Raw genomic sequence first — 288,358 nt, 5'->3', positions numbered from 1 at the left:
CCAATGTGAGAAACCAATAAAAGGTGCATCCCTTGTGAATTTGTTTAGTTTCCAATAACAGAAAGTCCACCTAAAAGACTGGCATTTATTCTGCTCATAAAACAAAACATCCAGAGGTGAGATTTTTCTGGTATCAGTTCAGTTGCTCAAGTTATCACCAGAGATCAGATTGCTTTCTCATCTTTTGTTCTGCTGCCTTACTTTGTTGATCATATATATATATATAAACATATATATATAAACATATATATAAACATATATATAAACATATATATATAAACATATATATAAACATATATATATAAACATATATATATATGTTTGCTGCATCTTTATCACAAGATGTGCCAGATATTTTGTCCACCTTGACAGAAGAAAGAGGAAGCACATCCAATCATTCTCAACCTCTCTCCAGAAAGACAAAAGTCACCAACTTCCTCAAGCAAATATTGGTTTATGTCTCATTGGCTCAAGCTGCATTCTCTCGGCACCCTCAAATGTAGGAGAAGCTAGGAGGCCAGGGATCAGTCATTGTCTCACCTGAGACTGGATGTGTGGCACATTAGGCAGTGATCTGTTAGCAAGGAACAAGCTGTGAAGCGAGGGTGGCAGGTGGAATTACAGGTAGGCAACCATGAAGGACAGCAGAATCACTTTGTTTGACTGATCCCTAGGTCTTTTGGAATCCTAGAGTGTCTGTCCTCACTACTTATTTTAAAAAAATCTCAAATGAAGCTCAGACTGGAGTATGAAGTCACTGATTTTCACACGTGCCTAAGATTATTTGACACTGATGACTTTGGGGATATGTGAAAAGCAAATCCTAGGTCCAAATAAACTCCCTTGTGCTGAGCTGGGAGGTGCCTTTTCCTGGGAACTGTGGAGAAAGATGATGTAATGAGTTAGAGTTTACTTTTTTCTCTTTTTGGCACTATCTATCCCAAAAGCCTGTCTCTTCTTTTCATGGGAGTATGGTAGGAAAAGTAACTCACTCATTTCTTATCAATTATAACTATAAACTTTGTTTTTATATATGTGAGTTAATTTTTTTATTTTTGTCTGTGATTCTGAAGAAAAAAACTGTGATCTTGGAATCCTTTTCTTTATGCAAACATAAAAGAGGCTAATTTAGCTACAGTTGTGTTTATAGAGATCAAGGGTAAAAATGGTTTTGTGGAAAAGATGACTCATAACTTAACTGATAACATAAAACACCTAAGTTTAAAACATAAAGTTATCTTTTAAAGATTCTAATTGAAAGACAAATGGGTGCTAGCTAGTCCAGGAAAGGATGAAGAAGCTCATGTGAAATATTAGGTGATTGTAATCTTTATTATTTCCAAGATGCATTTCCACTGAGTGGGCTAAAAAATCCTATTATGATTTCCGTCCTCTGTATCAGAACATTTTAAAAGAAACCTGCCAAGATGAGGGAAATTCCCTTTTATTTGCCAGGATCTAATTAATGAATTGGGGGTTTTGGAAAGCAGCGAGACATGAATTCAGAGCTCTAAGAGATAGAAATTAGCTAAAAGATTTGTTTTCCATCCAAATTCTTCCATAAGTTTGGAGCTAATATGATACAGTCTTCCAAAATCTAGATCATTGACAGCTAGGATATCCAATCACAGCTGTTTTTATTTGAAATATTGAAATGTGTAGGAGTTTTTTAATGAAATATTTGAAGCAGTAAGCATACATATATTTTCTTGACTTAAATAGTAAAAAATTTTCAGAACATTATATAAGTTCATTTCTATTCCTTGTTTTGAGTCAAATAAGTTATGTCTTGGGATGAAACAGGGCCTTGGTTGGGAACTAGGCTTGTTTGTTTTTTTGTTTTTTTTTGTTTTTTTTGAGATGGAGTCTCCCTCTGTTGCCCAGGCTGGAGTGCAGTGGCACGATCTTGGCTCACTGCAACCTCTGCTTCCTGGTTCAAGCAATTCTCCTGCCTCAGCCTCCCTTAGTAGCTGGGACTACAGGTGCACGCCACCATGCCCAGCTAATTTTTTTTTTTTTTTTTTTTTTTTTTTTTTTTAGTAGAGACGAGGTTTCATCATGTTGGCCAAGCTGGTCTCGAACTCTTGACCTCAGGTGATCCGCCTGCCTTGGCCTCCCAAAGTGCTGGGATTACAGGTGTGAGCCACCACGCCCGGCCAGGCTTGCTCATCTTTATTGCACATTTCTCTGTACACCTGTATGCCTCCACCCAAGTGAAAAACCCATGCCCTTGAGAGGCTTATGAGTCTGGCATACTCTGTACATCTCTGTATTGTTGTCATCCTTGAACACTCAGATGCCATTTGTTGAAGTCTTCAGCAGTAAACTCACAGATGTCATGTCCGTGTCCTGTCCTGTCATCATCCTGGCTCCAACTCTCTGGCCATTCAGTCCTAGAATATCAATGACTTTTACGTACCTCTGCCTCATGTCTGTCAGTGTTCAGTCCATGTTCAGTCCACATATGCTTTACAACAGTTTTAGACTTTTGGGCTCCCCTCACTCTGAAATCCTCTCTTCTTGGCACCTGTGGCACTTTCTAGCTTTTTTCCCTGTTCTCTGGATGGGTCTTCTTAGTCTTGTTTTAAAGCTCCTGATTCTCCATGCCTCCCTTGAATCTTGTTCCTTAGGCTTCAATCTGTGTATTTTCCTTAGGCCAGCTCATCCTTTGCATGGCTTCAATTAGCACCTGATGAAAACAAAATCTACAGCTGCAGTTCAGTACTCCTCCGTGAATTCTAGGTCCCTATCAAACTTCATCTTGGGTCTCTTAATTTGGAAGTCTAATCTCAAACTCCCCATGTACCTCCTGCACTCATTGCCTTTGCCTTCCACACCACCATTTCCCCATTGCCCATTCTACAGCTCTGGCTCCTGTTTTCCATGTCTCAGTGTTGGCATCTGGTTGCCCAAGCTATAAATCTGGATGTTTTCTTTCACCCTTTCCTTTCCTCCTCACTTCCTGTATATAAAATCAATCCGGTCCTATGAATTCTCCTTTCTAAATCCATAACAGCTCTCAAATATGCTTATTACTTTCTGTTCTTCTTGCTATTACCCATTTACATGTGACTACTGCAATAGGTCTTGCTGCTTTCATCGTCCCTTTTTCTACTCCAAAAAGTAATTATAACGATTAGTTTACTGCCTTTTGATAGTGCCCCAATTTTTTCTTAACCTAAATTCCTAACTCTATAATTCATTTACAACACCCTTTCTGACCTGGACCTTCACTTCCTTCCATTCCTGTCCTTTCCAGCCTCCAAGACCTAGTCCATGTTGTTCTGTCTTCTTGAAACAACTTTCTATTATTCCCTCTTCCGTGAAGCTTCTTCCTGAGCCTTCAAGTACCAGACTTCTACAAACTTTTCACTTATTTGTTAGACATAATTTTCTCTGCAAAACCTCTCTTGTTCACTCCCTGTCTGCATCTTCAGTCCCCTACCTCTCATGCATTCTCCTGGTTATAGCACTTGTTGCTCCATAACTATTCATTGTCTTTTATCTCCATTACACCATAAGTCCAAGTTTTTTGTTTTGTTTATCTTGTTTACCACTGCTTTCCCTTTGCTAAGAAAAGTGATTGGAACATAGTAAGTGCTCAATAAAAAAGTGAAAGAATGAACAAATCAGTAAGGAACATTGCTGGGGATTCAACTACTGAGATCTGGAGTCAAGTATGTGTGTTAGAATTCCTCTTCATTCTTACTAGCCCTGTGACATTTGAAACACTTATTAATTCCTATAAAAATATGTTTAGTACATTTCTTGTTGCTATGCACCATTCTCATGGAATGACTATACTAATGAGCAAGATAGGTCATGAATAAGTGAAAAATAAATGAATTAATTTAAAAGTGATGGTAATGTGTTGGGAAAGTGCTGTGAGAAAAGTGAGATGGAGTGTAACTCTGTGGGGCAAGGGTGATGAGCAAAGGCTGAGAGGAGGTGGAATTTAGGCAGGGACGTGATGGAGGAGAAGGAACCAGCCATGTTTAGAGCTAGGGGAAAAAGATTCCAGGAGGAAAGCACAGCAGCTGTGAGCTCCTCTGAGCTTTGCGCTTGCCTTCCTTCATCTGTAAATTAGCATAGTAATAATAAATGCCACATAGAATTACTTTAAATTTCGAATCAGATCAATCACGGAAAGCACCTGTCCCACTGTCTAGTTGATAGTGAGCACTAAGCAAATGTCAGTCGGTTTTATTATGAAGAATAAAGTAGATCAAGTTGTCCTTCTTTAAAGGGGGTCTTTAGTTATGGATATTTTACTTTACGTAGAGACCCAGTTTCTCTTTGCTTATACCCTAAAAAAATTATTATAGAGCACCTACTATGTGTAAGGCAGTATTCTGGTGGCTGTGGAAGGCTAAAGTATCTAGGAACTAAGGTCTATTTTTTTACACTCTACATTTTACTTCTGTTATTTATTACTGCTTTGTCTCACCATCCAATCTAGAAGTTACCTCCCCAAACACACACACACACACACAAGCACACACACATCTCTCTTTATATTTTCCCTCTGTTTGGCAGCTAGAAAATTCAGTGTACATGGCTTTTCTTGGGTGATGACCTTATAAATCATTTGAATCACAGTTGGTATTTCTGAACATTTGAAATGCTCACGGCAAGGAAGCCTTCACATTTCTGAAAGAAAGGCTGTCACAAATACTGAACTTTATTGAAAAAGGAGCCAGATGCTAATAGAAAATATAAATGTTGTCCAAGAAAAGGTTTGCATTTGTATATTAGGAATATTTTTTGTACATAATAGCTACATGTGGCTACATTTCTTTTCTTCATGTGGGTGTCCACTTCCAAGGAAATGATGATTGAAATGTTAGAAATGCAAAATTAATTAACAACTTGTATAGTTCATTTGGCTCCTGCAGACTCAGTAATGGCTTTATTTGTATATAACTGTGTCTGTTGCCTATTTTTGACAAGTTTGGACAAAATATCTGCTCGGCACTATTTCTAGATTTCTGATGCTGCTGAGAATAGCTGCAAAGATAAGAGGTAATGAAAAGAGAACGAAAGACTCTAAAATGTTATTGAGAAGGATTATGCTTTTATTTGTATGATTATGGGTCAATCCTGGGTTTTTATTTAAAAAGAAAATATACTTTAAGGCTAATGTCTTGTTTTAAAAAACAAAGTAAATGACATTTTAATCATAATTTTTAAAACATAAAAATTGCATCTTTAAAGATGTGTTTGTAACTTGATACTAAAGACAACCTCCTTCAATAAAGCAAGGCTGATCTAAATATGACATGTGGAAAAAGGGCCCTGAAAGCTTACCTTTACTCTCTTATCCACTATTTAATTGTTCTTTTGTCTTCATCATGCTTAGTTCTTTTTCTTTAAACAAAACAGTGCCTAAACTATCCCAAACAGGAGGGATTTTATCCTTTAAACTTACATTTTGCCTGATAAAACATGTTTGTAATGTGTATAAAATAAGAACATTTTTAGTATGTAGTTGTAGGGCTGATTGCAAAACAGATTTTATCAAGTTTATGGTTTGGTGACTCTATATTAGGATATATTTCTCTGATATGAGAATGACCATTTGTTATGTGTGTACATATATGTGTGTGCATAAATATTAATGTGTGTATATTTGTGGGCATAAATATAAATATATAAATTAATGTGGGTATATGTGTGTATGTTTAAACCTTGATGAGAATTTTTGATTACTTGTAAACTTTCTCAATTTTTTACATGATGTTACCATTGCATTTCCAAAGTCATAGGTTGGAAATATTTGGGGAACTGTTGGTTTATAAAGTATCAGAATTTAATGCTGTGAAATCTGAGGTGAATTATTGTTGGTAATTGTCTTCAGAAATACAATATGCTGGTAAAGTTGTTTTTGGATCCTAAGAACACTATAGAACCAAGAAGAACAACTACTGTTTGTTTATTAATTTAATATGTTTTGAGCACCTATCAAGTACCACATGTTGTGCTAAGTTCAGAGTAGCAAACTCTAGTTGCCGTGGTCTTTAGCTGCCTATCATATTGCCATCTTTCCTCTTTCTCTTGGTATCAGCACGCCCTTTCCTCACTTTCGATCTCGTTGGGGTAATAATTATGATGCCAATGTCTCCTGAGCCCATGGTGATAGGCATTTGACTTAGGCTGGGCTAATCGCAGTACCTGACATAAATTCACAGAAGTGCCTATAACTTATAGGGGAATTAATCCGTGGGACATTTGGGAAAAAAAGATTTGCTTTCTTTTGGAGTTACTAATCTGAGTTTACATAATCTAGAATGTATCAGTTAGTAAACTAGTAATTTTCCTTTTATGCCTAAATTAGAATTTGATTTCTGTCTCTTGTAGCGAAAAGCCTTGATTAATGAAATTGTGGATGCAGAGATGTACAAAATAAGGTTTTAGTCCTTAAGTAATTCTGTTTGATTAGAATGGACTCATAAAACAATAGTTCCAATGTAATATGAAAAGCATTATTTTTGGTGTATATATAGCAAAATGGAACCAGAGAGGAGAAAGAAACTTGGCTGATGAAGGCTTCAGAGAATGATATTTGAGCTAGGTGTTAAATTATGTGTGGATAGTCATGAAAGCAAAATGAGAGAGAAGGGATAAGTAAGACCTAAGAAATAGCACGTCAAAACATAGGAATCGGAAAATACATGGTGTGTTGGGGAATTGCAAGAAGCTCTATATTTTCGCTGTTGTATAGACTGTGAACAGAAGTGGATGGTAGATGAAAGAGTGGTGGGTGGGGTTGCTTTTGGTACAATTTGAAAGATATGCGCCTGTGGAAAAATCCCACTCCCAAAAGTAACAATAATACCAGGGGAATTTTTTGAAATCCTGTTAAAAATAGGATTTGAAAAAAGTTAAAGTGTGAGTGTTGAAAACCTACTACCATTTCCCTGCCTTTTCTGTATGTACCAGCTGGTTTCCCAAATTTTCATACGCTGGCCCAGGTAATGGGTGAAGCAGGGGACTGGAAAAGGCAAAGAGGACAAATTATAAATGCTAAAGACATCACTGGGGGGGCAAAGATTACTTCTGGAGAAGTGAAACAATGGAAAAATGAAAAAGGGTGGGGGAAAGCCAACGAGAGTTGAGTTTTAAGAGCTTTTGAGGCTTTTAAATACATGAGCCTAGAACCTAAAAACCAGACATTGTGGGTAGCTATTGTATTGTGCGAGATGAAAAAGGATTGCGAGATTATATTTAAAACCATTGCTATGTGTTTTGGATGTAATGTTTCTCTTTGCCAGTGATATTAGTAAATGTTTTCTCAGTGATTTTCTTTCATTGTTACTGAATACATGTTTCTGTGGAACAGGACACCCATATTAAGGCTGTCCAATTTTTATCAGGTTATATAAAAACAAAGGACTTCTCTATGAATCTTCATTTTAGAAAAGGTCAACTGTACATTTCAAATCTTTACTTTAATGAGGCTAATATATAGAAGAGTGTGATGGTTAATTTTATATGTCTACTTGGCTAGGCCATAGTATGCACATATTTGGTCAAAACCAGTCTAGATGTTGCTGTGAAGGTATTTTTTAGAGGAGATTAACTTTTAAATTAGTAGACATTGAGTAAAGCAGTTACCTTCTGTAATGTGGGTTGACCTCATCTAATAAGTTGAAGATTTTAAGACGGGGAAAAAAGACTCAATTTTTCTTTTTCCAGAGGAAAAGGATATTCTGCCTGCAGACTGCCTTCTGACTTGAGTTGAAACATCACCTCTTCCCTTATTTTTTAGCCTGCCAGCCCACTCTGCAGATTTCACTTTTAACCAGCCCCCACAATCACTTGAGCCAATTAAAGAATACACTTCTTCTTAAAGAAAAGCTTACTTGGCCAGGCGCAATGGCTTACCCCTGTAATCCCAGAACATTGGGAGGCCAAGATGGAAGGACTGCTTGAGGCCAGGAGTTAAAGACCAGCCTGGTCAACAAAGCGAGATCCCCATCTCTATTAAAAAAAAAAGAGAGAGAGAAATTTACTGGATGTTCCAGTATATAGAAAAACAGAAGATGCAAGCTACATAAACCTCTTTTTGACTTTGGGTACATTACTGGTGATATCGGTTCAATGAGCCTACATCAAACAAAAGAAAGATCCACAAACCTTATTTTTAGAAATCTGAAAACAATAAATACTGGTACTAAGATTATAACATATGATGATTCTTTTCCACTTTTACTTGATTCTGTTGTCCTCTAACTGAAGAAGTGTTTTCCAGAAATCTCAGACTCTACTTTTATTAATCCACACTTGCCTCCTGAGTGGGATCAGATATTGTATGATGCTACTGTATTTGAAAATCACACTAGAATTTACTTCAGACTAAGCCCTGTTATGTAGTTGGAACTATGTACACTTGGACGTGCTATATGACAACACTGAAAATGGGTGTTATATATAAACTTCCCTCCATCTGGATATGTTTTAAATTCTACAGCAAATAGAAACATTGCCAAGACAGGAAGAATACTAATGAATAAACATTTCAGCCCTCCAGAGGCTATAATTCATTTAGTCATTCATTCTAATACACTCATTCACTTAACAAGTATGTATTCAGCATGTGCTAGAAACCAGGCACTGACATAGGCACTAAGGATACACTAGTGAACGAGAGTTCCCTACCTTGTGAAGCAGGTAACAAGATGTATCTGCTAATAAGATATATCCTCAACATACCAAACTCTTATTAACATACCCCTAGACCAGGGGCATGTTAATGTACCAAAATTTTTCTGTGAAGGGTCAGATAATAAATATTTTAGGCCTTGTGGGCTGTGTAGTTTCTATTGTAACCACTCTGATCTGCCATTGTAATCTGAGAGCAGCCATAGATAATGTGTAAACAAATGTGGCTACATGTCAATAAAAACTTTACTTACAAAAACAGGTAGTGGACCTAGACTGTAGATCATCTAGTCTGGGTCTCTGACTTGATAACTTAGACAGAGCAGAGACAAAAGGCTGCACAATATGAAAAGTTACTTTAGAAGTCAATCCAGAAATCTTCATTTTGCAGATGAATTAAATGAGGTCCTGAGAGGTTGATTAGCTCCAGGTAACAAAGTAAACTAATGGCAGAACCAGAACTAGAACCTATTACTACTGACTCTCAGTATAGTTTCTTTCTGTTTCACTAGATTGCCTCTCCTGTGCTGGAAGTCATAGGACTTAGTATAATTTTGTTGTCTATGTGAAAGAGAATATTTTTCTTTGGTTTCTTGGGGCCCAAATACTACTAGTTTTAAAAACACCTGTGCACTACCATCACTATCACCACTATCATCACTATCATCTCTACCATCATCACCAGCCTCACTATCATCACAATCACCACCACTACTAAACTAACATCACCAATATCATTATCACCACCATCATCATCACAAGAAACAACCAAAGACCACCACAAATACTCAGAGTCACAAAGTTGGGTTTATCTTTCTTGGTGCAGCAGGATCTGAGAGTTCATTTAAGTGTCATTGTGAAAGCACCTCAATAAGGGAGTGTTGAGAGGAGCTTCTTATGGGATTGGGTTTGTGCCGATGGTTCTAAGGATGGATTACAAAGCAGAAACTCATTCTGGATCAAATGCTATCAAGAAACAGAGACTTTGTTTTGAAGTCCTTGGGATTAAAAAAAAGAGAGAGAGAAAGAAACAGAGATGGGTGATGATTGAATTTCTTTATTTATTGTTTCTAGCTGGTGGGAGGATTATAGCAGGGGTAGAGTTGCGTTGATAAAGAAGTACCAATCACTCAACTTAGCCAGAAGAGGGGCAAACTAGTCATTTTTGTGGTGGTGAGTGGCCTTGTTACTCTTTTGTTTCAAGCATCAGTTTTTTACTTTCTTACTTGTATTTTAATTGTTCAACAGCAATAAATAAAATCTAGTGTTTAAAAATTATAAAATTCAGATAGGAAAAAGAAGAAAATTAAAATCCTCCATCCACAGATAACAATAATTAACATCTTGGTACATATCACTTTTCTATGTGTACATGCACATACATATATTTGCACAAGATATGAGATAACAGTATACATTCCAATTTAAACTACATTTTTACTTAATGTATAAAACAAACGTGCTTCCATAAAAAGCATCATTTTTAATGAGTTCAAAGATATTTCACTATGTGACTCTGCCATAATTTATTTAACCAATTACTTATTATTATATATTTAGAAGAAGGTTTCCAGTCTTTGCTATTATTAAAAACATAGGCATTTTTTGTGCAAATTCCAAATACTTTCCTTGGGATAAATTCCTAGAATTAAGAATGTTAGATCACTGCATATATACATTTGAAGACTTTAAAATAATCTTAGTAAATTTCCATCAGAAAATTTGTATAAATGTTTGCTCATGCATATAGTGTATGAGAATATTCCCAACCCTCCAAAAATAAAATATCCATTTTACTTAAAACTGACTCTAGCATAATGTCCTAAGAGCATAATTTTATTCTTTTTACATAGAATGTATTCACATTTCGCATCAGTCCAATAAACTTCCATTGAGTATTAGCGTGGGCCAGTCACTGTGCTAGGTGCTGAATATAATCTGTGATTTTTCATAAAGTCAGTATCTTTACTTGTCACAGTCTAGACACATGACCATTAGCCACTTTTATAGAAAAAGGTAAGAGGAAATGTAAATCTTGTTAGATGAGGTTTTATAGGAGGAGAGTTCTATCTGTATTGTGGCACCAATAACAATCAATCCATTACAAATAATTTATCATCATCATCTTGGATGTGTGACATGAGTTGACATTTTCTCCAAATATTTTATTTAGTTCTATACTTTAGATAAGTTAATATAACTTTTGTCTGTTTTTTGTCCAAATATTTATTGAACTCCTAAGAAAATATTAGTAATCACCGTAAAATACATTACTGACTCATAGGCAAACTCTGAACTAGTTGTTCTGGACAAAAAAAAGTTGCTGGATATAAGTTCCATATCCTTGTTTTTCCACTGTTCAATTAGGAATATTTGTCAAGTCTCTACCAAAAGAAATAACAACACAAGTATTCATATGTGAGGTTGCACTAGCTATCTTGAAAACAAAGCTTCATGTTGCAAGGAAAAATTAAAACTGGCAATTGAAGTGTCTACAATACACAATTGTAAAGTGAGATAATTTTTTTCTTTAATTTTATTTTCTGCTGCACTTTCTTAAGATTAGGGAGAGGCTTCATTATTAACCAGATTCTTGCTTTCTATTAAAACTGGGTGAGCTTGGGCATATACACCGTCTTAAAATTCTATTGAATGTGTACACTTTTCATTTCCCTGTATCTTTTTTTCCCAATTCAGTGCATGTCAATAAATACTATTAGAGTTTTGTATAACAGCTGTAGCTATTTTATAAATTAAGATAAATTCATAAAAGTTTATGCTTTCAAAAGATAATTTCATTTGACATTTATCTATGTTCAGAAGTGAAATATATCTGCTAATATCGCACTTATGTTGTTTTCTCAATACTTTCTTTTGCTTTTTGAATTATTGTTGATTTCTTTCACATGAAAGTTATTTAAGCTGTAATGATCTGTTTTTAAAACAAATCATGATAATGACTGTAATTTGTATTCTTTACAAGCTACTTTAATTTTTAAAGTAGCATTGAATCATTCTACAAAAGTTTGGATTAAAAATAAAATATAAAATGCATTCAGCATATGAAATATTATTCCTTTGATATACTTTCATTGTATCCACATCATTCTAAAGTAATTTTATATATTTTATATTCATCAATTATAATAAAGATGAATTTTAATATGTGCAAAAAATCATAAGCATACATAATATGTATAAGTCTTAGTCTTCTTTTTCATCATAACGATTTTTAAATTGCTACTTTATAACTTAAAGTGACAACTAAAATTATCACTGGCACCCTGAATTTTAAATATGCTAATAAATTAATTGAGTTGGCTTTGTTGCTTTTATGTAACTTTGCAAGTTTTGTGTGTTGAGAGTGATATAAGTTCAAAGATCTCAATGTGAATCATTACTGAGACAGTTATAAATATCATTAATTGTTTAATTTTGGTATTTATATTTTGTAAGTGAAATTAATTTGAAGTAACTGGTATGCTTTGTTATTCTCTTATTCATTTTGACTTAACAAGTGCATATTGAATAGCTACTCTGCATAAAACACTGCATGAGGGGACAGCCCGTACTTCCCATACTTTCATAAAAGAACCATTTTTTTTTGGCAAAATCTCTTTCTCTTTACTCTCTTTTTCTCTTTCTGTCTCACACACACATACACACACACAGAATTTATTCAGCAAAAGTAAAAAATATATATATAATCAGTTTTTAATGTTTACAATTTTTTATTCTTCAATTTACAGTAAACTTTTCTGGGGGGGGTGTATAGTAGTATATATTTTGCTAGTAGATAGAGTCCTGTGTTCACCACCACAATCAAGCTACTAAAGAGTTTCATCACACACACACACCAATTTCTCATGCTGCCCTTTTGTAATTGGCCCCCCCTCCACTTCAATCCCTGGGAACCACCGATCTGTTCTCTGCCTGACAGTTCTTGCCTTTTCCAGAATGTCATATAAATGAAGTCATACAGTGTGTAGTCTTTGAATGGGGTTTCTTGCACTTAGCATAATGCATTTGAGATCATTCATGTTGTTATACATATCAGTAGTTCCTTTTTATTGCGAGCAATGTTGCACTGAATGTATGTGCAACTGTTTCACTAATTGGGGGACATTTTGGTTGTTTTCAACTTTTAGCAGTTATGAATAAAGCACTTGAAAACATTAGCTTACAGCTATTTTGGTAAACATAAGTTTTTATTTCTCTTGTGTAAACAGGAGTGGGATTGCTGGTCATATGGTTAGTGTATATTTAATTTTAGAAGAAACAGCCAAACTGTTTTCCAAAGTGGCTGTGCCATTTTACATTCCTACCAGCAATGTATGAGAGTTCCAGTTGCTCTGCCTCATTGCCAGACTTATGACTGTTGGTTCTATCAATTTCAGCTACTTAAGTAGTTGTATGTTGTATTGCATTGTGGTTTTAATTTTTTCATTGTCCTAATGACTAATGACACTAAGGTTATTTTCTATTTGTATATCTTCTCTGGTGAAGCATTTTTTTAAAATCTTTGACCATTTTAAAAATTGGGAGATTTTTTAAAATGTTGAATTCTGAGAGTCATATATATATATATATATTCTGGATACAAGTCATTTGTCAGATATGTGATTTGAAAATAAATTACTTAAATATGCTTGCTGTTTTATTCTCTTAACACTATTAAGAGAATAAGCCTTATTTAACAAATTTTTATTTTGGGGCTCATGCTTTTGGTGTCATACCTAAAATCCCTTTGCCTAATCCAAGGTCTTAAAAAATTTCTCCTATGTATTCTTGTAGATATTTTTTAAAGGATGGCTTAATGTTCAAGTCATCCTAGACAGAACCTTGCTGATTCTGTTAGGTCTTTGGACACTGAAACTGATTGTCTAGGTTTCTATCTTGGTTTTGAGACCACCCAAGTGAAAGTGCTATGTAAATTCTAGAATGCTGTAGACTTTTACTTATGTTTCCTTACGTTTAACATTGTGAAAACAGGAACTGCTATGTACTTATATGTGGATCACAACCTTGTGCATCATTTCCCGAGTTCCCTGCACCTCTGCTCTTTCTAGCTCAGTAAAATACACCATGGTGCTTATGAGTTCTGGATCTAAGTAGATCTGCCTTTTGATAAATCTGGCTCTGGGACCCACTAGCTGAGAGAATTTGGGAAGGCTATGTAAAGTTTCAGTTTCCTCTATGAAGTACAAGACTCAATCCTTCCCAGTGTTTTAGCAAATCTGTTATTGTTAGTAATTGTTGTCATTTGTATTGAAATGCTGCCTTGCTCCTTCCATTCTCCTTCAGTTATTAAATCACACAACAGTCCAGGAGCTGAGGTTCTTTCCTTGTTTCCAGTCTTCTCTGTTGTTGGCCAGCATCCCAGATACCCTATTGCATGTACCCTCTACCTACAGAGACTTCACCCCACCCAGTTGCCTCTCTGATCATGATAATCGCCAGTTGTGCCAAAAGACACCATGTGTCTCTAGACATTAAATTCCACCTGCCCAATCTGTCCCTCTCCACCACCTACTCTTCCCTGACGTTCACTACAAGTTAGAGCGAATGCTGATTCCCAGTCCCAGCTCCTCGTGAGGTTGCCTATACTCCACTCTCCAACTCCTAAACTCTCTCCAATAGATCTATTTTGCCTCTTTTCAAAGCTTTCAAAAAAACTTTGTCAACTCTTTTTTAAGTTCTTAATTAAAAGACAAAATTCATATCATAAATTCACCACTAGTTTCTACTTGCATGGGATTGAAATCTCTTACTTAAGGTTAGGAAGTTCATAACAGACTGTATAGGTAACTTTCTGCCCCTCTTGATTTAAAATGGCTGCTATGCATAACACATTCCATTTCAGTGGAATGGGATTGAGGAAATTATGGAGTGGCAATAATTTGAACATGATGGGTATTGAAAAGTTTCATGTTTCAGAACTGTGGGTATGTCGAGGCAAAGCCTGACTATTTTAGCTATAAAACCAGCTGCTGAACTGTACAGAGGTTTATTGTCTCGGGTCACATAAGATTTCTTTTGTGAAAGGTTCTTTTATTTGTTTGGGAGTTGGAGATACTGCTTACATTGCTCTGTAGTGTTTTGAACACCATCATTTTTTCCCCTTTGTAAATACAGGAGTTTTCTGTGTGTTTTGAAGTCTGTTTTCATCTTCTTTCATCTCTTCTCACTCTCGAAACTAAAGTAAGGATGTGAGAGATGTAACATCTCCACTCACTTCCCCACCCAGGAGCTGTGATTTTTCAGAGGAAGAGAGAGAAGTGCCTTTTGATTATTGTTCAGGGGCAATTGCGACATCTTCCTGGAAAGTTAAGCGCAAGGGAAGATCAAATGCTCTGGTTTGAAGTCTAGTTGTATTTGCAGCTCACGTGAGAAAAATGTGAAATCAAGGAAAAATACACCTGAATAAAAGTAAACTAAAATCCAAATGATAGTGAAGTTCGAGCAAAATATTGTAGAAATGTGAAGAAATGACATGCTGTAAGCCAGTGGAAGATGGATACTAATAATTTATTATCAAGTGTATGGATATGTTAAAAAAAAAAAAAAAAACAGCACCAGGTAGAATCCGCTTCTTAGGCTCTTGGATCACCATGCAGTTAGCTTCTGCCTGCTGTTCCATGGAAAGTCTCTCTGGAATCATCTACTACCTCATAGGTAGAGGCAGAGTCAAAGTGGGTGCCAGCTGCCCATCTTAATGAATCAGTGCTGATGGGGTGCCAGGAAATACATTCCTTATCCTGGGGAAGGTTAAAAAGTGAGATTTTTAAACAAAATTGTGCCTGAACCATTGAAGTCTTTGGTTGTTAGCCCATCATGGTTTTGGTTGTCCTTCCATTTGTTCTCCTAGGAAGGGCTGTTATCACTTTTCAACATCTTATATTCTCTTTTATTAATACTTTGGGCTGCTTTTGTGATTATGATATGGTTTGAGCTGTGATTTTTATGATTCATGTCGCTTTGGTGTTTATCAGAACTGCATGTTGCTGGGTACAGTTTATCAAAACTGCATGTCTCAGGCTCGGGCCTGTACTTACAGCATTTTGAGGGGCTGAGGTGGGAAGATCACTTGAGCCCAGGAGTTAAAGTCCAGCCTGGGCAGAGTGGCAAAACTGCATCACTACAAAAAGTACGAAAGCTGGCCCGGTGTGATGGCATGCACCTACAGTCCCAGTTACTAGGGAGGCCGAGGTGGGAGGATCACTTGGGCCCAGGAGGTCAAGGCTGCAGTGAGCCATGATAGCACCACTGCACTCCAGGCTGGGTGACAGAGCACGATCCTATTTCAAAGCAAAACAAAACAAGACAAAAAACAACACAAAACAAAAACCCTGCATGTTGTGGTGGTAAATCTTGATGTCAGAATAAGCGGAGCACCTAGCTCCATCTTAGGGATTTTCCCGTTGCCAGTGACCTGGAACTCTCTCTTCCATGATGTCAACAGCCCTAAAGGAGGTAAGATACAGAGTGAGAACCACCACACCACTAGATAAACATCTTAAAACTGAGGTGAAGGTCACAGATGTTAGTTCCGGCATCTTGTAGTGATACCTTTACTCCCTAGGAGAGGTTGTCAGATACAAATGATTGGGGACACACTTAACAGTATGGATGGTGTGAGTAAACTTCTATCCCTGGGGCAAGATGACCCTACTTATTCTTGCACAATGATTAAAGAAGAGACTATATGCTGAAATGCATTAGATCTGTATATGCCTTATTCCTGGGCACAGCTGGACCCACAGCAGAGCAATGCTCTTGGGAAGGGGCTCTAACTCTCCTGTTATCATCCTTTGTACTAAGTGGAGAGAGCAAATAATATGCAGTATAGATCTGCATACCAACTACTCAAGGAGTCACGGACAGATATCTTGCAGCTGGCTACCTGCCATCATGGATATCAAATCCCTGGCGTGATAGAACCTGGACACCTTGTGCGAAGCTGAAAATAATAGAAACCCCTCCCATTGGAGAATGAGGAGCCACTAATCTCAGGCAGCTTCTTGTCAGGCATTGTGGAGGTAGCCTCCAATATTATACAACAGAAACTCCTATTTACCTCTCCAAAATAATACATGAGAAAGAGAATAATACATTTTGAGGACACATGTTAATTTTTGCATTTATAGCAAGGGAAGGAGGATAGAATATGGGTATATATTCAGAAACAGATGAGGTTATGGGTGTGGTGGAGGAATTGAGGTAATTCCACACAACAGGGTTTTTTGTTTGTTTGTTTGTTTTTGTTTTTGTTTTTGTTTGAGACAGAGTCTCGCTCTGTCGCCCAGGCTGGAGTGTAGTGGCACTATCTCGGGTCACTGCAAGCTCCGCCTCCCGGGTTCACGCCATTCTCCTGCCTCAGCCTCTCAAGTAGCTGGGACAACAGGCGTCCGCCACCACGCCCGGCTAATTTTTTGTATTTTTAGTAGAGACAGGGTTTCACCGTGTTAGCCAGGATGGTCTCGATCTCCTGACCTCGTGATCTGCCACCTCGGCCTCCCAAAGTGCTGGGATTACAGGCATGAGCCACCGCGCCCCGCAGCAGGTTTCTATTTTCTTTGTAAACAGCAGGTTAGGTCATTTATTGAGAATGAAGTGAGCAGCATCTGGTTCAGAGGTTTGAGGAAGGTGAAGAAGTATAAAAATAGTCACTGTGGACAATAGGAATGAGATTTTCCTGGAGAAGAACTGCAGGATTTCTGGACGGTTATAGTTTGAGGCCATGAATTTTTAATGGTGTCAATCTCAGTGGTTGTGTGATTTTTATCTAGCAGTGATGAATCAGCAGTCCAGGTATAAATATGGAGAAGGCAGACTTTGGGATGAAGCAGGGTTGAAAATTTATCTTATGGCATTGTGTCAGGGTGGTTACACTTAATATTACCATTTTTTGCCATTACTTTTAATGGCAAAAAACGCTATTATTTTTGCACTAACCTAATATATTGGGTAGAGAAAAATTGTGATGATAAAAGTATTTAGGACATGGCCATAAGTTTGAAGTGGAATGGGAATAAAGATAATGAAATGAGGCAATGGAAAAGCTAAGAGTCTTAGAGATGTGGCTTAGACCCCAAAAGCAGACCAAAATACCAAGGAAACAGTGAAACATTTCTTGCTGAAGAAAGAATCAATTACGTGTAAAATTAAGGACATATGAAGTAACTTCACGGCAATAACTATTGCATGGCGGTTTCCTCCTTTTACTTGTACCCCACAGGGACCTCTTATTTCCTCCAGCTTGAACTGTGTCAGAGCTGGATGGGAGTCTGCAGTTGTTCACTGAGGAGCCATAATGGTTACAAATACTCAACCATCATACAGGTCGATGGTTTCTCAACTCACAGGGATGAGTGAAAAAGTAACAAGAAGCTGAGAGAAGAAAAGTTGGGCTTCCAATGACAGGAGAGAGTGAAATGAAGAAATGAAAGTTCTTGCAAGAGAGACATGGCCTTTAGTGAGGCCAATACAGCACATGGTCAGGCCATAGACCAAAGTCAGTTGCTTAGCTCACCTGTGCTTATGTCTCTGCCCAGGCCCTTCCCACCTGCAGATCCATCCCACAGAGTGTTCCACCTGAATGTGAGGTACATTCACTGATTTCTCTAACTCACACCCTCATACATCTCCCTATGTTAGAACAGAAGGTGGAACACTTAAAAGATAGTGGGATAAGAAAGCCCTGCTCTTGATCAAGATTGAATTATATAAAATTAGTTTTAAATCTGCTTCTGAGCTGTGGAACAGAAACTCACAAGACTCCTGCAATCGGAATTATTATTATTATTATTTATTATACTTTAAGTTCTGGGATACATGTGCAGAACATGCAGGTTTGTTACATAGGTATACACGTGCCACGGTGGTTTGCTGCACCATCAAATATCTACATTAGGTATTTCTCCTAATGCTATCCCTCCCCTAGCCCCGGACCCCCTGACAGGCCCTGGTATATGATGTTCCCCTCCCTGTGTCCATGTGTTCTCATTGTTCAGCTCCCACTTATTAATGAGAACATGCAGTGTTTTGTTTTCTGTTCCTGTGTTAGTTTGCTGAAAATGATGGTTTCCAGTTTTATCCATGTCCCTGCAAAGAACATGAACGCATCTTTGTTTATGGCTGCATAGTATTCCATGGTGTATATGTGCCATATTTTCTTTATCCAGTTTATCATTGATTGGCATTTGGGTTGATTCCAAGTATTTGTTATTGTGAACAGTGCTGCAATAAACATATGAGTGCATGTGTCTTTATAGTAGAATGATTTATAATCCTTTGGGTATATATCCAGTAATGGGATTGCTGGGTCAAATGGTATTTCTGGTTCTAGATCCTTGAGGAATCACCACACTGTCTTCCACAATGGTTGAACTAATTTACATTCCCACCAACAGTGTAAAAGCCTTCCTATTTCTCCCCATTTTCTCCAGCATCTGTTGTTTCCTGACTTTTTAATGATCGCCATTCTAACTGGCATGAGATAGTATCTCACTGTGGTTTTGATTTGCATTTCTCTAATGACCAGTGATGATGAGCTTTTTTTTTTATATGTATATATGTTTGTCGGCTGCATAAATGTCTTCCTTTATCAGAATTATTTTTAAAGGTAGTTTTGAAAAAGAGAATTTGGGACTATACTACAGAAAGTCTTAAATTTCAAGATAAGGAATTTAGACCTTATTCTAAGATTCTAAACTAAGGCTCTCCCCTTTGGGGACAGAAAGATAACATGGTGGAAGTAGCACTTTTAGAAGATTCATGAGATGCTGGTGGATGGATGAAGTGTGTGTTTGTTTCACCTTACATCAATGGGAAATTTATCTTTTGTTCACTATCAACAGATCTTGTAATTTCTTCCTAAATAATGTCTTTAAATAGAGTCCCCTTTTCTTCTATTATTCTCTCGATTTCATATACAGCCACTATCATCTTATGTTTTTTTTCTCTTCATTTGCTCTCAGACATCCAACTTTCCTCCATTAGCTTGAAATTGCCAGTTATTTTTGTCTTTTTAGTAACTTTTGTGGAAGAAGATCACCCATTGAACTAATCAAAAACCTCTCAGTGGTCTCATTTTAATTAAATAAAAATCTCCAATTATGAGTTCAAGCTACTTCTATCCATTCCTTATCTAATTTAATTTCCTTTATTTCTTAGGATTGCCTCCTTTACTGTATGTTTTCCAGTGAGATGAAGATTTTGGTCATTTCCTCATTCATGTTCCTGCTTTTCAAAACCCAAGCAAGAAAGGAAACTTCTACAGTGACTTTCTCATTATGAAATCTTAGCATTCACTAGTCGGCCATAATGGAAAACCAGCCAAATGGACACATATACACTGGTCTGTACCCACAGAGAAAGAACTGCAAATCTCTGTGATCAGAAAACTATCCTATCTTGTACATTGTTAAAAGTCTGCCTCCAAAAAGTTTACTTCTGGAATACTGTAATTGAATAGAATCAGGGATCCTACCTGTGTCCTTCAACTTTCACATCTTGTCTACTGAAGTAAGGGTTGAATTTGCATGACTGTATCTAAGGTTCAAGGGCTTACCTGTTGGCAGTAGACCCAGTAGTCTATGAATGGAAATGGGCAAACCTGTGATCTCCCAAAAATTAAATATGAAAGTTTTGTTTGTGTATACTCATGGCATTATTCTTTTAATAAATAGATAATCTATATAGTTTTCTTTTTTAAAAGATACTTTTATTTCTTTATTGTTGGGAACTGACAGAGCTAATTTCTTTCTGAAGAGGTTCTTTGATTGAGAATGGTAGCAACTAGTTTGATGTAGCTGGTGAGAGTCAGCAGTCCCTCACAATCTTACTTTCAGGTTATAATGAAAGAAATCTCTGACAAAATTTTTACACACATAAAGACATTTACTAAACAACCAAACATTAGTAAGCAGGCAGAAAATAGCTTCTATAACTGGGTCTGTCAGCTTGAAGAAGGCATGGCTCTTTGTTCTTTTAAATTCTTCAACCTCCATACTAGATGAAAGGGTCACTCAGGATAACATGACAGGATCTCTGGAAGCTGGCTTTTGATATTCTAATAGTCACATTGATTTGCAAAGGTTGGGCATAGGGCTGCTTATTGGTCAAGCTTTGATATCTTTCCAAGAATTTGGGAGGCACACCACTGTCTTCTATTTTGCTTATGCAAGGGACTGGAGGGAGGATGGGTCTCATAGTATTTTACCCAATGAACATTTCTTGACTATATTTAATTTTATCAATACAAGCCCAATTCTAACATTTTCCATGTTAATTAAACCAATAATGTTACCAGTAAAATCATTTTTCTGACATTTTCTATGTTTAGGTGATAATCAAGATGTGGAAAACAGAAGCACTTGGAATGGTCACTTCTGATTTGTGGGTTTCTGGTAAGACTTTATAGAACCTTCACTGGAATATGAATTTATTATTAGGGAAACTGTCAGTCCCTACAGTGGGATCATAAACTAACTTGTATGTACATAATATTATACTGCCTCTACTTAAGTATTTTATTTATTTTTATTTTTAAAATAAAGAACAGAAATGTATTTCTCCACACTTCTGGACACTGGTAAGCCTAACATCAAGATGCCAGCAGATTCTGGGTTAGTGTATGGTGAAGGCTGCTCTCTGCTTCCAAGATGTCCTCTTCTCACTGCAGCCTCACATGGCAGAAGGGCAAAAAGGGACTAATGCTGTATCCTCACATGCAGAGAGATGGAAGAGCCAGGCAGCTCTTGGAAACCCCTTTTATAAGATCATTAATCCCATTCACAAGGGTGGAGCCCTCATGACTTAATCACTTCCCAAACATGGTTTAAAAATTTTTCATTTTTTCATTGTTATGGGTACATAATTGTTATAAATATTTATGGGGTACATGTGATGTTTTGATACAGGATACAATGTGTAATAATTATATCAGGGTAACTGGGTATCTATCACCTCAAGAATTTATCATTTCTTTGTGTTAGAAACATTCCAGTCCACTCTTTCAATATTTTAAAATATACAGTAAATTACTGTTGACTGTAGTCACCCTGATGTGCTACCAGATACTAGACCTTATTCATTCTATCTAATTATACTTTTGTACCTATTAACTATCCTCACTTTTTCCCCTCCACACTGATCCCCTTCCCCTTCCCAGCCTCTAGTAGCCAATATTCTACTCTCTGTCTCCATGAAATCAGTTGTTTTTCATCACCCCAATATGATCTCTGCTGGGATCAATAGTTAATCCCTGTTCCCCTCCCCAACCCTTGATGACCATTAATCTACTTGTATTGGGTACTTTCACTGCACCCAATTTGTAGACTTTTATCCCTCACCCACCTTCCCACCCTTTCCCCCAAGTCTCTGTAGATTTGACTATCTTGCTTTTTAAAAATAATATGCAATGGAAATCCCTCCAACTCAAATAAGTAGTCTCTAATTCTTTGCTTTGAATGTCTGTACATTTTTCCAGGGCATAGATACATAGTATTTTATTCAGTTCTTTTGCTAATCAGTAAATGTGAGCATGTTTGCCCTGTTTTAAGACCTCGGATATCTTCTCTGTGCATGCTCATTCATATGCTTTGCCATTTTTTTTCTGTTGGGATATTTTCTTATCTATGTCAATTTATAACTGCTCATACATCATTGATATGAGCCTTTTGTCTATTTGTTGTAGTACAATTTTTTTCTAGGTCCATTAATTTTTAATTGTATTATGCTGAGAATGTGACTGTAAAATCTTAAAAAAAGTCACTAGGATTGTCTTTGTGACCAAGATGACTAATTTTTGTAAATATTACAGGGACACACATTTACTGAAATCCTCTTGTTTATTTTGAGGTATGTATAGTTCTTAATATATGTTAGCTTACATTTAATGAATTCTATTATTCAATTTTTATCTGACTCAAACCTACTACATCTGTCCGTTTCTGACAGAAACATATTGAAGACTCATGGTAGTTAACTTTTTATTCTTTGCTATCCTGGCACCTTAAAAAAGTTTGATTTTGTGAGCTACCAGCTATATTGGTTGTTATATACATGTTTATGACAACTACACAGCCACTTTTTTCACTATCTTATACTAACTGATTCATAACTATATAATATCCATTTTATCTGACTAGTATATTTAATGTTATATCCCATTCTGGTAGATACTGTACACCCCTCCCCAGTTCATCCCACTTTCTGTTTGGTTTTCCTTACATGATACCTCTTTGCTTATACTTCATTAAGCTTTTAAAAAATTACTTATTTTGAAACAGTCTATAGCTGGTCTTCCCCCCGACTCCTCGACTACTACTAGAATCTCTTTTAAAATTTATTTTGTCTCACTTTCTCTTCATTACTTAGATTCTGTTTAAATTTCTTTCCTTTTTTTTTATTTCCATAGGTTTCTGGGGAACAGGTGGTGTTTAGTCATGTAAATTCTTTAGTGGTGATTTGTGAGATTGCTCATCATCTGAGCAGCATACACTGTACCCAATTTGTAGTCTTTTAACACTCCCTTTCCCCCAAGTCCCTAAAATCCATTGTATCATTATTATGTCTTTGCTTCTTCATAGTTTAGCTCCCACTTATGAGTGAGAACATATGATGTTTGGGTTTCCATTCTTGAGTTACTTCACTTAGAATAATGATCTCCAGTTCCATTCACGTTGCTATAAATGCCATTATTTCATTCCTTTTTATGGCTGGAGAGTATTCCATGGTGATATCTATCTATCGATCTCAAAAATTCTGTTTTTATTTCTATATTTTATTTTTATTTATTGTTTCTGCTTTGTTCAAGTTTCTGTTCTGTCTGCTAGCCCTCCCCCTTATTAATTCGAAAGTATTTTTTAAAATCCTATTGTTACACTTGGATTACATTTACTACTCTTTCTTTTACCTAATTTCTTTATTTTTGGTAGGATCATTTAGTAACAATACTAGTAATAACTAACATTTATTGATTTTTTTTCTTGATTAGGACATTTTCTAAAGTGTTTTCCTCAGAGGTAGTACGTAGGTGATATATTCTCTGATGTCTTGTACTTCCTAAAATATTTTTCTTTCACCTCAACCTGTAATTAATATATCATTTGCGTGTAGGATTCTTGGACTATGATCATTTTCTTCAGTGGTTCTGTTAATGCTATTCCACTGGCTATTATTTACTCTGGATTGAAGGTGAGATGTCTGGTACTAGTGTGAATTTGATTGGATAATTTATTACATTTACATTGATAGGTAAGGACTTACTACTGCCATTTTATTGCTTCTGGAGTTTCCTCAAAATTACTATTTTGAATTCTTGATCTGAAAAATCACACATTACTATCTCTTTAGGTTTGGTTACTGGGTCATTGTTTTTTCCATTTGCGAATGTCATGGCTCCCTGTTTTCTCTCTCTCTCTCTCTTTTTTTTTTTTTTAATACACATATGTCATGTCTTCACATGGAAGTGTTGGTTATTCCAGTCTTTGTTGTCTGGCTTGGCTTGGTCTTTTACAAGTATACCTGTCTAAAGGTTTTATGCGGATTGACTATTGGATTCCTTTAGTTCAGGACTGCTGCCTCCTTTTAGGCACTTGATAGGACAGTAAGTCCAGGTTTATTGTGGCCCTCACAAAAGTTTGGAGCACTGCCCATCCCAGATGGGGTACTCTGGCTGTGTGAGAAGACTGGCTAGGGGTTTGTGTCCAGAGGACCTATGGAGCATGCCTCTTACAGCATGATGCTGCTGAACAGCATCTCTGGTTTGGCATCTCCTTTGGCTGACATGAAGAGCAGCCACTGAGTTTCTCATGCCGGGGGTTGCTAGCCCCACCTCCACTCTTTATTTCCAGCTGCCCTCAGAATTATTCACCCTGCAGGCACTCTTGATGCTTTCCATGGATTGAAGCAGGAACAGTTTTCCTGTGAAGGAACTCAAGGTTATGGGGAAGCTGGATGTCTGCCTCAAGCTCACTTTTTCCAGTGAGTCCAGGAGGACTTTTCCAGGAAGTGCCTGGAAGTTTGGGCGAGAGGTGTTATGGCTAGAGAGTTCCATTTATCTTACTTTCTGCTCATAGTTTTTCACTTCTCTGTGGCCCCTGGGATTATCACAGACTCAGTTTTGAGTCCTGGAAAATTGCTGGTGATAATTTTGGCACTGGGTAGTTGGTGGTGGTTTTCTGTGGAGGAGAGTGAAGCCAGATTGCTTCTACTCCTCTATTTTCTAGTCATCCTCAGTTTGGCTTTAATTTCCCTTTATTAGCTAAGTGATTCTTTCAGCTGGAAAGTCTGTGAAAGTTTTTAAAAATTTATCTTCCAAGTTCATGAAGTTACCAAGGCATGCTTAGTTGCATGTCTTTTCTCATCAATCCAGCCCTTAGTGAGTCCCTTGAATTTTTAGACTCAGGTCTCTTCCTTTCCTTGGGAAATTTTCCTTCTAATATTAGTTTATTTTCTTTTCTTCCATCTGCTTCTGTTTTTCCTCTGGAGCTAACAAAATATTCTTATGTTAGTTATTCTGCATTTATTCTTTAATTGTCTTATTTTATTTTTATCTGGTGATTTTCATCTCCTTAATTTGCTCTGTATTTTAAAACAATGTGAGAGTTCTCACACTTAACCTTCCAAATCACTAATTTGGGCCTCAATAGTGCTTTATCCTTCAACTCATCTGTTGAATTTTTAAATTTGGAAATTGTAACTTTTAGCTCCAGGAGGTCTTTATGTTTCACTTGAAAAATTCTCAAGTGAATATATTTTCATTCAGATCCTAAGTTATCTCCTCTAGCAGTTCTATATCACAGGATATCTATTCTGATTATTTTTTCTGGATCAACTCTAGCTTTTCAGCCCCTTTAGCTTAGTTGACATTTTTTCTTGGACTTGCTAGGCTGAGGTTTGCCAAATACGGTATTGTAAACAGCAAGAACCTTACTTGAATGTCTGCATTACTGGTGCATAATTGTGTAGGTTTTCAGGCCCTGTTAAGTTGCAGATAGTTATTCTCTGATCTCTGCTTTTACTGCTCTTTCCTCATTTCAGGGTTAGCCTTTCCATCTCCTGGCCTTCTGTAGTCAGAGAAACCCACCATACTTCTTGGAGGCATCTGATCTCTGAGAAGCAGTTTAATCCCAGGGTTATAACCTTTTGTCTTTGGTTCTGAGTTCTGAAGCTATTTTTCAGGTGCTTTTCTAAGTACAAGGAATAAAGTTTCTTATTAATTATTTCCGCTATGGTGACAAAGGAGTTGAGATCTTATTTGAGCCAAGCTATGTTTAAGTCTCTGCAGGCCAGAGACACAGGTAGACATGATTTCAGACTGGGTCTGAAGAGATGTAAATATAGCATCATTATTTATGGAACATAAACTAATTGCTCCATGTGCTCTAAAAATACATCTCTAAATGATGTAGAATTGGGAAGAGATGGAAAGGAGCCACTGTCATGACGTCCTGCATTCCTTATCCCTTGTCTATTTGGATCCAAATAGACTATAACTGTTTCTCTGGATAATAACAACATATGTGCTAAAGTCATGTGTTCTCCATGTCTTTAATGCATTTATCTGGGAATGACTTTGTATATAGATGACAATGCCTATTAAGATTCATAGGACTGTCCAGCTAATCTACCAGACAGTGGGCTGTAGTTTCCTCCTACTACAACAAACTTTTTTTCCCCTGTAGGGCAAAATATTATAAATCCAGCTTATTATGCGGGCTCTGGCCGATACTTATCCCTTTTTAGGAAAAACAAAACAAAACAAAACAAGTACATAACAAACCCTCTGTAAGTCTTTGATCTTTAAAAGTGTCTTTATCCTAAATGGCTGAGCACTATGAAAAATTGATTTTTTAAAAAGGCTTTTCTATCTGCTAAAACATCTGATTGTTAGAAAGAGACATTTCAAAAAAAATAATAACTTCAGAAATCCTGACTGGGTCTTAAATCCCCTCACTACAGAATTTGAAGGAACATTAAAGATCCTTAGTCCAATTTCTCATTAATGCCAAGTGGTTAGTTGGTTTCTCCCTGAATTCCCTGGAGAGGCTAATTTAATACCCCATTGGTAGTCAATCCATTTATTGGAAAACTCTGACTGTTAGAAAGGTCTTGATAGATTGAAGTTGAATCTATCTCTTTGCAAACTACAACCATCGATTCCAGTTCCACCTTTGGAACATCTATTTTGCAGAAGAACATTATTCTTACAAAAGCAAGATTTTATCATCTAAAGAAAAGCATATGTACTTGCAAAGTTTTCTAAGAAGGTATAAGTGCTTACATGCTATTATTATTTGGAAGCTTAAATGCTATTTTGACCTTTCATGTAATTTTAATTTTGAATATTCTGAATTAACTGGGCAAGATAGGCATATACAGTTGACCCTTGAACAAAGCAGGTTGAAAATCCACGTATAACTTTTGATTCCCCAAAAACTTAACTTCTAATACATACTGTTGACTGAAAGCCTTACCAGTAACATAAACAGTTGACTAGCACATATTTTTATATGTGTTATATACTGTATTCTTACAGTAAACTAGAGAAAAGAAAGTGTTATTGAGAAAATTATAAGAAAGAGAATATATATTTACTATTATTAAGTGAAAATGGATTATCATAAAGACCTTCATCTTTGTTGTCCTCACACTGAGTAGACTGAAGAAGAGAAGGAAGAGGTGGGGTTGGTCTTGCTGTCTTGGGGGTGACAGAGGTGGAAGAAAATCCATGTATAACTGCATCTGTACAATTCAAAGCTGTGTTGTTCAATTGTCAACTGAATATTGATCTAACCTTATGAAATTTAATTATAAAACTTAGGATTTTAGCGCCCGAAGTAACTTTACATGTATACAACCTAGCGCATTAAACTTTTTTTTTTTTTGAGACGGAGTCTTGCTCTGTCACCCAGGCTGGAGTGCAGTGGTGTGATCTCTGCTCACTGCAAGCTCCGCCTCCTGGGTTCATGCCATTCTCCTGCCTCAGCCTCTGGAGTAGCTGGGTACAGATGTCCGCCACCATGCCTGGCTAATTTTTTGTATTTTAGTAGAGACAGTGTTTCACCGTGTTAGCCAGGATGGTCTCAATCTCTTGACCTCGTGATCTGCCTGCCTTGGCATCCCAAAGTGCTGGGATTAGGGGCGCGAGCCATCACATGCAGCCAACTTTTTTTTTTTTTTAAACCTAGGAGGATACTGAAGTGCAAATACATCAAGTTTCTTTAAAAAGTCAGTGCCATTCCTGCCTAAAATTCAGACCTCCTCACCTCTCCTGTAACAATTTTAAAACCTACTACACAATAGGTAGAGATTAAAGAAGGATTCAATGGATGCTAAAAGGTAGATAACAAAGAGTATTGAAATGATTTATAAGTGTCAGAGACTAACAGACAGATTTGAGATGCAGAAGAAACAATAAATATCTTTTTTTTTTTTTTTTGAGATGGAGTTTCACTCTTGTTGCCCAGGCTGGAGTGCAATGACACGATCTCGGCTCACCACAACCTCCGCCTCCTGGGTTCAAGTGATTCTCTTGCCTCAGCCTCCCGAGTAGCTGGGATTACAGGCATACACCACCACATCTGGCTGATTTTTTTGTATTTTTAGTAGAGAAAGGGTTTCTCCATGTTGGTCAGGCTAGCCTTGAACTCCCGACCTCAGGTGATCCACCCGCCTCGGCCTCCCAAAGTGTTGGGATTACAGGCATGAGCCACTGCACCCGGCCTAAGAAACAATAAATATCATTATGGAAGACAAACTAGTTACTGCCGCGTACTATAGCACTTTAAAAATAAGTCCATTAATAATAAATCCTGTCTCTAAGAAACTTGCAAACTTCTTATAGAGATAAAACCTAAGTAATTACCTAGTATTCAGTGCTGTCTAAATCTAGCCCAATATGAAAACTAATAAAGAAAATAATCTTGTAAAATTCACCATTGGTTGAAAACTAATAATAGTGTTAAAATCACTGAGCTGCTGAGTTATTAATTTTTTGAGAAGAAAGAAAATCTAATGCTAAAACTTAAAAATAACATAAAAATTGTGTTACTAAAAAATAGGTAAGATAAATTTTTAATGTAAATATATCTTAATTAACGATTCCAGATGGCATGTGACCATGTCATTAAAGGAATTTACCTGTTGAATTATTTATGGGTAAAAAAACCAGGAAGAATGAGAAAAGACTCCAAAGGAGACTGGAGAGTATAAGGAAAGATAAAACTCTTCTTCTTTTGCTTGTTGAAGTGCTAAAGGAAGATGATTCAGAATCAGTGTTCCTTGGTGGAGATGTTATTCTTTTTAAGATGCTTAAGAGATCACTTTCCTGCTGGGTGGTTGGATATGCATGCAAGGGAACCCTCAGCACTTCAACACCATTGTGTTTTATGACGAACTGAGAAGTATTTCTCCTCTACCTGCCACACATAGTGGCATGCGGTAATACAGATGCAAGACTATTAAAATGGAAACACACAGCAGACTTTGACTAAAACCATTCTTTATTTTTATTATTTATGCCATTGTTGCAGGATACAACCATCTCTGAATTACTACTCCTTGGGGGCTGGACCCATGTTTTGTCTTTGTGTTATACTACAACATTGAGATGAAACCACAGTTTATTTTCCCTCTCCTTCTTTCCTTAAGGCTTTTGAAGAAACTCTGGCCTGGCAGTTCAGCTTTTATTGAACAAAACTAAGAGAAATCAAAATGAACAAAATACATGTGTGTGGTATCACCCCACATGGTACATAAACAACCTCCCTCCCTTAGTGAATGTAATATTTTAACTATCAAGAGGTAACCAATTGCAAGACTATTTCTCAGTCATACTAGTGGGTATAAAAATACCATGTGATTTCATTTCATCAATACACTGGGCAAAGAAGAATTATCGTTTCTTTTACTTTGTGGCTCTGGTGAGTCCTCAGGAAGTGTAATTGAAAAATCAATTTTCCAGACTGAAGTCTTTGCTGGTCACAGTTCAGGGATTAGAGAAATCCAATTTGAGGAAAAGGTTGGCCTCCCTGAAGGCTCCCTTATAGCTTATCTTTTTGAAGTGCTAAGATGGCTTCCCTTCTGGGTGAATATACAAGCCAAGATTTTCATCTGTTAATGTAGAACTTCCTCCTTGCTCCTTATGTAATAGGTGTTCAAGACTTCTGAATTTTTACCTTCATTCAGAAACAAAATGTATCTGTGCGTCATCAGAGGATTTAAATGTGTACCAATCGCCATTTAGGTCCTGCTAAGGCCTACTAATATAGGTGTTATTTGAAGAACCTTGGTTTAAAGGACATGTTTTCTATCCACTTACATAGGAAGACTAATTTCTATCCTTTTAGTGTAATTTAGAATGTAGTGTACTTGATCATAAATAAGCCTTGGTAACACTAAATTCTGTAATGGGGTCAAGAGTAAGGTCAAGTTGTTAGTTTTGATTACTGTATATCAAAATCTTTAATTTAATATTTAGGTGGGGTATACTTCACAGAGATTTCTGTAGGCAACTGTGCCTGGAGAAAACCAACTGACCCCAACAGAACCTACACTCTGAATGTAAATTATAAGTAACTTACTCTTTATATAAGCTGTGCTGCCCTTGCTAAGTAACTAAAAATTGCTCAGTTTCTCTCCTGAATAAACAGAGCTCCAAATAGTGACATACCCAGGCCTGTCTATATAAAGGCTATACTGTTAGTACCTAATGGCTGATAAAAGAAGTTGCTCAATAATTATAAAAAAATATATCCTAGCATTAGTACTGTAAACACTTAGCACATAATTGATGAGCTTTTTAAAATTTTCTTTGCATATACTACATCTCGGAGGAACAACTGGTTTACAGTCTTATCATGGGACACTATGTCACAAGAACAATATTAGGAATCAATGTGTAGGAAAGACAATAGCATCTTAGTACAGGTTTTTCTCATAACTATGAGTTTGTTGAACAGATCTGGGTGTTGGAACATAACATTGATCTACTTTTAATTCAATACCCCTACTGCCTCAGGTGAAGGGAAAAGTTATTAGCCACACATAATCAAGACAGTATCAGGTCTTTCTCTTTTTGTCCAATCTGGATGCTACATTGTCCCGTCTTGCCTGACCTGCATTGTAACTGTTATGAGGTCTAGAACAGACCAAACACTTCTTGATTTTTACTCACTCTCTGCCAATTGCTGTGATTTTTTTCTTCTTACCCCCCAAATGCTTGACTTAATCTTTAAATAATTTGATGTTTTCATCACACCATTCAATTTGAGGCCCCCTTTTTTTGATACTGGAGGAATTTGGGTGAAGCAGGAATTATGGTTGTGACTGTGTAGCAACTTCAGGAATACACTTCTAGGAGCTGTCAACAAGACTGCATGGCAAAGAATTTCATAGTTTACCATGGTTTTAGCAGGAAACGTGAATATTTTCTGGGCTAGGTGCTCTCTAGAAGGCTTACTTCCATTGTTCAAGCAGTGAACCTTTTCTTTACATTGCTCATAGCTGTCTCTTTACATTGCTCTTTACATTGCTCTTACCTGTCTCTCACCATTGCACCTCTAAAGAAGAAAGGGTTCTAAAGAAGAAATTGTTTCTGGGACTGCGGATTAAATAGATATGTAGCAGATTGTTTCATTTCTCCATATCTATATGCCCAGTTTGCGTGTGTGTATTCTTATATATGCATGTATGTTAGAAATAAGCACACTGCCTATAATCTAAAGTTAAAGACAAAATCAATAATCATCATGAATCTGCTATAGAACTGGACATGACACTGTGGTCCTCAGTGCCTCAGTGTTCCATAAAGTGTTTTGCTCAAGAATAGTGGCAATTTCTGAGATTTTCCAGGTGGGAGCCTTTTAGAGCTTTGTCTTCTGGACTGTAATATTCATTGCCTCCCATGCCTTTGGTCTCTCACTGTTATGGGTTTTTCTCTGCTCCTGCCACTGCTGTCCACTGTTGGAAAATCCTTAGAGCCCAGCCCTCATCTCATCAGCAATTATTTTTCCTGTAGCAATGCCTAGAGAAATTTTAGGCACTCCAAGGCCAGGGAATTTTTCTGGAATCTCAGATTCAAAAGAGATCACCTGGGATCTTTGTGGCCCCTTATATAGGGGCTTTGGGAATCTCTCTTGACCTGATCAACACCTTGCTTCTCAAGAGTAGGTTGGGGCATTCCTTCTCCAAAGAAGCATCCTATATTCCTCAGAGTCTGACAAGGCACATCATGTTTTCTGGTCATGGGTCACTGGGTAGAAAACATCAAATCACCTGGATGTTCATTGACGAATACTGATATTTCTCCTGTTTCATGAAGCTGTGTTTATAGGAGCCCATACAGTTATAGTATTTACCTGGCTTCTGATTTTCCGGAATATTTTTTGTTCCATACCAGACTACTCAAGGACACACAGCTGGCTATTAGAAAGTAAGAACTGGAACCCAGCTCTCTGTCAGTTCACAGCAAATATGGCCCTGGCTGCTGGCAACAAAATTTATTTAATATATAGACATAAACTATACTCTCAAGATATGTGAGTCATAAAACAGGAAAATGACAGAAAGCATCTGGTTTATTATGTTTCCTTATTGTTTAGTTTCACTGAGGATTTTCAGTTTTTGAAAGACAGAGGTGTTGTAGAGAATCCACAATGAAGAGATAATTTTGTTTTGTGTTTTGATTGAGCTGAAATATTCATCTACCTTGATTTTTAGCTCAAAAGCTCCTAAAATAATCAGCAGCTGTTCATTCAAGAATGTCTTACCTCTCTGAATAGAGAACAAAATATATTTGTCTTTGAAATTTCACAAAGGTAATAGGAGAAACGATTGCTTCTTTGTGGTGAAACAAACCTACACCGGCATGAGAAATCTGATCAGTACAGCTTGTTGAGTTTTCTTAATAATCAATATATTTCATTACATGAATGATGTGGCTCCTGCAATCCATTATGTAAATTGTTCTTATCTCTGGCCAATTTTACCATCATGCTTTATAGTGATATTGACTTTAAACTTGCTTTTAAAAATAGAGAAAATACTAGTATGATAAATGCAGTGTGATAGAAAGCAAATGTAACTGAAGCCTTTTCTTCCTATGTCTCAGCCAGTAAGAAAAATATTGGCTGAGAAGAAAGTTAATTTTGTTTAAATACCTGATAAGTAGTACAACAATTGTTTAATACTGCACTATCTCTTTTAAAAATGAGTACAGTATTCTATGCAATCACAAATTTCTAAACTATTGAATGTTATAGATAGAAGTTGCCAAACTACAGCCAAAGGGTCAAATCTAATCCAATGCTTATTTTTGTAAATAAAGTTTTATTGTAATACATCCACATTCATGCATTTATGTATTGTCTATGGCTGTTGTCACACTACAGGGGCAGAGTTAAGTAGCTGCAGCACAGACTGTGTGACACACAAAGTCTAACATATTTATTATCTGGCCCTTTACAGGAAAAGTGTGCTGATTCCTGGTATAGAATAGTAATTTTTATATTGTTATTTCATTGGCATTAATACTATTTTACTTACCCATTCTCTTAACCATCATCTTTTCTTTAAATGGTTAAATTATTCCCTAAATAGAACTGACTTTTGAAATATGTGTGCCTATAAATGTAAATATTCAAAGGCTGAACATGTGCTTATTAATTTCTTTGTGTTCTTTTGATTAAAAATATAGGTCTACATAATTACAATAAAGCACATGCTTTTTTTTTTTACTAATTGGAGTAAGTAAAAACATGGATAGTTAAGGACTGATTTTACTAGATTGTAGACAAAAATCTTATGACTAATTAAAAATACACCTTGTGTTATATTCTGTGTTTCTTGAGAACCAGCGAGGTTAGTGGTTAGCCTAGTCATAGAGCAGTCAAAACTGATACAAGCATAGTGTTGCCTGAGTCACCAAACAACTGTGACTTCCTTCATTTGTTCTCTGCAGAGCTAGACATAGCATCTTCCATTATGACTGTGACGGTGCTGTATAAAATGCATCTCAGAAATCTTGGCAGGTTTATTTAGAATGTTAGGTTTTTGGAGGTTTTTGGAACAGGTTCAGTGTTCACTCTGCAGCACTCTCTGCTAGGCCAGCAAGATTTAGTGGACACTGTTGAAATAATTGTTTGCCAGGGATGTTTACATTAGTGATTGGATATTTATGGTACATGTTGAATATCTACTCACTTTCTCTTTGCCGATAAATTTTGAGTGTAACTAATGTATTGGGTCTGTAGGTGTTACATTTCCCAGACTGCATTAAAATATGTCTGAGAATAAAATAACAGCAATGTTGTCCCAACTGGAATGCCTTTTTGTGACTAATATTTATTTATTAATGGATGATAACTTGTATTACAATTTAAGACCCTGGGTAGTTATGCAATGATTATCTATGAACAGGAAGTACAGTTTAAAATCTGGAAGTTAAATTTAAAGTTTATAATTCTGAAACTCTAGATCTCATATATTCAGTGTTGTATTTTGAGATGAGGATTAAATGTTTCAATCCTCTAAAATAATTTTATGCATTTAATCTGCTAAAAGCAGCAACACTTTTTTTTGTAAATGTGTGAAAAAAATTAGAGAAACACATACTGATTTAGGTATGATTTTTGAATGCCCAATATATATACCTTTGTGATTGAGGACTGTTAAAAATGAAAACAATGTTGGAGAAAGCAGTAGAAAATACTGGAAGGGAGGATATAAATAAAAGCTTATAGCAATAATATAAACTACAAACCCTGTTTTCTAATTTGGTAAATCTTGGTAATTCTTTGTGTCCTTTACTGTCAGTGCATCTTACACCAGACTAGATATATTTCCAGTGTTCAATAGCCAAATGTGGCTAGTAGCTGCCATATTAAGCAGCATGTCTCCAGACTAATCATCCTAATTACTATGTGGCATGAATTCTATACATATTTAATCTCTTTTGATTGGCAATTAGGATGTTTTCAATTATTTTGCCATGGTAAATTCTGCTTTGCTAAACTTTCTTATACATGTGTCATAAGTATGTGGAAGAATCTTCCACACTATTCATATTAGTGGATTTACTGGGTTAAGGGGATACTTAATTTCAACTTTACTAGAGAGGCATCACAATGCTCTCCAATTTGGAGCAATTTCCATTTATTTGGGAGGTCCTATGGCTCAACAATTATGCCCAAGTGTATTCTTACACTTTAAAATACTCTGAGCCTGATGGATGTGAAACATTATCCCATTGTGATTTTAAAAGTTTATATAGTCATGATTACCAGTGAAGCCAAGCATCTTTGCATTTGCTTTCTGGCTGCCCAGGTTTCTTCTGTGAATTATCTGTTCTTACATTTTGGCTAGTATTTATTGGCTTGTTTATTTTCCACTTTTTGATTTATGTAAGTTTTTTAAATGTTCAGGATGTTAATATTTCATCTCAAGAATTGCAAATCTCTTCTTTCAGCCTGAGCCTTGCCATTTTTTGGGGTGGGTGGGTGTGTGTGTGTGTGTGTGTGTGTGTGTGTTTTGTTAAGTAGTTTTAAATGTAATAAAGCTAAATGTATCAGTAGTTTCCCTTATGGGGTATGTTTATGCATCTTGTTTAATACTTTTCTGCCTCAGTTTCCTATGTTTTCGTCTAAGAACTAAGTTTTTCTTTTTCTACATTTGCATCTTTGATACATCTGGATTTAAAGTGTACATGTACACTGTATGATAGAGATCTGATGAATTATTTCTCAAAGGGTCATGTAATTATTTTCCAAAGTGATTATTATTTTCCTAAGTGATGATGGTCCATTTATTTTCCAAAGGAAAAATCAGTTGGTCTTCATGATTTATTGAAAATTACATCCTTTCTCTGCTGATCTATCATGTATCAAACTTCCATGTATATATAGTCTCTTTCTGGGCTCTTTATTCCATTCTATTTCTGTCCAGTCATAATGAATGTGTTTGATTATAAATCTTGAGATCTGGTAGATTAAATTCTTTCACCCACTTCTTTGGTGGAGGCTTGACTAGTGTTGGTCCTTTAGTTGTCCATGTAAAATTTTAAATCAGCTTAGCAAGTTCTGTGAAAACATTATTAGAATTTTCATTGTAATTATGCTAAGTGATATATTCATTCTGGTACAATTGATATTTTAATGATATAGTGATATTATAGCCTATGACTATGGTGTATATCACTTTAACATCAGTGAAAATGTATTGCAAATAGATTTTATAGTTTCTCTTAATAAGGGTCTTAGAAACATTTAACTAAATTTATTCTTACTACTTTTTTTGTGATTATTATACATAAGTATATTTATATATATTTAAAATTACATTTTCTTTTCTTTTTTTTTTTGAGATGGAGTCTTGCTGTGTCACCCAGGCTGGAGTACCGTGGCGCCATCTCGGCTCACTGCAAGCTCCACCTCCCGGGTTCATGCCATTCTCCTGTCTCAGTCTCCCAAGTAGCTGGGACTACAGGCGCCCGCCACCACGCCTGGCTAATTTTTTGTGTTTTTGGTAGAGACTGGGTTTTACCATGTTAGCCAGGATGGTCTCAATCTCCTGACCTCGTGATCTGCCTGCCTCGGCCTCCCAAAGTGCTGAGATTACAGGCATGAGCCACCGTGCCCGTCCTAAAATTACATTTTCTAAATGGGTATAAAGAAGTGGTATTCTAATCTTTGCTTCCATAACAACATACTTTTCTCGTTAATTGATAAAGAAGCAGACATATCATTAACATATATATATATATATGCTTTAACATGAAACAGATTCATCTGAATGTATATTGAATCCTACTTCTAACAATTAGAGATTATATTCTTCTTGAGTAAATATAGGAAGTTCATAAAAATGATCTATTTTTTACTTTGCCAACTTTCTTTTTAATTTACATTCAATCTTTTAACTCATATGTTAGATTTTGTGATGATTTTATTTTTATTTATAGAAATCTATTTTTCTTTTTAAGATTTCCTAGTATTTTTGAATACTGTTTTGTATCATTCTAGTGTTTCTGATTTCATCATTTATTATTTTAAGTGTTCTTATTTAATATTATCTATAAGTCTTTTGGTTATTGTTTCTGGTTATTCTTATTGGTGAATTTTACCTCATATATTTTACATGTTTCATTGTGATACCATGTCTGTCTGGTGGCTTTATCTGTGGAAATATTGTAGGGCTTGGTTTGATGATTTATCTTTGAGAGGAGGTTTGGATTTGTTTCTGCCAGACATGCAGAGGTATTACCAACTCAATCCTGCTTTAAGCCAATTTGGGGTTTCGAGCATCATCCAGATGGTGTAAATTTGTACCTAGTCTCTTGGGAGAGAACTATGGCTATAAATTTTCATGGGACACTTTCCCCCTCCCGTAAGTCAGGTTCAGTAAATATTTCCAGCTCATCTCCTTTTGGTGGCACCAATTCATGTTTAAACCAAGGTTTTATTCTGTAGAATATCCAAAACTTATGTATTGGTTGCACTTTCAACTCTCAACTTGCATGGACCTTGTCCTTTGTGGTTTGTATGGCCAGAAACACCATCTTTGTCGCTGACATTGTCAGACATTCTCACAGCAGCTATAGTTTCAGTATCAGCTTATCACTCTAGTTTCCCACTCCTCATTTGCTTTTGGTACTTGGGCATTTCTCTTCTAGCCCTGCAAATATGTCTGTATGTTTAAAATAATCTTTACCATACTTTTTCAGTCTTATTAAATGATCTAGCTCCCCGAAACCAAATTCCTGAAAATGAATACAAATTTGCAACCCTGTCAGTAATATACATGAATTTTCATGGGAGATTTTTCCCTACTGAGAAGAATCTGATTCCTTTAGCACGACAGTCTGATTCAGCAATATATGATAAGAACCCAGTTTCTTGCACCCTTGATAAATTTTGCTGTGATTAATAAAGCAATCCAATCATTCATATTTGTTTTAATGTGTACTTCTTTTATTACTTTTATGAAGACATCTTTTTGTATGATGATGGGTCATTAGCTTTCATTTTCAACACATTTCCTGTTATTTCATTTTTGCCAACTAGGAAAAAAAGCAAAAAAGGGAGAAGGAGGAGAGAAAACATTTTCAAAGCAATTCTCTTTTGGAGCTGGTATTTTTGTCCTAGTAATTCCTTGGATAGGCTTTAGAGAGTCACATACTCCCTAAAACTGTGTGCAAAAATGTATCGATAACAATATGCGTTTTTGGATGAACAGTCTCTATGATTCTCACTGCATTCTTGAAATGTAATCCAGAGGTCATTAAAAACCATCACTATATTTGATACAATTTTATCCTTTTAGGGAAGGACTAGATGTTAATTCAAAATTGCTTTCTTTTCTTAGGAAAGCATTTTAGAACAGTGGATTCAAAAGGGAAATAGTGAATACCTAGTGAAGAATACAAAATGAAAGTTGCTGGGTCTTTTTCTAATCTAACTTTTATTTATTTATTTTTAGAGACAGGGTCTTATTCTTTCACCCAGGCTGGAGTGCAGTGGTGTGATCATAGCTCATTGTAACCTCAAACTCCTGGGCTCAAGCGATTCTCCCACCTTAGCCTCCTAAGTAGCGAGGACTACAGGTGTGCACCACAACACTTAGCTAATTTTTAAATATTTTGTTGAGATAGAGTCTCACTACGTTTCCCAGGCTAGTCTTCAACTCCTGGCCTCAAATGATCCTCTGCTTCAGCTTCCCAAAGGGCTAGGATTAAAGGCATGAGCCATGTTCTTGATGGGGTTTTTGAAGCTAAAAGGATATTAGAGGTTAAAAAAAATCCCTCAGAGATAATGCGGTTTCCTCTCTCATTTTATGGATTGATTAAAAACAAAAATTAAAAACTCCACATACTTAAATTGCTGATTGTTATCTTCATTTTTGGACATTAACTCTTGAATAGTCCTTACCTAATCAATACACAAGTAGGCTTATACACAGAAAGACACTTATACAACATTTTAAAGGACAAAGTTAAATACATAAAGGCCTATACTTTCATTTTTCTCCACAAGACAGTTTTGTATTGGAATTTTTCATTGACCTACTTTTAAGGAATGTGGAGAAGAAAATGGAGGTTGATTCTGTCTTGTGGATGAAATAGTGAAGATACAGGTGATGAAATTTTTTCACAATGCCAAGAAATTCATTCTAATTAAGATAGAAAGAGCAGATGGCAAATATGGGGCTTGAGACTTATAGCACAACTAGTTTAACTCTGAATTCTAATATCTACTCTATGCTAATAGATATAACACAGCGGGTAGTATGCTACAAGTTATTAACCAGGCTCTTGGGATTCTGATCTCTTCAAGGTTACAGAAAAAAATTATGTTGCTCTAGGTCAAAGGTGAGTGTGTTCTGTCATTGACTTTCTAAATATAGCTCCTGTCACTGCCTTTTCCTCTAGGTAATAATCTTCTCAGATAGTAAGATGTCTGTTTCTTATACAAAATTCAGTCAGCAGAAGTTTAATCCAGGTAGACTTCTATGGTGTAACATTTATTCAAAAAGACAAATGATGATAATTAACTAATCTGGTATCAAAACTTCGAAGTTTTATTACTATTAATATACACAGATAGTAATTTTGGATGAGGGCAGGCAGGAAGCAAGAACACTTTTACTGAAATTGTCAGCTCCATAAAGACAAGGATCTTTGCCTGTTTTATTCAATGATGTATCCCAACCACCCAGGATAATGCCTGGTACATCATAGATTATTATTTGTTATTGTTTTTTTATTTGTTTCAGAGAACAGTGTGTCATTTTTTTAATCTTGGGTTCATAAGGGAAGAGTTTGATGATAAGAACAGTGATTCAATACATTGAGTCATGGAATTTCAGAGCTATGTAGGATTTGATGACAAAGGGTCATACAGTCAAAAATCTTCATTTTGTCTTTAAGGGAAATAAAGCCCAGAGTGGTTAGTAGCTTGCTGCAGATAACTTAAACAAGTTAGCTGCAGAACTGGTACTAGAACAGAAGATGTCTAACTCCCCATCCAGTGCCCATTCCCATGTGTTATGTTGCCATTCTTCCTCTGTTGCTTCAGATGATAAAATTTAATCACAGATTCTAATTTGGTATTTATTTATTTTTATTGAGATAGTCATATATCATAAAATCATCCTTTTATAGTATATAATTTAGTAGTTTTTAACACTCAGAATGTTGTGCAATCATCTCCACTATTTAGTTACAGAACATTTTCATCATCCCAAAATAAAATTCCATGTCTATTAGCAATCACTCTCAACTTCCTTCAACTGCTCACTCCTGACTACCACTAATCTATTTTCTATGTCTTTTTCTGTTCTGGACTTTGCATATAAATGGAATCATACAGTATGTAGCATTTGGGGCCTGGCTTCTATTAATTAACACAGTGTTTTCACTATGTCTATCTATATTGTAGATATCTATAATCTATATCTACAGATATAGGTTTACCCATGGATCAGTACTTTATTTCTTTGTAGGGTTGATAATACTCTATATATAGATATGCCACATTTATTTATCTGTTAATCAATTGATGGATATTTGGGTTGTTTCCACTTTTTTGGCTATTTTAAACATTCATGCATAAGTTTTTGTTCTGGACGTGTATTTTTAACTCTTTTTTCACATATGCATGGGAATGGAATTTCTGGCTTATGGTAATTCTGTGTTTAAGTATTTGAAAAATTGCCAGACTATTTTCCAAAGTGGCTATACCATTTTACACTTCTACTAGCAGTGTATAAAGAAAGGTCCCAATTTTTCTGCATGCTTGTCACATTCTTTCCCAGCTTTTTCTTCTAAGTTTTTTGATTAGCTTGTTGTTTGCCTCAACTGTTACCACCATCTCAGCAGACATGACGTTAAATAATGCCACTGATTGTTTTTGACAAACACCTCTAAGAAAAAGACTGTTTTCATTAGGTGAGCTCCTGAGGTCAAATAAAGATATTCCTTGACAGTAGGGTTTCTCAGGAAACTGCCAGACAGTTCAAATAATGACAATTCTTTAAGAATGAGGCTTTGAAAGAGCTCCAGCCCCTTTCTGACCCTTCCAGTGGCTTCTATGCTGCTAGTTTACAATTTTATTGCAGGCTGTCAGTTTTCATGGCTACCACAGAGCTAGGGAGAAGCGGATGGGAATAGGGCAAGTTACAATGACAAAAAGCTCATTTTTTTTTAAACCAAGATTCAGCAGTTTTTCTTGAATAAAAGCTTCCTGAATTGTTATATGCCTTTGGTTAATTTACAGTGTTCTGAAAAGTTGATTTTGACAATTTTTTTTGCTAGTGTTCTAGTTGCTTTTATTAGTAAGAGGATTTTTGGAAGTCCTTACTCCACCATTCTTGCTGATGTCATCACCTGGCTTGTTTTCTAATTACTAGAAAGAAGTTAAGTCCTGTGCAGGAAAATAGAGAAAAGAGGGGTAAAAAGCAATTAGAGAAGAACAGGAAGAAGGAAAGAGCTTATTTGGGAAACTAGCTCTGATATATCAAATGAAAGATGTGTGCATCTTTTGTTTACGGAAGATACTAAGTACATAATCTTTTATGGATCTATGCCTGAAGGAATGCTAAAAAATACAAATGGCATATTTTATGAATCTTTAGCAGATTCATGCTTGTAGGACAAATCTTTCTATAACAGCATGTGCTGAGTGTGTTGAACAAATGCAGCCAATCTTTTTCTTTCTATTTTTTTTTTCACAGTTTTGTTTTTAAGGAAGAATAAAAATCTAAATAAAAACATTGACTAAGTTTAAACTGTGTTTTATATTGTGTATTAAAATCTAAGCCAATAGAAAAATTGAATTTAAAGCTATGGCATAAGGACAGTTAGTTTAGGGAAAGAAAATATCTTTAAAGCCTGGATTTTACTAGAATTTATAATTTCAACATTTTCCTTCCTATATTTGAATTAAAAAAGGGTAAGTCTCTCAATGACAACAATTTACAACTAATTCCATCTTAGATCTAAGCTCACTGCCACCTTAAAAAGTGATCTCATAAGCTAATGCCTAGTAGGTTTTTAATTACTGATAATTGTCTGATGCAAAACCATTAAAGGCATAACCTTTATGTCAGTATACCCTTGGGCGAATCATACAGGAAATTAATTTCAAGGAGTATTGCCTTTGACGACATTATCTACCCTCACCCCACCCAGTCCTCCTGGGAGTATTTGAAATATGGGACAGGCAGTGTTGATACTTGTTAGCACTTTTATCACAAATTTATCAGAGAAGAACGATGAACAGGATATAAAACAGAGCACAAGTAGCATAGTCAATGGGAAGAGACTGCTTTGAATTCACATAAACCTGCATTTGAATCTTGAATCCAACATTTACCAGAAGTGTGACTTTTAGGAAATGTCCTAACTTCCCTGACTGTGTGTCCTTGCAGCTGAATTGGAGATAACAATATCTACTTCATGTGCTTCTGGAGAAGACTAAATGGTATATCTTGTACAAAGTGCTAGAACAGTAGTAACTGAAGAAAGAGCATTCGATATTGGAGTGGCCACAGTAATTGGCAACCCCAATACTGGTAGTCATGATAGAACGGTAATCATGGTCCTGGTTACCATTCAGGTGCACATGGAGGCTGAAATTCTCTGTGGACTAAGTGGCATTAGAATGTTCTTCACCTCACTCGAAGACTTGAGGAGGCAGGCCTGTCTCCAGGACTCCTCTGTTCTGGGGTTCTTGGCTGTCTGTGCTCTCCACAACTAGTGCTCTCTAGCAGCCAGCAGACTTGCAAGTGAGGGAAACTCCCATTCCCTGAGGAGCCTTCAGTTAATCCACCAACTCTGGGACTTCTTGAGTTGAGTTCTTGGAATCCTGAGTCACATTAAAATCTGCCACCATTACCTCAGTCTTAATTAACAGGCAGAGGAATGCGGCCATAATTGCTTTTATTTTATGTGTATGTGTGTACATTTCTTCTGTTTTCTCCCTCTGAAAGCCACTATTTTGATATATCAGACTAGGGAACAGAACTGGCCTGAAAGAGTCAGTTCTAGTTTCCACTTAGTGTTTCTCTTCCCTCATGCCATCATTGTGGTACTTAGGAGATCACATCATGTCTGGACAGTGACAAGTTGAGGCCATCTATTAATGCTACAGTTGTAGTAGGATGCAATTAGAATCTTGTGACAGAAAGATATTTACACTTTGGCAAATAAATACTGAATATATGAAGCCTTAAATTAAAGATTTTCTTCAGTGGGGCACTTCATACTCTTTGATTAGGGGGATTTTCCCTGTTTCTCTGTCATGCACATTCTATTTGGCCTTTTTGTTGGTTGAGGAAGGGATAAGTTTTAGGGATTTTCTCAGGATGTGGGGTCTGAACCAAATATATGGTGGTGGAAATATAAAGAAAGGTACAGATGTGAAGAGGCAATTGTTAGTAGAAGATAAGGCAAGAAGCAAATAGTGGAGGGATGGCATGAAGAATAGGACACATTTAAGACTCTGCTGTCTGTCTTGGGGTGGATTTTGCAATCCCACTGCATATGAGATTGGTACTAAAGAAAGAGAAGTAGGTATAGGGACAGAGAAGAGTGTGAATTTTGAACATGCTCATGAAATACTAGTTAGAACATCTTATTAGGTAGTTAAAAATGTAAGTCTGCTGTCTTGAGATATAAATTTGTGGGGCATCAGTATACATGTAGCACCTGAAGCTATGGGAGTGGATGACATATTAAGGAGACTCTTCATAGGAAGAGAACTGCAGACATGCAGACAGAACATGAAGGAACGTTAATCATGAAAGGGATACTAGAAGAAGAGGACAAACGTGAAAGACTCAGAAAAGCAGTCAGAGATGCGGCAGGAGAATCAAGAAGGAGTCCTCCTGTGGAAGCCAAGGAAAGAGGAAGGGCTCAGAAGAGAGAGGTTAATAGTGACTATTGTAATAGTTTTCTAACTGGTCTTTCTCCCTCTATTCTCTTTCCCCATGCTTCCTGGCCTCATTCTGCTCTCCATATGACCTCTCCAATGTGCACATCTATTCACATTCTCAGCCTCGCTGTTTTGAGATATTTACAACATTCAAACTTTCATATATATAAGAAATACCAAAGCCTAACTCATTGCATAAGCCTAACTGGCTTATTGAAAGGCCAGTTCTGGGCCTCATGCACAGAGATGCTAATTTAGTATGTCTAGACCCAAGAATATGCCTTTTAACAAAAGTCCTCATATAGTCAGATGCAGATGGTCTATGGATACTTTATGAAACAACGATTTAGAGAATGAAGTTCAAGTTCCTTAGTAGAAGTTCATGACCTTTCACTTCTGGTTCCAATCTCCATTTCCCTCCTCACCATTCCCTTCCACCCTCCATCACCTCCACCTCCATCATGGACTCTACATGCTAGCCCTGCCAGAATCACCAAGATGGAATGGGAAGGAAGAAAGTCCTTCCTGGGAAAGGGATCAGCCTATGCAAAGGGACCATGGTGAGACAACACAGAATGTGAGAAAATCATCTGGTTTGAATGATTACAGCATACCTACAGAAATGGGTCTGGAAAGCACAATAGGGCCAGACTGGAAAGCACTGAAGGTCAAGTTGGGGATTATCAATTGTTCAGCAGTAAACTGGAATGCTTGGCTCTTTCATGCTTTGTTTGTTCATTTTTTTCACTTTCAGTCCTGGATCTAGGTATTGGCCTCTTCTTACTAGGATTGAAACTGTATCTTTACTGTTGAGTCATGAGTACCTCATGAAGAGGTATTCAAAAATGAAGAATGAAGTTAAATTTTAAAAAATTATATAATGATTAAAGGGTCCCGAATTATCTAGAGACAGTAGAAAGGCAATTAGTCAATTTTCAATTTTCCTAAGCCTGGTTGAGGGGCTGGTAAGCCACTGTGAGTATGCTCTTAACTTTTACAAAAGAAAAAAAGCAAGACATAGCTCAAGTAGCCGGAGTTCTGACTCATCACCATAAAACTGAACACCGTGAATTTCTCTCTCAGGGAAGATTTCAGCCCACCCAGGTCCAAGAGAACATACGAGCACCTTATGCTGAACACACACTTAGAGAACTGGATGGTTTTTGCCATCTGCTAAGCCTCACATAGCCTCCAGTTTGAAGTTGAAGTGATGTCAGAATCTGATTTAAGCAGCTTACATATGTTGCACTGCAGAAAAAACATTGGACGTTGGGGACTCTGAAAAACAATGGTAGGAGTTTGGGATCCATAAGTGCTTAGTGTTTGTGACAAATATGCTCTGTAGCCACAGGGCAACACTTCCCCCCCCCACCCTTAGATTTAAGCATAAGGTTTTCTCCTTCGCTTAGTAAAAGAATTTTCACATTATCTTGTGTATAATTGGAACCACGTGATCATCATTCACTGAAGCAGGTAAGGTTATTGTAGTTAATCGCAGTCCTCTTTTGTTGCTTTAACTTCGACATAAAATACCAGTACTATGGCATACTTTGGAAAATTATGTTATGAATTTGCCACTGTTGATAATGTTTTGGGAAAATTTAGATGCATAATAAATAGATAAGTTTATAGTTACTGACCTTTACAATTCTTCAAGGGTCTCACATGCATACTGAGCATTGTACAAATCACTCAACTTGTCCTCTGCAGCCTTCTATGGTGTGACCCTACCTAGCTTTTGCTCCTTTCTCATACTTTCCTATCCAGTGCATACGTACAAGTCTTCAAACATGCTGAATTTTAAAAAAATCTCTCACTGCATTTTCTATGTTGTTTCTGTGTCTAACTTTTTCTTTCCTTCTTTTCCTGCTTTTCCCATTATCTTTCCCTGTTGATAACTTACCTAACAGTAAGGATCTGTTTGAGTACCTTTCCCCTGTGGAGCCTTTTCTGATTACTTCTTGTAATTTTGTTATATCACTTAGCGTGGGCTGCCTTGTTTCACAGTTTTAATATGAATATTTTAAAGATCTATGTATAATGGATCATCCTCATTCACATGACAATCCTTGTCCCCATCATGTGCATTTCAGATCCTTGTCATGTGCAAAATTCTCAAGGCCTGAGTATCAGCAGTTGCTATAAGAAAAAGTATTAATTTTTCCATTATTTTGTAGCTTTTAAAAATGAACAATGTTCCATTTAAACTCAAATTTTGGAATTCTGTTAGAAAAGTTGTAGCTCTCGCCACTTTTGTAAGTAGAACAGCAGTTGGCTAGTGATTAACATTGGCTGAATTTTTAGAGAGGCAGGATCCCTCCAGGTTTCCATTCATCCCTTTATATTTTACATTTTCTGCCGTAGCGCCTCTAGGCACTGAGTTGTGCCTCCTGGGCTTACATGTTTCCCACATCCATTCTTCTTGTTTCTAGACACTCCAGATTTCCTTGGATTTCTATGCTGGTAAGCTTTTGTCACCTCATTCTTGCTATTCATTCTCCTGAAGGTTTTCACCTATCACTTCCATCCTCTATGCAGACATGGATTCCCCGTGTAATTCTTCAAAGTACAACTAACATTAGGCTGCAATGTTTCAACAAAACCTTTCTGAAGAATGGAGTAGGAAACGTTAAAACCAGATATTTGATGCTACATCTCTTGGTGTCCATGATCTATATCCCTTACTAGCAATTTACCTTCTTAGGCCAAGACTTGCCAAGGGCTTATGCTCCTTTACTGGAAAACCTTCTTTCTCCCTCTATTCCATCTGAAACGGAAGTGGTAAAAAACAGTTGACAGAATAATCTCCATAAAATTTCATACTTCTAATGAAGTTAGCTTTTACATTATGAAATGAAATAAATCAGTATTTCCTCCTCAACTGAGGGATTGTCTAAGAACAATGGGTAAGAATTTGCATAGTTAATGACTAAAATTGCTCACCAAAGTGGTGAACAAGGGTCTTAGGCAAGGCTCTCCTGGGTCAAATTTCCACCTTTGAAACACAGCAGTTTCTTAGAACTCGCAAAAATGTAGATTCACCTCAGTGGGTGAGAATGAATATGTTACCACTGACATTGTTTAGAATTGCCAGTGCATAGTGATAATAAGGAGAAGACTGCCTTTCTTTAAAATTGGTTTTATCGTTGTTTCTAAATTCTCTACAGACAATATACCCTGTTACTGCCTGCACACGGGGAAGAGAGGGAGTGCAAGGAGGACTGATCCTATTACTTGTCCCCTCTTCTGCCACTGCTTGGACCTTCCCAAAGTGGCAACTTTCCTAGATTCAATAACTTTAAGAGCAAGATGATTCCATCTTAGGAAACAGGGGGAAAAATACTGGCAGTACTTTTGACGTGAAAGAAAATGATTAAATATTTGTTTACTTGCTGTCATAATTTCTAGGAATACATGTTTTGTTCTTTTGAGACAGAAATTCTTATGCATCTAGAAAGCATCTGGGCAACATGTGTGCACTGTCTGTTGTCTTGAATTGAATTGGGTTGAATATATATCCTCTTTGTTTGAAGTTTTGCCTAGCCAAGAGTCATGAAGTTTTTTCTCAAAATTTCTTGGGCAATTCTCCAATGCCCATCTAGTGCACTAGTTTCTATTAAGAGAGTGTGGAGTGGAAGGGTATGGAGTAGAGTTGTGGGTGAAAAAGAAGCTGTGATTTCAGCTACCCTGTTTGGCCAGGGCTAAGGAGGGCCAAGGTTTATACTAAACTATTATACTAAATACAGCAGTAAAAGAAGGCTTTGGAAACAGACCTCTTGGGTTTTACTGTCTCCACCATTACAAACTAAGTGACATTGGGCAGGTTGTTCAGTTCTTTATGCTCTAATTTTCTCCTTCATACATTGGAGAGAAAAATAGTGTGTTTTTCATTATAGTTATTGTTCAGGTTAAATAAGTCAAATAAATTTAGCAGGATGTGGGGAACAGGAACACTTGTGTACTGTTTATGGGTATGGAGTCTGGTGCAAAGCAACCTAGAGAGTGAACTGGCCATACTTAGTCAGGTTAAATATATTTTTTAAACTTCACAATAACCTAGTGATTTCACTTCTAGGAATAGGCCCCAAAGAAATTTTTACACAGCACTGTAAGAAGACAAGTCAGGTTTCCCCAGTCATCAAGTGGGGATGAAAACTAACATTTATTAAATTCCTACTGTGTTCTACAGAGGTGGTGGTCTCACTTAATCATCAAACATTCTTTTTTTTCTTTTTTGAGACGAACTCTCACTCTGTCGCCCAGGCTGGAGTGCAATGGTGTGATCTTGGCTCACTGCAACCTCTGCCGCCTGGGTTCAAGTGATTCTCCTGCCTCAGCCTCCTGAGTATCTGGGATTACAGGATTAATTAGCCTGCCGCCGCGCCCAGCTAATTTTTGTATTTTTAGTAGAGACAGGGTTTCACCATCTTGGCCAGGCTGGTCTTTAACTCCTGACCTCGAGTTTCACCTGCCTTGTCCTCCCAAAGTGCTAGGATTAAAGGCGTGAGCCACTGCACCCAGCCAAATATTCTTATAGAGTTATTGTTTTATCTGTTTAACAATTGAGAGAAATGATTTTCAGTGAGGTTGCATAAACTGCCGAAGGACACTTAGCTAATGACGGACAAAGCTGGGATTCAAACTCAGGTGTATGTTTTACTTCATTGCAGTATCCTAAGCAGTAGCTAAAAATGATAATTATCTCTCTTCTGTTTCCCTCATTGATTCTTTGCATGGATGAGTTCATGTGTTATATCACATGATTTTTCAACTTTGTCTCCCTGTCAGCTTCATTTCTCAAGTTTTGCACATTATCTCTCTTTCATTTAGTCTTTTTCATCCTATTCTTTTTACTCCCTGCCTTTTTTCCCACTTAATTGAAGATAACCAAAATTTACTTTGGATTTTTAAAAATAGAAGATTGAAGGATAAGAAAAATTCAGTTACACTAATAGTTACAAATTAAACAAATTGGAAGTCAGCTATTATTTTAAAATGGAACCAATCAACTGCCTTTTCAGATGTCAGCCAGGTCATACTATTCATTTCCTTCTTTTTATAAGTTGACTCAGTTCAATAGAGTATTTTGGTTTTTAATGAGAGCTCTTTAGGACAAGGTCCAAGTTCATTGATTTCTGTTTTATCCATCCATTTTCTCACTTACTTTCTTAAACGGTAAACTATGTCTCCTTAACTTTGAAAATGGAATTTAATTTTTCACTCATGTGAATAATTTCCACCCTTTGGTAAAGGATATTTGTCATATAACTACATATTTCACTAATGGATTGGTTAGTCTGTATTAAGAGATCCCAAGGGACATTAACTCTTCAAACACTAATTTTTCATGTTTGATGTGATGATGACTAAGTTTTAAAGAGCCTTGTAGACTGCTTACAAGCAAGCAAGCAAACAAACAAACAAACACCCATTCCTAAGCGTGATTAGTTGCATAAAGATAAATTAGGTGTTTTATAACTTGCCGGTAATGGCACAGGGGAGCTACACAAAGTGGTTCACAATGAGTTTCATTATGAAGGAACAATACCCTGGCCAACAAAAGAGGGATAGATTAATAACAAATGTTCTTCATTTGTATTTGGTGCTGGGCTCTGTGAATTATTTATGTTTCTGGGCAAGGCCTGGGAAGTATTTCAACGAAGCCTAATTTGTCAAGGTTACTTATACTTTACCATATTTTTCCTAACTACATCTTTCTGGATAGTACCACACATAAATATTTTCATTGTGTTATGCATTTATTTGCAATATTGATGGTACTGTAAAATGTGGGATATTAGCACCTCTTTAACCAATGTCAGACTAAGAATTAAGATCGGAAACACCAGTGCCTTCCGTTTAGAAATATGGAGGTTAACCGTGATTATTATTCAGCTTTTGTGGCTGATGAGCCAGCTATAAGTCATACTGTGGAAAATTTATTGTCTAGAAATCATGCTACTGAATATTTTATCTTACTGGAAATGTGCTATAAAGGGCTGCATCTTTAATCAAATACATGATGATGTTGCAATCTCTTGGTTGTACTATCATATTAAAAAGTTGAGGTTAAGCAAAACCAAAGGCATAGCTCCTGGGGAGAGCAGTGATTGTGCATGTGGATGTGGATGTGGGTATTATTCCTCAAAGAACTTGTTTTACTTTGCCTTTTTATTTAAACCTATAAAAATGTTAAAAAGGGATGTAATGTTCAGATCCCAGTCACACCAGGTAGAGAAACATAAGGGATACTACAGTCAGGAAGGAAACAAAGAATAAAAATCAAATCATTGCTGCTCAAGTGTTTTCAGTTTCTATCCTTGATATGTGTTCCAAATTTCACAGAAAATTCGAGAACATTTTCTGCTCAAAGAAAACAGCCATTTTATAAGGGCAGAAATAAAATGCCTGCTTCGTACTCGGAGGTGCCGTGAATGGGCACTGTGTGCCTGGCTGTCTGGTGGTCACACTTCTCCCTCTTTCTACCACTTCACACGTGGGTGCTTGGGGGGTTTGCTGTGGTTGTTTTGTGTTTTGTTTAGGAATTGGAAAGAAGAAATAATTGCTCATTGTTGGATTTGATTTTCTGTTCAAGCCTCTTTATGACTATTGGACACACTCTCTCCTGATGCTTTTATTTCTTTTCAATGACAAAAACACAGAAAAGAATACTGAAAGGGGTTTCAGAACAACAGCCAAACTTGAAAAGACCCCAGCTGATAAGAGACCTAGAGGGAAGTTGAAAACACCACTGAAATATTATCAAAACAGCACCATTTATGTCTTGACCTTATTTAGCTATTTTTAGTGTCAATCTCATTGTTCTTTTACAACTTTTTCCCCATAGCTTTATTGTTTTCTAAAAATGTTTCTTCCTATACCTCTCATAACCTGGGTGAGCCTAATTGCTTATAGCTCAAGATAAAAACCACTTTGCTGAGCCTTACAGTTGGAGTGGATCACTCTAAATAATGAATGTGCTAGCCAATGCTGTTTAATAGAACATTTTTGATAATGGAAATATTCTATATATTAGCCACTAGCCATATGTGGCAATTGGGCACTTAGAATATGGTTAGTGTACCTGAGAAACTAAATATTTATTTAAATTTAAATAACCACATACGACTAGTGGCTACCATATAGAACCAGCATAGCTATATACATATATTCAGTATACTGTTAACTCTTGTTTGTTGAGCAAGGTCAATATATTCCTTTAAAAATATTTTTCTAAGTCAAATGTCCTTTCTTATTTTATTAAAAATTAATCTAAATAAACTCTTTTTTTGTGTTTGTGTTTGCTAGTGTTGGGAAAAGTGGGTAGTAGGACAGATAGTGACAACTCGACTTCTATGTTTATATATTATTATGTTTAAGAAATAATATGTGACAAGTTCTTGGCAAATATGTTTTACCATTAAGGATCCAGGGATTTATTTTAAGTAAAACCAGGTGGTGTGCTATTTCAGAACTAAAAGGAATTATAGCAAGATTCCACTTGATATCTAGCGGTCAGTGTTCTGTTAACTCTACTTGCAAGAAGGGATGCTAAGAAGCCAGAAGTAAATGAAAGAGACCTCTGAAGAGTTCTGGATGGCCCAGATGTCATTGACTACCTTACTTTCCTTTGCTCTCCTACATGTGTATACCTTATACCTTGTTTGTTCACACTAGACTCCCTCTTCCTGTTACAGAATGTGGAGTGTTTTCTTCTGCCCTTTGCTTAGATGGTCCTTCTTTAAGGTCCTTTTTCTGTCTGCTGAAATCCCATCTACCTGTGAAGGTCAAGCCCATGCTCTTTGTACCTGGGCCCTTGAGCTTCTGTTTCTTCAGCACAGTGCCTGAGAATTCTTTTCCTGCAGGTAACTGTCTAATGAAACATGACTGGACACAAAAAGAAGGAGGCTGGGCAGGCTTATAATGTCCTAGAAAGTTTACCCTTGATCCTAAACTGATTTCCAGTCAGAAGCATTGTTTTCTTTGACAGATAAAAGTTATATAGGGTAAGGTACTTGGAGACACAGGCAGGATCAGGCTTCTTGTAATCTGGCTCTTTTCAGCTCTCTTTACTCCCGTTTCCAGTATTCACAGTTGTAATTGGCCTCCACCTTAAGGGCATGATAAAGTGTTTTATTCTATTATTCACAAAAGTATGTTCTTATCTGTCTTTATTGAACTCAAAAATATAGATAGAAAGCATTTCTCTTAACAAACTTATATTCCTCCTATTATTCTTTCTTTTTTTAGGACAAGGTCTCATTCTATTGTCCAGGGTGGAGTGCAATCGCACAAACACAGCTCACTGCAGGACAAGGTGGGAGGGACAAGGAGGCGATCCTCCCACCTCAGTCTGCTGAATAGCTGGGACTACAGGAATGTGCCATCATGCCCGGGTAATTTTTTTTTTTATTTTATTTTAATAGAGATGGAGTTTTGCTATGTTTTCCCGGCTGGTTTGATCTCCTGGGCTCAAACTTTCCTGTTGCCCTGGCCTCCCAAATTGTTGAGATTATAGGCGTGAGCCACTGTGTCTGGCCTCAGCCTGCCTCCCATTATTCTTGATTGCTTTCAAGTGGACTAACTTACAGCGGCTTTCTTTCTTAGTACTATACATAAGTTTCTAAGAGTTAGCCAACATTCTCCTGTCTCCTTTAATTTGGATCTCTTGTCCTCATTTGCTCTAACTTTTATGAGCACATAGTCTGCATCCAAAAGACAATCAATGATAGTTTAACCAACTGCTTTGCTGCTATGTAACAAGGACCGCCATCTGCTCACTTTGGGATCTTGGGAGTCTCACTGTTCCTCAATTTTACCAGGACTCTAGTGGATCTGTCACTTGCAACATCTCGCACCCGAGAGCGTATGTATGAGTTAGGATTGTTTGGATTTCAAGTGGCAAAATTTCAAACGGTCTTGGCTTAAGCAAAAAATGATATTTATTCAAAATATACTGAACAGAGAACAACAATACTGAGGGAAGAAACACAGAGCAGTTAGGCTACATAAATACGTGACTGCCTGGGCTTAACTAACTTCAAAACTCTGTCTCTCATTTTTGCTCTTCTCTCTGTGTGGGTATCATTCTTCATTCCAGCTCTAAATATACCCTTCACGATGGGAAATAGGGCCAACAACCACCCAACTTGGCTTTTGGGGTCACAAGTCCAAATATCCTGAAAGGGTCTGATTGATCTAACTTGGATCAGCCTCTCCCTGGATCAATTTACTGCTACTTACTACCCTAGGACTTTGGTCTTATTCTCTTTGCCAGTGAACGTAAAGGGACAAAAGGTAAATTGCAAATAGATTATAGAACTTTAAGACTCATCTAGCAAGGAAAGGTTTTATATAACTTTTTTTTTTTTTAAGACAGAATCTCGCTCTGTCACCAGGCTGGAGTGCAGTGGTGTGATCTCGGCTCACTGCAACCTCCACCTCCCAGGTTCAAGCAACTCACTTGCCTCAGCCTCCTGAGTGGCGACTACAGGCACCCGCCACCACGCCCAGCTAAGTTTTGTATTTTTAGTAGAGACAAGGTTTCACCATGTTGGCCAGGATGGTCTCAATCTCTTGACCTTGTGATCTGCCTGCGTCGGCCTTCCAAAGTGCTGGGATTACAGGCGTGAGCCACCGCACCCGGCCTTATGAAATTTTTTGAACAGAAAATTATAAGTGGCATTTTAGGAATTGTAACCTGGAAGCTGGTGCAGATAAGGACCCTATAGACAAATTCAGTGGTTGTGGAGACAGTCCAGGCAACGTTTAGGATGGGACAATCTAATTAGACAAGAAGATAGAAGCACTGAGAGGATGCAGGAAGTTATCAGATCTTAGTTCTCACAACCTCCTTCTATATTTGTGCTGTGTATTTAATTTCTGCTTTTTGTTCACCAAACTGGCCATTTTCTACTTTTAACTCCAGAGCTTTGTACATGCTTTTCTATCTAGTTACTCCAATTTATTTTTAAAATCTTTACTAAACTAGGGTTTTTAGAGAGAAGATGAAGCAAATGAGGCAAAGCTGAGAAAATTGTGAATAGAAAAAATTGAAATATTTTAACAACAGATTATTATAAAACTAGAACAGATGACATAAATTCAATGCAATAAATCTTTTTTCAGTATCTACTATTTTCAGGATGGTTTAATCAAAAGGACTATAAAGTTTCTGGGTTTGGAAACTAAAATCAAGAAGGGATAGAAATTAAGGAATCAGGACAGTAGTTCTCACTTTGTTTAGGTGATAAAACATCTGAGATTTATGGTGCTCATTGGGTAATAAGCAAAATAAAATACTGATATACTAATATAAAGGAAATAAATATAAAATTTTGTGCTTAATCAAGTACAATCTAGTAGTACATTTTAGCGCAGACGATCTCTAACATCTGTCAAAATTTTAGGAATATAATTCTAGGGGGAAAATTCCAAATTGAAAAAAAATCTATTCTACTGTCTTAACACTGTTCTCTGAATTCAGCAAAGAAATGAAGTGCCTGATTTTAGTGATGGGGCATTTAGGTGGAGCTCAGGGGCAGCATGGTCTGAGAACCAGTCCATCAGGAGTCAGAGGTTGAGTATACTCTCCAAGGGCACAGGGTAAACTTTATCAGCATGTATGTTCATTGCTCTCTGCTGCCTACCTCCAGTTCCATGGAGTTAGGGCCCACTACAACATATGATCCCACCATGACAAACAAGAAGCCCATCTCAACATCAAGAAGAAACAGTGGGTTCTCAATTCTGGCTATATATTAAGATCATTTGAGGAGCTTTAAAGCAAATGTAGATGACAGAGCCCACCCCAGACCAGTTCAATTATAATCTCTAGGGTGACATGTGGCCATGGCTCTTTAAAAAGTATTCCCCAGTTGATCCTAATGTGCAGCTAGTGTTGAGTGAGGATCACTAATGGAAGAGATGAAAAGGAATCACAAATGTCCTAGTCTAGCAATCCAGAGTCTTGGATTATTATTAACACTAGGGCAGTGCAATGTAACTATCATATATCTCAATTTTCTGGGAAATGAAGGAAAGAGACTAGAAGACATCATGCATCCTTCTAGCTCTATGACTTTTTAGATGTACTCCTGGAAATTTGTATATAAACAAAACCTTATATAAATAGATCCAATATAGTTAAACAAATCCTATGATGAATCTTGGAGTAATGCAAATAATATATGTGTAATATTTATAATATAATTTTTGTATACAATTCAATAGAAATCACATTCAGAAACTAAATCGCTGAGTATTTCCCTGTTAGGGATACTTCAACAAATTAAAAAAAAAAGGATTTCACCAAACAGACCAGATTCTGGTTGTCATAATCATTATCCAGAGAGGATTTTTATCAGTTCTCCATACTCTTCCCTTTGTTAATGTTTCTAAGTGACTATTAATTTCTCATTGCTTTTCTTGAGAATATTGAAGATGTCATCACACTCATGTGCTGGGCCATCTGAACAATGTTTTGCTTGCTAAATACCAGGACACTCTCAAAATCACTTACCTACTCTTTTTTTTTTTTTTTTTTTTTGAGACAGAGTCTCGCTCTGTCACCAAGGCTGGAGTGCAGTGGCGTGATCTCGACTCACTGCAAGCTCCGCCTCCCGGGTTCACGCCATTCTCCTGCCTCAGCCTCCCGAGTAGCTGGGACTACAGACGCCCGCCACCACACGTGGCTAATTTTTTGTATTTTTAGTGGAGACGGCGTTTCCCTGTGTTAGCCAGGATGGTCTCGATCTCCTGACCTCATGATCTGCCTGCCTCGGCCTCCCAAAGTGCTGGGATTACCAACATGCATCAGTGGGTTCTGCCTAGATTTTATACCATTGCCTGTGGACATAAGTTCAACAACTGTATTGCATGACTTGAAACTTACCTCTCTGTTATTCTCTTACTTTCTCTGTCATAGTTGATTTCTGCTTTAATCCAACTACATGTTATTGTTACCATTTTCTGGATGAAAAAACTGAGAGCCTGAGAGCTTTGTTATGGGTCTAGGTTACACAGCAAGTATAACAGGAAATTGACATCAGGGCTGTTTTACTCTATAAACTCTGCAGCTTTATGCCAGCACCCAAGTGTTAAACAAAATGTTCATTTAATAGATGTTTAAGAAAAATCTGGGTGCAGGAGTTGTGGGTGATAGAAAGTTAATAGATTATCCCTCATTAGGATTCCTCTTAAGAGGGAAGAACTCAGGAGTTTTTGGTAACATGATTTGATAATTGCTCAGGATAGGCGCTGAGACCTGAGAACTAAAGGTTTGGATGACTAAACTAGGTTTGGGTGGAGCTGAACTGTTGGTTAAGAGGGTGGATTTTGCTTGTTGCTCCTGAGGAGGAGAAAGAAATTAGAGATGATGGAAAATAGAGATAGGTAGAACCAGGAGGTAGCAGAGAACAATGAGCTACAAAACCCTAGTCAAGTCTAACCAGTTCTGAATAACTAAGGTGAGTGACTTTCTCATGGAAACTTGTAAAGAATCTTGGTTTTTCATCCAGAGCATCCCAGGACAATTAGAGATGTCTGTGGGAGGCTGTGAGGCATAGAGATGCTTAGGGAAGAAAGCATGCATTCATGGCTCAACCCATGGAATTGGGTTCAGAGTTCAGGACAAGTTTAAAGAGATGTTGCAGGGCAGCGAGTGGGTGGGGAATTGGGTTCAGAGTTCAGGACAAGTTTAAAGAGATGTTGCAGGGCAGCGAGTGGGTGGGGAGAGGGAGGAGGAGTCATTAGCTGACATGTAGCTGACATGTGTTATACCAAAATGAAGAGAATATGCCCTGCTAGCTTCAGCCAAAAATTTGAAACAGAATAATTTTAGAGACAACAGCAATGTGAAAATGATTTACTTATACTCTATTAAAAAGTCATTGCCAATGGCATAATAGCCCAGAATGTTTCAAGCCATGTAAAAGATTAGCAGATAGAAAAGTCTAGAGGTATAATAATTAATAGTGATAGTCTACCGTATTTCTTTTGCTGAGTAACCCAGGTATGCAGAAGTAAAGGCATGATGAAGAAGGTCAACATTTGTGTAGTTGTAAGAGAATTACAATTTAGGGATCTAATTAAATCATTTATTTTTCCCCCTTAGACACAGTGTTTCATCATGGAAGGCTTATGAATTTAAAAAAAAAAGTCAAACCTACCTAACTTTCTAACTTGGAATTAATTTTCTTTGGTGTAGAATTGCTAAAATGGGCTTCATTATGTTCACTGTATTTGAAATAACTACTGTGGCCTGCTTTATTATTTTCAGTGATGAAATATTGCCGAATTTCTCATAACATACCAAGACAATGATGTGGACAAGTGAGTTGCATATTTACAATATGTTGTTCTTTTGTTTTACTGTGAAAGGTATTCTTAAATTACTTTAACAGAGCATATGCCTCTGTAATAAGTCAGTCTCCAAAATTTAATTGTTTACAATGAATATGCCAGGTTCTTTAGAAGATATATTGTTCTACTGGTTAAAAATATTAAGCAATTCCCAGAGCACTTACATTCAATTTGGTTTGGCTAGTTTATTACAGTTTTTTACTTAAAAAAGAGGAGGCATAGACAAGAGCCTTCAGAATAATGATACCAGTGCCCAAACTTTCATTCTAAATTTAGGTCAGGTAATTAGTGTGTGTTGCCCATAACAAACAGGTAATTATAATGGTAAATGCCCGTCAGTTAAATCTACCTGGAAAAGTGGATTCCTTATTTGTGTGCTTTAACAACATTGGAATAACTCCTGAAACCAAGATTTTAACCACAACTTGTATACTTTCAAAATCTAGCATTTATTGCTTGTATAAATTTGTCATACCTCTTTCATACCTTCCTATAGAAATGGCACTTGAGCTAAATGGTGCTTGTGTTCACCATGGAAGAAAATCAAATGGGTATGTAGTCTAGAATGAAAGTACGATACCATATGAAATTACATTTTTTGACTAAGGAAGACCAGCAAAGATATTTTAGGCATCAGTCAATGAAAACCCCACTTAAGGTATTTGCGTTCTGCTGTGTCTGCAGTTGTGTAATCACTGGGGATCTGATTAGCTTCATGTGTGTCTTTTCTCATTTATCATCTAACTTAGAGATCCATATGCAAATGAGAGTTAATGGGGGCATGATAGGGAAGTTGTCACACTCCCTTAGAGATGTTACCTCCCTGACACAGAAATGCAGTAATAGATTATTTTTCTCCATGATGAGGAAAATTTTCTCTATTTAACTTTCTGGGTACATTTTTCAACACAAAATTTATGTATTATCTTCTTTTATGGGTCATGAAAATGAATTGGTTAAATACAGTGATCATTAGCAGCAAAACAAAGAAAAAAAAACCCAAACAGTCTCCTGGTTTGACACATAAGTCTCCAACAACTTTCTTGTACAGTAAGCATGAATGAGTTTCCAAATTTACAGGGCTGTGGGCCAGGCCCTGGCCCTTGGTAAAATCCCAGAGTAAATACTACCCAACCTCTTTTAAAATAACCAGTTGGTCTATGTTGGTGATCTCTCTGCTTCATTACACACCACTGCCCCTTTTTCTTTTGAAATCTCTGTATCATTCATTCTAGCCTACCTTGGTAAGAGTTATTTATATATTAACAAATACGAATTATATACACCTATTGTCATAGATCCTCAACATCATTTCCCTCTTACGTAGAGTTACTACATTGAATTTTTACCTTCAGCTAATTCAATTTGGTTAAACAATATGCATGATATCTATTATCACAAGAATGTCTATATTGGTTACAGCTAGATCCAAAGTGGAAAACAAAGATACCTTTATGTGCAAACTAATTTATGGTTGAAATGTTCCTATCCTGTTTTTTATCCTAAAATAAAATCTGCAATTGTGTTTATGTTGCCAAAACCAGAGGTACCAATTTCTCACAAAGGAACAAAGTATGCTAGAATTTGTTCAAAAGTCGTAATATAAAATCCAAGTTATTGATTTAGTTAAGGATTTCCTCCAAAGAACATGTACAATATGACCCTTGTTTCTCTCTTTTACATCTGAACTATCTTCAGAAGATGTTTTTCCCAGGGTTCTACTTGTGATAGATCCTTGATGAGGCACATAAAGAACTGATGTAGGTAGACTGATAAGACAGATGCCATCAATAAATGCCTTCCCCAAAATACTTGCCTGTCACAAGTTAATTTGAAGCAGTATTTTCTGTCATGAGGGTGGATTAATTTTGTCCATTTTCTCCTCTTGTTGTAATTCTTGTCATGTGAATAAGAATGTATTATAAAGAAGAACACACTAGACATTATAATTCTGTGATAACTCATTTTTGTGACAAAGAATATAATGAGACCAGACAATAGTGCAAATTCATCATATTCTTACAGTGAACTTAATATTGACTTCCTGGCTTCTTTTCATGATTTCGAGGGCATGTCACTTATGGTTTTATACCAACCAAATGATTAAAGGAACCGCCCATTCAAAGACTTGTACTGATTACAAAAGCCTTTTCAACAGGGAAATAAGAGAATCATTTTGATTTTCTTTCCTTTCCAGCTTAAACACATATTTAATGTGTATCTGTGACTTCATTTTGATGAAGAAAGACTACTTGATTTGATAAAGTTACTCAGAAGATGTTATAAACTGGAAGATTGGACTGCATCTATCATTGGAAAAGGGTGAATTTTCTCAATAAATCACTATTATAAGTCATAAAGGAAAAACAAAGTTTTACTATAAAGAACCTTTTTGAAATGCTCTCCATATTTTGTGCCAGTAGCTAAGGCAAATCAATCACTTTTAACATGGTCTGTAGCTGCAGTTAGGAAGTTCTATTCAGGAAACACCTCCCTAGTGAACAATTTTTTAAAAACTTTCCTCTATTTGTGCTGCTTTCACCTTAACTCCACGGATGATTCTTCCATTTCTTCTCTCTGTGTTGGAAAAAAAGGAGAAGCAATTACACAGAAACAGTCTCTCCTTTTGTACAACTTCAGGCAAACATTTAAACAGAAACAGAGAAGACAGGCTCTGTAGGGAATATTGGAGCTAGAAGAACAGTCTACTACATAGAAATGCCATATAACTAACACAGTGTTACCATTCCTATACTCAATATGGTCAGTGAAAATCATACATAATCATTTTTTTTATTCTGAGTTCAAATAGCTCCTCAGAATCCTCCTTAACACAAGCACTAGAAATGAGTTGGTAATAATTGGTTTTATCTCAAGAGTTGAGGTCTACTTATTATTCTTGCCATGAGATTCACTATCTATGTGACTAGTACATGGACATTGTTAAATAAATGCTTATTGAATGGGTGATGAAATGTTTCAAATTTACAAAGAAAAAAATTCTACAGTCACATAATTGGGGTCTCATTTACCTTGTGGCCTAAAAAAAGAATGCGCCCATCAACAAAATCCTTTGCTATTGGACTCTGTGTTGCAGGAAGTCAGGGACCCCAAATGGAGGGACTGGCTGAAGCCATGGCAGAAGAACGTGGATTGTGAAGATTTCATAGACATTTATTAGTTCCCCAAATTAATACTTTTATAATTTCTTATGCCTGTCTTTACTGCAATCTCTAAACATAAATGGGGGCCAGATATCAGGGAATCTGCCCTGATATTCACATAGGTTCTTTTCTATTTTCCTTAAGCATCAGCCAGCTTGAGAAATAAAGGGACAGAGTACAAAAGAGAGAAATTTTAAAGCTGGGCATCCAGGGCAGACATCACATGTTGGTAGCTTCCGTGATGCCCCACAAGCTGCAAAAACCAGCAAGTTTTTATTAGGGATTTTCAAAAGGGGAGGGAGTGTGCAAATAGGTGTGGGTCACAGACATCAAGTACTTTACAAGGTAATAGAATATCACAAGGCAAGTGGAGGCAGGGCGAGATCACAGGACCACCGGACTGGGACAAAATTAAAATTGCTAATGAAGTTTCAGGCACCATTGTTATTGATAACATCTTATCAGGAGATAGGATTTTGAGAGCAACCAGTCTGACCAAAATTATTAGGTGGGAATTTCCTCTTCCTAATAAGCCTGGGAGCGCTATGGGAGACTGGGGTCTATTTCACCCCTGCAGTCTCAACCATAAGAGACAGGCACACCTGGGGGGGCCATTTATAGGCCTATACCTCCAGGCACGTATTCTCTTTCCCAGGGATGTTCCTTGCTGAGAAAAAGAATTCAGTGATATTTCTCCCATTTGCTTTTGAAAGAAGAGAAATATGGCTCTGTGCCGTCCAGCTCACCGGCGGTCAGAGTTTAAGGTTATCTCTCTTATTCCCTGAACAATTGCTGTTATCCTGTTCTTTTTTCAAGGTGCCCAGATTTCATATTGCTCAAACACACATGCTGTACAATTTGTGCAGTTAACCCAATTATCACATGGTCCTGAGGCGACATACATCCTCCTCAGCTGACAGGATTAAGAGATTAAAGTAAAGACAGCCATAGGAAATCACAAGGGTATTGATTGGGGAAGTGATAAGTGTTCATAAAATCTTTACAATTTATGTTTAGAGACTGCAGTAAAGGCAGGCACAAGAAATTATAAAAGTATTCATTTGGGGAACTAATAAATATCCCTGAAATCTTCACAATCCACGTTCTTCTGCCATGGCTTCATCCGGTCCCTCCGTTTGGGGTCCCTGACTTCCAGCAACAACTCTGTTTACAGAAGATGATGATCTCACCTAAAAACTCATGTGGAAAACTATTTGGACACCTGTGTTTATATACATGAAATCTATACATATTAGAAGTATTTGCATAAACATAAATTCACTCACAGTATAGTGTAATGGAAAGAACTGTGAGGCTTTGCTTCTGCTTCTCCCTCTCTCAACCTTGGGTCTCAATTTTTTCAGCTGTAAAATTCAAGCACTGGATTTTCCTTTTTAATTCTATTCTTCTTTATTTCTACACACATGTACAAAACCAATTGTAAGACAAACCAACACATTTCACTTGTCCTGATTTCATGGACTTATTTTTATCTGAGAGAAAAAAGTAGACATTTTACTTGAATTTTTTTTTGCCAAGAGCCTTTGATGGAGATGTCAAAACCCAGTGTGTGATTTTTTTCTTTTTCTAATTACAATTACCTGTAGCAAAAATATGCAATAATATTATTTCCTTGTTAGAACCTAGAGATTCCATTCCGATGTTGAAATTGGAATATCTCCAGCCTCTTGTGAAGTGAAGTACAAAGAATACATGTTCTGGCTGAGGCAGAATTTTTCCAGATAGAGACCCACTCTCAAGTCTCCTGGAAGATCTGCTGCCTTCTGAGAACAAAAGGCCTAATCTAATGTGGAGCCTCACAAATGGTGCTCACGCAGGAAGCCCAAGTTACCCAATGGGGGAGCGGCTAATTGGCCAGACATTCTTGGAATGAATTTAGCTGCTGGTTGGCAGGTGGGGTACATTGTAAAGCACCACATCCAGGCTGTACTGTAATTTGTTTTTAATTACTGTGTTTGCTTGGGAAAGGCTGTAAGGTCTACTCATTGCTCATATTGGTATGCTAATTGACTGTTTGGAGATTTACAAACTGGGTTTTACACAGTGTCCTTTTCTACTGCCTGTGGTGATCTGAATAGCATGTTATTTATTTAGATCTCCTAAAACTTTAAATTTGAATATTTCAAATAAAGATAAAAGAGCAAACTTATCTCTTATTTCAACTGATAAAGACTATAAGAATATATTACCCTTTAAGCATGTATTTGATTTCATTTTGTTTCCTGGCTTAGAAAGTGGAATATTTTTGTGTGAAATGCTCGTGAATGTCAACAAGTAAATACTGATTTATGTGCACACTCTTATGGCCCAGGGAGGTGGGAGGTGAGGTGGGGGTGAGAAGAGCAGCCAGGCTGCAAGAGAAACAAAGCAAATGGCAAGCCAGGTGCCTGCCCAGCAGGAAGCATGCCCAGGAGCAAAGTATGGGAGCTCAAAGTGGGTCAGATGGGGTTCAGGGGAGCACAGGTGCTGGGCAAATCCATGCCCACAACCTGGAAGCAGTCGTGGATCAAGCTGGGATGAAAGAAAAGAGACACAGAAATGACCTATGAGAATTACAAGGAGCTATTCAGAACTGGGTCAATCACAGGATGCGCTGAAGGCAGATGAGGGAGAAGGTGTGCATACAAGTCATAAGGGCTGTGTGAAAATTTCCAGATGTTGAACCTGAGAGCAGAGGATGTGTTGTTTATAATTGTGTCTCCAGGTCCTCCAAGATGTTGGGGTAGTGGTGAGGAACAGACACAAATTGCCAGAAATCTAAGGAGTCCTGTTGAGTTTGTTGAATTTGTAGTGATATAAAATTCCTGGTATAAAATGTTTAATATCAAAATCCCACGTTAAATATTTAGCCTCTCTGTACTTCCTGGGGTGGGGGTGCATTTTTTTGTTTAACCAGGTGCACTCTAGTTCAGCCTTTGTTGGTCTACAATAGTCCTGGCATATAGGTGGTGCCTAATGAGTTTCATCTAATATTTATTTCAAAAAAGACAAATTTTTCTTTCTGCAGTGTTTTAGTCCTAAATCTTAAAGATGTAAATGGTACCTCTGTACCCATACAAACTCTACAGAAGCAGTACAAGGTTGAGTTTAGAACTGTTCTGTGAAATGTAGGTACCATCTCATGTTGACTTGGCAAATCTAAATATTATTGCTTTATCCCATTTGAGCGATGGGTATGGGTTATGTTTTCTGCATAATTATATGAAATTTTAGTCATTGTCAATACTGTTAAGAAGTTATTGTTGCATTGGGGTACTAGCTGAAACACAATATTATAAGGCCAAGGGGCCAGGAATTCTGACCTTAGCCAAAAGTACCCACTTTAAAGAGAAAGATAAATGTCTATACCCATGTGCTTAATAATATTTATCTTTTTTGAAAATGTCACCCCTAAAAACATGACTAAATCACTGCTACTGAAGCCACACTTCCTCCTAGGTAGGGATGGGATGGTGGGGTGGGGTTGATGTTGCATAGGGTTAAGAGCAGCAGTAAGATTTCCCTGTGTTTAGTTTACAGCTCTACCACTTACTAGTGTTATGACATGAGTCAATTGATCTCATCTGGAAATCGGATTAGTAACAGCACTTACCTCATAGTGTTGGTGTGAAGATTGATGTGTGTATGTTATTATGCATAATGCTCTTAGAACAGTACTAGATCCACAGTAAATACTACACAAGTATTTGTTATCCTCAACAAAATTCTGTTTATAACTGTGACTCATACTCCAGAAGAGGAAGGTGAATGAAGGATAAAATGAGAGAAACTTTGTTCCCAAAGATCAACTAATATAATAGTGGATAGGATGAAAATGGAAACATTCATTCCAAGCAATTTTCTTTCTGCTCAGACATTTAACAAATATTTTATTTTCTGTCCAGGTGTTTGATAACATGGTGAATATAAGTTACACATTTTTATTAATGAGATGATACAGTCATTAGACCATGCTGGAAAATGATTACTTATATACAGATCTATTAATTCCCTGTGATTTTCTTAAACAGTGGGCATAATAATCAGACTGTGCTTTCATAAGTGTAATTATAAAACAATATTGACTAAGAAGTCAAGACTTCTACTACACAAAATGGTAGTAACTAAGAATACTGTAATCTACTGACAACTGTAAAGCAAATTTATTCCACTGAAACAAGAAAAGAGATCTAAAATGAAAGTGTACATGGAAGGTCCTCATGGTGAAGCAAAATTTGGATGGCCAAGTAGCCAAAGTGGATCATCTAAGTGTAATGACGACTCTGATAAAGCCATTATCAGATCTTTGCTGAGGTATATTAACCCAAAGCCAAACTGTGACATCATAATCAACATACCCATCTTTATGATTTCTTCCTGGGATTGCCTTCTATTGTTTGAAATCACACTTAATCTTTCCACAATAGGGGGTCGATATGCAATTGTGAATTCCTAAATAACACTGGTTTACTCTCTAATTTCATCTAAGAGAAACATTTTATAAAATAATATTCAGATTCCATGCAGAAAAGAAATGGAATACACAATAAAGTGTCCACAGGGGGTTTCACCATTTCATTTGGGGTGTCATACTGAATATTAAAATGCAATGTAACAATAAGATGTGTGGAAGAGATGAAATGATGGCGTTATGCTAAATAACTTAGAGAAAAAAAAGACTACTTCAACTTAGACTGCTACTTTTTATTTATAGCTTCAGCTGATACCTTGGTTTCAATCACAGAATCTCTAGTTAGTTTGCAGAGATGGTTGTATAAACCTCCTGGGGGAAGGGAAACGGCCTACTCTGTTGGTCCACCAACAGGAGACTAACTGAAGGAAACAAAGGAGGGAAGATGAAGAAAATTTGTCAGCAATGTGTAAGGTGGAACAAAAATTTTCTGAGGGAAATGTGCGTGAGGGCAAGATCAGTTTAAAGACTAAGAATCTGGAGGACAATGGAGGGGCAAGATGATAAGCTAAGCCTACAGAAGAAAAATAGGAGACTGCAGCATTCTGAGCAGAGCTGGCTTAAAGAAGGAAAGTTCAAACTGGATATATAGTATTTTAATGTCATAGACCAAAGAGGGGGGACATGGCAATACAATACCTGTATAGCTATTTGTTCATAGCTACATTAACAGAATACACGGCATTTGCAGAGTATCATGGCTTAGAATAAAACAAAGCAAAACATATTTTTAGTTAAATAAACTTGAGACTAGACACACCTAGTCATAATATGCTTGCACTAAGAATATGTGTAGATTATATATTTTGTTGCATATGTGAATAGATTTTTAAATATATGTAGTTATACTATATTTTATATTATATAATACATAGTATATTACATTGTTCTATCCATCATTTTTAAGATTATTTCCGTGAAAATAAAAATTGTTAAAAAGGGTTATTAAAAAATGTCTGTAGAGCAGTCATTTCTGCATGGACGGAGCATGCTCAGTTAAATTGAATTTGAGGATCAAATCCTGTCAACTTTACCTTTAAAGTATATCTGGAGGCTGATTGCTTTTCATCCTTCCCCTGCTGGTACCTTGATTATGGTGATAACCTTCTAACTGGTCTCCCTGTTTCTACCTCATTCCTAACATCACAGCCAAAGAGGTGTCTTGAAAACAGAAGTCCTGTTATGCTGCTCCTCTGCTCATAGGCTAATGGCTCTTCATCTCATTCAGAGACCAAGTCCGTTCATGGCCAGCACCTGCAGAAACAGTGCCCCACAGTAAGACCCAGCAACTCCATAGAAGCTCGCTTACATGATATAGCCTTTGCATCTATATGATATAAAAAGCACTTTGTTTCACTGGATAATTCACTTCAAAGAGGCTGGAAATCAACCATTTTGCTTTCCAAGTTTCACAAACCTGGACCTAATTTCTGGCATTATATTCACCATAACCCAATTCTATTAGAATATAGCCATACGGTAGTTTCATGGAATTTGTCATAATTGAATTTTATCTGTTATTATACTTTGTGCTGTAGTTTAATGATTTTTTATTTTACCTGCATCTATTGCTACCTTGGGGTTAAGAGTTCCAAAATGACTTTTTAAAAAGATGAAATAAAATATTAAAAATATTTTGAGAGTGGAAAGTTCAAGATGGACATGTTTTGCTGTGGGAATTTTAAAGTTTTTTAAATGGTGAGAAGATGTACTTTTAACTTACAGTGACCCAAGTAGCTTAAAATAGACAGAGATACTTTGAACTGATTCTTTGAAGATGCTTTCACATAAAGAGGAGAAGTAACATTTATAATTGATGAGAATGCAGCATTGTGTAAGTATTAAAAAACTTTTGGACCAGATACAGTGTTTCCCAAATGTAATGTTCATTGTTAAAATGAAGATTCAAGGTCGTGCCTTAGAAATTCTGATTTAGAGTTGGAGTGGGGCTCAAAAATATGTTTATTTAAAAGTATGCCCTGGACTTCAGCTGGGTGGTGCTCAGAACAGTAATCCCAGCACTTAGGGAGGCAGAGGCAAGAGGATTACTGGAGCCCAGGAATTCAAGACCAGCCTGGGCAACATAGCAAGAACTTGCTCTATTAAGAAAAATTTTTTAAAAATTAAATAAATAAATACAGTAGAAGTAATCCCTGGACCTCGTTTTGAGAAACTCTGGAATAAGCTTAAAGACAAGAAAATGGGATCTTGTCTTGATAAGGAACTAAATTGCTATGTGGCCTTGGACATGTCATGTTCTGTCTCTTTTCAGTTTTTTCATCTATGATATTTGCAATTTACATTTGTATATAAATTTTACGGAATTTAAACATTGTTCCCGGTATTGTCTAATTCAATCTTTCTAGCATTTTGTAAGCAGTTTTTGTTGCCATTTTCTAGAAAAAAATTCAAGTTTCAGAAAGGTTAACCCAGATCAGTGATAGACGGCAGATCAGTGACAGAGCCAGGGTGAGAAATCAGGCTACTTTTTTCCCTGTTCTATGCCTGTCATTGTACTTCAGTTGTAAAAGAAAGAGTAGATTCAGATTATATGTATGTTTCCTTCTAGTTAAATTCAGCCAGTTTAGATAGATACAGGATGATTTTCAGCCTGTATTTCCACTATAGCAGTGTTCAAATCCAAACAGTTATGATTCTAGTTAAAATGATAGCTGAAATACATTAAAGATGGAGCTAACCCTTTTTTTAGTTTACACTATTCTGTTTTATTAATCACTGGGCTATACAGATGGCTTTACTTGATGATCAGTTCCATGGGTTGGCATGGGACGTTTGTGGAATGAGAGGCAATGAAAAGAGAAGGAATCAACAGAAGTAAATTAACTCTCACACTATGAAATCCCTGAGGAAGTTGTAGCAGATTTCTCCTTAGAATATACATTAATATTAGTTTCATGACTGGAGAGAAGCAACAATAGCTTCACCGTGCTCACCTGTGTTCTGACAAAATGTGACATAGGGCAAAAGAGTAGGGATGATGAGACATCAAGTAGTACTTGTATTAATTGCACATCTAACTGTGGGGAATGTGGTGTCTATGCACCCACAAGCAGGCTTCCTAATCCTGATGTACAGTGTTGGACACAGCCTCCGTTCAGGGCAGGATCCTTTCAGCAGAAGCAGATGTTCTGTCTCTGCAGGAATGGTGCTCCCAAGGGGACAGGAGGTGGGAGAAGATGAGCTATGCGGGTCATTTCACTAAATAGGTAAGTTGCTCCTTCTCCTTGGAGACAAGTATGAATAGGGCAAGAGGCAAGGAGGTTTGGAAGGAAATTTCCCCCTTATACAAACTGTAGGAGTGGGGCATCAACATTCCCCCTCTAATGATTGCATTCATCTAATAGCTGTCTTGGTGACTTGCAATGGAAATGAAAATCTTGAGTAGAATTTGAAGGGTAAGTTTTTGGTGAAGGAAACCTTTCTGTATCCTCGTTCTCACATATGAACTTCGGTATCTGGTTTATTTTATCTGCTCTGAGGTGAAAGATTCTGCTGTTTTCACACACTGTATTTCTCTTTTTAGAGGCTCCCTCGAGGAAACCTGCCTGCACTCTAACTTGAGATTCCAGGCCATTACATCCAGCACATTCTCTCCCCGGCCCACCCTTGCACGCATTGTTCCATAATCAGAAAGAATCCTCATGTCCTCAGCAGACAGAAATAGAAGGGCTGTATTTTTGAGAGTTTACTAAGTTGAAGACTTGTCTAGTGGCATTGTTGATATTTTATTTTCAGAAATAGAAGAGCATCTAATTTGAAGGGATAGAGAGTAAACAGCATTGCGCAAAACTGGCATCATATTAAGTCTGCACGGTAAAAACCTACTGAGTGGCAGGGGCTAGAGAGAGCACTATGGTAACCTAGGAAATAAGAATTTAGAGTGTCAGGCAACAGAGAAAATCAAATTATTGTCAACTTGCTATAGGAACTCTGTTCAAGCAAATATGTCATGCCGCCAGTGACAGACATTTAAAAAGCCATGCCTCTAAGCAAATATATTGCTTGGCTACTCCCGTATTTTCAGTTTTAATCTCAACTCCAAGATTTTCTATCCCTGTTTCTGCTCCTGTTCTTTCTTACCACAGATCCCCCTTCTACCACTGCTAGAATAGATTCCATGTTCGAGGTTCATAGGACAGCAGAGCTGAAAGCAATCTGAACATTTCTATTCCAACAGCCTCATTTTACAAAAGGAAACGGACTCTCAATGACATTAATTAATTTGTCCACATTCTCCCCACAAAGCAGCAGCATTGCTGGTGGTAGAACCCAGCATTCCCAATCAGCCACTGACAATAAAAGAAGGTCACAAAATTACCTTATAGCAACTGTTTTCTATTTTTCCCTTCTATCATTTTAACATTTGAAAAGCTATCTAGTTTGAAAGAAACCATAATCCTTTATAGCAGCTTCTAGGATTGATATTTCTGGAGATTCTTTGAGCTGTCCTTATAGGAACTACTTGTTATCATACCATTGTTGTTGTTGTTAATCACGGTGCTAAGTGCTTCACAGATCTAATTTCATTTAACCTTCACAACTGTGTTCCAAGAATCTTACAGAGGTTAAGTTCTTCAGGAGATACAATGTCAGATCTCATCAAATTCAGTTACAGTTTTTACCTTAGTATCTTAGTGAAGACAATAAAGGAATCATAATTTCCCTTAAAGCAGGGACTCTGACTAATCATAACTGAATCCATCAGATAGTGTCAAATACAGTTCTACTTATTCTGTGAGTGCCAAGTGATATTTATGAGTTGTTCATGAGAAAGGGGTGGGGGATGGAGGAGTAGTGTACATTGTTAAATACATTTGCTTTAGAAATTACCTTGAACGCAGCAGACCTGTGCTCAAGTGAATTGCTAACTGAGTCTATGACCCTGAGCAAGACATTTAATGAGCTGTGGGGTTACGAGTGTTTGTTGAGGCTGTGATACCGATGGCTTACATTCTGAACCTGGATGTTGGAAACTTCACAGAATAGGCCTGAAGGCACATTTTCAAATATCATTTCGAGCTACCACGCATACTGTTCATCACCTGAGTTCCACACAGGGCCCTGTAGTAGATGCTTTAGACACTTTTAATTCTCACAACTGCATTATTGCCACCTTACACAGAAGAACATTGAGACTTAAAGAAGGCTTGTTGCCAAGAGGTTAGTAGATGATAGAGTTGCTGTTTTCCCCTAGTGTGACTTGCTCCAAAGTCAGTTTACACAGAAAGAACACCACCTCTACCTTTTAGCTCTGCCCCTTCCCACTCTGCCCCCATAAGTGATCTGTCAAAAACAGTTTGTTTGGAATTTCCTAAACGTGACTTATATATTAAAAGATAAAAATTCAGGAATTCCATAGCTGCTGGCAAAATTGATTTCCTAAAATTTCCCACTTGACTGATCTGTGACTGACATCCCTAGTCATACCAGTTATTTGAGTACTTCATTGAAAGAACACTTATCAGCAATTGCTATCTGCTAAAGGTATTAAGTGAGTGTCACTGCTATGACAGCTCATAAGTTCTAAACTGCTTTTATAAACCCGTGGCTTGATGTAGCAAAGATGAATGTTACCAGTTTAAATTTTTCCTCACCAGTAATTTCTTCAGTGACTCATATTGTAACTCAGAGACATCGAATGGGTACAAACAAGGATGGATGAAGTAAATGCAGTGAAGATGGATCATTTTATATTTTTACAGAAACTGGCTTGGTTCTAATCATCTAGTTAGTGTTTATTCAGTGTTTACTATTTGCTAAGCACTGGCACTAGGTGCTTTGCTAGCACTAGGTGCTAATGGGAATATAAACAATTATTAGACATTGTTCCTTCTATATGTTTATATCCTAGATAGTGTGAAAATACACACACATACACACACAGAGCCATAGCTTATATGTGATTTACTTAGAAAAATTTTCAAGAATTTCAGGCCACACATAAATATATAAAATCATTCAATCCTCACAACAGCCCTATGAAACAGGTATCATCAACCCTGTTATAGTGAAAAAAACTGAGACTGAGAGAAGTTAGGGAATACAGCAAGGATGTTGACTTGAACTAAAGACTTCTAACTATAGGTCTATGCCCTTTCTATTATTCTATCTCATCACACAATACTATGGCTTTCAATGAGTGAATAGAATTAAGTGCTTTGGAAATTTAGAATAGGGAAAAATTCTTGCAGGTCAAGATACTTGGTCTTGGGTGAAGTGCAAGACTCAGACAGATGAAGAGGAGGGAGAAGGGTGCATTCCAAAAAGAAGATTCTAGAACAATGTCTAATAGAAATATGAACAAGATGTGTTCAGGGCAATACATAAGCCAAAGTGAAGGAAATGGAGAATTGATGTCAAACAGGGTCAAAGATGATTTAGAGAGAGAGTGGGGTCAGACTATGGTGACCCATAGATGGCAGTTAATCAAACTCTGAGCTTCACTATGCCTTGGAAGTCCCTGAGGGTCAAAGTAATGTCTTCTCTCTGCCTCTCCTCTATTTCCCTCAGCTGAAACAAATGATTTTCTTGTTTTAAAGGTCAGTTTTAGTCTTCAGGACGCTCTCACTGTTATGATTTGGATATTACTTTTTCAAAGAACTCCTAGAGCATAAATCTTCATCCTGCAAAATTGATTACTTAATAAGGTTCTGAATTTTGTTTTTACCTAATTGTTTTAATTGAACTTGTTTTATGACTTCAGCCAGACAATAAACATCTGGAAAGCTGGGACTACGTCTTATTAGAAGCTATAGAGACTACCTTTAAAAATGCATGTCACAAAATAGTGATATAGTGATAAAATATATTTAGGAACAAAGAATCAAGAGCAGGAAAATTATAAATTGGGGTGGGTGGTAAAAAAGACAAGCACACTTCAAGATGATAATATGATTTGTTATAAATGCTAAATTGAAAGGGAGCGAGGGGAGTACCATGATTTTTTACCATCTGCTGTATTTTGGCTCTGTGTCCCCACCCAAATCAAGTCTCAAATTGCAATCGTCACATGTAGAGGGAGGGACCTGGTGGGAGGTGACTGGATTATGGGGGCGGTTTCCCCATGCTGTTCTTGTGATAGTGAGAGAATTCTTACAAGGTCTGATGGTTTAAAAGTGGCAGTTTTCCCTGTGTTCTCTCTCTCTCGCCACCTTGTGAAGATGTTTCTTCTCCTTTGCCTTCTGCCATGACTGTAAGTTTCCTGAGGCCTCCCCAGCCATGTGGAACTGAGAGTCAACTAAGCCCTTTTTGTTTATAAATTACCCAGTCTCAGGTAGTATCTTTATAGCAGTGTGAAAATTAACACACCATCAAAGAGGAATAAATCTTTAAAAATAGGAAGAAACATATTATATCTTCAAACAGCACTTTTTTTAGCAACTGCGTTTAAAAGATTAATTTTGATGTGTATCAATGTACATTATTTAACACATTTAAAAAGTACTGTTCCAGTTATCAATTTGTTGTCTCTCAGCTCCAAATTCACCCTTCATTGTCTGCAATGCAAAACCAGAAATGGACTGTGTAAACACTTCTCCTTTGCCAGCAAGTGTGGTGGTAAATGTTAAATGTTGTCTGGAGAGTGCTCTGGAGCCACTGGAGAAGGCAGAGGTTACTCTTCCTGGTTCTTCCTGCTCCTCTCAGTAAGCTCCTGCAGAACATGTCATGTTGTTTTCTAAAAGCAGCTTCTCATAACATTTCAGAGAGCAGCTTCCCAGAAAGTCCCATTGGTGTGGCTTCTCCCTGTGGATGGCTTCCCCGGCACCTCTTTGGGCAACTTGACAGTGAATTCCAAGGAGCGTAGACAGCTTCCCTGGCACCCCTCATGTGGCTTCACAGTGAGTCATGAAGCATGGCACCTCCCTGGGGATGGCTTTTCCCAGCACCACCCCTTCCAAGAAATTTCCAAGGTACCTTCTCATGGGTACAACTTCTGGAACCCCAGAGAGCAGTTCCTGGTGAGTGCCACTTTTGTGGCATCACCCTGAAGACGCCTTCCCAGAGGGTGTCTTCAGAGTGAGTCTCACTGATGCAAACCTTTATGACACACAGTAGGCCACAGCTGTACCTTCTAACAGAAGGTCTGGGGTTCAGCCCTGAGGTGGAGGCATCTTCCAGATTTCTTCCTACTTTGGGTTCTCTACCTCAGCCTTAGGGGTAATGGCTGCTTGAGTGTCCTTTTCACACTTTAGTAGCTAATTCCCTATAACAAATTTTTTATATTGAAATTTCCCTGTTCAACTCACTGCGTATTTTCTTTCTCCTAATTGGACTTTGACTGCAACAAGTGCTGAAAAGCTTCAGAAAAACAATAGCAGGCCCTACTCCAACCATCTTTTACCACTCATCCCTACTCCCCAGAGATAATACTTTAAAACATTTATATACTTATCTCCACATTTCTATATAAGATACTTATACTGTTATTTCTTGATTTATCAACTTTAGACATTATCCATTTTTATATTTATCCAATCATCCCAATGATTATAGTAATACCTTTTTTGTTAAATTAATAATCATTACTTTATTATAACTATATAATTACTATTTACCATTCAGCCAACTTAAGTTCCATGATTACATTTTCTTTCTAGTCTGATTCTTTTTTTTTTTTTTTGAATTGTATGAAATTGTCATTTTAATGGAGCAAAAGTATCGAATATCAGCAATCTCATATGGTTTGACCTAATACTATCTACCTCATATTTACTTTGTTAAACTTCTCTATAGCCTTTTTCTTTTCCATATTGTAATCTTTTTTTTTTCTTTTATTATTATTATTATTATTATACTTTAGGTTTTATGGTACATGTGCGCAATGTGCAGGTAAGTTACATATGTATACATGTGCCATGCTGGTGCGCTGCACCCACCAACTCGTCATCTAGCATTAGGTATATCTCTCAATGCTATCCCTCCCCCCTCCCCCCACCCCACAACAGTCCCCGAAGTGTGATGTTCCCCTTCCTGTGTCCATGTGTTCTCATTGTTCAATTCCCACCTATGAGTGAGAACATGCGGTGTTTGGTTTTTTGTTCTTGCGATAGTTTACTGAGAATGATGATTGTGATTCTTTAAAAAATATTTAGTTTTGGAGATACCAATTGCCTTGGCTATTATCTTTTTAGAATTTGTAACACTTATTTTCATTTTTAAAATGCTTTGAGAGATCTGCCAAATATCTATTAGGGTTGTTTTCCACAGTCACATATGGATGAGTTCATCTTTTAAATTCATTTTTCTACAGTCACTATAGTATTACACATATAGAAACCATTAAGGAATCTCTAACTTTGCCATCTGATTTCTAATTCTGATATTGACCCACACCAGGGATGTGACCACAGACATATATTTTTAAGCATGTTGTGCTTAATTTTTTTTTCTACAAAATGAAGAGAATGAAGTTTTAGCTCTATGAGATACTCTATGAGTTAGCTCTTGGATTCATGGATCCCTAATTTGGCCATTGAGTTATAACCTCTGCTCTAGGACTAAGTTAACTTCTTAGTATTAGCTGATTTTAAGTCAGTTTAACCCAGGAGTTTTGGCTACCTCTCAGAAACTTTGTAAAGACATCACATGTTGCGTTCCCTAGAGCCACCTACCCTAGGTGGGAGAACTGGTATTTTTTGTCTCTGCTCTTAGCCTATTCACACTGATAAAAACTAACCATTATCAACATTTCTCTGAGCTATATATCAATATAATTCTGCCTATATGACTTTAATTGTATTTCTTAAACTTACGTAAATTAAGCACTTGGTTATTGAAAGTATTATGCTACATGATAGAGTAGTTTCTTAATGGAGGATAGTGCTATAAACACTGTGTAGAAGTTACATGATCAAGAATCCCTGAAAATTTTCTTACCTCATCTGTTTGTATATTGAGCAAATACTGTACATTTTAAGTGTCTGTGTTTTCTGGTACTTTTCTCAGTTCTGGGGAGGCAATAGTAAGCAAAAACACACAGCCATGGAGCTTACTGTTAGCAGCAGAGATAAACAATATCAAAGAATCACATGAAGGAGTCTGTTTGCAACAATAAGTAATACAAGCTGGTGAATGGGATGCGAACTTTACTTCGGGAGGGCTGCACTTAGGGAGGTCACAAGAGGCTTCACTGAGGAAATGATCCTGGAGCTGAGAGCTGAAGGATGAGTAGGAGTTAATGAGGCAATAGGGGAGGGAAGAGTCCTCCATTCAGAGAAAACTGTGTTTAAAGACCAATGGCAGGGATAGTACAGCCAGAACAAGGGACACAAAGGACGGTGTGACTGGAAGCAGGGAGCAAGGAAGGGCGGTGTATGATGGTGCTGAACAGGCAAGTGATGGCAGGGCATTGAAGAGCCTCATAGGCCTGCCGAGTATTGTGTTTATCCCAAGGAGAAGGGGTGCCATTGAAAGACTTTAGGCTGAAGCAAGGGAGCAGCAGCCCATTGTTGAGATTTCCACCTTGGAGCCAATTTCTGAGGCAGTCCTGGTGAGAATAAACTGGAGGGGGTCAGAGTGGACTCAATCGGGCCAGTTAGGAGGCTTTTAACACAGAATTAAATATTTCAAATGTAAAATATTTTGCCTCCATTTTAATTGATGCCTGCTGTGTCTTTAAAAATTATTATTTCCCACACTGAACTTTTGTTGCAAGCTTCTGGCCTTCACATCTCCCAAATATTTGTCCTTCTTTATTGGTTGGGTTTATTGCCAGCTTCTGAACTGTCTTGCTGTAAACAATGGAAGCATCCTGATGCAGGATAGTAATTGCAATGTAAAACCCAAATCCTTCCCTCTAGTCACAAACTGGACATGAATTCCTAATAGCCAGGCAACTGCAGAAAGTGTACTGAGGCACAGTTGAACAGGGATTTTATAACTCCTTGATGAACAAATTAGCTTACCACACTATCAGTCTAATTGTTTGCCTCTCAGCCAATTACTAAGACAACAGAAAATTGCAAATCCAGTTAGCCAGTGAATTTGGCCATGTCATAGAGACTTGCTAATAAACTCTATTTCCAGCTGTCTTCATAAAAAATAAACATATAACATTTGAAAATCACTCTGAAGGATGTAGCAAACATTTTTCAAATTTGTTCTGATGACACTGATATTGCTATCATAAAAACTTTAATTATCAGGCTGATATGAATTTATCTTAAGTTGCCTTGATATGGTTTGGCTGTGTCCCCACCCAAATCTAAACTTGAATTTTATCTCCCAGAATTCCCACATGTTGTGAGAGGGACCCAGGGGGAGGTAACTGAATCATGGGGGACAGTCTTTCCCTTGCTATTCTAGTGACAGTGAATAAGTCTCATGAGATCTGAAGGGTTTATCAGGGGTTTCTGCTTTTGCTTCTTCCTAATTTTTCTCTTGCCGCCACCATGATTCTGAGGCCTCCCCAGCTATATGGAACTGTAAGTCCAACTAAACTTCTTTTCTTCCCAGTCTCAGGTATGTCTTTATCAGCAGCATGAAAATGGACTAATACAGTAAATTGGTACTGGGAGTGGGACATTGCTAAAAAGACACCCGAAAATCTGGAAGCAACTTTGGAACTGGGTAACAGGAAGATGTTGGAACAGTTTGGAGGGCTCACAAGAAGACAGGAAAATGTGGGAAAGTTTGGAACCTCCTAGAGACTTGTTGAATGGCTTTGACAAAAATGCTGTTAGTGATATGAACAATAAGGTCCAGGCTGAGGTGGTCTCGGATGGAGATGAGGAACTTATTGAGAACTGGAGCAAAGGTGACTCTTATGTTTAGCAGATAGACTGGAGGCATTTTGCCCCTGCCCTAGAGATTTGTGGAACTTGGAGCATGAGAGAGATGATTTAGGGTATCTGATGGAAGAAATTTCTAAGCAGCAAAGCATTCCAAAGTGTCTTGGGTGCTGTTAAAAGCATTCTGTTTTAGAAGAGAAACGGAGCATAAAAGTTCAGAAAATTTGCAGCCTGATGATTCAGTAGAAAAGAAAAATCCTTTTTTTTTTTTTTTTTTGAGGAGAAATTCAAGCCGGCTGCAGAAATTTGCAGAAGTAGCAAAGAGCCTAATGTTAATCCCCACGATCATGGGGAAAATGTCTCCAGGCCATGTCAGAGACCGTCACGGCAGCCCCTCCCATCAAAGGTCCAGCGGCCCAGGAGGAAAAAGTGGTTTCACGGGCCAGGCCCAGGGTTCTTGCGCTGTATGTAGCCTAGGGACTTGGTGCCCTGTGTCCCAGCTGCTCCAGCCATGGCTGAAAGGGACCAACATAGAGCTCGGGCTGTGGCTTCAGAGGGTGCAAGCCTCAAGCCTTGGCAGCTTCCATGTGACGTTCTGCAGGTGAACAGAAGTCAAGAATTGAGGTTTGGGAGCCTCCGCCTGGATTTCAGAAGATGTATGGAAACATCTGGATACCCAGGCAAAAGTTTGCTGCCGGGGCAGGGCCCTCACGGAGAACCTTTGCTAGGCCAATGTGGAAGGAAAATGTGGGGTTGGAAGCCCTCACACAGAGTCCCTACTGGGGCACTGCCTAATGAAGCTGTGAAAAGAAGGCCACCATCCTCCAGACCCCAGAATGGTAGATCCACTGACAGCTTACACTGTGCACCTGGATAAGCTGCAGACACTCAATGATGATGGCCCATGGAAGCAGCCAGGAGGGAGGCTATACCCTGCAAAGCCACAGGGGCAGCGCTGCCCAAGCCCATGGGAACCCATCTCTTGCATCAGTGTGACCTGGATGTGAGACTTGGAGTCAAAGGGGAGATAATTTTGGAGCTTTAAAATTTGACTGCCCTGCGTGGGCCCTGCAACCCCTTTGTTTTTGCAAATTTCTCCCATTTGAAATGACTGTATTTACCCAATACCTATACCCCCATTGTATCTAAGAAATAACTAGCTTGCTTTTGATTTTTCAGGCTCATTGGTGGAAGGGAGTTGCCTTGTCTCAGATGAGGCTTTGGACTATGGACTTTTGAGTTAATGCTGAAATGAGTTAAGACTTTGGAGGACTGTTGGGAAGGCATGATTGATTTTGAAATGTGAGGAAATGAAATTTGGGAGGAGCAGAATGATATGGTTGGCTGTGTTCCCACCCAAATCTCAACTTGAATTGTATCTCCCAGAATTCCAACGTGTTGTGGGAGGGACCCAGGGGGAGGTAATTTAATCATGGAGGCCAGTCTTTCCCATGCTATTCACCTGATAGCAAATAAGTCTCACAAGATCTGATGGGTTTATCAGAGGTTTCTGCTTTTGCTTCTTCTTCTTTTTCCTCTTGCCGTTGCCATGTAAGAAGTGCCTTTTGCCTCCCACCATGATTCTGAGGCCTCCCCAGCCATATGGAACTGCAAGTTCAATTAAACCTCTTTTTCTTCCCAGTCTCAGGTATGTCTTCATCAGCAGCATAAAAATGGACTAATACATGCCTTGTGCTTTGCTTTGCCTCAATTAGAAGACTTTTCCCTTTACGTCTTCAGTGTTATATGGCAGGGAGAGTGTTTCTACTCACTGGTGAAAGAATACATTCTTTCTATTTAAGTCACCATAAAGAGGCTCCCTTTAAAATTATAAACTTGCATTGGTCTATAAGCCTTAATAAGAACTAGTTCCTGAGGCATGCCTGAGATAGGTAAACAAAGATTTTCACGGTAGCTAAAACGCAAAAATAAGTTACTATGTGCACTGCTTTATTTCAACCAGAAAACTCAAATAGCAAGAGAATCTTTTAATTCAGTGATTACATAGCTTTTTTTTTTTTTATGGAAGCATGGATTGTCACACTACAAATCCTGAACACTAATTCACAAAAATAATTTGTCCATTTTCCTGAAGATGCCCCATACTAGATGTTTACCAGTAAAGAGACTGACTAAACAGCACTCTCCTTAATAAGTTAACAATGTCAACCACAGGTTCCTCATTTTAAGTTCCAGAAATTGCAGGACTTGGGAAATTGTTATTTGGGAAAGGGTTATGTAGAAAGAATTCTACCTGCTTTCTCTCCTATGTCTTCAGCTACCACCCAGATTCCCATGCTGCCGAAGCACTAGCATGGATCTGAGTCTCTCCCGAGTTCCAGTCCAGTGTTTTTGGAAGTTGATAGAATATGCTACCAGTGCCCTAAACTCAACATGTTCAATTCTGAATTCAAAATAATCTGTTCCACTTGAAGGGACATGGATGAGGCTGGAAACCATCATTATCAGTAAACTATCCCAAGATCAGAAAACCAAACACCACATGTTCTCACTCATAAGTGGGAGTTGAACAATGAGAATACACGGACACAGGGAGGGGAACATCACACACCAGGGCCTGTCGGGGGTGGGGGGGGTTAGGGGAGGGATAACATTAAGAGAAATACCTAATGTAGGTGACAGATTGATGGGTGCAGCAAACCACCAGGGCACGTGTATACCTATGTAACGAAACTGCAAGATCTGCACATGTAACCCAGAACTTAAAGTATTATAATAATAATAACAGTAAAAAATCTGTTCATTTTCCTGTGCTCCCTATATATATTAACATCATTGTTCACCTTCATCCACTTTTTTTTTTTTTGAAACAGGGTCTCACTCTGTCACCCTGGCTGGAGTGCAGTGGTGTAACCATGACTTACTGAAGCCTTGACTTCTTAGGCTCAAGCAATCCTCTTGCCTCAGCCCCCCATGTAGCTGGGACTACAGGCATATACCACCAAACCCAGCTAATTTTTGATTTTTTGTAGAGACAGGGCCTCATTGTGTTTTCCAGGTGGCTCTTGGACTCCTGGGTTCAAGCAATCTTCCTGTCTCAGCCTCCCAAAGTGCTGGGATTACAGGTGTGAGCCATTGCACCCAGCCTTCATCCATGTTTTAAAGACATTTTCTTTTACTCTTTCCTCTTTCATACTAAAATCCTTCTGCTATTGCCTTTGGAAAGAACCTTCTGAACAGGTTTTTCCATTCCACTACAACAGTTATAGTTCTATGTGGTCTTTTTCTCCAGTAGTTTCGAGTTTCTAGAGACTTACTGGTTTCCCTAGGCTAGTCTCTTCTTACTCTAAGTGTATATATTATCGTTAGTAAAATTGAACTTAATTTTCGATGCACAGTTGTATGAATTTTCACATTTAGACTCCCATACATCACCACATCAGGATACAGAGTAGTTCCCTCATGCTCTTGCTTTAAGGCGATATGTGTCCCTACCCCTGTCTCTAAACCCTGGCAACCACTGATTCTTCTTCCCATTCTTCATCCCTGTGGTTTTGTCTTTTTGAGAATGCCATATAAATGGCAATATACTAGCTCCTGACACTCACCATAATCCCTCCGAGATTAATCCAAGTTTTTGCAGGTGTCCATGGTGTGTTTCTTTTTGATGCTGCATTGTACTCCATTGTATGGATATGCCACAATTGGTTTGTCCATTCATCAGCTGAAAGACATTTGGCTTGTTTCCAATTTCTTGTGCTTATAAATAGAGCTTCTATGAAAATTGATCCTGTTAATTTTGGAAAGTAAATTTTCATTTTTCTAGTGTAAATCCCCAGCTGAAATTTATTGATGGTTTCTTGTTACTTACAGACCCAAGATTCTTAACATCCAAGACACCCAAATATTTGAGATGTTTCTTAAGCCTTTGTTATGATATATATTTTGTTTAATGTGGCCATTAACATATAACTCTATATTAGTCTTCTATTGCTACCTTAACAAATTACTGCAAACATAGGGGTTTAAAATGGCATAACCTTTTTATCTTATAGTTACATAGATAACAAGTCTCACTGGGCTAAAATTAAGGTGCTGGTTGGCTCCATCCCTTTCTAGAAGCTCTGGGGAAGAATCCTCATCCAGACGCATTCAGATTGTTGGCAGAATTTAGAACCTTGCAGTTGTAGGACTAAGGTTCCTGTTTTCTTGCTGGCTGCAAGCTGAGGGATGTTCTCATCTAGAGACTGCCACATCTTTGGTTCTTGGCCCCTTTCCTCCATTGTTGCAGACAGCAATGGAAGTCAAGTCCTTCTCATGTCTTGGCTCTCTGACATCCCCTCTGTCTTTTCCTCTGTGTTTAAGGACTCATGTTATTAGATTGGACCCACCTGAATGATCCATAACAATCTCCATATCTCCAAGCCAGCTGATTAATGACCATAATTCCATCTGCTGCCTTGATTCTCTTTTGCTGTGAAACATACCAGGTTCGCAAGATTAAGATGTGAACATTTTTGGGTAGGAGCATTTTTCTACCTACCACATACTATAACTAATTTTGTTTTATGGTTTTTCTCCTTCCTGAGAAAGAAAACTATGAACAGTTTATTTATTTATCCATAGTGTTTAGTAGTATAGTGTCTGGCCACCAGCTGTCATTCAAACATGTTTAAAGAATGAATGAACTATTAAGTTTTTGAATAATTAGCCTGAAATATAGAAGAACCTCAATTATCATTCAGTAAGGAAATGTGTATTTCTGTTAATTAATATGGTAGATGTCAAGATGCTTTGGAACATAATTTTTGCATAATGATTGTAAAGTATTCTTTATGTTTGCTTTGGTAGCAAATATATGTTTGTATTCCCTTCTTCTCTGTTTGCTTCCATTAGGGGTTTTACGACAGGTTCTCAGTTCCTCTGCCTCCCAGCTATGGGGGGAAAAACACATTTCTAGCCAATGTGCTTAAGCAAGCATTTGCTAGAGAAGATTCTGGAAGGGCTTTTGCTTTTTCTGATGAAAAGGACAAATGTAGCCAGCACATAGGGCTACAATGTATGAAGGACAGCAGAATAGAACCTGAATCTTTTATGACATTCTTAATCAGTTAAATCAACACTAGTGACCCTCCATATCCAAACTTCTTCTCATATAAGAAAATAAATATGATTCATTTTTGTTTGTAGCCAACAGTATCCCATGGCCCCTCATATATACACACACATTCAGACTTTCTGCACATGCTTCCTGTTCATCAGTTTCTCAGAAACAAATGGACAAATGGACAAATTAAGTGAAATGTGAATTAATATATTTGAATTTGTGAAGGCAAAAGGGCTTCAAACTTAGTTGCCCTAATCAAGTGAAAACAAAGCTCGCCAAAATCCAATGGCCTCTGAAGAAAATACTTAGAAGGAAATGTTAAAGGTGAGATTAGAATCAATTATTTCTTTTCCAATATAAAAAGTCAAGAAAGCCTTTTTTATTGCAAGACTTTCTTCCTTACTCTCTAGAATCCAAACTGGAAAAAAAGTTATCTATCTTTGATCAAGAAGCCAAAGCAATTCATTCAATAACTTTCTTCTATTCTATACTGCTTTAATTGCCTTGAAGAAATCAATCCACTTGGGAAATTCTAGTCCATATATATATATCAAGTGTTTTGATACTTAGGTCAGCTAGATTAAAAGTAAGGCCACTTAGGTGAGCTAGATTAAAATGCAAGGATATAATTTTTTGGTTTACTTTCACAAATCGAAGTATCTAGAGATCAAAAGATCAAATTTGATATTTATTAATTTCAAGAACAATAAAAATCTAAGACTTCTGTGACATATATAGCACAATTTTGTAAAATTGTTTTCAGATAGAATGAAATGATAAAATAATTTCATACTTTGATGCATCTCTTATTCTGAAGCTTAAGCTTGGTATCTGCCAACAGAACAAACCCTGCATAGAATATCAATGATATTATACTACCAGTGTCATCCGGAAAGGAAGCCTCTGTAGAAATTACCACGCATAATAAACAGGAATAATCACATACTTGAAGTCCACAAATGCTCTTATTTTTTAGTGACTATTAATGCCTATTTGGTAAGTGTTAAGTCACTGTGTTGAATGTTTCACATGCTTTGCATCATGCTTTTTTTAAAAAAAATATTTCCATTAGTTTTTGGGGAGCAGGTGGCATTTGGTTACATAAATAAGTTATTTAGTGGTGATTTGTGAGATGTTGGTACACCCATCACCAGAGAAATATACATAGTCTTTTATGGCTCGACCCCTTCTCACCCTTTCCCCTCGAGTCCCCAAAGTCCATTGTGTCATTATTATGCCTTCACACCCTCATAGCTCTGCTCCCACTTATGAGTGACAATATATGATGTTTGGTTTTCCATTCTTGAGTTACTTCACTTAGAACACTAGCCTCCAATTCCATCCACATTGCTGTGAATGCCATTAATTCATTCCTTTTTATGGCTGAGTAGTATTCTATCACATATGTATATATATCACAGTTTCTTTATCCACTCGTTGATTGATGGGCATTTGGGTTGATTCCACAATTTTGCAATTTTGAATTGTGCTGCTGTAAACATGCATGTGCAAATATCTTTTTTGTATAATGACTTCTTTTTCTCTGGGTAGACACCCAGTAGTGGGATTACTGGATCAAATGGTAGTTCTACTTTTAGCTCTTTAAGGGATGTCCACACCATTTTCCATAGTGGTTGTACTAGTTTACAGTCCCACCAGCAGTGTAGAAGTGTTCCCTTTTCACTGCATCCACTCCAACATCTATTATTTTTTATTTTTTGATTATGACCATTCTTGCGGGAGTAAGGTCATATTGCATAGTGGTTTTAATTTGCATTTCCCTGATAATTAGTGATATTGAGCATTTTTTCATATGTTTGTTGACGATTTGTATGTCTTCTTCTGAAAATTGTCTATTCATGTCCTTAGCATACTTTTTGGTAGAATTGTTTATTTCTTGCTAATTTGTTTGCATTCCTTGTAGATTCTGGATATTAGTCTTTTGTTAGATGTATAGAATGTGAAGATTTTCTCTTACTCTGTAAGTTGTCTGTTTACTCTGCTACTGTTCCTTTTGTCGTGAAAAAGCTCTTTAGTTTAATTAAGTCCCACCTATTTGTCTTTTATTACATTTGCTTTTGGGTTATTGGTCATGAAATCTTTGCCTAAGCCAATGTTATCTTCTAGAATTTTTATAGTTTCAGGTCTTAGATTTAAGTCCTTCATCTATCTTGCGTTGATTTTTGTAAAAGATGAGAGAGGAGGATCCAATTTTATTCTCCTACATGTGGCTTGTCAATTATCCCAGCACCATTTGTTGAATAGGGTGTCATTCCAACTTTATGTTTTTGTTTGCTTTATGGAAGATCAGTTGGCTGTAAGTATTTGGGTTTATTTCTGGGTTCTCTATGCTGTTCCATTGGTCTATGTGCTTATTTTTATACAAGTACCATGCTGTTTTAGTAACTATGTCCTTATAGTATGGTTTGAACTCAAGTAATGTGATGCCTCCAGATTTATTCTTTTTGCTAACTTTTGCTTTAGGTATGCAGGCTCTTTTTTGGTTCCATATGAATTTTAGGATTGTTTTTTCTAGTTCTGTGAAGAATGCTGGTGGTATTTTGATGGGAATTGCATTGAGTTTGTAGATTGCTTTTGGCGTAATGTCATTTTCACAATACTGAGTCTACCCATCCATGGGCATAGGATGTGTTTCCATTTGTGTCATCCATGATTTCTTTCAGCAGTGTTTTGTAGTTTTACTTGTAGAGGTCATTCACCTCCTTGGTTAAGTATATTCCTAAGTTTTTCCTTTTTTTTTTTTTTTTTTTTGCAGCTATCATAAAAGGGTTCGGGTTCTTGATTTGATTCTCTGCTTGGTCATTGTTGGTGTATAGCAGAGCTACTAATTTGTATACATTAATTTTGTATCCTGAAACTTTGCTGAATTCATTTATCAGTTCCAGAAGTTTTTGGAGGAATCTTTAGGGGTTTGTAGGTATACAATAATATCATCAGCAAACAGTGACAGTTTGACTTCCTCTTTATCAATTTAGATGGGCTTTATTTCTTTCTCTTGTCTGGTTGCTATGGCTAAGGCTTCCAGTACTATGTTGAATAGAAGTGGTAAGAGTGGGCATCCTTGTCTTGCTCCAGTTCCCAGAGTGAATGCTTTTAACTTTTCCCTGTTCAGTATTATGTGGGCTGTGGGGTTACCATAGGTGGTTTCTGTTATCTTAAGGTATGTCCCTTCTGTGCCGATTTTGCTGAGGGCATTAATCATAAAGGGATACTGGATTTTGTCAAATGCTTATTCTTCATCTATTGAGATGATCATATAATTTTTGTTTTTAATTCTGTTTATGTGGCATATCACATTTAGTGACTTGTGTATGTTAAACCATCTCTGCATCTCTGGTATAAAACCCATTTGATTATGTTGGATTATTTTTTGATATGCTGTTGGATTCAATTAGCTAGTATTTTGTTAAGGATTTTTGCGTATATGTTCATCAGGGACATTGGTCTGTAGTTTTCTTTTGTTATTATGTTTTTTTCTCATTTTGGCATTAGGGTTATACAGGCTTCATAGAATAATTTAGGGAGGATTCCCTCTTTCTCTATCTTGTGAAATAGTGTCCATAGAATTGGTACCAATTCTTCTTTGAATGTCTGATAGAATTCAACTGTGAATCTGTCTGGTTCTGAAATTTTTTTTGTTGGTAATTGTTTTATTACCATTTCAATCTCTCTGCATGTTATTGGTTGGTTCAGGTTTTTAATATTTCCTGATTTAAGTTGAGAGGGTTATATGTTTCCAGGAATGTTTTCATCTCCTCTAGGTTTTCTAGTTTATGCATGTAAAGGTGTTCACACTAGCTTTGAATGATCTTTTTTATTTCTGTGGTGTCGGTTGTAATATCGCCCATTTTGTTTCTAATTGAGCTTATTTGGATACTCTCCTTTTCTTGGTTAATCTTGCTAATGGTCTATCAATTGTATGTATCTTTTCAAATAACCAGCTTTTTGTTTCATTTATCTTTTGTGGGTTTTTGTTTGTTTGTTTCAATTTAATTTAGTTCTGCTCTGATCTTGGTTATATCCTTTCTTCTGCTGGATTTGGGTTTGGTTTGTTCTTGTTTCTCTAGTTCCTTGTGGTGTGACATTAGATTGTCTATTTGTGCTCTTTCAGACTTTCTGATGTAGACTCTTAAGGCTATGAAATTTCCTCTTAGCACTGTCTCAGCTGTGTCCCAGAGGTTTTGATAGGTTGGGCCACTATATTGTTCAGTTCAAAGAATTTTTAAATTTCCATTTTGATTGTCATCTGAAACAGTACTAGATATAATGTAAAGTTTCTTAAATTTATTGTGACTTTTTTGTGGCCTATTATATGGTCTATCTTGGAGAAAGTTCCATGTGTTGATGAATAGAATGTATTTTCTGCAGTTGTTGAGTAGAATGTTCTATAAATATCTGTTAAGTTCATTTATTGTATGGTATAGTTTAAATCCATTGTTTCTTTGTTGACTTTCTGTCTTAACCTGTCTAGTGCTGTCAGTGGAGTGTTGAAGAGCCCACTATTTTTGTGTTGCTGTATATCTCATTTCTTAGGTCTAGTAGTAATTGTTTTATAAATTTGGAAGCTCCAGTGTTAGGTGCATATATTTTAGGATTGTGATATTTTATCATTATATAATGTCTCTTTTTTTCTTTTTTAAGTGCTGTTGCTTTAAAGTTTGTTTTTTTCTGATATAAGAATAGCTACTCCTGCTTGCTTTTGGTGGCCATTTGTATGGAATGTCTTTTTCCACCCCTTTAACTTAACTTTATGTGAGTCCTTATGTGTTGGGTGAGTCTCTTGAAAGCATCAGATAGTTAGTTGGTGAATTCTTATCCATTCTGCAATTCTACATCTTTTAAGTGGAGCATTTAGGCCATTTACATTCAATGTTAGTATTGAGATGTGAGGTACATTCATAATGTTGTTACCTGTATACCTATTTTTTTGGTATTTTTGTTTTAAAGGTCCTATGAGATTTATGCTTTAAAGAGATTCTGTTTTGATGTGTTTCCAGAATTTGTTTCAAGATTTAGAACTCCTTGTAGCAGTTCTTGTAGTGCCAGCAGGTTAGTAGTGAATTCTCTCAGCATTTATCTGAAAAATACTGTATCTTTCCTTCATTTATGAAGCTTAGGACAGAAAATTCTTGGCTCATAATTGTTTTATTTAAGAAGGCTAAAGACAGGACCCCAATCTCTTCTAGTCTGTAGGATTTCTGCTAAGAAATCTGCTGTTAATCTGATAGTTTTTCCTTTATAGGTTACCTGGTGCTTTTGCCTCAAAGTTCTTAAGATTCTTTCCTTCATCTTGACTTCAGGTATCCTGATGACAATGTGCCTAGGTGAATATTTTTTTGTGATAAATTTCCCAGGTTTTTTTTTTGAGCTTCTTGTATTTGGATGTCTAGGTCTCTAGCAAGGCCTGGGAAGTATTCCTCGATTATTCCCCCAAATATGTTTCCCAGACTTTTAGATTTCTCTTTTTCCTCAGGAATGCCAATTATTCTTAGGTTAGGTCATTTAACATACTCCCAAATTTCTTGGAGGCTTTGTTCATTTTTTTAAATTCTCTTTTCTTTGTCTTTGTTGGATTGGGTTAATTTGAAAACCTTGTATTTGAACTCTGAAATTCTTTCTTCTGCTTGTTTGATGCTATTGCTGAGATTTTCCAGTACATTTTCATTTCTCTGACTGTGTCCTTTATTTCCTGTAGTTGTGATTATTTTTTATTTATGCTATCTATTTCGCTGAAGATTTCTCCCCTCATATTTTGTATCTTTTTTTTTTAATTTCCTTAAATTGGACTTTACTTTTCTCTGGTGCCTCCTTGATTAGCTTAATAATTGACCTTCTGAATTCTTTTTCAGGTAAATCAGGGATTTCCTCTTGGTTTGGATCCTTTGCTGGTAAGCTAGTGTGATTTTGGGGGGGCTGCTAAAGAACCCTTTTTTGTCATATTACCAGAATTATTTTTCTGTTTTTCTCTCATTTGGGTAGGCTATGTCAGAGGGAAGATCTGGGGTTCAAGGCTGCTGTTCAGATTCTTTTGTCCCACAGGGGGTTCCCTTGATGTAGTACTATCCCCCCTTTTTTAGGGATGTGGCTTCCTGAGAGCAGAACTGAGGTGATGTTATTTCTCTTCTAAATCTAGCCACCCAGCAGGGCTGCCAGACTCCAGGCTGGTACTGGAGGTTGTCTGTACAGAGTCCTGTGATGTGAACCATCTTCAGGCCTCTCAGCCATGGATACCATGTATCACGAGCCATGTATCAGAGCCATGGATACCATGTACTCTGATGGAGGTGGTAGGGAAGTGAAATGGACTCTGTGAGGGTCCTTAGTTGTAGTTGTTTAGTGCACTAGTTTTGTGCTGGCTGGCCTCCTGCCAGGAGGTGGTGCTTCCAAGAGAGCATCAGCTGTGGTAGTGTAGGGAGGATCAGGCTGTGAGTGGGGCCCTAGAACTCTCAAGAGAATATGCCCTTTGTCTTCAGCTACCAGGTTGGGTAGGGAAGGACCATCAGGTGGGGACAGGATTAGGTGTCTCTGAGCTCAGACCCTCCTTAGGCTGGGCTTGAGATGTGGTTCCCAGGTCAATGGAGTTATATTCCCAGGAGGATTACGGCTGCCTCTGCTGTGTCATGCAGGTTTTCAGGGGAGTTGGGGAAAGTTGGCAGTTACAGGCCTCACCCAGCTCCCATGCAACCCAAAAGGCCGGTCTCACTCCCACCATGCCCCCACCAACATCACCAAGTTTGTTTCCAGGCAGGGGGTGAGCATGGCTGTCAACTTGCCCAAGGCTATAAGCCTCCCAGCTGAGAAAGCAAGCAAGGCTTTCGCACCCCCCTGCCTGTTGAGCCTGCACACTAGATTCATGCCCTCCTGCAAGTTCTGGCCAGGAGACTTCACATTCGGTTGGAATTGTTACAAAGTTCAGCTGGAGGTTTCCTTTTTTCTGTGGTCTCTTCCCAGTACCTCTGGCAGCCCACCCCAAACACCCCTGTGAGACAAGTCAGAAATGGCTTTCCTGGGGACCTAGAGAGCCCACAGGATTTTTCCCACTGCTTCCTCTACCGCTGTATTTCACTCGGCTGTCTAATATGACTCAGCTCCAGGTAAGGTTAAACCGTCCTGTGATCTACATCTTCAGGTTCCCCAGTGAGGGTGTGTGTTTGGGGGCAGATGATCCCCCTTTCCCACTTTCAAAATGTGGGCACTCATACAATTTGGGCTGTCTTCTGGGTCCTGCAGGAGGAATCCACTTCATTCAGAGGGTCCATGGATTCTCTTGGCTTTCCTGGTGTATTCCTGCAGTAGTTCTGGAGCAAAATTTCACAATGTGAGTCTCCACACACGGCTCTGTCCATCCAAGTGGGAGCTGAAATTTAGCCCTGCCTTCTATCCACCATTTTGTACATCATGGTTTAATTATCCAAAAATCCTATGAATTGGCATTCTTCTTGTTATTTTACAGATGAGCAAGCAGCCTGAGCAGCAGTTAGGTAATTTGCTCATGGTCGCACAAGAAGGGTAGAGTAAGGATTCAAATCCCAGAAATCTGACTGCAGAGACAGAGCTTTAAGCTGTTATTGCTTGAAAGAAGATTGAAGACAGCTGCATATCCTAAATTGAACTAGCCTAGCCTATCCAACCAGTAGACAGAGTATCTTATAATCTTAAAAGGTTAAGTTGTCTAGGAAGACTTAGCCAACCTCTGTATGGTCTAAAACCAAACATATTGCAGTAAACATTGTATATCTTGGTCACAGGGTATTGCAATGAAGCTGAGGATGCTTATGCTTCAGGTCCTCTCACTCATTTTGAAATATTTCAAGACTCTGTACACAATTTTATATTAATAATTTTGTGTTATTTACTCTAAAGGGATCCCTCATATTATAGAAACTTTGGGACCCTAAAACTTGAGTCCACGTCTAGTTACTGTAAATATACTGTTTAAATTCAGGTAATTATTACATAGTTCGATAAAAGTCAGGCCAATAAATAAATATTTCACAATCTTTTCCAGTAAATATTAAATATTCTGTGGTTTCTCCTTGATTGTAGCAGGTAATGTAACTGAACTCCGTGTTATTAAACTGGAAAAATAATGTCAGTTCTAATATTAATTAGGCTTGATGATTGCTTGATTGACAATTGCTTGAAATCATTTTTATATCCAATTGGCATTGGTGCTACCTGGTGATGTTATGCTTACCTCTCCACATTTATTTAAATCCTTTATTTTCAATTTGAGGGGTAAAAGGCGTATTTTAGTGGGTTTTGTGTCATACTTATCCCTCCAATAATTCCATCCCTTAAAAATCTGTTTAACTCTACAAAATGCCCTAGATACTTAGGAAAATAATTTGTTTCATACAATGTATCCTCCAAACATACCATGAAGGTTGAAACCTTAAAATTGTGATGGAAAAGCAAAGCTACACAAGGAAATTATTTGCCTCTAAATGCTACAAACTATGTTGCAAATTTAGGAATAAAAGAAGGTTTTCAGATGGCATCATCTAATATTAAGGGATCAGATAACAAATAATAGGAACAATATGGGTTTCAGGCACATACTATAAAAGAGTACTTAGTACCATACTGAAATTATCAAGATCATATCTACGCTTGAATACAAGTTGTTGCTTAAATCCAAATTGTTATATTAGGAAGCTTGGTAGGTGGACAGGTGAGTATAAAATTAAGGTCTTACAATTTCAAAAAAAGAAACTTGTTTGGATTCTAGGATTTGGGCATGAACATTTAATTATATACTTATGTATTATAATTAAATAGTAAAGATTTATGAATAAAATGTGAATCAACTAACACTAATGTTAAAGGGATTTTCTGCTCACAAAGAACAGATGAAATAGAACTATTGAAATTGCCTTTTTTTTTTTAAGGCATTTCTTTGGGTCTTTAGGCAAACCTATCTAATGAAAATCATGGCAGATTTAATTTCTTCTAACATTTTACCTGCACTTTTTCCATAGCATTTATTAACAGTTTGTTTGTTAATTAGTTATGTATCAGCTTTTTCTCTCTCATTAGATTTTAAGATCTTCCAGGTAGGGCTTGAGACTGAATGCTCTTTTGTCTTTCATTGCACCTTTAATTGTTGGTGTTCAATGGATTGCAGTTAGATAAATAGACCTCTTCAGTTTAGTAGGAGTAAAATTCAAGAGACCTGCATTTGTGTGTAGAGAAACATTGAGCTGAATTCTTTCAGCAAGCAAGACATTCAGTGGTAATGAGATAAGTAGGTACGTTAGGAATCTCTGTTAAGATTTCCTAATTACTAAATAATATTTATCATATTAAAAGCACAGGAAGGACAAAAGCTTATAAAGAAAAGAGCACATAACAATTTGTTAAATGATACTAACTAAACTAAGAGAAAAGACATTTATTTACTATGTGTCCTTTCCAATTTGGATGACTTTTATATCTTTCTCTTGTCTGACTGTTCCAGTGAGGACTTCCGGTACTATGTTGAATAACAATGGAGACAGTGTGCATCCTTGTCATGTTCCAGATCTTAGAGGAAAGGCTTTCAGTTTTCCCTATTCAGTATGTTGTGGGTCATACTAGCTGTGTGTCTGTCATACATGGCTTTTATTATGTTGAAGTATGTTCCTTCTATACCCAGGTTTTTGAGGGATTTTTTTTTTTTATCAAGAAGTGATGTTGAATTTTATCAGATGCTTTTGCAGCATTAGTTGAAATGATCGTATAATTTTTATCCTTCATTCGGTTGATATGATGTGTCGTGTTGATTGATTTGTGTATATTCAACTATCCTTGCATCCCAGGGATAAATCCCACTTGGTCATGATGGATGACCACTGTAATGTATTGTTGAATTTAGTTGCTGGTATTTTGTTGAGGATTTTTACATCAATATTCATCAGAAATACTGGCTTGTAGGTTTCTTTTTTTAAATTTTTTTTTATGCATCTTTGTCTGGTTTTGGTATCAGGATAATACTGGTCTCATAGAATGGGTTTAAAAGTATTTCCTCCTTCTCTATTTTTCAGAATGGTTTGAGTAGGATTGGTATTAGTTCTTTAAATATTTGGTAGAATTCAGCAGGGAAGCCATCAGGTCCTGGGCTTTTCTTTATGGGAAGACTTTTGATTACCACTTCAATCTTGTTACTTGTTATTGGTCTGTTCTGATTTTGGATTTCTTCTTGGTTCAATCTTGGTAGGTTGTATGTATCTAGGAATTTATCCATTTCTTCTAGATTTTCCAAGTCGTTGGCATACAGTTGCTCATAGTAGTCTCTAATGATCCTTTGAATTTCTGCAGTATCAGTTGTAATGTCTTTTTTTAAATTTCATTTGTTTAAATCCTCCATTTATTTCTTAGTGTGGATAAAGGTTTGTCAATTTTGTTTAACTTTTCAAAAAAATCTTTTTGTTTCATTAATCTTTCATATTATATTTTTTATTTCAATTTTATTTATTTCTGCTCTGAACTTTATTCGTTTCTTCTACCAGTATTGGGTTTTGTTTGCTCTTGCTTTCTAGTTCTTAAGATGCACTATTAGATTGTTTAATTCAAGTGTTGTAGGCACTTATAGCTATAAACTTTCTTCTGAGTACTGCTTTTCCTGTATCTCATAGGTTTTGGTATGTTGTATTTCCATTATCATTTGTTTCAATAAATCTTTCAATTTCCTTCTTAATTTCTTCATTGACCCACTGGTCATTCAGGAGCATATTGTTTAATTTCCATGTATTCGTATAGTTTCCAAGATTCCTTTTGTTATTAGTCTTTAGTTTTATTCAATATTGGTCAGAAAAGTTGTGTGGTATTATTTCAATTTATTTGAATATTTTAAGAATTGCTTTGTGACCTAACTTGTGGTCTATCCTTGAGAATGATTTATACGCTGAGGAAAAGAATGTGTATTCTGCAGCTCTTAAATGAAATGGTCTGTAAATATCTATTAGATTCATTGGTCTATAGTGCAGGTTGAGTCTGATGTTTCTTTGTTGATTTTCTTTCTGGAACATCTGTCCAATGCTGAAAGTGGGGTGAAGTCTCCAGCTATTATTATTATTATTATTAATTATTTTGAGATAGGGTCTTACTCTGCCACTCAGGCCAGAGTGCCATGGTGTGATTTTGGGAGGCTCACTGCAACCTCCGCCTCCTGGGTTCAAGTTATACTGGTGCCTCAGCCTCCTGAGTAGCTGGGACTACAGGTATGTGCCACCATGCCCAGCTAATTTTTGTATTTTTAGTATAGACAGGGTTTTGCCATGTTGGCCAGGCTGCTCTTGAACTTCTGACCTCAGGTGATCTGTCCTCCTTGGCTTCCCAAAGTGCTAGGATTATAGGCATGAGCCACCATGCCAGGCTTCCAGCTATTATTATATTGGGAACTATCTCTCTCTTAGCTTTAATAATATTACTTTTATATATCTGTGTACTCCCTTGTTGGGTGCATATATATTCAAAATTGTTATATCCATTTGCTGAATTGACCCCTTTATCATTATATTGTGACTTTTTTTTGTCTCTTCTTATAGTTTTTGTCCTGAAATCTATTTTGTCTGACATGAACATAGCAACTCTTGCTCTTTCTTGGTTTCCACTGGCATGGAATATTTTTTTCACCCCCTTATTTTTGATTTATGTGTGTCTTTACAGGTGAAATGTGTTGTCTGTAGGAAACAGATCAATGGGCCTTATTTCTTCAGCCATTCAGCCTGTCTATGTCTTTTGATGGGAGAGTTTAGTCCATTACATTCAATGTTTTTTTTTTTATATGTAAGGACTTGGTCCTATCATTTTGTTATTTGTTTTCTGATTGTTTTGTGGTCATTTCTTCCTCCTTTCTTTCCTTCATGTCTTCCTCTAGTGAAGATGATTTTCTCTGGTCATAAGATTTGGTTTCTTGCTTTTTATTTTTTTGTGTATCCATTGTATGTTTTTTGGTTTGAGGTTACCATGAGGTTTGCAAATGCTATCTTATAACCCATTAGTTTAACCTGATAACAATTTAACAATATTTGCATGAAGAAACCAACAAACAAGCAAAAAGAAAACTAATAAAAACTGACCTTAACTTAATCCCCCCACTTTTTAACTTTTTGTTGTTTCTTTTTATATCTTATTGCACTCACTAGGTCTTGAAAAATTGTTATTATTTTTGATTGTTTTATTATTTTTGATTGGTTTATTGTTTAGTCTTTTTACTTAGGATAAGAGTAGTTTGCATGCCACAGTTATGGTGTTATAATATTCTGAGTTTTTCTGTATATTTCCTATTACCAGTACGTTGTGTAACTTCAGGTAATTATTTATTGCTCATTAATGTTTTTTCTTTCTGATTAAAGTACTCTCTTTAGCATTTCTTGTAGAATGGGTCTGGTATTGCTGAAATCCCTCAGCTTTTGTTTGTCTGGGAAAATCTTTATTTTTTCTTCATGTTTGAAGGTTATTTTCACTGGATATACTATTCTAGAATAAAACTTTTTTTTCCTTCAGCACTTTAAATATGTCATACCACTCTCTCTTGGCCTGAAAGGTTTCCATTGAAGGATCTGCTGCCAGATGTACTGGGGCTCCATTTTATGTTATTTGTTTCTTATCTCTTGCGATTTTAGAATCCTGTCTTTATCCTGGACTTTTGGGAGTTTGATTATTAAATATCTTGAGGTAGTCTTTGGATTAAATATGTTTGGTATTCTAGAACCATCTTGTGCTTAGATATTGATATCTTTCTCTAGGTTTGGACAGTTCTCTGTTATCACTTTGAATAAATTTTCTAGCCCTATTTCTTTTTCTACCTTCTGTTTAAGGCCAATAACTCTTATATGTCAATTTGAGGCTATTTTCTAGATCCTGTAGGTGTGCTTACAGTTTTTTATTCTTTTTTCTTTTGTCTCCTCTGTGTATTTTCAAATAACCTGTCTTCAAGCTCACTCAATTTTTTCTTCTGCTTGATCCATTCTGCTATTAAAGGACTCTAGTGCATTCTTTAGTGTGCCGACTGCATTTTTCAGCTCCAGAATTTCTGATTGTTTCTTTAATTTTAATATTTTAGTTAAGTTTATCTGATAGAATTCTGAATTTTTTTCTGTAGTATCTTGAATTTCTTTGAGTTTCCTCAACTCAGCTATTTTGAATTTTCTGTCTGAAAGGTTACATATTTCTGTTTCTCCAGCGTTGGTCCCTGGTGTTGTACATAGTTCATTTGGTGAGGTCATGTTTTCCTGGATGGTGTTGATGTTAGTAGGCATTCTTCAGAGTCTGGGCATTGAATAGTTAGACACTTCTTAACTGTCTTGGCTTATTTGAAGCTGTTCTTCTTGGGGAAGCTTTTCAGATATTTGGAATGACTTTGGTGCTGTGATCTAAGCTGCTTCTGTTTTAGGGGGAATCCCAAGTTCAGGAATGCTGTGGTTCTTGCAGGCCCATAGAGGTACTACCTTGATAGTCTTGGATAAGATCTGGGAGAATTCTCTGGATTATCAGGGGAAGACTCTTCTTCTCTTCCCTTACTTTCTCCCAAACATAGAGTCTCTATCTCTGTTCTGAGCCACCTAAAATTGTGGGTGCAGTGACACAAGTATCCCCATAGCCACCACCACAGTGTCTGTCCTGGGTCAGACCTGAAACCAGCACAGCGCTGGGTTTTGACCAAAACCTGTTATAACCACTCCCTGGTTACTGGCCCAGAGTATGTCTAGAAATGTTGTCTGGGAGCTAGAGCCAGGAATGGGGGCCTCTTGACTCTGACTGATGCCCTATCCTGCTGTAGCTGAGCTGGTATCCAGGATGCAAGACAAAGTCCTCTTCACTCTTGCTTTTCCTCTCCTCAAGGGCAGGGAAGGAGAGTCTCTTTTGGAGCCATGAACTGTGCAGCTTAGGGGAGAGAAGATGCCAGCATTCTCTTGCTGTCCCAAGTGGTGTCTCAGTATGCAGTGTCCCCGCCTCTGCTCCCTGCAACTGTCTCTGGGCCTAGTTCAGCCCTAGGGCTTGCTGTCCTTATGGCCTAGATTGCCTTTCAAGTTTACTTAGAGACCAAGAGCATTTTGGCCCTCAGTGGAAAGGTTTGTGGGTGCTCAAGTTCGGACCACTGGGATCATTGACGCCACTCTAGCTAGGGCTGGTTTTAAATGCTCCCTCTGTGGGTGGTGTTAGCTGAGTTTGCTCTGGGTTTCCTTTCTGCTCTAACAGAACAGAACAGCACAGAGTTCGATGTCTCACAATTGCTCTGTTCTTTCTCCCCCAGTGCCCAGAGATGCTCTCTGCACCACACTGCTGCTGGAGGTTGGCGGGAGGTGGTGTGGGGGGGCCGAGGGGGCAGTGGCAGCTTTGGTGATTCAAGACTGTTTTTTTCTGTCTCTTCAGTGCCTCTTTCAGCAATGTGAAGTTAAAGCCAGGCACTGTGAGTGCTCACCTGATTTTTAGTTCTTAGGAAGGTGTTTTTTCTGTAGAGATAGTTGTTAACCTGTTCTCCTTGCGTGGGGGTTGGGGGATAATTGAGGGAACTTTCTATTCTGCCATCTTGCTCCACTTGCTCCAATGCTAATTGGTCCTTAGCATTTCTCAGCAATAAAGTGTCTATAAATTAAGGTATATATATTGTTTTTTAAAGATATAATGCTATTGCACATCTAATAGACTATAGCATTGTATAAATTTTATATGCACTGAAAAACCAAAAATATTTTTGTGACACACTTTATTACCATATTTGTTTTATTGTGGTGGTCTAGCAGAGAATTCACAGTATCTATGAGATATGCCTATATTCTGAAAGGATCATTATGCTTGGATCAAGCTATGGAAACTGCAAGGTTATGCTGAGACTGTGGATGAAGTTTGACTTTACTTAAAGGTCATTCGCAGAGACAATAACCAGAAATATCTGGAAAATTATAGCATACCTGTGTCCTACTGAGTCAAACTTTCTGGAAGTAGGGTCTGCAGATTATCATTTTTACTAATCCCACAGTGATTCTTGTGGGCACTAAAGTTTAAGGACCATTGTGCTGGTAGATGGGAAAAAGGGGCTAAACTCATTCTCTCAGCTTAGACCATAAGGCATCTGATGATCAGTGAAAGATAGCATCTTTTTATATTTTCACCATTTTATATGGTTTGAGTGTTTGTCACCTCCAAACCTCATGTCGAAATGTGATTTCCAGTGTTGGAGGTGGGGCCTGGTGAGAGGTGATTTGGTCATGGCGGCGGATCTCTTATGAATGTTTAGCATTGCCCCCTTAGTGATAAGTTAGTTCTCACTCAGCTCACACAAGATCTGCTTGTTTAAAAGTGCATGGCACCTCTCTTTTTTCCCTCTTGCTCCCTCTCTTACCATGAAGTGCCTGCTCCTGCTTCACCTTCTGCCATAAGTCAAAAAAGCTCCTTGAGACCCTCACCAGAAGCAGAACAGATGCTGGTGCCATGCTTCCTAAACAACCTGCTGAACCATAAGCCAATTAAATCTCTTTTCTTCATAGTGATGCAAAAATGTCCTAATATATCATTCTACTAGGAAGAGAGGAATTTAGATAAGACCCTCCACTTTTTATTGAGGTCATACAAGCACACGTGTGGCCTGGGAACACAGATAGTAAGTGATGCCTTACAAGCCACATTATGTATAGTCAATATTCTCCACATTGTTTTTCCTTTTGTTATTCTCCAACACTTATTTAAGTGTTCCAGACAGCCTCAGCAGGGCAGGTGGAGCAGGATGTGTAGGGCACTGTTAAGGGGAAGTATCCTTCTCTCTGAGGATGACTGTAGTGGCAATTAATGAGACCCCAAGGGAAAACGGAATCTTGGGGACAGAGCAGAGTCATGCAGTCCAGGTGCTTCCTACACTAATTTTTCTTCCTCGTGCTGACCATGAAGGATATTTATTTGTTTACTTTCATTAAGGAGAATAGAATTATTTTAAGAGGCAAGCCTAGAACAAAATATTCCCCAAAATATTTCCTGGTATTCAAGACACAGAATCTCTCAGCCACCCACTAGGAAGCCCTTATCTTTTTATTATGTAAAGTGAGAAGAGTTGCTTTTCCTCTGTCTATTCACGTAAACATTTTGAGATGTTACGACACTACAAGAAATGGGAGGTAGTTTCTTTGTGAGCTATTACTAATGTTTATTTCTTAAGGATCAACAAGAAATTTAGCTGAAATGGAATATAATAGGAAGCAGTAGTCTCAAAATGAAACCAAATATACCATACTGATTTGCATTAAATTGACTAAAATTGCTATTAAAGAAACAAGTCCTAATTGTAATTCTTCATCAAATTATTCATTTTTATAAACTAAAGCTTTTAGACAGTGCATTAATGAGATCCAAATCAATCTAACAGGGAGCACAGGAAGCAATTAAGTTTAATATGGAGAGAATGCAGGAAAATTACTGATAGTATAAAAGTTTTCTCTGACTTAAAGAGAAATGCTTTTAAATAATAGTAAGGCCTTTCAAGATAATAATCACCATCTTGCACAAATGTAGCTGCTATAAAATTAACTTTCAAACCATTTAGATCTATCATTGTCCTTTTATTCACATCTTCAAAGCACTAGTCTGAAAAAACACCAGAAATAAATCACGGGGTTTTTTTTTGATGTTTATATGGTGTAAGCTAAGATTATGACTGAAAAAAAGTAGTGGATACAGCATTGTCCTTGAACCACTGGCTGTTTTTATTTTATGTAGTCAGTAAACACCAGAGGACGAAAAATTATCAACAATGAGGTCAAGTTCCACATTGCACAGAGTGGGTACAAATAAAATGATAACACAAATGAAAACATCCAATAGTTTATCAGTCCTCTTAATGCTGTTTCTGCATTAACCCTTCTGCCTTATTATAAATCACAAACATTCTGCAAAGCTTTGTTCAACTGTAGCTTCTTAATAAAATATTTTTCTATTCTTTTAATCATATATCACATCTGCCTCCTACCATCTTTTATATTTGTCTTATTACAGTTAGAGTTAATGTAACATTATATGCATTTTTATACATTCTTATCCCCAACTATTCTCCAGGTTCTTTATGGTAAATGCTATGCCCTATCTACCTCTGTACTTCATGTGCTTCCTGGCACATACTGTTCAATAAATGGTGAACTAATGAATAAGGACATTGAAAATGCATCTGGCTTGAGTCCCAGTTTAAATATGAACTTGAGTCTAAGTAGGATTAAGACATATCTGGTGATCTGGAGGGACAGACTTGCCAAAGGCCCATTTACATGAGGAATGAGGAAAAAAGACCTTATCACAACCAAGAGAAAAGCATCTGGCATCATGAACTTGATCCAAGAAAGAGGCCTTAGTGGTTGGTGGAGTGGGCTAATTGTGAAGAAAGCATGGGATTAGACATTGTCCAAGCCCCACTTCTCAATGGACTCAAGTGTGAGTCTTCTCTTTTGAATAAACATAAATGGGCTCCTTCCCTGAAAACTCTTCAAGCACTGAGGCATCAGCATTACTGTTCAGATACTTTTTAAAGTGTTGAGGATCAGAGGAGGGAGAGCCATTTTTCTTCCTTACCACACAATAGAGCAGAACTACACAATGTGGTCCACGGATCAGTGCCAATCTATGAGTTGGTCCATGATGAGATAAGGAATTTGAATCAGAACATAAGTTGACCATGTCAATGAGGACACTGTTTAGTTCAGCTAATATTTTTCTTTTAATACTAACAAGATATGCTTGATGAAGGAGGAAGAGTGTTCACTTACATTCTGGCAGAATCTCTTTACTCTTCTTAACCAAGAGTTGGTGCACTGGCTATTTTGAGAAACACTGTAATAGAGAACCACGTTGCTTTGACATCTCCTGGGTTCCAGAGCATTCCTTATGGTAGCAGGAGATAATAGTACTAGTAGATGTACTACTCAGGGCATTTACATTAGTGGAAGGAGCATGGCAATTTGTAGTGAGAACTGTGGTATCCATTACAAGATCAGAGATGTCGAATGAGTTTGGACTGGTTTGTGATCATGAAATATCTCCTGGGGACATTCTAATGTATTTAAGGAACAATTTTAGTGATATAAAGTTACATCTGAGGCAATACAAGCAAGAATCAGTAGGCTGTGTGTCAGTATTGCAGCTTCTTGAAAATAGAGGACAGAGCTTCTAAGACTGACCTCTTCTCCAAATTTGGGCATCTCATCTTATTATGGCCAGAAAGATGCCCAGGGGATGTAGTTGCAAAAATGGAGGGTATTCCTTATAAAAGGGTGAGGATGGCAACTCTGGATGAAAAGAGATGCAGTAAAAGTAGCTAATAGATCAAACGAATAGAGGGGAATCAAGTTAAGAAAAATATTAAAAGATTTAGAAAACAAGGAGATGGATATTGTATATAGAGATCTTGTAAAGTCTATGTATTTTTTGAAGGAGGCAAGCCCACATTTTCTGTATGTATATATGTTTGCTATTTTCATATGCATGTAATCATTAAAAATAACAGAGCCTGAAGGTTTCTTGACAATGAATAATTGATGAATGGTAAGATTTTTATAAACCCACATAATACATCAAAATCAATTCATTACTGGAAAATTGTCATTTGAAATTGGCAAACATATTTTCTGTCTCTAGGTTCAAGATAGCTACCAAAAGATTAACTGAATTTTACTCTAAAGACAAATCTTTAGTTGTCACCAAACAGAATGCATATTCCAGTGCCTACAAGACAAAAAATTTCTTAGAATTAAATTCTTCTTTATCACCTCCACCAACAACAAAGGGTATTCATCAAGTGACAATAAAAATAATCATTTATATGCACTGTCTGTCTTCTACAAGTACCTACAACCTAACACAAAGGTAAAAATGTAAGTGAAATCTTACATATTTACATGGAAAAAATGGAATTAAATCTGTAATTACCAATCATTAGTCTGTGTATACCTTTGCATCTATGGAGTATTTGGTACATAGTAAATATTCAACAATACTTAATGTAATTAAACAAAAAAAAAACATAAATTTGAATAGTTGAGCTGAATCGGCAGAGGGATTAAGAGTTCTAAGGCTAAGCAGGTCAGCCTCAGAAAGCCCTCACTTCCTCCTCCTGGATCACCTGGTTTGACTCTAATTTTATGTTTGTTTGCTAAGATTTGGCATCCTTGCAGATAAGCATTTAGTTAGAACTTGACATTTTTGGTGTATCTAAATAAGAGCACACTATTCCTGCCTTTTTAGCAATCCCAGAGATCGTCAAATACCAGAGAGCATGATGGGACCTCAAAGACCTATTTAGTTTAATCACCTCATTTTACAGAGAAAGAAACTAAGGTCCAGAGTAGCAGACTGACTCATCCTAAATCATACTATCGATTTTTTCCCCCTTAGGTTACTTGTCTTTTCTGAACAGTTGCTGGTAAAAGATAATCCAGTAACCCCTTGTCAAATAAAACTTCCAGGAAGCCCTTGGTCTGGACGGAACTCCTGCACTATGTCCAACAAATCAAACCAAAATGGAGTCACTCATGCTGAAGTTCCACACCAACATGCCAGAACTAAGTTGTTATCAGACTTCCCAAGAAGTCAGGAGAGAGAATAGCCACATCCTCACAGACACGTTTTAGCTGACATGATAAAGAAGTCCCCTCTGCTGAAACCTTGGCGAGGAAAGTAACTTTGAAATTACCAATCTGCTTTTTGTTCTGTTTCTGCCTTCCTCAGCCTTTTTCTGTCTACAAAGCCAACCTCCTCTGCTGGGCTTATTGGAACACTCATTCTACTTTATAGAATGAGATGTTGCCTGATTCTAGAATTGCGAATAAAAGCCAAGTAAGAAGATCTTTATGCTAAATTTGCTGTGATTTTATCTTTTGACACCTCCCAAACACACTGCTGAATCACCATGCACAAAATGATCATCTACACAATATTCAAATCGTCTGGCTTCAGTAAAATCATCTGCTTGGTTCCAAATGCACTCTTCCTTTACTTAGTGTATTTCAAACAACTGACAACAGACTACCTCTGTCCTGGCTCAGCACTGTTTCATAGTTTGGAAATTTTACAGTTGACTCCTTCCAGCCTCTTTTCACAGTCTGAATTTGCAATGACTTTCTCACCATTAGGCCTTTTGCAAACTCTTACCATCTGGGAAACAACAACTGTCCTGCAAATATCCATCACTATTTCATATCCATGCTGGTATTGGTTCTTGGTCCTAGGCACATTCAGTTCTAGGACTAAGTCTATCCTCCTTTTCACTAGGATGCCTGTAACCTATCTTACTTTGCATCTCTCTGCAATGGAACTTAAATTACCTGACTTGGTATGGGTTTATGAGCAAGGCACTGAGAGTAATTAACATTTGAATAAAAGCTACCTGTGGATTCCTCTATTTAACAGCTGTTAAATGAATTATTTGTCTGCTACAAACTCCAGGTTGGCAGATTGAGTATACCCAGGTGGAAATTACAGTGCACACATACAAGTGGGGATTAAATGAATTGTATAGCATAAATCAAATCAGGTTGCAATTTTGAAATCTAGAGAGTAATCCCAATTACTTTTGAGGGATAGCCCATAGAGATAGATCAATATATAACATATGAATATTCAAAGATACTTTGGTATTTAATGGTCCCAGCTCTACCTGCCAAACTAGGAATTGACTGAGATCTTTTGACTCATCTAAACCCAAAAGAACAGAATCACCAGCACTATCTGTTCTTGTTAACCAATATTAATTCCCACATTTCAAATACACCTTTCAATTAAATGCCTTCATAGATGGGTTACAGAATGTTAATAATTTGGGCCAAAACAGGGGTTTTATCACAGCATGCAAGATTTTGTGTTTTGGTGTTGTTATTTATGGCTCCCATGGAGAACAGACTGTTCTACCATGCTGTAAAAAGCCAAAGTGGAGAATAAATTGTTATGTTAAAGAGATTGTGCTGACTAAACCAAAAATAAAAGATTTGGCAATTACTCATTGAGTGCAAACAATTTAGAAACCGAGTCACTCATATCTAAAAGTGAAAATCTGTACTTATAAAATCCTGCCTATGTTAATCCAAAACATGCAGACATTGTTGAAACATACATATAACCAGTGTGCCTACAAGACATTGGAATTTGAATTATTTGAAGATAATGATGCTCAAAGAAGTCAAATATTCCAACTAAAATATTTAGTATCATATTTTGGCCCTTTACTAATTGCTGTAATATATTCTATCTTTTAATCCTTGCAATCACCCACTGAGTACTGCTCTTTACTTGTACAGAGTGAAGCACAGAGATGTTCCATAACTGGTACAAGGTCACAGAGCTAGGTTGGAAGAGCTAGCATTGAAATCATCCCCAACAAAATTTTATAAAATCAATTAAGAAAAAATATAAAATAACATCCTATTAGGCTTCCAGCAGCAATCACTAAGCCAGCTTGCCCTTTAGCTCACTTTCTTGTAGCTGGTTGCCACTTACTAGCTAGCCCAGGAAAATGTATCCCTTGTTACAAGACTCTGTTGTTTGTCAGTTCTAGATGTAAAATCTAAGACATAGTGAAACGGCAGGCATTCTGTTTGAACTTCTTCTTTAGGTTCTGCATACCAACGGATGCCAGCTGGTCTGGAAGGCCTAGTAAGAAGCTGACTCATGGAGGAATGCAGTTACCATATCCTGATAGTTTCATCCCCCTTAACCTTGACGAATTGATGACCCCAAATTTTCCAGCCTCTCACCCTCCACAAATCCCCTTAAAAACCTTTGCTCAGGACCCCTCAATGAAATGGATTTGAGCACTTGAGAGAATTCTTCCCATTTCCTTGCTTGGCACCTTGCAGTTATTAAACTCTTTCTCTGCTGCATCCCCACTGTCAGTGAATTGGCCTGCTGCTATGGAGCAGACATACAAACCTGGCAGCCCTGTAATAGAATTTATGCAGGAAGCCTTAGGCCTCAACCTCTCTAGCCGTATTGCAGTTAAATCTCCTCTTAGACACATTTTTGTGAAGTGAGCAACTGGAAGGGAAATGGAAATATGTAGATAGATTTCAGTGATAGCTTAGTGGTAATATTTTGAGGCGTAATGTCAGCAGCCTATTGTAACACAGGCAAGAGTTGTGAAAAGCCTGTCTTCATCTGAGGTCTCCACGGTCTCACTGGGCTTTGCCTCCTCCTTTCAGGCCTTTTATTCTGCCTTGGTTTATATCTCTGATAATCTCTTCAATTGCTGTGCTTTGCTTAATGGAGGTTGTTATTTTTAAGATTTCAACAACTGAAAATTAATACTCTTTAAGAAAATCTTTTTTTTTCTTTTTTCTTTTGCGTGAAAGTATCAAATAATTCTTAATCTTCACCTGCACTGTTCTTGTAAATGGCACATGTTCTATTTAGTGCGATGTACATTGTTTGATATTCTATTTGCCATTAATGTTTTTTTCACTGTTTTGGAGTGTTTTTTAAAAAACTCAAGAAGCATTCATCATAATCTGGGCCTTGAAAAATACTAACACCTTCTTATTACGTTTACCAATATGTAAATTATGTGAAGGAAATAAAAATATTTCACACCAAATTATGGCTCCCTGGTATAATGAATATTTTAAATTAAAAATTATTAGAGATCAACAAGTGTTTTAAGAGACTTTCCCCCTATCTACATAAAGATAGGACTGACTCACCAAGAACAACTGGTCTTGTTCCCCTCCCTGTTATCTCATTATCTATTGCAGAAAAGAGGACTCAGGGTATAACCACACCTGTACAGACTCTTTTTCAAGAAAGTGACTGTTTCCAAGGATCATTTAAATACTACAAATAACTATTTACAAGTTACTGTTCCCTGATGCAATTTTTCTCCCTAGTATTCATTTACTGCCCCTCAATATAATTCATCTTCTCCCATTCCTATAACCTGTTTGCCAGGATCTGAGCCCCCATTCTTTCTGTAACTTCAACGTGGTATCTAAGCTTCCGCATCTCATTGGGAAGTTGAGTCTTCATTCTGAAGGCTGCTGTGCATACAGGTTAAATAAATTTGTAGTCTTTTCTTCTATTAATCAATCTGCTTTGTGTCAGTGATTTTTCAGTCAGCCTTTACAGGTCCAAGGGCCTTCACCCTCATGGATGAAAGAAATGTATTTTAAAAATATATTTGACATCAATGTTCATCAAGGATATTGGTCTAAAATTCTCTTTTTTTGTTGTGTCTCTGCCAGGCTTTGGTAACAGGATGATGCTGGCCTCATAAAATGAGTTAGAGAGGATTCCCTCTTTTTCTATTGATTGGAATAGTTTCAGAATGAATGGTACCAGTTCCTCCTTGTACCTCTGGTAGAATTCGGCTGTGAATCCATCTGGTCCTGGACTCTTTTTGGTTGGTAAGCTATTGACTATTGCCACAGTTTCAGAGCCTGTTATTGGTCTATTCAGAGATTCAACTTCTTCCTGGTTTAGTCTTGGGAGGGTGTATGTGTCGAGGAATTTATCCATTTCTTCTAGATTTTCTAATTTATTTGCATAGAGGTGTTTGTAGTATTCTCTGATGGTAGTTTGTATTTCTGTGGGATTGGTGGTGACATCCCCTTTATCATTTTTTATTGCGTCTATTTGATTCTTCTCTCTCTTCTTCTTTATTAGTCTTGCTAGCGGTCTATCAATTTTGTTGATCCTTTCAAAAAACCAGCTCTGTGTCTCTATTTCCTTCAGTTCTGCTCTGATTTTAGTTATTTCTTGCCTTCTGCTAGCTTTTGAATGTGTTTTCTCTTGCTTTTCTAGTTCTTTTAATTGTGATGTTAGGGTGTCAATTTTGGATCTTTCCTGCTTTCTCTTGTGGGCATTTAGTGCTATAAATTTCGCTCTACACACTGCTTTAAATGTGTCCCAGAGATTCTGGTATGTTGTGTCTTTGTTCTCGTTGGTTTCAAAGAACATCTTTATTTCTGCCTTCATTTCGTTATGTACCCAGTAGTCATTCAGGAGCAGGTTGTTTAGTTTCCATGTAGTTGAGCAGTTTTGAGTGAGTTTCTTAATCCTGAGTTCTAGTTTGATTGCACTGTGGTCTGACAGACAGTTTGTTATAATTTCTGATCTTTTACATTTGCTGAGGATAAAATACTGGCAAACCGAATCCAGCAGCACATCAAAAAGCTTATCCACCATGATCAAGTGGGCTTCATCCCTGGGATGCAAGGCTGGTTCAATATACGCAAATCAATAAATGTAATCCAGCATATAAACAGAACCAAAGACAAAAACCACATGATTATCTCAATAGATGCAGAAAAGGCCTTTGACAAAATTCAACAACGCTTCATGCTAAAAACTCTCAATAAATTAGGTATTGATGGGACGTATCTCAAAATAATAAGACCTATCTATGACAAACCCACAGCCAATATCATACTGAATGGGCAAAAACTGGAAGCATTCCCTTTGAAAACTGGCACAAGACAGGGATGCCCTCTCTCACCACTCCTATTCAACATAGTGTTGGAAGTTCTGGCCAGGGCAATTAGGCAGGAGAAGGAAATAAAGGGTATTCAATTAGAAAAAGAGGAAGTCAAATTGTCCCTGTTTGCAGATGACATGATTGTATATCTAGAAAACCACATTGTCTCCGCCCAAAATCTCCTTAAGCTGATAAGCAACTTCAGCAAAGTCTCAGGATACAAAATCAATGTACAAAAATCACAAGCATTCTTATACACCAATAACAGACAAACAGAGAGCCAAATCATGAGTGAACTCCCATTCACAATTGCTTCAAAGAGAATAAAATACCTCGGAATCCAACTTACGAGGGACGTGAAGGACCTCTTCAAGGAGAACTACAAACCACTGCTCAATGAAATAAAAGAGGATACAAACAAATGGAAGAACATTCCATGCTCATGGGTAGGAAGAATCAATATCATGAAAATGGCCATACTGCCCAAGGTAATTTATAGATTCAATGCCATCCCCATCAAGCTACCAATGACTTTCTTGATAGAATTGGAAAAAACTACTTTAAAGTTCATATGGAACCAAAAAAGAGCCCACATCACCAAGTCAATCCTAAGCCAAAAGAACAAAGCTGGAAGCATCACGCTACTTGACTTCAAACTATACTACAAGGCTACAGTAACCAAAACAGCATGGTATTGGTACCAAAACAGAGATATAGATCAATGGAACAGAACAGAACCCTCAGAAATAACACTGCATATCTACAACTATCTGATCTTTGACAAACCTGAGAAAAACAAGCAATGGGGAAAGGATTCCCTATTTAATAAATGGTGCTGGGAAAACTGGCTAGCCATATGTAGAAAACTGAAACTGGATCCCTTCCTTACACCTTATACAAAAATTAATTCAAGATGGATTAAAGACTTAAACATTAGACCTAAAACCATAAAAACCCTAGAAGAAAACCTAGGCATTACCATTCAGGACATAGGCATGGGCAAGGACTTCATGTCTAAAACACCAAAAGCAATGGCAGCAAAAGCCAAAATTGACAAATGGGATCTAATTAAACTAAGGAGCTTCTGCACAGCAAAAGAAACTACCATCAGAGTGAACAGGCAACCTACAAAATGGGAGAAAATTTTCGCAACCTACTCATCTGACAAAGGGCCAATATTCAGAATCTACAATGAACTCAAACAAATTTACAAGAAAAAAACAAACAACCCCATCAAGAAGTGGGAGAAGGACATGAAGAGACACTTCTCAAAAGAAGACATTTATGCAGCCAAAAAACACATGAAAAAATGCTCACCATTACTGGCCACCAGAGAAATGCAAATCAAAACCACAATGAGATACCATCTCACACCAGTTAGAATGGCAATCATTAAAAAGTCAAGGAACAACAGGTGCTGGAGAGGATGTGGAGAAATAGGAACACTTTTACACTGTTGGTGGGACTGTAAACTAGTTCAACCATTGTGGAAGTCAGTGTGGTGATTCCTCATGGATCTAGAACTAGAAATACCATTTGACCCAGCCATCCCATTACTGGGTATATACCCAAAGGACTCTAAATCATGCTGCTATAAAGACACATGCACACGTATGTTTATTGTGGCACTATTCACAATAGCAAAGACTTGGAACCAACCCAAATGTCCAACAATGATAGACTGGATTGAGAAAATGTGGCACATATACACCATGAAATACTATGCAGCCATAAAAAATGATGAATTCATGTCCTTTGTAGGGACATGGATGAAATTGGAAATCATCATTCTCAGTAAACTATCACAAGGACAAAAAACCAAACACTGCATATTCTCACTCATAGGTGGGAATTGAACAATGAGAACACATGGACACAGGAAGGGGAACATCACACTCTGGGGACTGTTGTGGGGTGGGGGGAGGGGGGAGGGAGAGCTTTAGAAGATATACCTAATGCTAAATGAGGAGTTAATGGGTGCAGCACACCAGCATGGCACATGTATATGTATGTAACTAACCTGCACATTGTGCACATGTACCCTAAAACTTAAAGTATAATAATAATAAAATAATATATATATATATATTATTTTATTAGTACTGAAACTTATTTTTGTTTCATTCTGGTCTGAAAAATCCATAAACACAGCATGAGGAGCAACTTCTTTCATTTAATTAAAGCCATAATTTTGTATGTAAAAAAATCCATAGTATAGCCACATATCTAGATTGTAACAAATATCCAAATTGTGGAGTTTTGAGGTTTACTGCACTGATATTAATGGAATGTTTCCCCGACACTATTATTATTTAGAAAATTTCATTCCTATCACATCTTACCTTTGCTTTAACTAGCAGTTAATGAATAATGAATAATGGATGTGAAAGACATTCCTTTACTTAAAATGAGAAAAGCCTATTAATAAATAAAAACATAAAATTAGGTGTGAAGCAATAACACATTAAATTATTAGCAATATACTTTTATATATTAATTTCTACAGCAACTAACCAGAAGCTGAATAATTTAACTTAGGAATGATATCACCTCCTTTCTTTGGGCAAAACCTAAAAATTTGTTCTTATAGGATGTCTTCCAATGGCACTAGCTGTCAGAAATAGGCAAGATTGATGAGACAGAATTCTGGAGTTCAATATGTTTGACAAGAGGAAAAAAAGAAAACTACTTCCCTTTAATATTGGGGTCAGGCCATCAAATTTTTGTAAATAGTCTCAGAATATATAGACTGGCATAATTTTTAATTAAATATTAACATGTTCTACTGTAGAACAATTTAGAGATTTTAAAGTGTTTACAGGTGAATTAACTGATCCATTCTCAAAATAATCACTTGCAGAAGGAAGACATGTGTTAATTGTTCCATTTTATGGAACACAAAATAAAGACTTAGAGATGTTCAATAGTAGTTTTCTTACAGTGGAATGGTTCAGAAGTAAGTGAGGTGGATTTTTATCAGTCTATAATCACCTAGAGATTTTAATTATTATCACGAGATGAAAATCCTAGTCAAACACTTTTGGAAAAGTGAAAAAAGAAAGTTATGTTTGGAAAAAGATGGGAAAAAAATTATAAGGGCCTTTGGAGAGAGAGCTACAGTTATTTGAAAATCAAAGATACTTTTTAATGGGAAGATCCATGGTGGAGCAGTGTCAATATTGTGTCTGTTGTTCATTAGGTTCTGTTATAAGGGGAGGAGGGGGAGATTCTGAATGCTCATCAACACGCCCAAAGGAAAGGATGGGGTGAAGCTGCTCCAGAAGTGGGCTAATGCTTTCAGGAGTGCTGAAAACTCAGGTTCCTACCCTTCATCCCATGAGGAGCAGAAATGATGGCTTTCCCTATTTTGTATGAAAATGTAGATAGGAAATGTTGCTCTCCTCTTAGTTGATTATACTGCTAAGGTAGATTAAATCATTGCATTTAATCATCAATGGACTTTTTGTATTATAATTATGCATCCATGTCTTTTGATATGCAACTTTACAGTGCCACCCACTGAAGAATGTATATTTTCCCACCTGCTAAATGTTGAGCTTGACCATGTGATTTACTGCAGCCACTGGAATGTTGGTAAAGTGAAAAGTTGCCTCTTAGGGGCCAGGTTGAGTGGTATCATGTGTTTCTTCTCATCGTCTGTGGTCTTACCAATTGCTATGAGAAAAAGTAGTAGGTAGATACTGGTCTAAGGTGAATGTGTATTTACTTGAACCTAACCCACTGCCTGGAGCTCAGCCTACCCATTCAGAGCCAACTCATTAAACTACAGAAAACCAATACTCAATGTAAGCCATTGAGTTTTGAGTTGTTTGTTATGTAGTGTCAGGGCAGTAATAGCTAGCTAATATAATCACCATCCATTTAGTATTCCAAGCCAGAAACCCGGGCATCATAGCTGTTGAGTTTTGTTTATAAGAAAAATCATGCTATGATTTTAAAAAACACATTATTATTATAAGGAATGTATGTAATAAAGAGAATTTTAAAAAGAAAAACAAGCATAAGATGCCAATTTCCTACTGCCCAAGAAACAACTATCTTCAACATTAGGTGAGCATCATTGTAGACATACATTTTCTTTTCTATAAGATTTTAAATTTTATAATAGTATTAAATATACAGAAAAATTGCAAAAATAATACTGAGAATTCTTTATACCCCTCATCCTGTCTCCTCTATGTTAATATCTTAGATTATCATGGTACCTTTATCAAAACAAAGAAACCAACATTGACACATTACTAGTAATGACACTGAACAACTTATTCAACTTATCACTATTTTCCTCTAAGTTTCCAGAATCCCATGCTGGATACCATATTGCATTTAGTCATCACGTATCCTTAGCCTACTCTGGTCTGTGACAATTTCTCAGACTTTCCTGATTTTTTTTTTAATTTAACCATTTTGAGGATTACTGATCAAGTATTTTGTAGACTGTTCTTCAATTGGGATTGGCTGACCTTTTCCTCAAGGGTAGACTAGGGAAATGGGTTTTGCAGAGGAAGAATACATGAGCAAAGTGTTGTCAACACAGTAGATCAAGGTGCAAGCTATCAACATGACTGACCATTGATGATGTTAACCTTCACCATCAAACCAAGTTTGTGTTTGCCACAATTCTCCACTGTGAAGTTATTCCTTCAATTCCCATACTCTACTTTTTGAAATGGACATCTATGTTTACATACTTTTTGTCAAAATAATACATGCATATCAATTTGAAAGAAACAGAATTTCAAAGCTTTAGAAAACATTCAGTGGTGAAGCTCTATCATTCTCATCACTAGAAGCAACTACTTTTGATGATTCTCCATTCCCACCCCAAGAGCTAGTTAATCACAAACCTATTTTCTGTCTCTACAGATTTTTCTTTTCTGAAAATTTCATATAAATGGGATCTAGATCATTTGATCTGGCTTCTTTTGCTTAGTATAATGCTTTTATAATTTTGTCCATATTATGACATATGTTCATAGTTTTTTTTCATTGTTGACTAATATTTCACTTAATGGATATACCAATTTTTGTTTATTCATTTATAAGTTAATGAACATTTGAATGGTTTCTATATTTAGGCTCCTGTGAATGCTTCTATGAACTTTGAGATGTAAGTCTTTCTACGGAAATATCTTTCACTTCTCTTGGGTAGGTATTTAGGAGAGAAACTATTAGGTCACATAGTAAGTTCATGTTTAAGTTTTTAAGAAGCTGCCAAACTATTTTCTAAGTGCCTGTATCATTTTACATTTCCATCAGCAATATATGAAGTTTCTCCATTTCCCTACCAACTTTTGTTATTTTTGTCTGTCTTTTATGTTTATAGTTATTCAAATGCGAATGAACTGGTATCTTACTATAGTTTTAATGTGTACTTACCTAATAATTAATGATGTTGAATGTCTTTACATGTGCTGATGAGTCTTTTTATTCTTTTTTGTAAATTGTCTATTTAATTTTTTTGTCTAAGTTTTTATTGAGCTTTTTGTCATCTATTTAGTTCTTTATATATTCTGGATGTAAGTGCCTTATCAGAAACATATTGCAAATATTTTCTCCCAGTCTATGGATTATCTTTTCATTCTGTCAGCTATTTCTTTAGAAGTACCCAAGACTCTAATTTTGATGACCAATTTGACTATAGTTTATTTATTTTAATGGATTGTGGTCTCAATGTTATATTTAAGAAATTATTGACTAGCCAAGGTCAAAAAGATTTTCTCCTGCATTTTCTTCTAAAAGTTTTACAGTTTTAGCTCTTACATTTAGATCTTTGATCCATATTGAGTCAATTTGTGTGCATAGTTTGAGATAAAGGCCTAAATTTATCCTTTCTGCATGTTGGATATTCAATAGTCCTAAAATTAGTTGTGGAAAAGACTGTCCTTTCTCATTGAATTGGCCTGGCAAATTTTTTGAAGAAAAAGTTGACACAACTAGAAGGCTTTACTTCTGGACTCTCAGTTCCATTACCTTATTTATAGGCCTATCCTTATGTCAGTACCACACTATGTTGATTTCTGTAGCTCCATAGTAATTTTACTTTTTTGTTTGTTTATTGAGACAGGGTTTGGCTCTGTCCCTGGGCTGGAGTGCAGTGACGTGATCTAGGCTCACTGCAACCTCTGTCTCCCAGGCTCAAGCCATCCTCACACCTCAGCCTCCTGAGTGGCTGAGACCACAGACACGTGCCACCATACTTGGCTAATTTTTGTATTTTTTGTAGAGATGGGGTTTTACCATATTGCCCAGGTTGGTCTTGAACTCCTGAGCTCAAGTAATTCACCTGCCTAGGCCTCCCAAATTGCTGGGATTACAGGTGTGAACTGCTATGCCTGGCCCACAGTAATTTTAAAATCAGAAAGCTCTTTTTGTTTAAGTAATTCTTAAGACAATGATAAGCTTTAGACATTTTCTTTTTTATATTACCTCTCTCCTCTAGTTTTTGTTTTGTTTTGTTTCCCCAGTATTTTTTTTTCCACAAAAGAAGCTTTCTTCAACTGTTAATTCTTGCTTATCTTCTCACGTTTAAAGATGGAGATTTAAAAACTGTTTGAAGCTCTGAACGCACAGGTAAGACTGGCAGACTCTGAGCTTCATTGCAGGGTGATGTTTCAGCTATAGTCACTGAGCATAAGTCAGGGAATAATTTATAAAATAATGGGCAACATTAAAATAATATGTCTTCTTTACTTGGAGAAATCTGCCACTGATTTTCTAAGTGAAGAAGCAGAAAGCACATGGGAAAAAATGATGTCACTGCCATCTTCACAGGTTTGAAATCACAAATTATAGAAAAGTTGTATTCCTAATTGAAGAATCACTAGTATTACAGGAGTTATTAAGAAATTATTTTAGGCAGCAAGAGAGGAGAAAAGAGTCCTTGGTAAGGCTTTTTCTTTTAATAAAATAGCAAGCCCCAAAACATTTCTTTTCTAACAGAAAGTGGCCTGAAAAACCACACCTGCAAGCATTTGATATGCAAATGTTGGTGGCTAGAAGCCAGGTCCAACCAATATGGTGGTTCCTGTGACTGTTTCTTTGTTGCCACGTGTGTGCAGGGCATCATGGTGACCAGCCAGGTAGCCATATTTGCATATTAAAAGGCTAGGGTGGGAGAGCTGTTTTTTTTGCAGGCTATGTGGATGACACACCTGGTCAAACCAATACCCTGGGTCCTATGCAAACCAGACAACCACCTCCTCCAGCCTCCCAATATAACCTACTGCTTTCTGCCACATGTGGGGTTTTCCATTTGGAGCCCTCCTCCTTCTGCATGAGGGAGCTGTTTTCTTCTTTCTTGCCTGTTAAACTTCATTCCACTCCTTAAACCACTCCACGTGTATCTGTGTCACTAATTTTCTCCGTGCGAGACCAAGGACCTTGGGTGTTTCTCCAGACAACAGAGCCATATCATTTTTGGTGCATTGGCTGGGAAACCAAAGTGCAACATCCATTGGGGCGGTGAGTAGAAGAGCAAACTCAAAACCTGTCCTTTCATTCTGAGGCTCTTGCCCTCCATTTTAAAATCAAATCAAATCAATAACGGCATCTGTCAGCCATCTAGATATGCTTAGTGTGGCTGCCATTCTTAAAGACTCGCATGTCAGCCTTGCTGGGAAGAACATGAAGACCCTGCTCCTTCCAATACCCTGGGGTCATTGGGAATGTTGGCCGTGCTTCAAACCAGCTTCTGTTCATGGGGAAAATTAGCCATTGCATAAGGCGGGGAAAAGTTCTGAAGCAACTGAGAATTTCTGGCCAGGGCATTCCCTGGTGTTATTCAAAAGCTTCTGGACCAGACTCAGCCTCCAACAGCCTGCCCAGGTGTTGGTAAAAGATCCCCAACTATCCTGTCGCAAAACTTTTCTTCTGTTTCTATCCGCGGTCGCCATGTCTCTTATCCTCTTTGTGTGTCGAATGTGCAGGAATTTTTATAGCCTAGGGGAGTAATCCTGTTAGGCAAGATCAGGAAATGCTGCAATAACCGGGGCTATAGCTCAGGAAAATGCTGTTGCAATCTTCTAGGAACAGAGGTCTCCCCTTTCCCCCACTGTGAGATGACTCCCTACTATGCCGCTGGTGGCACATGGTATTTCTAAGCCAACATCGCCACCTAGTGGAAATAGAGATCCTCTTCATAAGATACATTGCTTGTCCTCTGCAGTCCACCGCAGCTTCCTCATTTTTCCTTTTTGCCCCTTTCTACCGGAAACCAGGCTTTATGCTGCTTCTGTGAACAGGAAAATTCTGCCTTCAACAATTAGGAGTAAAATGTCCTCTGCAGCCAAATTTGAGTCCTGATACTGTCCCATCAACAGGAAAATCACGATTAGGTCCCCACATCCCTTTAAGGAAACTATTCTGTCTCCAATAAGACAGTACTTAATTAGTCAGGGGATTTTAAGTCTGAAAGTTAACCAGAACCAGTTTTCTAAGGGTTAAGGCTTTAACATGGGCCATAATAGCAGGCAATCTAGCATGCTCCCTCCATTAAAGGAGACTTGTCTTTTATATAATCTTTCCCAAGATGAATTTTTTTAAAGGGAGCCACACAGGTCACACAAGTCTAGGAAGTCAAAGGGAAATCACAGGCAGAGGACTAGAGCTACTTGAATGAGCATGACTAGCCCCAGTTGCTTCATTTCTCTGTTGCCATGGCTTGGAGGGTCACACCTACAACCATGGGCAGCACATTTAACAGGGTGCTGGGACCCAGGAACCAAGGAGGGAAAAGAGTTGAGGGGACGCTCCCACTGTTTTCTTCTCCACCCTGGGTTACACGGAGAGGAAGGAGATGAAAGGGACACCTTTTTCTCACTTCTCTTTCTAGATAGGTAACAGATCACGTTCAACATGTACTCCCCTGGAGTGCATTCTAAAACACTGGGACTCTTCAACCCTGAGATTTTTGAAGAAAAACACCTCATATTCTATGGCATAAGGGCATGGCCTTCTTACCATCTTTGAGATAGACAAACCTGACCTGCTGATTTTAATATTATCCAACAATTAGATCTTTTCTGCAGATGGAAGGGCAAATGGTCTGAGGTACCCAATGTACAGCTTTCTTTGCCCTGCGAGACAACCCAGACCTTTACAAGCTTTGTACAATTGACCCAGTTCTTTTAGCAGCATGACAGGCAAGCCCACAGGGAATAGTTCCCCAGAGCTAAAGCAGATTCCAGAGGAGCAATCTGAGACAGCTATTGAATGTCTCAGCTCTTCCAGTTCCCCTCATCCAGAACTCCCTCCAATCATACCATCAGGTCCTCCAGCTCCACCATCTCCAGTATTACCCACTTTCCCCACTTCACTCTTATCTGTGCAGGAAATGCCTGATGAAAATGGTGCCATGAGGGTTCACGTTTCCTTCTCATTACAGGACCTTAAGCAATTAAAGGGAGACTTAAGCAGATTTTCTTTTTTATTTTTTTTGAGACAGAGTCTCGCTCTGTCACCCAGGCTGGAGTGCAGTGGCACGATCTCGGCTCACTGCAAGCTCTGCCTCCCAGGTTCACACCATTCTCCTGCCTCAGCCTCCCAAGTAGCTGGGACTATAGGTGCCCACCACCGCATCCGGCTAATTTTTTGTATTGTTTTAGTAGAGATGGGGTTTTACCGTGGTCTTGATCTCCTGACCTTGTAATCCGCCCGCCTCGGCCTTCCAAAGTGCTGGGATTACAGGCATGAGCCACCGTGCCCAGCCTTAAGCAGATTTTCTGATGACCCCAATAAATATATAGAAATTTTCCAAAATTTAACTCAGGTGTTTGACCTCACATGGAGGGATGTTATGTTGCTCCTAAGTCAGGCCTCACTGAAGCTGAAAAGCAAGCAGTTCTGCAGGCAGCAGAAAAATATGAAGATGAACAACATGTCTCCTATAGCAGACCAAAGAGGAAAAAAAGGAGATAGGGAAGGTGAAGAAGTAATGGAAACTCCATTCCCACTAGGAAGAGAAGCAGTTCAAATAGACAAGCCTGATTGGAGCCCCAATAACTCAGCAGATAAATGGAAAAGAAAGCACTTTTAAATGTGCATATTAGAGGGCCTACGATAAACCAGGGCTAAACCTCTTAATTACTCTAAACTGTTCATGATAGACCAAAAACCAGATGAGAAACCCACAGCCTTTATGGAAAGGTGGAGAGAGGCATTAATAAAACATGCCTCTTTATCCTCTGATTCAGTCAAGGGACAGCTCATCCTGAAGGAGTTTATTACATAGATATCTCCCAACATTAGAAGGAAACTGTAGAAGTAAGCTATAGGACCAGATAGCACCCTAAAGAACCTCCTGAGAATAGCCACTTCAGCCTTTTACAATAGGAATCAGGAGGAGGCCCAAGAAAAGGAGAGGAAACACAAGAGAAGGACAGAGGCTCTATTAGCAGCCTTGCAAGCTTGCAAAGTCCAGGATCTCCAAGGTGCATCTACTAGCTGTTATTAATGTGGAAAGTCAGGGCATTTTAAGAAGGAATGCCCAGGCAGAAAGAATAAGCCACCTCGACCCTGTCCAGCCCATGGCAGAGACCACTGGAGATCAAACTTCCCCTGGAAACAGAGCTCACTGGGTTCAGGACCTGTCTCACAGATGGTCCAGCAGGACAGATGGGTCCCGGGGCTCAATCCTCCAGCTTCAGCTGGGGCTCAGACTGCCATTGCCACACAGGAGCCCTGGCTGAATTGTGGAAATTGAAGGAAGGTAGGTAGATCTCCTTATGGATACTGGAATCAGCCTCTCTCTTCTCCTCTCTAATCCAGGCCTCCCCTCTTCCCACAGCAAGACTCTAAGGGGTGTCTCAAGAAAAACTCCAACCCGATATTTTTCTCATTTCCTTAGCTGAAGATGGGGAGGACTCATTATTTACACATGCCTTTTTAATTGTGCCTGAAAATCCCACTCCTTTATTAGGTAGAGATTTTCTTGCTCACACAGGGGCAAGCATCCTTGTAGCCCCAGGACAAACTCTTCGTCCCCTGCTGATGGAAGCTAATATTAATCCAGAAATGTGGGCAACTCAAGGAAGAATAGGTCAAGCTATAACTGCTAGGCCAGTCCAGATCCATCTTAAGAATCCTACTTCTTTTCCTAATCAGAGACAGTATCCCCTAAGGCCAGAGGCTAGGAAAGGGCTAGAAGTTATTATTAATAACCTAAAGATGCAGGGCCTCCTCGAACCCTGTAATAGCCCCTGCAACACCCCAATATTAGGAGTGCAGAAATCCAATGGGGAATGGAGACTAGTTCAGGACCTCTGCCTCATTAAAGAAGCTGTACTTCCAATCCACCCAGTGGTGCCTAATCCCTATACCCCGTTAACTCACATATCTGAGGGAACTAAATGGGTTATAGTCCTAGACTTAAAGGTTGCCTTTTTCTGCATACCATTATATCCTGACTCTCAACACCTCTTTGCCTTCGAAGATCCCTCTGGCCAAACTGCCCAATTAACATGGACGGTGCTTCCTCAGGGATCTGCTTGAACAGGCACTGTCAAAAGACCTCTCTGAGTTTTCTCATCCTCAAGTTAGGGTCTTGCAGGATGTTGTTGTTACTCTGCTCTGTGCCCCAACTAAGGAAGCTTCTCAGGAAGTCACTGAACCTCTCCTTAACTTCTTAGTAATAGAGGATATCAGGTTTCAAAACCCAGGGCCCAGCTTTGTCAAGCCTCAGTGAAGCACCTAGGTTTATTGCTGTCTGAGGGGATCAGAACATTAGGGGAAGAAAGGATTAAGCCTATTTCCTCCTTCCCCTTCCCCCAAACCCTCAAGCAACTAAGGATTTTTGGGCATTACAGGATTTTGCGGACTATGGATACTTGGGTATGGTGAAATAGTCCGTTTATTATATAATCTCATAAAAGTAACTAAGGGAACTAAAACTCATCTTTTAACCTGGGAACCTGAAGCTCAAAAGGCCTTTGACCAGCTAAAGCCAGCCTTGCTTAAGGCATTAGCTCTCAGCCTTCCTGTGGGGAAGGCCTTCAATCTGTATATATCACAAAGGAAGGGAATGGCCCTGGGAGTTTTAACACAGACCCAAGGACCAGCTCAACAACCAGTGGGTTACCTAAATAAGGAACTTGATTTGGTGGCTAAAGAATGGCCAGCATGTCTCTGAGCCATTGCCTCAGTGGCAATGGTCCCAGAAGCCTCCAAATTAACCCTGGGAAATGAGTTAACTGTTTACACCCCACACAACATGGCAGGACTACTGTACTCTAGAGGGAGCCTTTGGCTAACAGACAGCTGACTGTTCAACTAGGAGGCCCTGCTGTAAGAGGGTTCCAACATCAAACTAAAAACTTGTTCTTACCTACATCCAGACACTTTCCTCCGCAAGGAAACTCGGGAACCTGAATCTGATTGTGAACAAGTCATAATACAGACCTATGCAGCCAGGGAAGATCTCAGAGAAACTCCCCTGGAGAACCCAGACTGGACCCTCTTCACAGATGGGAGCTCTTTTGTAGAACAAGGAATCCATAAGGCAGGATATGCAATTCTCTAAATGACGTCATTGAAAGTGCATCCCTCCCTCCTAGCACAAGCACTCAATTAGTTGAGCTAATAGCTCTGACAAGAGCACTTAAATTAAACAATGGAAAGGTAGCTAACATTTACACTGACTCCAAGTATGCTTTCCTGGTTTTCCATGCTCATGCTGTCATCTGGAAGGGAAGACATTTTCTTACCACTAATGGATCTCCTGTAAAACATCACCAGGAAATTAACAGGTTATTATCTTCAGTTTTCCTTCCATGAGAAATAGAAGTTATGCATTGCAGGGGACATCAAAAGGGAACAGATGAGGTAGCCTAAGGAAATAGACTAGATGATCAGGCCGCTAAGTCAGCAGCAAGGAAGCCTCAAGACATCAACACACTTCAAAACCCTCTAATCTGGGAAGGCTCCATAAAAGATTCCAAAAAAATAACTAAGTACTCCCCTATAGAAACAGAATGGGCCACTTGTCGAGGTTATACTTTTCAGCTCACAGGATGGCTACAGTCAGAGGATGGTAAACTCCACTTGCCAGTCTCAGCCAATGGAAAGTTCTTAAGATCCCTCACCAAGCTTTTCAACTCGGAAAGGATAAAACTTACCAATGTGATCAGAGATTGTTTTCAGGATCGAACTTACTAAAAACAGTCAAGCAAATTTTTAATGCTGAAGTCTGTCTTAAAAAAATATTCCCCTGAACAGGCGACTCCTTCCTCCTCAAACCCAAAGAATAGAGAGTTATCCAGGGGAGGACTGGCAGATAGATTTCACCCACATGCCAAAGATGAAGGGCATTCAATACCTCCTGGTATGGGTAGATACCCTCACTAGCTGGATAGAAGCATTTCCATGCCACACAGAAAAAGCTTCTGATGTAATAAAAGTGTTAGTTAATGAAATAGCTCCCTGCTTTGGTCTACGTAAGTCCTTTCAAAGTGACAATGGCCCTCATTTAAGGCAGCTGTCACACAAGGGGTCTCAAAAGCACTAGGCACAGAATATCATCTCCATTGTGCTTAGAGACCCCAGTCCTCAGGAAAGGTGGAGAAAACTAATGATATTATCAAGAGACACCTCGGAAAATTATGCCAAGAAACTCAGCTTCCTTGGGTCAGTCTTCTTTCCATGGCCTTACTGTGAATAAGAAATTCCCCTTCTAAATTAGGTCTTAGCCCTTTTGAGATGCTGTATGGATGACCTTTCCTTACCAGTGATTTTCCATTAGATCGGGAAACCTCTGAGTTAGTCAAGCATGTAACCTCTCTGGCACACTTCCAACAGGAATTAGCACAATTAGCAAAAGCTCAATCCCAGAAAATAGGACCACCTCTGTTTAACCCAGGAGATTTGGTACTGGTAAAGGCTCTCTCCTCTTTCCTTCTGTAGGCCCAAGCTGGGAAGGGCCTTACACTGTTCTTTCTCCCAACTCCCTTGGCAATAAAAGTTACAGGAACCGACTCCTGGATACATCACACTCAGATTGAAGCCTGGAAAGCTGAGGGAGCAACCCCTGACAGCCCAGAGGAAGGTCCTGAAGATCAATGTGAAGAAATAAGAGATCTTAAGCTGAAAATCCTAAAAGATAAGTAACTGAGTGAGAACTACTTATCTTAGTCACACTCCTACCTCACCAAATACTTTTTGTTTCTACCTCTCCTTTTGAGATTTGTCACCAAATATTAGACCTTCTTTTTGATGCATATTTGCAAGGGAATTTTTAATTATCCATAGAGTTACATTATAACTTCATAGAGCTCCAAAGAGAAATTGTATATCTTGGAAAATAACAATTTTAGATGGAAATTACTTACTATGCCACCCTTGCAGGAACTGTTATACTCACTCTACTATTTGCAGTAGGACTATATACTGTAGCACCCTCTGGGTGAAATATCAGACAGAGAATCTCAATTACTGTAGCATTTACCTAATCACCATCCTCATAACAGGAATAACAGTTACTGACAGGAAGTAAATCTGAATGTTTTACTATCACTAAGTCTGCTAGAACTTTTTATCAAACTTAGTAACACATCACATCCATTAGCTCCTACAATATCAGCCATGGCCCATTTGTATGACAAGACTAATTGCTGGATCTGTCCTAAGCCGTTTGCTCAGTTCAATAACACTAAGAAACCTCTTAATGACCCGGAACTTACCTTCTTAGGATTCCCTTTGTTAGTTTTACCTTTAATCCTTAAAGACTTATCAGGCGTAAATGGGACATGGTATGGGAGCAATTTCAACTGGGTAACTAACTCTTCTCAGGAAAACACTCGGAAGAACACTCTCCGGACAGATAAGCTGCATGCCTTCAGGCTGGGAAAAGTTGACTGGGTAATAGCAAATGCCTCCCGCAGCTTTAAAAGCAGCAAGGAAGGACCATACTTGAGAGATCTTAAATGTTGTAATACCACACTTGTAATTGCTGATAGTTCAAAGATGGGGGGAGGAAAGTGCCATAAGGGTGATCTAAAAGGATCAGAAGGCCTAGTGGGGGAGTGGGGAGCTTTTGGAGTCTAGCCTCTCCTTCCGATGGGAATGGCATGTTCTAAGTAACCACCTTGACTATAATGTAAAGAATAACACACAGGCCTTTCCAAACATGCCCCCTCATGGAATTCGAGACCCTTGTATGATGTTTGCTAATAGCAGCGGCCTACAAATCTGTGGGCAAACGAGACATCTGGACCAGCAGCCCTTGCCACAGGGATCATCTGAGATACTGGCCAGGAAATATTATGTCCCTAATTTTTCAAAACTCCATTTTTCAGGTGGACCCTTCTCACTTGGCATGTCAAATTCCAAATGGCATCATAAATGACTATCCTGAATATGGATATCCTTATCCCAAGGATGCCCCTGTTATATGTAAAGAGGGGAGACTTCTAAGATATGAGAAAAATCTGCTGGTGTCTCTTACAAGCCACAACTTAGAACCATCCCTTCAAGGAACAGGGTTATATTTTCTTTGTGGCTCCTGGCTACATTTAACCTTTCCAAGGCATTGGAAGGGAACCTGTACTGTAGTAGCAGTAGTTTCTGACTTATTATTTTTAAATTGTACTGAGATGGCAGCATCATCTGAGGACAACCCTAACTTAGGCTCTTTTCTAGAAACTGTACTATCTCAAATACACTGGACAAAGAGATCTATCATTTCTATGTCCTCATATGGAGATTTAACTGAAAGGGGAGACTGGGGAGGGCATGCATGTGACAATCCCAGCTTGGAAAAACCATGGATGGGAAATTCTATAGCCAGAGGTCTATTCTGGTTTGCTGGCATCCCTCTCCTTGAAAGATTGGTACTTAATATTCCTGTTATAATACAATGAAGATGGAAGGCAACTCTAGGGGCCATAGAGGCACAACAGCAATCTGTGACTCTTTAGCCTCAGTAGTAGCACAAAATAGACAGGCCTTAGATGTCCTTATGGCTGAAACAGGAGGTACCTGTGCACTTTTAAATGAAACATGTTCCTTCTGGATTAACACCTATAGTCAAGTAGAGGAAAACCTACAGGTACTTAAAGATGAAATCAAAGTCATTGACAGGCTAAGAGAAAATGCAGGCTTCAGCCCCAGGTGGCTACAATCCCTCTTTAATGAATTCCAGTCTTCTTTATGAAACTGGTTAGTTCCTTTATTAAGCCCCCTCTTGCTTATATGTCTTGTATTAATATTTGGAACTTTTATACTCAATACTATAACCAGAATTGTTTCTTCTCACCTAGAAGCAATTAAACTCCAAGTGGTGCTACAAACAGAACCATTCATGGACAAGCCATTCTTCTGAGGACTCTTAGATTGACCCCAGGAGGAACCCTAGCTGCTGTTCCCCACTTCCCCTTTTCATCAGGAAGTAGCCAGAAACAGTCGCTGTCCAAAACCCCCAACAGCAGTTAGGGTGACATCTTCTGAGTGGGGGAAATATTACAGGAGTTACTAAGAAATTATTTTAGTCACCTAGAGAGGGTAAAAGAGTCCTCAGGAAGGCTTTTTCTTTTAATAAAAAAGCAGCTCCCACCAACAAACATCTCTTTTCTAACAGAAAGTGGCCTGAAAAACCAGACCTGCAAGCATTGATATGCAAATACCGGTGGCTAGAAGCCAGGTCCACCCAATATGGCAGTTCCTGCCACTTTTTCTTTGTTGCCACATGTGCAGGACATCATGGTAACATTTGCATATTAAAAGGCTAGGGTGGGAGGGCAAGTACCCCCCACCCTCCCCCACCCCTGCCGCAGGCTACATGAATGACAAACCTGGTCAAACCAATCCCCTGGGCCCAAACAAATCAGACACTGCCTCCTCCAGCCTCCCAATAGAACCGATTGCTTTCTGCCACATGTGGGGTTTTCCATTCAGAGCCCTCCTCCCTCTGTACAAGGGAGCTGTTTTCTTCTTTCTGGGAAGTTTAATATAAACTTTCTGTTCCTTAAACCACTCCATGTATGTCCAGGCTGCTAATTTTCTCGATGCAAGACCAAGGACCCAGGGAGTTTCTCCAGACAATGGAGCTTTATCACTAGTATAATTTAAATGACAATAATAATTGAATTTTTTTTTTGGGGGCTCAAGTATTAAAGTAATGATTCACTGTTTTCAAACTTCCTAGAATTTGTGTTCTTTTCCTCTCTAGACTACCTAAGTTTAAATTCTGACTCTGCCACTTGCTTTGTGACCTGGGGTAAGTTACTTATCCCCTCTGCCTCAGTTTCAGCATCTGAACATCATGGGGATAATAAAAGTATGTGTTCCATACTGAGTTAGCATATTTCAGGTACCTAGAACAAAGGCTGAGATAGTTAGTTCTGCCTAATTTATTTTTGTGTCTTTCTTTTAATCCTCCTACTACTTTTCTTATCCTCCTGTCTCCCTCCTCTTTTCTTCCTTCCTGTGCAACTTTCTTATGTCATATTTTAATATGTCTCTTCTGTAACATTTGTGGAGTTTTCTATTCAGTGCTACCAAAAATATCCATGTTGGATAATCTGTATTCTTCCTGTTTTATTACTTAACTTTAGTGTTTCTTTAAATGCTCTTTCAATCTGCATTTGCGGTGTTTACATCAAGCCATTTTTCTAAGTTGGTTAATTGACTTTCCATTCTTTGATGTTTCTAATTTTTTTTTTCTATAGGTAGTTTTATTTCCTATGGACTACAATCCCCCTATGCAAGCCATTCTGTTGCTATAATGTTTTTACTTTGAGTGGATTAAGTTATTAAATTATCCTATTACCTAATTAAATCCACATTAATGTTTAAATGCTAATTTAATCAATACTTTAATTGTCAAATAAATAAATACAATTTAAAATACTTAATATAATTAAATTCTTTTTTATTTAGTTAGCTTTGATATTTACTTTTTTGATTTTTTCATAGATACATAATATTTGTACACATTTATGGGTTACATGTAATATTTTGTTACATGCATAGAATGCAGAATATTCCAGGCATCTATCACCTTGGGTATTTATCATTTTTATGTGTTGCTAACATTTCAAATCTTCTCTTCTAGCTATTTTGAAATATACAATACATTGTTGTTAATTATAGCCACCTTTCTCTGCTATTGAAAATTGGAACTTATTTCTTCTATCCACCTGTATTCTATAGCTCCAAATCCTTTCAGGGAATGTCTTTTGTTTTGAAGATTATGTTTTCTAAAATTAAAAAAATCTTTTGAGGCCAGGTGCGGTGGCTCACGCCTGTAATCCTAGCACTTTGGGAGCCCGAGGCAGGCGGATTGCCTGAGCTCAGGAGTTCGAAATCAGCCTGGGCAACACGGTGAAACCCCATCTCTACTAAAAATACAAAAAAAAATTAGTCGGGTGTGGCGGCGTGTGCCTGTAGTCCCAGCTACTCAGGAGGCTGAGGCAGGAGAATTGCTTGAACCCAGGAGGCGGAGTTTGCAGTGAGCCGAGATTGCATTACTGCACTCCAGCCTGGAGACAGAGTGAGACTCCATCTCCAAAAGAAAAAAAAAATCTTTTGGATGATATATTTTTGTTTAATAATTTACCTCAGTCTATTTGTAAGTGTATTGTACAATTTTTTTTGTACACAGTGGCAGCTCTTTTCAAATCTTTCCTTTGCTGTGCTGTAGTGTAGGGAGCTTCCTGATTAACTTCTCACTATATATAAAACATGTACCCAGTGCCACCTCCCAAAGAGTTATAGTTTGAGAGCTGGGCACATTGTATTCTATCTGTGCTCTAGGGCATGACTATAGGGGTAGGCCCCTGGGAATATTGCAGAATTGTGCTTAGATAAAATAACCAGGATCTATGATTATGCCTGAGGGTTTATTAATTGTACTCTTTCAGAGCCCCTGGTACTTTATCGAGGGATGCATTCCAAACCCGTTTGCTTGACCAAACTTTTAGTCAGGCTTCTGAACCCGCTCCTTGGCCCATGTGTGTACTTTGTAAATCTAGTTTGGGTGATCCCTGCTAAGAACCCCCAAGGGTCTTGATATCTGCTCACCCTCGATATCTTATCAGGTTCCTAACCCTCTACCATCTCCCAGGTGATGACTGATCACTGCAGCCTGTGTTCAGCAGAAATTCTGTTAAGTTGTTCAGCCAGAAATCTTGCTTACCCCTGATGCTTCCTGTTAGTAACTTTCTATCCTATAACCCCTACCTTGCTCTTTGACTATAAATAATTCCCACTTGTCAATGCCATATTCAGAACTGAGCCCAATCTCTCTTCTCCAGTGCAAGACCCCCTTACAGTGGTTCCTATACCTATTATAATGGTCTTGAAAAAGTCTTTAATAAGTATCTAAATGATGCTTTAACAAGTATCACTGAATAACTTTTTTCTTTAATACTCTCAAGCTAAGAGATTGATATTCTTCAGAAGGACAGAAAAATACCTCTTAGTGGTACAATAAAAACTTCCCAAAAGTGATTTGTGATTTCTGTTTCTTTATTATCATTTCATATTCTTTTCTGCTTTGGTTGAGCTAAACTGGGCTCTCTGAAATTTAAAATAACTTAAAGCTTTATGTTTCTACATTGCTATTTTTGTATCTCCATGGTTTCATTAGATTTTTTTTTGCCAACCCTGTAACTCTTATCAAAATGCTTTTTCACGTTTTAATATATAACCATTAAATTTGGCTGTAATGATTAGCTTTGAGAAAGGGCTTTGATGCAAAGGGTAAGTTGAAGGGACCTTTAAAGACATAGTAGTTCCAGATGTGTGCCACAAATGAACATAAATGTATAAACATAAATGGCTACTTCTTTATTATTCCTGTTAGCAAAGTGTGTAAGGGAAATTCAGGAATATGTTTCAGAGGTAGTCTTAGTGGCAAGAAGCCCAGGATTCGTGATACTAAACTCAGAATAACCGAGGTCACCTTACCCGGCAATCATGTGCAGGATGACCACTTCAGCCAGCTGGGCCAAAAGTCACTTTCCTCTGTCACTGTCTAGGGGCGAGATAAGGAATGCCTCATAAAATCATATAAATTATTATTTTTCTTTTCACATGAAAAAATCTTAGCATTTGCTATATTTGGGGTTAGCATGTACATTTTTATATTTTATAGATCAGGCCTTCTTAGCCACAAAAATTTATCTTTTCTCGAGGATTTTAGTTAAAATTGCAGAAATTTTAATTTCAAATGAGAAATACATTAAAACACTTGAATAATAAGTAGTTTCTTAACTGACAAGGAATGTTAAGTGTCAAAAATATAGCAGTAATAGACTTGTTATGGATTGAATGTTTGCATTCCTTCCAATTTACATGTTGAAATCCTAACCGCCACCGGGCGCAGTGGCTCATGCCTGTAATCCTAGCACTTTGGGAGGCCGAGGAGGGTGGATCACCTGAGGTTGGGAGTTCAAGACCAGCCTGGCCAACATGGAGAAACCCTGTCTCTACTAAAAATACAAAATGAGCTGGCCGTGGTGGCACATGCCTGTAATCCCAGCTACTTGGGAGGCTGAGGCAGGAGAATCACTTGAACCCACGAGATGGAGGTTGTGGTGAGCCGAGATTGAGCCATTGCACTCCAGCCTGGGCAACAGGAGCGAAACTCTGTCTCAAAAAAGAAAAAGAAAAAAAAAGAAATCCTAACCCCCAATGTGATGATATTAGGAGGTGAGGCCTTTGGGAAGTTATTAGATAATGAGGATAAAGTCTTCATGAATGTGATTGGTGCCCTTTTAAAAAGACATGAGAGAACTTACTTCCCTTCTCTCTCTGCTCTCTGCACCTGAGGCTACACTGTGGTAGATATCTGCAAATCAGGAAGAGAGCCCTCAATAGACACTGGATTTGCTGGTGCCCTGCTCTGGGGCTTTCCAGCCCCTTAGAACTGTGAGAAAAAAATTCTGTTGTTCAAGCCACCCAGTTAATGATATTATATTATAGCAACCCAAATAGACTAACACAAGACCTTGGTGATAAATAGCTAAATAAAATTAAACTTTTAAGTTTAAATTCTAAGAGATAATTCATCCCATTCTTGACTGAAGACAGAGAGTTAAATATATACTAGGATCCCCAATTTTTATGTGTGGGGTAAAATGATTTGGAATTAGTCAAAAGACAACCTAAGTTTATCTTCAAATATCCAACTCTGAGAGATGCATTTTAAAAAAGCCTTATAATTTTTTGTTTTACCTCTAAAAGGAATTTAACATGGGGAAAGGAGTATTTTCTCATTGGCAAATAGTAATGGGGAAATAGAATAGATATATATTAAATAATTACATAAATAGTTATTAAAGGTGCAGTCCAACTTACCAAGATAGGTTCATGAGTCTTTAATGTGTCAAGTTACCGTGCTGAGCTGCATAGAAGATATGATGATGAATAAGACATATTCCCTTCCCAGTAAGAATTTTTGACCAAATAAAGAAGACATTTAAACATAATAGTACAGTAAGTAATTGTAAATGGGATAAAATAGGTTGTTTTTACTTGAATTTCCTGTAGAAGCAATAAGCTACAATTGTTAAGTTAAAGTCACTGAACATCAATAATCTTTATTTCGGGAGAGCACAAAAGTCTCCCCGGCCTTAGTTTTCATGATTTCGAATTTAAATAAACATGCATTTGCAAATAACGTACAGAATATTAGAAAGAGCCAAAGAAAGTAATATAGGTGAAACAGTTTGTAAACTTCTGAGGACCATAGATGTAAGTGATCTTTGTACTATGAAGAGCTAAACTCCTAACCAAGAAAAACTTGGAATTTTTTCTGCCCCTGTCTTTAAATGTGTCTGTTATTGGTAAACTGAAAATGCTCTATCTTCCAAAATTACTCAATTCTAATTTATGTATTGCATTTCTTGATGCATTCCTTAATAATATAAAATGTGCAATTTAGTAAAATAGAGTTCAGTTGGTTTGGGTTCAGAATTTACCTTCTGAATAACCTGCTTTAATCAGTTAAATAAATGCCAAAAGAAAAATGTCATGTTCCAAGATTTGCAAATACTGTGTTAGACTTAGCCTCATTCTAAGTCAAGTAAAGACAATCAAATTACTGATTTGCATATTTGCTAACTTAATTAATTCCCCCAAGTGAATCCCTCAGATTAAGTAAACTGACATGTGTATAGACAGTTACCTATAAAAAGACTCATCACTGTTGTCTCTGCATGAAAGATGGGGTGAAGTCAGATCATGATTGTCCTGATTTCTGCTTCTGAAGGGCAGAGGCCATTGACCAAGGAGAACCAGGCAGCCTCTCAGGCTTGGAGGAGTAGAGGTCAATTTATCTTTTAGTCCTTCTTGGAACTGGGATACCCTCTTGCCCTGCAAAAATTCTGAAGACCCAGATAGCCCCATTGTTATTTAGGGGAAGGCTTGGGCATTGAGTCTGCAGAGATTACATGCTTTAGCTTATTACTGCTAAATCTTTCCTTTTAGGCAGCTTAGGTTTCCTCCATTTGTGATCTTGGTGCTTAAGATGTCATTTCCTTGGTTAGTCACAGAGGACAAGACTTATTTATTGTAAAAGACAATGATCATGTTTCATTTTGAGTCCGAAGAAAACCTGCCAAGACTGAAATGCTGTGAATTTATATGAAGAAAAAATCTTAACCCAAGAGGAAAGTTATTCTTGGTTGTGCATGTCTCTATTCTCTCTGTTCACTGGAGAACCAATTGTGCCATCATATTTTATACCACACTACTGAACTATTGGAACGTTTACTGCATTTTCTCATTTTTTCTCTTTATTGAGATCTATATCTATATCCAGATATATTCTCACACCTTTTTGAGGTATGATGCTTGAAAATTAGCATATGCATAAAACTCATTAAGCTGAATAAAATGAGGATTCAGACAAAGAATCCTTTGAATTCCTGGAAGCCTATCCCTTAGAAGCAGGTGCACACCCCAGGATTAAGATAAAATGTAATTGTGAAAAGCAAGATTTTAGCAGCAGCACACTAGCTTTTTGACTCATCTGAAGTTTGCACCTGTGTCTTTGTAACTTAACTAGGAACTATTTCTTTTTGTACGAACTGGATGTATTTTCAGGAGGAACTGATTATGAAGGAAAAGGTTAATGTGAGGCTGTGATAATAATATATGTAAAATGAAATGCTCTTCAAGAGTTATTTTAGGATACAGTTTACATGAAGTTTTCAACAATAACAACACAGTAAATGACATAATTGTAATAGAAAGCATTGGCTTGAGTTTTGGAAGACAGTTATCTGTATCATCTTGAAAACTGCCTAATTTCTCTGGACCAACTTCAATTTTTTGAGGTTCACCAGCTAGCATTAAGATTCCTTCAGTTTTAAAATGCTATGAGCTTGAGCTTACCACAAAGTTTGTAAGAATAGGCCCTGTTCAGTTAGTGGACTTATTAACAACTTGAAAACAACTAGAGGAATCACAATGGATGGAATACCAGCCATTTTGCAGAAACAAAATTTTACGTTTTGGTAAAAAAAAAAAAAGGGAAATAAATGTAGAAATGAGAGCCTAAAAAAAAATCAGAGATCTACTTGCAATTCCGATTTACATTTTTAAGGCAAATTTTTTCAAAAGGCAACAACTTGAAATAAAGTCTGGGAGAGCAGCAAATAGGATTCTTTAATCCAAAGCATTTTCCCCATTATCTATCATTAAACTTTTATCCCTTTGGATCTTAGAATGCTATTATTTTTCTTTAATTTCTCTTAAAATAGTTAAACAAAAGAAAACAGCATAAGTGGTTATCAACTACTATACTGATCATCATCTAACACATAGTGAGATTAATTCACAGCCAGCTGTGAATAAAACTGGGTTATAGTAGATATTTGGAATAGAAGGTACCTTTGAGAAGCAGAGGCTTCCAGAAAAAAGAAAAGGGTGTGATGTGATTTGGCTCTGTGTCCCTACCCAAATCTCATCTCAAATTGTGATTCCCATAATCCCCACATGTCCAGGGAGAGACGTGGTGGGAGACTGGATCATGATTGGATCATGGGGGTGGTCTCCCCTATGCTGTTCTTGTGATAGTGAGTTGTCCTGAAATCTGATGGTTTTATAAGTGCCTGACATGCTCTCTCTCCTGTCACCTTGTGAAGAAGGTGCCTGCTTCCCCTTCTGCCATGACTGTAAGTTTCCTGAGGCTTCCCCAGCTATGTGGAACTGTGAGTAAATTAAACCTCTTTCCTTTATAAATTGCCCAGTCTCAGGGAAGTTCTTTATAGCACTGTGAAAACAGACTAATACAGGGTGCTAATGGAAAGAGGCCTAAGGAGAAGCTGAGTTTGTATTTGAGAAAGAAGAAAGTACTAATTATTCAAATCAAAACATAGAAACTTGAAGGTTTACAGGTGGAAGGAAGTACAATGAAAAGTATAAAAATACTAAAAGTAGTACAAATGAAAAGATATACAGAATATTACAAAAATTAGGAGGAAACCTGCAACAACTGAAAACTACAATAAGGAGCAAATGTTGAGAAATTTCTGCTGTGTATACTTTAGATGTAATCAGCTTGATAAATGTCACTGAGCATCGACATGTACCTCTCCTAAGAAGTGCTGAGATACCAGGCAATGAGAATAGGAGCTCTGGAAATCATCCCTCTGATGAGTCCTAGATGGGATATGGTAGGGCAGGCTATGGGGCTAGGTGTGTCCCAGGACTTAGATTCTTTTTCTATGGTAGGGGAGTGGCATTTAAAAGAGATAGAAAAAGAAAGAGGGAGAGAGAGAGATGAAGTGAGAGACCGAGAGCAAGAGAGAGAGGAGAGAAAGATTAATTTCACTAGTAAAATACAAAATCACAATTTTTTCAGACATCCTTTTGAAATATTTTTTTCTGTTGACACAGTACAGCAAGACAAATCTTAGCCACAGCTTGTGAGAGAGCACTAACTTTCTAGACGTCAATATGGCAAAATCTATCGGGATTCTAAAAATATTCATTGATCTTTGTCATAGTAATTATCTAGAATAAAATCAAAGCAGCAATCAAAGATGCATACAATGTTATATGAACAAATATAGTATCTAAAATATTCTGTTCAAGATTAGAAAAAGTAAAGTACATTAATTTAGAATTGATTAATAATGAGACTTCCTCATGATAGCTTAACATTTTAACACACTATTAAATGATATAGAAAATATATAAAGAAGAGGACATATATACAGTAGCATATAGAATAAGATGCTAAGTTTGTAAAACAAACCACAGATAGAAGACAAGGAAATATAACACGACACTAGTGTCCTGTGATCAAGAATAATTGTCATTTTCTTTCTGCTTTTTACTTTAAATTTTTTATAATGGACATTGAATATTTTTCTAATCAGAAACATAAAATAAACATACGTTTTAAGTGCACTCTATACTTTCTAAAATTCCAGAGGAGGCTACAGCCTTCTGAAGCATTTCACATTCCAAGCTTTTAGGTTTCAGCCAGATGCCAGACACTCTGACTGACATTTGGTGAAACGGTTTCTTGGTTAAAAGGTCCCTTGGCCCAACTCTTAGAAGTTCACGGAACAGATGACTTTGATTTGAAGGACGAATCTGGTAAGAGACAAAGGCAAAGCTGGTCCTTTGTGCTAAAGGATATAGGACATTGACCAGGAGATATTTTGAGTTCTGGAATTTTTTTTGACTCTTTCACGCAAAGGTTTTCATTGCTGAACTCTGGCTCACAAAAAGGGTAAAATCAATGTCACAGAAGATTCTGCAGATGATTTAAACAACTCTGTGATGGTTCTCCTTATGGAGTATGGACGAAAGAACAAAAACAGAAGTGGCCTGGAAAGGCACCTGGCATGCACGTTTATACAGAGTAGCAGTAGTGCTCCTTTTGAGATATCCTTGTCAACTCTCTTCTTTCTAACTTCCTTAACCCTTTGACTGTGTTTGTGGGCAACAGATCTAAGGAAATGCATTCAGGTAGCTTCTGTCACACATCTGCAACCCATGATAAACTTATCAAGCTATCCAATGGTTCCTCCCATTGACCATCACATAGAAGAAATAGGCAGGGCAATGTGGGTGCCTAAAACACTGAACTTCTTTACATTAACTGACAGGGACAATAGGAACTCCAGCTGACTAGTGGTCGAACATTTCAATAAATGTACTGGCACAGAAATCTTTTTTACTTACAATTTCTGTGATGTTATCCTTATCCTTTGCACAAATTTCTGCTTAATCCTTCCTCAAGGTGGAACTAGCAAGGCAAGTGTTGCTGTACTCTATTTACTATTTATTTTACAAATGAATTAGTTCATTCTAACATTGCTATAAAGAAATACCATAGACTGGGTAATTTATAAAGAAAAGATGTTTAATTGGCTCATGGTTCTGCAGGCTGTACAGAAAGCATGATGCTGGCTATCTGCTTGACTTTTGAGGAGGCTTCAGAAAGCTTACAATCACAGCAGAAGGAGAAGGAGAAGCAGGCATGTCTTACATGGCCGAACTTAGGAGGAAAAGGTAGGAGTAGGTGCCACATGCTTTTAAACAAGAACTCTATCAGGAGAACAGTGCTAGGGGGATGGTGCTAAACCATTAGAAACCACCCCCATGATCCATTCACCTCCCACGAAGTCCCAGGTCCCTCATTGGGGATTACACTTCAACATGAGATTTGGGTGGCGATACAAATCCAAACCATATCAATAAGTATATTATTAGAATATATTTAACATGGGGATGGGGTCTTTAATCATGGTGCCTCTGAGAGAAGCCTGTGTATTCCAGTTTCCTGTCAGGCAAATCCTTGATCTCACTTAGACTAGCTCCACCAATTTTCTCAGTTTACTTTACTCTTGTAATCATTTTGTAGCCTCTTCCCCCTTGCAATACTGATGAGAATAATTTCAGCACAAGCTTAAACACCTCCCAGTATTTATGTTCAAATTACTAACTTCTTCTAAATAGGGCTTTTTATCCAATGTAAAACATTTTCCTAAAGATTTTTCTCCTTCAATTTATCATTGCCTATCTGTCCAATATTATCCCATCTTTCTACTTATCTCAAAGTGATTAGGAAAATTGAGACTAGCAAAAAGCTGACACATCGGAAATGGGTTTGTGCATACATGGTTGTTTTCTGCATTAATCTAATTCTTGATTCTACAGAATATTTAACATTAAACAAAGATTTTCAAAGAATTTGATACATAACAAGAAAAAGTAAAAACAACATTAGAGCAATAATTTGAAATAGTTGGTTTAACGTCTGACTTCTACAGTCTAATTGTGTGACTTCAAAGAAGTTCCTTCATTTATCTTGCTGTCTCTCAAATGCTTCACCTACTATCTCATGCCTGCTGTGAGATCAAATGGGGCATTGTATATGGAAAGGAACTGTAAATCTCCACACAAACATAAAATATCATCGATGGGAAACACTGGCCTTGGTATCGGCATGATTCTGGAAAACTGACAAATGGTTTTATGAGTTGGGCTACTTCTAAAAGACAAGACAAAACAAAACAAGAAAAATTCCCTCAGAAGAATTGTCTTCCTATACTTAGGACCCTTTCATTTCTGACCAATAGATTTTTGAGATTCTTGAGGGTAAGAACCATGTGTCATTCGTTACTCATATCTCATTACTGAATGGATTATTTCAATTTCAGTAAGTGTTCAGTTAAGAAAAAACACAAGAATATATGTGTGGAAATGCACCGTTTTTCCATTATCATAGATTGCCAAAAGATAAGCTAATACTTGAAGGATGAAAGAGTATATTAAATCACTTTCTTCAAGATCCCTTTGAATTTTCATTAGATCTGTTTCTTGACTGCACTATTAGACCAATTCTTACTCCTTCAGACTATCAGAAAGTGCTGGTTTCCATGGACTGACTACTCACATGAATAATTTTCAACTGATTCACCCATCTTCATTGCCTGGACAGTGATCCTCATTTCATCAATAGTTCCAATAGACTGCTTTGCACACCTTTCAAACATGAGAGAAGTCTCAAGAAGTTTCACGTCTAGCAATGTGTGTCTGTGTGCACATGTGGCTTGCGCATACACACATTTAACACAGAAAAAGAGAGTTTAAAAGAGTTATATCATGTACATTTTGTAAGTATCCAATTTATTAAAACAAAAAAAGTCTGTAACATATCAAACTAAGAAAAGAAGGTAACTCCTGGGATGATGGCAAGTGAACCAATGACTGAAGAACACATAACAATAGCAGAAGAACAAGAAGGGAAAATGCTTAGGAGTCGCAAAGACCAAGGTGCTTCTCAAGCCACTTTTTGCTCATAGTGCTAAAGCTCATATTTCGAATAGGAGCTCAGGAGGTCATTTTTATTCTATTTTATTTTTTATTTTTTGGAAAAATCCATCTGAGGTGAAACAACAGGAAAGGGATTAGTATTTGTTTCAATCTAGAAAAATGTTTTGCTGCCCATAGTATCTCAAGGAAGACATTTCAAGGAAAATCTGTGCCAACAAGCTGCATCATTTACATGGAAATATCTGATTAGTAACTAACATAACTATAGCGTTTTAGGACTAGTTTCAATTGTTCTAGGCACAGCTGCTCAAATACTCAAAATATATCTACCAAAAAGTATCTAATAACACAGAAATCATTATATATCCCAGGGAGTCAGAGTTCAATATTTTGAAATTTTCTGTTTTAAAGAGTAAAATTTATGAAAATATTGTATTTTATTTCATAATACATTAGTACCTGTCAAAATAACATTGCAACTAAATTTGAATAAATTAGACTTGTCAAAAAGGAAAACCTGCCACTTTGATCCAATATGTGAATTTATAACATTCCCCTCTAGCCCCCCAGCCATTGCCTATATCTTTGTATACGCAATAAATACTCTAGTTTGAGCATCAGATTTAGAATAATTTACATAGTATTCCTGGAGTCATAGAACCTAAAATGTGTGAAAAGGGTTATCTACTCTAGTTCTTTTATCTTGCAGATAAAAATCAATACCAGAAAGGTTAAATGCCTTTTTAAAATGTTTCAGAACTAGCAAATAACAAACCTAGAATTCAGTGTTCTATATTTCCAGTGCCAAGTTGTTTTCATTGTATCACAATGCCTTCTTATTTGAAACAATAGGGCTATTCAACAAGGAGACCAGATTGAATTATGATGTCTTTATAATATGGAATAACATGTAGCCATAAAAATAATGTTTCAGAGTGTATTTACCAACATGGAAAATAGTCATGATACTTTAAGTGCAAATACTAGTTATAAAAGATACATGCATTATGAACCTAAATTTGTAAAAGTTAAACATATAATCCATCCAATATCATCCATTATTATCCATGTATGGTAGGATTACAGATAATGTGTATGAATTTTGCAGTGTTCTCTGTTTTCCAAGTTTTCTAACAGAGAGTTATATTACTTTTATAATTAGATAAATGAATAGATGTAAACCAAGAAAATAAGCTGCTAGTGTAGTTAAATTATACTTTATTTTCATTAACTTATGTATGTTAGAGTATATTATAATTAAAATATGTATTGGAATCACATGAATATGGCTTCATATTTTAAGTCCATTGGTAACTAGTTGTGTGACCAGAGACAAATTTGCACCTTAGAGGCTCCGTTTTCTTATCAGGAAAGTGGAATTAATAACTACCCTATAGATTTTTGGTGGATATTTAATGAGATTATGCATATAATGTGTATAAGTGCCGAACCAAGTGAAGACACATAGCGACCATTCAGTACATGTTAGTTCACTTCCTTTTTATGAGTTCATAAATTTTTGTTAATGAAAACTGCTATAAAAGGCTATTTTTATTAAATAGCCACAAAACCCTGATTTTTGAAATCAATTATACTGTTGCTGACATGTTACTGCAGAGGAAAGTAGGGAAACCAGGCAGGGAAGAGTGTAGTAGGGCTGTGATACTCATGTGGGAAGGTAGGACAGGGAGGGTTAAAAAGTTACCTATGAAGTTAAACTGTTTTAAACTACCCACTTCACAACGTCAGACCTTATTCCATATATTGAATGCAAATCAATTTTCTGATTCTGCTCAATGACACTAGGAACTTAAATACCCTGAAAACCCTCTTCAGATCTTTGAGGCAATTTACCCAAATGTGTGAGCCCATATATAAAAGGTGTCAAGCAACCCTAACTCATTAGGCTAATGATTTTTCTTTTTGAGAAACAGCATGATCCAGATGTTAGATAATACCTTTGTGAGCCAGTAACTCACTTTACTTTAGCAATCTAGCAACTGGGTACCATTATTGTCTTGGCACTCAGTAAAGATGTCTTGTTGCATTTAATCCATTAGACTGAACTATTAACCAGTATTTTCACGCATCTGTCAAGTAACATTAAGAGTCTTTTGGATTATCAAAGAAATGTTTTGTTGTACACGGTCTAGATTTAGTGGTACGCCTATTTAAATGTATTACAATCATATATGTGAAAATTCTCTAATTAGAACATCTGATTTTCTACACTAGTTCTTTCTCTCACAGTATTAGAAAACAGAGAGATGTCTATATAGAAAAACTTTCTGCTTTTTTGCTCCTTTTAAAAGTGTCAAGTGTCAAAACACCTACCAAAGCAGCTGAGGAAATGAGAAAGTCAAGATGATGTTAAAAGAAAAGAGCAGAAGTGAGTGCTTTCACTGGATAGAATTCATAATGTAAAATGAGTGAAAGCACCTTTCAACTCCCTTGTTTCACACTCGCATGATATTTTCTGTCACAAAACAGTTTAAAATACCATGCCATCCAAAGAATGGGTAATGCATTTGATGAAACAGCAAATCTTCTAACCTGGACTGCTACTTCCAATCATGTGGCTGACTGTTTAGACGTCTGGATAAATCAGAACACATTTTTTTTTTTCTCATAAAAGTTGCAGCTGCCTCTCATCATTTGTGGTGAAATATTTTTGTGTTTTATTAATCCGGTGTCTATTACCTAGGGTAAATATGTGGTAGCATTTACTGCTTACGCAGGTGCTTCTGTCAAGCCAAGACAAGTTATTGCAAAATTTTAACCTAAAATTAAATGGAAAATGAAAATTGGCATTTTCTTTTCTATGATCTCTAATACATGTATTGCAGAGCACATTCAGATTGTCACAAATGAAGGCTTTTCTTTTCAAAATTGGCCAAATGACATTTTAATATATGGCATAATTTGTCTTATCGATAGGCTTGATACCATGAATAAGTAACTTAGAAATGCACGTTTCTCTGTTCTGGTGAGATAGGCAAGCAAGCTCAGGGACTTGTCAAGAGAATGCAATGATATGGTGAGGTTCTGAGAAAGCAAAGGTTTGCAGCCTAGACTTAGTTCCACTTAGCGGACAGAGTTCTGCCTGCAACAGTTTAAGTAGCCAGAAAATAATACTTGGAACAGTGGATTGTTTCTGCCCAAGGCTAAATGCTTTTGTTTTTGTCCTTTTCTAGTTTTCTTCTTCATGCACAGACAGGCACCAATTTGAAGCTTAATGATAGCAGAAACAGAGAACAATTACTGTGAGTGACATTCATTTTCCTCGCAGGTGACTCCCTGATTTATACTTTAACTATAGCTTTTCCTTGATGTAGGAAGAGGCCTCGGACTGAATATGATGTAGCAGAGGCTGCTAGGCTCAGAGGAATCTCCAGTCAGTTTACTTTGAAGTAAAGAGGTGGCCTGTAAATTTTTGCTGCTCAAAGTGTTATGCATGGATCAACAGCATGGCATTGGCATCTTGTCAGAGTTCCAGACTCACCCCCCTACCCACCTTCTGAATCAGAATCTGCATTTTAACAATATGTCCAGGAATACGTATACACAATAACTTTTGAGAAGTGCTGGTGTACATAGTGCATAGGTTTTATTTCATCAATATATTAAATAATCCAACCACTAGAAACATTAGTTGATTAGGAGACAATTAACTGTACTAGTCAATGTTCTCCAGAGAAACAGAACCAACAGAATGTGTAGACAGATAGATAGATAGATAGATAGATAGATAGATAGACAGACAGACAGATAGACAGATTAGCTAGCTAGATATATAAAGAGATTTATTGTAAGAAATTGACTTACATAATAACCCAGGCTGAGAGGTCACAATATCTGCAGGTGGCAACGTACAGATCCAGGAGAGTCAATGGTGTAAGTCCAGTTTAAGTGTGAAGGCTGGAGACCCAGGAAGGCTGTTGGTGTAAGTTCTAGTTGGAAGGCAGCAAGCCCAAGACCTCAGAAGAGTTGAGGTTTCAGTTTCAAAATCTGAAGGCAAGAAAAGACTGGTGTCCCAGCTCATTTAGTCAGGCAGGAGTTCACCTCACCTGAAACATGGGTCAGGCTTTTTGTTCTAGTCAGGCCTCCCACTGATTGGATTTAGCCTTGCAAGTCTAAATTTGTATAAAGGCCCAACACAGTTTCTAACATTTAATAGATGTTCAATAAATGATTACCGTTATTGTAGTTATTATTTTTATTTTGTTTTGTAAAGTAGTTGTCCAACTCACAACACAGATTTATTAATTGCAGAATCTGGTCAGGTGTGGTGGTTCACACCTGTAATCCCAACACTTTGAGAGGCTAAGGAGTGTGAATTGCTTGAGCCAGGAGCCCAGGAGTTAAAGACCAGCCTGGGCAACATGGTGAGACCTTACCTGTGCAAAAAAATACAAAAATTTAGTTAAGCATGGTGGTGCATGGCTATAGTCCCAGCTACTTGAGAGGCTGAGGTGGGAAGATTGCTTGAGTGTGGGAGGCGGAGGTGGCAGTGAGCTGAGATTTCCCCACGGCACTCCAGCATGGGTGACAGAGCAAGGCCTTGTCTCAAACAAAACAAAAAATAAACAAACAAAAAAGATTGTTAATAATAATATAATCCTGCACCTATATTTATGACAGGCAGAAATCAATGATTTGATTGTACCAATCACTTTCTCTGTAAGAATAAGCCAAGTTGCCAAAATAGAGGCCCAACAGATGTCAAGTTATGGTCTATGAGGGTCAGTATTTTAATTTTCTTTGGCCAGCTACATCAAACTTGAGAGTGAACACCTGGACAATGAAAGTATCTTGCTGTATGTCTTGGAGAGGAAATGAAATATGGACAATTTATATCAATTTCTTCATATTTTTTATTTATCTACAAAACCCAGTAAATGGGTCCTACTTCCTTTTTTGAATTCTTGGAAGCAAGGGAGGGTTATGGGGTATGTAGATGTACTCAGTCTTTACATTTTTACATTAATTTGGAAGCAATTCCAGAAATATTCTAATATTATTGTGGAGGAATTCCTGGCTGGAATATTTACTAGTTTCATGCACACGGATATCTTACTTAATCTCCATAAACTCACTTTGTTTTTATGTATTCTTTTTCATTTAAATATCTCATACGATTTTTGTAATTAGTATATGGGCAACCTGTAAAGGGTCTAATAAAGTTTTTGCTTATCTTGTCCTCCTATTTCCTTTTCTTCTCTTTCTTTTCCCTCTCCCCTTCTTGTCCTCTTTTCTTCCCCCTTCTTGTCTCTTCTTCCCTCCAATCTCCCCTGTCCCTTCTGCCCATTCTTGCCTTCCTAGCTTTCCTCTCCTCTTCCTCCTCTTCCTTTCTCACACTTGTTCAAAACACAGGGCCATTGCTCCAGGTAAATCTATTCATTTCCTTATTGGACATATTTTGGACTTTCCCTGATTTTTCTTTTACAGATTCCTTTTACTTCTGTCTATTAATCTTTGCTAATTTCTTTCTTCAGAAATGGTTGGTATTTATCTCCAACAATTATCTTCTGATCAACATTATCTCATTTGGGTCACTTAAAAAATATTATATTCCTTCTTTTCAAATTCCTTTGGGTACTGAGATGTAAGTGTTAAGACTTTAAAAGCATTTGATCTAAAATTTCTTAGTTGTAGGACTGTAGTTGTTGGATTGTATTTCATCTAAAAAATTTACAAAAAAATCATCCTATGTTTTTTGTAAACATTATGTAAGATCGTTATGAGCATGAGGAAATAAATAAATAAAAATCCTCATGTTCCAGACAAAAATCTTTTTTTTTTTTTTTTTTTTTGAGACAGAGTTTCACTGTTATTGCCCAGGCTGGAGTGCAATGACACAATCTCTGCTCACTGCAACCTCCGCCTCCCGAGTTCAAGTGATTCTCGTGCCTCAGCCTCTCAAGTAGCTGAGATTACAGGCATGCACCACCATGTCCAGCTAATTTTGTATTTTTAGTAGAGATGGGGTTTCTCCATGTTGGTCAGGCTGGTCTCGAACTCCCAACCTCAGGTGATCTGCCTGCCTCAGCCTCCCAAAGTGCTGGGGTTACAGGCGTGAGCCACCACGCCTGGCCAAAATCTTTATATTAATTTGTTTTATATTGTTCCAACAATCTTTTAATGCATATATACCATGAGAATGACTAATATAAAGGCATGTTTTTATTATATATGACTGTGCAATTTTTAATCAAAACACTTGATTTAATTGCACCAGAATGTTTCAGAAGAAAAACCCCAGTGTAGTTGAAATCATTTCAGAAATTCATATATTTTTCTTCACGAGACATATTACTATTACTGCCTAGAAGGCTCTTCTAAAATGAAAAAATATAGGTGTAGAAACTATTCAGAGGTTGTAATCAATTTTTTAGAACTATGTTTTAAGTCTGTATCAATTGACTCCTTGTTATGAAAGATAGAGCCTTACAAGTCTCCAATTTTATTTGTCATTATTTTTACATGATTCAGGTATCCAAAGTAATATTATGACCTATAACCATAATCCCCACAGTAGTTTCTTATTATTTCTATATTTAATTGTACTTGGTGCTCATGAGTATCTCCTGTTCTTTATTTTTGCTAGATTTCATTTTCACGTAGTTATTCAAGGAAAGACTCATGGGTACTCTGTTCTCTAGGATTTTTACTATTTCCTTTATATTTGTACAATAGCTTTGATCAGAATGATATCACTGGATACTTTTTTTTTACTTACATTATTGCAGACATACCCTGTTATTATATGTTACAATAGATAAGTCTGAGGCCAACCTGTCATTTTCTCCCCTTGCATTTAACTTGCTTTTTTCTCCCTGAATACATGCAAGATTCTTATTTATCCTTAAAATTCTTTAAGATATATCTTGATTTTGAGCATTCTATACTTAATTTCCCTAAAAGTTCATTTATTATTTTAGTTTCCAGATTCATGTTTTGTTATTATTGTTCATTGCAAGGAAACATTTTTAAAACTATTACATATTTCAGTTTTCCCACTCCCACTCCATTTGTTGAATTCTTGATTTCTTGGATACCAGTCATCATTATGTTAGATTGCCCTTGTCTATCCTTTGTCCCTATTTGTATTTTTTATTAATTAAATCTTATCTGTTTTCACTAAAATTTTCTCAAGCCATTCCTCTGTGATATTGATCCCCAGCTATGACTATTTTATCCAATAATTTTTCTAATATATTTATTAATTTTTCAATAACTATGATTCTTAATATGTATCTTTTTTTTTTTTTTTTTTTTTTTGAGACAGGGTCTCACTCTGTCACCCGGGCTAGAGGGCAATGGCATGGCTGTGGCTCACTACAGCCTCGACCTCCTGGGCTCAAGTGATTCTCTCACCTCAGCCCCCCGAGTAGCTGGGAGTACAGGTGTATGACACTATGTTCGGTTAACTTTTTATTTTTTGTAGAGACAGGTCTCCCTATGTTGCCCAGGCTGGTCTACTCCTGGGCTCAAGTAATGCTCCCATCTCTGCCTCCTGAAGTGTTGGGATTACAGGCGTGAGCCACTGCACCTGGCCAATACGTATCTATATGTCAGTAATCCTTCATCCCCTTAAAAAAAATCTCATTCTGTTGTTTGATCATCTCACCTTTGCATGCCTGTTGGTTAAATTCACAGTGACAAAAAGTTTTTCTATAGCATGGCATCTTTTCTTTATTTTTGTGGGAGGTAAGGATTTTTGTTTTCTTCCACAGTAGGTTTTTTTTTTTTTTCCCATGAAAAAGATTTTCCTTTTCTTTTTACTGTAATACCACTGCTTAGTTGGCATGTGAATTATATAATCTTGTTTATGCTTGGGTAGCTAGGTCCAAGTCTTTTACCCAATCTGATATACTATCTCACTGTATTTGAGAATTGTTTCTTTTCTTCTTCAGCAATAGTTTGAAGACTGAGTCTTTCATATGCTCCCTATTTTTTTGTAGCCTAGGGAATTGCTAGCGGGGAGGGAGAGAACTCAACTGAGGAGGCACATAGCATTTACTTGGACTATGCTGTTCTGAAAGTCTATGAAATGTATTGTAGGATGTTTTACTCTTTTTGGTTGGGAAGGAAGGTAGTATTTCCATTTCCATGGGGGAACACTTTAAGATTTCACCTGGAAGTCATCATCCTCAGCAAACTAACACAGCAATGGAAAACCAAATACCGCATGTTCTCACTCATAAGTGTGAGGTGAACATTGAGAACACATGAATACAGAGAGGGGAACAACACACACCAGGGCCTGTTAGGGGTGGGGGATGAGGGTAGGGAACTTAGAGGACAGGTCAATAGGTTCAGCAAACTACCATGGCACACATATATCTATGTGACAAACCTGCACATTTTGTACATATATCCTGTTTTTTTTTTAAGAAAAAAAATTTCAGCTAATTGTTCCAATTCAGTGTGTAGTGCTACATGTTTTATTCTCCTCAGTCAGTCTTTTTGTCACTTTCTTCACTCATCTGTTTTTCCAAACCAGTATTTCTGTTAGTCCTCAGTCAGAATACGAGCAACTGCTCATTCAGTTTGCCTTTCTTTGAATCTAAGATTATGGTGAGAGGATTCAGGGGATCATGGCAGACAGGAGGCAGGACTAGACTGCAGCTCTGGACTGAGCAGCATGTAGAGGCTTGCATTGTAAATTTTAGCTCCAGACTGACTGTAAGAACAAACCAGCAATCCCAAGAGGACCCACAGACCCTCTGAAGGACGTGGACTGCTCCTACAGGATCTGGGAGACACCCCAAATACTATTAGTGCCACAACTGCAGAATTGGGAAAGGGAGACCCTCCTCTTCTGAACACACACTCCCACTGGAGAAGCTGAAGGTCTGTTTGTGGGAGAAGTTTCTGACTTTACTTGGAGCTGAGTCAAGTTAGAGAGCTGAGTGAAATACAAGGGTAGAGGAAACAGCAGAAAGGCCCTGAGAGCTCACTGGGTCCCCAAGCAACCCATTCCTGCCTGGAACCACAGGGATCCATCAGGAAGGTGGCCAGAGGAGCAGGGGTTAAAACTCCACAGGGAGAAGGAATTCTCTAGCCTCCTGGCCAGAACTCAGGGGAGGTTGCGAATGAAGTGTGCAGACTTCAAAGGTGGAGGAAGAACTAAAGTGCTGGGAGGCAGAAAGCCTCAGGCAAGTTTTCAAGCCAGTCTTGTCCTCTGCCTGGAAACAGACCCTAGAGGGTGTTGCGGGGAGGCACGGTGGGAGTGAGATGGCTCTTCAGTTTGTGTGGGAGCTGGGTGAAGCCTGTGGTGGCTGGCTTTCCCCCACTTTCCTGACAACCTGCATGGCTCAGCAGACGCATCCATAATCCTCCTAGGTACACAACTACAGTGATCTGGGAATCTCACCCCCACCCTCTGCAGCAGCCACAGCAAGACCCGTTGAAGGAGAGTCTGAGCTCAGACATGCTTAGCCTTGCTCCCACCGGATGGTCCATTCCTATCCAACCTGGTAGTGAAAGACAAAGGGCATATAATCTTGGGAGTTCTAGGGCCCTGCCCACCACTTGTCTCTCTCACTACTGTAGCTGATGCTTTCTGGAAAGTGCCACCTCCTGGCCGGAGGCCAGCCAGCACAAAAATAGAGCATTAAACCACCAAAGCTAAGAGCCCTCCCGGAGTCCATTGCACCCTCCGCCACCTCCGCTGGAACAGGCACTAGTATCCATGGCTGAGAGACCCACAGATAGTTCACATCACAGGACTCTGTGCAGACAACCTGCAGTATCAGCCCACAGCTGGGTGGACTCGCTAGGTGGCTAGACCCAGAAGAGAGTCAACAATCACTTCAGTTCAGCTCACAGGAAGCCACACCCATAGGAAAAGGGGGAGAATACTACATCAAGGGAACACCCGTGGGACAAAAGAATCTGAACAACAGCCTTCAGCCCTAGACCTTCCCTCTGACAGAGCCTACCCAAATGAGAAGGAACCAGAAAACCAACCCTGATAATATAACAAAACGAGGCTCTTCAACACTCCCCAAAAATCACACCAGTTCACCAGCAATGGAGCCAAACCAAGAAGAAATCCCTGATTTACCTGAAAAGGAATTCAGGAGGTTAGTTATTAAGCTAATCAGGGAGGGACCAGAGAAAAGTGAAGCCCAGTGCAAGGAATTCCAAAAAATGACAAAAGAAGTGAAGAGAGAAATATTCATGGAAATAGACAGCTTAAAGAAAAAACAATCAAAAATTCAGGAAACTTTGGACACACTTTTAGAAATGCAAAATGCTCTGGAAAGTCTCAGCAGTGGAACTGAAGAAGTAGAAGGAAGTAATTTAGAGCTTGAAGACAAAGTCTTCAAATTAACCCAATCCAACAAAGACAAAGAAAACAGAATAAGAAAATATGAACAAAGCCTTCAAGAAGTCTGGGCTTATATTAAATAACCAAACCTAAGAATAATTGGTGTAGCTAAGGAAGAAGAGAATTGTAAAAGCCTGGAAAACGTATTTGGGGGAATAATTGAGGAAAACTTCCCCAGCCTGGTGAAAGACCTAGACATGCAAATAGAATAAACACAAAGAACACCCGCGAAATTCATTGCAAAAAGATCTTCACCTAGGCACATTGTCATCAGGTTATCCAAAGTTAAGATGAAGGAAAGAATCTTAAGAGCTATGAGACAGAAGCACCAGGTAACCTGTAAAGGAAAACCCATCAGAATAACAGCAGATTTCTCAGCAGAAACCCTACAAGCTAGAAGGGATTGGGACCATATCTTCAGCCTCCTCAAACAAAACAATTATCAGCCAAGAAATTTGTATCCAGTGAAACTAAGCATTATATATGAAAGAAAGATACAGTCATATTCAGACAAACAAATGTTTAGAGAATTCACCATTACCAAACCACCAGTACAAGAACTGCTAAAAGGAGCTCTAAATCTTGAAACAAATCCTAGGAACATATCAAAACATAACTTCTTTAAAGCATAAATCACAGAGGACCTATAAAACAAAAATACAAGTTAAAAAGCAAAAACAAAAAACAAAACCAAAGTACACAGGCAAAAAAGAGCATTATGAAAGCAACCAATGGTACCTCACATTTCAATACTAACATTGAATGTAAATGGCCTAAATGCTCCTCTTAAAAGATACAGAACTGCAGAATGGATAAGAACTCACCAACCAACTATCTGCTGCCCTCAGGGGACTCACCTAACACATAAGGACTCACATAAACTTAAAGGAGTAGAAAAAGGCATTTCATGCAAATGGACACCAAAAGCAAGCAGGGGTAGCTATTCTTGTATCAGACAAAACAAATTTCAAAGCAAAAGCAGTTAAAAGAGATAAACAGGGACAGTATATAATGGTAAAAAGCCTTTTCCAGCAGGAAAATATCACAATCCTAAACATATATGCACCTAACACTGGAGCTCCCAAATTTATAAAACAACTTCTAATAGACCTAAAAACGAGATAGACAGCAACACCATAATAGTGGGGACTTCAGTACTCCACAAACAGCACTAGACAGGTCAACAAGACAGAGTCAACAAAGAAACAATGGATACCTTGGAACAAATGGACTTGACAAATATGTACAGAACATTTCATCCTACAACTGCAGAACACACATTCTCTTCAACAGTGCATGGAACTTTCTCTAAGATAGAACATATGATAGGCCATAAAATGAGCCTCAAAAATTTAAGAAAATTGAAATTATATCAAGCACTCTCTCAGACCACAGTGGAATAAAACTGGAAATCAACTCCAAAAGGAACTTCAAAAACCATGCAAATACATGGAAATTAAATAACCTGCTCCTGAAGGAGCATTGGGTCAAAAGTGAAATCAAGATGGAAATTAAAAAATTCTTCAAACTGAATGACACTAGTGATATAACCTATCAAAATCTCTGGGATACAGCAAAGGCAGCGCTAAGAGGCAAGTTCATAGCCCTACATGCCTACATCAAAAAGCCTGAAAGAGCACAGACAATTTAAGGTCACACCTGAAGGAACTAGACAAACAACAACAAACCAAACCCAAACCCAACAGAAGAAAGAAAATAGCCAGGATCAGAGAAAAACTAAATGAAATTGAAACAAACAAACAACGAACAAAACTACAAACCATAAATGAAACAAAAAGCAGGTTCTTTGAAAAGATAAATAGAATGGACAGACCATTAGCAAGATTAAGCAAGAAAAGTAGAAAGAAAATCCAAATAACCTCACTAAGAAATAAAACAGAAAGATATTACAACTGACACCACTGAAATACAAAAGATCATTCAAGGCTGCTATGAACATCTTTATGCACACAAACTAGAAAACCTAGAAGAGATGGATAAATTCCTGGAAATATACAACCCTCCTAGCTTAAATCAGGAAGAATTAGATACCCTGAACAGACCAGTAACAAGTAGCAAGATTGAAATGGTAATTACAAAATTACCACTACCACCAACAACAAAAATCCAGGACTAGAGAAGATTCACAGCAGAATTCTACCAGACATTCAAAGAAGAATTGGTACCAATCCTTTTGACACTATTCCACAAGAGAGAGAAAGATGAAACCCTCTGTAATTCATTCTATGAAGCCAGCATCAGCTTAATACCAAAACCAGGAAAGGACATAGCCAAAAAAGAAAACTACAGACCGATATCCTTGAGGAACATAGAAGCTAAAATCCTTAACAAAATACTAGCTAACTGAATCCAAAATACTAGCTAACTGAATCCAACAACACATCAAAAAGATAATCCACAATCATCAGGTGGGTTTCATACCAGAGATGCAGGGATGGTTTAACATACATGAGTCAATAAATGTGATACACTACATAAACAGAATTAAAAACAAAAATTATCTCAATAGATGCAGAAAAAGCATTCAACATTATCCAGCATCGCTATATGATTAAAAGTCTTAGCAATATCGGCATACAAAGGACATACCTTAATGTAATAAAAACCATCTATGACAAATCCATGGCCAACATAATACTGAATGGGGAAAAGCTGAAAGCATTTCCTCTGATAACTGAAAAAGACAAGAATGCTCACTCTCCTCACACTCCTCTTCAACACAGTACTGGAAGTCCTAGCCAGAGCAATCAGACGAGAGAGAAATAAAGGGCATCCAAATCAGTATAGAGGAAGTCAGGCTCTCACTGTTTGCTGATGATATGATTGTTTACCTTTAAAACACTAAGGACTCCTCCAGAAAGCTCCTAGAACTGATAAAAGGGTTCAGCAAAGTTTCTGGCTACAAGATTAATGTACACAAATCAGTAGCTCTTCTGTACAGCAACAGTGACCAAGCAGAGAATCAAATCAAGAACTAAACCCCTTTACAATAGCTGCAAATAAATAAATAAATAAAATACTTAGGAATATACCTAACAAAGAAGTCAAAAGATCTCTAAAAGGAAAACTACAAAACACTGCTGAAAGAAATCATAGATGGCACAAACAAATGGAAACATATCCCATGCTCATGGATGGGTAGAATCAATATTGTGAAAATGACCATACTGCCAAAAGCAATAAACAAATTCAACGCAATCCCCCTCAGAACATCAACATCATTCTTCACAGAATTAAAAAAAAAAATTCTAAAACTCATATGGAACCAAAAAAGAGCCTGTATAGCCAAAACAAGACTAAGCAAAAATAACAAATCTGGAGGCATCACACTACCTGATTGCAAACTGTACTATAAGGCCATAGTCACCAAAACAGCATGGTACTGGTATAAAAATGGCACATAGACCAATAGAACAGAATAGAGAACCCAGAAATAAACCCAAATACTGAATAGCCAACTGATCTTTGACAAAGCAAACAAAAACATAAAGTGGGGAAAGGACACCCTTTTCAACACATGGTGCTGGGATAACTGGATAGCCACATGTAGGAGAATGAAACTGGACCCTCATTTCTCACCTTATACACAAATCAACACAAAATGGATTAAGGACTTAAACATAAGACCTGAAACTTTAACAATTCTAGAAGATAACATTGGGAAAAGCCTTTCAGACATTGGCTTAGGCAAGGATTTCATGACCAAGAGAACCCAAAAGCAAACGGCATAAAAACAAAGATAAATAGCTGGGATCTAATTAAACTAAAGAGGTTTTACATGGAAAAAGGAACAGTCAGCAGAGTAAACAGACAACCCACAGAGTGGGAGAAAATATTCACAATCTATACATCTGACAAAGAGCTAATATCCAGAATGTACAATGAACTCAAACAAATCAGCAAGAAAAAAACAATCCCATCAAAAAGTAGGCTAAGAACATGAATAGACAATTCTCAAAAGAAGATATACGAATGGCCAACAAACATGAAAAAATGCTCAGCATCACAAATGGTCAGGGAAATGCAAATCAAAACCACAATGTGATGCCACCTTACTCCTCCAAGAATAGCCATAATCAAAAAATCAAAAAACGGTGGATGTTGGCATGGGTTCGGTGAACAGGGAACACTTCTACGCTGCTGGTGGGAATGTAAACTAGTATAGCCACTATGGAAAACAGTGTGGAGATTCCTTAAAGAACTAAAAGTCGAGCTACCGTTTGATCTGGCAATCCCACTACTGGGTATCTACCCAGAGGAAAAGAAGTCATTATTCAAAAAGGATACTTGCACATGCTTGTTTATAGCAGCACAATTCACAATTGCAAAATCATGGAACCAACCCAAATGCCCATCAATCAGTGAGCGGATAAAGAAACTGTGAGATACGTCTATATATTTATATCTCCATATATATCTATCTCATTATCTATCTATCTATCTATCTATCTATCTATCTATCATCTATCTATCTGATGGAATGCTATGCAGCCATAAAGAGGAATGAATTAACAGCATTTGCAGTGACCTGGATGAGATTGGAGACTATTATACTAAATGCTGTAACTCCAGAATGGAAAACCAAACATCATATGTTCTCACTGATATGTGGAAGCTAAGCTATGAGGATCCAAAGGCATAAAAATGATACAATGGACTTTGGGGACTAGCAGGGAAGAGTGGGAGGGGAGCGCGGGATAAAAGTCTACAAATATGGTGCAGTGTATACTGCTTGGGTGAGTCATGCACCAAAATCTCACAAATCACCACTAAAGAACTTACTCATGTAACCCAGTACCACCTGTACCCCAATAGCTTATGAAAAAATAAAATAAAATAAAAATTACAGTGAGAGTTCTTAGGAATTTTGCCGTATTGCGTTGTACTGACCTTTTTCCCTCTGTTCAAAATCTTATCTTTCCTACACTGACTACGAATTTTGAAGCTTTTAGGTATACACAATGTCCCTTTCTTTTTGTTAGTTATGGGAAAGGGAGATTATTTATTTAGGTTTATTATGCTATTTTTAACATAGATTTTTCCTTATGTTTATATTTTATACTTCCATATATTGAGATATAGTGCTCAAGTTATGTGAAACCTCAAAAAGTACTCTACCAATTACAGTGGCAAAACTGCACAAATTAGAAGATTTTGAGTTAGAGTCTTGTCTTGGTTACTTTTTAGCTGTGGGAAATTAAATAAGTCTCTTTTCCTCTTTGGGTCTGATTCACCATTAACAAAACACGAGTGATTGTAATGACAACAATAACTTCTTCATTGCATGGCTATGTGGGAGCATGAAAACATACATGAAAATGGCAGGTACACAAGAAACATTCAATATTTACAGGTGAATACTTTTCAACATATCCCTAGAACTGTACTGAAATATTGACATGTATGTTTGGAAGTGGTTAAAATTAAGTTTTAAATAATGTATTAAAAGGTGATTTAAAAAATGTTTATTATAAAAGAAGATGAACCTATTGAATAAAATGAAATATAAAAATTAATCAAAATCTCAGGCTTCACTTTCACAGAATATTGAAAGCTGTGTCATATTTCATTAGTAATGGCTTTGTTTTCTGTAGCATGTAGGCCCTCTGAATTTAGAAGCTACTTTTTGTTCTTTATGGCAAATTTCATCTTCTAGATTTACCTTTTTTTTTGTTTGCCTTACCTTCCTAAATAAATAACGCAAGGCAGCGGAATTAATATCAGTGTGGAGGTCTCTGCTGACCTGGAAAGAAAGTCTGTTAGGTATATTTTCTGTAAGAAATATGAAGTTTGCTGTAGAGGGAAGTGAAAATCAACAAGGTTTTGTCCAGTGTCACAGTCCTTGGCTGAAATATTCAAGAAAAGACTTTTTATGTTTCTGTATATGCAGGCCTGAGTAGGAGTACCAAGAGCCAGTGGGCAGGACTTAGAATGACCCAGGGCCGACCTACCAGCTCTGACCTGATCAAAAGCTGACTTGCTCAGGGTTTCTGGTTTACAGTCCCCAAACCATGAAAATTTATCATACCGCATTGCATTAGTCTTAATATATAAAAACATTGTAGTTTTACAAATAACAATAAAACATTACAATAATAGCTGCCATTTACTGAGTAGCTACCATGGAACTCTGCTGGGAAATTCACATATGTTTCCTCATTCAATCCTATCAACACCACTGCAAGGGGGGATATTAGCCCTCATAGTAGTGATGAGGAAAATGATCACAGAATGATCAAATACCTTGTCACTATCAAGTTTCTCAGCTCCTAAGTGTCACTTGGCTGTAACTGGCTAGCATGACCATGTGTCTTAGTCTCTCAGAATATAAAGTTCTTGTTTTAAAATCTTCCATATTGCTTCCCAGAAATCTTAATTAACAAAAGTTATTGTCTTCATTTTATGTTTCAACAGTTTTATTGAGCTATAACTTTCATATCAAAAGTTTACCCATTTAAAGGGTACAATTCAAAGGTTTTTAAAATATTTACAGAGTTGGACAACCATCATCATCATCTAATTTCAGAATATTTTCATCACACTAGAAAGAAGCATTGGAATTCATGTATTTGATCACAAAATGGTTACATAGTCTTAACCTCAAAGCAATGAATTCTGCGAGACTAATTGGCTAGAATTAAAGTTCCTCCTGTGCAAATCTGAATTGCCTACTAAGTTATGGAGCAAAGCAGAAAATTTAGAACAGGTGTTCCAAGCTGGAATCATTTGTAAAGGAGCAACTAGGGGGCTTGGTACTACCTGTGGCTCCTCTCCTCACTAACCCACAAGTATCCTTCACCTTGGATTTGAGTCTGTCTTGTCCAGGCTTCTCCAGGTTTCTGCCCAAGAGCTGCAAAAGCCTTCTGCTGCTCTAAGACTCTTAGAAGGAAACAAATGTCATGTTTACTTGCCAATCCTTTAGCAGGGCTCTGAGCTAGCTGGGTGCCTGCTGCCAGCTCAGTCCTACAGGCTTGGGCACCAGGGCCTGCCTTCTGAATGTGCTAAGTAACACAAATCTGAGGATCCATAAGGTCCTTTTATTAACACAGCAAAGAAATGTGACCTGGATATACCTGTGAAGTCAAGTCCAGGCACATAGACGAGACTGTATGCTCAACATTTGGCAGAATTTATCTCATTAAATCCCCACAACAGCCCAATTGTTTAAATTTGTTTGTTATATTTGATAGATGAGAAAACTGAGACATGGTGACAGAACTGGTATGAATTCCCAGGTCTGATACTACCAGCAGTACTCTTAATCAGTTCAATGTGGTGCAAAAATTGAGTCTTCCCTGTATATATTTTTTTATTCTCTTTTTATTCTATTGTCTAATATAGAGAAAGTGACTACATTTTGAGTATTACTTACAATATTGACACCAAGTATGAAGACATTAATTTTAGAATACCTTATATTAATTTAATAAAAATAAATGTTTTAACACACTTCGTAATACAATGATTCCATGAGGTAGATATACAATTGACAACAAAGGACCAGATAAAGCTGTGACTTTCCTTGGATATTTAAACCGAATTTATTATCTGTATTAGTCAAATTAAGCATCTACATATTTCAATACAACGTATGTAATGTTCTTTGTGCAGATCATAAAACCTTTAGTAACTGCTTTTAAGCATTTAATTTTTATTTAATTGAAATCACTATGCAACTAAATGTCTTTTCTACAATGTTAAATACCTTTTCCTAGTTGTAGAATATGATGTTCTTTCATAAAAATTTATACAGAGTTTCTAAATCTCTCTGCTGTGTGCAGACACCAATGTGCATTTATATATGTGTATATATATTAAGTTTGACATTTAAAAAGTTTATAGATACTTGTGGCTGACCACCTCTTATCATTTTAGTTATGCTATTTTTCTCCCAAGTGTTTACATGGAGAATTTTAGGTATTCCACTAATTTGCTTTTTCATCAAAATTAATAATAAGTAGTACTTCAGTCATTTTGATTGCATAAGTGTCCAAACTGCTGTTCTTAGGTAGTTTTATTTTGTGGAAGGAGATAATCTTTGTGGAATGTCTTGCTCATGTCCCTACCTTCAATCTTAAAATTTGAGATTGTGTATAACAAAAGAAAGTATTATCATTTAAAAATGTAACTTTCACAGAATAAAAAAAAAAAATCACAAACCAAATGTCTTCTGTCTTTAGGAGACACACCTAACATGTTAGAATTCTTATAGACCCAGAGTAAAACTCTGGAAAAAGATATTTCATGAAAATTGAACCAAAAGCAAGCAGGAGTAGCTATTCCTATGTCAGATAAAATAGACTTTAAAGCAACAACAGTAAAAAAAGACATAGAAGGTTATTATATAACGATAAAGGGATCAATTCAACAAGAAATGTAACAATCTTAAATATACATATGCACCTAGCTCTGGAGCTTCCAGATTTATAAAGCAATAACACTAGACCTAAAAAAAAGAGACAGACAACACCACAATAATAATGGGGACTTCAATACTGCACTGACAGCAGTAGACAGATGACAAAGGCAGGAAGTCAACTAATACTGGACTTAAACTGCACTCTAAACAAATAGATCTAACAGATATTTACAGAACATTCTACCCAAGAACTGCAGAATATACATTTCTCTCATCATCACATGGAACATTCTTTGAAACAGAATATGATAGGTCACAAAACAAGTTTCAGTAAATTAAAAAAAAAATCAAAATTATATCAAGTATCTTCTCAGGTTACAGCAGAATAAAACTAGATATCAATTCTGAAAGGAACCCTCAAAACTACACAAATACATGGAAATTAAACAATCTGCCCCTGAACAATTTTTGGATTAACAATGAAATCAAGATGGAAATTAAATCGTTTTTCAAAATCAATAATAATAGTAACAAAAGTTATCAAAACCTCTGGGATACAGCAAAAACAGTGCTAAGAGGAAAGTTTATAGCACTAAATGCCAACATCAAAAAGTCTGAAAGATAACAAATTGACAACCTAATGTCACAACTCAAGGAACTAGGGAAACAAGAACAAGTGAAACGAAAAGTGAACAGAAAAAAAAAAATAACAAAGATCAGAAGAGAATTAAATGAAATTGAAAGCAAAAAAAATTTACAAAATATCAATTTAACAAAAAGCTGGGTCTTTGAAAAGATAAACAAAATTGATAAAACATTAGCTAGATTAACCCAGAAAGTTTCAAATAAGCTCATTAGAAATGAAAATGGAGACATTACAACTGACACTATATAAATACAAAAGACCATTCAAGACTCCTATAAATACCTCTGTGCACACAAACTAGAAAATCTACAGGCAATGGGTAAATTCCTGGAAACGTAACCCCACCAATGGCCCAGCTTGAATACGGAAGAAACTGAGGTCCTGAACAGACCAATAACAAGCAATGAGATTAAATCAGTAATAAAAACCTGCCAAAAACAACAACAACAACAAAAAGCCCAGGACCAGACAGATTCACAGACAAAACCTACTAGACATTAAAAGAAGAAGTGGTATCAATTCCACTGAAACAATCCCCAAAGATTGAGAAGGACAGAATCCTCCATAGCTCATTCTACAAAGCCAATATCATCCTGACACCAAATTCAGGAAAGTATATAACAACAGCAACAACAAAAACCTACAAGCCAATATCTCTCATGAATACAGATGCAAACATCCTCAACAAAATACTAGCAAACCATATGTAACAGCACATAAAAAAATTTCACCATGATCAAGTAGGTTTCAGTCCAGGGATGCAAGGATGGCTCAATATACACAAAAAACATGATTTATCACATAAACAAAATTAAAAACAAAAACCATATGATTATCTCAACAGATGCAGGAAAACCATTTGATAAAATCTAGCATTCCTTTATTAAAGAAAACGCTCAACAAACCAAGCATAGAAGGAACATACCTCGAAATGATAAGAGCCATCTAAGACAAATCAACAGCCAACGTCGTACTGAACAGGGAAGTTGAAAGCATTCCCCCTAAGAACTGGAACAAGACAAGGATGCCCACTTCCATCACTTCTATTCAATATATTACTAGAAGTCTTAGCCAGAGCAATCAGGCATGAGAAAGAAATAAATGACATCCAAATTGGAAAAGAGTCAAATTATCTCTGCTGATATGATCTTATACCTAGAAAACCCTAAAGACTCCTTCAAAAGATTCCTAGATCTGACAAATGAATTCAGTAAAGTCTCAGGTTACAAAATGAAATGTACACAAGTCAGTAGCACTGCTATACACCAACAATGACCAAGCTGAGAATCAAATCAAGAACATAATCCCTTTTACAATAGCTATAAAAATAAATCCACCTAGGAATATACTTAAACAAGAGGCGAAAGATCTCTATAAGGACTAAAAAACACTGCTGAAAGAAATCATAGATGACACAAAAAATAGAAATACATCCCATACTCATGTATAGGAAGAATGAATATTGTGAAAATGACCATACTGCCCAAAGCAATCTGTAGATTCAATTCAATTCTTATCAAGATACCAATATCGTTTTTTACAGAATTAGAAAAAAAAAAAAATCCTAAATTCATATGGAACCAGAAAAAAAAGCTGGATAGCCGAAGCAATCCTAAGCAAAAATAAATAAATAAATAAAAATAAAAAAATTTAAAAAAATCTGATTTCAAGTTATATTTCAAGGCTATAGTAACAAAAACAGCATGGTACTGGTATAAACTTAGATACCAATGGAATAGAATAGAGAATCCAGAAATAAAGACAAATACTTGCAACCAACTGATCTTTGACAAAGCTTCCTATTCAATAAATCATTCTGGGAAAACTGGTTAGCCACATGTAGAAGAATGAAACTAGATCCATATCTCTCACTATATAAAAAAATTAACTCATCTGGGCACAGTGGCTCATGCCTGTAATCCCAGCACTTTGGAAGGCCAAGGTGGGGGGGATCACCTGACATCAGGAGTTCAAGACCAGCCTGACCAACATGGAGAAATCCCATCTCTACTAAAAATACAAAATTAGCCGGGTATGGTGGTGCATGCCTGTAGTCCCAGCTACTCGGGAAGCTAAGGCAGGAGAATCACTTGAGGCGTGTGTGTGTGTTTAAGCACCAAGACTGGGGGGAAATATACCACAAGGAAAGTGAAGAGAAATTTTAAAATAAATACAGGCCAAATTTATAACTTGGCTTAAAACAGGTTCTTCTGCATAGAAATCTCAGTAATTGTATCCAGGCATCTAAGCTCATTAACAAGACTGGGACACACCTGTTGGAGATCAACATTCAGGGAAAAGCATGAGGATAAGATGTTTTAAACCATTTCCATTAAGGGTATGGTTACTCCTCTTTTTAAATTATACTTAAGTTCTGGTATACCTGTGCAGATGACGGGTTGATGAGTGCAGCAAACCACCATGGCACATGTATACCTATATAACAAACCAGCATGTTCTGGACATGTATCCCAAACAAACCTTGTTATATTATTTGCATCATATAGACTTAATTTTAAAACATACAATTATTAAACATGTAGAGGAAAACACAGGATAGATATTTGTGACTTTTATTAGGCAAAGATTTCTTAGGTATAACACTGAAGGCATGATCAATAAAAGTAAAGTTTTATAAGTTGGACTTAATTAGAATTAAGAACTTTTTACTTCAAAAGAGACATTTAAGCGAATAAAAAGAGAAGCTATAGCCTCGGGGAAAATAATGGCAAATCACATATTTGAAGAAGGGTTTGTATCTACAATATATAAAGAATTCTCAAAACACAGAAATAATGGGAACAGAAACCCCAATCAGAATGGGTACACCTTTTATACTACAAACAAACACTTCACCAAAGAACATACACAGATGGCAGATAAGCATATGAATACATAGTATATATAGTCATCATTAGTCATTAGTGAATTACAAATAAAAAACACAATGAAATGCCACTACACACTTATTAGAATGTTTTAAAAGTATGATTATGCCAAGTGTTTTCAAGGAAATGAAACAACTAGAACACTCATGTACTACTAGTGGGAGTATAAAATGGTACAACCAGTGTGGAAAACATTTTGGCAATTTTTTAGAACTTTTAGACATAGACCTCAGTGCTTTCATCCTAGTACTTGGTCAAAATGAACACAGACACGTGTTCATTGAAAGCCATAGTTGTAGCATCCCCAAATTGGAAACAACCTAGTGTACATCAACATGTGAGCACTTAAACATATTGTGATATATTCATAAAATGGAATACTACTGAGCAATAAAAAGAAGTAAATTATTGTTATATTAAACACCATGCACAAATTTTAAGATAATTATGCTGGAACCAGACAGAAAAAGCAAACATATTTTACGATTCCATTTGTGTAACATCCTACACAATGCAAACTCATGTATAGACAGAAAGCAGATCAGCGGTTCTTAGGAATGGGGAGGTATTAGGGGAGAAAGTACAAAGGGGCAAGAGGAAACTTTTGGAAGTGAGGTATATGCTCACTATTTTTGTCATGATGATGGTTTTTTGGTTGTATACTCATGTCAGAATTAATCAAACTGTATATTTTCAGTATGTGCATGTTAATTGTATTTCAATTATACTCAAATAAAGATGTCTTTGAAAAGCTTAGCACCTGGTTCATGTTCTATGAATAGTAGTAATCTATCAATATAAATCATTTATAATTTCATTTAATTTTATATATGTAACATTGCAAATGCATTTTTGTGCAGTACAAAAATAAACTTCAAAATGTGTACTTGTATAAAGAACCTCAAAGTTACTAAAGTAAGTTAATAGGTGAAGTACACTGATAATAAAAATGAAGTTTAGTTATCACTAATATCTACTCTGAAAAATTTTAATAACCAATCTGTTAAAGTAAGCTTCACAATTATATATATTACGTAATATTTCTGTTAATTTTTATTTGATAAAATATAGTATAAAATGTATAAATCTTATACAGTTCAATGAGTTTTTAAAACTGAATACACCTGTGAAATCAGTACCCACATAAAGATATTATCATGCTTCTTCCCTGTTGTTACCTCCTAGATAACCACTATTATGACTTCTGTTGGGTAGATTCATTTTGTATTTTCCAAATCTTACATAAATGTGATCCTATAGTAAGGCTCATAGATTGATTTTGTGTCTATCTTCTTTCTACTCCACATTATGTTAGTAAAATTGAAGCATGTATCAGAAGTTATTTTCTGTTTATGCATAATATTACACTGAAAATTTATTTATCTATTGTTATGGGTGGCATTGTCAACCTCAAACAGATATGTTGAAGTCTTAACCTCCATTACCTCAAAATGTCACCTTATTTGGAAATAGGATTATTGCAAATTTAATTAGTTTACATTAGGTCATTAGAGTAGATCCTAATCTAATATAACTGGTATACTTATAAGAAGAGGAAGAAGAGATTCAGACAGAAATAGAAACAAGGAGAAGATTGCCCTGTAATGACAGAGGTAGAGTTTGGAGTGATGCATTTCACAAGTCAAGGAACAATAGAGATTGCTGGAAAAATACCAGAATGGAGAAGAGGCAAGAAAGGATTCTCTCCTAAAGGATTCAGAGGGGGTGTGGCATTGCTGACACCTTGATTTCAAATTTAGGCCTCCAGAACTGTGAGACAATACAGTTGTTTAAAATCACTTGAGATATTTTGTTATGAAAGCACTTGGGAACTAATACATCCATTTAATAAAAGTGATAGGCAAACATATAGGTTCCAGTTTGGGGCTATTTTTTCTGTAAAATTTTCTGTAAAATTTTCACATTGCCATACATATATTTGAGATAATGTGGGTTTGGTTTCAGACCATCACAATAAAGTAAATATCTCAATAAAGTGAGTCACACAATTTTTTGGTTTTCCAGTATACAAAAGTTATGTTTACTCCTTACTGTAGTCTATTAAGTATGCAATAGGATAATATAGGAGTTCAGTCAGGGTGGTTGGAGAAATTGTAAAATTACAGGAAAAATGCAAACTTTCTTGGAAGGCCAGAAGGGTTTTGCAAAAGCCTCAGGATAGGGTTATGGCTGAAAGCAGCCTAATCCTCTTACCTTGAGTTCATAGCTTAGAGTAGGTACAAACGAATGTAAGGGAGTTTATCTAAAGAGCTTGTTTACTCATGTGGTCCTAAGACTGACCTTTGATCATTCCTAGGACTGCTCTTTCCTGGGGAGGGTGACCAGATTAATTACCCACAGGTGTGTTGACTCAAAGCCTTTGTCATTAACTCTGTGCTGAATAAATGCCGGCAGGGCTAGCTAGTCAGGGCAAGGCTGCCACAACTCTTTCTGTGAGTAGCCTGGCTCCCTGGCCTGCTCTTTCACTGAATATTGGTGTCTGAGTATGTTATTCATCTGTTGAGCAGCCTGGATCTGCAGGTCAGACCCCAGCAGGATTATGTGTAAAAAAATATACATGCCTTAAATTGCTAAAAAGTTCCATGATTATCTGAGTCTTCAGCGAGTCATAATCTCTTCGGCATCCAGGGTTTTTCCTTAATGTTGATAGCTGCTGACTGATTGGTGTGATTGTTGATAAAGGTTGGGGTGTCTGGGGCAATTTCTTAAAAAAGACAACAGTATAGTTTGCTGCATCAATTGACTCTTCCTTTTATGAAATATTTTCTGTAGCATGCAGTGCTGTTTTATAGCATTTTACCCACAGTAGAACTTCTTTCAAAATTGAAATCAGTCCTCTCAAACCTTCCTGGTGCTTTATTAACTACATTTACACAATATTCTAAATTCTTTGTTGCCATTTCAACAAACTTCACAGCATCTTCACCAGGAGTAGATTCTGTCTCAAGAAATCACTTTCTTTGCTCATCCATATGAGCAAACTCCTCTTCTATTGAAGTGTGATCATGAGATTGCAACAATATAACCACATTTTCAGACTCCACTTCTAATTCTAGTTCTCTTTCTAATTCTACCACATCTGCGGTTACTCCACTGAAATCTTGAACCCCTCAAAGTCATCCATAAGGGCTGGAATCAACTTCTTTCAAACTCCTGTTCATGTTGATATTTTGGCCTCCTCCCATGAGTCATGACTGTTCTAAATGGCATCTAGAATGGTGAATCCTTTCCAAAAGGTTTTCAATTTACTTTGGCAAGCTCTATCAGAGGAATCATTACTTTTTGTCAGCTATAGACTTATGAAATGTATTTATTAAATAATGACTTGAAAATTGAAATTACTTATTGATCTGTAGGCTGAAGAATGGATGTTTCGTCAGCATCTTTGAAAACATTGATCCCCTTGTACATCATCATCAAAACTTTTAGGTGAACACGTGGATTATCAATGAGCAGTTACATTTTGAAAGAAATCTTTTTTTTCCTGAGCAACAGGTTTCAACAGTGGGCTTAAAATATTCAGTAAACCATGTTGAAAACAGATTTGCTGTTACCCAGGCTTTGTTTTTTCACTTATAGAGCAAAGGCAGAGTTGATTTAGCATAATTCTGAAGGGTCTTAAGATATATCTCGTGTGTGTGTGTGTGTCTCTCTCTCTCTATATATGTATATATATATGTATATATGTATATATGTATATATATGTATATATGTATATATGTATATATGTATATATATGTATATATGTATATATGTATATATGTATATATGTATATATGTATATATGTATATATGTATATATATGTATATATATGTGTATATATGTATATATATGTATATATATGTGTGTGTATATATATATATATATGTTCTATGGAGTTTATTAGGGAGAATTGGCTCACACAATTCAATTACAATGCAAAATCCCACAACAGGCTGTCTGTAAGAAGCTAGGGAAAGAGAGAAGTTGGTAGCATGGCTCAGTGCAAGTCCCAAAACCTCAAAATCAGGAAAGTTAACAGTACAGCTCTCAGTCAGAGGCTGAAAACCTGAGAGCCCCCAGGAGGCCGCTGGTGCAAGTCCCAGAATCTAAATGCCAAAGAACCTGGAGTCTGATGTCCAAGGGCAGGCGGAGAGGAGAAAAGTGTCTGGCACAGGAAGGGGGGTGGGGAGGGGAGAGAGAGAGAGAGAGAGCAAGAGGACTCAGCAAACTGCTTATCTGCCTTCTCCCACCTTCTTTGTTCTAGCCACATTGGCAGCACATTGGATGGTGCCCATGCACATGGAGGGTGAGTCTTCCTCTCCCAGTCTACTGACTCAAATGTCAATCTCCTCTGGCAACACCCTCGCAGACAAAGCCAGAAACAATACTTCACCAGCTACCTAGGCATCCCTCAATCCAGTCAAGTTGACACCCAGTATTAACCTTCACAGCCCTTAACAACAGTTAGCTTGTCTTTGAAACTTTGAAGCCGAGCATTGATGTCTCCTCTCTAGCTATGAAAGTCCTAGATCGGATCTTCTTTAATAGATGGATATTTTGTTTACATTGAAAGTCTGTTTTTGTAGTCTCCTTGATCAATTTTCTTGGCTAGATCTTCTTAATCACTTGCTGAAGCTTCTCCATCAGAACTTTCTGCTTCTCCTTGCATTTTTATGTTATGGAGATGGCTTCTTTCATTAAACCTCATGAACCAATCTCTGCCAGTTTCCAACTTTTCCTCTCCAGCTTCCTATCCTCTCAGCCTTCATCAAATTGCAGAGTTACAGCCTTGCTCTGGATGAGGCTTTGGCTTAAGGGAATGTTGTGGCTGACTTCGTCTTCTACTCAGACTACTAATCCTTTCTCTATCTCAGCAGTGAGGCTGTTTTGCTTTATCATTCCTGTGTTCACTGGAGTAGCACTTTTAATTTCCTTCAAGAATTTTTCCTTTGCATTCACAACTTGGCTGTTTAGCACAAGAGGCCTAACTTCTTTTGGCCTATCTCACTAGGCCAAAACATGGCGTTTTGACATGCCTTTCTCACTAAGCTTAATCACTTCTAGGTTTTGATTTAAAGTGAGGATGTGCATTAAAGTCATCTGTGTGACTCCTTTTTTTCACTTTAACACTTAGAGGCAATTGTAGGGTTGTTATTTGGCCTAATTTCAATATTGGTGTGTCTCAGGAAATAGAGAGGCCTGAAGAGAGAAAGAGAGAGGGAGAAATGGCCAATTGGTAAAGCAGTCAGAACACATACAACATTTGTTGATTAAGTTTGCTGTCTTGTATGGGTGTGGTCCATGGCACCCCAAATCAGTTACAATATTGACATCAAAGATCAGTGATCACAGATCACTATAACAGCTGTAATAATAATTAAAAGTGTTTCAAATATTGTGAGAATTACCAAAATGTGACACAGAGAAAAGAAGTGAGAATATCCTGTTGGGAAAATGGCAACAAAAGATACTTGATGCAAGGTTGCCATAAACTTTCAATTTGTAAAAAATGCGGTATCTGAAAGTGCAATAAATAAAGCATGATAAACACGGTAAGCCTGTATTTTTTTAATATATACATATATATGGATATACATTTGTGTTGTGCATATACCTACGATATGAGTCAGGTTACAGATATGTTAAGTTTTAGAAGGCAATGTATAAGAATTTTCCAAAATGCTTTATAATTTTCATTCTAACTTACATTTAATAAAACTTTCAATCACCCCATATTTTTGTTATCTCTTGCAACTTTCACGTTTTTAAAAATGCATTTTGTTGGGTGTATGGTTGTATCTTATGATGATTTTTAAATTTGTATTTTCTTGATGACCAATAATATTAAACATATCAATATGATTATTGATCCTTTCAATATATTTTTGTGAAGTGGTTGTTAAAGTCATTGCTCATTATTCTTATTGATTTGTAGTTGTTCTCTCTGTGTTCTAAATATGTGGTCTTTGTCAGATACATGTATTGCAAACATTTGTGATCCCTATATGCGTTGCCTTTTCACTGTCTTGCTGGTATGTTTTGATTAATAAATGTTCTTAATTTTAATGAAGCCTAATTTATATAAATGTTTTCTAGATGATGCCTTTGTGTCATTTAAATCTGTTTGCTTACATTAACATCATTAATGTCATCTCTTATGTTATTAAGAATATCATTAAGATATTCTCCTCTAGAATTTTTATTTTATATTTAGGACTATAATCACTCTGGAATTGATTTTTGTATATAGCTTGAGATGGGGATAAAGATAGTTTTTTCCCATCCTTTCTTCCACTAAATTGTTGTAATTCACATGACTGTATATATGGGCCTGTATCTCTCACTCTATTTATCTATCCTTTCACTAATATTATTAATTACTACATAATGTCTTGCTAGCTGTTAGAAGAAGTCTTCTATTTCTGTTTGATCTCGAAATTCTTCTTGCTCATTAAGGTCCATTGTATTTCTTTAAAAATTTTGTAATCAATTTGTAAATTTTCTCAATAATTTGCACGGAAACTTTTAATGAGACTGGACTGAGCATCAAGATTGCTTGGGGAAACTTGACATCTTTGTAGCATTAAGCTTCCTAATTCGTGACATTCTAAAGCCTTCCATCTATTTATATTCTCTTTAATTGCTCTCTGAGGTATTTTTGTACCAAAAAATAATTCAATTTAATTCAGTTTCAACCTCCCACATATTTTAATTAACTTTTCTTTTCTTTTATATTCTTGACATCTTTATGTATTAACTAATATAGCCTCCTTGAATACTTGGAAATGCTTTCTGTTTTTAATTTCCAGAGTATTTTATACAACATTGGTCTTTTTTTTTAAACACTAGTGAAATGAATCAGTAATGTTATGTAGACCTGTAGTTACGTTTGTGTAAAATTTCTAAAGTACAGATTAAATTTCATTGTATGATACAGGGCTAATTAGATTTTCTATTTCTTCTTGCGTCAGATTTGATAAGTTACATGTTTTAAGAAATTTGTTTGATCCCAAGTATCATACTTTTTGACATGAAGTTATTCATAATATATTTGTATTATCATTTAATATTTGTAGAATCTGTAGTAATGTGTCTTCATTCCTAATATTGGTAATTTTTATTTTGTCTCTTTTTGTTCATCAGTTTGCTAAGAATTTATTACTTTTATTCATTTTCAGCAGCCAACCTTTGCATTTGTTAATTTTCTCCATTGTATGCATTTTTGGTTTTATTAATTTCTGCTTTTTTAAACAATGTTTTCTTGCTTCTTCAGATAAAATTAGATAATGCTTTTCAGTCTTGATTTTTAAAAAGATTTAATATTATAATTTCTTTCTAAGCACTGTATTCTATGACCTAAAATATGTCATATTTTCGAAATATTGTCTAGTTAAATTTCTTTTTTGACCTATGATATTTATCTTTTATTCACTTCAAGTTGTTTCGTTATTCTCTTGATATTTATTTCTTGATCAATCCTATTGTGGTCAGAAAACATACTTTGTATGATTTCAATCCTTTTACATTTGGTGATTATTGCTTTATGGACCAGGATATGGTCAATTTTGGTAAATTTTCTATATGAACTTTAAAATAACATGAACTCTACATGTTTAGATAAAATACTTTGCATATTTTGCTTATGTAAATTTGGTTATTTTATGGTTCATACCTTCTCTGTCTTAACTATACACGTACACACATATGCACACATATATGCATACACACATCACACACATACAGAAATACACACTAATGTGTGTGTAAACTTTTCTGCTTGTTCTGTCAATTAACATGGAGGACCGCTGAAACACTCGACATTCAACCAGGATTGTACATTTTTTATTTCACCTTTTAATCTTCGTTTTTGTGAGGTGTACATTTTCAATTTGTCCTCATTTCTATGGAAGAGCATTTTGGAGGTCTTAACAGACAACTCAAGTTGTAGTAAATTCCCCTTGTCAGTGAATTTTGAATTATAATCTTTGTCTTCTAAGAATGGTGAAATTATAGAAATTGCTGCTTATTTTTGTAGTCTTTTAGCAGCTGCATTCTGCTTGGTCTTGGCATTTCATACTGCATATACACAGTTTAGGAACTGGCAAATATATTGAGTGATAATTGCATGAAGAATGTTGGGCTCATTTCTCTGAGGCTGTCATTTTTTAAGGAACTTGGGATTTCAGTTCTTCAAATCCTTGATGCCTTGATTCCTCTACAATTTGTTCAAACCGCAGTTTTTTAGTTAACCTGGCTTTTGGAGTTGTTTTCAATCAACGGGTAAATCTGATACCACTACTGTGCCATAGTCACTGTACCTTATTTATTTCAATATGACTTTAAGCCTTCTTGAGGGTGGATGGAATCCTGTCTGAAAAAAATCTTCATAAACCTATGAAGCTGTTAAAAATATTAGGTATTTCATCAATGAATAGAAGGGAATATAATTATTTTGCTTTTCTTCTCAATCACTAAAACCCTAGTGCAGCAAGCAGGATAACACAGTGGATTAAATTCTGTTTTATAGTGGGAAATATTTGGACACTTAATCTAAGTTTTATGTTACAAAGCAACTAAGTCAAGTTATATAACATAACTTTACAAAAAGGATGATAACATTTTGCAATGTTTGCATGAACATTAAATGAGATAACACATACTGTGTGCTCTAAAATATTCAGTTGATTTCTTTGCATCTTCATCCAGCTTAGTAACAAATATTTTAATTACAATTGCTAGGTCAGCATTTATTTTTTCCAAATGAGAACACAAAGAATAACATTTCTAGGTACTTGTACAAAGTTTCAGTTTTATAGATTTAGTGATAGCAGTGACTCAAATGACAGGGAAGCTGGTACTTACACAGAACTTTTCAATGCTTCTTCAATTTTACTGGTGTGCTCCAGGGAATCGGGCATCAACCTGAAAGCACAACCCGGCAGAAAAGAAGTCTTTTTGCCTCAGAGTTAGCAAAGAATTTAGCCTTATGAGAAATAGAACTAAAGTTCAAAGACTAACTTAGGCCTGTGCACAGTATCATTTTCTCTCCTTGAATCAAACCACTTTATGTCAAAAAGGAGAAATGCTCAGGAGAGCTGCCCCCACATAGCTGAGTTCAGCTTCTTTTGATCCAGCAAGAAGATACTACAACCTCCAAAGGACTAAGACTGGATAGAGAGTCCCAAAGACCTGAGTACAGGTCACGGCTGTCATCTAAATAGACACAGTTCCTGCCATCAGCCTATGTACCATATAGGTGTTGTATCTGGAAGGTGAAGGCTTGCTATTCACCTTATCTCTGGAATCACAATTTTGTTCCCTTCATATAATTTATCATTAACTTCTCTATATTTATACTTTTGAAAATATGCTTCCCCTTGAGCTAGTAAAGCAGAATCACCAGAGCTTTAAAAATGGTTTTGCTATTGGGAAAATAATCTTAGGAATTATGTAAATATAGTGCTCAAAAAGAGTTAAAATCATGTATGTGAGAAGTGAAGTATTATACAGGCATTTATATCTCTCCCTTTGTGGATTATAGTTAAAATTGAGTCAGGAATAGAAAAAATGTAAATAAGCCTATTTTATACTAAGTATGGAGATAAAATGTTCAATAGCACAGTCAAGATCCTCTCAGTTTAGTTTAGTGCAGGGAGTATTAGAGTTTAATTGAAATGTTGATATTAAAATTTTCCCAAATAAAAAAGAAATGGTATTAGAGAAAATGATGAGAAAAACATCTATTGCCTGGGAAATATCATTTACTCTTCATGATCCTCGACAGCAGATTAACGTCTCTCTAAATTGAATTTAATTTTCTTCTAGTCATAAATCTAAGTGATCCAAACAACCTGAGATACTCACAGCAGACTTTAAAATAATGTGCTCAATTTTGTTGGTGCCTCATCTGTGCTTCTCAAAGAAGCATTGGGGGTGGGGTTGCAGCCTGGTTTTATTCTTGTCACCTTTTGTAGCTTCTAAAATGGAAATTTTATTTTCTAGTGTTCGTGGCACTATGTACCTTGTGACAAGGGGAGCCATGAATAGAAGGCTTCCATTTATTATTTGTCTCTGTACAAGAAAAACTACATTTTTTTCACTAACTCTGGAATATCTTCAATTTATCAAAAGATTCAACAAGCAGTCAATCTTGAAAGTAAACACCTGATAAGGATTAAAATGCCACATGAAAAAAAATTAAAATGCATCATCAAAGAAAGGATTCCAGTTGGACCTTACTTCCTGGAGTAGAATCCACATGAGCTACGGGGTACTTAATGCAATAGCTTTTGGCTGCAAAGTATTTTAGCTCTACAGAAAGGTAAAGAAATAATTTAGTGGAAATACCAGAACTCATTATAAACTTTTGCTAAATCATACCGCCTTGACAATTTACCTTAGTATTTCTTTTACATTTTAAAGCAGATAACATTACAGGTACAGTTTAAAAGCTTTATGTACTAATTCCTGAACCCTTTTCCCATTTCTCTCCCTCTTCTGAAATAATTGTCCTAAATGTGTTTTTAAAAATTTCTGTGTAAGTGTATATGTATTTACAAAGATACATATATGTGCGCATATACTTATACGTAATATAAATGCATGTGCACATGTATGTATATGTGTGTAAGCAACACATATATGATGTGTATTTTCAAACTTCATAAAAGTGATTCATATTGTACATTTTTTAACTTCTAGATCAGTCATTTGGCTGCTACATAGGGTCCCCTAGTGTAAATAGATCATAGTTTATTTATCCATTCTTTTGATGTCAATTTTTTAAGTCCATTTCAATCTTTTTACTAATGCTGCAGTAAACATTCTTGTGGACGACTTCTGGAATATACAGGAATGTTCTGGAATAGAGAAACATGTGAAAGTTTCTCTAGGACATGAACATGTGCCTAGGAGTCTGGGAATGAAAGAAATATATACCTTCAACTTTACTTTTTGTTAGTAGCTGTACCAATTTACATTCCCATCAGCGGCAAATTAAAGTTCCAGTTTCTCTACATTTTTGCTGGCACTCAATACTGTATAGATTACACATTGTAGTATATAAATTGAAGAGGTCATAAAATTAAATAAAAACAACTCCAGAAATGTTACAAATTGCTACATTGATCTCATAGTCCCTAAGAATGAACTTTATGAAATTAAAAAAAGTTAACAAAATTAGCAAATATATTTTGCTTACATAAATATTAGTCCTATCTAGAAAACCCAAAACAAACATAATTAAAAACTTCCTTTCTCTCTCTCTCTCTATTTTGGTGAAACATACAAGGGATTACATATCTTTCTAAATCCTGCATAGATTACTTTTAAGGTAAAAATAATCATAAGGATATTCTCCAAGATGTCCTGCAAAGACTACCCTGTGGCAATGAGCCAGTGCCTACTGTGCAGTGCTAGTTTAAAGGGGATATCTCCTTAGAGTCTCACCTTAACTGTTCACTAAGCAAAAATTCTCCACAAGGCTCTCACATACTTGCTTTTACGTACTGATTCCCCAAGCAGGTGGAATGATTGTTCTTTCCTGAATGCATGTTGTTTGGATCCATATTACACAATTCCAATTAAGACTAATCCCAAAACACATTGCAACTACAAGAACCACATTGCTGACAGATTGTTGTTTCTCAATACATATATTTGGGCAGAGAAATTGTATAATAACTATATTCGAGGTTAAAAAATGGTTTATTACCAAATTGGATTAATTTTATCTCTTTTTGTCTTCATAAAGAGGCAAAATCCTCTGATTTCTTTTTGTTCCAATACTTTTCTGTTGGTGGCAGAAATAGAATAAAAGCTATTAGGACTGATATTAGAATAAAAGATATTAGGACTGATATCTAGTTGGATAATCAAAAAACCTGGCTAAAGCCAAGAATCATGAAATGTAGGTACAGTGTCTCTTTAAATACCTTATTTTGGTTTAAGACATATAACTGCACATTTATTTACAATATTTTTAAGTAAAGATCTTTTCTTAGAGGACAAATTTGTAGACTTCTTTTTATTCTTTGTAGCACAAACCATACACAGAATTTAATCTATGATTTCCAGTTTAGTACTCTAGAATGGAACACAATTAAAAAAATAGCAGATATATCTTTTAGGTTTTTGTTACTTTTCTTTTGTCACTCATATTTTATCAATGTGCATACTATTTAATTAAAGATCACAATTGTCATAAGAAGTGTGTTTGCTAACATAGTAAGTTTGCAAATTATCACAACTAACTCATGTAGAACGCTGAATTATATCTGTGGACCAGAGGTGCCAACCATACGAGTGGGGAGCTGACAAGCTGAGAACATTTCACATGTAGCAAAATGGGCAATATTAATTACTATTCATGTTGGTAAAGTACAAATTTTTAAGAGAAAATATTTTTCTATCATTACTGTCACAGCAAGTAAGGCAATGTGGGAATCAGTTTCTTTGATTTTAATGAACCATTTCTGAGGAAAATAGAGGATAGTCTAAGGTATCAGAAAAACTTCTAAAAAGTCAAAATCAATATTGGCTCAAGATGGCTTTGTGATTCACAGAACAGAAACACAACTCAGTATTTAGAGGCTGTAGTCACAGACCTACTGGGCTCTGGGACCAGGAAGCAAGCAGAGGAGGCTGGGAATCAACGTTGTGTGGTAGCAATGACTAGGCTGGCTCACACAGCACCAGGAGTTAGATTGAAGACATCAAACTGAGGCAAGATACAGTCATGATCAGTAATTAGAAAAGGTTTGAAGGCTAGCTTTGCAGCTAGTATTGAGTGGCTGACTAGAGAAAGGGAGGGAAGAGAAAAGGAGGTAATCAGAACCCAGGCCAAAGTGCCCATTGACAGAGACTGTACTTGTGGTCATCTCAAGAGACAAAGGCCCTAAGCATTCATCGTAATACTTGTGTCTGAAGTACATACCTGTGAGCTGTTTAGAGACAACTATAAAACCACAGACTCAGAAGTTAAGACTCAGAAGAGAGAAACAAATACACATACAAAAAAACCCAAATCACAACAACAATAGCAACATAAAACTTCCCAAGAAATTCCCTATAGATGTGGGCTTAAAATTAAGATTCCAAAGTACAAGAGGAAATCACTTCCATGAAAGATAGTCACAACTTCAACATGCATGTTTCCTTCTTAAATTAAGAATGGTCAGCCACTATTACCTTGTATGAATTTGTTCTCAGGCTGCTGATAAAGACTTACCCAAGACTGAGCAATTTACAAAAGAAAGAGGTTTATTGGACTTATAGTTCCACATGGCTGGGGAGGCCTCACAATCTTGGTGTAAGGCAAGGAGAAAGAAGTCACGTCTTACATGGATGGCAGCAGGCAAAAAGAGAGCTTGTACAGGGACACTCCTGTTTTTAAAACCATTAGATCTTGTGAGATTTAGTCACCATCAGGAGAATAGCACAGGAAAGACCTGCCCACATGATTCAATTACCTTCCACCAGGTCCCTCCCAAAACATGTGGGAATTCAAGATGCGATGTGGGTGGGGATACAGCCAAACCATATCGTTCCTCCCCTGGCCCCTCCCAAATCTCATGTCCTCAAATTTCAAAACCAATTATGCCTTCCCTACATTGCTCCAAAGTCTTAACTCATTTCAGTATTAACTCAAAAATCCACAGTCCAAAGTCTAATCAGAGACAAGGCAAGTCCCTTTTGCCTATGAGCCTGTAAAATCAAAATCAAGTTAGTTACTTCCTAGATACAATGGGGGTATAGGCATTGGGTAACTACAGCCATTCCAAAGGGAGAAATTGGCCACAACAAAGGGGCTACAGGCCGCATGCAAGTGCAAAATCCAGCAGGGCAGTCATATCTTAAAGCTCCAAAATGATCTCCTTTGACTCCACGTCTCACATCCAGTTCACACTGATGTAATGTGGATTCCTATGGTCCTGGGCAGCTCCACCCCTGTGGCTTTGCAGGGTACAGCCTCCCTCCCCATTGCTTTCATGGGCTGTTGTTGAGTGTCTGTGGCTTTTCCAGCCACACAGTGCAAGCTGCCAGTGGAGCTACCATTCTGGGGTCTGGAGGACAGGGGCCTTATTCTAACAGCTCCACTAGGCAGTGCCCCAGTAGAGACTCTGTGTGGGGGATCTGACCCCACATTTTTCCTTCCACACTGGCCTACCAGAGGTTCTTCATGAGGACCCCGCCCCTACAGCAAACTTCTACCTGGGTATTCAGATGTTTCCATACATATTCTGAAATCTAGGGGGAGGTTCCCAAACCTCAGTTCTTGACTTCTGTGTACTCGCAGGCTCAACACCATGTGGAAGCTGCCAAGGCTTGGGGCTTGCACCCTCTGAAGCCACAGACCCAGTTCTACATTGGCCCCTTTCAGCCACAGCTGGAGTGGCTGGGACACAGGGCACCACGTCCCTAGGCTGCATGCAGCACCCTGGCCCACGAAACCACTTTTTACTTCTAGGCCTTTGGGCATGTGATGGGAGGGGCTGCCATGAAGACCACTGACATGGGCTGGAGACATTTCCCCCATTGTCTTGGAGATTAATATTCAGTTCCTCGTTACTTATGCAAATTTATGCAGCTGGCTTGAATTTCTCCTCAGAAAATGAGATTTTGTTTTCTATTGCATTGTCAGGCTGCAATTTTTCTGAACTTTTATGTTGTTTCCCTTATAAAACTGAATGCCTTTAACAGCACCCAAGTCACCTCTTGAAAACTTTGCTGCTTAGGAATTTCCTCTGCCAGATACCCTAAATCATCTTTCTCAAGTGCAAAGTTCCACAAATATCTAAGGCAAGAGCAAAATGCTACCAATCTCTTTGCTAAAACACAGCAAGACTTACCTTTGCTCCAGTTCCCGACAAGTTCTTCATTTCCATCTGAGAACACCTCAGCCTGGACCTTATTGTACATATTACTATCAGCATTTTGGGCAAAGCCATCCAACACGCCTCTAGGAAGTTCCAAACTTTCCCACATTTTCCTGTCTTCTTCTGAGCCCTCCAAACTGTTCCAACCCCTACCTGTTACCCAGTTCCAAAGTCATTCCACATTTTTGAGTATCTTTTCAGCAGCACCCCACTCTACTGGTACTAATTAACTGTGTTAGTTTGTTTTCATGCTGCTGATAAAGACGTACCTGAGACTGGGCAATTTACAAAAGAAAGAGGTTTAGTGGACTTACAGTTCCACCTGGTTAGGGAGGCCTCACAATCATGGTGGAAGGCAAGGAGGAGCAAGTCACATCTTACGTGGATGGCAGCAGGCAAAAAGAGAGCTTGTGCAGGGAAACTCCCATTTTTAAAACCATCAGATCTCATGAGACTTATTCACTATCATGAGAACAGCACAGGAAAGACCTGCCCCATGATTCAATTACCTCCCACTGGGTCCCTCCTACAACACGTGGGAATTCAAGATGAGATTTGGGTGGGGACCAGCCAAATTGCATCATACCTCAAATACTACCTTTCTGTCATTACCTATATCTTCTACTTCATAAACTTTCCATTATATGTCAGTCTATCCCTTATGTTTCTTCTCTTATCTTTCACTTTTTTTTTTTTACTGATTTATATTCCTTCATAGTGGTCTGAGTTAATTCCTCAGTACAGTCTTTGAATTCTCTTATTTTCTCTGAGTCTTTGCCTAAACTGGCATGCATCTCATAATTTAATTTTAATGTTGATATTTTCATTTACAAAATTAATAATCAATACTTTAAAACAATCTTTATCTGGTTTTGATTTATATTTGTATTTGTATGCTTTTTTGAAAATAAATTTTGTTCTTACTTTATGGATATTTTTTCTTCTTTTATCACTTTGAGGACTTCCAAAATGATTTAAAAATGTTTTTCCAGGGTAAATTTTAACTTTTTGGCCTGTATTCAGGGGGAAATTATCCTAGCTAGCTATGCATCATTCAAGAGTGAGAAATAAATGAGACACTCTCAGAAATACAAACCTGAAACTTTATAATTAAGAGATTCTTGCTAAAACATTACTAAAAGATATTCTGTAGCAAGAAGGAAATGAATACAAAAAGAGAAATGTCATGCAATAAGTAACCATGAGCAAAAATAGCAGTAAATGCTATTGGAAAGACTTCTAAGTTAAGAAAAAGTACAATTAACTTTAAGTCTTAGAAGATGATTGCAAAGGGGTTGGAAGGTTGCTAAAGGATGTCAATTTCCTGTTATTTGAGTAGAGAAAAGATGTATTGAATAATTTAAGACTTTGTTGGGACTATATAAAGTCAATGTTAATATTAAACATTGAAGAGTAAACACTAAAAAATGTTTTTTAGAGAGTATGTGTGGCAAAGTTACATGTATGTGAAATAGAGCAATCTAAGGAAGACTTAACCATCCAACAGAGAGTAGGATATAAAAAGAGAAAAAGAATAAAAAGAATGTTAAACAAAAATATAAAAAGATTGGACAAATAAGGGTTCACAATTATCTGTAATCATAAGATATGTTAATGTACTAAACGATTACATATAAACTACTAGTTATTGTATAAATAATATATCTGTTTAAGAATTATATAAGTAAAATTCAGACAAGCATAGCTTATAAAAATGCTTAGGCTGGGCACAGTGTCTCACACCTGAAATCCCAGCACTTTGGGGGGCTGAGGCAGGCAGATCACCAGAGGTCAGGAGTTCCAGACCAGGCTGGCCAACATGGTGAAACCCCATCACTACTAAAAATACAAAAATTAGCTGGGCACGCTGGTGCATAGCTGTAATCCCAGCTACTTGGGATGCTGAGGCATGAGAATTGCTTGAACCCAGGTTGCAGTGAGTTGAGATTGCACCACTGCACTCCAGCCTGGGTGACAAAGTGAGACCCTGTCTCAAAAAAAAAAAAATGCTTAAAGTAGTACAGAAAAGTTGAAAATAAATAAATAAATATACTATAATACACTAACCAACATGCTGTTGTTATAGCAATATTAACATCAAACAAAAATTTTAAGGAAAAAACCTTAGGGTTAGAGAGAAATTTTACAAAATGAGAAAAGGAAAAACAAAAGATATTACAATACTGAACTTGCATGAACACGTTTTTCTTTTGAAATTTATACAGCAAAACTAAAAAAAAGATTTACAAGTATAATCTCAATGACATTTTAAAATATCTGTCCAAGAAACTAAATGTATTAAACATATAATATTAGTGAGCATTTAGACTAGTTGAATGAAACAGATACAATTGGTTAATTTGATGTCACAGATCTAAAAAATAAAGATCATGTATTCTTTTTAAGCAAAAACAGAAAACTTAACAAAAATTGACCATATCACAATGTGAGAGATCACATAAGTGCAAATTACTATATTTACAGATGCAACAATATGGTCGTATTTTAGATAAAAGTAAAGTGTTTGATCAAATTCAAAACATGTTAAACATAAATTCCTTTAGCACTTGCTGTGTGATGGGCACTTTTCTAGGCACTGAGGACGCTAAATAAGTGAAGCAAAATCTCTGCCCTTATATACACTACAATATAATGTATTTTTCTTCTACATAGAAAAATAAAGGAGTAAAGAACTGAGGACGTGTGCCTTTGCATAAATGTGTGCACTTTTTTAGATATTTTAGACGGTATGGTCAAGGACCATCTTTTTGAAGAGATAACAATTGTGCTGATACCTGAATGAGGGTAGAAATAATTCATGAGAAAATCTGGGGGAAGAGGGTTTTGGGCAGAGAGAACACCAATAACAAAGGCTAACTGAAAGCTATTTGACTTGATCAAGGAACAACAAAGAAAGCATCGTATATGGGGCAGATTGAGAGAAGCAGAGAGAGGTAGGTGATGAGGTCAGATCATGTAGAGCCTCAAAGGTCATAATAGACATTTAGATTAAAATTTGCATCTGGTGGAAAGCTGTTGGATGAATTTGAGAGGAATGACATCAAATAATATGCATTTTTAAAACATTACTCTGCTTGCTGTGAAAATGGATTCTCATGCAAAGACAGCAGGAAAGAGGTTATTGTAGTTGAACTGAGAGATGGTAATGGCTGTCTAAGTCAGTTGGGGTGAAAGTGACTATGTTATGGTTTTAAAGGTAGGGCTCATTGAATTTGCCAGTAAGTTGGATGTCACAAATATAGGAAAGAGAAGAGTCTGGAATAACTCCTAGGTTTGGACCTGAGTCTCTGTGTAAATGCTGGTGTCATTTATTGGGACAAGGAAGTTTAGGAGAGGAGCAGAGTTGGGGAAGGAGAGCAAGACTCTGTTTTAGGCACATTAAGTTTGAGATGACTGGGCCGAATAGGAACAGCTCCAGTCTACAGCTCCCAGTGTGAGCGATGCAGAAGACGGGTGATTTCTGCATTTCCAACTGAGGTACTGGGTTCATCTCACTGGGGCGTGTCGGACAGTGGGTGCAGGACAGTGGGTGCAGCACACCATGTGTGAGCTGAAGCAGGGTGAGGCATCGCCTCACTCGGGAAGCGCAAGGGGTCAAGGAATTCCCTTTCCTAGTCAAAGAAAGGGGTGACAGATGGCACCTGGAAAATTGGGTCACTCCCACCCTAATACTGTGCTTTTCCAACAGGCTTATCAAACGGCACACCAGGAGATTATATCCCGCACCTGGCTCAGAGGGTCCTATGCCCACAGAGCCTCGCTCATTGCTAGCACAGCAGTCTGAGATCAAACTGCAAGGCGGCAGCGAGGCTGGGGGAGGAGCGCTTGCCATTGCCCAGGCTTGAGTAGGTAAACAAAGCGGCTGGGAAGCTCGAACTGGGTGGAGCCCACCACAGCTCAAGGAGGCCTGCCTGCCTGCCTCAGTAGGCTACACCTCTGCAGGCAGGGCACAGACAAACAAAAGACAGAAATAACCTCTGCAGACTTAAATGTCCCTGTCTGACAGCTTTGAAGAGAGTAGTGGTTCTCCCAGCATGCAGCTTGAGATCTGAGAACGGGCAGACTGCCTCCTCAAGTAGTTCCCTGACCCCCGAGTAGCCTAACTGGGAGGCACCCCCAAGTAGGGGCGGACTGACACCTCACATGGCCGGGTACTCCTCTGAGGCAAAACTTCCAGAGGAACAATCAGGCAGCAACATTTGCAGTTCACCAATATCCACTGTTCTGCAGCCACCGCTGCTGACACCCAGGCAAACAGGGTCTGGAGTGGACCTCCAGTAAACTCCAACAGACCTGCAGCTGAGGGTCCTGACTGTTAGAAGGAAAACTAACACACAGAAAGGACATCCACACCAAAAACCCATCTGTACATCACCATCATCAAAGACCAAAGGTAGATAAAACCACAAAGATGGGGAAAAAACAGAGCAGAAAAACCAGAAACTCTAAAAATCAGAGCACCTCTCCTCCTCCAAAGGAACACAGCTCCTCATCAGCAATGGAACAAAGCTGGATGGAGAATGACTTTGACGAGTTGAGAGAGGAAGGCTTCAGAAGATCAAACTACTACAAGCTAAAGGAGGAAGTTAAAACCAATGGCAAAGAAGTTAAAAACCTTGAAAAAAGATTAGACGAAAGGCTAACTAGAATAACCAATGCAGAGAAGTCCTTAAAGGACCTGATGGAGCTGAAAACCATGGCACGAGAACTACATGACGAATGCACAAGCTTCAGTAGCTGATTCAATCAACTGGAAGAAAGGGTATCAGTGAATGAAGATCAAATGAATGAAATGAAGCAAGAAGAGAAGTTTGGAGAAAAAAGAATAAAAAGAAATGAACAAAGCCTCCAAGAAATATGGGACTATGTGAAAAGACCAAATCTACGTCTGATTGGTGTACCAGAAAGTGACGGGGAGAATGGAACCAAGTTGGAAAACACTCTGCAGGATAATATCCGGGAGAACTTCCCCAACCTAGCAAGGCAAGCCAACATTCAAATTCAGGGAATACAGAGAACGCCACAAGATATTCCTTGAGAAGAGCAACTCCAAGACACATAATTGTCAGATTCACCAAAGTTGAAATGAAGGAAAAAATGTTAAGGGCAGCCAGAGAGAAAGGTCGGGTTACCTACAAAGGGAAGCCCATCAGACTAACAGCTGATCTCTCGGCAGAAACTCTACAAGCCAGAAGAGAGTGGGGGCCAATATTCAACATTCTTAAAGAAAAGAATTTTCAACCCAGAATTCCATATCCAGCCAAACTAAGCTTCATAAGTGAAGGAGAAATAAAATACTTTACAGACAAGCAAATGCTGAGAGATTTTATCACCACCAGGCCTGCCCTAAAAGAGTTCCTGAAGGAAGCACTAAACATGGAAAGGAACAACCGGTACCAGCCACTGCAAAAACATGCCAAATTGTAAAGACCATCGAGGCTAGGAAGAAACTGCATCAACTAACGAGTAAAATAACCAGCTAACATCATAATGACAGGATGAAATTCACACATAACAATATTAACCTTAAACGTAAATGGGCTAAATGCTCCAATTAAAAGACACAGACTGGCAAATTGGATAAAGAGTCAAGACCCATCAGTGTGCTGTATTCAGGAAACCCATCTCACGTGCAGAGACACACATAGGCTCAAAATAAAGGGATGGAGGAAGATCTACCAAGCAAATGGAAAACAAAAAAAGGCAGGGGTTGCAATCCTAGTCTCTGATAAAACAGACTTTAAACCAACAAAGATCAAAAGAGACAAAGAAGGCCATTACATAATGGTAAAGGGATCAATTCAACAAGAAGAGCTAACTATCCTAAATATATATGCATCCAATACAGGAGCACCCAGATTCATAAGGCAAGTCCTTAGAGACCTACAAAGAGACTTAGACTGCCACACAATAATAATGGGAGACTTTAACACCCCACTGTCATCATTAGACAGATCAACGAGACAGAAAGTTAAAGAGGATATCCAGGAATTGAATTCAGCTCTGCACCAAGCAGACCTAATAGACATCTACAGAACCATACCCCAAATTAACAGAATATACATTCTTCTCAGCACCACACCACACCTATTCGAAAACTGACCACATAGTTGGAAGTAAAGCACTCCTCAGCAAATGTAAAAACATAGAAATTATAACAAACTGTCTCTCAGACTACAGTGCAATCAAACTAGAACTCAGGATTAAGAAACTCACTCAAAACTGCTCAACTACATGGAAACTGAACAATCTGTTCCTGAATGACTACTGGGTACATAACGAAATGAAGGCAGAAATGAAGATGTTCTTTGAAACCAGTGAGAACAAAGACACAATACACCAGAATCTCTGGGACACATTTAAAGCAGTGTGTAGAGCGAAATTTATAGCACTAAATGCCCACAAGAGAAAGCACGAAAGATCTAAAATTAACACCCTAACATCACAATTAAAAGAACTAGAGAAGCAAGAGAAAACACATTCAAAAGCTAGCAGAAGGCAAGAAATAACTAAGATCAGAGCAGAACTGAAGGAAATAGAGACACAAAAAACCCTTCAAAAAAATCAACGAATCCAGGAGCTGGTTTTTTGAAAAGATCAACAAAATTGATAGACCACTAGCAAGACTAATAAACAAGAAAAGAGAGAAGAATCAAATAGACACAATAAAAAATGAAAAAGGGGATATCACCACCGATCCCACAAAAACACAAACTACCATCAGAGAATACTATCAACACCTCTACGCAAATAAACTAGAAAATCTAGAAGAGATGGATAAATTCCTCAACACATACAACCTCCCAAGACTAAACCAGGAAGAAATTGAATCTCTTAATAGACCAATAACAGGCTCTGAAATTGAGGCAATAATTAATAGCTTACCAACCAAAAAAAGTCTAGGACCAGAAGGATTCACAGCTGAATTCTACCAGAGGTACAAGGAGGAGCTGGTATCATTCCTTCTGAAACTATTCCAATCAATAGAAAAAGAGGGAATCCTCCCTAACTCATTTTATGAGGCCAGCATCATCCTGATACCAAAGCCTGGCAGAGACACAACAAAAAAAGAAAATTTTAGACCAATATCCCTGATGAACATCGATGCAAAAATCCTCAATAAAATACTGGCAAACCGAATCCAGCAGCACATCAAAAAGCTTATCCACCATGATCAAGTGGGCTTCATCCCTGGGATGCAAGTCTGGTTCAACATATGCAAATCAATAAATGTAATCCAGCATATAAACAGAACCAAAGACAAAAACCACATGATTATCTCAATAGGTGCAGAAAAGGCCTTTGACAAAATTCAACAGCCGTTCATGCTAAAAACTCTCAATAAATTAGGTATTGATGGGATGTATCTCAAAATAAGAGCTATCTATGACAAACCCACAGCCAATATCATACTGAATGGGCAAAAACTGGAAGCATTCCCTTTGAAAACTGGCACAAGACAGGGATGCCCTCTCTCACCACTCCTATTCAACATAGTGTTGGAAGTTCTGGCCAGGGCAATCAGGCAGGAGAAAGAAATAAAGGGTATTCAATTAGGAAAAGAGGAAGTCAAATTGTCCCTGTTTGCAGATGACATAATTGTATATCTAGAAAACTCCATCATCTTAGCCCAAAATCTCCTTAAGCTGATAAGCAACTTCAGCAAAGTCTCAGGATACAAAATCAATGTACAAAAATCGCAAGCATTCTTATACACCAATAACAGACAAACAGAGAGACAAATCATGAGTGAACTCCCATTCACAACTGCTTCAAAGAGAATAAAATACCTAGGAATCCAACTTACAAGGGATGTGAAGGACCTCTTCAAGGAGAACTACAAACCACTGCTCAATGAAATAAAAGAGGACACAAACAAATGGAAGAACATTCCATGCTCGTGGGTAGGAAGAATCAATATTGTGAAAATGGCCATACTGCCCAAGGTAATTTATAGACTCAATTCCATCCCCATCAAGCTACCAATGACTTTCTTTACAGAATTGGAAAAAAACTACTTTAAAGTTCATATGGAACCAAAAAAGAGCCCACATTGCCAAGTCAATCCTACACCAAAAGAACAAAGCTGGAGGCATCATGCTGCCTGACTTCGAACTATACAACAAGTCTACAGTACTACAAGGCTACAGTAACCAAAACAGAATGGTACTGGTACCAAAACAGAGATATGGAACAATGGAACAGAACAGAGCCCTCAGAAATAATACCACATATCTACAACTATCTGATCTTTGACAAACCTGACAAAAACAAGAAATGGGAAAAGGATTCCCTGTTTAACAAATGGTGCTGGGAAAACTGGCTAGCCATATGTAGAAAGCTGAAACTGGATCCCTTACTTACACCTTATACAAAAATTAATTCAAGATGGATTAAAGATTTAAATGTTAGACCTAAAACCATAAAAACCCTAGAAGAAAACCTAGGCAATACCATTCAGGACATAGACATGGGCAAGGACTTCATGTCTAAAACACCAAAAGCAATGACAACAAAAGCCAAAATTGACAAATGGGATCTAGTTAAACTAAAGAGCTTCTGCACAGCAAAAGAAACTACCATCAGAGTGAACAGGCAACCTACAGAATGGGAGAAAAGTTTTGCAATCTACTCATCTGACAAAGGGCTAATATCCAGAATCTACAAAGAACTCAAACAAGTTTACAAGAAAAAAAAAACCCCATCAACAAGTGGGCGAAGGATATGAACAGACACTTCTCAAAAGAAGGCATTTGTGCAGCCAATAGACACATGAAAAAATGCTCATCATCACTGGCCATCAGAGAAATGCAAATCAAAACCACAATGAGATATCATCTCACACCAGTTAGAATGGTGATCATTAAAAAGTCAGGAAACAACAGGTGTTGGAGAGGATGTGGAGAAATAGGAATACTTTTACACTGTTGGTGGGACTGTAAACTAGTTCAACCATTGTGGTAGACAGTGTGGCGATTCCTCAGGGATCTAGAACTAGAAATACCATTTGACTAGAAATACCATCATCCTATTACTGGGTATATACCCAAAGGAATATAAATCATGCTGCTATAAAGACACATGCACACGTAATGTTTATTGTGGCACTACTCACAATAGCAAAGACTTGGAACCAACCCAAATGTCCAACAATGATAGACTGGATTAAGAAAATGTGGCACATATACACCATGGAATACTATGCAGCCATAAAAAATGATGAGTTCTTGTCTTTTGTAGGGACATGTATGAAGCTGGAAACCATCATTCTCAGCAAACTATCGCAAGGACAAAAAACCAAACACCGCATGTTCTCACTCATGGCTGGGAATTGAACAATGAGAACACTTGGACACAGGAAGGGGAACATCACACACCGGGGCCTGTTGCAGGGTGCGGGTAGTGGGGAGGGATAGCATTAGGAGATATACCTAATGTAAATGACGAGTTAATGGGTGCAGCACACCAACATGGCCACATGTATACATATGTAACAAACCTGCACGTTGTGCATATGTACCCTAGAACTTAAAGTATTTTATATATATAATATATATGTATATATACATATAAGTTTGAGATGACTATTAAATATCCAAGGGGAGGTGCTGAGTAGGAAATTTGTTATAAATCCTAGAAAATAAAGACTAGGTAGGGACTTCCCCTACCTTACAAATGGCACCTGCCAATCAGCAAATATCATATACCCAGTCAAACAGCATCATTTCTATCTAAGTAGCAACAGTTAAAATGCCTCATGTTACTATTTCTCTTTAGCATATTTATAAAGATAATTTCTAACCAATGCTACTGCAAAAAAATTTTAGATATGAGGTATAAGTATTGGAAAGAAACAGATAAAATTATAGTCTTTTTTTTTTTTTTTTTTTTTTTGAGATGAGGGCTCACTCTGTCACCCAGATTTGAGTGCTATGACGTGATCTTGGCTCACTCCAACCCCTGTCTCTTAGGTTCAAGCAATTCTCCCACCTCAGCCTCCCAATTAACTGGGATCACAGATGTGTGCCACCATGCCCAGCTAATTTTTTGTATTTTTGGTAGAGAGCGTGTTTCACCATGTTCCTCTGGCTGGTCTTATCTTAGACTCCTGGGCTCAGGCAGTCCACCCTCCTCAGCCTCCGGCATAATCCACCACACCCAGCAAGTCGTTTATACATGATATGTTTTTATACGTGTAAAAATCCAAGGAAACTCTTAGAAAAACTATTACTATTAATAATAATTTAGTACATTTTACTCAATAGTAATTCTATTGCTTTCCTATTGCTGCTATAGCAAATTACCACAAATTTAGTGCCTCAAAACAACACAAATATATTATTTTATAGTTCTGTAAGTCAGAACTCTGAAATGGATCTCCATTTTCAAATCCAGCAGCGTAACACCTTCTAATGTCTCTCTAACTTTCACTCTTCTATTAGTCTCTTCCACTAAGAAAGACCCTTTTATTGTATTGGTCTACTGGGAGATTTCAGGATAATCTCATCATATCCAGGCCAGCTAATTAGTAGCTTAATTTGATGCCCAGCCTTAATTCTCCTTTGCCTTAGAATCTAATATATTCAGAGATTCTGGAGAATTAAGATGTTGATATTTTTGAGGGAGCGTTATTTCATTGGTCACAGCAATCATCAAAACTAAAATGATTATTTCTCTTATCAATAATCATAATTTAAAAATGTAACAGTAATAGACACTTTATAAGAAGATATGGCTTATTTGATATCGAGGAAGAAATCTAATAAATATTGTGCAGATAGTTACAAACCATTATTGAAGGACATGAAGGAAGGCCTGAATAAATTAAAAAATACCATATTCATGGCAGATAAGACATCATAAATAAGTCAGTCTTTCTCAAATAAACCTATACATTTATTAAATTCTAAATAAGAAAATTGATTTCAAATACAATAAAAAGATTCAAGGATGGCCACGAAAATCATAAAAGAGGTGAGGCTTACCATACATCAACACTTGTTGTATCAGAATTAAAACAATATGGTTTTGGTACAGAAGAAAAAAGTACATTAATGGAACAAAGCAGGTAATAATAAAAACGACCTAAGAATATACAAGAACTTGATGTATGGTAGAATTGGCAGTATGGATCAGGGGAAATCTTTAGGCATAAACTGAATATATCTCAAAACATACGTCACTGAGTTGAAAAACAGAATGCTGACTAATACTTAAAATAAGAGGCCAACCATGTCATTTTGAAGACATTTATTTGTAGGTGCCAATATAGAGTGAGTCAAGATATATGAAATAGAATGAAACACACCAAATTGTTGCCGTTGGGAAATGGTAGAGGGGAGAAGGGTGGGGTTGGGAAGGGCACGGGAGGAAAAACACCAGAAAATTTAATTTTAAATGTTAATTTTTAAATTGTTCAATAAACAAAATATTTGAAGCAAAAATGGAAAATATGAAAATGTGTTTACTGTAGTTGAGTGGTAGTAAGAAGCCCCTATAGTTTTCTGCATTTTAAACTATTTAATAGAGAAAGAGTATATCAAAAAATGCTTCTTAAGCCTCAGAAATATATAAGTTACTCTGCCAAAGGCCTTGGCAATGTAGGTTTTGAAAGCACACTGTTAACCAAACTTTAAAAAAAAAACCATGGTAACCACTGCACCATGCTACAAAGGGCTCCATGGACCTATTTATTTGTAAGAAAACATAGGGATTTGGAATTATAAATAGGGTGTGGTAACATGAGTATCTTTCAAAAAAAATTAGCCTTCTCCTACTATTGCTAATTTTTAAATATTTTCTATTTTCAGGCCTAAAACTAATGGTATAATGCAAATGAGTAGTTGAAGGAATATCTGGAAACACTGTTGAAGCTTGTAGCCTATACACCCTTATCAAGTGTTGAAAAGCAGTAGGATATAATCTCTGGATTTTCAATATATTGCTCTATCACAGAAACCACTGGTGGATAATTCATGGAGACTGAGAAATAATGTACGTGTCCAAGAGAGGGAAAAGTAAAAAAGATGCTGGTGAGTTTTCTTACTTTTGAAGGTTTTTCTCAGCTTTTTTTTTTTTTCCTGTTCTTGAAATTCTATCCCTTCTTTCATTTCTTTCTCTAAACAGACAGACACTTTTGCTTATTTATTTGTTCTTTAATAAATATTTTTGTGTGCCAGCTTGTCCCAAGTTCTGTGCTGGGATTAAAGTAACCAAAAACCAAAACCACTAAACCTATCCTAAGTTATTTACTGTTTTCTCATGCTCAGGAACACATCGAAGTAGGTTACCATTTAATATTGACATAAAGATTTTAAATCACTAGGAAGCCTTCCTCTCAAGAAAAAGCAATCAACTGAACGAACAAAATTCTGTATCATGTTAAAATGTATTTGTCATATAGTGCCCAGCTCCTTTTGTGGTAGGTGCTATACAAAATCTTGCATTTCCTTAACACACTTTATTTATCTGTTCACATGTAATTACATATTCAGGGTCACTTTGCCTACCAGACACTGAGATACTCAAATACAGGGTCATGGCCTAGGTCTGATTATTCATTGCTATATAACCCCAGCACCTTACATAATTATTGATGCATATTAGGTACCCAGTAAACATTTGCAGAATAAATGAATGAATATTAGTGTGGTGATATATGTCGAGGTGCCTGCATTACTGTTTCATACCTCCCCTGACAGTGCCAAGTAACTTATTTTTAGAGAAAGGTTCAAGGTGAATCATTATGAAACAGCATCCCTAAATTGACAATGTATAAAAACAGATGCGCACACTTTAAATTTCCTTTTTATTAATGCTTTTGGGGTTAATAACATTTTTGAATACATGATATTTTTACTTGCTCTTTTTTTTTTTTTTTTTTTTTGAAATGGAGTCTCGCTCTGTCGCCCAGGCTGGAGTGCAGTGGCGCCATCTCGGCTCACTGCAAGCTCTGCCTCCCGGGTTGGCGCCATTCTCCTGCCTCAGACTCCCGAGTAGCTGGGACTACAGGCACCCACCACCGCGCCCGGCTAATTTTTTGTATTTTTAGTAGAGACGGGGTTTCACCGTGTTAGCCAGGATGGTCTCGATCTCCTGACCTCGTGATCCGCCTGCCTCGGCCTCCCAAAGTGCTGGGATTACAGGCGTGAGCCACCGCGCCCGGCCTACTTGCTCTTTAAAGTGAAGGGAATGTTAGTCTTAAAAAAATAGGTATGATGTATTTGCTAACAAATCTGTGCAATTATTTTATATATATTTACAATTTTATGTCTACGTCAGCATGTGGCAAGAACAGTTTTACCAAGAAAGAGGTTTGGGTGATCCAGTACCCCTTGGCTTCAAAGTGTTTACTGAAGCCACAGGGATCTGAGATTACACAGCCATCTCTCTGATGCCAGGATGTAGCAAAGAATGCTCTCAGATGGAATTACTTTGCCATTCTTCATGGCATGGGCACTATTGCTTTGTGTCAGCTGTGGATTTTCTAAATTTACTGCTGTATCTGTCTTTTTTTCTTCTTCTTCTCGTCCTATCTTTCCAGATTATCAGTACATCCTATTGGCTTTAGAGGAAATTTTGAATATTTCGGCTATTTTACTCTTTCCACTAACACTCTGGCCAAGGGCATCATCTTCCCTCTATTGGGACTTGCCCAGTAGACTTCCGTTTGTTTTTCCAGTTTCCACTGTTGCTGCTACTGTCTATTATTTATTAAGAAGCCACAACTTCTCCATGTCCTATAAGGTTGTATTAGGCCATTCTTGCATTGCTATAAAGAAATACCCAAGACTGGGTAATTTATATGAAAAGAGTTTTTATTGGCTCACAGTTAGGCAGGTAGCGCAACTACCTACCACAGTTACGCAGGTAGCGTAAATACCGCCCACATCTGCTCCTGGGAGGTTTTAGGAAGCTTTTACTGGTGGCAAAAGGTGAAGTAGGAGCTTGGTGAGGGAAGGTGCCACACATTTAAACAACCAGATCTCAAGAGAACTCACTCACTATGGCCAGGACAGCACTAAGCCATGAGGGATCCCTCCAGCATGGCCTGGTGTTTTAATCTGCTGCCATTTGAAGCATCCAGGTTGTTTTAGAATTTTGCCAATGCTCAATGACAGTATTTTTGCCTATTGGAGAAAATAGTTCCTATGTTAGGTAGCTTCTTAGGTCTTGAACTCTGATCTTTTATTTTTTTTAACAAAGTCTCTGCTAATGCTTTTGATATTAGTAGACATTTCCAAGTATTTTTGTAATTACTTGTCATTAGGAGAACTTTAGAGAGCTAAAACTTACATAAAGGACTATGAAACACAAAGTGTACAAAGGGACAGTTTGTAAAAGTAGTGAACAATGAAAACACATGAACACAGGAAGGGGAACAACAGACATTGAAGCCTGTCGGCAGGGAATAAGGGAAGTGCGGGGGACAAGGAGAAGGAGAGCATTAGGAAAAATAGTTAATGCATGCTAGGCTTAATACTTAGGTGATGGGTTGATGGGTGCAGCAAACCACCATGGCATATGTTTACCTATGTAACAAACCTGCACATCTTTCACATGTACCCTGTAACTTAAAATAAAATTAAAAAAAAAAAACCTCTCTCTTTATATACCATGGAATACTATGCGGCCATCAAAAAGAACAAGATCATATCCTCTGCAGGGACATGGATGGAACTGAAGGCCATTATCCTTAGCAAACTAATGCAGAAACAGAAAACTAAATAGTGCATGTTCACACTTATATGTGGGTGCTAAATTATGTGAACACATGGACACATAGAAAGGAAAACAATGGGGCTTATCATAGGGTGGAGGTTGGGAGGAGGGACATCAGAGAAAATAACTAATGGGTACTAGGCTTAACACGTGGGTGTTTAAATAATCTGTACAACAAACCCTCATGACAAAAGTTGACCTATATAACAAATCTGTACGTGTACCCCTGAACTTAAAATAAAAGTTAAAAAAAAAAAAGAATGATGTCTCTGGAGCTAGATCTACATGGTTCAGATTCAGTCTGTCATACAGCCATTCTGTCAAACTGTTTGCATTCATTGTATCTAAGTTTCCTCATCTGCAAATTAGAGACAACAGTTTCTACTTCTGTAGAATCATTGTAAAGATAAAATGAGTTGATCAGTGCAAGACATTTTTAACAGTGCCAGAAACATCATATTGCTGAACAATTGTTAGCTGTTATTTTTATTATAATGGCACAGTTATTATTATTATTATTATTATTATTATTTTGAGATGGAGTCTCACTCTTTCGCCCAGGCCGGACTACAGTGGCACTATCTTGGCTCACTGCAAGCTCCACCTCCTGGGTTCACGCCATTCTCCTGCCTCAGCCTCCCGAGTAGCTGGGACTACAGGCGCCCGCCACCGCGCCCGGCTAATTTTTTTTGTATTTTTAGTAGAGACGGGGTTTCACCGTGTTAGCCAGGATGGTCTCGATCTCCTGACCTCGTGATCCGCCCACCTCAGCCTCCCAAAGTGCTGGAATTACAGGCATGAGCCACTGCACCCGGCCAATGGCACAGTTATTATTAAAGGCCAGCATTTGTGGCAAAAATGTCTTATTAACATTTACACTTGGCTTACTGTTCAAAGTCATGCAGCATATTTTGGAAAGAAAAACCTCAACTTTGATATATCATATTTGCGAATATTGGTCAACTTGTTTGCAAATTTCTCTTGGACAGAGAGAGAGAGAGAGAGAAGTAGTCAATGATTCATTTTAAGTAGTAATTTCACTTTGTTTTTCATCTTTAGGAGATAATCACCCACTCTGCTCCTGCAAGAAAACAACAACAAAACAACAACACTGGAAAACCACAAAATATAACTTGCTTTGCATAGAATTTGAATTTATTTTTCCATTCTATATTTTAAATTTATTGCAACAGCTTGTAATGCCTAACAAGGACACTTTTGTAAAATTTCAATGAGCTAAGAAGTTTTTCTTTGTTGCTTTTAGTATGCAAATTGCCGAATTTAATGTCAGAAAATTAAAAACCTGCATCAAAATCAGAAAATAAAACCAACTGCAAGAAGAAAGTTGAATTGATAAGTAAACTTTATAGAAGTTAAGTGTATGGTAAAAACATTACATTAAAAAGAAACATTTGCTTTAAATTACATTGTTTCTGCATTTCTATGATGCCTCTCTAAAAGACTATTGGTACTTATTTAAAAATTTATTTCAATCTAATTTTCTGTATTTAACAGTTAACAACAGTGAATGCTTTTTATAAGCAGTTTTTTAGCAGATATACTTTGCAAATTTCAAGGTAACTTATTTTTTTCTAATTTACTTTAAATTTAATTTTCTTTTGCAATTGAGTCTCTCCTTCTGAATTATGGAAATCTTTCATATTTTAGCAAAGCAACCTGCTTACTAAGATTTAAATCAAAGCAACATTTGTGTAGGAGTTTTAATTTGATAGATATATCAGTTTTTAATGGAAACATCAGTGCAATATTAACATCAGTGGAAGTTTTTAATTCCACTGATTTTATTTATTTATGTAATAAAATACATTGCTGATTTTATTAATGCTATAAACATTTTTTCCCTAAATGAAGATCTTTCCGTTTTCCATCTATTCATACTACTTGAAATAAACATTTTTAAACATTTCTTCTGAAAGAAATATCATTCAACATATGTGTGACTATAAGTCAAATGTCAATGCATTGGCAAAGACTTGTTTTGTTCATTGTCCCTTTATCTTCAGGGCACAAAGATGTACTGTAAATAGTGATGCTGTGGTCATGAATTCACTTCAAACAGTATCACTATCTAACACTTTTTATTAAAAATGCTAATTGTACAGCCTGGCCAGCATGATGAAACCCTGTCTCTACTAAAAATACAAAAATTAGCCAGACATGGTGGTGCGCGCCTGTGGTCCCAGCTACTTGGGAGGCTGAGGCTAGAGAATCGCTTGAACCTGGGAAGTGGAGGTTGCAGTGAGCCAAGATCGTGCCACTGCACTCCAGCTTGGGCGACAGAACGACACTCCATCTCAAGAAAAAAAAATCCTAATTGTAAATCTGTGTATTGAAACTATTGTACTACTCAACTATATAAGTGTTATTAATATTTTTCTTTTTTATTATTTTTAATTTTTTAAAAAAGCCGTCTCATGTGGCTTTACTCCACAGATGCTATTTCTTTTTTTAAAAATGTCTTACAAGTAAGTGATCTGAATAGTTACCTTTTAAAAATATTGCACAATACTCAGTCTATTCAATAGTTTGAATTACTACATTGAAAAGTTATTCAATCTACATCAGTCATAGTACTTGGCCACTGAGAAAGGAGCTTAGCCACAAATCACACAACCTCTATCAAATTGCATGCCCTGTATCCCAACTCATCAAGCTGTTTAGTGTCTGGTCTTTCTGATTAAGATCTAGTAGAAACTCAGGAATAGAACAGGCAAGATTTAACCCAAGCAGAGCATCCTAAATCAACCTAGTCGAGATCCAGGTCTCATTTACTTAACTTTCTTCTGTAATTTGGGCAGAGGAGGGTGGAACTGATGAAAGAGACTTGATTCATGTCTGGACTGAACTTAACACTATTTATTGTTTTCTACTCCTTGACTACTTATACAGCAGAGGAAGCCCTAAAGTCTAATGTTCCCATAGGCAGTTGACATATTTGATGGCATTTGGCCTAAGACACAGCATAAATAAAACCATGTTGACTTGTACTATATTAAAACCATAGAGAGAGAGAAAAAAAATCAATGTTTCTCCAAATAGTAAACGTTGAAACCCGTGAAGGAAAAAACTAATATTATCCAACATTGAGTAAAGGCAACACAAGCACTATAAGTGTTTTAAAGTACTTTTATAGATACAGATGCAAATAGTTTTTAAAATATGTAGCAAGAGATTAGACTGCTAATTTTATAAGCTACCTAGTTACCTCGATTTCAGAAGACAGCAGTTAGGTAATGTAGTGCTAAAGTTGATTTGGTGAGTGCATGATACAGTAGTGTTAGCAAACAAAGATCAATGTCAAAGTCATTGTAGAATCTCTGAGGAGTACACATGGATCAATATTTGTGTAAACCATAGACTTTCATCTTCTTGTAGGAGTCTTGTAAGAAAGTGAAGCCAGTTCTTCTGAGATGTTTTACCACTTTCCCAGTGAATTGTAAATTATCACAGTCAAACAAAATACTAAAATGCTCCTTTTTTTTTTCAACCTAAAGACCCTTGCAACATTAACTACTCTGGAAAATCATTAAACAAATAAAGCCCTCTTTGACTTTTAACAAAGTGGGCTTGAGTCAAGATCTGTGTGCCTCAGGGCACACAGATATGTGTGCTGACTATGCTGATACTGTGTGTACAAAGTGGGGCCAACCAAGAGCCATGAAACTAGTCAGTCCCAGTACCATCTCTAAGTGGTGATTGAGGATGTGGAACAAATTACCAAGTTCTTCTTCAGCCCAGGTAACCCCTAAATGAGATAGCTTCTGTGGAGTCTTCACAAGCATAAAGCTCCCAGTCTCCTTAGATGTAATCAGTAAATAGATCAGTAAATGAACTCAAATCGGTGTTTGGCTTTCTGACTCGGGTGCCCTCCCCCCATCTGCTGTGTTTCTGTCATGTGATAATGAATATGAGGGGGTGCCTGAGGAAAGCTCCCTTACATTATAGACACCTGAATTTGGAATGAAGGCATTTATATAAGCAGGGGCTCATTCTCTGCTTCATGCTGTACTGCAGTTTTTCATACTCATTGAATATCTACTGTGTCCATGCTTGATCCCCTGTGCAAGCATTAAAGTAAGTTTAACTTCGAGGGGAAAAATATATCTCAGGAGACTCATTTCAAATACAGTGTTTGGATAACATTAAATGAGCCAAGCAAAAATAAGATGCTAATGAAATTAGTGTAGTCAGATTTTAAACCCAATGAGTGTAAACAAATCCCCTGATAAAGTATTACTGAAACACCTAATATGGTTCTCATTATAGCATTTGGGAAAAATACAATTGTGTCTTGAAATAATCCTACTTTTTAAGGACATTTTTAAAAATTCTCTTTTTGCTACAGTCTTCTAAAATAAAAAGCTCATTGAGAGCACATTTTATTGTCCCATATAACTTAAATACTAAGATTAAGCTGATTCCTTTATTCTCACTTACTCTTGTAGTTCAAAGAAACTGTAACATCCAGCATCATTTTATTAAGCACCTCTAGTTTTATATTAATAATATTAATAGTTCACATAATACACTTTAAAGAAATCCCTAAGGTGTTCTACACAAAACATTTAATTTAATATTTACAGCAATCATATGAAATAAAGCATTTTCCCCTCCTTTTTGCAGGTGAGGAAACTGAAGTTCAGAGGGGTTAAGTGACTTCTCTAATTGCATACAATTGTAAAAGGCAGAGTAAGTTCTAACTTGAAAATAATTGTTCTGTAATTTTATTCAAATGCATTTTTGACCATTTTCCAGGCTTTGTGCAAAGTAAAGAAACTGAAGAACCAAACACTACATAATATTTACCTTGGTAGCACTTACAACCAAGTGTGTGTGTTTGCAAGACAGTGTGTGCCCATGAGGGAGACATGGAAATATACAAGCAATTATAATAAAATGTGATAAAAGCTAAAAGTGATAAAGCTCATTCAAAATGTATTAAAAACGGGAGAACATACTATTTTGGGCAGGTGTCAGGAGAGCTCTCAGAGGTAAGGTAATTTTTTATTTAAGTTAGGAAGGGAAAGTGGATTAGGTATTAATCAAGCAGAGAAAAACAAAATGGGCATTTTAGGCAAAAATAAAAGATGTGAAGTGAAAGCAACTAAGAAGTATTATTGAGTACCCCTAATGTAATCGAAAAGTGAGTGAGACTATAAAACTAAAAACCATCAAGAGCCTCAGATGCTTTCCATGTCATGGTAAGGAGTTTGGATTTTACTTTTGGTCAACAGGGAACCATTTAAAGTTGTGAAACTCATTCTAAACCTAAATTTCTTTCTCCCCAACGAAGTGCAGCAAGCATTAGTCTTGATGCAAACATTGTATATTGAGCCAGAAAAAGACACTGAAAATATGCAAGTAAGTGCACTACAGGGGAGGGGATGGAGAGATTAAAAAGACACAACTCCTTCTCTGTTGGAGATTTACCCCAACAGGAGACAGAAATGATAACCCATAACCTCAGTATATGACATGTAATCAGAACAAGGTTGATATAAGTTTGCAAAGAGTGATGGTTAGATAATATTATTAGAGACATAATATATCTACACACCCTCATACTACATCTTTTATTGAGACCCACTTGTATAAGAACAATGTACTATGGCACTTTTAGTGTCGTCATCACACAAACCCACAGAAGCACTGTTAAGAACAGTTGTGGGTACAACATGTTTTTAAAATTTAGCACCCAGCTCTTGAAATCCTCTCCCCTAAGGCCATAGGAATTCTTCCATCTCCAACCTCCTTCTTGTGACTGATAATACTTCTAGCCATCTTTTAAGAAGTTGTTAGAACCATGTAGAAGAAATATCAATAAGGCAGGTGTTCCTTTTATTTTGATTTTCATAAACAGAAACAATTTCGATAGCCTTGATGAAGATAATAGGATGATAGGAGTCAATAGAGAAAAAAAGAAAAACAGGCATAATAAAGACATATATATATATATATATATATATATATATATATATATATATATAAAATTTCCCCTTAGGTCTCTCCTATTGGTGATCTATATCTATATCTATCTATATGTATATCTATCCATATCTATATTTATCTATCTATGAGGAAAGGCTGCTTTTCTGGCAGAAGAACTGTTTCTGTTTATCTTGACTAAAATGTATAGACAGAGGAAAGAATATATCTGTCTATATCTATATCTACCTATGGATATAGATATAGATAATACATAGAGAGAGATGAAAAGTATATATGATATATAAATATGGAGGAAAAATATATCTGATATGTGTGTGTGTATATATATATACAGGAAAATAACATATGATCTATATAGAGGAAAAATATATCATATATGTGTATACATATCACCAGTAGGAGGGACCTAAAGGGAAAAGCATCTGAGACAGTGGAAGCTTTCTATGCTTTTGTAAAACTAGTCTTTTGAAAAAGTTCAGCTCTAATCATACAGGCGGAGTTAGTCCATGAGGGAAAGTATAAAAGCCAAAACAGAAAAATTGAGAATAGGGTTGGTATGTAGCTTGAAAGCTGTATATACTCACATCAGCAGGGTCATGGGAATGATTTTTATGGAATTTTTAAGGACTTCAAGAAGGATATACATTTATAGCTCTGTGTCCATTATTTTTGAGAACTATTTAAACAAAAAGAAAGGTTCAGATTACTATAAAAAGTAGAGGTGGAAAACAAAGCAGAGGGAAGATTACTATGATAATTATAAACTCTTCAGCTTCACTTCAACATTAAGACACTATATATAATTTTCAGTTACTTATTTTGATTCACCTGCAATTATGTGAGTTGTGTAACTCCTCACTTAAGAAACTGCATGCAAACAGAACAGTCATGCTTACTCTTGACATTTGTTGATTTTTTAAAAAGTTGTACTTCAATTAAATTTAAGATTTTTCTAATAGTAAGTTTGATTATAAGTCAAACCTTCAGTGAGCCTTTAAGTCAACATTTGTGACAATCCTATAGGTTTTTGTTTTACTTTGATTTTTTTAATTTTTCTAATTAACTAAATTTATACATTCATGGTGTACAATATGATGTTTTGATATATGTATACATTGTGGAATGGCTAAATCAAGCTAATTAACATATTTATTAGCTCACATACTTATCCTTTTTTGGTGGGCAAAACATTTAAAATCTACTTTTAGCAATTTTTAGCTTTATAGTACATTGTTATTAACTACAATCACTATGCTGTACAATAGATCTCCTGAACTTATTCCTCCTGTTTAACCAAAATATTGTATTATTTGACCAGAATCCTCCCAATCTCCCTTACCCTACTGCTCCTGGTAATCACCATTCTACTCCATGCTTTTGTAAGTTTAACTTTTCTAGATTTGACACATAAACGAGATTATGTGGCATTTGTTTTTCTGTGACTGGTTTATCTCACTGGGCATAATGTTTTCCAAATTCATCTATATTGTCTCCAAGGACAGGACTTCCCTCTTTTTTAAAGCAAATTAGTATTCTATTGTCTCTCTCTATATTACATTAAGAATCTATTTGTTGATGGATAATTAGATTGGTGCTATATCTTAGCTATTGTGAATATGTCTGCAATTAACATGGGAGTGTAGAGGTTGCTTTGACATATTAATTTCATTTTCTTTGGTTATATAACCAGAAGTGGAATTGCTGGATTAAGTTTTTGAGGAATCTGCATACCATTTTCCATATTAATATATTAATATTTATAATCCATATATTAATTCATATAATTCCACATATTACTACCTACAGTCGACTGAACTTCGACAAAGGTGCCAAGAATCCACGTACCTTAGTGTACTGTCTTTTTTTACAAAATCACACCATATCATGACCATATCTTATTATTCTAAACTATATTGCCAGGGTCTATATCATTACACAAGTATGAGATAAATTCTTTAGCAGTCTGAATTACATAGGATAATTTTTCAACAAAATAAGATTATGTTTAAATTCTTATGTTTGTCTTTTTCCTCATAACATGTGATTTGGACTTTCAATTACTTAGCCAATCAATACTTTATTGCTGCCATATCACTGGAACAGAGTACAGATGTATTAGAGCATTCTTTCCCATCGTCACAGAGGCCCAGTTGCTAACTAATACTAATTGGCTCCATTGATATAATGCTGTAACTGATCTTTATGATAATTCAGCCAAAGTTGAATCCTATTCAGATATAATTGTATTGATTGACAAAGATGTCATGCTGATTTGAAATGATTTGAATATTCAATAGTCATAATCAGTACCACTGAAGGCCCACAAGAGCCTCTTACACCTCATGATTCCCAATGTGATTCATCAGACAATGCTGGTGCTGAGTGAATGTTGGCATTTCCTCTATGTGTTAAATATCTGGGTGTTGGGAGTTAAGATGGCCACTAAGTTCCCAGGGTCGTGTAGTACTGAAGGAAAATTCAAGATGAGCCCTCTGGCAAAGAAGAGAATAGATCATCAAAAAGAGAACAAGTTTTGAGATCTATACATAAGAAAAGCTAAATGCCTCAGGGTCAACATAAATCATAGAATACCATGGAAATAATATGTTACTAGTTATTATCTAAATTATAGGACATGGAGATGTATAAGGTCAGATAACTATAAATTTTTCTTCTCTGTGAAAGGATTTCAGTATATTTTTGCTGTCATTGTCACGTAAATGTTGGCAAGAATGTGCAAAGTGCTCCCGGAGACACTTGAACAATACCATTTTGTGAGTCTGGTTGTTATTGGTTGTGAGCCCTCATATTTTAGCCTCTTGCTAATTTTTATTCCAGAGAAGCTTTAGCATGTATCCTTTAGATCTACAATAGGTCAAGGCATAATTATTGTAGTTCCTTTGTTATTGTGTTTGTTCCATGTATTAGTCCATTTTCATACTGTTAGAGAGAAGATACTACCTGATACTTGGTAGTTTATGGATGAAAGAGGTTTAATTGACTTATAGTTCTGCATGGCTGTGGAGGTCTCAGAAAACTTACAATCATGGCAGGGGAAGGAAAAGTAAGCACCTTCTTCACAAAGTGGCAGGAGAGAGAGAGTGAGAAAAGGGGAGCTGCCACACTTTAAAACCATCGGGTCTCATGAGAACTCACTCACTGTCACGAGAACAGCATGGGGGAAACCACTTCATGATCCAGTCACCTCCAATCAGGTTCCTTCCTCCACACATAGGGATTACAATTCAAGATGAGATTTGGGTGAGGATAAGTCCTAACCATATCATTCCATTCTATCATTACATTTTCTATATGTGATTTATTGAACCCAACATATCTAAAACAGTTAAATAAAAATAACATGTCTAAAATAATAGATATCTGTATTCTTATATATCTACTGAAATGAATTTCTAAAGATATTAGGCTGGTCTTTGTGTTAATTTGATTTTTGTCAGAAGCAAAGCTCAAATTGGGATGAGGTATGCAAATGATTTATTAGGAAAAAATGCTTACAAAAGATAAAGGGAGGAGGAGGAGGACTAAATTAAAGAGATTTATTATATAACAGTGACTATAGTTAATAATAATGTATTGCATTCTTAAAACTGCTGAGAATGTAGATTTTAAGTGTTCTCACCACATAAAAAGATAAGCCTGTGAGGTAATGAAAGTTAGCTTCATTTAGCTAACCGTTGTTCATTTAGTAACACTGAAATAATGTATACATGTTTCAAAATATCATGTTGTATGTACATGACAAATATACAGAATTTTTACTTGAAATAAGTCACATTATACCCCTTACACATAAATACAATAGCTAATTTGAGGTTAAAAAAAGTAAAGGGGGTTGGATAGAATAGGAGCACGAAGAGAGAAACCCACACCTTGATGCTGATCTGACACATGTGAACGTGGAGACGTAAGAGAAGAAGATTGGGTAGGAAGGCTGGTAAGGCTCTTCTAAGAAAGTTTCAAGCAAGATCATGAGGGGCACTTCAGCCCAAGTCTCCCAGTTCAGTAGTCTTGTTTTATGGCAGGAATATGCCCACATAAATACCCCTGATGTGCTCAGTCATTAGTTGAGAGCAGCCCAGGAGAAGTGTGAACTCGGTACAAATGTGGTGGTAGATACAGAAGGGCCATAGTTGGAGCTCTCAGAAAACTGTCCTTGCAGCTTGAGATCTGAGCAGTGAATTTTCATGGCTGTTGCATCCTGGAAGGCAGTGAGGCATGGAGGGAAGGCATGGGATTTGGATTTATATCCTAGCTCTGCCACTTAGGGGCTCCTGGACATCAGCTTTGGTTAATCTATCCATAGAATCAAGAAGCTAGCGCATATCCTATTCATTTTAGTAGCTGAACACATCACAGAGAAAGGGAGGGGGAAAGAAGAGAGAGAGAGAGACTGAGTTTCCAAAATATAGACATAAACAGACACAGATACCGATACATTTAGGATAATTAGAAGAACTTAATGGTAGTGACTGATGGCTAATTTTAGGTGTCAACTTGACTAGATTAAGGAATACCTTGGAACTGGTAAAACGTCACTTCTGGGTGTGCCTGTGAGGGTGTTTCCAGAGGTGACTGCTGTGTGAGTTAGTGGACTGACTGAGGAAGATTTACCCTCAGCACAGGCAGGTACCATCCAGTCAGCAAAAAGGCAGAGGGAAGGCAATTACTTCTCTCTCTCTCTCTGCCTTGCATCTGGGCCACATTTCTCCTGCCTTTGGACATCAGAACCCCAGGCTTTCTGGCCTTTGGACTCCACGACTCACACTAGTGACTCCCTAGGTTCCCAGGCCTTCAGCCTCGGGCTGAGAATTATATCATCAGCATCCTTGGTTCTGAGGCTTTCAAACTTGGACTGAATCATGCTACCAGCATCCCAGGGTCTCCAGCTTGCAGATTGCCTGGGACGCCTCATCTTCTGTAATGAGCCAACTTCCCTAGCAAATTCTGTCTCATCTATCTGTATATCCTATTGGTTCTGTGTCTCTGGAGAACCCTGACTAATTCAGTGGTTAAGCGTCAGACCTCGTGGGTTGGAATCATGAATCTACCATGTGTGTTTCCAAGTCTCTTTGTGCTGTTTCCTTATGTCTTTACATAGAGATAATAGGACTGTTGTGAGAATTGAATGAGTTTATACATTTGAAATGATGACAGGCATGGTTAGCACATAGTAAGCACTATATATGTGCACTTTAATGCTATTATTGCTTTGAAAGATTATTGCTATAACCTTTAATTATTTTGACCTCCCTTCCTCCTTTCAAGATCTTTTTCTTATTTCTGTGAGGATTTTCTTTTCATCGATTTATCTGAATTTCTCTCTATAAGGGGAAGGTTCCCTGAGTGAGTAGTCAGCTGTAATTCAGAAATTGGGCATATTTTATAGGAGTCATTCCCTTTGATCTGCCCTCTGTAATTTGGCTTCATCAGTTTTCTAACTCCAGGTATAGAAGATGATTTTCTCCTGTTGTTTCCCCAAGGTTGGCTCTTCAGGAAATTTCCTTAACTAGGGATGCAACAAGCAGGCAATATGAAACTTCAACAGAGGACCACGAAGACACTGAACTGGAGTGATTTTATACATCAAAGCTAAAGTCCAGGTTTTTTTCTCAAATGTTCATTCCTGTTTCACCTTAGTGTAAGCTAAATGTGACCTTGAGCTAGTTGGTAGGTTGGTGGGGAATGGAATTTAGATTAGGAAGAATTTATGATCAATGTGATAAGTAAAACAACAACAAAAACAATGCATTTTCTTTCTTCCTCCAAAGAATGACTTCAGAAGAGTTTTTTTTTTTTTTTAATGTCAATTGTCTTGGTGTTTTCAACCCATCTTGTGGAAGTTCGCTATTATGCTCATCCTTGATGAAATGATTAGTTTGATAAGATGACATGTCAAGCCTCAGAACTATATGGAACGTGGCATTCTGATCTGGAGGGTAATGGCTTGAAGCCACATCTCATTCTCCTTTTTTACTCAGCAGCTGCAAGAACTTGGAGTCTCTAAGACAGGATGATACCCTGGAGCACAGCTTGCAGACTTGAGTGACATCTAGTTCATAAATGGCTCAGCTGACATCTCAGGCAGGGAGTGCATGAACCAGGCTCAGAGGCAGCTGATGATCTGATGTCCAGACATGAGGAGGAGAGGGAAGGGGTTCAATGCAACAGCAGCAACAGATTGCAAAGGAGAACGTAGTAAGAAAGAGAAATTAAACAGAAACACGGCAAGATGAGAAGGCAAGTTGGAGGGAGTGTACGATTAATCTCTGGTGAAAGCCCCCGAAGCAGAAAGATGAATTAATGCTGTTCAAGCTGTTAGCCATCCCATCAACTTTATTATGTGGTAGAAAGCTATCTGTCCCTTTCTGGGCTGTATGCAGTGGTAGGGACAATGCTGGCTGCTTTCTACCAATGCATTGCAAACACTTCCTAAGTTTTCTTTTTGAAGCATCTCTAATATTTGTTTCAATCGCAGGTAGATCCATCATATGCATTTAATTTAAAGAGTCATATCAAGCAGAATTCCTGTTCAACATAAAGAGCTCATAAAACAAACATTACTATTTATCAACTCTAATGGGTTTTTGTAAAGATCTTATAGAAATAAAGAATAAAAATCCAATGATAGTCTTACAATAAATATCCTATACTTTATTGCCTATTTAAATTATGGGGTAATCTTGCTTTCTCACAATATATGGCTCTCCAAAAAGATTTAAACTGTGGTCATGTGGTTTGCTTGCCAGGAGATGGCAATAGTGATCTATTTCCATGTTATGCCTATAAACAAGCTCATTACACCAAAATTAAACTTTGTGCCAAAATGACTGGGATTTCCAAATCTGTTTTCCAATGCAAAATTATTCATTTTAAGTTCTTGAATTATTAAGTTGTTTCTACTCATTTACAGCTTGATTTTTACCAAAATCTTTGTCATGACAGTTCTCTCAATATCCAAAAATAATAATTTTGCTCTCCTGGAAGCAGTAACATAATTTTGAAGAAAAAATTATGCATACCATCATACATTTTACTAAAGACATAGACAGTGAGTTAAAGTGGGAATTTTATAAGATTATGATGGTTACCACTCAGACAAATATCACTGAATCTCTAAGGAATCATATCAATGTCCCTGGAATTTTTTGCCTTTAGCATGACTGAGATCGAGATCAAGTCAATTTTTTTTTTCTGTCAGAGTTCAGTGTGATGCTGTCACTGTTTAACCTGACTAAGGCTGAAAATGTGATTGAAACTTCACCGCCCTTTTCATTGAGGGTACATACATTTCCTTTAATTTGACCCTTAGTGCTCAAAACCCAACATTTTCCCTGTTTCTGCTTCTAGGAAGCTCAGGCATAATTTTTTTTTTTTTTTTTTTTTAGCAAGAGTTTCATGACTTACTTTTTATCCTTTTATTATTAATGTATCTTTAATTCTGGGTTAATAGTTTAGTTTTATTATATTGCACTTTTGTTTTAATCCATGTTGAATCTCTTTTGGAAATAACATATGATTTAAGTCCATGAATGCAATGAAACAGTCGACTTACTCTCGTAATAATTAAATCCATTTGTTACTTGTGATGGCTTGTGGCTCTATCCATAAATTGCCTAACAATTTTCTTAAGAACAAAATCATAATATGAAAGCCACCTTCATTTTTTATTGGTATATGCAAGATAACTCTGGTTGCTATTTCTCAGCGAGGGTATTTTTAAATACAATATCCACACCTAGGGTATTTTAAAATAAAATGGTTTTCAGTTTGTTGCCCATAACATTTTTTTCCAATTGCTATATTTTAATTATTTTATTCTAGCTTATGGTCTATTATTAATAAAGTTCTTGGTCTATTGCATGGTCTACAGCAGATGGCTTCCATATTGTTGTTCTTCTTGAGGATTTCATGTAAGGCACCTTTAGCCAGTTTGAGTAAAGAGAAACATTATTTAATAAATTATGTTTCTACAATGATTAAAGGTAATAGTATGTTATAGAAAAAATTAGAATTTATTAAAGTGATTTCTACTATGACACTGTTGGATCCCAACTTAAAAAAATGTGGATTATTAAAATAAAAAGAACAGGTATGGAATATTAAAATTAAATTTCAATGGTAGGATATTAGTTCTGTTGTCATACATAATTAAAACAGTTTTATCAATATTGTTTTCACACATGCTTAATGTAATTGATACTTTATATCCATTTGATTGCAATGGTGTGCTAACAACTTTGTCACAACCGAGCATTAAAATTAATAATACGACTTTTGGGAAGGAGCTGGATTTAACATGCTCTTCTGTTTTTAATCTTTGGTTAGACTTATGTCATAACTGAAAGCTCAGGCAAATGTTCATGTGTGGTTTACATTAAATGAAATATGTAGCTGAGCCAGTACTGGGACTGCTTACCTCTCCTTACTCTTCTGGTTTTAGTCTGCATCACAGAGAAACTGACTCCTGCAGGCTGCATTTCCCAGGATCCCATGTCAACTGATTTAGCTAAAGGGAGGCACTTGTGTGAGTTCAAAGCTTAGGAAGAGGGAAGAGGCTAGAACATTCCCTCATCTCTTTGGGCAGTGTCTCTGGCATTGGCTGAGTTTCCTTCTGCCAGGCATCCCTGGCTGTTGGGCTCTGGGGGCTTCTCAGGACCCCCAGCTCTCAGTGTCTCAGGGGCTTTTTGCTGTTGCTTATATCTGCGCTGCCTCACTGTCCCTGGTTTGGCTTCTTAGTCTATCATCCCTGTAACCAATTTCTTGCATTAAAAATTCTCTGTTGTAAAAACTTGAAATGGTTTCTGTTTTTCTGGCAGAAGAACTGTTTCCGTTTATCTTGACTAAAATGTAAAATTCAGTGCAAAATATCCTTAGCACAGAACTCTTCTGCATTAGTGTAATTACTGTAAATTTATTATTTTACATATTTTTCAAATCAGTTCAAATTTGTTTTCAATTTATACCTTGTGCCCTGAATGTGATTCCATGACTTCTATGTCTTTAAATAATACAGTGTTGTACTAGAACCAGAGAGGCATAGGTAAGAGAGAACATAGCAAGGGAGAGGAGGAAGAAAAAGAGTAAGAAGGACTGAAAGGGTGCCACATTTTAAAATAATTAATTATAGAATTTAATAGATTTTTAGAGTACCTCCTCTTTTCGAAAATGTTTTATACAGAATACTAGTTGAACTGTATTTTAATGTTATATGAGAAAAAATAATGTGCCATAGTCAACCAGTTTTGGAGAACAAAATGTTTACCAAAATAAAGTAGCTTTTTTTTTTTTTTTTTTTTTTGAGGAGAAGTTTCACTCTTGTTGCCCAGGCTGGAGTGCAATGGTGTGATCTCGGCTCACTGCAACCTCTGCCTGCCGGGTTCAAGCAATTCTCCTGTCTCAGCCTCCCGAGTAGCTGGGATTACAGGTATGTGCCACCATGCCTGGCTAATTTTGTATTTTTAGTAGAGACGGGGTTTCTCCATGTTGGTCAGGCTGGCTTTGAACTCCCAACCTCAGGTGATCCACCTGCCTTGGCCTCCCAAAGTGCTGGGATTACAGGTGTGAGCCACTGCACCAGGCCAAAGTAGCTTTTTAAAAGTAGCATTGTCTGTTAAAGAATTTAATTTGCTGATGAGCCTACTGTATCTCCAGGATGATTTTAGCCTCTCAATTCATATAGATCATTGATTTTAAGATTCATTTATTTATTAATTCATTTAAAAAATATTTATTGACTAACTAGTATATGTTAGGCACTGTTAAAGGGATTAGGGATGCAGGAGTAAAGAGAGTAAAAAAAAAATTTCTGCCTAATTTCTAGTGGGAAAGAATAGACAACAAGCAAATATGTAAACTATAGAGTAAGTCAAATAATGATAAGTGCTACAAAAATAATAAAGCAGGGAAGAGGGATAGGGAGTGCTGGGGTCAAAGTTGAGCCTCACTTTGATATAAGGTGGTCCATGAAGGCTGTTTTGAGCAAAAGGATCAGGTCAGGTGGCTATGAGGTTGGAGTGTGTGTGGGATTTTTGAGGAACAGAGGCAGTGCCAGTGTTCAGGAGGTCTCTTAACTGATGGTGTTAAGAGATATCATCAGTTTAAAAACAGCTCTGGGAGCAAACATATAAAAGAAAAACAAAGCCAAAAAGGCCTCTGCTATATTCAATGTATACACAAGTTTTTAAACTGACAATAGTGTACATGTATCTTTGGATGCCACATTTTTTTGTTGTTGTTGTTGGTTTGAGGCTACGTTTCTTTTTTTGTTCCACACACAGCACCTAAAGTTCTTCTGAATCACTTACAGCTAGTAGTTGTAATGTAAGACATCATGACAACATGCTGTTTTTTTTTTTATTATTTTTGCTTGTGCTTGGGCCCTTCTTAGAAGTGGCAATTAGATTCACATTGAGGAATTCTTGGATTTTGCTCTACATTTGATATTTAGGTACATGTTTAGTTTCATTTTCCTCTTTAATTTAATTACATATTGCTGGAAGTTAAATAGCTTCCCTTCAAAGGCAGCTAGAAACTTTTGATATCTAACCTTACAGATAACCTTCAGAACTCATGAAATCAGTCACACCAGTTCTTCCTAGCTTTGAAATGTCTATGATCAGTTCAGAAATGTTTGGTTACCTTTGACCAGTCAATGACTGTTATTTCACAACCTACTCTTACTTGGCAGCTGAAAAATTTATTTTGATATTGATTGGGAAATGCATTCTCTTTAGAGAAACATGACAATATGAATGAAAAAATGTATTTGATCTCAGAACCCATTTTGCATGAAGCAGCTCAGAGGACCAGGACCAGTGTTTTATGGAACATACTGGGAGAAACACTGATCAAGTAAAGACTTCTGAATTGAACAAAAAAAATGTCCATAAATATAATGTTGGTTCAAAAGTAATTGTGGTTTTGCCATTTTAACACCTGAATATGTCGTTTAAGACATAAACAATGTAGATGTGCATACGACAAGGCATAAAAGTCCCCCATTGCTGCTAGTCCAACTCTGACTTCTTTTCCCAGGCAGCCTCTGTGGACAGTGTGTGTTCCTTGGAACCTCCTTTCTCTGTATTTATATGTATATATGTGTATGTATATGTTATACATACATATCTGTATGTATATAGATAAGCAGTATATGTTTAAAAATATAAATGTAAAATATTAATATAACTGATATAAAATACAAATTAACAACGTAAATACATTGCTTTTGATTAGTTTTATTTATGATACAAATGTTTCGGAAATCTTTCCATGTTATTGCATATGGGTGTATATGAATTTCTGGTCTGCCGTCATATGGATATATGGCAAATTATTTAATCTTTCCTCCACTAAACAGTATATTTGGGGAGGGGGTTTGCTATTACAAGCAATGTTCCAGAGAATATCTTGTAATTATAAATATTTTCATAAATGTAGAAGTAAGTTGTATTTAAAAATAATAGATACCTAGAAGCAGAATTGTTGCTTAAAGTACATGAACTTTTTTTTTTTTTGAGATGGAGTCTCGTTCTGTCTCCCAGGCTAGAGAGCAATGGTGTGATCTCAGCTCACTGCAACCTCCGACTCCCAGGTTCAAGTGACTCTCCTGCCTTAGCCTCCCAAGTAGCTTGGATCACAGACACCCGCCACCATGTCCGGCTAATTTTTGTATTTTTAGTAGAGACAGGGTTTCACCATGTTGATCGGGCTGGTCTTTAACTCCTGACCTCAAGTAATCCACCCACCTTGGCGTTCCAAAATGCTGGGATTACAGGCGTGAGCCACCACTCCTGGCAATGCATTTTTGAATGTAGTAAAAACTGCCAGACTGTCTCCAGTTAGACCCCATGGACCACATTCACTCTAACAATGCATGCCAAGGCCAGTTCTTCTGAATCCTTCCCTGCATTCATTCTTTAGTGTTTAATTTTTTTTTTAATCAGGGGGAAAAAATCTCTCTTTTTTGACATTTCTTTAATTGCTTGATGCATTTAGTAGCTTTTCATTTCTTATTCTGTGAGTGTCCTGTTTATATTTCTTTACCCTTTTTCTTACTAGGCGTTTTTTTTTTTTTTCCTTTTCAAGTTAATTTATAGAAGTTCTTTTTCATAGAAATCAACCTTTTGAATAAGATACATATATTTTCACCCAAGCTGTCATTTGTCTTTTAACTTCATTAATTATTTCTTTCTAAAGGAAGATTTTAATTTTATAAGGTAAATTAATTATCATTTTCCTTTCCTGTTTTATGGTTTTGTGTCTGGCTTATCTCTTTAATCCACAAAAAGATTAATTTTTATTCATCATGTGTAATCGATTGTGTTAGGGAATACAGCTGCTGAGGCAATTAGATTAAATATATATATATATCTCCAACAGAATAGAAGTGCTTCACTTAAGAAATACCCTGGGTGGTTCAGGCCAATGGTGACTAGGGGTGGAAGGTGGGCTCCTTGGCTTCAGAGTGCTTTGGGGGTCCAGGCAACTCTGGCTCTGCCATTTGACATTTGAGGTTTGCAAAGCTTGCCAAAGGGTCATTTTTTATTGCAGTTCACGTGAGAGAAAAGATGAGGGGGAAGCATGTGTGTGAGTTTTTCTGGGTTGCGTCTGGAAGTGGTACACATTACCTCTCATGCAGAACTCCCTAAAATCAGCCACAGGTCACATGGCATTCCCCAGAAGAAATGGATTTAGAAACAGCTGGCACCCTCCGCCTCAGACTGTGGATTTATTTTGCTTCTGTAAATGGCTGTCTCATCTTCCTGTGATCATGTATTAAGTGGGCCAGCTTTTGAATGGGAATATCACCTTTACCATAAGTTACACTGACATATAAAAGATCTGTTAGGAACTCTTCTTCTGTCAACTGATTTGTTTATTCTGGCATGAATTCCATGGGGTGTTACTTCATGTACTTTGTGATAGTGACACACCTTATTGTCTTTTTCTAAATGTTGTTGACTATTTAAAAGCATTCTCTTTTCTATATAATGTTTTGAATTGTCAGGATTCATTAAAACTCCTCATGTTTTGATTGAGAAGGCTTTGACTTCATAGATTAATTTGGGGAAAATAAACTGACTAAAACTCACCATCTAGGAACATGGAATACGTTCAATTATTTAGATTTTATTTTGTGTCTTTCACTAAAATTTTATGATTTTTTGCTTATAGGGCTTTCTTGTTGGGTTTATTACTAGATATTGTGTGGCTCTTTATGCTGTTGTATATGAAATCCTTTATTCCATTTTTATTATTTCTGAGTAAACTATTGATTTATGTTTATTTAATATCCAGTAACTTATGAAACAGCTACATTCTTTCTAACAATTTTTCAGTGGATTCTTTTTTATTATTTATGTAGACAGTTAAATCATTAATAAATGCTGAACAGTCTGTATTTTCTACTTTTTTCCATTTTATTTAATTGGATAGGTCTTGCATCAGATGTATTTTGTGGTTGCAGTGCGCCTCCTCATCTTGACTTGTCTGGCTCTATTGACTGTCCATGAAGAATTAATTCTTCCAAAGTGTTTCTGAAAGAGATCTTTCTTAGGTTGGAAATTCCTATGTAGTACTTTTTTTTTTGGTTTGTTTTTCATCAGGAAAAAGTGTTGAATTTTAAACAAAATTTTTTCAGCATCTGTTGAGATAACAGATACCCCATAATAGGTACTTTCTTCTTTATTTGAAGTAAAACTCACATGCTAATATATTGGTAGGTATAATTCAAAAATATTTCTTTTAGAGTTCTAAACATTTTTTTTCTGTGTTCTCTTTTTCTGGTTTTAGTATCAAGGTGAGTCTTTAATATCAAAGTGAGTCAAAGTACGAATTTGGAAGTTTTTCTGTTGTTTTCTATGCCCCAGAAAAATTTATGTAAGTTGAAACTTTAAGGTTTAGTAGAACTTCCCCATAAAGCTGTCTGGGCCAGGAGCCTTTTTATAGCAAGGTAAATATTTAATTAATTTACAATTCAATCTCTATGTATATTGATCTATTTAGTTTTTCTGCCAGTTTTTGAGTCAATACCTTTCTAGGAAATCAAACTTAATATTTACATATTTCAGTATGATGTTTACTAAGTATTCTTTTGAAACATGTTGAAACTTCTTCATGTCTATAGTCCCTTTCTCACTTGTAATGTTACCTGTGTGTCATCCTTTTGGGGAAGGATATTATTTAGAATTTCCCTAAGTTCTTCAGTTTCATTGATATTTTTAAGAATCAGCATTTGGTTTTATTCATAAATCTACTACTTTTCTCTCCTTTTCCTCTCATATATATATATCTATATATTTTTTAAAAAGATCTTTAAAATATATTATCTTTTTTTAAAGAAGTTTGAAATGTATTTTTTTTTAAATTGGTATATATTGGATATAAAGTTCTCCACACATCAATTGTGATTAAATTTAAATTATTCTACTCACCTATATTCTTACTTATTTTGGACAATTTAATTTTCTAATTTCTGATAGATCTTCGTTTAAATAGTTGACTATGAATGTAGAATTTCTTTTCTCCTTGCCCCTCCATGAGATTCCTTTTTTATATATTTACAAGCTGGCTCATTAGATGCTTGATGATTCATGACTATTGAATTTTCTTGGTTGACTGTATATTTTACCAGTAGGAAATGTAATTTTAATACTATTTTGAATATATTACTTGTTAATAATTAATATTAATTAATAGAGTTAAATGTTTTACTTCTGCTATTTTTAAAATATATATTTATATATAGTTGCATATTTTGGTTCCAATCATTCTGTGTCCATTTATTTTATCATGTCCCTGATCGACAGCTTAGGTATGGAAATTTTATGAACACTTTCTGAAAACTGAAAACGTTTTTTAACTCAAAATTACCCTGTCTTTTTAAGGGGTAATTTAGTCAATTATATTTACTGTTACTGTGTTTGGTCTTATTCCATGTCTCTCTTATGTTTACTGTGCTTTTTTGTTGCTGGTGTTTCATCCCTTTCTTGTCTTTTGTTGGACTTACCATGTTTGCTTTTCTTTTTTTTTTTTTTATTCCTTACAGTGGAAATTTATTACTCAGATAATAGATGTGGGTCCAAAACTTTAACCTCCTTAGGTTCAGAACTGTTTTCTTTCCTAGGCTTGATCTTTTTCAAAATATTTGCCCCAGAGCATTGCACTTTTTAAAATTATGTTTTATTTTCTATGGTATGTTAGCAAATACATTGGTTAGATAGTGGTCTTATTCCTCCCCTATAATTTTTACCAAGCTACAGACTTCATCAGAATTGGTACATTTCTTGTTACAGCAATAGCATTCTTTGGTCAAAGAAAAGTAATAATGAAAAAGGAGAAGGAATGATCATTTTTTCAGCATTTCTTATTGCACAGCTGAATAAGATATTATTCTGAATTAAAGGACCTCACATATATCCTAGTGGAGTAGACCAATAATTGGATAGAAAATAGTAGCCCAGAGATGTTAAATATGTTTAAAGCAATGGGTTGCTATTCAAAGATGGGAAGAATATCAACATGGTATCCTTGAGAAGCTTGCTAAAAATAGAGAATGCCAGGTCGGACCCAGACTCCATGAATTAGAATCTTTCTAGGTGATTCTCATGCACACTAAAGTTAGAGAAGCACAGATATAATGAATCATGTTTTACCCTCTTCCTAACACTGAAGAAGATCGGAAAACAATTGCAGCCATCTCTCAAAGAGTGTACAGTACTTTAGAATATAGTGTTAGTCATTACTGGCTTAATTGTATTACATTTTAATATTTTCTCTATTTTTATCATCTTCTGTAACTATATAAACCTTAAATACCTAGCTATCTTTGGTACAAGATAGAGAGTAAATTTCTCAAAGAAATAGTTCTTCGTGATCAAATACTATCCAGTCACAGTGGATCCATAACCAGTTTTTCTCCAGATATTATTTATTTTTTAACTTTTGGGGGTGGGAGTGAAGGGATTAATTGAAGTGCCACCTTTCCAATGTCTTGCAAACTACATGATTTTACATATAAAATCTAGAGCACTTATAGTCCTCTCAGGAAAGATACCAACTTTGGAACCCACCACAGCTACTCTTCAAAAACTGTTTCCTGAAAGTGTGTTTGTTTTTTTTTTTCCAGAACTAAGAGTATTTTTAATACAGTTCTGAAAAGCCAGCTGAACTGGCTTTGTAGATCATCCTCAGGTGAGAGTACAGTTTCAAAATTATCAAAATAACATGAACATATTATTAAACATACTGTGTTTTGCAGCTCTCAATCACAGATGAACAGTTTTAAAATATTGAGTGAAACTGTATGTGGTTTACTCAAAATGATATGAAATGAATTTTCATATGCTTTCTAAATCTATTCCACCCTTCTAGATCCACTAAAGACCGTATCTCATCATGATGCTTTCCCTGATCATTATAATATTTCTGGATATCCATAGGGAAAAAAAATCTGGTTAATTTATTATCTTGAATGAATAATTATTTAACTCTACATTTCCTTTTTCTGCCTTGTTTATAGAATTTGATTATAAACTCTTTGAGTATAGCGGTATATTACTTTGCATTCTTGTGCCTTATACCTAAAATATTTTAAGAGTAACTGTTATAACATTTTATTTTCACTAAGTAAATACTGCTATTCGTAGCCAGTGTAATGGTGACTGCCGGTAATCCAGCTACTTGTTAGGCTGAACAAGGAGAATCGCCTGAGCCCGGGACGTCAAGGCTGCCGTGGGCCTTGTTCACACCATGGCACTCCCGCCTGGGCGAAAGAGTGAGACCCTGTCTCAAAAAAACAAACAAATGAACAAAGAAACAAAAACTGCTATTCAAACCTTTCCATCAAAGTACTTTTAATAAAAAAAAGGATATGAAAGATTATTTCTGAGGATTTGGGGACATAAACTGAAGCAGGGTCTAAACTTTGAAATTTATTTCAAGCGGTTTGTAGTTGTATTCTGTCCTGAAAATGTGTGAACATTTCGCATTTACATCACAATATGTCCTTTTGTGTTAAAATAAAATAAATGTTCTAAGAAAATAAAATATGTTAGAGCCACGGCTTAGCCTTTTTCATGGTCTTGCAATAGATACCAGAAATTAAGTATATTTTTAGAATATGCAAAAAACAGAGAGTTTAGACACTTTTCCTGAGGATTCCAGGCCTCCTATCGTCTTGCCTCAGCTCACAAAATTCCTACCTTTTACCAAAACACCTTTGGCTATAGTTAACTCTATTAATTTCCTAAGGCTGTCAAAACAAAGTACCACAAACTAGGTGGCTTAAAAATTTATTGTCTTACAGTTTTGGAGATTAGACATCCCAAATCAAGTTGCCGGCAGGGCCAAACTCCCTCCCAAACCTGTAGGAAAAGGATGCTAATTTGCCCCTTCCAGCGGTGGCCTCAGAAATTCTTTGACTTATGAGAACATAATTCCAATTTCTGTTTCCATCTTCACATTGTCTTCCCTAGATGTATGTTTGTCTCTGTGTTCATATTTCTCCTTTTTATAAGGACATCAGTCATATTGGGTTTGAGCTCAACTTAGTGACTCCATTTTAACTTCATTACCTCTATAAAGACTCTATTTCCAAATAAGACCACATTTAGAGGAACTAGGGGCTGGATATCAACATATCTTTCTTCAGGGAAATAAACTGTAACACCAACTGAATCACTCTGTTTTCCTAGTATATCTCATGTTTTTGTCCCTTTAAGTAGAGCTGCCAAATTTAATAAACAGAAATATAGTAGCCTCAGATAAATTCGAATTTCAGATAAAGAACAAATAATTTTTAGTATAGGTATGTCCTAAATAATTTATGGTACATTCTTATACCAAATGTTTGTTGCGGTTTTTGTTTATTTGAAATTCAAATTTTTCTAGAATTTTATTTTGTAAACTTACTTTCAGGCCTTTGCCTTCCTTATGAAATCAGCCTAATTTTAAACTTACAACTTTTCTCAGGAAAATGACGGTCAGGCCTCCTGGATGACACCAGGGAGCTGAGGCTTTATGGATTGGATCACTGCACCCAATGAGACACACCTGCTGCCTGTCGAACCAACTCCTCTTCCTAGCTCCTCCATAATTCCTTTTTTTCCTGCGCATGGTTACAGTGAGATGCTAGACCCCTCATTCAGCTACCTGCTGCCTGTTGACCAACTCCTCTTCCTTGCCCCGCCGCCCCGGTTCTTCTTCCAAGCTATTAGGTGAATGTAAAAGTATTGCGGTTTTCGCATTGTTGAAATTTGCCATTTGATATTGGGATACATTCTTAAATAAATGTGGTTATGTTATACATAATTTTAATGGGCATTTCTCACTTTATGTTTTTTTGCTAATGACTTATTACTTGCTATTTATTTTATATTTATTTTAGACTATGGAAATTATGTTAGACAAAAAGCAAATTCTAGTAATTTTCTTATTCGAGTTTAAAAGCAGCAGAGACAACCTGCAACATCAACAATGCATTTGGCCCAGGAACTGCTAACGAATGCACCGAGCAGTGGTGGTTCAAAAAGTTTTACAAAGGAGACAAGAGCCTTGAAGATGAGGAGCGTAGTGGCCAGCCATTGGAAGTTGACAATGAGCAATTGAGAGCAATCATTGCAGCTGATCCTCTCACAACTAACAAGAAGTTGGGGAAGAACTCAACATCGACTGTTCTATGGTCATTCGGCATTTGAAGCAAATTGGAAAGGTGAAAAAGCTCAGTAAGTGGGTGCCTCATGAGCTGAGTGAAAATTTTTTAAAAAATTTGTCACTTTGAAGTGTTGTCTTCTCTTATTCTATACAACAACAAACCATTTGTTGACTGCATTGTGATGTGCGATGAAACATGGATTTTATACAACAACTGGCAATGGTCAGCTCAGTGGCTGAATCAAGCCTGAAGAGGCTCCAAAGCATTTCCCAAAGCCAAACTTGCACCAAAGAAAGGTCATGGTCACTGTTTGGTGGTCTGCTGCCAGTCTGATCCATTACAGTTTTCAGAATCCTGGCAAAACCGTTACATCTGAGAAGTATGCTCAGCAAATGGATGAGATGCACCGAAAACTGCAATGCCTGCAGCCGGCATTGGTCAACAGAAGGGTCCAGTTCTTCTCTATGACAAGGTCTGACTGCACATCACATAACCAATGCTTCAAAAATTGAACAAATTGGGCTACGAAGTTTTGCTTAATCCACTATATTCACCTGACCTCTTGACAACCGACTACCACTTCTTCAAGCATTTTCACAACTTTTTGCAGGAAAAATGTTTCCACAACCAGTAGGATGCAGAAAATGCTTTCCAAGAGTTTATCAAATGAACAGCCAAATAAAAAGGGCCCCCTGGCAGAATCTCTCACTGGCCTGTGCACTGGGAGGAGTGCACACTGGGGTGGAGCTCAGGAAGTTTGCGTTATTTGCAGCGGGGAGGAGCCTGGCCGCTCCTGTTCCAGGTGGTACCTGGGATTCAATCTGTGAGGTGGGAAACCATCTAGCAGGGCTCTCGCTTTGCTGAGAGTTCCTGTTCTCCTTTTTTCTCCTTTTTGCCCAATATATTCCATTTTTCTCACCCTTCAAAGTGTCTGTGAGTCTAGTATTTCATGGCCATGTGACAAGAACATGGCTTTTAGCTGAAATAAGGAGAAAGTCCTACAAAAACATCCTGAAGCACAGATTTTTATGCTACAGAAATAAACTTATTTCTCATTGGCAAAAAGGTGCTGATTGTAATGGCTCCTATTTTGATTAATAAAGATGTGTTTGAGCCTAGTTATAATGATTTAAAATTCACAATCTGAAACTGCAATCACTGTGCACCAACCTAATACATAAACCCCTGACTTTAGTCAGGAGTGGGGGGAGGATTTGAGGTTTGGCTAATGTTTCTCTGGCTCACATTACCCATAATATCATAAAGCCTTCTTCACCAGCAATACTCAGTGTCTCAGTGATTGGCTTTCTGTGAGGTGGGGAACGATGGGATCTAGACTGAACTCCTGGTGTTTGGTAGCACTTAGTTTGGTTAAATTATTTTTTTAAAACCCCCAGTCTGATTTTTTTCTTTAAGGATTGACTTAAATACCACCTACTCCAAGAAGCTTTCCCTGACCTCTCCATCTAAAATTGAATTCTCTTTCTTCCTAACTTCAGCAGAACTTAAACTTCACATGTGACATTGAAAAGGTTCAACCTTGTATTAAAATTATTTATATATGTATCTCATCTACCCGATTAAGTAGAAATTATTTGAGGGCAGAAGGTTTTTATGATTGTTTTCTATCCTACTTAACATCTAGCTTAGCTCCTTGGAACAGTAATAGGCATTCAGAAAAACTTGTTCTTATTTGATTTGGCTTGCTGAAGAAAAACAATAGCACCACTTAATAATCAGAAGAGACAGAAATTGTGCAAAAAATTTCTACCCTACAGTGGAACGCAGCATCTTTAACAAACTACTTCCTGTTTCTTAAAGTGCTCCCTCCTCAGCAAACTGCTGGTTTGACCTACACTAAAACTTCATCATCAGGCATAGGCTCCCCATTTCCCTGATTTATTATAAAGGATTAAAGTGCTCACTGGTATTTACTTTTGATGATTTATGCCTAGATTGTATGTATAGTCAGCGTGGAAGAAATATTGAAGGGTGTATTCACACCAGCATTTTTCAGAAACAGCCTGGCTGAGTGTGGATTGGCAGTGCATAATAAAAAGAAGCAGGAGAGCCAGTCTCATTTTCAATTGCAATAATCCCACTCTGTACTGGTTGCAAGATAGAGACACTCTTTATCCATTTTTTTATTTATGTAGCCAACCAATAAGTCATTATTCTCTGAGTTAGTCAAAAAACATGTTTAGGTTGGGCACGGTGGCTCACACCTGTAATCCCAGCACTTTGGGAGGCTGAGGCGGGCGGATCACGAGGTCAGGAGATCGAGACCATCCTAGTTAACACGGTGAAACCCCGTCTCTACTAAAAATACAAAAAATTAGCTGGGCGTGGTGGCAGGCGCCTGTAGTCCCAGCTACTCGGGAGGCTGAGGCAGGAGAATGGCATGAACCCGGGAGGAGGAGCTTGCAGTGAGCCAAGATCACGCCACTGCACTCTGGCCTGGGCAAAAGAGTGAGACTCTGTCTCAAAAAAAAAAAAAAAACATGTTTATGTGGGCACGAACTGGGTAGTGCCTTCAAGGCCTTTCTGATAGTTGGTATCATTACAACTAAAATCCAGTGGAATTCCTTTATAATATTCATGCCAATGGACAGACCTAGTATCCTTCTTAAATAGTAGTCAAAAATCTCAATATTAACATGCTATCTTTTCTAATTATTAACTGTGGGTATGTCCAATATTAATAGGTATACGCCATCCTTCACAATTGAAAAAAAGAAAAAAAAAATGGAAAGCAGTTTCGATGCAAGAACAAGTTTGGAAAATACCAGGTTAAAGAGCTTCTTAGATCTTTTAATATATCAATGTGTTTCTGTAATCACAGGTTTGATCTTTGTGTGCTTTACTTATCAATACTCTTTGGAAACAAATAATACATATTAGGTTTTTATTGTGCAGACATATTTTGAGAATGAAGGCTGTATCTTTATATGCAAGTCTATATGATAATTTATGCTATAACAGTTTGTCTCACTGTAATCAGTATCTTCTGTCAGCTTAGCAAACATTTTTTTCTTTAAAAAAATGATGTGTAAGATGTGATAATTCACGTGTTAATTGGGTGTGTGAGTCAGTTCTGTGACGGAAGCAGAACTGCCATCAGCATTGCAGAATAAGGAATTTATTGTAGGAATACCAGTTCCCACAACTGTGGGAGTCACTGAGGAACGGGGATCTGAAAGGACTTAGAGGATCATAGAAAAGTCAATAACAGGCCTTTTTTTTTTTTTTGACAGAGTCTTACTCTGTCACCCAGGCTGGAGTGCAGTGGCGTGATCTTGGCTCACTGTAACCTCCGCCTCCCGGGGTCAAGCGATTCTTCTGCCTCAGTTTGCCGAGTAGCTGGGACTGCAGGCGCCCACCACCACACCAGGATAATTTTTGTATTTTTAGTAGAGACGAGTGTCACTATGTTGGTCAGGGTGGTCTTGAACCCCTGACCTCGTGTGATCACGAGGCCTCGGCCTCCCAAAGTGCTAGCGGGCCTTCTAAACCCAGAAACAGCCAGTTGCTGGAGTAGGACAGGAAGTACTCATAAGAAGGTCTCTGGAAAGCTATTCTGTTTGTGTGTCTGGGGTCACGGTTGGTCAGCAAAACTAGCAGATGGAAAGGAGAAATAGACCTGGAGTGAAAGAGAATGAGGAAAGGCTGGAATCTGCTGGCCCCTTTGCACCTGTCATCCACGTAAGTGATTGCAGTGACTTTCAAAGTGTAACGGTTACTGCTTTGCTTCTGACATCCAAATCTCAAACATACTTCTCTTTTGGCCAACTCTAACAAGAAAATACATAGGAAAGGGGATTGTGGGAAATTTAGTTCCAATGTAGGTAAATTAGACAGAATAAAACTGCCACAATGAGATTTGGAATATATTCCTAAATTTCCATCAGAAAAATATACTTTGTACCTGATGTCCTAGTTCTAGTCTCAGCTCTGCCATTGCTGTTATGTGACCTTGGGCTAGTGACTTAACACCTTTGGATTCAGTTTCCTTTTTTGCTAAAGAAGAGAGGCACAGAGTCTCCTAGTTTTAAGATTTAAAGAGAATTGTGGCATTCTCAGCCCACTCTTGTGAATACAATACATTAACATAGATTTTGTAAAAGCATAATAAAGATCATATCAGAGTGTAATAAAAACAAGATACAAGTCTGGAAAAAATTATTAGTTCCTGCCAGTACTAGAATAAGAACTAAGGAGACATTGATTAAGTTCTGTAACTATGTAAGCAAATTTAAAACAGAAAAATAATTTCCATTTCATTCCAATCTGGAGTTGTTGGTTTTTTAAAAAAATTACCTCCCAATGTCATTTCTCCCAAAATTATATGTTGTACTTTTTTTCTAAGAGGTTTTAAATGATTGGTTTTTTGTGTTGCAATTTCTTCAGTGTGTTACAAGAGATACAATTTGCTTCATTGGTTAATTTTTATGTGAATTTAAGTAATTAATAAAGAAAATAGTTCTGATAACATTGAAAGGAAATTGCTTTTTCTGTAATTAAAGAGCATGTATATATAACATAATTACTTTTGTCAAACATTTATGGGGCACCTACTATTTGCCAATCACTCTGCTAACACTGACAATACAGGTCAAGGAAATACAAGCAGCTGGCAAGCCCAATGCACAAAAATCCACACAGATAATTTCAGTATGAGAAGCTGGTTTCTATGATAGATTTAGTCATGCAATCTTACGAGAGGAGAGAAAAAAGCCAGGAAAGATGTCTTTGAAGAAATGGCGTCTGAAGTGAGGTGACCATTTCCTCTTAGTTGTTTGTTACAGTTTAATGAAAGTAATTTCCCTGATGAAGGGAAAATAATACAAAAGAGGACTGTAGTGACAGGAACATCAAATAAGAAGAGGCTAGAGAAATATGGCTTATTGTTGGATTGTGTGCCAGGCCTTGGGATGAGCATTTCACTTAATCCCAGTAAAAATCCCATGAATTAAAACTACTATTAAGTTATTTTGTTAATGTCAGATACAAAGGAGGAGTAGGTAAGAATCCAAGCTGGGGTGACAGGAAGAGGCTGAGGCAGAGAGTGCCTTTCTCTAGTGGATAACCTTGGGCTTGATTTCTAAAGGAGGAGATTAAAAAAAAAGGATTTGGCACAAGTTTGGCATAATCAGATTTGTGCTTTCACACTTTCTGACAGATACTTGGAGAATTAGTTGAAATGGGTTTGTGCTGGCAAGGTAGGAACCAATTAAAAAGTAATAGTAATAAGCCAAGCCTACCTTAGGAGAGTGATGGAAGAAATGGAGATGAGGGATACATTTAAAAAATATTTAGAAAGCATTTTATTATATGGCATGATGAAAAACATACAGCTGTGGGAAAATCAAATTTAGTAATCCATTTCATCATTAAAGTAATTATGACTGAGCACGGTGGCTCATGCCTGTAATCCCAGCACTTTGAGGCTGAGGCAGGAAGATCCCTTGAGGCTAGGAGTTCAAGGCTGCAGTGAGCTATGATTTCACCATTGTACTCCAGTCTGGGCAAAGCAAGACCCTGTCTCTAAAATAAATAAGTAGATGAATAATTATGAATCTGTATACCTTGTAACATATAAATTATGACTAAAATCAAATTGTAGTTTCAGTCTATTTTTAGAGCTTGATTGCTCAATTTCTGTGCCATCAAACTTTAATGTAGTTGAGCAGACACAGTTCACGTCACAGACAGTCTCAAGTAGCAGACCTTATATCTTCGTTCCTTCTTCATTATTAAAAGAACTATCATGGGGTAGCAATCCACACAGCTGAAAATATAACATTTTATTCTCCAGCATTTCTTGTGGTTAAAGGTGGCTCTGTGACATCATTTTGTCTAATGAAATGTAAGTAGGAGTCTACTGGAATTTCTGGGAAGATTTTCTTTTAATCATGACAAATACACCACTTTATTTTGCTTCCTGCAATCCAACTGCAATGACCATACATGCAATTGCCATTTGTGATCACATACCAAGAATGGTAAAGTAGGAAGATTGAGGGAGCATGGTTGTTTGAACATCTGCACCAGATCTCAATTGCCAAACTTAGGCCTCTTGTTATTTGAGAAAATAAATCTCGTTCTTGGTTAACCACTGGTTTATGGTTTTTATTATATATAGCTGAATATATCCTGACTATTTGTTGCAATTGTATTACCCTCCCCAAAAGGCAATCTCAAAAGTAGCAGATTTGGGAGGAGACAGTACAATAACTTATCTTCTGTGTTTATCCAGCCAACCCATCCTGACGTTCTCCAAGCAACTGAATATTCCGGGCGAGAGAGTAGTACTGTGTAAACAATATAAACATTTGTTCCTTTCAGTAGGTGAAATATTTCAGTAACTTTTCTCACTGACACATTATAAGAAGAAGATACAAAAAGCTTTTGGTGCACTTTGTGAAATTATGTTTAATGGGAAGAAAAAAACAAAGTAAGGTGGAAGTCTTAAAGAAAAGTTCAAGAAGGGCCTAAGACATACACCAGGCAAGACTGAATTCTACCACCTAGTCAGAATAGTGTCAACAGAAGTGCCAATAGGAAGGGTAGAGAATAAGATCAAGCTAGCTCATTCTTTTCTTGAGCTAGAAAGCATACACTTGAAGACAGTGGTTGAAAAGCAATTATCTTACACAATTTTCTTAAAAGACCTTGAGGCACAGACTTTCCTTGGAGATCATTTTCAATTTCTTACTCCATTTTTTAAGCTGCGTTTTAAAGTAGACCCCAAAGGTAACAGAACAAGAAAACATTACCAATGGCTTACATACAAAGTGGAACACACTTTTTGTTATAGATTAAAATTTGCTGTCTCTCAGTAGTAAAAACATGTGCAAATCTGTTAAAGAAAACATGATCAAGATAGACTTGATTTGAACTAAAACAAATAAAAACAAAGATGTTTAAATAATACAGATAGATGGAGTTTCTCAACAAATGATGAACAATTGGACACCGACATGTAAAAAAAAAGATTCTAGACATAGACTTAATACCTTTCATAAAAATGAATTTAAAATGGATCATAGATCTAAATGTAAAATATAAAATTATAAAACTTCTAGAAGATAACAGAGAATTATATCTCGGGACCACTGGTTTGGTGATGAGTTTTTAGGTATAACACCAGAGGCATGATCCATGAAATAAAATAATGATAAGGTGAACTTTATTACAATTAAAAACTTCTGCTCTGCAAAAGACACTGTGAATAGAATGAATAGATAAGCCACATAGCGGGAAAAATATTTGAGAAACACTTGCCTAATAAAGGATTGTATCTAAAACATACGAAACACTCAAAACTCAATACTAAGAAAGCAAACAATCCAATTAAAACATGGACAAAAACATCTGAACAGACACCTCACCAAAGAATACATACAGATGGCAAATAAGTATATAAAAAGATGTTCAGTATCATATGTCATAAGAGAATTGCAAATTAAAAAAATGAGATACCAATACATACACATTAGAGTTGATAAAATTCATACAACTCACAATACCAAATGCTGATGAGGATGTGAAACATTAGACACTCTCAATCATTTTAAGGAATGTAAAATGACACAGCCACATTGAATGACAATTTGACAGTTTCTTGCAAAGCTAAACGTAGTCTTACCATAGAATGATACAACCATTTCCCTAAGTATTTATCCATTTCATCTGAAAATTCATGCCCACACAAAAATTTTCACATGAATGTTTATAGTAGCTTTATTCATTACTGCCCAGACTGGAAGCAAGCAAGATGTCCTTCAGTAGTCGAACAGAAAAACAAATTGTGTTATACTCATATCATGGAGTATTACTCAGTGTTAGAAAATGAGTTACCAAGCCACAAAATTACAGGAAGGAAATAAAAATGTACACTATTAAGTGAAAGAATGACTTCTGAAAGCCTACGTGCCATATGACTCCAGTGATATGACATTCTGCAAAAGGCAAAACTTTCGATACAGTAAAAACATCTGCAGTTGGCAGGAGTTTACAGGGGCTGGGAGGAAGACAGGTAGAGCACAGATTTGCAGAGTGGTAAAACTATTCTGTATATTATAATGGTAGATACATGACATTATGCATTTGTCAAAACCCATAGAACTGTATAATACAGAGTGAATCTTAATATATGCACTTTACTTGATAATAATGTGTCATTATTGGTTCTTTAATTGTAACGTGTACCATATTAATGCAAGATGTTAATAATAGGGGAAAGGGTGTATGGGCTAGGAGAGTATATGACAATTCCATACCAGCAGCTTATTATCATTTTTTTGTAAACCCAAAACTATTTTTAAAATAAGGAGTCCATTACCTTAGAAATCTTAATTTTAAAAGATTAAAGCAGTAATTTAATGTAAGTAGCACCAGCAATTGTCAACAGGAAAGCACCTAATGTTGATCACCTTGAGGCCACATTCTTTCACTATGCTTACAAATTCTTAGAAAAAACCTTGAGAGTAAAAATGTATTATTCAAATTTTTACAAATAAAGGCACTAAGTCTTAGAATTTCTGCTAGTCACCTAAGGTCATATAGCTAGGAACTCTCAGAGCTTGCCCCAAATCCAATTCCTTTTGATGGTAAATTCCAAAGCTGTCCAAGTACACCACAGTTTGGTAGTTGTAAGTTGTAAGGGTTCTTCAGTGAGCGAAACTTACTTCACATCCCAGCTCTGCCATTTTCCAGCTAGGTAACTCCAGGCAATTTACTGATCTTTGTAAACCTCAATCTTCCTAGTCCCAAAATAACTTAATAGTTCCACTTCATGGGATTATTATTGCAAATAAATAAAGCTACTAACCCAAAGCCTGTAACACATTTAATGGTCACTAAAAAGTTATCTGCTATCATAATTATCAACATCATTACCTATAACATTGGCAGTGGATGAATTAATGAACCTTGAGAGGAAAAATGTATTACTATAAGGAGCTGTCAAGTAGCTGTCATGTGGAAGAGTCCACAGTTACCAAAAGCAGATAATAAATCTTTACAAAAAGAACAGGTACATAGCTAGCCATAGCTGGAGCAAGTCTAGGCTCACCCTACTCTTCATCTTTCTTCTTTCCCTCAGTAACATTATGTAGATGAAGTTAGAGAGAAAAAAATAACTTATGGATCTATAACTTTAAAGGAAAAGTCATAAAAGGACAGCAGCAACCGGCCTGAACCGCATCCCTCCAATGCAGGGGAGAAGGCAGGGACCTAGACAGCCATCCCCAGGCCTGGGCAACCATCCCTGGAACAGGGGCTGCCAGGCCAGACCCCCCCATAGCCAGCATCTCAGCCATCCCCACTATGCTCCCCAAACCCCTTCCCTGCTTGGGGGTAGAGGGGTGAATGTGGAACAAGAAAAGACTTTTTCCTGCTTGACCCTGGTGATAAGCAGGGTGGGAAGGATTCATTAAAATCATGTAAGAATTTTATCTTCTGGGCTTTTAAATCAGAAACCACCAGAGATGACTTCCCATCATGATGCTTCCCCAAATTACAGGTATGACTTGCAGTTTGAAGTTCTTAGAATACTTATGAAATGACTTACATTCCAAATAAGTAGGAAAAGGACTTGAATGAATAAATGAATGAATGATAACTCCCTCACTTTCACATCAATAAGGTTGCTTTTCCTTGTGTGCCCCTAGAAACAACTCACATTTACCCACCTCTCTGGGAGAGTCTGGGTATAAGTGACCTGAGCTTTGGAAGGATCAATGACCCACTGAATTTCTCCATGTCTGTGTGTCTTATATAAGATCCTGTGAAATTGAATGCCTTCCAAAATTTAGTACAAGGAAAGTTTCTCTCATGTGAGGCATTATTGCATTTCCTTTAATCAATTAGAGAGAAGAAGTGACCCATTATTTCTCTTTTTCTTTTGGCTACCAGGAAGGTCAGAGCTAAAGACAATGCTCGTTGCCTTCTGACCCTGGATTTTGGGTAGAATTATTTCTACCCCTTTTGCTTCCTTCTGATCTGTTTTTTTTTTTTTGCTTTTATCTTTTATTTTCTCATGAGTTTATTAAAAGCAATTTCAAATATATTTTGGAAGTATGGGAAGTATAAATTATAAATGAATAAAAATAAAAAGATAACCATCATTATGTATTTTAGAATTCACTTGATTTTTCTACTGAAATAAGGCCTTGGGCATGAGTTAGTAGTTAATATTAATGTGTAGAAATGAAGGCTTGCATTGTTGGTCTCTCTTTGTGTGATCTGTGAACAGCAGCTCTTTATTCAAACTATTTTAAGAGTTGAGCTCATATCATTAATGATTCAGGTACACTAATCAAATCATAAACCCCAAATCCACATTGATTTCAATCTCTATTTAGGACACTAGGGAAAATAATCAGTGTTTGCTGAAGGAATGAGGAAAACTGAAGAGGAAATAAATGTTATTTTAAAAACCCCTTTGAAATATATTACATAGCAAGGAATATTTGACAGCTATTTTAAAGGTAATTGACAGCTTTTCTTTAAAAAATCTCATATTCCTTATTACTGATGACAATTATGCCATAATATATTTAGAACTTTTGGTATAAAATTGTTTTAATTTAATTTAATTGTTTTAAGAATATTACTCAAGTTTATCTTATTGGTGATTAGCAAGAATTAGAAGTACCTTAATTTCTTACAGAGCTCTTATGGAGTATGCCCCAGGTGTTTGTGACCAGATTTCAATGGCACTGCTAATTAATTTAACAAAACTTATAGGAACAGGGGATGACTTAATAATGGTAAAAGTCATAGTCACATTTTTAAAGAACTTACAAGATGTCAGGCACTGTGCAAACAATGTTATATGCATCGTTATATTAAATGCTCACACAAGAATGATTATTATCTCTGTTTTTCAGATGAGTAAAGCCTTAGAAATGCCACTCAGCCCAAAGTGACAGAGTTAACATTTAAATCTACAATTTTAATTATTATGTTCTACTGATTTGGAATTTATCCTAACGTCTTCATTTTCACCACTTCTTAAATGTTATTATTCTTGAAGTTTTGTCTATTTTACCTTTTAAATATTTATTAAATCCATTTTATAATCTTCAATGATATTCATCCTGGTTCAGATTATTTTTATTTTATTCCAGAACTAATGCAAAAAACTTATGCAGGGATTTCTAGCATAGTGGAGTGAGGTGGCCACTGTATAATATTCTCAAAAAGTAGCTATAAAACTGCAGAAACTTTTCAAAAACAACCATTTCAGAGACCTGGAAATTGGCCAATGATTTAAGATAAATGAGAAGCTCTTAGAGAAAATCGACTAACCTTTAAACAAGGAGAGTGGAAATCCAAGGCATTCTTACCTGTGGCTGTATCCATTTAGATAATAAACAGCAAAATGGCAAATGTAAATCTAATGTATCAATAATTATATAAAATGTGAATGGGCTAAGCACCTAACTCAAATGCAGACATTGACAGACTGAAAACAAAAAGAATAAGGTCCAACTACATGGTGTCCACAAGAGTCACACTATAGATGCAAAGACCTAAGTTGAAATTAAAAGAATATGAAAAAACATACCATACAAACAATAATCATAGTTGATCTAGAATTACTATTTTAATGTCAGAAATAATTGACTTTAAGACAAGAAATATTACTAGAAAAAAAGACATTTTATGATAATAAAGGTGTCAATTTTTTAGGAAGATATGGCAACTATACATATATACACATACCTAACAGCAGAACTTCTAAATATAAAAGGCAAAAACTAACAGAGTTAAAGAAGAAATAGAGACCTGAATAGTAATAGTTTGAGATTTTCCAACCCCACTCTCAAAAACTGATACACAAACTAGGCAGAAAATTAGCAAGCATATAGAAGATGAACAATACTATCCACCACCTTGATCTTGCTGACATTTATAGAGCATTAACCAACACACAGATAAATAAATATTCTTTTCAATTGCACATAGTAAATTCTCCAGGTTAGAAAATTTGTTACAAGTCTTACCACAGAAGAAAACCTGGAAATAATACCAATCCAGTAGCAATGTGCACCCCTAAAGTCTCCATTGTACCTTCCAAATACAACTTGTCACTAAAAGGTACAAGGCTACCTACAAGAAATGACTGATTTCAGCTTGGGCAGAAAATGTTCATGATCAGACAAGGAGCATTATGTTTTATCAGAAACCAAGAAATCTATCAAAGACAACTGGAGTAAAACCAAACAGACATAGGAGCCAGTATGATGGGACTCACATTGGCTGGCATCAAGAGAATATGGCATAAGAAAAATAATACTCAAATGAATTAAAACACATTAATTATATAAAAGTTCATGAATTCAAAATTCATGAACACAACAAAAAGTTCACTGGGACTATTGAAGGTTTTTGGAGAACTAATTTATCATTCTGAAAACTAATACCTGTTTGGTACTACAGAGTGCACAGAATTAGTAAGACGTTCTTTACAAAATAATTTCAACTATTAAATGCAGAAAGCACCATATAAAATCACCATCATCACATGGGTTTAGGCACTGATTATTAAAAGCTACTAAAATCGACAGTGGCTCACGCCTATAATCCCAGCAGTTTTGGAGGCTAAGGTGGGTGGATGTCTTGAGAACAGGAGTTTGAGACCAGCTGGGCTACATGGCAAAACCCCCTTTCTACAAAAAATACAAAGATTAGCCAGGTTTGGTGGTGTGCACCTGTAATCCCAGCTACTTGGGAGGCTGAGCCAAGAGAATCACTGGAACCCAGGAGGTGGAGGTTGCAGTGAGTCGAGATTGCACCACTGCACTCCAGCCTGGGCAACAGAGTGAGACTCTTGTTTCAAAAAAATAAAAAAAGCTACTAAAACCTTAAAATAACAGTTTGATGAGAGACTTAAAGGAAGACTGGGCTCACATCAACTGAACCCACTAATTAATTTCAACTTCACAAAGAGATCAATGAGACATTATGTACCTCCTGAAGTGATCTATTAGGAAGGACACAGCACAACCTATGAAGTATTCTGGCTAAAAGAATTGGTCTTAAATCTAATCAAAGTTCTGGAATATATCTACTGGTTTACATGAAATACAGGAAATAGACTCCCATATTAAATGATATCACATGGATATGATCATCCAAGTCATGGGAATTTCTATGGAACAAACGTCCCACTTTCTTCAAAAAATAAATTACATTTTAAAAAATGGATGAGAAGAGAAACTGTTTTCTATTAAAAAAAAAACTCATCAGAATCATAACACCCAAATGACACATGGGGAACTTGCTTAAAGTTAGATTCTAATTTAAAAACTCTAAAAGAATGTTTTTGACATGATCAGGGAAATAAGTATATGATCTGGAGATTAGATGTTGTTAAGGAATTCATGTAAATTTAGCTTGGTCTATAACATTATTTATCAGTGATAATACTGAAGCATGTACAGGTGACATGCTACCATAACTGAGACTTGCTTTAAAAGAAACATGGAAGGTACAAATGAAAATGCTGATAATTGTTGAAGCTACTTAGTTGGTACATGAGAGTAATTATGCTCTTCTCTGTACTGTTGACATGATTAGAAATATTAATAACAAAACATTTAAGAGAGGGGTTTTGTTTTGATAATTAATTTTCTTCAAAGGAAATCAAATTTTTCTTCAAGGGGAAAAAATGTATATATAAATATATATATATATATGTATATATATATATTTATATATACATTCTTTTTTTGAAGTGGAGTTTTGCTCTTGTTGCCAAGGCTGGAGTGCAATGGCACCATCTCAGCTCACTGCAACCTCCACCTCCTGAGTGCAAGCGATTCTCCTGCCTCAGCCTCCCGAGTAGCTGGGATTACAGGTGCACGCCACCACACCAAGCTAATTTTTTGTATTTGTAGTAGAGATGGGGTTTCACCATGTTGGTCAGGCTGGTCTTGAACTCTTGACTGCAGGTGATCTACCTGCCTTGGTCTCCCAAAGTGCTGGGATTACAGGCATGAGCCACTGTGCCAGGCCGGGTGAACAGATTTTAAGCAGGAATTATGCCTCGTAGTCCTAAAAGTTTCTGGTCTTTCAATGCTACCAAGACTGACTATGGCTGTTTGCCACTTAACGAACCAGTAAATTAGGTTAATCGTCATTGTTACTACATCCTAAGCACTTTACATTTAGTACTTTATTTACTATTTAAAACAATCCTGGGAACTAGTGTGGCAGAGATGACTATTTTACAAGATCATTCACGCTCCCCTTTCATAGTGTTGATTTGCATTTGGAAGCTTCAGGGTCTATGTTTTCAGCCACTTTTGGATTTAGGTGTGGTCATATGACTAGTTTTTGACATTAGTCATATGAATTTCTATAAGAGTGATGAGTATCTCTCTGTGCTAAGTGCAATGCTCCATATTTTCTCTTCCTTCCACCTACATTCTCATCTGATGTTGGGATGACATCAGGACAGCCGTGAAGCCATGGAATGTGAAATCATGAGATACAATCAGCTTGAGCCTGAGTCACTGCTGGAATGAAGTTACCTTAAAGATCATACCAACCAGGAATATTTACATAAATTGAAATATATGAAGCAAGAAATCAACTTACCGTGTCAAGCCACTGAAATTTTGGGGTGAGTTGTTACAGCAGACTGCCTATCCTGCTTAATGTGGTCGTGCCTTATCAATCCTATTTTAAAACAAGGAAATCAAGATGGAAAAATGCTGGATAATTTTCATACAGAAAAACAATTGTAAATGAGAGCCAGAAGCTGAACCTTGGTCACCTAATCCTTAAGAATATGCTGTTAACCACCACGCTATGCCGAAATGTCTGTTACTAAGACTTTCTGGCCTATAGCCCAACATCCTTATTACCTTCCTACTTCTTACGTTTTATCTTAAATCCTGGCTTCAAATTCTAGATCGCTTTTCAAAATCCTTAGCTTTGAAACTAAGCCTAAGGCTTTCTCGAATCATATCCTTTTAAACTGACTTAAACAAACAAACAAACAAAATGTCCTGACCTTTCCCCTCAAAATAAGTTGGCCATAAAAATTTCCTACTTCAAGAACTTGAGCTACTGGTCCAAGCAAAAATTATTTTCTCTGGAAAAGCTTGCCCAAGGAAAACACTGCAATCAGTACTTATTCTACAAATACCTTCTTAAACTAGTTATTCTTACATTGTTGAGATCAGTAATTCCCAAAGATTGGTCCGCGGTCAGCAGCATAAGCATCATCTGGGGACTTGTGAGAAAGGCAGATTCTCAGAGCACAACACAGACCTTCTGAATTAGAAACTCTGGGAGTTGAGCCCAACACAATCTCCGCTTTAACAAGCCCTCCAGGTGCTTGTGATACCTGTTAACTTGAAAACCATTAATTTATCTATCCACTTTAAAGCCCGGTTTGTAATGAACACAACCAAATGAAACAAAAAACACTGCTCTGCTTCTCTGTAATCATGTTGTATTTTTACATTGATCTTACAAAACCACTAAATGCCTTTATCCATATATGAACATTGGAGCTTGCCCAATCTGTGAATCTTAGAATAACTATTTCAACTTTCTCCTGCTTTCTTATCTAAACACCTTTTCATTTTCACAGTTTTCTTCCCATCAACCTTCTCCCTCCAGTGCTTTTTATGTTGTTGCTGTTGCTTCTCCCTAAATTCTCTTTGGCTTTGTTCTTTCTTTAGGCATGAAATTCAACCTCCATTTTGCTGTGTTGATTTCACTCTCACTCTCTGCTGTCGCACTCTTACTTTCGTTTACTTCTCCACAAAGGCTTCACATTATAGGGTTACCTGCTTCCTAAGGACACATCTCAGAATATGGACATCATGAAGTCATTACCAGTTTTACCTACTGGCCATCTAGCTCACTGATATTGTTTGTTATATCTTCATAACGCCTACTTTTTTTTTTTTGAAAAAATGGTACCATATATGCGTAGAAGAGAGTACCTAATTCTAATCCTTACTTCAGAGCACACTGTTGTCATTGGTCTATACTAAGTCTCTCTCATTTAATTACACATGTATTTGATTTTCTCCTTATTACTTACCCGATTTTTCTCCCTTTCAAAAGCAACCACATCTGCTGGGTTACCATTGAATTATCATCTTTGTAAAATATGTAATATTTATGTGTATTTATGTTCGTTTTATATAAATGGTATTGTTTAAAAAAAACCCTCTGTAATCCCAGCACTTTGGGAGGCCAAGGTGGGCAGATCACGAGGTCAGGAGTTCAAGACCAGCCCGGCCAAGATGGTGAAACCCCATCTCTACTAAAAATACAAAAATTAGCCAGGTATGGTGGCGGGTACCTATAATCCCAGCTACTTGGGAGGCTGAGGCAGGAAAATTGCTTGAACCCAGGAGGTGGAGGTTGCAGTGAGCCGAGATGGCGTCACTGCACTCCAGCCTGGGCAACAGAGCAAGACTCCCTCTCAAAACAAAACAAAACAAAACAAACAAAAACAAAAAGCAAAAAACAAAACCCTCACCCTGTTTATTTTCACTTCACACTATTTTTCCTTGCTTTGTATGTTGCTGGGTAGAGATCCAGTTTGTGGTTTTTAGATACTGACTAGCACTCCATGGTATACACCAGCGTATTTTACTTACTGTTCCTCCACTCACTGCCAATAGCAGGGCTACTTATCTTACTATGGAAATGTCGTTTGCTTACACAGAAAATAATGGCTCTTGGCAGAGTGCAGCAGGAGGCCCATCATGCTCATGGGCTAAACAAGACCTGGCTCTGTGGTACTTCTTGGTTTCCGCCTGAGACTATGTCACAGCTCCAAACAGGAAAGATTTATTTCTTTCTATTTTTATCTCTGTTTCCCACTAAACATGAGGTACTTCAATGTACTTTTTCCCTCTTTATCCTCAAATGAAGAGTACAGTGGATCATTACTCATTGTACTTATTTTAACAGAGTTCTCCAAATCTGTTTTCTCCTCCCAGTGGTGAATTGGCACTTTTTTTGTTTGTTCAGTTAGATGTTGGCTTTCATTAAAAAAGTAACTCCAACACAATTTCTAACAGTAAATTCTTGGAAAATTAGAGACATTCTTGTGTATTTCCCAGGAAAGAGTTAAGAAATGGAATTTCATCCAAAAATAGATGTTGCACTTCATCAAAATAAAAAAAAACTTTTGTGTATCAAAGGACACTATCAACAGTGAGCAAAGGCAACCTACGGAGTGGGAGAAAATATTTGCAAATCATGTATCTGATTTTAAAAATTGCTAAAAAAAACTCAAACTAAACAAAGAAATAATCAGTGATTTTAAAAATTGCATAAATAAATATATAATTAGACATCAATTCTAGGTTTTCTGACACTAAAGGAATAAATCTTAATTTCAATTATATGGACACCCCAGATGACTTTTTTCAGACATTTTCTTTCTGATTATTGTTCTACCACCCTACCTCAATGAATCTATTGAGTATTAAAACATCTGAGGAAAAATAAAATTTGGGGTTGTATGGCCAAATGGTAGTCATCTTTATACAACAGTAAATTTAGGATGATGGAGAAGCTTTTTCATTTTATCCTTTAGTAGAGTAGTTTCTAGCTACAATATTTAATTATTGCTCTTTTCTCCTCTTTTTTCTTATCTTGCTATATTGGCAAATGTAACTTGGTTAACAGGGATACATGTGCCTGTTGTTTGCCAACTTTTCAAAAGATCACCAAAAAATCAGCTGGTTAAGCAAAGCTAAGCATGAGTTGTACTGTAATGAGAGATGTTTGCCCCCCCAACAGAGTCTTAGTAGTGCCTTAAAGAGGAATGCCTACAAAAAATATTTATTAAGTTATGGGGTCTGATATTTATTAAGTTAGGGTCTTTCTAGGTGGAAAATTGATCAGGAATAAGCAAGTTTTATGGCATAATAATTTAAAGTTGGTAAATACAGTGAGGTTAAATAAACCTCAAATAAAGTGAGTCTTGATAAACCGTTGTTTGATATGCAAACTGTTTGCCAGGTGAACAATACATTGTCTTGAAAGAAGAGCTCTTTGCCAAGATAAGAAAAAGATTTTTTTCAGACAAAATGTGTTATGGGAATTTTCTAAATCAGGTGTATGATTTATTGGTCAACAGGCTTATATTCCTAGGCCAGAATGTCATAGAAAAAATAGTTAAGTCATAGGTGACATTGGCAGCCTCACTTCTCTGTCCTGTTACTCTAAGTGGATGTAGGTGGTCTCAATCCCCTGCTTCGCAGGAACATTCATAAGCTTGAGTTAAAGAAGAGATCTATTAATACCTCATTGGTTAAGGCATTGTGATCACGTACCAACTTTCCAGCAGGTATGATTGCGGTCTCTAAAATAAGCATCACATTTTCCTGTTCTTTTTTTGTTGGGTGACTATTTTTAGAATCATTTAATGGATCACCAGTGGGACAATGGCATTTAAACTTCCAGAAATCACCAACGAGGACTACATACACACGAATACATAATGTTTATTATCAACGTTTGTGGTCACTTTCTAATCCAGAAGCCAAAAGTGTCTACAATAAGTCAAGAGACCAAAATTGGTCCCCAATATGAAGAGTTCACAGAAATAGCTATGTAAGTATATTAATCAATGTTCTCCAAAGAAACAGAACCAATAGGTTGGATACATTATATAAAGAGATTTATTATCAAAAACTGGCTCATGCAATTAGGGAAGCTGACAAGCCCCCAAATCCACAGGGTGTGTCTGCAAGCTGGAGACCCAAGAGAATAGATGATGTAGCTCTAGTCCAAGTTTGAAGGCCTGAGAACTGGGAGAGCTCCTGATGTAGTTCCAGCTAAAGGCTAGCAGACTCAAGATCCAGGAAGAGCCAATGTTTCAGTTTGAGTCTGAAGTCAAAAACAAAAGCTGATGTCCCCAGTTTGAAGGCAGTCAGAAAAGAGGAATTCCCTCTTATGTGGGGGAGGGTCCGCCTTTTTGTTCTATTCCCATCTTCAATTGCTTGAATGAGGCCCACCCACATAAAGAAAGACAATATGCTTTACTCACTCTGCCAGATTTAATAATCTCATCCAAAAATATCTTCACAGAAACACTCAGAATAATGGCTGGCAAATAACTGGGTACCCTGTAGCCTACTTAATTGACATATAAAATCAACCACCACAGGAAATATAAATCAAATTACCTAATTTTATCACATCCTCTCCCTTTTTTTTGGTCAGATATTTTTTCATAACAGTTAAGATACCATAGAAGATTTTAGGGATATAAGTACAGAACTATTCTCAAGATTGCACACATTTCTGTTTGAAAAACTAGTATTATATCTAAAGAGGTTGATTTTGATTTACTTCTCATATAATTTTAGGAAAATTGCAGCAGAGGAATTACATACTTTTTTGACATTGCTTCACTTTTCTGCTATGCTTGGAATTACAGCATAGGGACTGGGTACATAATTTGAAGATCCAGTGCAAAATGAAAATGTGAGGCTCTTTGTTCAAAGATCTGGGGGGAAAAGTGAAGTTAAAGATACTGACATATATAGGTATTTTATTATTTATAGGTATTTTATTACTTATGAAATGTAACAGGAGTAGCAATAACACATGAATGACAGCTCATGTTGATGCTCAACATGAGTGTTAATGCCGGAATGTTGTGTTTCATTTATTTTATTTTATTATTTTATTTTTTGAGACAGAATCTCACTCTCTCATCCAGGCTGGAGTATGGTGGCATCATTACAGCTCACTGCAGCCTTGACCTCTTGAGCTCAAGTGATACTCCTGCTTCAGCCTGCCAAGTAGCTGGGACTACACGTGTGCACCACCATGCCTGGATAATTTTTTTTTCTACTTTTTGTGGAGACGTGGTTCCACTATGTTACCCAGGCTCCTCTTAAACTCCTGGGTTCAAGTGATCCTCACACTTCAGCCTCCCAAAATATTGGGATTACAGGTGTGAGCCATTTTGACTGGCCATGCTTTCTTTTAAAGTGAATTGAAGTTAAGAGGCAGTTACAACTTGGGGTTTGTGGCTGTCTGGAATGGAAATATATTGGGTCATAAAGAGAGATAGGATTAGAGAGTACTGAAAAATACAAGAAAGGGGAAGAGGATAAATGAGATAAGGGCCGTTATGTTCAAGTTGTGATTTGGGGGATATAAAATAGGTAAGTTTGAATTTTTCACATTTTCATGTATCTTGGCCAAGGACTCTTTTTGAGAAATCGTTTTGGAATCAGAATTTATTTGGGGAATTTTTTCACACAAAGTAAAATCCATTCAATACATATTTTTAATTTTTTGTTCCTTCTTTTTTGTTCAAAGGTGCCTCTCATAAGAACAACGGCATAATTGTGCCAAAGATAATTAAGAATTCTAGTGGATATTTAGAACTTTTAACAAACTTGTAAACTTCTGGGTGGTAAATAAGCTCTTTACCCAGGTGAACAGTCTGTTGTTCTGATAGGAGACATTTTGTCCAGGTGAGCAAACTTTTGTCTAGACAAATCTGTTTTCAAGGATTTCTTGAAACAAAGAGAATAGGTATTTATTTTTTTGTCTAATAATCTCATTTTTCTCACTGCTCTGCCCAAACAGGAGTTTGAATATAGAACTGAGTCAGACACACAGTATCTGTGAACTTCAGCAAGTATTTCAGAAGAAGCAAGGGAATATCAACAAATTATGGTTTAATAAATGACTATTCCTCATCAATATTTACCATAATTGCATGTCCTCTTTAGTTCCTATGCATCAGTCAAGAGTATCTTAAATATATTTAACAAAATTACTAATCCTATAAAAGTTAACTTTTTGATTGATCAGAAGTAAATGGAATAAAAATACAAAACAGGTGGGACAAAGAAATTGCCTGAATAGAGGAGTTGTAAAAATTTTAAAACATTGATTTGGATTGGAGCCAGAATAATGAGCAAGACATCAGACTGTAACTTATATTTCTTCAGGCCCAGAGCTCCAGGGAAAACGAATCAATAGTACTGTTCTAGGTGTCAATCTGGCTTGCTCTTATGGAATCTCCAGGGCTCCTAACATCTAACCGAGTAAGCGTTTTCTGTTTGTCTGGAAGCCAAGTTCTCTTGGATATTAAGCAATGTAATACTCTGCTCTTATAGATCCTGTTGGTGATGGCTGCTAATGATGCTTTCTATTGTTTCTACCATTGATGTTCAACACAAGGACTAGCACAAGTGGTATGCTCTGTGTCCTCTCTCAAAGCTATCAGGAGTGTCTTCTTATTGTCAGTGCCACTGTGGGGTTGCAGTACTAATGTGCAAAGGTCTTTCATGTCTCTGCTTTTATGTTCATCTTAGTCTCATGGCAGCTGAGCATTGTATTTATCACTTAAAAACAGTTATTTTAGCTTTTTTCTCTGTAGGTTTCAAATGTTCCTATGGTGATCCTGTCTAGAGCAAATCTAAGTGTGAACATAATTTTCTCTTTTCTTTGATAACTGCAGGCTTATTGCTGGTCCACATGTTACTGAAATGCCAGGGGTTTGGTCAAGGTCCTGCTGCTTGCTGCACAGAAAACCAATCACTGAGATGATGAGTATTGCCAGGGAAGAAGGCTTTAATCAGGTGCTGCAGCCACAGAGATGGGAAATCAGTCTCAAACCCATCTCCCTGACCAACTAAAATCAAGGGTTTATATAGCAGGAAAGAAATGTAACTACATGCAGGAAAATAGGAATTAGGGAGGTGTAAGGAAGAGGAGTTGGTAATTAAGGCGTAGGTGATAGGTTAGGGAATCATCATGGGTGAGGGGTCTGGTGTCTTCATTTTCCAGATGCAGTGGTACAGTTCTTTAATTCTATCTGGGAGGCCTGATGCTTGGTTTCTTGAGAAAGGAACTCAGATAAGAAAATTGTCACTTTCTCAAGTTTTAAGACTGAGAGGATCAACTGCTATGTTTATTCAAAATAAATCATAAACATCAGTTCTTTGGGACAATTGGGCTGGTTTCATATATTTGCTACTTCACTTTCCTATTTAAGAAGTGTTTTCCAGAATCATCTTCAACCCATCAAGCAGATAGACAGTTGGCACATGCTGCCACTTGTCTTCAACCATGCTATGAAATATCTAAATTCCAAGGAAGAAACAATAGCTTAAGTAGGGGTATAAGCGCTCAGTTAAAATTGGAGGATGCCTACCTGAAAGCAGGATGCCTGGAAATGGGTTCAGTCATGAGATTTCAGGAGATGGACCTTGTGGGGAGAGATATGAAGCATAGTGTCATCAGGGGTTGCTGGTAAGAACACAAGGGGATATGGTGTCAGCAAGCAGAGACATTCTGTCCTTGGAGACCAAGGTCTGCGGGAGAGAAAGAAAAACTGAGGCAGAGTGAGACCATGTGGTAAGAAAAATGCACTCTCAGGCATTAAAGTCTCCTAAAATATGGCATCTAAAAGAACTGAGTAGCTGTATGACCTTGGACAGACAACACTGTTTCCTCATATTTATTTGTTTTCTAATTTAAAATGAAAAAGTTTGAAGTAAGTATTCTCCAAGCTCCCTTTAGTTACAAATTTGAATTCCTGGGAGAGAAAACCAAATTAATCTGCTAAACTGGGTAAAGACAAAACCTAACTACACCAGGAATCTGATCTTCTTATAATTTATAATAGAAAGATTCTCTACTGCAATAAACTAGTTTTCTCTTTCTGGTACTCTATTTGGTAGACTACATATATAATCATTTGGATGATTCATAAATAAGTGGTATGCTAAGAATTAAGGGCTATGTTTTATTTTCAATAACTTAAGTCTTTTAAAGATTTAAATCCCTTTAATATCTTAAGTGATACAGAAAGAAGAACATTGAATAAGGAGATGAGCTGCTATTTAGAGGTATAGAAGGCATTTCATTAAAGTAGTAGAAAGGTCGGAGATATTTACAGTAAAAGTAGTTCAGATTTCTACTAGAGGCATTTTGTAGAAATGAGGCATATACATTTTAGGTACTGAAAACTGCAGCCAAATATAATTTGTGTCTATATGCTAGATTTCTGGCAACAAATACACTTTCTAGTTTCTGTGTAAAATAATGCTGGGGACAGGAAAAAAAAATAACTTAAGTATTTGTTCCAGAAAACAATCTCTCGTAGACGATAAGACTGTGAACCAACCTGAAAAAGCGTACACTTTGATCGTCAAGCCTAGTTTTAAGACTCTAGCTTTGCTATATACATTTCAATACTTTTTTTTGCCCAATTCCAACCACCCTCTGTCTTGAAATATCTGCCTTCACCGGGGACTGTTGTGGGCTGGGGGGAGTGGGGAGGGATAGCATTAGGAGATATACCTAATGTTAAATGACCAGTTAATGGGTGTAACACACCAATATGGCACATGTATACATATGTAACAAACCTGCATGTTGTGTACATGTACCCTAAAACTTAAAGTATAATAATAAAAAGAAAAAAAGGTGACTGTAACACAGCTTCAGGCAGGTCCTTCAGGAGGTATTTCAGAAGAAGGCATTGTTATTCCAGGAGATGACACCTACATGCGTGTTATTGCCCCTGAAGACCTCCCAGTGGGACAAGATATGTTCTGTGTCTTAGTTTTTAACAAAAAATTTTAAAAAGTAAAAAATAAAAATAAAAAATTTTAAAAATAGAAAAAACTTGTAGAATAAGGATATAAATAAAAAATTTTTGTACAGCAAAAAAAAAAAAAAAAAAGAAATATCTGCCTTAAAATCTCCTATCCCAGGCCCATTGGATGTATGCTCTGATTTCCATATTTTGAGACACTACTAAGATTGGCACAGTGATGGTCTCTCTTTCTGTAGTAAGGTGCTATTTTGGGAGATCTAGGTTCACATCATAAACTTTATTGTAATTTATAAACTAAATGGTTAGTCTACATCATAAACTTTATTATAGTTAGTGTTTCTGTATCTACAGGCATACTTTTTCTAAAATTTCTTTGGTGTGAAATGCTTAAATTCCTGACCTTGAAAATATCATTTTCATATGTAAAGCTAATTTTATTTTTAAAATGCTTCCAGCTGGGTTTATAGCTCAAAAATAAGATTCTGTTATCTGCCCTTAAGTTAAAAAGAATTACCCTGTCAAATCTTCCTGCTATGATTTAAATATTCCCTTCATGTTGAGGTATGAGTAAAAAAAAATTAAAAAGTCATTCTGGGAAATTAACGAAAGGCTATAAATTTTGAAAGATTTTTGTTTGGCTGCAGGAAGCTCTGTACTAGTGACAGTGAAATTAGGACAAGATTTGTTTTCTAACAACCTTAATACTTCCTTTCTAAAAGAAAGCCCTGAAATTTAGGGGGTCAGTCTAGTCCTAAACCTGGATATAAAATGAACAAGATAGCAAAGGAATAACAACAAAAACAAAGTTTCCCCAGAATCCTATTTTGTTTTTCACAGAGCTTAGGAATATGGATTTGCTGTTGTTAATTCTGCTAACATTAGACTCCTTACTCCTAAACCTCTAAGAAGGGGATGGAGAGAGCTTAGGGTTCCTCCCTCATGATAGGCCTGCCTCTACACTCCGTGCTCTCAAGTGCAAAGAAATGGTTGAGTCAACTTCCTTGAAATGATAGACCAAGTTCTGGGGATGATAGAGGTATTAGTGCCTGAGACTGGTATATATAACTGCTTCTCTAAAAGTGTATTCTATTTTGGAAGGCACAGAATGAAATACTAGAGAATGATTAAAGGCAAGTCTTCATCATGGAGAAAATAATTTTACCTCCTTGATTTTTGTGTTCCATTTATGTTCTTTGGAGATATTTAATATTTCTTTTTTCTTTATCCTAACTATATATTTTCCCTTCTAAATATTCTAGTTATCATTTACGTTCTTGCTATGTATGTATATAGAAAAGGCATATCAAGTCATGCCTTCACGGACTAACTTGATTGATGACTCCGCACTGAGTTCTAAAATTATTTTAATTGGTACCTAATATTTTAAAATTAAAAATTTTTATAAAAATATTTTGAGTTCTGGGCTCTGTTAAAAAATCACATGGGCCAGTCACGGTAGCTCATGCCTATGATCCCAGCACTTTGGGAGGCCAAAGCAGGAGGATCAGTTGAGCCCAGAAGATTGAGATCAGCCTGGATAACATAGTGAGATAGTGATACAAAACAAAACAATACCAGCAACACCAACAAACAAACAAAAACTAGCCAGGCATGGTGGTGCATGCCTGTTGTTGCAGCTACTCAGGAAGCTGAGGTGGGAGGATGGCTTGTAGTGAGCCTTTATCACACCACTGCACTCAAACGCAGGTAACGCAGTGAGACCCTGTCTCAAAAAAAAAAGAAGCTGAAAGTACTGGGCCTATGTTCTTACCCGGCAATGATTGCCTGGGCTGAGTAAGAGTTGATTTCTTCAGACAGGGACTATATTGTCTAGTCCACCAATATTGCCACCACTTCCTATTTTCCTTTACATACTGTCAGACATATTCTTTGCATTTTCTGTCTGTCTATTGCAGTTATTTGAATGTATGTCCCTTTATATGGAGGAAGAAGAGGGCAGCATTCAATGAGGCCAATGAGTTCAGTAGTACCAACATCCTACAAAGTCTAGGATTTTGAATTTTAGATTTATAGTTTTAAGCAGAAGGCAATTTCATGTAATCAACATAATAGTCTCATGAAGTAGATAGTGTATCCTAATTTTATAGTTAAGAAAACTGACATTCAAAGGGTTGCAGAATTTTTTCCAAGTGTAGTAAGCTGCTATGACTACAGCAGAAATATAGGTTCCAAATTCCAAAACAAATATGCTTTTACTGTGCTATCCTGACTAATATAATTCTCTGGAATAACATCAAACTAGTGATTAAATTATTAAAGTTGATAGTGAAAGGAAGTAAATCCTTATGTGTGATGTTATAGCTGATTACATTTCTTTTGGGTTGAATTAGGATGAGAGTAGGAAACCAGAGACCAGGAAGAACCTGCCTCTGTTTTCCTGGCATGCTGATGAGGGGGAAATGGAAATGACTGGGAATCAGGCTGGACTTTATAACAAAATGATCAAATCCTATAAAATTTAATGATAAAAACTGAATCCACAAGTCAATGTCCCATTTCTTCATTTACAATGATGAGCAGATCTGTAAGAATGACTGAACATTGTGTTATGGTTTAAGATTAGGTGCATTGGTCCAAAGAGCACAAATGTGTTCATGAAGTTGAACTATAGAACTGAAGGCTGCATAAGCAGCACTGACTTAGAATAAAGGGAAGCTTTACATAGACTTACTCTCTCCCTTCCTTTCTTTCTTCTGCCTTTTATAAACACATATTGAAGCTCTACTATTTTCCTGGCTTTCTGCTAGCACTGGGCATATAGTGGTAAACCAAATACACAGGCCAATATAAACTATGATGGGGAAATCAGAAAACAAAATAAGGTGTTATGAGAATTTAATGATGTAATTTTACTTGGATTGGCATATTAGACGCCTCCCTTACAATGTAGAATTTAAGATGAATCTGGAAAAAAGAGTTGTAGCTTGTCAGGTAAAACTTGGGTGGAGGAGCATTTCTGTTCATAGAAATAGTAGGCATCACAGCAAGAAAGGATGTAGTTCAGATGAAAATTTTAAGATGGCTATTGTGGCTGATATGTCATGAGTACATCAGAAAGTGTCATAATGAAGACTGTCAGGTAAACTATAGGCATTCAGTTAAATTTGAACTTCAGATAAACAATGGATTTTTTTTGGAAATAAGTATGGTACATATTGTTTATCTGAAATCCTAGCCATGACATGAGACTGGACAGAAAGAGAGCAACCAGATGAGGCAGGAGCTTGGAGACTGCTTTAGAACTTTTATTTCATTCTCAGTTCAAAGAGGATGAGTTTGAGCAAGTGAGGGATATGATCCAATTTATTCTTTAAAAACTTTATTCTGGGCCAGGTGCAGTGGCTCACGCCTGCAATCCCAGCGCTTTGGGAGGCCAAGGTGGGCAGATCACCTGAGGTCAGGAGTTCGAGACCAGCCTGGCCAACATGGCGAAACCCCATCTCTCCTAAAAAAAACATACAAAAATTAGCCAGATGTGGTGGCGTGCCTGTAATCCTAGCTACCCTGGAGGCTGAGACAAGAGAATCACTTGAACCCAGGAGGCGGAGGTTGCAGTGAGCCGAGATCTCCAGCCTGGGCAAGAGAGCAAGAATCCATTTCAAAAAACAAACAAACAAACAAAAAAACACAAAACTTTACTCTGCTCTACAGTGCAGAGTATTTTAAGAGGGGCAAGAATGGAAACAGAGAGATAGTAATGAGGTTGCTACAAGAGTTCAGTTTAGAACTGGTTGTGTCTTATCCATCAGTGATGCAGAAATTATGACAAAAGTGATGCAGAAAAGTGGTCTGAATCTAGATATTTTGGGGAAATCCAAGAGGACTTGGATGAGTGCCATTTGGGAGATAAAACTATTAAAGATAATTTAGGTAGAAAGATAGAGGAGGCATATACTAAAATGTAGATAAGCCAATTTTTGGAGAATGTTTAAGGGGGTAATTTAAAAAGTTTACATTTGTTCATGTTAAATTTGGGATGCTTGAGAGATGTTCAAGTATAGATGTCAAGCTGGCAGATGGATATGTAGGTTGGGGATTGAGGAAAGGACTATGAGCTAAAAATACAAATATGTTTTCAGTCAGGTTTTAAGAAAAGAAGTAACAGAATTGATTACTTTTCTGTTGGGCATGCTTTAAATCACTCTATTCTAGTTATTTTATTCTAAAAATATAACTTTTATTTTGATGGACAATTGGAAAATAATGTTTTAATATGCAAAATATTTAAATAAATATTTATTAGGGGGAGTTACTATTAAAGCCATCTTCTATCTTTTTATTTCCCTTCCTTTGCATTTCGAAGGGTGATCTTCTAAACTTGCCTGCCTCTCTGGGAGTACTGCCACCCCTTCTGCCCTACAGAATGGGCAATGGCCCTGATGCCTGATGATTCTTTGAAGTAATGTGCAAGGCTCCTTGAAGAAGGCACAGTGGTTGGGAAATTTTAGATTTTTATAAGTCTTTTGCAATATTTCAGGTCTGAAATAATTAGAGAGTAAATGAGGGGGAAGAATCTGAGCGCAATTTCAGGTGTGGGATTGATAGAGTTTCAAAGCTGATTGAAGATGAGCTGTAAGAACAAAGGAGGATTTAACAATTTTTTATTCCAGTGTTCTTTCTTTTACTCATTCTAGAGCTAAAATACAGAAGCATTTCCTAAACATTTGTACCACTAACCAAACAAAGAGGCTGGATTGCAGTAATGGAATTTAGCACAGGTCAAATTTAACTGTTCCTGAAAGTGCTACCTACAGCTGCTTGACCCAAAGTTATAAGGGAGGCAACAAGCCCAAATGTCTCCTCATCTGTCACATGAAGATAAGCAGCTGCCTCTGTCCATGGTTTTTTGGAAGAGTAGGAGATGTCCTATCCATAAAGAGCCTTTGGTCTAGAAATAATCATGATCATGAGAACAAGAAATTAGGGAAGATTGCACATTAGTGCAAGATGCAGTATTTTGTCCTCCTTTGTCTTTTTGTCTTTGAGATTAAAGTGCTGGATTCTCACAAAGTTGTATTTATCTATACTATTAATAGTGGGAAAAGTTGTAAAATGACTTATTACATCTTATTACATCTTACATTACTTATTACATCTTAAAATAATCAACTTTCTTGAGTACCTATTATCTTTATTAAATAAAAATGTTTGGAGTGTGTACATTATGAGTTATATATAATATCAATTCAAATTTGAAGGAATTCCAGCATTATTTTATTCATTTTTATTGAGCATATGTGAAGCACATTGTGTTACAATCTCTTTAAATAATTTATTAGTTATGTTTCAAAATCACTATTTGATATAGGTGGGTGGCAAATTATATATTACTCAATTTTTTCATGGTCATATTATGAATGAGATTTTTGTCCTTTCACACGGAAATAGCACATCTTTTTGCAACAGGTTTAATAACAGAATTCCGAGTTACGCTAAAGAAAGCAAATTACTAAAAATGCAGATAGTCAACAAAATAATAGCATGTGCATCATGCATCAAAAAGATGAGTAAATGAAACTTCAACTATATATAAAAATTTAGCAATCAATTTCTTATGTGAATAATGTATATATTTTGGATAATGTAGGACTATGACAACAGAAATAAATTGTATTGGCTCTTTATTTTTTTCTACTTTTATTTTGGGTTCAGGGGTACATGTGCAGGTTTGTTCCGTGGTTAAATTGCATGTCACTGAGGCTTGGTATACAAAAGATTCTGTCACCAAGGTGAGCATAGTGAGCATAGTACCCAACAAGTAGCCTTCCAAGACAGGGCCATTCAAGAGGAAAGAGGAAAATAATTTGACCTTCAGTGCCTTAAATCGAGATTAATAAAACCTGTATGGCAGCTGTCTATTTTTGGAGTATTGAGCAATACTTAAAATATTCTGTTAAACTGTGTACTATAATGTCCACAAAATGAGTTAGCATTTGAGGAATATATGCAATAATTTCTTTTTTATCATTGCCTTAGTCAAGATTTTACTTCAGTTAATGAAGTTTTTACAAAGTATCTTGAATTTTCCATGTATTTCATGTTGTACATGATATTTGGATAAAATGTATTATTTGATAAATACATTATTAGATGTATTTAATATATATTATATGTTAATTAAATATATTGATGTATATTACATATTAAATATATAGATAAATATATTTGATATACTATTAGATGAATATATTATTAAAATAAACATGAATCTCTTAATCACAAGGTTTTAGAGTCAGTTTAAAGTTTATACCTATTACCATTATATCATCAACCACTTGATTCACCTTACATATTTGACATACATCATTCATTTAAGGTCTTTTAAAGCCTCAAGAATGAGGTACCCAGATCAACCTTCCAGATAGTGCCACATTTACTTTAGATAAAAAGGTGCCACACTTTCTCTTATTTTGAGATTAAATAACTTGGCTAAATGTTTCTAGAATTCTCACGAATAATTGCCTTGTGTTTCAAATGCTTAGTTGGTTGACGGTGAAGTTAAGAAGCTACTGAGTGAAGTAACAAATGAAAAGATTCATTTTTTGATGCTTTGAAAGGCACCCATATGCACACATACTTATAATAACAACGATAATAGTAATAATAATAATAATACTATTAATAATGACACGATGTAAAAGTTTTAAAAGTTTGTTATTGTAATACAACTTTTCTTTAACCTCTACAATGTCCAAAATAATGTTACATATTTCCTTATAGATCCTCACTGTAATATGGGGATCTTGCCTTACCTTTAAATTTAGAATGATTAAACCTTTAAAGATACACTTTTCAGATATTATTAAACTTAGAAATAGCCAGAACTTTCTGAGTACCCACCAATTTTGATGACTGGTAGGTGGATAATTGGTATATCTGTTATGGGGCTTGGGATTCAGCATTTTATAAAATTCTACACGTTTTTGATGTATAGAAGGGTTAAGCACATATATGTAGACTAAAAGCAACATAAAACCAGAGTTGATTTCTTTTTATCAATTGCTGCCCAATTACTGAGTGTTAATTGAATTGACCATTTATGCTTGTATTTCAATTTAAAGAGAACAAATATGGCATGAAGGCTTGTAATCAACAAACTTCTGGTGCTGTTTTAGATTGCATTTGCAGTGTTCTGCAGCATATCTCTTTTTGGATATTGGCATCTATAATAATAATTATTATAATACCTTATATCTCAAGGATAATGATAAATCTGCCATTTACTGATAGCTTTCCAGACTCTGTGAGCTACTAATCCTCACAGCATCCCACTAGATATGTATTATTATTACAATGTTATAGATTACGATGGGGTTGTGAGTGGATCCTGCTACTAAGTGGCAGAAGCCCTGAGAAAATCCACGTCTGTTTGTCTCTCTAGCCTGAGTTATTTTCTCTACAGGATTAAGACTCTGCTTCTATATAAGATCTATTTTTTATAGTTTTGAAAAATCAGTTTATAGACGTTTCCTAATTTATCTTCGGAACAACGACATGGGCTACACTGGCTAGCAAACCAGCATGAAAATACTGTTTTGACATCCAAAGAGTTTAAATGCCTCTCTCAATTTTAAATATTCAGATCTCAGTTTAAATTCCAAGACTCTATCATCTTTATTTCCTTCTCCTGTAGACAAAGCACCTACTTTGTACAAGGGACTGGGGAAATACAAAGACGTAAGATACTGCCCAGACCCAATAAAGAGGCTCCAATAGGCTATAGTTAGACCTACGCACTTCTAAGCATAACTAACAGCGCATGGAAATATTCAACATGCATAAAGACAAAAAAAGCAACAAAGTTTAGATAAAAGACCTGTGTGTGTGTTGTGTGTGCATGTTTGCTTTTGCATAATCAGAGAGGTGGAACTTGAGCTGAATCTTGAGGAAGAATAACATTTAGATGCATAAAAATGACTGGAGATTGCATATTAGGTATGGAAAAAGAAATGAGTGGTGTGTGGTTTCCAGAGCTGCTGAATGGCAGGAATGACTTTATCTTTGGTAATTCTCCTTGGTAATCAAAAAATATCTTTTGATAGAGCCTCCTATGAGTCATTCTTTCCATGTGTAGAAAAATATTCGAGGTTTGAACAGTGATTTCAAAGCATCTGCCAAAATATACAAAATAATTGTTTACCTTTGTTTTTAATTATTTACTATGTAAATGTGATAAACTGCTTTCTATATCACCCCAGGTCAAAGCACTCAACATTTCAAAATGGTGAGCATTTCATCAGCATTGCAAATTTCCTTATGTTATACAAGTATTCTTTTCTTCCTGGTGATTAAATTCTGCTTTTGAAAATTTAAGCCCTTTTATTCATAACCCATCAGTAATCATTGGATGATGTTTCTTATTTTCTGGTGATGTAATTTTTTCTTTTAAAAAATATATGGAGTTAGGCTATTCTTGTCATAAATTACATTTTAACAAAGGTTAAAAAGTATTTTGGTTTGTACTTTTCACTCTTCCTCAGGCTTTTGATAATTATAAGCACACAAAAATAATGTTATTTATAGATAATTAACTGAACCATCAATAAATCTCCTTATGTAGACTCACCCCCATCCCCAAAAAGATTTAAGAACTATTTTTGAAGAAGTATTAATTTTTTTAGTATATATTATAGTAATAATAGACAATATTTTAAAATTGAATAAGTTCACCTCTAATTATTATATCTTCATTTTGTTTTGGCTTGTTTCATTTACTTCTGGTCAGCTATATCTGTGTATGTATATATGCACATATGCATATATATGTATGTATGCACATATGCATATATATGTATGTATGCACCTATCTATCCAACCCATCCATCCACTCACACAAAATCACACACACACAGTGAGAACACTCATGTTCATGCTGTTTAGATTACTGCTTTTGACCATTTCCATATTTATCAGAAAAATGTGTTTTCCAAAGAATATCTACACTTTCTTCATAGCTGTCATTTTATTGTTTTGCTTTGCTAAATCATTCACCTGTTATTGGACAAGACATAAACATACATAGGGTTTCTTAAATTATTTTTCCCGCTTTTCTTTCTCTTTTCCTTGTAACTTTCTCCTTGTCTTTCTTGATCTCTGGTGGATTTAGATATGGCAAAGAAAGGCTAGAGCTTACTGAAAAAGGAATAATTAAGCAAGATACCTCGATTACGCCCAAGACCAAAACGTTTCGAGTTCTAATACAGCATTCAATAGCCCCAGCTGTGAAAGTTTTTTAGTTCTCATTCCTTTACTTTGAGATCATGTGGCAGCAGAGAACACATGGCTCTTGAAAACAGTAGACTTGGGTCAATATTCTGTCTCTGCTATGTACCAGTTATATTTGGTTTGTACTCATACCACTTCTCTGGGCCTCAATTTCCTCACCTGTAAATTGAAAGGGTTAGGTTTCAAAAAGCCATGAATGTACAATAGAGGCAAAGGAGAGAAGCAGAGAATTTTGAGTGTCACATTTCTCTAAAAGAAGCAAAGAATGAGGTTGACTTTACAGCCTTTTAAAAGATGTGATACTGGCTGCATACTTAAGGGAAAACAACAACTAGGCTTGTGAGGATTTGGAGAGCTTAGCAGATGATTGCTACAGATTAAGAATCCGTAGAGAAGTCACATATAACCGTACACTCCATTAAAGCCTTAAATGGTGCGAGGAAGTCTGACTGAATAGATATCAACTAAGTGAGGATGAATGCAGTAGAACACGTTTATGGTTCTACATAATCGTATTTCTATATTGCATCTTGATAACTGGCTAAAGGGAATACTTCTGATTTCTTTTCAATACTATTATATCTTCATTATGCTATTGTGAATTGAGGATCATATTTTTTCAAACACATGTCTGCAAGTCCGTTGTGGTAGTCTTAAAAAATAACTGAAAACGTGGCACTGAGGTTGATCAAAGAATAAATTAATACATTTAGTCATTACATTAAACGGGTCTGTCACAGGCTGACAAAAGATGTGTTGGTGAATACCCTCCTAACTCTTTCTTCCTCGTTAGAAAATTCTGTTTAAAGTGAATTATGTTAAAAATTAATGAACATGGTGGGATTGTGGGAGCTTAAAAAACCTGATTGATGATTTTGTTGTGGTTATTTGTTGCTATACAACTCATGTCAGGTTTTACATCCAGCACTATCAAAAATTCAGAAAATGAGAAACATGCTGGCAACTGATTTGGTGTAGAGATTGGGTATAAGAATTTGAGCCTAGTACTTTACCTTTTCTAAACTCAGTCTGCTCAGTTTAAGTATGGAAATGATGATGATGATAAAAAATAAACTAAATTCACAGAACTTTTCAGTGGCTCAAATGAAAAATGGAAATAAATATGTTTTATAAAGGATTATACATATGGGAAGACTTTCACCACTACTGGTCAGTTTTCACAATACATAAGATGGTATAATCTTTAATAGGAATAATACATAAATCTTTCCTCGAACAGATAATAAATAGCTCTCTTTGCTATAAACTATAAATACAATAAGCAGAATTTTTTGTGTGTAAAAGCATTGATTATCATTTAATTAACTGAAAATGTACTCTGTGTTATGCTTGTGCTAAGCACTTTTATTACATTACCTCATTTAATACTGATGCTTCAGGAAAATAAGTTATTGACTATCACACAACCAGTAAATGGCAGGTTTAGAATGTGAACACCTACAGGTCTGTTTCCTCTGTTGCTCTCACGTTCTGCACACATGCTGCTCTTTTTGACTTGACCTCACCTTTATCCATCTGATGCTGAAAACTACCTATCCTGCTTTTCAAAAATATTAACTCTGGTTCAGTGAACTGACAGTCTAAAACAGAAAACAGACGAGTAAAGACTGAAATAAACTCACACACTAGGTACATATTAGGATGGCTTCATTTCAGGAGGTATACAAGAATAATATTATATATGTCATACAGGTGAAGCTTTTAGCATATGTGTGAGGTAAGAAATATATATAAAGGAGGATACACTTGTGGCAAGAGGCTAAGTTATTGGTGTCATGAGCGTAAGAGGCAAAAGCTCTTATTTTAGTCCCAGATAGCTGTGTGCCTTTGCACAAGTCATTAAAGTTTTCTGTATTGCCCATTTTCTTCATTTGGAAAGTGAGAACATTGAAATATTTCCTATATTATAGTGACATATTGAGATTTAAATAAATTCATCTGAGTATGATAGATCATAATACAATGAGTGTGAGAGATTTTAACATAATAGGGAATTTTAATTTTCATGTTAAAAAATTCTAGAAAACATTTTTTCATTCATTTTCAGGACTTGATTTTAGATACTATGCTTTTGTTTTGTATTGGTAGTAAGTAAGTGACCCAATTAAACTGGCATTTTTGTTTTTACATGTGCAAAGCATCTCCTATGGAAATAAAATTAAAATAATTGTTCACTTCCATCCAGAACTGTCATGTTGCAGCCATTAGCAAGCTATAGTAAAATGTTTGTAAGATATCAATAATGGATTACAATATAAATATTTATGGAGTGCTGTGAGGTAGTTAGTTTCCATCAAGCTGGGACATGCAAAATTGAATAGATACTGACACTAAACAAGACTTTGATTAAGTGGTTGTGGCATAATCCTTTTCCAATATTAAACAAATACCATCTTTAACATTGTTTGAGGTAAAGTGGGTTTTGGAATGTTGGTAGCAGCAAAAGTCTCTCTCATAAAATATATATTATTTTAATGGATCATGAATATAGCATAGCTTTGTAAATCTCTCTATTATTTTCTAAGTTTACACAGTGGGAAGAAAACATTTAAAAAATATGCCTATCTAGTAGTGCCTAGATATTTTGGAAAAAAAATGTATTTGTCGTGGCTAATTTGAGATGTCAGCTTGACTGGATTAAGGTATACCTAGACAACTGGTAAAGTATTGTTTCTGGATGTTTCTGTGAGGATGTTCTCCACAGGAGATTGATGTGTGAGTCGGTGGACTGAATGGGGAAGATCTGACCTCAGTGTGGGTGGACAATTGACTGGGAGCCTGGACAGAACGAAGAACAAGAGGAAAGCATTAGGTTGGTGCAAAAGTAATTGCGGTTTCTGCTATTAATTTCAATGGCAAGAACCACAATTACTTTTGTACCACCTAAGAAAATTTCCTCTCTCTCTCCTGGAGCTACAGCACCCTTCTTCTCCTGTGCTTGGACATCAGCACTCAAGGTTCTCTGGCTTTTGGACTCTGATATTTATACCAGTAGCTCCTTGGGTTTTTGGGCCTTTAGCCTCAGATTAACAGTTATGTCATTGGCTTCCCTGGTTCTGATGCTTCTGAACTTAGACTGAGCCATGCAACCAGCATCCCAAATCTCCAGCTTACAGATGTCCTATTGTGGGGTTCTCAGCCTCCATAATCAATCACATGAGTCAACTCCCCAGATAAATCCCCTCTCATCTGTCTATCTATCTATCTATCTATCTATCTATCTATCTATCTAATCTATCTATCATCTATCCTACTGGTTCTATCTCTCTGGAATATTCTAACATAACTCTTAGCATTTCTGTCTCCAAATATAAATGATTATCATATTAAGGCATTCAAATTGGTTTTGACTAGTTATTTTCTCTATTTCTGTCTTCTATTTTGTTGCTTAATTTTTTCCCTCAGGGAAACTTGATTTATGGAGTGGGGTCTACAACCAAACCATTCCTGTGGCATCCCTAAAAATTATTTCAGACAAATGACGTAAGCTCTTTTAAAATAGTACAGATTCTGTAGGCCATATCTTTTTACTACTGCCTAATTACTGAGTATTTTACTTAACCTGTACCAGACACTTTTCAAAGTGCTTTACAAATATAAATTGGCATAAAAATCATGGCAAGGCTGCTAAAAAATATTTATCCTATATTTAGAGATGAGATAAATGATTATTGCTTGATTTTTAAAATGTCACGCTAGGTCATTTTCCAATAAGCCCATCTAAGCATCATCTGACATGCTGAGAATGTAACTTTGTTTGGCTAACAATCAACAACTGAAAAGTGTGTGGATGGTTTATGGTCCTTTGAGGTTAGAGATTGACCTGCAGAAATTAAAGAGTTTTTATAATTTGATAGCCATGGAGATATATTAACTCTAAAGGTGATATGGTTTTATAGCTCTGTTGAAAGTTAACCTAGTGAACACTAATGCAATTTGCAATTTGACTTCAATCTTCCTTTCCAACCACTTTTTCTGCTGATTTCTTCATAAATGTGTTAGATAACACTTTAACGAGTGCTAGCTAGTTTTTAACTTCTACAAATATTATCCCTATTTTACAGGTGGACGGAAATGTGGCACAGCAACCTTAAATAACTTGCCTGAAGTCACATAGCTAATAATGGGGTACAGCAGGGATTCAAATCCATGTATTTTGGCTCAAAACTTGTGTTCTTAACCATAAACAGTTTGGCCCTTCTCATATGCCAAGATATTTATTATTATACCCCTGCCCCATTAACAACAAGCAAATTTCTAGTCTCCTCATGCCATATGTAAGGCATTAATTGAGGTTCTTCATGTATAACTACTCACCATGGGTTATAGTCTCTTGTCTTTACAAAACAGCTTCGGAGAGCCAGTTCACTCAAACATATTGGCATACTCTGTGGTGCAAATTGAGCTTCAAGAATTTTGGTATAGGCCTTAAATCAGGAGAACAATCAGCTTATTAATCAGCTTGTTAATCAACAAAGGATCTCTAACAGGTTGAGGTCTTGTATTCTGCTTTACAGAAATGAGTTAGTGATAACCCAGTATACTTTTAAACAGTTAAGCAATTGTTTCCAACCAAGATCTCATTTGAAATGACAATTATGAAATGTAAGAACAAGGCTGCAGTTTGTATGGAAATGTGTCCTGAATTTTGATTTGGTAACTCAGATGTGATGAAGACCACCATATTGTTAATTAATTTTTGGTAATCATGACATTGGTAGCTAAATGAAATGTCCTGGGGTTGTTTGTATGTAAACCTCAGGTGATTAGGAGCAGTTCCCAGAACAGTTCGGGAACCTTGGAAGACAGGATCTCTGTAGTTGTGGGGTGAAGAGCTCCCTGGTGCAGGAGAGAATTGCCTTCTTCATAATGAAGGTTCCACACATTTTGCTGCCTCCATCACACTGCTGGAGAAAGAAGATAATTTAAATAAGAGAAATGAATAATGTTACAAAATGCTGACCTTCGTGGTGACACTAAAGGATCTTCAGAGTTGAGATATGGTCAGACTCAAGTCAAGGGGTTTAGGTTTAACACGTTGATGTAAGCTCTCCTCTTGCACTGAAGCAGAGTGGGAGAAAAGACAATCTGTAGAAGAGGTTTTCACAATTCTCTGAAGGACAAGGATTATAAGTCTTGCCAAGATCATAGAAAACTCTTGTTGCTAATGAAAGGAGTTTTGTGTGGGCTTTGTCAAAGTCAGGGACTGGTAAACAGTGTGTTTGGAGAGCAGTTATGACCAGGATTATCGGTACCATTAAGGTGATGTATGTAAATTAAACCACTGGTAGACATAGTAGAGAAAAGCAACTACTCCGAGTCTGCTTTTCTTGCTATCATATAACTCAGTTTGCAGATTGTATAAAATAAATTTCATTTTGGTTGCTTCCTTTTGATTATCATATATCTCAAATATCTAATGCTTCTCATTTAAATTTTAAAAATTTGACTTGCCTGCCCTAAATGTCAAATTCAAAAGTTGTGTGACTTTCTTTTAAAATAAACATTAAGACATTTTGATTTTGAAAACATTCATGACTATACAAGATAGTTTGATGAACAACACTAAGTTTGTGTTGTTTGTATACTGCTTTTTATTTTGTGGTAAATTGTTGACAAACTAATGCATCCTTTCTTCATGTCATAGATGTATAACCACTCTACCACATCAAAAGCCCAGGGATTGCACTGTAGAAAATCTCATTATCAGCACTAGCTTTCTGAGTGTACTTTTGGACAAGAAAAAGTATTTATGTTTCATTAACTACTAAGATTGTCATGTTTTAGACATTTCAAAGAGACAATGCTACTGTGTTTTGTTCCCAGTGACTGAAATGTGGAAAGCTTCGTATTTGTTATTGTGTAATGTGCCATTATCTCCCATGAAAGCTTCAGGCCTGTGTGACACATAGCTAAAACTGGGCATTTGTTTCTACTCTGCTTATTCTTTTATAACACATGTAGAGAGTTAAAAGAGAAAGTGGTATCTGTTGGAAGTATACCCTGAAGAATTGTTAGTTTTTTCAATTTAAAAAAAAGAAAAAAGGAAAACCAAACAGAATACCAAACTTCCAAGATGAAATTAAAACATTTTCATTTTTAAATAGCCCCAGATATCACTTAGCATGAATCAGAGAACAAATAGAGTTTCTCTGCATCACAGTTAGGCCAATATGCTTCAGTGAACTGTCTCTCCAAAGCTCTTTTGTAGGGACAAGCGACTATAAGCTATGGCGAGTATTTACACAAGAAGAACCTCTTTACTTTGTTTATACATCTTTTTTCTTCCGTTTTTAACCAACTGTACAAATATAAGCAGAAAAAAATTGGGCGTAACCAGGAAACACTGGAAGAAGATTTTAATTTGGTACATTATAAACCTGATATGAGTAAATAATGTAAGGTAATTACTCTTCAACTTTTACTATTAATTTGCCCACAATAAGGACAGAAAGAACTGCTTTCCTCGGCGCTTATCAAACTGTCTAGTTTTTGTGCTTGGACCCTCGTGTTAAGTGGGATAGAAACACATTCAGAGGATAAGGATAAGGGAATATGTAACTCTCATATTCAGAGTCATTGAGAGAACTGCAGATAGATTACAGAAGATATGATTGCTATCTTCAAATATTTTAAGAGTTGTCATGGAGAAGAGGGATTAAACTCATTATGTATAGCCTTCCAAAGGATTAGAGCCAGGAGAAACGAGTAGAAGCCATAGGGAGCTAAGCTTCAGCTAAATATAAGAAAAATGTTGAGTCCAAATAGTCTGAGGAAGGAACAGATTGCCTTTAGAGGGTATGCATTATGGATCAATGGAAGTCTATAACTTACTATTTGCATTCACTGGCAGGGGTGTTCTACAATGACATCAAGTAATGAATGAGTAATTAAATAATTTTCTGATTCAATAAAACATTGGTTTAGCCAATATGTGCATTTTAAATTTAATTAAAAATTATGCTGGAGTTTATTTTAAATAAAAACTATTCTATAAATTTCTTGAATACCTGAATTAATTTAGGTAATATAGAAGACACATACGCTTCTTTATGCTAAGTGTAGAATCACTGTATGTAACAGGTGGATGAGATTTTTTAAATCATTGAGTCCGACACCTTTATTTTATAAATGAGGAAGTTGAGACAAAGAAGTGATGTGACTCGCAAACATTCATAGAATTAGGGTCAAGGTTAAAGTTGAAAGGCAGGATTTCTGATTAACAGATCTCTTTACTGAAAGAATGGAAAAGGATGTGTGCTCTTTGCTGAATGCCACCAGCAACTACAAGTATTAAGCCACACTAAAAGAGAGCTATCTTTATTCATTGTGTGTGTATAAACTTGCTCACTTACAAGCTTAAGCTATTAGATCCCAGGATTCTTTCCTAATTGCTGTGTCTGATACTTGTATCTTTGCCTCTTCATCATGTTTGGTTGATCCTTAATTCTTTAGAAGTTCCAAATAAGGCTTTACAGGATCTCAACGTATAACACTGAAGATAGCCTTTTAGAGCGTTCTTGGACTCAGGTGTTGTAAAACAATGAGGGTATTGTTTAAAATATGTCAGGAAGTAAGAATTTTTGGTCTAGTTATACTCCACATTTAAATATGACTATCTGCCCCATCCAAATTTCAAAACACATACATACATGTACACACACACACACACACACACCATTTTGTTGGAATAGATATTCAATTACTGCTGATAGCAAGAAAAATGTTTGAATATTATTATCACTAAGGAGGGAAGGGGTTAAAGTTGTATTCTGTCAAAAGGCATAATGAGCTATGACTCCAACTTACCAAACTTCTAACACTATCAAATGGATTCTTTGGTACTGAGGAGACTAAGCATTAGTTTATTTCCCTGTTTTTTTTCCCCCTCACTGTTTGTGATTTTATTCATAAATCATATACATAGCCAGAAGAGGTGGTCACACTTACCAATAACATTAAAATAAAATTGTTCTGAAAACCATAGTTTTATGCAAAGACATCTGTGAGTGAGAAAACTGTTCATTTTATTTTCTCTCTTGCTAGTTATAAGAGACCAAACCAATTTCAAGGTGTCCTCTCCTGTTTACTTCTTTGTGCATGTCACGGTTTTCTGAGTAGGTTAGAGCCAATTTTTTACATCTGCAAGTTAATGCCTGCCAAAAATTGACCATTCAATGGGCTCATTCCCAGTTTAATTGGCCACTGGCTTCTTTTTTCTGAGAACACAAGAGGCCAATTGCACCTGCATTGAGCCTGATGGAGATTCAGAAAAAGAATATTTTAACAATTCTATTTTAGTGTGTGACTCATTCTTTTTTGTAGGAAGAAAAAAGTGACATTGTCACATTGCAATGTGTAGCAATATATTTATGATTATTTTACTTGTATTTGTAATGTAAATTTTGTTGCAAAATACATGGTGATTTGACTCTTCAATAACTCCATGAATTTGTTCTTTGAATTTAAAAGGCATAATCAAAAGACTTTTCTCTAGGTTGATAATGCAAACTTATTGTTGCGCAAGTTTATCCTTGAATGCTTAAAATAATGAAACAAGCATAAAACAATTTGTATTCATACACTTATAAGAAATGAGGAACTGATGGAATAAAGAGCATGACATTGATACTAAGGTAAATATTACATATAAAATTATATAATAATTTAAGTAAGATTATATAATTTATACATAATATAAAATTTATAATTTTACAATTATATATTCTTATTTAAATTATGTATATTTTTATGACTACTCAGGATAGAGTAATTATATGGTATCTCTTGGTCAGAATTGTGAAAGAGCTCCATCTGATGCATTCATTAATTAAAATGAGAGTGTGGTGAGGATAACGCAACTCTGAGGAGCATACTTTTTTTATGTAGAGATGAAGGGAAGTAGGCCACTTTCAGATTTGTGGGGACTGAAATCATGTTTGCAATGTTAAGTAGATCATATTATGTCACATTCTTTGCTTATGATTGCTCTGTAACCCTCCAATACTCAAAAGAGAAAGTCCATACTGCTGATGTGGCATTCAAGTCCCTCTATTCTCTAGCTATTGCTCAATTCTCCAGTATCATCTCTCATCAGCCCCTCCTATGGGCTTTATGATCCAGAAATGCCAAATTGCACACAACCAGTTGTTCATCAACTTAGTACCTTAGAGAGAGGTTACCACAAATCAAAGAATGCCAAGGTTTAACAAGAGTCACCACAAGCTAGGGAGAGTCAGGAGAGGATTCTTCCCTGGAGCCTATCGAGGCGCCATGCTCCTGCCAACACCTAGATTTAGATTTTTAGCATCCAGAACTGTGAGAATACATTTCTGCTGTTTGAAGCCACCAGCTTGTGGTAATTTGTTATGACAGCCCTAGGAAACGAATATAACTGCTATGTCTTTTGTGAAAGTTAATGGCAAACTGTCAGCCCAGTAAAGACAAGATAACTAATGATACAGAAATTTCATGAATAAAGTTTAGAGGCACCTCATCAAGTTGAGAATCACAACAAGCTTGAGTTTGTGAAGAGCAAAGGGTCTTATAGCCTCACCCTTGAATTTTACCCTGAAGTCTTATTTTACTGCCAAAGCCCTGGTTTTGGTCCTTTACATAGAGCCAAAGCATAATGGTCACACCTTTGATTTGGCAGAAAATAACTTCATCTTTCAAGCTGAAATTAATTGGCTTCTTATATACTCACTAAATTTTGCTTACAAACTGGGTTATTTCCTTACCGCATCTCTTCCTTGCAATTTCTTATCAAATGCAGCTGGTAAAAAAAATGGAATAAAATAAATCAAGCAACCTAACAAAAACCAAACAGAGCATGCTTTTTACATCTTGTCTAAGATTCCACTCCTCACCTACAAACTTGTCATATCCATACTTTATCTTTAATATAATCTCACACATTTTTATCAAATGTTTTTCTACCCCATAACACAGGTTGTCACTTTTTCAGCTTCTCACCACACTTCTCATCATTTCTCCAGGATTCTATAATGACTTCCTTGTGGAGTAATACCTGGTCCTAAATCCACTGTTAGGTTTTTGTTAAAGAAGCAACCCACTTCTAGTCCATGTCTACCTTGGTTATCTTTTGCCTCAACAAAATTGTATAATAAACCACTACAAGTGTAGTGTCTAAAAAGCAATCATACATTCTTGTGGAATTGTCAGGAGGTGGGAAGGAGTGGGTCTGTTGGTAAAGTCTGTGCTCTGCTGAGTTTGGTTCCCAGGCAGGTCAAGTGCAAGTCTGCTGTTCCTCATTCTTCTTGAATAAGTAGGCTATCCAGGATGTGTTCTTTTCATAGGGAAAGGAAAAAGTGTGAGAAGTCATGCCCGACTTTTCAATTACATTTTCTCTGTATTTGGGGACACTCCTGTTAATGACTATTGGAAAAACAAATCATAAGGTTGAGTCCAAAATAATGGTTGATGAGTTATGCTCTGTCTATCATGAGACAAAAAGAAGACACACAGAGAATCCTAGCATTAATAGAGCAGGGGAGTATACTGCTTCCATGAAAGTGACCAAGAATACCTGACAAATGATCTACTCTATTCCATCTGTCTTTTTTCTCCATCTGTCTTTAGGTATCTTTTAATTTTTGAGTTCAGAAATTTCTGTATTATGTGTTTTGGTATTGGTTTCCCTTTATTTATTTTTATTTAAAATTATTTTATTTTTTAATTGTACATATTTATGGGGTACATAGTGAAGTTTCACTAAATTTAATGTACTGTAAACAGGTTAGAGTAATTAGCATATTCATCATCTCAAACATTTGCCATTTATTTGTGTTGGAAACATTCAATATTACCCTTCTAGCTATTTGAAACTATATATTGTTAACTATTGTTATCTTATAGTAGTATAGAACAGTAAAACTTATCCCTCCTTGCTAGCTGCAATTATGTATCCTTTAACAAGTCTCATCTTATCCCTCCTTTCCCCTTACCAGTCCCAGATTCTAGCACCCTCTGTTCTACTTTTCACTTCTAGGAGGTCAACATTTTTAGCTTCTACATGAGTGAAAACATTCAGTGTTTAACTTTCTGTTTCTAGTTTATTCAACTTAGCATAATGTCCTCTAGTTCCATCCATGTTGCTGTTAATGACAGGACTTCATCCTTTTTATGACTGAGTAGTATTCTTTTGTGTATATATAACACATTTTCTTTATCCATTCATCTGGTTTTGGACACCTAGGTTGATTCTGTATCTTGGCTATTGTGAATACTGCTGCAATAAACATGGGGGTCCAAATGTCTCTCTGATTTGGACAATGAATTCCTTTTCTTCAGATAAATTCCCAGTAGTGGGATTGCTGGATCATATGGTAATTCTATTGGTAGTTTTTCAATGGACCTCTATACTGTTCTCTGTAGTGGCTGTACTAGTTTGCATTCCCACAAATGGTGATAAGGGTTCCCTTTTCTCTGCATCCTCACCAGTGTTTGATATTGCCTTTCTGATAATAGCCATCCTAACTGGAGTGAGATACCTCATTGTGGTTTTGATTTGCATTTCCCTGATGATTAGTGGTGTTGAACTTCTGTTTCAGATATTTGCTGGCCACTTATATGTCTTCTTTTGAAAAATGTCTGCTCAGATCATTTACCCATCTTTTAATCAGATTGTTGGCTTTTTTTTTCTGTTAAGATGCTTGAGTTCTTTGTATATTCTGGATATTCATCCATTGTTGGATGAGTAGTTTGCATATATTTTCTTCTGTTTCTGTAGATTGTTTTTTCACTGTGTTGTTTCTTTTGCTGTTCAGAAGCTTTTAGTTTGATGTAATTTAATTTGTTTATTTTTGCTTTTGTTGCCCCTGCTTTTGAGGTCTTATTCATAAAATATTTTTCCAGTCCAATGCTGTAAAGCATTTCCCCAGTGTCATCTTCTAGCAGTTTTACCATTTCAGGTCTTGCAAAATGAATTGAGTTGATTTTGTATAGAGTAAGAGGTAGGGATCTAGTTTTATTCTTCTGTATATGAACATCCAGTTTTCCTAGAATCATTTATCAAATAGACTGTCTTTTTCCCAAGGAGTGTTCTTGGAAGCTTTCTCAAAAATCAGTTGGCTGTAGATATGTGGATTAATTTCTGGGTCATCTATTCTATTCTGTTTTTCTATGTGCCTCTTTTTACGCCAGTGCTATGCTGTTTTGGTTACTACAACTTTGTTGTATATTTTGAAGTCTGGTATATAATACTTCCAGCTTTGTTCTTTCTGCTCTAGATTGCTTTGGCTATTCAAGGTCTTTTGTAATTTAATACACATTTTCAATTTTAAAAAATATTTATGTGAAAAATATCAGTTAGTATTTTAATAGGGATTGCATTGAATCTGTAGATCACATTAAGTAATATGGTCATTTCAACAATATGAATTCTTTCAATCCATGAGCATGGGATGTCTTTCCATTTGCTTATATCCTCTTCAATTTCTTTCACTAGTGTTTTGTAGTTTTTCTTGCACAAGTTTTTTCATCTCCTTGGTTAAATTTATTCCTAGGTATTTTATTTTGTAGCTATTGTAAATGGAATTGCCTTGTTGATTTCTTTTTCAGCCAGTTTGTTGTTCATTTGTAGAAATACTAATTTTTGTATATCATTTTTATATTCTGCAACTTTACTGAACTCATTGATTAGTATCAAGTTTTCTGGTAGAATCTTTAGGTTTTTCTACATAGAATATCATGTTATCCGCAAACAGGGACAATTTGACTTTTTCCTTTATAATTTGGTTGTTCTTTACTTCTTTCTTTTGACTAATTGCTCTACTAGGACTTCCACTACTATGTTAAATATGAGTGGTTAGAGTGGGCATCCTTGTCTTATTCCAGTTCTTAGAGAAAATACTTTTAGATTTTCTCCCACTCAGTAAGATGTTAGCTGTGAGTTTGTCCTATACGTCTTTTATTATTATTATGTTGAGGTATTTTCTTTCTATACACAATTAATTAAGAGTTTTCCTCATGAAGGATGTTGAATTTTATCAAAAGCTTTTTCTGCATCTATTGGGATGAGCACATGGTTTTTGTCCTTTATTCTATGGATATGATATGTGATATTTATTGATTTGTGTATGCTGAATCATCCTTGCATTCCTGAAGTAAACCCCATTTGATCACGGTGTATTATTTTTTTGATGTGCTGCTGGATTCAGCTTACTAGTATTTTGTTGAGGATTTATTCTTATGTCTATGTTCATCAGAGATATTGGCCTGTGGTTTTCTCTGTTTGCTGCGCCATTGTTTGGTTTTGTTATCAGGGGAATTCTTGCATAAAACTTTTAAGTGATCTCTCTCTCTCCCCGTACAAATTTTAATGTTTTTACCTCACACTTCCAGGACCAGTAATACAGCTCTACTATTACTTTTTTTAGCTAAGTAATTAATTATAATTCCTGAAAAATTCATTTAGTTGATATGAATAACAATACCCCCACAGAGTGTTTTATATTGGATTTAACGTCTTCAATTCAATTATTAAAGTATTAAAAACAACTCTGTAGCCTTACCGTTTCTAAAGTTGAGAAGGTTTAAGTATAATTTTGGGAACCAAATGTCTGGGTTTGTCCTATAACAGCAATTCCCAAGAAGCTGCTATTTCAAAGGAAGTTGCAGAAATTAGGTTAAAATTAACTTTATTACTAAGGGTTGCCTGTTCCCTTTCTGTGGAAGGTCAGTTATTCTGAAAAAGATTTAGAGTCCGAAAGTCCTTATCTGTGTCTCTTTACAAATATCTCCATAATAGACTTTTAAATAGCATTTCAGAAGATAAGTAGCCCCTGAATTTGGAAAAACAAAAACAAAAACAAAACACAACTCATTTTAGATGACAAATAACTTGACTACCTTCTCTGCATTTGATATAACTTTTTAAATTTGTTTCATACAATTTCCTCAGGAAAAAAAATATTCAAGGCTTCTATATTCCTAACAAAGCATGACGAATCTGCATTTTAAACACAGCTTTTTTCCTAATGTAAACTTAGTTTTGGTTAATGGAAATATACTTACAGAGGAATATGAATGAGTATTAGGAAGTATTCTATGATCTATATTTGGAAATATTTTATATAAGTCAGCTCTAGTTGAGCTTTGGTAAAGTTTTTCTTGTTTTCTTGTTGAATTTTTATAATTTCTGAAAGTAAACATAAATACTCAAGGTATTAATTAAGTGACATATTGGGCTTGTGCAAAATGTGTAGAAATATTCGATTTCTTACAAGATACTCTAATTATCTCATCCCTAAAGTCTGACCAGGAACTGCAGTTGTGTAGCAGAAAAAAAATCATATCTCTTACATTACACAACACATCTGTGGCTTACACTTAATCATTATCCTACTCTAAAATGAGAATGAGATTTTTTACATTATTCCAACGAGATAACTTTGATCTTCAGATGTCTGAGGTCAATCTCCCTATCATACTTCCTAGACTACCTCTTTGATTAAACTTATTTGATTAATGTTATTTTTATTAAATTAGATTATTTGTATTAACCTAAACTATATTAGTCTTTGGCAATGGGTTCAAAGAGAACAATTAGTGAAAGAAGAAAGGAATATGTTGAGCTGGATTATGCCTACCTGAACTTTTGCATCAGCAAATTTTGTAAAAGAGAACATTTGAGGATAATGTGCAAACAATATCTGAATCAATAACAAAAATTAGTGGCAATGTTCATGACAATTATTTGTAGGTCATATTCACAAAGTTGGTATACATGGTCATTTAAAGACAGGCATATCCTAATCTAAGTTAATAATTCTAATGAGAGACCTAAATAATATTTCCAATGTATATGTTTTCTTGTAATTAGAAATACATGTGGAAAGAATGAAAGAAATCAGGAGTTAGTCTTACAGAATTAAATCAAGATGATTTTTCTTATTCACAAGACTGAATAAGAAAAATATCATTCTTTATTATGAGAATTAGATTTAGGCTTAGGTGTAGCTTGATGGCTTGTCTACATAAGAACTCCATAAATTTTAAAAGATACATAGTATTAAGATATTGACAGTTTGTGCCTCAGTTCTTCATGAATGTTTGCACTTATTTTAACAAATGGTTGCCAACTGGCATAAAAAACACCCACAAAACCAACCAGCAGAATGACTGAAATTATATCATTGGTGGTGAATTCATGTGTATTAAAGTTGCTTCCAACTCAGTGATTCTCTTTCAAAATGCAAATGCTTCTGGAAGAAGGGATAAAATAAACTCTACATTTCAGTCTGAACAGGCATAAGGCAATGCCATTTGGTCATCATAGAATATCTGTTGCTTTGGGTGAAGCAGAGGACACTTAAAGCTGGGGAAAATGCAAAATGAAAAGATTTAGGGAATTAAGACAAATTTTGCCCAAATGTGAAGATGATGAACAGGAAAATATAACTACCATTTTGAAACTTTTACTGATTTAAACATTTATCATTTTTTTTAACTTTAAAAAAATCTGTTGGCATTTATAGAGGAGAAAACTGAGTTCCTTGATACCAAGTTATTGATTCTACTTGTGATAGGTGGTCTTTATCACTAAGTAGAACTACTTTTTGGTGGGAGGGAGATTTGCCAGTCTGATTTTCAACTGCACCTATTTGACAACCTCAAAGAAATAATTCAATGGTCATTTGTCAGTCCTCACTTTGGTAGAACTATCAGCATCATATGACATAGTTGGTCATTCCTTTTACCTTTTAAGCACTTTCCTCTACTAGCTACTGGGATAAACATAATTTCCTGGGGTTTCTCCTACCTTAATGGAAAAGGAACAGCCAAAAAGCGTCACAGTGTCCCACAGCTAATAGTTTTTATACTATTCCTCCTCTTTACACTTATTTCAAATACTCAACAGTTTCAAATATCACATACGCTGATGACTTCCAAATATATATTTACAGAACTCAAAAACCTCCCTCCTAAACTTTAGATTGTAGTATCTAACTACCAGCTCAACCTATCAACTAAGAAATCTAGTAAGAATCTCCAAGTTAATGTTCAAAACTGAATATGCAATTTTTGTTTCTATTCTTGCAACCTCATCTTCCCAGTATTTTCATCTTGGTAATATGCAATTCCTGTTACTCAGATGCTCAGTCAAGTAACAAGAACAAGAAGACCTGGAAGTTTTCAGAATTCGTCTTAGGATCATATACTATTATATATATCAGAAACGCCTACTGACTACATTCAAAATATATTTAAAATGTGATTACTTCTGTACACCTATACAATGACATCATCACTGGCCTGCACTATTGAAATAGGAAATTAATTGGGGTCTCTTCCTCCATTCTTGTTTCTATTGGCCCATTTATCTCATAGTAGCAAAAATATTTTAATTCTATGACTTTACTACTTAAAATCTTTGTCAATTCTAGTCAGGGCAACAAGGCATGAAAACCTACAAGGGATAAATTTTTGAAAGAAGCTAAACTTTCATTATTTGCAAATGACAATATTGTATAAATGAAAAATCCAAGGACTCTACAAAAAACCATGAGAATTATTAAGTAAATTAGCAAGATCAATATGAAAGAATTTGAGGTAGTATGTTCATAGATACAAGGTCAATATACAAAAGATACAAAGTCTATACATAAAAGTCAATAATATTTTAATACACAAGCAACAGATTACAAAATGAAATTAAAATACATTATTTACAATAACATAAAACCATCTTATTAAAGATATGCAAGACTTCTACACTAAAAACTGCAAAATATTGTTGAGAGAAATTAGTGACTCCCTAAATAATGTAGAGGTTTACCATGCTTATGGATTTAAAGACTCAATATTATAGAGATGTCAGTGGCACTCAAATTAAGTTGTTGAATTAGTATAATTTTGGTAAAAATTATAGATTTCTTTTTCCTTTGAGAAAGTTTGTGTTAACGTGTGTGTGTAAAAGTTTGTAAGTAGATTCTAAAATTTATATAGAAATGCAAAGGACATAGAATAGGCAAGACAATCTTAGAGAAGAACAAATCACAAGATTTACATTGATAAATTTTCAAAGCTTATCATAAAAATGAAATTAAGATGCCGTGATATTACAAAGATGAACAAATAAGGAAACAGAACAGAAATTCCATATACATATTCACTTAATGTACAACAAAGTGGTAAAGGATGCTTTTTCAATAAATAATTCTGGATCAATTGGATATCTATATGAAACAAATGAACTTTGGCTGCGACCAATCCATACACAAGACTCACACAAATGGATTACATATATGAATATGTAAAGTAAATAATAAAGCTTGTATTAAAGAAACAGTATCTTTGAAGCTCTAGAGTAGGCGTAACTTTTAAGAATAAGACACAAAAAGCACAAACTATAAGAGAAAAAAGTTGATCTTAATTAAAGTAAAAACTTCTGTCTATTAAAAGACATCATTAAAAATGTGAAAAAGCAAGACACATGCTCAGAACAGATTTTGGCAATATATACCTCACAAATGATTTGCATACAAAATATAAAAAGAACTTCTATAAATTAATTTTAAAAGACAAAACAGAAAAAAAATCCTAATAAACAAATGTCAGCAAAAACCCATGAACAGATGATTCAAAAAATAAGAAATTTAATTTGACACTTTGCACATGAAAAGGTGCCCAACATTCAGTCATCAAAAAAAAAAAAAAAAAAAAGAAAGAAAAAGAAAACTAAAACCAGAAAGCAGTACTAATAAACATTCAAAATAATGGCCAAAATTAAAGAGCCTAATAATATCAAGTGTTAGCAAAAACAAGGAGCAACTGAAACGGACACATTTCTGGGTGGAATATACATTAGTAAAATCATTTTTGAAAGTCCTTTGGTAGTTTTTTTTTTCCAAGTTGAAACATACCCAACAATCAAGCAATTCCTGCTATAGACCTATTAAACATGAGTGCATGTGTCCATGTGTACACCAACAGACATGTGCAAGCATATTCCTGACAGCTTTATTCATCATAAAGCTCAAGCCAGGAGCCACCCGAATGCCAAAAATTGAAGATATATATAATTATATCACATTTTATAATTATATATATCATATTTTATATAAGAAATACCTTTTGGCAATATAAAAAAATACATGCAAAACATAAAAAATATCAAAGATGCTATGTTGCCAAAATATGAAAACAAAAATTACCTAATTCATCTTCCCTGTGAAGATCAGGAACAAGAGAAACTAATCTTTTTAATAGAAGTCAAAATAGTAATTGCCTTTGAAAAAAATGAACTATTAAATAGGAAGAGAATCTTTTGGACTGCTACAAATGTTGTATACTTGCTTAATGTGGTAGTTACATAGTATATGTGTAAAATTCACCAAGCTACAGGCATATTTTCCTCACTTTTTGTCTGTTATAACCAAATTTAAAAAACTCCAATGGCTTTTTATTTTACTCAGAATAATAAAAAAAAAATTTACAAGACTCCTCAAAGTCCTACAGTTTTTGGCCATCTCTCTGACTTCTCACCACTCTCCAATCTGCAGAGTGCTGCAGCCAAAATTACCTTGTTGAGATGCCTCAGAATATTATCTTCTTTCAGGTCACTTGTACTTTCTATACTTTCTACTCGAAACTTCCTCCTGGATATTTATTTGGCTCCGTAATTCCATTCAGTTCTTGATGTAAAGGTATCACCATACCCATAACTACCCTCCCTAACTATGCAGCACCTAAACTAACACCCCCTCCCCCCCACACTCTATATTTCTGCTTAACTTTGAAATGCTTATTTTTTCCTCCAAAATATTGATCTGAACTGACATATATTTCTTTGTTTATTGTCTGCTTTGCACACTAGATTGTGGGCTTCACGACAAAGGTGACCTCGTAGTTCACTGCCACATCTCTAGCTCCTAGAATAAAGCTCAGCACATAAGTGGGCATACAGTAAACACCTGTTTTGAATGAATCATGCACTATCAATTATACTTTTTATCTCTTGTACATCTAAACTTTGTGTTGTGTCAGTCCTGAAACGCAAAAGCCATAAAAACTCTTTATATATTCTCCAATCCCACTCTACCTCCTTTCCATATCTAAAAATGATATAAAATTTTTCTAAACTCACTTCAATATTTTAAACTTTTTAATTTTTTATTAACAAATAATAGTTGTAAATATTTATGTGGTGCATAGTGATAGTTTGATACATATAATGTACAGTGATCACACCAGGGTAATTGACATATCTGTCATCTCAAACATTTATTATCTCTTTGTTTTGGGAACATTCAATTTCCTCCTTTGGCTATTTGAAACTATATTATATAATATAATATTGTTAACTATAGTCATGCTACAGTGCTATAGAACAGTAGAGCTCATTTAAACCTCTTATTCACTATAGAATTCACTGTTATCTGGCCCCAGGATTCCACTAAAATAATTCTTGATAACATTACCAATCGCCTCCAAGTTATTAATATTGATATTGCCCAGAGATTTTACAACAAAGCTTTTGTCTCAGTTGACTAAATCACTTGGTACCTTCAGTTGAGTTGATTTTGTGTTCTCATTGTTATTACTACTTTTATTACTTTCCCTACTTAGTCTGGTTCAGCAATCATTGCATTTGATAGATGTTGGCTATGTGTATATTGCACTAATTTCTTGATCAGCAATACTTTGATTATAAGGAAATACTTTGATTATAAGGAACAAATCTCATTTGAAACACCTATAGCACAAAAGGCGTCTCATTTGAAACACCTATTGCACTAATTTCTTGATCAGCAATACTTTGATTATAAGGAACAAATCTCATTTGAAACACCTATAGCACAAAAGAGAATCATTGTATTGGAAAGATAATAGGACATCACATTAAAGCCAAGGACAGGAAGTGAGGTTGGGACTCGAACAACCCTGACAATTTGGGCAGCACTTTTACAATTTCTTCACAGAAAGACTTATTGGTCTTTCTGCTCTTCCCCTCCCTTTTTTTCCTCTTTTCTCTGGTCAGTTTTCTTAGCTTCTATATCTATATTCACTGGTCCAGTGGCTACACTTCTCTTATCCTTGTTCTGAATTCCTGGAAGACAGAATTTAATTGGCCTAGCCGAGTCTCTAGAGATATTCTCTATCAGGTGTTCATTTTCTGCCAAATAACCTATGGCCCTGGAGAGCCATATAGTGCATATAGTAGTCTCAGGGTCTTACCGCTAAGGGAAAGGCAGTTCTCATAGAACAGGATAAGGAGAAGAAGGCAAATATATATATATAACCTATAGATTAAAAAATTGATTGCTATGTTACTCTAAATTTTCTGCTTCACTTTGTGTCAATATATAGATTTTCTCATCCACTCCTGCATTTATACCTGCTTCAGGTGTGGTCATGAGCCCTGAGAATATCTTCCATTGGCACAGTTCATTCATTTCAGGTGGCAATGATCATTCCCATGCTCATCAGGCTGTTAACAAAAGTTCATGAAAATAGCAACAGTTTAATAAATGGTTTCTTTTTTTTAGCAGATGTTATAAGCCCCAGCTATGCAAAGCTGAGTAAGACAAGGATTCTGCCCTTCAGGTACTCACAATATGGTGGACAGACAAGGAAACTCATAATTACAATGTGGTGTGTGAAGGGAATTGAAATAGCTATGTTCTTATTTCTAAGTGCAAAGCACAGGATAAAAATTGAAAAATTGAACCAAGTCCCTTATGCATCTTACAATCTGATACAATTACTTGACACAATTAAGTTGTTTCTGTATTTTAATTTTAAAGTGGTTGATTTGCCTTTTATCTAAAAAGATAATACTTGATTTCTATCTAGAAGCATAATACTTAACTAGGTAGATAAACTGCACATGAAATAAACAGTAATTGTATTATAATTTTATTTGCGTGTATTGTGAGTGATATATTTCAGGATATTTTACATTTTATAATGCTAGTAAATAGTATTCTTATTAACTTTGTAACAATTTTAAACATAAACAAGTTGGATGTACTGGACAAGGAACATTTTTTTTCTGACTAATTTGAGATGAAATTGACAACCTAATACCATATAACACTCCAATACTTTAGTCCTAGAAATAAGAACATAGGTGTTTTTTTTTTTATTGTTGTCATTCAAGGTCACCTGCATTTTATTAATTTTTAAAACATAGTTTATATCAGGGTTTGTTGACATTCTGGATTTGTTTGCTATTTTATTACACTTATTGTACTATACTCTGCCTTTTTATGTTGACAAACTTTTCAATTTTTCTTTTTTTAAAATTAATTTGTTTTTAATTTTAATAGGTTTTTAGGGATCAAGTGGTGTTTGATTACATGAATAAGTTCTTTAGCTGTGATTTCTGAGATTTTGTTGCACCCATCACCTGAGCAGTGTACACAGTACCCAATGTGTAGTCTTTTATCCCTCACCTACACCCACCCTTTACCCAAATCCCCAATGCCCACTGTATCATTCTTATGCCTTTGCATCCTCACAGCTTAGCTCCCACTTATGCCTACATACGATGTTTGTTTTTCTATTCTTGAGATACTTCACTTAGAATGATACTCTTCAATTCCATTCAGGTTGCTGTGAATGCCATTATTTCATTCCTTTTTATGGCTGTAGTACTCATATATATATATGCACACATATATATCTCAACTAGTGGATAAAGAAAATGCGGTATATATATATTTTTTTTTTCTTTATCCACTAGTTGATTGATGGTCATTTGAGCTGGTTCGATATTTTGCAACTGCAAATTGCGCCACTATAAACATGCATGTGCAAGTATCTTTTTCATATAATGACATTTTTTCCACTGGGTAGATACCTAGTAGTAGAATTGCTGGATCAAATGGTAGATCTACTTTTAGTTCTTTAAGGAACCTCCACACTGTTTTCCATAGTGGTTGTGTTTTTAATAGCTCTTAGTAGCATTTAGTAGTAGTAGGATATAGTTTTTAGCACAACAAACAAGTATCGTCCTTAATAACTATAACTATCAAAACCAGAAACTTAACAATGATACATATGACTACCTAATCCTTAGTTCCCATTCTAATTTTTCCAATTTCCCTAAAAATTTTGTCATGTAATTTACACATGACAGAGGGTTTCAGTTTAGAATCCTTCATTGCATTTAGCCGTTAGTGTTCTTCAATTTGTAACAGTTCCTCAATCTTACCTTTGAGAAGTGACAGCTTGCTGGCAGTCCTCAGCCCTCGCTTGCTCTCGGCGCCTCCTCGGCCTTTGCGCCCACTCAGGCAGCGCTTGAGGAGCCCTTCAGCCCCCCGCTGCACTGTGGGTGTCCCTCTCTGGGCTGGCCGAGGCCGGAGCCAGCTCCCTCTACTTGAAGGTAGGTGTGGAGGGAGAGGCGTGGGCGGGATCCCGGGCTGCGCCCGGCCCTCTCGGGCCAGCGCAAGTTCCGGTTGGGCGTGGGTTCAGAGGGCCCCGCACTCTGAGCCGCAGGCCCGCTCCGCAGGCCCCGGGCGGTAAGGGGCTTACCACCCGGGCCAGCAGCTGCGGAGGGTGCGCCGGATCCTCCAGCAGTGCCGGCCCGCCAGCGCTGCACTCGAATTCTTGCTGGGCGTCAGCTGCCTCTCCACAGGGCAGGGCTCAGGACCTGCAGCCCGCCATGCCCAAGCCTCGCCCCCGCCCTGGGCTCCTGCGCTGCCCAAACTTCCCCGACGAGCGCCGCCCCCTGCTCTACCACGCCGGTCCCATTGACTGCCCTAGGGCTGAGAAGTGTGGGCGCACGGTGCCGGACCAGCGGGCAGCTCCGCCTGCAACCCCAGTGCGATCCACTACGTGTAGCCAGCTGGGCTTCTCAGTCTGGTGGGGACTCGGAGAACCTTTATGTCTAGCTAAGGGATTGTAAATACACCAATCAGCACTCTGTGTCTAGCGCAGGGTGTGTAAATGCACCAATCAGTGCTCTGTATCTAGCTAATCTAGTGGGGACATGGAGAACTTTTGTGTCTAGCTCAGGGATTGTAAATGCACCAATCAGCACCCTGTCAAAAAGGAACAATCAGCACTCTGTAAAACAGACCAATCAGCATTCTGTAAAATGGACCAAACAGCAGGATGTGGGTAGGGCCAGATAAGGGAATAAAAGCAGGCTCGTCCAGCCACCAGTGGCAACCCTGTCTGGTCCTCTTTCCGCACTGTGGAAGGTTTGTTTTTTCGCTCTTTGCAATAAATCTTGCTGCTGCTTACTCTTTGGGTCTGCACTGCCTTTATGAGCTGTAACACTCACTGAAGGTTTGCAGCTTCACTTCCTGAGGCCAGCGAGACCACGAACTTATGGGGAGGAACGAACAACCCCAGACGCGCCGCCTGAAGAGCTGTAACACTCATCGCGAAGGTCTGCAGCTTCACTCCTGAAGCCAGTGAGACGACGAACCCACCAGAAGGAAGAAACTCCGAACACGTCCGAACATCAGAAGGAACAAACTCCGGACACACCGCCTTTAAGAACTGTAACACCGCGAGGGTCCGCGGCTTCATTCTTGAAGTCAGTGAGACCAAGAACCCACCAATTCCGGACACACCTTGATTTCATTACTTTCATGTTCTTGAGGATCACTGTATAGTTATTTTATGGAATACTTATTAATTAGGGATTGTCTGATGTTTCCTCATGTTTAGATTCATCTTTGGCGAGAGTTTTATATAATGTTGTGTTTCTTGTGTGTACTATCAGGTGGTGCATGGTTTCAATTTGTTTCATCACTGATGTTGTTTACTTGGATCACTTGTTTCCACTTGTTTAACGTGATGACTGTCAGGTTCCTCAATTTTAAAAGTACACCTTTTCACTTTGAAATTGGTGAGTATTACATAGAGAGTTACTCTGAATCTGTGAAAATAATCCTCCCTTTTAACATTTCCATTTATGCATTAATTTTTTCATATCATATGCACTCATGGTTACTTTTGTGTTCAGTTGATTACAATCCATTGCTATCATTATTTATTTTGGTGCTCAAATTGTCCCTGGATTTGGCCAGTTTTATTTGCCCCCCCTGGATTTGGCCAGTTTTATTTCATTCAAGCTGTCTACTCTGTGCTTCTGAGATGTTCGCATTTTTCTCTGGGCATTTCCTTACTTTGTGAAAGAAAAATATGGCCCAGGCTTATCTTGTACTTTCCCTGACTCAAACTAGAAATAATCCATTTCTCCAAGGAGCTCTGGCTTTTTTTTTTTTTTAAATCCAATCAATCACCTTGTATATATCCAATCCCCTTCCTCTGCTTCGACTTCCTCTTCTGCATGGAGGCTGTCCTCTCCCTGCTCAGACGCCCATGCTCCCTTCCTGGACATTTTCCTTCACAATTGCATGGGCTGTCTCCTCAGCCTTCGTGCATTCCAACGCCCCTTGCCACACTGTTTAAACGCCAACTCCCCAGACCACGATGTTTCTTCTGCAGTGTTATTCTCACTCTGCTTAGGCTCTGTTCATTGAAGCAACCCCTCTTCACCTTTGCTCTGGACATCTACCTCGCCTTATCCAACTAAAACCTCTAGGATTGAAATGCTCAGAAAGGAAGACACTTGTAGTATAGTTTTAATTGGTTGAAAACAATTTTGTGAACCTGGTGAGCCCTGGTGGCACAGTGTACAGAAAAAAGAAGCAGAAGACAGGATTCTTATTCTCAAGGAGCTTTTCAGGGTAATTGGAGAGACAAAGACAACTCATTTTATCTTTAGAATAACTCTGTAAGGCATAGATTAGTATCCTTATCTGAGCATAGCTATTAAGAATATGATCTTATTTTGTTTGAGGGGATAATTTCTTGGCAGTTTTGGAATACTATAAATGGAACGGAAGAGAAAAAGCAAATGTAAAAAATTGGGATGCTAAGCAAATTCTAGAAAGACACGGTGACAAATTATGCTTCTTTTTCTCTGACTTTTTTTGGTTTAGAATGAATAGCATAGATGATATCCTTTACAGAAATAGAATCATATTAATTAACATTTTATGATGCTACTAGGAACCTAACAAACCAAGAAGATAACCACACCCTTATAGCATAATTCCTTTAAAAGGCCAATTGTTTTCAATTTGCAAATAGTATGTCAGACCATACATGTTGGTGCTTTTCTTTGAGTATTGTAGAATGTTTTCTGATTATGAAATTTAAAAACGAGATATAGTGTCTAAGATAATTCTCACTTATTTATAATTCAAATGAATAAGAGTGTAGGTAGAAAGGGAAATGAGTAGAAAGCTGTCTGTCACATGAGGAAGGCAAAAAGCTGTGACTATAGTAGTCAGGTCTGTTCTTGGTGCTGGTGACAAAAACCTAACCCGAAACCCCCTAGGCAAACTGAGGGATATATTGGCTCATGTAATCAGAAATTACAGAAATACTAAAGGAAATGGCTAAAAAATAACCATTACATCACTGGGGCTTGCTTTCTTTTCCTCCCTTTCCTGGTCTTCTGTGTATTACCTTAATATTCTTCTACCACCGACCACTTTTCACCGTATGATGGCAGATGGGCCACTAAAAGCACTAGGCTCAGTTTCTGGCAGCTTCATTGCTGGAGGAAAAGAGACTTTTACCCTCCACAATACTTTGTAGAAAATCAGAGCAGGACTGTGATTGGCAGGCCATTTATCACAGCTCACACCTTGCTTAGTTCATTTTGCAGCAGAGGGTTTGGGTAAATGTATTATGTTTGTCTAAGTTTGAAACATGTTCTCATATTTAGGGTGTGAAATAATTCAAAGTATCGTTATTGAAAGCCCCATTTAGAACAAATTATAATTATGTAGGTGAAGTAGTTCCCCCTAAAGCCAGAAGAAAGAAGACACCTGTTTGCTGGGGAATTACTTTAATCCAGGAAGCCATGCCAATTAATGTTAATTATAATTTCTAATGAGTTTCAGTAAACTCAGTCCGAAGAAAAATAATCTAAACGTAGGGCTCTAGGTGACAGAATGACCCACTTATATATGAAGTGGATTCATAGTACTTGGTGAATAATGTTTGGAATAGTTATCCAACTAGCAGTTTGTCAGCCCACTGTACGGTCCTTTTAAATACATATGTGTGTAATGACGAAAAAGTGCCAAATAGAAAAAAATGTAAAATATATAGGAAATCTATCAGCTCAAATTAGGTGATAAAGCTAAAATAAGTAAGAAAAATAAGTATAAGGGTATACAGTATCTAAGCTTACATGCCTTTAGCACCAGATGAAAAAAAATTAAAATATAAAAATAACAAATATATGGGAAAATTGGAAAGTCAAACTCAACATTGAACGAAGTTAGCCACAGCCTGAGTGGGGCACCAGATTGAAATCAATTAGAAGAATTAATTAATGGCATATCTTGAATCCAAGAAAGGCCAATCACCTATAAGGGATTCAACCTGTCCATTTTGCAGTGAGAAAAGTCACTCTTGATAGTCACAGCTTTGAGTTTTATACCCTTGCCCAAATATTCAGTCAACATGTAAATGTAGCTGTTGATGTGGTAATTCTAACATGCTTGGGATGATAAAATTGTTTTTTTTAGTGAGTTTTCATTGAAATCATTTTTTTTTAACCCTGGAAAGATTCAGACTTTTGTACAGAGATAATAAAGCTCACTTTACTACAAATCTTCTATGTTCAGAAAAATATGGGTATAGTGGTTTAAAAATATTTTAACTAAGATATTTTGACATATTATTCAAAGTAGTCTTGTGATTCCAGTAAAAGTATACAATTAAGTGATTTTATTGTTACAAGTTTTAATCAGAAATATAAAATATAATTTGGATATGTTTGTAAGCAATAGAAAAAATTAAATTAGAATAGTTTAAATATTGGCAAACATTTTGCTGACTAAAGGTTTTTAAAGTTAGTAAAAAGGGAAAAAACCTGCATATATTAATATTAACTTTATAAATGTAATTGCAAGATTCAAAAAATTGATTTTATCAAGCTATAAAAATTTCCCTAAAAGTGATTTTTAGAATTTGTTAGAATGAAAAAGAGTAACACAATTTTTAAGTTAATCTTAAAAACTTAAGGAAAGCCTTCTGATTCTGGGAAGATAAAGTAGACAGAAAAGGAGAGAACTCATCTGAATTTATTCTATAAAGCTAGAATTAGCCCGACAGCAAAAGCAAAGACAGTACCAAAAAAGGAGTACCACCAATCAATATTCCTCATAAAATGGACTCAAAATTTCTTTAAAAAATACATGCAGATAGAATTCAACAATGCAACAATGTAAAAAAAGAATGTTATACTGGGTAGGGTTTATTCCAAAAATGCAAGACTAGTTTAATATTTAAAAAATCAATGTGATCCACCTTGTTTATAAAGAAGAAAAATCACATAATTATATCAATTCACGCAGAAAAATCAAAATTTGACATCTATTCATAATAAAAAACTATCAATGCACAAGTACAAATGGAAAGGTTGATAAATTAGAATTTAACAAAATTTAAAATATTTGCTCTGTGAGTTTGTTAAGAGGGTGAAATGGGAACCTACAGATGGGGAGAAAATATTTGTAGACTACATATCTGACAAAGGATGATTGTCCTAGTTCAGTTGTGCTGCTAAAACAAAATACCGGGGGCTGAGTAATTTATGAAAAAGAGAAATTTATTTTCTCTCAGCTCTGGAGGTGGCAAAGCCCATGATCAAGGAACTGGGATCTCGTGAGGGCCTTCTTGCTGCATCCTCACATGGTAAGAGGGGAAGAGCACACTAGCTGAGTGCTGCATGCAGCCTCTTTTGCAAAGGCATTGATCTGATTCATGAGGGAGAAGCCCTCATGGCCTAATAACTTTTTTTTTTTTTTGACGGAGTCTCCCTCTGTCACCTAGACTGCAATCTTGGCTCACTGCAAACTTTGCCCACTGGGTTCAAGAGATTCTCCCACCTCAGCCTCCTGAGTAGCTGGGATTACAGGTGTGCACCCCCACATGCAGCTAATTTTTGTATTTTTAGTAGAAATGGGGTTTCACCATGTTGGCCAGGCTGGTCTCGATCTCATATATGGTCATGTATCTCAGGTGATGCGCCTGCCTCGGCCTCCCAAAGTGCTGGGATTAAAGGCATGAACCACCGCTCCCAGCCCAAATAACCTTTCAAAGGCCCCACCTTTTAGTAGTATCACATTGGAAATAACTGACTTTTGGAGAGGGAACATTATCTAGAATATATAATACAATTTTATATGGGCTGAAATGTGGCACCCCAATATTCACGTATTGAGGTTTTAACCCTCAGTACCTCAGGATGTGACTATATTTGAAGATAGTATCTTTCAGGAGTTAAGTTAAAATTAGGTCATAAGGGTGGGTCTGGATCCAATATGATTCCTCTTCTTACAAAAAGAGAAATTTAGGGTAGAGAAACATATGGAGGAAAGGCCATATGAAGACAGAGGCTGGCTTCCTTTGCCATGCACGAGCCAAGGAGAGAAGCCTCAGAAGAAACCAGGTCAGCTGACATTTTAATTTTGTTCTTCTAGCTTCCGTACTTGTGAGAAAATAAATTTCTGCTGTTTAAGCCACCCAGTCTGTGGTAGTTTGTTAAGGCAGCCCTAGAAAACCAATACAATTCTCAAAATACAATATTTAAAGAAAAAAAAAGAAATAATCCAAAGATAACATGGGCAAAATACATGAACAGATATTTCACCAAAGAGGTTATATAGATTGCAAAGAAGTATATGGGAAGGAGTTCAGCGTGGTTTACCATTAGGAGAATGCTAATCGAAACCTCAATGAGATGTTGCTACATATCTACCAGAATGGCTAAAATAAAAAGTACTGGTAATGTCAAATGCTGACATGAATGTGACGCAACCTGATGACTTATGCTACCATTGCTGCTGGGAGCATAATGTGATAAACTGATATGACCATAATGGGAAACTATTTTCAGCTTCTTAAGAATAAACTAAGCACATAATTACCATTCAACCCAGCAATGCACTGTTGGGCACTTGTTCCAGGGAAATGAAGAGTTATTTCACACAAAAAGTGTGTACACAAATTTTTATAGGAGGTTTATTTATAATAGCCAACATTAGGAAACAGCTCAGAGTTCTTTCAATTGATGAATGAAAAGACAATGGTACATTCATACAATGGAATACCACTCAACAGTAAAGAAACAACATATCAATACTTATACCATCCTTAATGAATCTACCCAAATTATGCTGAGTGAAATAGAAAGCTATCTCAAAGGGTTAAACACTCTATGATTCCATTATATAATATTCTCGGAGTGACAAAATTATAGGGATGAAGAATATATCAGTGGTTGCCAAGGTTAAGTAGCTGAAAAATGGGTAAGTAAAAGAGAGTTCTAAGTAGAAGAGAAATGGAAGTGGCCATAGAACAGCAACATGAGGATTCTTCTCGTGATGGAAATGTCCTGTATCTTGATGTATCAATGGCAATATCGTGGCAGTGATACTCTGTTGTGGAAGATGTTACCATAGAAGAAAACAACCTTTTTTTGTCGTACAGATCTTTTTCTGTTTTATTCCGAGACACTTGCTGATTTTTGAGATTGAGACATTCTCCCTCAATTACAATAACTATTACAATAGTTCACAAAAAACTATTACAATAGTTTCTTTTACAAAGTTTCTCTTTATCTAAGTCCAGACTTGTTCTTTTTGTTTGTTTTTAACAACTATCTGGACAGTTGAAGACTCTCACTTTCAAAAAGACAGAAGAAGCACTTTATATAATATCTTGATGTTACATTTGATTAGGAATTTCAATTAGGAAAATAATTTGACCAGTCTCTACCCTTTGTTTACTTAAAATTATCATCTAGTCCCAAGCACTTAAAATTATCATCTGGTCCCAATTAAAGTAATCAAGTTATGGAAGGCCAAGAGAGAAAAACCATTTCAAATTTTGGCAGGTTCTGACAAAATAACAAACTGGAAACAGAACCATAAGCCAAGATTTATATATTACAATTTAGTGGGCATATCATCAAACCGACTGCACACTAATTCTTCATTTCAGCTGCTATTCCAAATTAATTTCCAAATATTTTTCTTGCTTTGATCAGGATTGGCTGTGAATCAGAATGGGCTTCACCTTTAGGGGAAAATCTGCAATACTTCTAGTTAAGCCAGCTGGGAAATTAGGAAATAGACACAACTAAAAAAAGCTAAATTTTATTATAAACAATTTGTATGAACACACAGACACCAGTTATCTCAAAAATACACAATCTTTTATCTCTTAATATCAGCAATTATAAGAAGCACACTAATTCGTCATCTCCAGGAACATTGTGATTGCTTCACAGTTTTGATGATCATGTGAAATATCACAAGGCTGCTGAAAGTTGGCAAAAATTTCTATGGACACACACAGACTATGAGAAGTATCTCTTGGCTGAGCGTGGTGGCTCACCCCTGTAATCCCAGCACTTTGGAGGCTGAGGTGGGTGGATCATGAGGTCAGAAGTCAAGACCAGCCTGGCCAACATGGTGAAACCCCGTCTCTACTCAAAATACACACACAAAAAATTAGGCGGGCATGGTGGTGCATGCCTTGTAGTCTCAGCTACTTGGGAGGCTGAGGCAAGAGAATCTCTTGAACCCGTGAGGCGGAGGTAGCAGTGAGCTGAGATTGCGCCACTGCACTCCAGCCTGGGCGACAGAGGAAGACTTCGTCTCAAACAAACAAACAAACAAACAAAAAAAAACAAAGAAAGAAAGAAGAAAAGTATCTCTTTATGCTACTGAGTCTGTGGTTCTCATGGTACTTCCAGAGTTGCCACTTGAAGGAAACTGTGTTTGCTGAGCAGAGATCAGCTTCCATCTCAACCAACTCCAATTTCAAGGATTTTCTAGAGGTTACATTCTATTCAGTGAGGTGATCTGATTTAGGTCAATATCTCTAACATCCAAACTAAAGTAATGTCTCTAAATCCCTCTGCACTTTACTGCACCTTCCTCCAAGAATTTTTTCTGTATTATCTCCTTACCGCATAGGGCAAAAATAATATTTTATTATTGTATGTAGGACTACAGAGTACGGACTGCCAAGAAGCTCATATCATATTGTAATTTAATTGCCTGTCTTCCCCCAAAGTCAGGAGCCATCAAAGACCCAACAGCTGTATGTTCCCTGGTACACTGTAGGTAAATTAGTATCCGTTGAGTGAGTGACAAGGGAAGGGATGTAGAGTCATAGCAAGTGCACTCTGGAATCTGGAGACTGAAACTCTTTCTGTGTACACTGCACTTTCCTCTTGCCACTTACTTCTAACTTATTTAGGGTCCATGGCTTCTCATTTCTGCTCTGATGGCTGAATTCATTATTCATTTTATTGACATTTAAACATTTTAGTTATTGTAATTAGTTACTGTAATACATGATTACTTTCTCCCTCTAAAAATTGATGAATAATAATTTATCTCTAAATCTGAAGTAGTTGTTTGACACCTCCACTCTCTTTCAAAATCATCTTATTCTTTCTCTGGAAGTCTGTAACAGTAACACTTTATATGAATCTTTCAGATGAAGGAGAGATGTTTAAAAATATTTATTTAGGGATAGATGGAGGAGAGAGTAAAATAAGAAGGGAAGCATAAAAACATATAGCAGATAACCTTATACATAGTAATGCTACAAGTATTTTTGCTGCCATTATTTCATATATTTCATACATTTTGCTACAACTTGACATTTTCACTCAACAATATTCTTGGAATTCTCTCCTTGGTGGCTCTGTTAGTTCCGTGGTATCTGACTTTCCCACTCTGTGTTTCCAACTGGCTGATTCCTGTAACCTCTCCAAGTTTCCATACAAAGCTTTCATTTAAGACTTTATTCAGGGCCACAACCTTAGCCCCCAGTGACCTTGACTGACTTACTGTCTACATTACCCCACCCGTAGTCATTCCCTGCCTTATTCAATAACACAACATGTTTTTCAGTGTATATGTTGTACTTTCTTCTTTCTTATTATAAATAAATAATGAGAAAGTGAATACTCTTCTAAGAAAATAAATGTCAAGACCTTTGGAGCATTCACGCATTAAAACAACTGCTGAGTCATAATGAGTATTTCATTTTTCTCCCTTTGATTATGTCCGACTGAAAATTCCCACAAAATCTTCTTAAGTAACTTTGTAAAATAGATGAGGTTCTCAAAAAAAAACTGGTTTTCATATGTATAGCATTCACTTGGGTGCTGAGAAAATGTCATAACCGAATAGAGATCTTTTTTTAGCCTAAAGGGATAGTTTTGCCTTTCTACAGGAAGATCTTAATATAGACTTAAAAAATTTTTTTGATTATGTTTTTAAATAAGAAAGGTTAAAAATGATATTTTCCAACCCCAATATTCTGAATAAATCTTATTCATTCTTTTATATAGTAAACCATTCTGATCAATTATTTAAAAGTTATTAATTTCAAAGGTCAGAACATACCAATAAGCTAGGCATTTCTAGACCATATTAGAAAAATAAAATGAAAAATATAATCGAATAGAATAAATTTTCAAGTAATTAGCTTCACAAAAGATAGGTCTATAAAATTAGGCAAATATAGGTAAATTTTTGTGCTTTGGGAAATTAAACGAGGGTGGCGAACATTTCACTATTTGATTCTGGACAATTGTTCTTCAAATTTGCTTATTTGTTTTTAATATACAAATATTTCAGCATTGTCTATTTTTGATATTTATTTTGACTGTCTTTTAAAAGAAGATGGCAAATACTGAAGTATTATCATTGAAGAATGGATTGCACAAGATCTGCCATAGGCTAGATACTTGTATAAAAATACGAGAAGGGCACTGAGAGTTTCTTGCTACCCCAAAAATCTCTTGTGAATGTTCTGTGGAGTCTAACAAGTTCATCATAAACATTGTACATTGCAGTTAAAGCCTAGTCTCAAGAGGACTGTTGTGGGAGATGCATTTCCCTGGGAGGAGAAGCAAGGGCTATTGAATTTTACACGTGATTGTAGGACATATTAATTTTGGCTGCGCCTTTGGAAAGTACACCTAGTCCAAAGAGAATGAAATCACAAATTAGTATGTTTTATTGAAAATAAGGGCAGGAGAAATTTGACATGACGCTCAGCTCCTGGAGGACTGGCAGAGTGTGATTCCTCCATGGGCACCGGACTAGAGGACACAGACACCCATAATAACAGTGGATAAGAATGTGTGTGTGTATGTGGGGGCACCAAGAAGGCATGGTGAAAATAGGAGGCTTGGAGGCACTGAAGACTCATTTTATTGTGTAACAGTTTGCCCTTGGACGGACTCTAGATTTTACTGAATGTTTTCCAAGAAAAATGAGGTATTACTTCAGTCTAGTGCTTAGACACGGAAATATGAGTAGAAGTGGAAAAATTTCACAAATGAATCTGAAAGTATTGCCTAAGATACGTGGTGAAAAAGGCTATGATAGTTATCCAAAAATGCACTGTGGTTTTAATTAAGCGTTTGGAATTTAAATTTTCCATATGGCCACAAAATGCCTAGCATAGTAATATTTGATTTTTTTTTGTAGTAAAAATCACCTGTAATTGTTGGTTGATTTTTGTTTCACACCTTCCCACTCCTGCAAAATTAATACCAGGTGGCAAACATGTGTTACAACCTGTTTACAAATTCACCACTGGAATTGCACAAATGTGGAAAAGTTTAATTAAAAATGATTTTTTTTAATAAAACTGGTCATTATATTAAGATGTAGAAAGTAAAACTAGGCTCATAAAAACAACTATGTTTTAAACAAAAATGTGTTAATTACCTTTCTACAAATCACTGTCTGTGAATTCAAACTTATAATTTTTAATTGTTTTAGAACCCAGTGATTTTTAAGTACTATGCAGGTGGTGGCTTTTCTTTTAAAATTATTTTTAGAATTTCTTTATTGAAGTATACATATATACATACAAATGCACACACCAAACTCTATGTGATGGTTAATATTGAATATTAACTTGACTGGATTGAAGGATGCAAAGTATCGTTCCTGGGTATGCCTGTGAGGGTGTTGCCAAAGGAGATTAACATTTGAGTCAGTGGACTGGGAGAGGCAGATCCACCCACAATCCAGGTAGGCACCATCTAATTAGCTGCCAGAATGGCTAGAATAAAAGCAGAAAGAGGAATGTGGAAGGACTAGACTAGCCTGAGTCTTCTAGCCGCCATCTTTCTCCTGTGCTGGATGCTTCCTGTTCTCAAACATCGGACTCCGACTTCTTCAGCTTTTGGACTCTTGGACCTATACCAGTGGTTTGCCAGGGGCTCTCAGGCCTTCGGCCACAGACTGGAGGCTGCACTGTCAGCTTCCCTACATTTGAGGTTTTGGGACTTGGACTGACTTCCTTGCTCCTCAGCTTGTAGATGGTCTATTGTGGGACTTTACCTTGTGATCATGTGAGTCAATACTCCTTAAGAAACTCCCTTTTACATATATATACCTATCTTATTAGTACTGCCCCTCTAGAGAACTCTGACTAGTACACTCTATATGGCTGGTAGAATTATCACAAACTCATCACATCTGTGTAACCAGGGCCCAGATTTAAAAAAATTAATATCATTGTCATTCCAAAGCCACCTCTTTCCCCACCATCCATGCCCTTTCAGTCATTGCAATCCACTCCTGCCTACCTTAAGCATAATCACTTAGCTTCTAACATCACAGATTAGGATTGCTTATTTCTATGTTTTACATAAACAAAACCATGCAGTATGTACTTTTTTTGTGCCTGGCCTCTTTATCTCAACATTATGGTGGTGAGATTCTTTTTTATTGTTGCGTGTAGTTGGAGATCATACACTCTCATTGCTTTCAGGTATTCCCATGTGTGAATATCCAACAGTTTATTTTATCTGTTGAACTATTGTTGGATATTTGAGTAGTTTCGAGTTCGGGGCTAATTTAATGTGTACTTTTGGTTATATACCAACAAGTAGAATTGTTGAGTCATAGCTTATTCCTATGTTCAGCTTTAGTAGATGCTGCCAGACGTTTCCCTGAAGATATTGTACCAATGTACAATGTACAGTCCCATGGGTATTATATGAGAATTGTGGTTGCTCCATATTTTTCCATAGAATTTTGAAACTTTCTGTCCTTTTCATTTTGGCCATCTTGTCATGCATGTGGTGGTTGCTGAAGTTTAAATTTACCTGATAACTGTTGAAGTTGAGCATCTTTTCCTATGTTTATGGACTATTTGAATATTCTCTTCTATGGAATGTCTGTACACATATTTTTCACTTCTCATTTGTACCCTGTGTGTATTTTTAAAATAAATATTCTGCTTGAACCCAGGAGGTGGAGGTTGCAGTGAGCTGTGATTGCACCACTGAACTCCAGCCTGGCAACAGAGTGAGACTCTGTCTCAAAAATAAATAAATAAATAAATAAATAAATAAATAAATAAATATTCTGGATAAACAGCTTTTTGCATAGACAAATATTTTTTCACATGTTGTGATTTGCCTCTCTACTCTCTTGATGGTCTCAGTTTCAAAGAAGTTCTTAATTATAATATAGTTTAGTTGATCATTTTTGTCTTTTATAATCAGCACATTTCATATTCTGTTAAAGAAATTGTCGCTTACTTTAAGTTCATAAAGATGTCCTCCTAGGTATTGTTTTCTTTTTAATGAAAGCTTTACTTTTCACCAGGGTGCAGAGGGGGCAAGGTGTAATGTGAGATGAAGACACACCGTTTTCCAGGTAGCTATCCAATTGATCCGGTACCAGTTATTTAAAAGGCCACATTTTCCTCCTTTGCATTTGATTTTCCTATTGCATTTCTACACTCTTTGTTCTATTCCTTAACCAGTCTCTCTATTCATACAAAAATATCACAGTCTTAATTACTTTAGCTTTATAATCGATTTTGGTATAGATAGTTTCAACAATGCATCTTTTCTTCCCCAAATGATTTTTCAGCTTTTCTTGATCCTGCATACTCATATACATTTTTAAACTGTTTAGCAAATTTCTGCAAAAAATCCTGATGGAAATTTAAAAAATTGAGATGCATTGATTTCACAGATTATTTTGAAAAAATCTATATATTTATATTATTGAATTTTACAAATTATGAACATGGTATATCTGAATTTCTTTTTTTTTTTAATCTTTCTCTTGTGTTTAGTTGCTCATTTTAAATAACTTTATTATTGGGTATTTGTTTTTAAAAATATTGTAAATGGTGTTTTTTGAAATAAACTTCTTTGTTGCTGGGTTATAAAATTACAATATATTGTCTTTATATAAAACTTCTTTGCTAAATTTACATATATTTCAAGTTTTTCTGGGTACTCAAAAATTTTTTAAATCAAACTTTCTGAAAACAATTCTAAAGACTTCTTTCTTTTGTCCCATTGAACTGACAAGTTGCTCTAGTACGGTTTTGAATAGAAGTGGTGATGACAGGTATTCTCTTCTTGTTCCTGATCTCCAGAGAAAGTATTTGTCATGTGTCTTTAGCACTATTCACAATAGCAAAGACTTGGAACTAACCCAAATGCCCATCAATGATGGGCTGGTTAAAGAAAATGTGGCACATATACACCATGAAATATTATGCAGCCATAAAGAAGGATGAGTTCATGTCCTTTGCAGGGACACAGATAAAGTTGGAAACTGTCATTCTCAGCTAACTAACACAGGAACAGAAAACCAAACACCACATATTCTCACTCGTAAGTGGGAGTTGAACAATGAGAACACATGGACACAGGGAGGGGAACATCACAAACTGGGGCCTGTCAGGGAGTGGGGGCTAGGAAAAGGATAGCATTAGGAGAAATACCTAATGTAGATGATAGGTTGATGGGTGCAGCAAATCACCATGGCAAATGTATACCTGTGTAACAAACCGGCATGTTCTGCACATGTATCCCAGAACTTAAAATACAATTTTTAAAAAAAGAAGAAGAAGAAAGTATCTGTCAGAGGTGTTTCAACCAGAGTGATTCCATCTTGGATAGGGGTTGGGTAAAATAAGGCTGAGACCTACTGGGATGCATTCTCAGGAGGTTATGTGACAGGCTGAGACAGGAGGATCACACAAGATACAGGTCACAAAGATCTTGCTGATAAAACAGGATGTCATAAAGAAGCCAGCCAAAACCGAACAAAACCAAGATAGTGAGAAAAGTGGTGACCTCTGGTCCTCCTCACTGCTCATTGTATGCTACTTATAATGCATTAACATGCTAAGATACACTCTCACCAGTGCCATGACAGTTTACAAATGCCGTGGCGACACTGGGAAGTTATGCTACCTGCTCTAAAATGGGGAGGAAACCTCATTTCCAGGAATTGCCCATCCCTTTCCTGAAAAACTCATGAGTAATCCACCACGTGAGCAGCATATAATCAAGAAACAACTGTAAGTATACTCAGTTGAGCAGCCCATGCCTATGGAGTAGTCATCCTTTATTTCTTTACTTTCTTAATACACTTGTTTTCATTTACTCTATGGACTCTCCCTGAATTCTTTCTTGTGTGAGGTCCAAGAACCCTCTGTTGGGGTCTGGATTGAAACCCTTTTCCACTAACATACTCAGTCAACATTTTACTGTTGATTATGATGTTTGCTGTTGGGGTTTTTTTGTAGATATGGTTATCATATTAAGAAAAAAGTCTTCTATTCCAGTTTCCTAAAGTGATTTTTAAAAACCGTAAATGGGTATTGAATTTTGTCTCTTTTGTATTGAATAGGATAATCCTATGATTTTTTTTCATATTTTTGTTAAATTGGTAAAATACATTAATTGATTTTAAAATATTAAGACATTTTATACCTGTAATAAGTTCTACTTAGTTAAAATATGTTATCCTTGTGGTATGCCACTAGATTCAATTTGCTAATATTTTGGAATAATTTTTGAAACTATGTTCATGAGTTATTGGTTTATAGTTTTTTTCTCTAATAATACTGTCAGGTTTCTAAGTATGTTAAGAATTCTTTCTATTTTTTTCCTGTTCTCTGGAAGGGTTTGTATAGTATTGATAATGTTTATCCCTTATCTAAGAAAATTGAATCAACGTCTTTGGCACTAGGAGTCTATAAGAACATCAGAAATCCTGGGATGAATATACTGTTTGAATAGGCAAGTTTCTACTTAGAGAGAAATACTAACGGAGAAAAGATGCGGGGAAAAACAAAAAATGCTATGAGTTAGTGCTTCTATTTAAATTCCCAGGCAAATCTTTAACAGTAGATAGTCACAGGGCTGTACAAGAAGGCACTAGGACCTATATCTTGGTTTTAAGAAAAAGGAAAAAAAAAAACCTTGCTAACTACAACTTTGGAATGTACACCTACTGATCGCTAAACTTTATAAAGTTTTACTAAATATTTGTACTTTTGTAAGTTACCTAACTTCCTTGTCCTTCAGTTTCTCTCATGGGAAAAATTGAGATAATAATAGTACATTTCTCATAGTATTTTCTCATGGTAATGATTGAATGAAATAACAGACACACACACACACACACACACACACACACACACACGCATATGCATATGCATCTGGCTTTTAGACAGTGCTCAATAAATGATGTAGTCATTGTTTTTATTAGTTATTATTATGAAGTCATAAACAAATCAAGGCAAGAATTTATATTTTATAATTTTTGCTTCTGTCAGTGTCTATTTAAATATTTTGTTCCTAATCAATGCCATGCTAAACAATATTGAAAATGAATAAATAAAAATGCTGGGGGGATTCTGCAGTACAAAATGTTCTCATCGGCATTGATCACAGAAAACAAATTTTTAAAAAAACAGTAAATTCTTTTCACTTGTGTGAAACCATCATAGATCATCCTATCTGATGCAGGTTAAATAAGAATTTCATAAAGCTGTATGATGCAAGTCACTTTAAAACTTCTCATCCTCATGGGGACATCAAGATGGCTGACTAGAGAGGCATTTGCCACTTGCTTCCTCCACAAAGAAGAACCAAAATAGTAAGTAGATAATCATACTTCACATAGAGCATCCAAGGGACAACACTGGACATCAGCAGAAAAGTGATGGGAAACCCTATTGGCACAGAAGCAAAGGGATGTGAGGATGGTCTGGGCCAAGATTGGCTGAGAGCCAAGAGACACTTCCCAGTGCGGGGAAAGGCTAGGTGAGAGATCCCCAGTGGTCCACATTCCCATGGTGGACTCCTGCAATTCTAGTCATGAGAGAGCCCCTGGACCCTTGTGAGCCCTGAGGCTGGTATAGGGTGTGGCTAGGAGTTCACATGACAGTATTGCTCCAGAGAGAGAGCTCACATTAGGTCCCACACATCCCCTGACCCCCAAGTGTTTGCGGCATGGTGCCGTTTTGAGAGCCCAGCCTCAAACAAACTGCACCTGCCCTGGGGCCCAACAGTGACTGCATCATTCCTAGAGCTCCACTGACATCTCTTTATGTCCGCCCAGAGGGCTTCAGTGGCACAATGCTGGTTGGACCAAGTGGAGTGGCGGGGTACGCAGCACTCTAGCACACACAGTGTCCCGCACCCTGGGGAATGAGTAGTGCATCTGACACTTCCCTCAGACCAAAGGGAGCCAAAGCGTGCACTCCCCAGAGCCTGAGAGCTGCCTGCTCAGGACCACTGCCACTAACAGAAATCTTACCTCCTCCAGCAGCAGGACTGCAGCACACGTGCATGCTCTCCCTACCTGCCTCTACCACTGCCATTGCTGCTACTACCTTAGTATACTGGCTGGGGGACTGATGATCCCCATTATGCTAAAAACAAAACCTGTGCCCAGGCACAGCAACAGGGGGAATGAGGAAAGGCCCACCTGGCCTGGCATTGTACCCCCTAGAACCTGAACACACTGCCTGGGGTTTTGGGGATTATTCTGCACCATCCATCACTCCAGGTGCTTGTGCACAACACCAGAGAGCCTAACAACAGGCCTAGACAAACTTCCACCACTGCCAAAGAATGCCTCCTATTGCTGGCAGCAGGGTACTCATCCCAGGTGCTTGATAAGGGGTCCACCCAGCCTGCTGCTGCCACCACTGCTGACACATACACATGCACCACTTGGAGCCAGATGCCTGGCCTGCCCAGCCCAATACAGCCACCACTAATACCAACACATGCCTCCTTGGAGCCCAAGGGTTGTCCTGTGACTGCTACTTTCATTGTCCATGCCATGGACACTTCCCCAGGGCCCAAGGACTCACCCACCCACCTGGTCCACTGCTGCCACTACTGACAAATGAGCAAGCTGCCTGGAGCCCCAAGAAGTGTCCCCGCTGTGTCCACTGACACCAGTGCTTGCATACACTGTCTGGGGGCCCAAGGACAGGTACACTCAACCCACTCCTGCCACCACTGGGCTTGAGGACTGGCTTACCTGGAATCTCCATCAACAGTGAAGCTTCATCACAGTCCACATCAACAACTATGGCATAAGGCACTGGTGAAATTACAGACAGTACTGATGCTGTTTACAGCCAAAGAAATCATACAGAGACTACACTATTACACACACCCAGATTTCCAGCTAAAGTCTTCTTACCAACCAGAACCATATATACATTTTCATTTATACATGAAAGCCAATCCAAAAAAATTAAAAGAATCGATTGTTACACCAGATTTGCTGATCTGAATGTAAGGACACAAGAAACAAAAATGTAAGAAAATATGACGTCTCCAAAGGAAAACAATCATTCTCCAGCAACAGATTCCAATGAAAGAGAAATTTATGGAATACTTGAAAAAGAATTTAATATTGTGATATTATAGAAGATCAGAGAGATACAAGAGAACACAGATATATAATACAAAGAAATCAGGAAAATGATTCAGGATATGAATGAAAAATTCACCAAAGAAATACACAAAAGAACCACACAGAAATCCTGGAACTGAAGAATTCAATGAGTGAAATTAAAAATTTCAATTAAGAGGTTATAAATAGACTGGATTAAGTAGGAGAAAGAAATTCAGAACTAGAAGAGAGGTCTTTTGAAATAACCCAGTCAGACACACACACACACACACACACACACACACACACTCTCACACAAACAGCTGCAGAATACATATTCTTTTCATCAGCACATGGAACATTCTCCAGGAGAGACCATATGTTAGGACACAAAACAACTCTCAGCAAATTTTAAAAATCAAAATCATACCAATATAGCCTCAGACCACAATAAAATAAAACTAGAAATAAACAACAAGAATTTTGGAAACTGTATAAATACATGGAAATTAAACAATATGTTAATGAATGACCATTGGGTCAAGGAAGAAATTTAAAAAAATTAAAAATTCTTGAAACAAATAAATATAGAAATGCAACGCCTATGAAATATAGCACAAACAGTAATAAGAAGAAAGTTTATAACAATAAATACCTACATCAAAAAAGTAGAACGATTTTGACTAAACAATCTAATGATGCACCTCAAGGAACAAAAAAAGCAAGAACGAACCAAACCCCAGATTAGTAGAAGACAAGAAATAAGATTATAGCAGAACTAAATAAAATGGACACTAAAGTAATACAAGGAATCTATAAAACAAAAAGCTATTTTTTGAAAAGATAAACAAAATCAATAAACTACTAGCTAGACTAACCAATAAAAAATTAGAGAGGAACCAAATAAACAAAATCAGAAAGAAAAAAGGGACATTACAACTGGTACCACAGAAGTACCAAAGATCATCACAGAATTATGAAAAACTATTTGCTAACAAACTGGAAAACTTAAAGAACAGATAAATTCCTGGACACATAGAACCTGCCAAGATTGAGTAAGGAAGAACTAGAACATCAGGCTGGGTGTAGACGCTCATGCCTGTAATCTCAGCAATTTGGGAGGCTGAGGCAGGAGTATTGCTTGAGGCCAGAAGTTCAAGACCAGCCTGGGCAACCTAGTGAGACACTGTCTTTACAAAAAAATAAAAAATAAATTAGGCAGACATGGTGGCCTGTGCCTGTAGTCTTTATTAGTTAGGAGGCTGAAGCAAAAGGATTACCTGAGCCCAAGATTTTGAGGTTGCAATGAACTATGATTATGTCATGCTCCAGGCTGGGGAACAGAGCAAGGCCCTCCCTCAAAACAAACAAAACCCCTGAGCAACCCATAAAAATAGCACAAAAGGGCCAGGCGTGGTTGCTCACGCCTGTAATCCCAGCACTTTGGGAGGCCGAGGCAGGCAGATCATGAGGTTAGGAGTTCAAGAGCAGTCTGGCCAACATAGTGAAACCCCATCTCTACTAAAAATACAAACATTAGCTCGGTGTGGTGGTGTGTGCTTGTAATCCCAGCTACTTGGGAGGCTGAGGCTGGAGAATCGCGTGAACCCGGGACGCTGAGGTGGCAGTGAGCCGAGATCGCGCCATTGCATTCCAGTCTGGGAGACAGTGCAAGACTCTGTCTCAAAAAAAAAAAAAATTGATCAGTAATAAGGGTCTCCCAACAAAGAAAAGCCCAGCACCTGATGGTTTCACTGCTGAATTCTACCAAACTGATAAAGAAGAACTAAACACTAATTATCTTTAATTAATTACAAAACAAAAATTGAAAAGATGGGAATTCTCCCTAACTCATTATACAAGACCAACATTATCCTTACTCCAAAACCAGACAAAGATACCAATAAAAAAGAAAACTATATGCCAATATCTCTAATGAACATAGACACAAATATTCTCAATAAAATACTAGCAAACTGAATCCAATATCACATCAAAGAGATAATACACCGTGGTCAAGTGGGATTTATCCCCCAAATGCAAGAATAGTTCAACATATGCAAATCAATAAATTTGATATATCACACCAAGCAGAATGAGGAATAAAAACCATATGATTATCTCAATAGACGCAGAAAATGCTCTTTATAAAACTCTGTATCCCTTCATGGTAAAAACTCTTAACAAACTATACATAGAAGTAACATTTCTCAACATAATAAAGGTCATATATTGCAAACCCACAATTAACATTATACGAAATGGGGAAAGCAGAAAGCCTTTTCCTCTAAGAATTGGTACAAGACAACCTATAGTAACCTAAACAGCATAGTATTGGTATAAAAACAAACACATAGACCAATGGAACAGAATAGAGAACTTAACATAAATTCACGTATTCACAACCAATTTATTGACAGAGGTGCCAAAAGCACACACTGGGGAAAGGACAACTGATATGGTTTGGCTCTGTGTTCTCACTCAAATCTCATCTGGAATTATAATCCCCATGCCTCAAGGGGGGGACCTGTAATTCCCATGTGTGGAGAGAGGAAGGTAATTGGATCATGGGGGTGGCTTCCCTATGCTGTTCTCGTGAAAGTGAGTGAGTTCTCATGAGATCTGTTGGTTTTATAAGACTCTTCCCCCTTTGTGGGCTGTCTCACTTGTTCTTTCTCACCTACTGCTATGTAAGACATGCCTGCTTCCCCTTCCACCATGACTGTAAATTTACTAAGGCCTCGCTACTCATGCCAAATTGTGAGTATGTGAGTAAATTACACCTCTTTCTACACAAATTACATCTCTTTCACATGGTGAAAGAGACGAGCTTTCACCATGTTGGCCAGGCTGAGAAGTTTTTAATAGCAGCGTGAAAACAGACTAACACAAGAATCTCTTCAATAAATTATTCTGGGAAAACTGGGTATCCATATTTAGCAAAATGGAAGTAGACATATGTCAATCACAATGTACACAAATCAAATCAAAATGAATTAAAGACTTAAATTTAAGACCCAAAGCTGTAAAACTACTAGTAGAAAACAGAAGGAAAATACTTCAGGACCTTGGTTTAGGCAAAGATTTTATGGGCAGGACCTCAAAAGTATAGACAACAAAAACAGAAATAGACAAATGGGATTAAGTTAAATAAAAAGGTTTTTCCATACCAAAGGAAACCATCAACAGAGAGATGAAATAACCTGTAGAATGAAAGAAAATATTTGCAAGCTATTCATTTAACAAGGTACTAATATCCGGAATATACAAGTAAGTCAATCAAACGTCTCAATGGAAAAAAATATCTTTAAAACCTGGGCAAAAATCTGAAGATCTGAATAGACATTTCTCAAAAGAAGATATACAGGTGGCCAACAAGTATATGAAAAAAATGCATCAAAGTCAGGGAAATGCAAATCAAAACCACAATGAGATATCATCCCACCCCAGTTAGAATGACTCTTATCAAAGAAACAAAAACAACACATACTGGTAAGCATGTATTGAAGAAGGAATTCTTATACACTGTTGGTTGAAATGCAAGTTAGTACAGCCACTATGAAAAACAGCATGACAGTTTCTCAAAAAACTAGAACTAAAAATACTCTATGATCCAGCAATCCCACTACCGGATGTTTATCCAAAGAAAGAAATACATTATATCAAAGGGATACCCACACTTGTTTACTGCAACACTATTTAAAATGGTAAAGATGTGGGATCAACCTAGGTAGCTGCCAACAAATGAATGAATAAAGAAAAAGTGGTATATATACACAATGGAATACTATTTGGCCATACTAATGAAACCTTATTGTTTCAGCAACATGATGGAATTGGAGGCCTTTATGGGTTTTTATTTAGAGACAGGCTCTTACACTGTTGCCCAAGTGGGAGTGCAGTAGCACAGTCAGCTCACTGTAGCCTTGAACTCCCGGCCTCAAGCAACCCTCCCACTCCAACCTCCTGAGTAGCTAGGACTAAAGGTGCATGCCATCACACATGGCTAATATTTTTTTAATTCTTTTTTTGAGAGACAGAGTCTCTGTATGTTGACCTGGCTTATCTTGAACCCCTGGCCTCACATGATCCTCCCACTCAGCCTCCCAAAGCACTGGGATTGCAAGCATGAGCCGCCATT

General features: G+C 36.7%; 2 long non-coding RNA genes across 7 annotated transcripts; one reads left to right on the top strand and one right to left on the bottom strand.

Annotated features, from left to right (window-relative positions):
* Positions 1-51,811: 51,811 nt before the first annotated feature.
* On the top strand, positions 51,812-59,283 carry LOC134761062 (uncharacterized). Its single transcript, XR_010139313.1, has 3 exons — positions 51,812-51,994; positions 56,878-56,930; positions 59,158-59,283. It is a non-coding gene; the product is annotated as an uncharacterized LOC134761062 (long non-coding RNA).
* On the bottom strand, positions 59,246-266,690 carry LOC134761060 (uncharacterized). 6 transcript variants are annotated; one of them, XR_010139307.1, is made up of 8 exons: positions 265,665-266,690; positions 263,844-263,936; positions 232,805-232,858; positions 225,238-225,318; positions 168,077-168,154; positions 165,226-165,285; positions 65,630-65,849; positions 59,246-59,537 (listed from the first exon to the last, which is right to left on the bottom strand). It is a non-coding gene; the product is annotated as an uncharacterized LOC134761060 (long non-coding RNA). The 6 variants fall into 6 exon arrangements; XR_010139309.1 differs by lacking the exon at positions 168,077-168,154 and adding an exon at positions 125,773-125,839; XR_010139311.1 differs by lacking the exons at positions 165,226-165,285; positions 168,077-168,154 and adding exons at positions 109,395-109,527; positions 125,773-125,839.
* Between the last annotated feature and the right edge of the window lie 21,668 nt (positions 266,691-288,358).

This window comes from Pongo abelii, chromosome 2, assembly GCF_028885655.2.
Source record: "Pongo abelii isolate AG06213 chromosome 2, NHGRI_mPonAbe1-v2.0_pri, whole genome shotgun sequence".
Taxonomy (NCBI): domain Eukaryota; kingdom Metazoa; phylum Chordata; class Mammalia; order Primates; family Hominidae; genus Pongo; species Pongo abelii.
The sequence above is the reverse complement of the archived record's forward strand: the minus strand, read 5'-3'. Positions and strand labels throughout refer to the sequence as shown.